Source organism: Dryas octopetala, chromosome 7 (assembly GCF_963921425.1).
Source record: "Dryas octopetala chromosome 7, drDryOcto1.1, whole genome shotgun sequence".
Taxonomy (NCBI): domain Eukaryota; kingdom Viridiplantae; phylum Streptophyta; class Magnoliopsida; order Rosales; family Rosaceae; genus Dryas; species Dryas octopetala.
This window is the reverse complement of record NC_141372.1, coordinates 6,345,894-6,626,270: the sequence shown is the minus strand read 5'-3', so window position 1 is coordinate 6,626,270 and position 280,377 is coordinate 6,345,894. Positions and strand designations below refer to the sequence as shown.

At 36.2% G+C, this 280,377-nt stretch overlaps 29 protein-coding genes, 1 long non-coding RNA gene, 1 other non-coding gene and 8 pseudogenes across 65 annotated transcripts; 17 read left to right on the top strand and 22 right to left on the bottom strand.

Moving 5' to 3' along the window:
* Window positions 1-3,805: 3,805 nt before the first annotated feature.
* On the top strand, window positions 3,806-4,501 carry LOC147279070 (uncharacterized). The gene is made up of 2 exons (XR_015123536.1): window positions 3,806-3,949; window positions 4,042-4,501. It is a non-coding gene; the product is annotated as an uncharacterized LOC147279070 (long non-coding RNA).
* Window positions 4,502-17,352: 12,851 nt separating this feature from the next.
* LOC147279069 (uncharacterized) lies at window positions 17,353-17,964 on the top strand. The gene has a single exon (XM_086250312.1). The coding sequence runs from the start codon at window positions 17,353-17,355 to the stop codon at window positions 17,962-17,964; it is 612 nt and encodes a 203-aa protein (XP_086106438.1).
* An 8,397-nt stretch (window positions 17,965-26,361) lies between these two features.
* LOC147279068 (cysteine-rich receptor-like protein kinase 26) lies at window positions 26,362-29,571 on the bottom strand. The gene is made up of 7 exons (XM_086250703.1): window positions 28,579-29,571; window positions 28,318-28,443; window positions 28,096-28,223; window positions 27,794-28,004; window positions 27,418-27,655; window positions 27,046-27,196; window positions 26,362-26,911 (listed from the first exon to the last, which is right to left on the bottom strand). The coding sequence occupies exons 1-7, from the start codon at window positions 29,459-29,461 to the stop codon at window positions 26,558-26,560; spliced, it is 2,091 nt and encodes a 696-aa protein (XP_086106829.1). The 5' UTR covers window positions 29,462-29,571; the 3' UTR covers window positions 26,362-26,557.
* A 612-nt stretch (window positions 29,572-30,183) lies between these two features.
* LOC147279067 (cysteine-rich receptor-like protein kinase 26) lies at window positions 30,184-33,501 on the bottom strand. Of its 3 annotated transcripts, XM_086250709.1 has the most exons (8): window positions 32,606-33,501; window positions 32,294-32,419; window positions 31,902-32,023; window positions 31,748-31,805; window positions 31,595-31,660; window positions 31,226-31,463; window positions 30,850-31,000; window positions 30,184-30,729 (listed from the first exon to the last, which is right to left on the bottom strand). In XM_086250709.1, the coding sequence occupies exons 1-8, from the start codon at window positions 33,429-33,431 to the stop codon at window positions 30,442-30,444; spliced, it is 1,875 nt and encodes a 624-aa protein (XP_086106835.1). In that variant the 5' UTR covers window positions 33,432-33,501; the 3' UTR covers window positions 30,184-30,441. The 3 variants fall into 3 exon arrangements, with proteins under 3 accessions (XP_086106835.1, XP_086106834.1, XP_086106836.1); XM_086250708.1 differs by having other exon boundaries at window positions 31,595-31,805; XM_086250710.1 differs by lacking the exon at window positions 30,850-31,000 and having other exon boundaries at window positions 30,596-30,729; window positions 31,595-31,805.
* Window positions 33,502-35,686: 2,185 nt separating this feature from the next.
* Window positions 35,687-38,486, bottom strand: LOC147279066 (cysteine-rich receptor-like protein kinase 26). 3 transcript variants are annotated; one of them, XM_086250705.1, is made up of 7 exons: window positions 37,622-38,486; window positions 37,292-37,414; window positions 37,051-37,169; window positions 36,758-36,968; window positions 36,391-36,628; window positions 36,132-36,282; window positions 35,687-36,040 (listed from the first exon to the last, which is right to left on the bottom strand). In XM_086250705.1, the coding sequence occupies exons 1-7, from the start codon at window positions 38,484-38,486 to the stop codon at window positions 35,687-35,689; spliced, it is 2,061 nt and encodes a 686-aa protein (XP_086106831.1). The 3 variants fall into 3 exon arrangements, with proteins under 3 accessions (XP_086106831.1, XP_086106830.1, XP_086106833.1); XM_086250704.1 differs by having other exon boundaries at window positions 37,051-37,190; window positions 37,298-37,414; XM_086250707.1 differs by having other exon boundaries at window positions 37,634-38,486.
* Window positions 38,487-41,753: 3,267 nt separating this feature from the next.
* On the bottom strand, window positions 41,754-60,297 carry LOC147279063 (cysteine-rich receptor-like protein kinase 15; annotated as a pseudogene). Its single transcript, XR_015123343.1, has 11 exons — window positions 59,402-60,297; window positions 58,911-59,036; window positions 58,622-58,737; window positions 58,327-58,537; window positions 57,976-58,213; window positions 45,959-46,110; window positions 43,172-43,266; window positions 42,870-43,080; window positions 42,500-42,736; window positions 42,192-42,363; window positions 41,754-42,081 (listed from the first exon to the last, which is right to left on the bottom strand). The product of XR_015123343.1 is annotated as a cysteine-rich receptor-like protein kinase 15 (transcript).
* LOC147279065 (antimicrobial ginkbilobin-2-like protein pseudogene) lies at window positions 46,122-47,227 on the bottom strand (annotated as a pseudogene). The gene is made up of 2 exons (XR_015123283.1): window positions 46,332-47,227; window positions 46,122-46,207 (listed from the first exon to the last, which is right to left on the bottom strand). The product of XR_015123283.1 is annotated as an antimicrobial ginkbilobin-2-like protein pseudogene (transcript).
* Window positions 56,497-57,823, bottom strand: LOC147279064 (cysteine-rich receptor-like protein kinase 26 pseudogene; annotated as a pseudogene). Its single transcript, XR_015123282.1, has 2 exons — window positions 57,617-57,823; window positions 56,497-57,488 (listed from the first exon to the last, which is right to left on the bottom strand). The product of XR_015123282.1 is annotated as a cysteine-rich receptor-like protein kinase 26 pseudogene (transcript).
* A 627-nt stretch (window positions 60,298-60,924) lies between the features above and the next one.
* On the bottom strand, window positions 60,925-64,103 carry LOC147279062 (cysteine-rich receptor-like protein kinase 29; annotated as a pseudogene). The gene is made up of 7 exons (XR_015123344.1): window positions 63,294-64,103; window positions 62,843-62,968; window positions 62,574-62,689; window positions 62,288-62,498; window positions 61,914-62,151; window positions 61,537-61,684; window positions 60,925-61,426 (listed from the first exon to the last, which is right to left on the bottom strand). The product of XR_015123344.1 is annotated as a cysteine-rich receptor-like protein kinase 29 (transcript).
* Window positions 64,104-69,538: 5,435 nt separating this feature from the next.
* Window positions 69,539-71,304, bottom strand: LOC147279061 (wall-associated receptor kinase-like protein). The gene is made up of 2 exons (XM_086250310.1): window positions 71,260-71,304; window positions 69,539-70,210 (listed from the first exon to the last, which is right to left on the bottom strand). Exons 1-2 carry the CDS (start codon window positions 71,302-71,304, stop codon window positions 69,539-69,541), a joined length of 717 nt encoding a protein of 238 aa, XP_086106436.1.
* Window positions 71,305-85,239: 13,935 nt separating this feature from the next.
* On the top strand, window positions 85,240-87,039 carry LOC147279060 (putative indole-3-pyruvate monooxygenase YUCCA4). The gene is made up of 4 exons (XM_086249898.1): window positions 85,240-85,899; window positions 86,016-86,264; window positions 86,380-86,502; window positions 86,822-87,039. The coding sequence occupies exons 1-4, from the start codon at window positions 85,240-85,242 to the stop codon at window positions 87,035-87,037; spliced, it is 1,248 nt and encodes a 415-aa protein (XP_086106024.1). The 3' UTR covers window positions 87,038-87,039.
* A 9,109-nt stretch (window positions 87,040-96,148) lies between these two features.
* On the top strand, window positions 96,149-103,942 carry LOC147279059 (transcriptional corepressor LEUNIG-like). Of its 4 annotated transcripts, none has more exons than XM_086249726.1 (19): window positions 96,149-96,298; window positions 96,533-96,658; window positions 97,161-97,258; window positions 97,354-97,463; window positions 97,703-98,070; window positions 98,191-98,289; window positions 98,639-98,717; window positions 98,799-98,874; window positions 99,123-99,172; window positions 99,494-99,808; window positions 99,940-100,131; window positions 100,300-100,545; window positions 100,628-100,772; window positions 100,897-101,006; window positions 101,198-101,347; window positions 101,643-101,798; window positions 101,904-102,020; window positions 102,436-102,642; window positions 103,507-103,942. In XM_086249726.1, exons 2-19 carry the CDS (start codon window positions 96,627-96,629, stop codon window positions 103,648-103,650), a joined length of 2,694 nt encoding a protein of 897 aa, XP_086105852.1. In that variant the 5' UTR covers window positions 96,149-96,298; window positions 96,533-96,626; the 3' UTR covers window positions 103,651-103,942. The 4 variants fall into 4 exon arrangements, with proteins under 4 accessions (XP_086105852.1, XP_086105850.1, XP_086105851.1 ...); XM_086249724.1 differs by having other exon boundaries at window positions 97,703-98,131; window positions 98,204-98,289; window positions 100,315-100,545; XM_086249725.1 differs by having other exon boundaries at window positions 97,703-98,131; window positions 98,204-98,289; window positions 100,655-100,772.
* Window positions 103,943-104,993: 1,051 nt separating this feature from the next.
* LOC147279058 (putative 2-oxoglutarate-dependent dioxygenase AOP1) lies at window positions 104,994-106,554 on the top strand (annotated as a pseudogene). Its single transcript, XR_015123555.1, has 3 exons — window positions 104,994-105,375; window positions 105,695-106,017; window positions 106,144-106,554. The product of XR_015123555.1 is annotated as a putative 2-oxoglutarate-dependent dioxygenase AOP1 (transcript).
* A 2,018-nt stretch (window positions 106,555-108,572) lies between these two features.
* LOC147279057 (transcriptional corepressor LEUNIG-like) lies at window positions 108,573-111,752 on the top strand. Of its 2 annotated transcripts, none has more exons than XM_086252444.1 (8): window positions 108,573-108,919; window positions 109,000-109,063; window positions 109,240-109,349; window positions 109,543-109,704; window positions 110,007-110,162; window positions 110,271-110,396; window positions 110,624-110,815; window positions 111,382-111,752. In XM_086252444.1, the coding sequence occupies exons 2-8, from the start codon at window positions 109,006-109,008 to the stop codon at window positions 111,523-111,525; spliced, it is 948 nt and encodes a 315-aa protein (XP_086108570.1). In that variant the 5' UTR covers window positions 108,573-108,919; window positions 109,000-109,005; the 3' UTR covers window positions 111,526-111,752. The 2 variants fall into 2 exon arrangements, with proteins under 2 accessions (XP_086108570.1, XP_086108571.1); XM_086252445.1 differs by having other exon boundaries at window positions 109,214-109,349.
* A 908-nt stretch (window positions 111,753-112,660) lies between these two features.
* On the top strand, window positions 112,661-114,141 carry LOC147279056 (putative 2-oxoglutarate-dependent dioxygenase AOP1; annotated as a pseudogene).
* Window positions 114,142-117,946: 3,805 nt separating this feature from the next.
* LOC147279055 (putative 2-oxoglutarate-dependent dioxygenase AOP1) lies at window positions 117,947-120,337 on the top strand. Its single transcript, XM_086252353.1, has 2 exons — window positions 117,947-118,363; window positions 119,723-120,337. The coding sequence occupies exons 1-2, from the start codon at window positions 117,972-117,974 to the stop codon at window positions 120,309-120,311; spliced, it is 981 nt and encodes a 326-aa protein (XP_086108479.1). The 5' UTR covers window positions 117,947-117,971; the 3' UTR covers window positions 120,312-120,337.
* Window positions 120,338-123,659: 3,322 nt separating this feature from the next.
* On the bottom strand, window positions 123,660-124,950 carry LOC147279054 (gibberellin 3-beta-dioxygenase 1-like; annotated as a pseudogene).
* Window positions 124,951-128,021: 3,071 nt separating this feature from the next.
* LOC147279053 (gibberellin 3-beta-dioxygenase 1-like) lies at window positions 128,022-129,354 on the bottom strand. The gene is made up of 2 exons (XM_086252364.1): window positions 128,885-129,354; window positions 128,022-128,619 (listed from the first exon to the last, which is right to left on the bottom strand). The coding sequence occupies exons 1-2, from the start codon at window positions 129,352-129,354 to the stop codon at window positions 128,022-128,024; spliced, it is 1,068 nt and encodes a 355-aa protein (XP_086108490.1).
* A 1,191-nt stretch (window positions 129,355-130,545) lies between these two features.
* LOC147279052 (paramyosin-like protein) lies at window positions 130,546-134,371 on the top strand. The gene is made up of 8 exons (XM_086251298.1): window positions 130,546-130,873; window positions 130,976-131,089; window positions 131,173-131,343; window positions 131,446-131,525; window positions 131,760-131,907; window positions 132,031-132,111; window positions 133,475-133,597; window positions 134,001-134,371. Exons 1-8 carry the CDS (start codon window positions 130,847-130,849, stop codon window positions 134,043-134,045), a joined length of 789 nt encoding a protein of 262 aa, XP_086107424.1. The 5' UTR covers window positions 130,546-130,846; the 3' UTR covers window positions 134,046-134,371.
* A 2,478-nt stretch (window positions 134,372-136,849) lies between these two features.
* Window positions 136,850-138,076, bottom strand: LOC147279051 (gibberellin 3-beta-dioxygenase 1-like). Its single transcript, XM_086252497.1, has 2 exons — window positions 137,595-138,076; window positions 136,850-137,447 (listed from the first exon to the last, which is right to left on the bottom strand). Exons 1-2 carry the CDS (start codon window positions 138,074-138,076, stop codon window positions 136,850-136,852), a joined length of 1,080 nt encoding a protein of 359 aa, XP_086108623.1.
* A 3,713-nt stretch (window positions 138,077-141,789) lies between these two features.
* TIFY8 (TIFY domain protein 8) lies at window positions 141,790-147,624 on the bottom strand. 3 transcript variants are annotated; one of them, XM_086250621.1, is made up of 7 exons: window positions 146,742-147,624; window positions 145,734-145,927; window positions 145,177-145,628; window positions 144,986-145,073; window positions 142,896-143,124; window positions 142,429-142,528; window positions 141,790-142,294 (listed from the first exon to the last, which is right to left on the bottom strand). In XM_086250621.1, the coding sequence occupies exons 1-6, from the start codon at window positions 147,034-147,036 to the stop codon at window positions 142,437-142,439; spliced, it is 1,350 nt and encodes a 449-aa protein (XP_086106747.1). In that variant the 5' UTR covers window positions 147,037-147,624; the 3' UTR covers window positions 141,790-142,294; window positions 142,429-142,436. The 3 variants fall into 3 exon arrangements, with proteins under 3 accessions (XP_086106747.1, XP_086106746.1, XP_086106748.1); XM_086250620.1 differs by having other exon boundaries at window positions 142,401-142,528; window positions 146,742-147,620; XM_086250622.1 differs by having other exon boundaries at window positions 142,401-142,528; window positions 145,734-145,924; window positions 146,742-147,611.
* A 5,350-nt stretch (window positions 147,625-152,974) lies between these two features.
* LOC147279049 (Pentatricopeptide repeat (PPR) superfamily protein) lies at window positions 152,975-155,558 on the bottom strand. Its single transcript, XM_086251623.1, has 2 exons — window positions 154,840-155,558; window positions 152,975-154,574 (listed from the first exon to the last, which is right to left on the bottom strand). Exons 1-2 carry the CDS (start codon window positions 155,429-155,431, stop codon window positions 153,346-153,348), a joined length of 1,821 nt encoding a protein of 606 aa, XP_086107749.1. The 5' UTR covers window positions 155,432-155,558; the 3' UTR covers window positions 152,975-153,345.
* On the top strand, window positions 155,544-157,983 carry LOC147279048 (2Fe-2S ferredoxin-like superfamily protein). Of its 3 annotated transcripts, none has more exons than XR_015123445.1 (6): window positions 155,544-155,779; window positions 155,919-156,032; window positions 156,629-156,682; window positions 157,105-157,268; window positions 157,363-157,441; window positions 157,767-157,983. XR_015123445.1 is itself a non-coding variant. In XM_086251624.1 (6 exons), exons 1-6 carry the CDS (start codon window positions 155,612-155,614, stop codon window positions 157,800-157,802), a joined length of 498 nt encoding a protein of 165 aa, XP_086107750.1. In that variant the 5' UTR covers window positions 155,560-155,611; the 3' UTR covers window positions 157,803-157,983. The 3 variants fall into 3 exon arrangements, 1 of the variants encoding a protein (XP_086107750.1); XR_015123444.1 differs by having other exon boundaries at window positions 155,545-155,779; window positions 157,379-157,441; XM_086251624.1 differs by having other exon boundaries at window positions 155,560-155,779; window positions 157,105-157,167; window positions 157,379-157,441.
* A 4,211-nt stretch (window positions 157,984-162,194) lies between these two features.
* Window positions 162,195-167,754, top strand: LOC147279047 (cyclin-A2-2-like). The gene is made up of 12 exons (XM_086250714.1): window positions 162,195-162,303; window positions 163,564-163,923; window positions 164,202-164,490; window positions 164,904-165,037; window positions 165,304-165,396; window positions 165,635-165,768; window positions 166,137-166,212; window positions 166,475-166,551; window positions 166,637-166,670; window positions 166,763-166,912; window positions 167,007-167,141; window positions 167,360-167,754. Exons 2-12 carry the CDS (start codon window positions 163,624-163,626, stop codon window positions 167,411-167,413), a joined length of 1,476 nt encoding a protein of 491 aa, XP_086106840.1. The 5' UTR covers window positions 162,195-162,303; window positions 163,564-163,623; the 3' UTR covers window positions 167,414-167,754.
* A 1,019-nt stretch (window positions 167,755-168,773) lies between these two features.
* LOC147279046 (Protein phosphatase 2A regulatory B subunit family protein) lies at window positions 168,774-172,029 on the bottom strand. Of its 2 annotated transcripts, XM_086250998.1 has the most exons (3): window positions 170,243-172,029; window positions 169,609-169,932; window positions 168,774-169,027 (listed from the first exon to the last, which is right to left on the bottom strand). In XM_086250998.1, exons 1-3 carry the CDS (start codon window positions 171,428-171,430, stop codon window positions 168,953-168,955), a joined length of 1,587 nt encoding a protein of 528 aa, XP_086107124.1. In that variant the 5' UTR covers window positions 171,431-172,029; the 3' UTR covers window positions 168,774-168,952. The 2 variants fall into 2 exon arrangements, with proteins under 2 accessions (XP_086107124.1, XP_086107125.1); XM_086250999.1 differs by having other exon boundaries at window positions 168,774-169,932.
* Window positions 172,030-177,170: 5,141 nt separating this feature from the next.
* Window positions 177,171-181,712, top strand: LOC147279045 (C3H4 type zinc finger protein). The gene is made up of 5 exons (XM_086252569.1): window positions 177,171-177,346; window positions 178,214-179,062; window positions 180,040-180,165; window positions 180,259-180,538; window positions 181,089-181,712. The coding sequence occupies exons 2-5, from the start codon at window positions 178,404-178,406 to the stop codon at window positions 181,323-181,325; spliced, it is 1,302 nt and encodes a 433-aa protein (XP_086108695.1). The 5' UTR covers window positions 177,171-177,346; window positions 178,214-178,403; the 3' UTR covers window positions 181,326-181,712.
* Window positions 181,713-183,096: 1,384 nt separating this feature from the next.
* On the top strand, window positions 183,097-190,860 carry LOC147279044 (uncharacterized). 3 transcript variants are annotated; one of them, XM_086252556.1, is made up of 6 exons: window positions 183,097-183,363; window positions 184,116-184,191; window positions 185,367-187,651; window positions 188,331-188,451; window positions 189,416-189,475; window positions 189,558-190,860. In XM_086252556.1, the coding sequence occupies exons 3-6, from the start codon at window positions 185,445-185,447 to the stop codon at window positions 190,569-190,571; spliced, it is 3,402 nt and encodes a 1,133-aa protein (XP_086108682.1). In that variant the 5' UTR covers window positions 183,097-183,363; window positions 184,116-184,191; window positions 185,367-185,444; the 3' UTR covers window positions 190,572-190,860. The 3 variants fall into 3 exon arrangements, with proteins under 3 accessions (XP_086108682.1, XP_086108681.1, XP_086108683.1); XM_086252555.1 differs by having other exon boundaries at window positions 184,113-184,191; XM_086252557.1 differs by lacking the exon at window positions 184,116-184,191.
* A 557-nt stretch (window positions 190,861-191,417) lies between these two features.
* Window positions 191,418-194,086, bottom strand: LOC147279043 (DNAJ heat shock family protein). Of its 2 annotated transcripts, none has more exons than XM_086249859.1 (3): window positions 193,459-194,086; window positions 192,530-192,945; window positions 191,418-192,160 (listed from the first exon to the last, which is right to left on the bottom strand). In XM_086249859.1, the coding sequence occupies exons 1-3, from the start codon at window positions 193,513-193,515 to the stop codon at window positions 191,722-191,724; spliced, it is 912 nt and encodes a 303-aa protein (XP_086105985.1). In that variant the 5' UTR covers window positions 193,516-194,086; the 3' UTR covers window positions 191,418-191,721. The 2 variants fall into 2 exon arrangements, with proteins under 2 accessions (XP_086105985.1, XP_086105984.1); XM_086249858.1 differs by having other exon boundaries at window positions 193,463-194,086.
* Window positions 194,087-194,782: 696 nt separating this feature from the next.
* Window positions 194,783-200,007, bottom strand: LOC147279042 (uncharacterized). Of its 10 annotated transcripts, none has more exons than XM_086252559.1 (5): window positions 196,918-200,007; window positions 196,378-196,484; window positions 196,010-196,130; window positions 195,796-195,917; window positions 194,783-195,465 (listed from the first exon to the last, which is right to left on the bottom strand). In XM_086252559.1, the coding sequence occupies exon 1, from the start codon at window positions 199,171-199,173 to the stop codon at window positions 196,999-197,001; it is 2,175 nt and encodes a 724-aa protein (XP_086108685.1). In that variant the 5' UTR covers window positions 199,174-200,007; the 3' UTR covers window positions 194,783-195,465; window positions 195,796-195,917; window positions 196,010-196,130; window positions 196,378-196,484; window positions 196,918-196,998. The 10 variants fall into 10 exon arrangements, with proteins under 10 accessions (XP_086108685.1, XP_086108694.1, XP_086108692.1 ...); XM_086252568.1 differs by lacking the exon at window positions 196,378-196,484 and having other exon boundaries at window positions 196,010-196,091; window positions 196,918-197,083; window positions 197,187-200,007; XM_086252566.1 differs by lacking the exon at window positions 196,378-196,484 and having other exon boundaries at window positions 196,918-197,054; window positions 197,187-200,007.
* A 3,209-nt stretch (window positions 200,008-203,216) lies between these two features.
* On the bottom strand, window positions 203,217-206,234 carry CID5 (CTC-interacting domain 5). Of its 3 annotated transcripts, none has more exons than XM_086250982.1 (3): window positions 206,041-206,234; window positions 204,623-205,087; window positions 203,217-203,643 (listed from the first exon to the last, which is right to left on the bottom strand). In XM_086250982.1, exons 2-3 carry the CDS (start codon window positions 205,055-205,057, stop codon window positions 203,509-203,511), a joined length of 570 nt encoding a protein of 189 aa, XP_086107108.1. In that variant the 5' UTR covers window positions 205,058-205,087; window positions 206,041-206,234; the 3' UTR covers window positions 203,217-203,508. The 3 variants fall into 3 exon arrangements, with proteins under 3 accessions (XP_086107108.1, XP_086107109.1, XP_086107107.1); XM_086250983.1 differs by having other exon boundaries at window positions 204,623-205,081; XM_086250981.1 differs by having other exon boundaries at window positions 204,623-205,084; window positions 206,041-206,232.
* Window positions 206,235-217,077: 10,843 nt separating this feature from the next.
* On the top strand, window positions 217,078-220,463 carry PPD5 (PsbP domain protein (Mog1/PsbP/DUF1795-like photosystem II reaction center PsbP family protein)). Of its 2 annotated transcripts, none has more exons than XM_086250976.1 (11): window positions 217,078-217,228; window positions 217,346-217,515; window positions 217,779-217,887; window positions 218,175-218,224; window positions 218,400-218,467; window positions 218,556-218,654; window positions 219,122-219,181; window positions 219,280-219,336; window positions 219,432-219,486; window positions 219,685-219,734; window positions 220,185-220,463. In XM_086250976.1, the coding sequence occupies exons 1-11, from the start codon at window positions 217,158-217,160 to the stop codon at window positions 220,281-220,283; spliced, it is 888 nt and encodes a 295-aa protein (XP_086107102.1). In that variant the 5' UTR covers window positions 217,078-217,157; the 3' UTR covers window positions 220,284-220,463. The 2 variants fall into 2 exon arrangements, with proteins under 2 accessions (XP_086107102.1, XP_086107103.1); XM_086250977.1 differs by having other exon boundaries at window positions 219,671-219,734.
* A 78-nt stretch (window positions 220,464-220,541) lies between these two features.
* Window positions 220,542-220,703, top strand: LOC147279039 (U1 spliceosomal RNA). The gene has a single exon (XR_015123721.1). It is a non-coding gene; the product is annotated as a U1 spliceosomal RNA (small nuclear RNA).
* A 492-nt stretch (window positions 220,704-221,195) lies between these two features.
* Window positions 221,196-238,307, bottom strand: EMB2410 (embryo defective 2410). The gene is made up of 24 exons (XM_086250334.1): window positions 238,117-238,307; window positions 235,469-237,526; window positions 234,915-235,113; window positions 234,734-234,793; window positions 234,358-234,462; window positions 233,371-233,511; window positions 232,962-233,024; window positions 231,956-232,186; window positions 231,756-231,839; window positions 231,175-231,332; window positions 230,469-230,997; window positions 229,636-229,803; window positions 229,457-229,516; window positions 228,783-228,905; window positions 227,772-228,047; window positions 227,120-227,185; window positions 226,332-226,463; window positions 225,103-225,927; window positions 224,679-224,959; window positions 224,103-224,356; window positions 223,702-223,934; window positions 223,353-223,544; window positions 221,948-222,220; window positions 221,196-221,549 (listed from the first exon to the last, which is right to left on the bottom strand). Exons 2-24 carry the CDS (start codon window positions 237,412-237,414, stop codon window positions 221,403-221,405), a joined length of 6,546 nt encoding a protein of 2,181 aa, XP_086106460.1. The 5' UTR covers window positions 237,415-237,526; window positions 238,117-238,307; the 3' UTR covers window positions 221,196-221,402.
* A 1,322-nt stretch (window positions 238,308-239,629) lies between these two features.
* Window positions 239,630-242,695, bottom strand: LOC147279037 (copper ion binding protein). The gene is made up of 3 exons (XM_086250771.1): window positions 241,980-242,695; window positions 240,913-241,168; window positions 239,630-240,420 (listed from the first exon to the last, which is right to left on the bottom strand). Exons 1-3 carry the CDS (start codon window positions 242,289-242,291, stop codon window positions 240,035-240,037), a joined length of 954 nt encoding a protein of 317 aa, XP_086106897.1. The 5' UTR covers window positions 242,292-242,695; the 3' UTR covers window positions 239,630-240,034.
* Window positions 242,696-243,843: 1,148 nt separating this feature from the next.
* LOC147279036 (syntaxin-32-like) lies at window positions 243,844-247,685 on the bottom strand. The gene is made up of 6 exons (XM_086250582.1): window positions 247,439-247,685; window positions 246,909-247,201; window positions 246,179-246,429; window positions 245,866-246,044; window positions 245,087-245,293; window positions 243,844-244,207 (listed from the first exon to the last, which is right to left on the bottom strand). The coding sequence occupies exons 2-6, from the start codon at window positions 247,150-247,152 to the stop codon at window positions 244,048-244,050; spliced, it is 1,041 nt and encodes a 346-aa protein (XP_086106708.1). The 5' UTR covers window positions 247,153-247,201; window positions 247,439-247,685; the 3' UTR covers window positions 243,844-244,047.
* A 3,874-nt stretch (window positions 247,686-251,559) lies between these two features.
* LOC147279035 (Enhancer of polycomb-like transcription factor protein) lies at window positions 251,560-258,414 on the top strand. Its single transcript, XM_086250772.1, has 5 exons — window positions 251,560-251,780; window positions 251,938-254,487; window positions 254,674-256,446; window positions 257,120-257,375; window positions 257,490-258,414. Exons 2-5 carry the CDS (start codon window positions 252,022-252,024, stop codon window positions 258,056-258,058), a joined length of 5,064 nt encoding a protein of 1,687 aa, XP_086106898.1. The 5' UTR covers window positions 251,560-251,780; window positions 251,938-252,021; the 3' UTR covers window positions 258,059-258,414.
* A 1,488-nt stretch (window positions 258,415-259,902) lies between these two features.
* On the top strand, window positions 259,903-266,522 carry LOC147279034 (uncharacterized). Of its 2 annotated transcripts, none has more exons than XM_086251849.1 (14): window positions 259,903-260,033; window positions 260,227-260,342; window positions 260,736-260,797; window positions 260,963-261,050; window positions 261,146-261,207; window positions 261,285-261,381; window positions 261,617-262,084; window positions 263,321-263,935; window positions 264,113-264,277; window positions 264,358-264,465; window positions 264,568-264,657; window positions 264,872-264,926; window positions 265,124-265,169; window positions 266,014-266,522. In XM_086251849.1, exons 2-14 carry the CDS (start codon window positions 260,247-260,249, stop codon window positions 266,162-266,164), a joined length of 2,103 nt encoding a protein of 700 aa, XP_086107975.1. In that variant the 5' UTR covers window positions 259,903-260,033; window positions 260,227-260,246; the 3' UTR covers window positions 266,165-266,522. The 2 variants fall into 2 exon arrangements, with proteins under 2 accessions (XP_086107975.1, XP_086107974.1); XM_086251848.1 differs by having other exon boundaries at window positions 264,872-265,037.
* Window positions 266,523-267,486: 964 nt separating this feature from the next.
* Window positions 267,487-268,815, bottom strand: LOC147279033 (molybdate transporter 1 pseudogene; annotated as a pseudogene).
* Window positions 268,816-273,637: 4,822 nt separating this feature from the next.
* Window positions 273,638-275,528, bottom strand: LOC147279032 (molybdate transporter 1-like). Its single transcript, XM_086250914.1, has one exon. It carries the CDS (start codon window positions 275,511-275,513, stop codon window positions 274,092-274,094), a length of 1,422 nt encoding a protein of 473 aa, XP_086107040.1. The 5' UTR covers window positions 275,514-275,528; the 3' UTR covers window positions 273,638-274,091.
* Between the last annotated feature and the right edge of the window lie 4,849 nt (window positions 275,529-280,377).

Here is a 280,377-nt window from a genome sequence, read left to right as displayed (position 1 = left end):
GCTTATACACCACTTTGTTATTTATATATGATTAATGTTCGTGTAAATATTTCGTGTCAATTAATTCATGAAGTGAAATTTGTGAAGTTAAAAATTGTTGGTTGAAATTCATTAGTTGTCGGCCATGTTATACACCGTACGCTCGTGCATTTGTTGTTGTCTACCCAGTCGTACTAGGGTGACTTTGTGATGTGATGTGATGTACCACAATGAAATTAAACCTGGGTTTACATGCATAAAGGCTACAAATAACGTGATATATAACAGAATAAATTCTCACCACCACCAACAATCCAAAAAATGCCTAGTGTCTAACAAGCTAACTATAGCTAGTTTTTTATAATAAATGCAATTATTAGAGGGAAACTAATTATCTATAATAAAAAGAAAAAAGAAAAATCAAGAACCCCACACCTGAGCACCGTCGGCCGGTTCGACACGTACCAAGGAACCCAACACTCCCCTCATCTCTCTCTCTCTCTCTCTCTCTCTCTCTCTCTCTCTCTCTCTCATTCTTTTTTGTCTTTCAAGCTAACCACTCCTTAAGGTTAATGACATATATGATGCCCATACTACTTAGGTGGCTACTTATGCAGGCGGGTTTCAGCTGTAAGTAAGCAGTCGGCAAGCGGGGCAGCGCAAGCGATCGAGCACATGCTGACTTAAGACAGTTTTCATTCTATTTAAAATTCAGTTTTAAAAATATCCCAATTTGATTATTTATTTACTATCTTTATCAAATTTAATGAAGTTAAGCATTTGAGGGTTCTACGGTTTTAAATTGGATGAATTCAAGGTTGTAGAAGATAGGATAAAATTGTATGTGGTGTCCCATTGTCTATAAAAAATTCTGAAATTTTGAACGTTTTCGAGTATTCAATGTTGTATAAGAAACAATACAATTGATCGTCGTCCCCATGGAAAATATACTGGAGTCTGGTAATTAATATAATGTCGTAAAAAGGAACAAACAAATGGATTATATTTACTGGTATTTTCTTCCCCGTTTGTTCGTTCTATTCTGCCTATCGGGGAAATAGACTGCACTTTGTCGAAGTCATCGGCGAAGCAGCAGGTGCTCCTTGTTGGAGTTGGAGTCGTCGATCGACACAGCAGCTAGCAAGTAACGGACCATTAGGTTATTATCATCATCATTGTTGGGATCGTCGATTGTCGACAGATCATGAACACATTTACTTGAATTTAACAAGAAAAAATTGAATTTAAGAACAATGGACCTGTCTCCTCCCCATCCTGCCATTGAAGTACGTGATTTTGGATTCATGGCTTTTGGAGTTAATTGATGCTTTTTCTTTGTCGATTTTGGGGAATGATGATCCTGGTTTTAGTGTAGCTGCAATGTTATAACTGCAGATGCAATTAATTATAAATGCAATATCCAAGCGATCATCAACTCTTCATGCCAAAAGATCGACTTTTCTGAATGCTCAGCGTTGTTTTTTGTACGTAATAACACAAACGACTATACTTTTAACAAATTAAATCAGCAACCGGTCACTTATTGTTAAAGGACCTCGCAATATTTGAAACTTCCATACCAAAATGAATTATTCTCTATCTACTATAATTATTAGCGTTAGAAAACTGATAAACTACCTATAAAAAATAAAATCAGAATTAAACTGATAAACTATATAAAAGTTGGACAAAGTCTTTTGCCCTGATTACATGCTATGTTTTAAAAATTATTTCGTTGACCAAAGTTGTCCAACTAGTTAACCAAGCAAGCCAACAAGGCCATCGTGATCGCAGCAAGTTGCCCGGAAGAAGTTGCGATCTGACTTTTGCGTAAAAGAATACGTAAGCTTCCTTTTTCTTTGTTTAAAAAAAGTTAGCGTGTCTTAATATCTTATTTGAAGATGCTCCTGGTAGTTGTATTTCTGTCCTCTTTGAGGATGTTCTGGGTGTTCTCATGCCCGTTTAGTTGCTAGTTAGGTTGTTTGTTTGGGCCTTTGGCCTCGTTCCTTACCAAAAGAAAAAAGAGTTAGCGTGTCTTAATATTTTATTATTCCTCGGTTTTTTCGCTTTGTGTTTGGACTTTGTGCCGCCAATTTGAAATATAAAAAAAAGTGAGTGCGTCTTAAATATCTTATTACTGTTTGATTGGCAATTACAAACTATAGTACAATTACAAAATGCATAAATATCGTTTTCAACTTTTATTTTAAAATATATCCTTCATAAAAAAAAGGATCACATCCTCTACCATGTTGGGATTAATTATACTACTTATAACAGATTTCTATCCTAACTATCTAAAAATCTTCAACGGTGGAGATCACTTTACAATTCTAAAAATCCAACATGAGTAAGCAGAGTCTAGTTAATATGAGAGACTAATTATTGGGGATGAATGACAGTTGTATAAAAACCTTAGATTAGTCAAATAGCATATGGTTTGTTAGATTAATGTTAAATTTGAGTTCAAAATTTCAAAGTTAAAATCTACATGCAACCACAATAAACTTCATTTGTACCCTAGAAGGCTATGGAATTTTGGGGAGCCCTATTTCTCCACAAAATTCCAACATATGGGTCGACATAAACTTATTGCAGCACATGTCGACGCTGTGGCAACATCCGCAAATTTTGAAAAATGCAGACATCCTTTCTAGAGAAAATCTCTATATATATATGTACAGTAATAATCACTCACTTACTATAGAGCGGATAATTCCTCGTTCACTTAACCACCCGCTCATCAGGGAGTGGAGAATTCAATGATCGAGACTGTCCATTTTTTAAGTCCATCATTAATGGTTGTCCTCGTAAAAAATAAGCCAAATCGATAATTGTTTGGACCTTCAAACTTTGTAGATAAATATAGTCCGTTAGATAAAATTAAAATGATGTTGACAGTAATGCACTGACTAAACAGTTTTCGATTTGGCTATTTTTTGTAAGGGTGATCTTTGAATGATGCCCTAAAATATGAAAACTTCCGATCATTGAAATTCGTTGCTGGGTGGTTAAGTGAGCGGAGAATTCCTCGCTTTATGGTACTGAGTGATCATTTCTGTATATGCAGAAATGATCACCCTTTGAATTTAGATTTTTGACTCTTTCAAAATTTAGACGGAACTCTCATGCCCCGTAATCAGTGAGCTCAATCATTCATATTAAGTTATGTATTTTAAAAATTTTAAACAATAAGATATATTTTTTTTATTTACACCCAACTTTTCAAAATTGGGTATTAAAAAAAGAAATTGAGCGAGAAAGGATAAAAGTTAAAACTCAGACCACAAATACTTGATTAAGGGTCCAGTCAAGTTTTCTCGAGTTTAATACGTTTCTACAGCTTATGGGACGATTTCGTGGAATTGCATGTTTACTTTTTTTTTTTTAATGTTCACAAAACTTTATTATTTTTTATGTTCATGTGGTACACACTATTATAGAAAAGAAAGCTATTTAGCATAGTAAATTCAATCTTTCGATCATAATTAGTAAATTACCGTATAATATGTATATATGTTACTTGTACGCATGCATTTTTGAAAAACTTTTATTTCCCGTCTTGTTTTCAAAATACAAAAAAGAAAATAACTTAACTAGGTGCATTTTTCAACTCAAAAATATTCTACATATATTTTCAATTACACGTATCATTAATTGACTAAAAAAATTACACGTATCATTAACGTATTAAACACATATAGTTCCCGTATTATCACGTATTTTCATGTATTATTTACATATTTTTGAAAAGGGAAAAAGATGTCTATATATATATACTCATTCATCCAATACGAGACTGTATGTTGTAAGTACATCTAAAATTAACCATGTCCATATGCACTGACTCCCCATTTTCACACACCAAAACATCAGAAATTAAAGACCTAAATTAATGGATGCTACGCTAAAGGACTTGGAGAGAAGATCTGAGAAACTGGATTCCATCAGCGAAAGACAAGAGAAAACAGTAAGATATTTTGAAAAAACTACGATACAGCTAGTCGTGGCTTATATTTTCTTCCAAGTTCTCATATTCGTTTCTATTTCTCAACAACCTAGCATCTCCTGCAAACACTGGTGGATTCCATTCTGCCTCTCGTTCCTCATCGGTGTTATCTTTGCCATCACGTTTAAGAGATTCGTCAGCAAATGGGAGCGTACACAATATCATCACGACATGAACTTGATGCAGCGAAATTCGATTCACCACACGATTGTGTCGTTCTCCGCAGATGAATCCAACAATCAGCAGCCGCAGCAGACGGAGACATTGAAGTCCGATAGGGTGAAAGTGTATCAGAGATATGCGTTCGTTTCTCTGGTTTCTTTGGCACTTCTTGCCTACACGATTCTTATTCTAAAGGCCTGTCGATCCATTGTCTGTCATAAATAGTGTTGCCACAGCGGCGTCCTAGGCCAGGTAAGTTGTTCCTCGTCCCTTCAGAGGACCAGTGCTAGACTGCTAGGTACAATTCATCTTTCATATTCGGATATTCAGTAATGACTTGTTTACCGATCATATATCAGTATTTTTAGACGGTTAGGATTAGAACTACATAAATATTCGGATTATAACTTCAAAGGCTAATAATTTAACTAGTAGGTGCTTCTCCCAAACATGCCTTTAAAAGTGCTTCTATATACAATTCTCCAAAAAAACTTATATATGTCATCCTAACTAGATGATCGATCGGCCACACGTACTCCGGATGAGTGTGTAACTTAAGAACAACTATAGACTAGTAGAAACAGAGAGGGAAATTTACAAAACTTAACTAAAATTTGTTTTATTTAAAGATTTTTAACTTTTTTTGGAAATTTAGAAATCTAACGCTTGAGTAGTGCTTGAATCCCCTATTGAGACACAATTTGAAGTTGAGGTGTGGCCAGAATAAGTAGCTTATTTTGAACATTTTCAATCAAAGGTATTTGGTAAAAAAAAAAAAAACCAGAAGCTGCTTATTTTCAAAATTGAAGTCAAAAAAAGTTGTTTTGGTGGTTCAAAAAAATTAAGTTGTTTTGGTGGTTCAAAATAAGCAAGTCTGGTTGTTGCTTTACTTTACAGAAATATCAAAGTGGCCTTAAATAGTGCGTGAGAAGGGTCAAGCATTCTTATATGAAAACTCGAGTACAACTCAAGCGTTAAATTTTTAAACTAAAAATAAAAATCTTTTAACTGAAACAAAAAAAAAAAGTTAGTTTTCCAAAAATTTCGAAGAAAAAAAAAAGCATCTAGCGAGAAAGTAGTTAGGTAGAACGAAAATGGGTAGTTTGAGTAAAACGACAAGTTAATTTTACATTATTTATTTAAGCAATCATCCTGACCTCTTGCATTCCAGGTTCTCCCCAATCCTCTATTTCATGCTGCTTTGAGAATCGACGTCACCATCTTCATTTCATCAGTCCTTCCTCCTCCTCCTCCTCTTCTCCCCCTTTCATTTTTCACTGCATATTTTTCTCTACATATGGGATTTCCTTTGTTGCATGCTCTACGGTTCTGCCTCTCCGTTGTGTCATTTCTATCATCCTTTTGCCATGACCTCTACTGTGGCGGCGAAGCGGGTGTAGGATTAGGGTTTGGGTTGTGTTTCTTTTGTTTGGGCATTTGTTGTATAATTTTTTGGCCAATGTTTTTTTTGTTTACGTTTAAATTTATCCCTTCACATTACTTTTGAGCTTTATTGTAAGTTCCGTTGGGCTTTCTATTAATTAAGAATCATTATTAAATAAAGATTTTTTTTTTTTTATAAGCATGAGTTATATGTCTAAGCATATAAGGTTTGAATTATTAGATTGCCAAGCGCCTATCTTATTTAATCTAATGGCTCAAACCTTACATACTTATGCATGCTTATATAACTTATGCTCATAAGAGAAAGCCTCCCAAAAAATAAATACAACTATAATTCATAGGCTTCAACTCTAATTATGAAATCATGTAGTATTCGAGGGTTTGAGTACTATTTAAAGGGGGTTCGAGCAGTTATCGAGAGGAGCTCAAACACTATTCGAGGGTTAAACTTCGAAAAATTTAAAAAATAGGTTAAAAGTCTTTTATTGACTTCAATTTGGGTTAATGTTCTAAATTTCTCATAATTTTTCCACATTAGAGACATACTAAGGAGATTGTATTTCAGACCACAAAAAAAAGAAAAAAGGAGATTGTATCTTTCTTTTTTCCCATTGGGCACAGGGGAACTATGTTGAACATACGGTCTGTGGGCTAATCCTTATTGGGCTGGCCTAAATTGTCCATGGTTCCCATGTAATGGCTTCAGCCCAAGACTGGAAATTCCAACTCAGAACCTACCTAAACAATGAATTAACCACTTCTTCATCTACAAGAAAATGGATCAAATTAAATGGTGCAAAATTACATCATAAACATTCCATAATATTGAAGTTTCATTCCATCATTAAGCACTGGCGAGGATATAGCTCGGTAATTGAAGCCTCTTGTGAGAGTCTTTGGACAGAGTTGCTCTTGGCCGGATTGATCCGACCATGTTACCCCTGTCTTATTCATGAATCCCAAGGACATGTCAGATGAGGATCCAATGTCATTATGCATAAAAAATGGTGGTGACGAGGGTACTGGAAGAGTGAGAGAGTTTCTAGTGAGCATGAGAATAACTGAAGTCATGGCTGGCCTATCAGCTATATTTTGTTGAACACATAACAATCCAATGTGCATGCATCTCATTATTTCAGGTCCGAACCAGTGATGAACATGTGATCTATTAAATTTGTAGCTCTCCCCTCCTTCCAACTATTCCATGCCTGCATTATTTTGTGAATGTGCAGAAAAAAAATTGTCAGAGACAGGGCCGGCCCTGACTTTTGGAAGGCTTAGGGGCAAAATTTAAATTGGGTCCCTAATAAAATCTTTTGCAAAACAATTCACAATTGACAAGAAATCAAATAGGAAATTTTCGATCACATCAAGAAATCAATTAGGAAATTATTGGTTGAACATCAAGAAAATAATTGAAAAAAAAATAATTTATAGGAATATAAGAGAAATTAAAAGGGAAAAACACACTATCAAACATTAATTACTTTCTTGCCTCAATGAGACCTCTCTAATTTCTTTAAGATTGAAAGAGCCTGTGGAGGACAAAAAAAGGAAAAAAAAAAAAAAAAAACCATTTTTCCACAAGACTATATGGAGAGGCAGAGATCCGTCTTTGCCAATTCAAAGCAAACATACTCTTTGAATCCAACTTTCCAAAAAGAAGGCATGTACTTTTGATTGAAAAAAAAAAAAAAAAAAAGGTGTAAACCCAATGGCAAAAAGGACCCACTGCCATGCAGATGAGGATGTCGGCTTGCTTCTTCTGTGATTCATGTAGGTGAGAAGCCAAAGAAAAAATGAAGCAAATTGGCCAAACACAAATTAAGGAAATAAAAAGAAATAAAAAGGTGGCTTTCAACTAATAATCAAGAAAATTAGGAAAAATAAGTTGCAAAACCCAAACTTTATATCTTAGAAGGGAAATGGCCTAGTTTTTTTTTTTTTTGATACAAATGGGGGCTTAAGCCCAAAGAAAGAAACTAGATAACTATAGCTCTAACATAATAAGTAGAAAGACCTAATTGCAGCGAAAATATTATAAATAAACCCAACAACTATTTTTTTTTAATATATATATATATATATATGTATATATTAAATAATAACATATACATAATATAAAAATTTGTGGGCTCCCCTTGAAGATCGCACTCGATGCCCCCCTTTAGGGCCGGCACTGGTCAGAGATCATTTTCCATTCTTTCATATTTCATCAATTGTAGCAGTAGTGTCCCTCACTAAAAAAAAGACATAACCCAACTATTTGTGGTACTTACAAAGCTTAGAAGATCCTTCTTATTCTCTCCAAAACCAACACGCCAAAGCTATAAACATCAAACTTAACAGAAAAGAAAAGTAATGAATTCCACACCAATGAGAAGATAGAGATCATGTTTATATACTCTTCTTTTCTTGCATTTTAAGTTATCTTCCTGACCTTGGGCCAACCCCAGAAAGATAATGTTCATAATTGATTACAGAGCATTGGCCGCGTACTGCCACACATGGAGATAGCTTGTGAGTTTTGGAGATAATAAGTGGACAGAAAAGTAGTTCTTTCCATCATGGAAAGACTGTGGAGGATATATCTTCTTAATTAGTTATGTAAGTACCACAAAGAAGTTGGGTTATCTCTTTGTTACATGTGAGACTATTGCCTCAATTGATGAAACAAAAGAATCAAGTACACTAAAAGTCCGACTTCCATTGAACCATATATAGTTCAAAGCTAATTTACAACTCTAATTTTAAATAATTAATCATTAAAATTATTTTTATTTTTATTTGTTAATTTAAACATAATTAAAAAAGCAAGGCCACTGCTCCCCTATATGGGAGTTTCCCCTTCCCTCCCTCCACTAGCCACCCTCTTACATGCACTCTTATTATCTCTTTCTTATATCATGTTATAACATATGAATTAGTAATATCCCGTTACAGCGTTGCATACTAGCACCAAAAAATTTCTTGAAAATTCTTATCTCATGTGGTTAAGTCTCCATGAGGATTGGGCCTGTGTTGTTTCCAACTTGTCTATCGCTAATTTTGGTGGTTTTGGCCTTTTGGGCTTAACAAATGCTGCAATTTTGTTGTTCATGGGACTGACACCAACACTATGAAGTTATTAACATATTATAATGTTATATCATGGGCTTAACAAATTCTTACATAATAATGTAAGAATTTATATCCAAACATTATTAATCCCTACAAAAATATATCCGTCTTTGGTGTCGGTAATTTACAAATCTGGGACAGGGGAATGTATCTAATGGTATTATAATGTTAAAATGGAAGAAAAGGAAAACAATCATGAGGCAGAACCAGTGTTTTTAAAAACGCGCCTTGAGGTGCGCTTCAGGGCGAGGCGACAGCCAATAGCACATGGCGTCGCAGGAAAGTGGTTTTTTTTAACTTTCTCAGTCAGATTGGTGGCGTAGAGGCAGTCGACGGTAGGGGCAGCGGCGAAAGTAGAGGAGACAGAGATAGAGAAGAGAGATAGAGAGGAGAGATAGATGAGAGGAGACATAAATAGAGAGGGGAGAGAGAGCTCGATCTCTCTGGCGGCGGCGGAAATCTGAAGAAGAAGGAGATAAAATTTTGAAATTGAAGTTTTAATAAGTTAACCTAATATCTTAAATAATATCAGCTAGTATATGTATAAATATATTGTATGGGACAATAACATATTAGAGTTCGGTGGTCTAGTGGGTAAGGCACTACTTCTTTACTTGGTCTTGTGTTCGAATCATATTTAGTAATTTGTTTTTCAATTTATTTTTTAGTTGGTTTTTTTGGGTTTTGGGTCTTATGTTCTATATATATACTTATATATATATTTACCAATTTATATATTTTTATATATATTTATAAATTTTTTTATTATAAAGAATATGTTTCGAAAAGCTAATGCCTTAACGCGTTGAGGCTTACGCCTCACCTTCTATGACTAAAACGACTCGCATCATGTTTTTATATCTGAAAACACTGAGCAAAACAATAAACAATTTATTTGGTCTGATGATGAAGAATAAAATGACGACGCAGAATCGAATAAAGAATTAAGAAGAAACAGTCAATAACGATAACCGATTAAAGTAAATCAATTGCTTTAATCATGAATAATTGGTTCTGGATGCTAATTGGCCATGACGCCAATTGCATTCAAAAGTCAGCTCTAAGGGCCTTTATCCAAATCCCTTGTTACGTAACCTTGGAATAGGTTTGTATTTGTGTATGTTGTGTTACCTTTTTAATAGATTCTCTTTTATTTTTACCAAAAGTGGTGGATTATTTTTCTTCCTATATATATAGTAGCTAGGTAAATTATATATGTATATTAGGAGTTTAAGTGTCTATGATAATTGTGTATTTAGGAGGGGGACTACTCAATAATTTTTCTCAAAATATAGGAGGGGGACTACTAATTCTGCTAGTGAAGCTTTGTTGTACGCAGATACCATGGAGCTTGATGAAGATCCAACTTGATTGATCAATTAACGATCATGATCAAGTACTGATCGAAGCTTAATAATAAATTAGCTAGGTTCGATTTGGGAAAGGGAATTAAAACAATTGATGGGGGATTGGGTACGGCGTACTACACTGTTGGTCAACGGCACGCCCGACGATCTAGAGCTCCAAGAGTCCCTGGCCGGAGCTGCAGCCGGCGAAAGTGTTTTGGCGGTTCGATTGCGAGGTGGCGAAAGCAAGGAGATAAGAGCAACAAAGTTCCATGATCACTGTGTGGATGCGGGTCGGTCCCGAACCATTAGGGTTATGCAGAACGGTGTTTACAGTGGATGGAACTTGGCACCCCATGTTTTCATCCTCAACACCAAAATCATCTTTCGGGTCAACGACCACGGACTGCTAGACGTCGTCGCGGTCGCCAGCGATCAAAGCCTGATGACCGAACTGAAAAGAATCAAGTACGTATATCTCTCAATCTCACTCTTTTGTGTTTATATATGTATGATATTAATTGTATATCTCTCAAATCTCACACTAGTGTTGACCAACTAGGTTAGTGGCGCGTTTTCTGAGGGCTGAGGCCGCGGCGGCGCCAATAGAGCTTCAAAGAGGCCATGTTGATCATGACGAGGAAGTGGGTATTTCTTTCATTCTCTTTCAATTGTTTTTTGGTTTCTTTTTGTCTTCTTGTTTTTCTCTTTTCATTTTCAAAAGGAGCAAGTGATCGTACTCTCTCAACGGGATACTCGGCGTGCTCAGCTTTAATGTGCTTTGACTTTTCTCGTGTTCGACCAAACCAATTAACCTCCTGCTTTAATTTTATTTACCGGAGAATATATATGGTTTTTTTTTATCTGAGAGAATACATAGGGTTTAGAGTTTCGATTTCCTTATATATAGGTTTAATCCAAATTGATGGAGATTTGGATTTTCTGATTTCCTTATTTTGATTTGTTGAAATCATGATCGTGTAGTTTAGACTAATATTCATATCTCTAAATATGATGAATCTCTCAAAAGCTAGCTTACAGAAGCACCAATCTATAACCACCGCCATTATAGTTCTGAAGATACCAAAAACCAACTGGACCCCGGTACCCCGTGCCTCCAACACAGAGCTCCATGGGGGATCGAGGAAAAACACCCAATCATCTAAACTAAATTAATACGAAGTAGTGTTACTACTTGCAGAAGTGGTAACATGTAAAAATATCTCCTACTCCCATATAGTACAGAAAGGTTAGAATGAGGTAATATCGTATTTAATTTTAGTCATAATGAAGTATTACTTGTGAGATCTATTTTATATTGTAGTTCAATGATCAGATCTATCTATTTTTTTAATCTCAATTTAAAAATTATCCGTACAAAAAATTAAAAAAATTGAAAACCGTTTAATCATTTAATTAAATGATCATCAGTTTGGTGTTTACCAAAATCACAATATACGTTTATTTATTCGAACACAATTAGATATCTTTTAATGATTTGTGTAGTTTTTTTTGTAATTAAGAGTGATTCTTGAATAGAGAATTAGAAGATTTTTGGTACTAACTATAATGTCAAATGAATATCATAAGTGATACCTCATTATAGCTAAAATGAAATAGATCGACATCATTTGAAAGGCCTTATGTATATACATTTTGGATATATATATATATATATATGCATAGATCTTTCGAGCTGATAATCGAGCCTGCATGCGGAACAACAATGTCGATGGTTGTCCACTCTAGCAAATTACGAATTCATCCAGGAGATCGATCTTCAAATTCTTGAAGGGGGATTTATCTGATGTTCAGTGGTTTTGCTTCTTTTGTGTTTATTTTTTGAATTTTTTATTCTCAATAGGGTTTTTACCTTATAACACTAGATTGGTCGCGCGTTTAGAACTTTAGAGCTTAGAATTTGCACTTAAAAATTCCATTATATATACACCGGCCTCTAGCTTTTCTAACATATATAGTTCTGTACGTATGTACGAACTGGTCGATCTAGCTCTTGGTTATTTGCACACAGGCATTCCATTTTTCCTCATTCAATGCATATATTGATATATATATAGTAGCTAGTACGTTCTCTTGCTTGATTTTGGATATATCTGCACAAGTCCAGTAGTGACTATATATGAATTTTTTGGATTGAATCCATATACCCATGAATGTATATTGTTCCAAAGCATATATAAAAAATAAATGAAAAGAAAAGAAGAAAGGCCTAGCTAACTACTAGGTACTGAATTGGTTATCCTGTTCTATATATTCTGCAGAATTTGCTTCAAGTTCAATCCACACGTACATGACTAGCAGCTGGTCCCCTCACGTCCCGAGTGAAGGTGTTATGGGATCGACGTCAACTTCTTTCATATATATATGAAGTAGAGAAACTTGTACAACGATCGATGTTGAAGGAGACTTATTTTTAGATCACATAACGTGACAAGTTATTTTTATTTTTTGGGTTTAGTGAGCTAGAGCGAGAGTACTTTTTTTCTGGTTAATTAAGTAAGATCAGTGTTTTTTTTTTTTTTTGGGTTTAGTGAGAGATGAGTGCTTTTATTTTTTTGGTTAAGTGAAAGAGTGCTTCTTTTTTGGTTAAGTGAGAGAGTGCTTTTTTTTTTTGGTTAAGTGCGAGAGTGCTTTTTTTTTTGTTTGGTTAAGTGAGAGAGTGCTTTTTTTTTTTTTTGGTTAACTGAGAGGGTGCTTTGTTTTGGTTGAGTGAGAGAGTGCTTCTGAGTATTATTCACATGTATGCGTGTAAGAATCTTTATAAAATGAAAAAAAAAAAATTGCATATGCGAGAGAGTTCTTTTGAATATTATGCACATATATATGCGTGTAAAAATCTTTGAGAGGCTTATGCATCCTTGAGTGATTTCTCTTTTATGCCTCTAAAAATCAGTAATTTGGAATCATCATATTGTTAGACCTCATTAGTTGATGTACTTGTGTAGTGGATGTGTTTATTTATAGTTGATCAATCAAAATAATTGATATAACAAGTAAATTGTTCTTATTATTTTATTAATAATAAAAGAAAAATAAATTACTAGTTAATTTAAGAACCAAGAACAGAATGACAATTATACACTAACCCATTTCCACGGTATTACTATTTTTACTTTCATTTTCTTTCTTCCAATTAATTTGTTGGAACTGCTTCTAATTGGTTGATTCGGGCCTAGTGGTCATTTTTGGGCTTGATGTTTTGATGCTTTTGCTTGTTGCGTTTTCTTATTGGGCTCTTTGCATGGTTCGCTTTGCCGGTTGCTTCTGCTTATTGGGCTAGTTCTATGTATTATTTTGTTATTTTATGGAGGAAATTGCACAATTAGTCTACTTATTCTTCATTTAGTTCTATATATATTAGTCCATGATTTTTTTTTTGTTCCTTATAGGTCCATTAACTCTGTAACAGGTTCCATTGTGGTCCAAACTATCAAATTAGCACAAACAACCGTCTATTTTAGTCATATGTGACTCACGTGGGGTATTGTTGTAGACCAATATGGAACCAATTAAGTAAAGAATAAGTAGACCACAACAGTGGCTCATCTGTGCTGCATATAACTAAAATATACGGTTGTTTGTGTTAATTTAATGGTTTGGACTGCAATGAAAAACGTCACAAAATTAGTTGACCAATAAAAAAAGATAATAGACTAATATGAAACTTTTTAAAGAATAAATAGACCAATTATACAATTTCCTCTTTTTTATATATACATTTTGTTTGTTTCAATAAAATTGATTTACCAAAACTTCACCGGAAATGAGTGTATCTAGAAATGGAGCAACAGAAGTTTATGAAGTAACATGGTAGCTAGCTAGGAAGTCTTCGCAAATAAAAGAAAACTATAGAAAATGGAAGACTTTTCTTTTTTGTCTTGTTTACTACGAGGATATAGGAACGCTTTGATGAAACGATTACAGTGATTTTGTTTGATGTTAATTAGGTCTAAGTGTCTAACAGTGAAGTTAATGGGCCTTGACAGCGTTGTTTGGTCCACATAGTCATGTTACAATTTACATATATGGTGTTATATAGAAATTTTTTTCCTTCAATTAATCCAAAATCTTTAGCTACAGGACGTCGCACAACGTTAGTGATATTACAAAATCACACAAAAATTATAAATTTTGATACTGTTCACGTGAACTTTAAAAATAATAAATAGTACATGTGTGGCATATATATACCACTTACCCGTAATGGCCGGATCAGTCTGCATATGATCATGTGGCTCCACCTGAGGCGTCACTAGCTATTATGTTAGAGCTGCGCGCAAGGAATAATGGCCGGACTGGTACATAAGATTTATATATGCATGCACCGGTGCTCATGAATGAGCATGGATTGCTGTTTGCATGTAATGTCTTGATCACTTCGATCAAGTCTTCAAGGGGCCTGAATATATACTGAATTGGAGTAATGCAATTTAGAGACAAAGGGAGATATATAGAGCGCTTATATATATATATATAATGCTCATTTTCAACAAGTTGTTATGAAATTTCACTAATTATATATATCAATTGGCCGGGTTCCAACAACAACCTGCTTAATTATATAAGTAATTAGTGCTAACCCAATAACTCTCTTAATTTTTTTAAAAGACGTGTTATAAGGGTTGACAATACTTTATAGAATTGACTCGATCCCATTTCGGTTTCCGTTGGGTTAAGCAGTCCAATTCCAATAGATCAAACCACTCGGTTCGGACCTGGTCTTAACTTTTCTGGTGTTTGGAACAAATTAACACCAATAATTTAATTAACAAAGACATAAATTAATACCAATAATTAATTAGAAAGACACAAACTGCCATAATAAATTAATTATATACATAATACATATGCAGCTAATTGCTTACAAGTCACTAACCGGGGAAAAATCGTACGTATGTAAGCCAATCCCCAATTTTATATGGTTCTTCTTGTTTGAATAAGCCAACCAAATTTTTCTAGATGTTTTACTTGGTATTTTAATTTTTTTTGGTCTGGTTCTTGGTATCTTGATAATTAATTTCCAGGTAATTACACAATGCATGTAATCAAATATTTCTTTGTATTGACTGAGTCACTAACACGATTTACAATCTCTCTCTCTCTCTCTCTCTCTCTCTCTCTCTCTCTCTCTCTCTCTCTCTCTCTCTCTCTCTCTCTCTCTCTCTCTCTCCGGGGCTTCGCTTCCTTGTCGCTTCTTACTGGCGACTAGCTTCAAGTGGGTGACGCAACCTCTCGTTATGATTTCTTGCAAGTAGCAACTAAGTCTCATGTCTGCAATTGGTAGCTAGAAACTAGGGATCAGTGTCAAACCATTTAAAGTCATCTTTTAATCAAATGTAACTACTTGTACATATTAACCATTGGAAAAAACTTTAAAAAACTTACCTATAATAGGAATAAGAACTAACTTGGCATATCATGATATAAGTTTTATCTTGAAATTGGAAAAAGCTTTATGTGATAAAGTATAAGAGTATATATGTCATTATGTTATTGGGTTGAGATACCAAATCAGCCATATCTCTGTTACAAGAAGTTTCTCTCTAACCCATATATCTTCTGTTATATAACAAATTTGAAACCAATAGAGTCTTAATTAATAGGTTGACAGGTATAATTGGTAGAATATTAATTAAGACTTAGCTGTACCACATTTTTTGAACTATATATATATATGTGTACTATTGCACCTTTCTAATAGAATTGAGACTCGATCACTTGTGTATTGGTGAGTTTCATCTCTATTAGAAATGAATGTGATACACATGTGATACAAAAAATGTGATACTTTTAACATTACTCTATTCAATTAAGTAGGTTTTTTGTATGGAAATTATATATCTCACGATAAGACTATATCAAAAATCAAAAAAACTGTAACAAATGTACAATTATATATATAATAAATATGGGACTGAATTAACATATTGTATTAATGATTGTAAATATGTTATATTTTTGACGAATTCGTATTTCGTAACACCACACCACCTTATCACTTGGTATTACTGCCAAAAAAAAAAATTCTCCTCCATCTGCCAGCTGCATGCTATTAAGACCAGGCTTGAAGTTGTCAAACATCATATTTTTGTAAAAGGAAGATCATTGGATGCACATCTCATGGAGCTAGAATTTATTGCTATTGGCAGTTTGGATGCTGGTTGAAACTTCATCGGATGTTCGTTGAAAATTCATGGAATTTACATAGAAAATTCATGGAATTTCCACAGAAAATTCATCGGATGTTAGTTGAAACTTAATTGAAAGCTACACACGAAAAAATCCACACAAAGTACTGTTTTTTTTTTTTTTGAGTGTATTAAAACAATAATATAAGGTTTCATTTGGTGTAGAATTAGATTTGGATACATTAATTTACTAGAATTTTGTATGCCTATATATATATAATATACAAAAATTCGTATTCTGAAAGTGGTTCACCAAAAATTGTAATGAGAGTTCAAACACATAAGAATTTTGTTATACATATGGGGGACAATTTTCAAGTAAAGATGTCCTTATTTTAAGAAAATTAAAAATATCCTCTATGGATTTATAATTCAATGATCGAAAACGTTCATATTTTAGAACATCATTCAAAGACCAACTTGCAAAAAATTAATTAAATTGAAAACTGTTTGGTCAGTTTATTATAGCTAACATCATTTCAATTTTATTGTATTTGTCTGCATTGTTTAGATGACTAAACAATTATCGATTTGGTTGATTTTTTACAGAGATAACCCTTGAGGAGGAAACTAATTAAAGAATGAACGGTTTCGATCATTGAACTACATTTGTCGGGTGTTACACATAAAAGATACTCTTACTTTTCTTAAAGTAAGGACATCTTTACTTTTTTTTTTTTTTCTCAAATAAAGACATCCTTACTTGAATTACCGATATTCATTTTAGTAAAATGACATATGTGGTAGCTATTAATGTGATACAAATAATTATTTCATATTATTAACTATTTCATTTTCCTGAGTATACAAGAAAACTTCATCAAATTGGTGAATGGTGAGAACCTATAAATAAGTTGTCCGGGGGAGACTTTCCCTTAGAGGTGTTTGTCACTAGCTAGCTTAATTTGTAGCTGATCTCTCTCTCTCTCTCTCTCTCTCTCTCTCTCTCTCTCTCTCTCTCTCTCTCTCTCTCTCTCTCTCTCTCTCTCTCTCTCTCTCTCTCTCTCTCTCTCTCTCTCTCTCTCTCGCATGCATGCATTGTGTGAATTGAATACACACAGTACATGATCGATTTGTTCCTGCATGCTAATTAAGCTATAATTATAAATGGTACTCATGAGTCATGGCTAACGACCAAGCAACTAAACTCGAACAACAAAAGGAAAAATTGGAGAAGAAAATAAAGGAGCTGGAAACCAAAATTGGGGAGCAGGATGGTCGCCTGAATCATCTCCAATCAAGCGGCTTCCAACTTGCAAACTTCTACTTCGTATTCCAAGGAGTTATTTTGACGGCAATCGCAAATGGTGCCTCAGCCCTCCGGTGCTCGGACCGTTGGTTCCTCTTCATCATCTCTCTATTAGCTGCCATTCTCAATTTGGTTTCATTGCTCGTAATTGGACTGAAATATAACAGAAGTTTCACGGAGCGAGACGGGTCGTGGTTTCAGTGCCATGCATTGCAGAGTGAGTTGAGCGCTCTTGAGGATAATGATTTGCGTTCAACACAAGCTCAAAGGCAGATCTTAGGTGATCCTTTTGCAAAGGCTGTACGTACGTCCTGCCTTGTACTTTGCATGCTTCTCTTTTTGGTTGTTGCGATTGTCATGATTGTGGCTTGCTGGACCATTAGGAGACCAGAATGTGATCACCACTCATCAAGTACCGTTAAAGATAAATGCTTTTTTAGGCTTTGTGATGGTGCCAAGTGTATAAGCATCTGCAATGAATACTAGCTAACTAGGCCGGGCTTCAACAATTGAATTCGATCTTCGATCTTTTCCTCGGATTATTTGGGATAAAAATGAAGTACTTATGTCATGTAATATATTTAATTAGTTACTTGCTTAGCATTTTGTAATGTTTGTTTTGTATGATTCATGTGTGTCTAAGCATTTGAGAATAAGATCTCTTTCCAATGTTGGAAATGTTTCAAGTTCGAATTTCCCCTTCCTCAAATAAAAAAATATTAAGATCGTGATTATTCATATCCATATTATTAGTTAATTTTGTTAATAACGACAATGCACCGTGTCTTTCACACCTTCCTTGCATTGTTGTCTACCAGGCTCCCTCGCTTGCTAGCTAGTAGTACTAGGGAGTACTTAGTGTTGTGCGGCAATGCATGACCTAGATTTACAGAGAAGCCAATAACATACATTGACAATTAACTTAATAAAGAAATGATTATTATGGTAAAAAAAAAAAAATAATAAATAAATAAAGAAATGATTGTTGATGCTACATTTGGTTGGTCAACAAGGGAGTTCGAGCAGATCCTAAAAGCAGGGGTCGACGTCGACTTGAATTAAGTGTATATTTCCGAACAATTATTCTTTGCGCAAAATTCTGCACATAGTAACCTTCTGACCATTTTTCGGTGTGGTGTCAACAAAAAACTCTTTTGACATATTTATATCAATAAGACAATATTAATTTTGAATGTTGAAATTGGCATGGTTTTGGCATCGGAAAACATGGATAACTTAGGAGAAAGGAAGTGTCCTTTTATAGTGACTTTTGGTGTCACACTAGATTAGCATTGTAGGATGCTCTAAGGAATTTGGGAGATGCGAACATTCCATTTAGGATAAGTGGTCCGAGGTGCCAGGTTGGGCCCAGAAGGTGCCATGAATTAGGAGATAAAGTATTTTCGGCAATGTTAAGTGAAGGCTGATACTGAAAGGGAAAAGCATGAACACTGAATATTGAGGGGTTGTTATGGTATGTAAAATCGATACCGAAGGCATGATCATAAGTGGGTGCAGCAGATATAGATTGACTGGGATGAAGCCATATAATCAAATGCATAGGAACTGGGAACATATATATTGGACAATAACCATAGATAAGTCAGAACAAGAGTAAATGGCAAATAATAATGCAAACTTTAATCATAACTGGCAATCATGTACTAAAGTGCATAAAAAATGTTAAATAATTCAATTAATTGATAAATACCTATCAGTTTACTATAAGAGACATTAGTAACACATTAGTACATGTATCTCCACTGACAAAGAAAACATGAGTACACGTGAAGAATAACAGTTATCCAATATCTGATGCTACAAGGGGTTTTTTTCTAATAGTGCCGGGGTTGATTTGTCATTCCGTTCCGTTGGGTCCTGTATCTTATGAACAATCATGCATAAGCATTAACTTTTTGTAGTTTTAATGATCTAGATTATGTGCTTCTTTTTATTTGTTTGTTTTAATCTATCTTATAGTCGTGTATTATTATTCAATAATCGGAAGCAAATAATGAAATGAATTTATAACACTTTTTGGGTGTAAATGAAATTACGTACATACATCTTGAATTTATATTACACGACACAATTAAAATAAAGCAAAAACAAGACAAAGTAAAGACTCCAAATTCTGCAAATAATTGATCAAAAACTCACATATATACTACCATTTCTTTTCCTTTTGGCCACCGAATTTAATGTACTTAATTACTTTATTTTTAAGAAACTAGGACTCTACCGCGTTTACTAAATCGCCACTACTTCTAGGAAGCAACCCTGAAAGCCATGTTTTCTTGGGGAACTGGAACTCCATCTTAAATATATGCAATCAGAACAACTTCACATATATATTATGCTAGATAGGAAATTACGACGAGATATATAAGACGAAAAGTTAAAGACATAGTCCAACCTAGCTCTATTGGACCAACTACAGTTCATCAGCTCCAACTTTGGTCTAGCACAGACCCCAAGTGGATATATTGATTGAATTAATCCAATCCCAATTAAGTTGACATTCCTCAACCTAAACAAATGTAACCTACTCCCCCCCCCCCCCCCCCCCCCCAGTTACGTTTTCAGTCATTAAATGAAAGTCAAAGCAGAATCGTGTACCATATATCTTCATTTTGTCTTCAGAAAAAACTAATATATGTACGTAATTTAAAGCTAGCTGGTTGCTCATCAGTGATCAAGAGGAATAATATATTGCAGATCGAGACTACTAAATCCAAATCATATATGACTCTGAAACAGATCTATCGATCACGTACATTCCCAGGTGTACACCATATATAGTCTGCAGTATTGTCATCTGCGAATAGGACCAGATTGATTACAATCAGCTAGCTGCCCAATGATTGATTACAATCCGACCGAAAAGGAACTAAAAAAATGGTATTAATTAATTAATGAAATCAAATAAGAAATTTACAAAGAGATATACATGGATTTGCATTCTTTTTTTCTTGGCTTAGGCACAGCTCTTTTAATTTTCGGGATAGACTCTGAATTTTGGAATAGACTTCATGACCAACTAGATAAATTTAGAACCCAGCGAAGCTGACTATCTAATTAAGTATATTCGCATTTAGACATACAAGTAAAATTTTATTAATTAATGAGTCGATCAGCTGAGCTGAGATGACACATAATTTTATTAAATGATTTCAACAGGCTATATATAATTATTTCCCAGGTTTCTTATCTCATGGAATAATGACTAAACGCGTCTATAGCAGAAAAGGATTGACATGGTAATTATATATGATTAAGTTATAATTAGTGTATGCATGGTTCTTATTCAACAAAAGCAACCGCGTGCGATTAAATTAATTAATGATGACAGAATAGAGTTTCGAGGAAATATATTACTACTTATCTTCTACACATAACGTACTGCATTTAAAAAACAATCATGTTGTGAAATATTAGTTCAAACATCACGTACGTGTGTATATTTCATAGGATTGTCCGGTCCTCTACTTTAAGTTTCCAAAATGCAACGCCATTGATTCGAGAGCCTCAATTTCCAGTCTATATCGCGAAACCGTGTATCATCAAAACATTGATTATTTAATTACTTGCCGATCGATAACTATTACAGCAATGTGAATCTTTATTTGTAACGTCATAAATGACTTAACTGTGTCGTTCACGGTGCAAAAATATTTAGCCAAAGCTATTCTGTATAAGGAGCAAGGTCTTGTAATGTTGCCGGAAATGTGATTTCAGCTACCACAATAGTGTATTTCATTGCTCTCCTTTATTGTAAAGCAGTCACCACCTGAGCAAGGGATCCTCTTTTTAAAAAAAGATAGGGACAATATTTAGTTCGATCACATCACAATTTTGTTTCAATATATATTCTAAACCGTTCATTTTAAAGTTCTCATATAAAATTCATTCTTGAAATGTTGAAAGGAGCCATCTATATATATGATGAGGAAGCTAATGGAGGGAACAAGAGAATACAATTTATTTCACCTTTTGAGCGTCCTTCAAAACGGGACACATGCAAGTTTAAGGCTCGAGTCTTAGATTATGTGACTGCATGTAGGCTAGCATTTTTGTTGGAAAAGATATAAATACCTCAAAGCTAGAACGATTTGTCCCCTCTGTTTTATTTCAGCAAAACCAATGTTTTGTTAATCTATTATTATTGAGCAATGGGCTATGGATTCTAAATATTTATCATAAATTAAATACTGACACGTTTAATAATACATAATTTGGGATTCAAATTTTGGATACAAACGTAGGATCCATAGTATTATTGTATTAATTATTATGTGCATTATATGCTAGAGAGTCCAAATTTGGATCCCAAATGATGTGTTATTACACATATAAGTGTTTTACTTGTTGTAAAATAAATGAGCTTTAAAGTAGGCTATGTATGATTCAAAAAAATATAGACACATTATTTAGGATCTAAATTTAAAATCTCTAGCACTGCTATATTTGATAAAGTTTATCAAATTAATTTTCTTATTTTGGCTTGTTTTATAAGCAATATTATGGTTTTTTTTTTTGTAATAGTAAATATTTTAAATTTCATTGACTTATTAGTTTCTTCTTAAGAAATTAAACAAGGCTTTGACTCAAAAAAAAAAAAAAGTAATGAATAATGATAGGAATTCCAAATTTATATCACAAATTTAAATCTCAAATGATGTGGCAGTGTATGCATGTGTCAACGTTTTACTTCTTGTAAATAAATGATTTTACAATGGATCCAAATATGAATCTAAAACACTAGCACATGTATTTGGGATCCCTAGCAATACTCAAAAATAACTAAGCAAAGCCATCATAATTTGGAAATGAAAATATTTATGTAGGGCCACAAGTTTGATTAGAAAAAAAAAATATTGTTATGAAGGAGTAATATGCTACGTTAGTAATCCACCTATGTAATGATACATGTATATTAATTTGTTAATTTATACCATTGTCTACCCATGTCATAACATTTAAATTAATAACACTATGTGCCAATATTACGGTCATATAAAATAAACGTATGCCGTATTTTGTTTTCTGTTTTGCTTACAAGGGGAATCCAACATATATAACATCTTCACTATAGTTGCCCTCAATTGTATCCAAGTTTGATGAGAAAGAAATTGTTAGGGTTAAATACAAAAATAGTCCATTAACTTTACAGTGAATTTCAATTTGGTTCATTAATTATAAAAAGTATCAATTTGGTCTACAAACTTTTCAAGTTGTTTCAAAGCAGTACAAATGTTAACTTCCATTTAAAAATTAATGGAATTGGTCACATGAAAATGTGATAAACGAACTAAAATGTCTCTGAAAATGTAGTCATTTGCTGTGTACATGACCAGTTTTCGTTAAATTTTTCGATGGAAGTTAATATTTGTACTATTTTGATACTATTTGAAAAGTTCGTTGACCAAATTGATACTTTTTATAATTAGTGGACTAAATTGAGATTCACTGTAAAGTTTATGGACTATTTTTGTATTTAACCCAAATTGTTATATATGATAAAATTGCTATATGAAAAGGTAAAGGAAGGAATCTTGCACATAGTTTTATATCACAAATAAAAGGATGCGTTTCATTTGGCGTGTTGGATTTAAATTTAATTAGACTATTTGGTTCTATCGATCAGTCCAAAGAAAAAAAACAATTAAACGCGTTATAGACTTATAGGTAATCCCTGGCCAACGCGTTACAGGTAATCAGTCGATTTCATCGACAAGGACATGGGTGGACTTCATTTTTTTTGTTGACTTTATTTTATTGATTTGTCTATGCTCAAGTGGAACCGTCAACTTGATAATTGCCAATACATTATCGTATTTTTCTATATAATGTCAAAGCTGTATCATATTTTCAAGAAAAAATAAATGTGATTAATCAATATCACTGAATTTAACGGACTATAAATATGATGCTCTAGACAGACGAATTTGGTCCGGAACTCACCCAGGCCATTCTCCTTTTCCAATGTGAGATTTCAGAGATCTCTAGAGTGTTCCGACTCCTGTTTTTGGATCACAACCAAATCACTCCATACAATCAATGATGGACCTTTGCGGTTCATCATCAGCAGCAAAGGAAATTAAACCCTTAAGTTTCTTCTATCTGGATTCTTGAGAAACAGGGTTTAAATTACCTTACGAAAATTGTTCGTTTTATAAACCAAAACTAGAGAAAACTTGGTCGGAATTAAAGAGTTTTACGCTCACATTTAAGGCCAAAATTCAAACTTCTCTACTACTTTGGCCTCCCGCGTATGAAAAAAAAAGTTGTAAAGACTTAAATGGCTCCTTCAATAGAAGAATTGAAGAACAATCTCAAGGAACTGGATTCCATAAACGAAAAACAAGAGAAAAAAATAAGATATTTTGAAACGACAACGATTAAGTTGGTCGTCGCTTATATTTTCTCCCAGGCTTTGATTTTCTTGTCCATCTCTCAAAACCCTACCATCTCCTGTCAGCACCGGTGGATTCCATTCTGCCTCTCGTCTCTGATCGCCGTCGTCTTTGGCATCGCCTTTAAGAGATTCGTGGGCAAATGGGAGCGCACGCAATATCACCACGACATGTGCTTCATGGAGAAAGAAACTATTTACCACAGAATTGTGCTGCTCCAGGAATCACAAGACTGCTCTTCAAAACAACAGGATATGTATGATCATCAGGAGAAGCAGCGGCCCAAGATATTGAAGTGCGATGTGGTGCAAGTGTACCAGAGACGTGCATGCATTTGCTTGGTTTCTTTATGCCTTGTTGCCTACACCATTCTCATCTTAATGGCCTGCCGGTCCATTCTTTGCCATAACTAGCTAGTCATTATGATCATGCCGCAACCAAGTCGTAAGGTACGTATATTAATTCTTGTCTGCAAATTCATTAAGAATAAGATTATTTGGACCATATTAACTGACCATCTTTTTGACAATTAATTTTTCCAATAGTGGTGTGATATATTTGTGTAAGTCTCAACTCCATTAGAAAGACAGTTACTAGAGTAATCAGTTAAAATGGTCTAAATAACAATACTCATCCATTAAATCAATAAATTATTGCATGCTAAATCTTGATCAGTTCAAATTAATTAATGGGTATCATATCATATACCATTAGACATGTTGAAGGATTAAAAATTTAAAATGCAAGGCGACTAAGAAAATTAAGGAGCTATGACACTTGAAAGGCTTAATATTATGTTATAGAAGATAGAACAGTCTAATTCATAAACTTTAAGTTTCAGTTGTTGGTTCAAATTAATTATGTACTATATTAATCATTTATTGTGTATGTATTATTCAGTGAGAGGGTGCTATATATACATATATATATACTCTCACACGCGCGTACGGGCGTGAGTTTTGATAGTACCTACAAAACTCTGCAAAGATTATATTGTGATGAGGAAGTTGGCTGCCCAAATAAAAAAGCTGCGGAAAACTTGTTCTGGAGAAGTTCTGATCATATGGTGTTTGTAAATACTGTGCTAAACCCGTTCTCAAATAGTGGGAATTATAATCAGTAGTAAAGCTTTAGTTATGGACCTATGGTTGTAGTAAAGGTATTGTAATGTGCCAAAATGGACATTCCAAGGTTTTTTGTTATACTAGCTCTATGTGAGGAATAAGTGCTATCATGTGGAAATGTATATATCTTTTGTAAAGTAACCTTAGGTTACTAGTTTAAAACTTAATGAGATTCTTATTTTCTATTTTTTTAATCTTTTAAAAAGGATAAAGTTGAAAATTTTGGACGAATGAAAATCTAAATTTGAAATATCTCTAATATTGTAAAAAATATATATATATCCCTAAACTAATAAATTATTGACATATAAAGAAAAATCTTAAGTGACCATAGAATCGCACTAAGAAAAGACTGAGAGAGAAAATCAATAATAAATCGTAGATACAAGGGGTGAGGATGGAGGAATGGATAGTGCGAGATGGGCCCGTAGTGCCTTGTGCGAATGCGAGACTTAGAAGCGAGACTTAAGATAAATTCTTGTTATATTCATACAGACTAGAGGTGTCAAACGGGCCGGTCCGGGCCGTTTAAGTTGAGCCCATTGTGCTTTTGTGTCGTGTTCGGGTCGGCCCATATAGTTAAGACCTAAGCCCGGCACGGTCCGCAGGCCATTCGTGCTCGTGCCATGCCTTAAACGGGCCGGCCCACGGATCTATTTTTATTTTTATTTTTTATGGTGATAAAACTAATCTTATGATATTTTTTCTTATTTATAATTAAATATTAACATTATTTTTCATAAAAATTGAATATTTTTGTTGAAAAATTCTCTAAAAATGGAAAAAACAATGTTAAAATAGTCGTGCCTAATTCGGGGCCATTTCGTACCCATGCTCGTGCTGTGCTTGGCCGGTGTTGTGCTAGTTTCGTGCCGTACCCGATGGGCTAAAAACTTCGACCCAGCCCATTTAATCGTGTCATGCTCGGGCCGGCCTGACCCGTTTGACACCTCTAATACAGACCATACCCACCAAGGAGCTGTATGTTTCTTTTACTTTTCTCCCATTGGGCACAAGAGAGCAATATTCAGCAATACGGTCTGTGGGCCAATTCATATTGGGCTGACCAAAACTTGTCCATGGTTCCCTTCATGGTTCCCATGTAATGAGTTCAGCCCAAGACTGGAAATTCTTACTGAATTTGGGCTTAGAGTACGAAATCACAGTTTACCCAATCATTTTTCTTAAAAGATTTTAGTCCTCAGTGTTTAACAATGAACACAACTTGTCAATGGTCTTTAAAAGTTCAATGGGTGACTTAGGAATAGGTTAACAATCCCAACTTTTATATTCCCAGGTGGCAGAGGCAGGGACCAAGTCCTGGCTGAGTTGTCAGGACTAAGTAAACAAATTGGAAAACAGATATTATTTATGCACTTGGCCTAAAATGATGACTGAAAAAGAATTTGGAAAACAGATACTATGACCAGCAAAAGTCCTCTTCAGAACCAAAAAGAAAATGGAGTCAATTGACCAAAGTGGTGAAAAATTACAACACAAACATTTCATAATATTGCAGTTTCATTCCTTCTTCAAGCACTAGCGAGGATATAGCTCGGTAATTGAAGCCTCTTGTGAGAGTCTTTGGACAGAGTTGCTCTTGGATTGATCCGGCCCTGTTACCCCTGTCTTATTCATGAATCCCAAGGACATGTCAGATGAGGATCCAATGCCATTGTGCATAAAAAATGGTGGTTGCGAGGGTACTGGGAGAGTGAGAGAGTTGCTAGTGAGCATGAGAATAACTGAAGTCATGGTTGGCCTATCTGCTATATTTTGTTGAACACATAACAATCCAATGTGCATGCATCTCATTATTTCAGCTCTTGAACCAGTCCTCAACATGGGATCTATTAAATTTAAAGCTGTCCCCTCCTTCCAACAATTCCATGCCTGCATTATTTGTGAATGCACGTGCAGAAAAAAAATATCAGAGATCATTTTCCATTCTTTCATTTCATTAATTGCAGCAATAGTGTCCCTCACTATAAAAGGACATATATAACCCAACTTTTTGTGGTACTTACAAAGCTTAGAAGATCCTCCTCATTCTCTCCAAGACGGAAAGAGCTATTTTTCTGTCCACTTATTATCTCCAAAACCAATACGCCAAAGCTATAAACATCGGACTTAACAGAAAATTGTCCACGCATTATGTACTCTGGAGCCATATATCCGCTACATATCAACAAGAAAAAAGTCAACTTTGACTAACCTAGTTGGAGATTTTTCATGGTTATGCTCAAATCATCTTATTTCTTGTTCTTTACTTGTATTGTTAATCCAATGGTAGCTAGGATCATTCTAACAATTGTATGGTACACATGAACTAAAAAAATTTTGGTACAGCTTAACACCATTATATATCAGCCATATATATAACATGGTCTAATACTTACTAGGTCCCCACAATTCGATTAGTTTCGCCTTGGGTTTGATCAACCACAAACAACCTTGCCATACCAAAATCTGCAATTTTGGGGTTCATTTCTGCATCCAACAAAACATTGCTAGCCTTGAGATCCCGATGAATTATTCTAAGCCGAGAATCTTCATGAAGGTAAAGGAGCCCTCGGCCAATGCCTATTATGATTTTGTAGCGACTATCCCAATCCAAATGTGCACGCTTGATTGGATCTACGTATTCATGCAAAAACAAACAGATAGTTATGATATTCATTGCAGAGTTCTCTTTAATTTGTAAACATCTCATACACACAAATGGACTTTTATGATAAATTTTCAAAAGAAAAACATAATTCTAATTAACCATACCGAATATGAATTGATCGAGACTTGCATTGGGGACAAACTCATAGACGAGAAGCCTTTCATTTCCTTCTAGGCAGAAACCAAGGAGCCTAACCAAGTTCCGATGTTGAAGCTTTGCCACTAACAAGACCTCATTTTTAAATTCTGTGACTCCTTGAGTAGAATCTCTAGAAAGCCTTTTTACTGCTATATCTTCTCCATTGAAATGCCTACCCTGCATTTGGACAATCTGAAGTTAACTTATTGCTCATTTAGGCACATAACTGACATTATTGCTGATCATATAGTTAATGCTGTATCATTACTCTGTAAACAACACCAAATCCGCCTTGTCCAAGCTTATTTGCTTCCGAAAAGTTATTTGTCACAACTCTAATGGAGCCAAAGTCGAATTGCAAGGTATCTGCACTTCTAATTTCATCTGTTTCTTCGCCTGAGGACCAATTTAACAAAAATGAAATAAGTTCATTGCATGCTTTGAAGGATTTGTAGCATATATATTCGACTCTAAGTTCTTAATTACTTACCTTCAAACAGTGTTTCCTTTGTCTTCCTTATTCTCAGATAAATACAGATGGATATGATTAGTAGCAGAGAAACAACAATTGCCACAACAATAATGATGGCAGTCCGGGACGTATTACTCTTCTTCCCTACAAAAATCAGAAATACTCTGTTGCGGTCAAAGCATTCTGGGGCTGAACTTGCAATTAATTACATTAATTAATCCATCCCCATATAAAATATAATTTGTTAAATTGAAATTAAGTGGGACATGAGATATGTACCTCCACCTCCTGGAACTGTGGTATTGACCAATGGTAGCGATGGCAGTGGTGCCACAGTTGAAGGGTCGAAGAAGATGTAAATATCATACCTTAAGTTACAGCTAGGTGTAATAACTCTCCCACCTTGCTTCCCAAAACAACATCCTGGTATATCTGCCAAAGCTGATTTTAAGCAAGTTTTGCAGACAGCCTCAGACAAATCAGGTGTGCACTGAGCAAGTCCAAATATGGTACTTTCATTAGAACTTGGCGCAGTTGCGTTACCTACTGCAAACTTACGAGCAGGACCACCTGCAGCGGCTTCACTCATTAGTCTTTCCATTAGGATGCCGAGATTGAACTCATCCACTCCCAATGATGACAAGTTTTGTTTGTTCCGCGTATAGAGAGCAGGTGTATTTTCCATGGTACCAAATATGTACCGGTTTGAGTAGCGTAACATGCAAAACCCATACCATCCAATTGCCTCCTTCTGGTTGGGACAAGACTGTGTGAGAAGATTTGTAGCATTTCTGAGACAACTACCGCAAGCATCGCGCTTAAGATCTCCTCTGCAAAGTCGGATTGCGTAGACTTTATCAGAGTTTTGGCCTCGGGACGAATTGTAAAACCAATAACCGCCATTGCCGGTGTTAGAGGGGAAGAGGGAGGGGAGAAGAGCATAGAGGTTTGCCTTATAGGTACTGTTAGCTGTGTAGTTACCTCTGTTGTTTGAACAGTTGCTGTACATAAAAGGTGACTGATCAACTGCTTGAGTGGTGGTGACATTAATGGTGATGATGAGTAACACAAGTTTTATACAAAGGCATAATCCAATTCTTGAGAGAACCATTACCATGTGTGGCAGTCCGGGGGCCAATGCTCTGTAATCAATTATGAACATTATCTTTCTGGGGTCGGCCCAAGATCAGGAAGAGTTGGAAAATGAGCTATGATTAAAATAACTTAAAATGCAAGAAGAAAAAAAAAAGTATATAAACATGATCTCTATCTTCTCGCTAGTGTGGAATTCATTTAGTCAATGATAGCGGATATACGTTTTTATGCAGAATGGATTTATGTGCTGTTGTAAGTTGATTAATGACTTATGCGGCTATCCCCAACCTCTAAATGTCTATCAAGCCAATGGCTGGAAATGTATATTTGGACTTATTGTGAATATCTTGCACGAATTTTCGATTGATGGAGACGGGAGAGGATCAGGACAAAGCCAACGATTTTCAACTTCTAGAATACTTTTGACAGAATTACAGGCCGCCGCAGTTGACCACATCTATGCGCTTGTTCAGAACCACGTCTTATTATTACAGATTAAAACTCTTTTTCTCTTTTTACCTTCGTTGGTTTGTGAAAAACAGAGCTCAAAACAGGAAGCAAACCCCGTTTTACTTTGTGAAATGTGTGATTCCAAGCAGGCTAGCTTTTAAGCTGTTGCAGAGGAACTGTTACAGTAGCTCCAGCCATGAAACCAATAAGAGAAAGGAACAATATTGAGCATACTGTGTGGGCTATTTTGTGATTGGGCTGGCCTACACTTGTCCATGGTTCCCATGTCCTACTGCATTTGGGCTCGAGTACAAAATCACAGTTTAGCCAATGATTTTTCTTCAAATGTTTAGTGCACAGTGTTCAACAATTAACACAACTTGTCAATGGGCTTTAAAAGTTCAATCCCTAGTGAATCAGGAATTGGAAAGCAGATATTATGACCAAGAAAAGAAAAAAGACCAAATTAAGTGGTGCAAAATTACAATATAAACATTACACAATATTGCAGTTTCATTCCATCACCAAGCACTAGCGAGGAGTTAGCTCTGTAATTGAAGCCTCTTGTGACTGTTTTTGGACAGAGTTGCTCTTGGATCAAACCAACCCTGTCACCCTTGAATTATTCACTAATCCCAAGGACATGTCAGATGAGAATCCAAGACCATTATACATAAAAAACGGTGGTCGTGAGGGTGCTGGTAGAGTGAGAGAGTTGGTAGTAAGCATGAGAATAACCGAAGTCATACATGGCCTATCAGCTATGTTTTGTTGCACACATAACAACCCAATGTGGATGCATCTCATTATTTCAGTTCTTGAACCACTCCTCAACAAGGGATCTATCAAATTTGAAGCCGTCCCATCTTCCCAACTTTTCCATGCCTGCATAATTTTGTAATTGTGCAGAAAAAAAAAATTCAGAAATTTCATTCTTTCTTTCATCAATTGTAGAAATACTCCCAAAATTTAAAAAGACATAACCCAACTTTTTTTGGTACTTACAAAACCTAGAAGGTCCTCCACATTCCCTCCATGACGAAAAGAACTATTTTTTTGTCCACTTACTATCTCCAATATTAACACACCAAAACTATAAACATCCGACTTAACAGAAAAATGTCCACGCATTACATACTCTGGAGCCATATATCCGCTACAAATTAACCAAGAAGAAAAAGGTCAACTTTGACTAACATATTTTTAGATTTTTCATAGTTATGCTCAAATTTTCTTATTGCATGTTCTTTACTTGCATTGTGAAATCTTTGGTAGCTAGGATCATTCTATCAAGTGTATGGTACACATGAACTTAAATATTATAGTTATAACATAGCACGATTATATATAAGCCCTATATATAACATGGTCTAGTACTTACTAGGTCCCCACAATTCGACTTGTTTCACCTTGTGTTTGATCAAGCACAAACAACCTTGCCATACCAAAATCTGCAATTTTGGGGTTCATTTCTGCATCCAGCAAAACGTTGCTAGTCTTGAGATCACGATGTATAATTCTAAGACGAGAATCTTCATGAAGGTAAAGGAGCCCTCGTCCAATGCCTAATATGATTTTGTAACGACTATCCCAATTGAAATGTGCTCGCTTGATTGGGTCTACATATATATTCAAGCAAAAATAAGAATTGTCAATGATATTTATTGCAGTGTCTTCTTTGGGAAGCATGCCATACACAAATGGAATTCTATAATAAATCTTCAAAATAAAAGCATAATTCTAACCATACCAAATATGAAGTGATCAAGACTTGCATTGGGGACAAACTCATAAACAAGAAGCCTTTCATCTCCTTCAAGGCAAAAACCAAGGAGCTTAATCAAATTCCGATGTTGAAGCTTTGCCACTAACAAGACCTCATTTTTAAATTCTATGTCTCCTTGTACAGAATCTCTAGAAAGTCTTTTGACTGCTATATCTTCTCCGCTGAAAAGTTTACCCTGCAATCAAAGAATTTGAGACTTAACTTATTGCTCATTTAGGCACATATCTAATTGACATTATTGCTCATTACTCATATAAGGATTTTTCATTACCCTGTAAACCGCACCAAATCCGCCTTGCCCAAGCTTATTTGCTTCAGAAAAATTATTTGTAGCAAGTCTAATGGAGCCAAAGTCGAATTGCAAGGCATCTGCACTTCTAATTTCATCTGTTTCTTGGCGTTGGGAACAATGTTAAAAAAAGTAATTAAGTTCATTGCATATTAAAAGGATTTCTAGCATATATATTAAACTAATGTGATGAAGGAAATCAAAGCATCCAACCCAAAACCAATTTGGCAATTGGAGGAGAGACCCAAGATCCTAATAAACACTTATACAAGACTATAATTTTCAAATGTGGACAACACTCCACTTTCTCACAAGTAATAGGTTGTTCACAGGAGTTCATTTTGTTTCAGTTGAAGTAAAGACAAACTAATTACCTTCAACCAATGTTTCCTTTGTCTTCTTTAGTCTATGATAAATGCAGATGGATATGATTAGTAGCAGAGAAACAAAAATTGCCACAACAATAATGATGACAACCCGAGATGTATTACTCTTCTTTCCTGCAAAAATCAGAAATCCTCTGTAGTTATCAAAATTATGTCATAAATCATGCTTTGGCAAAAATCAGAAATCAGAAATCCTCTGCATTTAATTGTCCAGATGTCCAACTCACATCATAATTGAACTAATTAGCCCACATACTTTGTTACTTTGAAATTAAGCGTAATGGGACAAGAGATGTATACCTCCTGGAATTGTGGCATTGACCACTGGCGGCAATGACAATGGTGCCATGGTTGAAGGATCAAAGAAGAGGTAAATATCATACCTTAAGTTACAGCTAGGTGTAACAACTCTCCCACCTTGCTTCCCAAAACAACATTCTGGTATATTTGCCAAAGCCGATTTTAAGCAAGTTTTGCAGTGAGCCTCAGACAAATCTGGAGTGCACTGAGCAAGTCCAAATATTGTACTTCTATTAGAATTTGCAGCAGTTGCGTTTCCAACTGCAAACTTACGAACAGAACCAGCTGCCGCAGCTTCGCTTGTTAGTCTTTCCATGAGGGTGCCAAGGGTGAACTCATCCACGCTCAATGATGACAAGTTTTGTGTGTTCCGTGTATAGAAGTCAGGGCTATTTTCCATTTTGCCAAATATGAAGCGGTTTGAGTAGCGAAACATGCAATTGCCGTACCATCCAATTGCCTCCTTCTGGTTAGGACAGGCATGTGTGAGATGATTTGTAGCGTTTCTGAGGCAAGTAGCGCAAGTATCAAGCTTAACATCTCCTCTGCAAAGTCGGATTGCATAGACTTTGTCAGGGTCTTCACCTCTGGACGCATTGTAAAACCAGTAGCCGCCGCGGTTGTTATTAGATGGGAGGAGGGAGGGGAGAAGAGCATAGAGGTTTGTCTGATAGGTACTGTTAGCTGTGTAGTTACCTTTGTCGTTAAAACAGAAGGTGGTCTGAAAAGGTGACTGATCAACTGCTTGAGTGGTGCTGATATTAAAAGTGATGATGAGTAACACAATTTGCATAGCAAGGCATAACCCAAATCTTAGGGGAACCATTGCCTTGTGTGGCAATCCACGGCCCTTGTTCTGTAATCAAATACAAACATTATCTTTTTCGGGTCGGCTGCGAAAGGTGAGGAAGAATGGGAAAATGAGTCAGAATTCGAATAACTCAATACGTTAAAAAAAAAAAGTATGAAAACATCTCTATCTACTTACTGGTGTGGAACTCATTTCAGTCAACAATTGTGATCAATCATTGTGATATATGTTTTTATGCAGGATGGATTTATGTGCTGAGATGTATGTATACTTGGACTCATTGTCAATATCTTCAACAAATTATCCCATTGATTGAAACGGCTGTGGTTCAGAACATGGCTAAGAATTCCACAGCAACTTCTAAGATTTTGCCCGTTGACCCCACCTATGCGCTTGTTCAGGACCACATCTTATGATCACTGATTAAAACTCCTTCTCTCTCTTTACTGCCTTTGGTTTGTGAAAAACAGAGCTCAAAACAGGAATTAAATAAATTTGAGCAATAAACACCCTTTGTTTAAAACTATTTTCCCTTATGTTGCTATTCATTGACAATTTGGTCAGATTTTGATGATCTTTAATTGATCTTGCTAAGCCACACCATATTTGTGGGGGTGTACATTAAATATAATTTTTCCCTCTTGCTCAAAATGTGGCTTAATTAAAATAACAACGAATGTATATTATAGATACAACTTACAACTAAAGTAAGATAGTTGGCTAAATAGTGGGTTTGACTTAATTGTCCAAAATATGTGTTTGCAACTAAACTGGCCCACTTATGTTTAGGAGTTGCATGCGCTGTGTCCAGCAACTATGAAATGTGGAGAAGCACATAGCCCAATAGAACCGCCAAGCTATTTTACCTACTTTCTCTTTCACCTTCCTTTTACTTCGATCTCTACACACCCCTTCCACTTAATTTCTAAAAGATTTTTTTTTATCACAAATAGTCCCTCAAGTTTTACCAAAACTTCAATTTAGTCGCTAAAGTGCAATTTCACTCAATGTCAAATCTCATCTTTGCCACCGAACATTAATTTGGTCCATCCGTCAACTTCTATTTAAAATACTATTTTTCAAGGACAAATATGTCTTAATACCCCCTAGACAAATTTTAAAAATTCACCAAAAATAACTCGGGGCACGAAAAAATTCTCCGAAAATTTTTACGGACCCTTCTTGACTACTACTATTTTTATATAGGGTCAAATTATTAAATTGACGTTTAGTATTTTCTAAAAAAATTTGGAATTCCCAAACTAATTTCTAGAAAATTAAAATAACTTTTTTATTTTAATTTGACCCCATATAAAAATAGTACTAGTCAAGACGAGTCTTTAGGAAGTTTTGGAGAATTTTTCTGAGTCCTAAATTATTTTTGACGAATTTTCAAAGTGTGTAGGGATATAAAGACGTATTTGCCCTTACAAATGATATTTTAAATGGAAAATTAAACAGAATTGGTTGACGGAGAGATCAAATTGATATTCAGTGGCAAAGATGAATGATGACATTGAGTGAAATTGCACTTTAGAGACCAAATAAATGTTTGAGTGAAAGTTGACGGACTATTTGTGATAAAAAACCTTTTTAAAATGATAATTTTAACCCAACATGAAGGACAACTTTTAGTTTCAAAAAACCCCAACCCACCCATCCACCCAAGGTGAATCTATCAATCTACTTGGATTTGAGATTGTTAATAAAGTATTTATATTAAGGGCATTTTAGACTTTTTCAAATGCCAAACGAGTTAAAAAAAAAAAGTAATACATTTGACCCCAATGCTTTAAATGTAGGAGACGCCTCCACGGAGGCTATAAGCTGTACATTCTCTTCTTTCTTTATGAAATATGTGATTCCAGAATTTCCAGGGAGGCTTTTAAGTTGTTGGGGAGAGACTATTACAGCGGCATACAGTATGTGGGCCATTTTGTGATTGGGCTGCCCTACAATTGTCCATGACTAGAAATTTCCTACTGAATTTGGGCTTGATTACGAAAACATAGTTTAGCCAATAATTTTTCATAAAATGTATAGTGCTCAGTGTTCAACTATGAACACAACTTGTCAATAGGCTTTAGAAGTTCAATCCCTAGTGAATCAGGAAATTGGAAAGCAGATATTATGACCAAGACAAGTCCATTTCAGAACCTACCTAAACAATCAACCACATCATCTATAAAGAAAAAGGACCAAAGTGGTGCAAAATTACAACATAAACATTTCATAATATTGCAGTTTCATTAATATTCCATCATCAAGCGCTAGCGAGGACATAGCTCTGTAATTGAAGCTTCATGTGATAGTTTTTGGACAGAGTTGCTCTTGGATCGATCCGACCCGCTAACCCCTGAATTATTCTCCAATCCCAAGGACAAATCAGATGAGGATCCAATGCCATTATACATAAAAAATGGTGGTTGTGAGGGTACTGGGAGATTGAGAGAGTTGCTAGTGAGCATGAGAATAACTGAAGTCATGGTTGGCCTATCTGCTATATTTTGTTGCACACATAACAGTCCAATGTGTATGCATCTCATTATTTCACCTCTTGAACCAGTCCTCAACATGGAATCTATTAAATTTGAAGCTGACCCCTCAATCCAACTTTTCCATGCCTGCATAATTTTGTGAAATTGCATAAACAAAATCAGAGATCGTTTTGCTCTCTTTGGTTGCAATCAATTGTTCTAATTGTCTTATACTTACAAAGCTTAGAAGATCCTCGACATTTCCTTCATGACGGAAAGAACTATTTTTCTGTCCACTTACTATCTCCAAAACTAACACACCAAAGCTATAAACATCAGACTTATTAGAAAAATGTCCACGCATTACATACTCTGGAGCCATATATCCACTGCATATCAACAAAAAAAATGTCAACTTTAACTTAGAAATGATTGGAATAGCATAACACAATTACGCTATTATAAGCCCCACATATAACTTGGTCTATACTACTTACTAGGTCCCCACAATTCGACTGGTTTCGCCTTGTGTTTGATCAACCACAAACAATCTTGCCATACCAAAATCTGCAATTTTGGGGTTCATTTCTGCATCCAACAAAATGTTGCTAGCCTTGAGATCACGATGAATAATTCTAAGTCGAGAATCTTCATGAAGGTAAAGAAGCCCTCGCCCAATGCCTATTATGATTTTGAAGCGACAATCCCAGTCCAAATGTGCTCGCTTGATCGGATCTACATATGCATGCATAAATAAAGATTGTTAAGGATATATTTTGCAGCGTTGTCTTTTGGAAGCATGTGATACACACAAATGGACATTTATGATAAACTTTCAAAGTAAAAGCATAAATCTAAGCATACCAAATATGAAGTGATCGAGACTTGCATTAAGGACAAACTCATAGACAAGAAGCCTTTCATTTCCTTCTAAGGAGAAACCAAGGAGCCTAACCAAATTCCGATGTTGAAGTTTTGCCACTAACAAGACCTCATTTTTAAATTCTATGTCTCCTTGTGTAGAATTTAGAGAAAGTCTTTTCACTGCTATAACTTCTCCATTGAAAAACCTACCCTGCATTGAAACATCTAAAATCAAGTTAATACTCATTTTGTAACATAATTGATATTATTGGTCATATATGATGTTTCATTACTTTGTATACAGCACCAAATCCACCTCGTCCAAGCATATTTGCTTCAGAAAAGTTGTTTGTGGCAACTCTAATGGAGCCAAAGTTGAATTGCAAGGCTTCTGCGCTTCTAATTTCATCTGCTTCTCCGCATGGGAACAATTTAACATAATCAAATAAGTTTGTTTAGAGGGATTTCCAGAATATATATTCAACTTAAGTGCTTATATATATATAAATATAATATGGCAATAATTTATGTTACCATCAAGTAGAGTTTCTTTTGTCTTCCTTAGTCTGAGATATATGCAGATGGATATGAGTAGCAGAGAAACGACAATTGCCACAACAATAATGATGACAGTGCGAGATGTATTGCTCTTCTTTCCTGCAAAATCAGACGTCCTCTGTGATCAAATCATTCTGATGTGCAGGCAGAATTAATTAGAAACAAAGAAACATTCCCTTGTTATGCAGAAGACATTAATTAAAAGGGAAACAAATTAATAAAACAGAGAATATCCGGTGGGATGAAAAATTAGTGTAGCCGAGATGTTTAATTCACATCATAATTAAACCAAATATATATTTGTACCTCCTGGAATACTCTTGGTATTGTTTTTATTGGTTGCTAGTGGAGGAGGAGGAGGAGGAGGAGAGACTGGCGATGGCAGTTGTGCCACAGCTGAAGGGTCAAAGAAGTTGTAAGTCTCATACCTCCAGTTGCAACTGGGTGTAACGACTCTCCCACCTTTCTTCCCAAAACAACATGCTTGGATGTCCCCCAAATATGATTGTAGGCAACTACTGCATTCCGCCTCAGACAAATCTGGAGTGCACTGCGCAAGTCCATATAATATTGTACTTTGATTACTATCAGAATTTGGAACCGTTGAGTTTCGTAGTGCAAACTTACGAAAATCACCACCTGCTGCGGCTTCACTTGTTAACGTTTCCATTAGGGTCTTAAGGTTCAACTCATCCACGCTCGATGAGAAGTTTTGTGTGTTCACCATATAGAAAGCAGGGCTATTTTCCATTTTTCCAAATATGGAGCGGTTTGAGTAGCGTAGCGTGCAATTTTCGTACCACCCAATCGCCTCCTTCTGGTTAGGACAAGCGTCTGTGAGAACAGTTATAGCATTAGTGAGGCAACTACCGCAAGCATCGGGCTTAACATCTCCTCTGCAGAGACCGATTGCATATACTTCATCAGAGTTTTCGCCGCTGGACAAATTGTAAAACCCATAGCCATTGCCGCTGTTAGAGGGCAGAGAGTGGAGAACACTATTGAGGTTTGTATTATAGCTACTATTGCCTGTGTAGGTACCTGAGTTATTTAAACAGAAGCTGCCCAGAAGAGGTAGCTGAACAAGGGCAGCTTCAGTAGTGATGATATTAGCGGCCATGAGTAACACAAGTTGCATACAAAGGAACAATCCAAATGGTAAGGAAACCATTGTTGCCTAATTGTGTAGCAGTCCGCACATTGTGAATACAGACATTATCTCAAATCTCCTCACCGGTGAGGGAATCATTCAGTCGGTCAACCTTATTATATAATTATTATGACCGAGAATGCATATTGATTTTGATTCAATGTACGTGAATATCCTAAACAAATTAATTAAAGCATTTGATTGAAATGGGAGTTAATTCAGGACAAGCCAAGAATTTCAACTTCTAAGCTACTTCTGGATTGGGTCTGCTAGCTTAATTTATTTCGCTTTTGGTTGTTTCTCCGCAGCACTTGTCTGCTGCAGGCCTGCAGCTGTTGTCTTGCTCTTTTTCTTCTAATGGGATTTACTCTTTTTCTAGAGGTACGTACCTCTAGATTAAATTAAGGTTTCGCCGCCAAGGTTGACCGCCACTATTCTGCATGCCTACTTAGCAACTACAAAGAAAAAACCAAATTGATAATAGGTGCTCAAAAAATTCATTATAATAATTAAAAATAAAAATTATAACATAACAAAACATATAGCAAACTACATATATCCCAAAAAAAAAAAAAGTTTTATAACTACATCAAAGCATCATGTAAACCTTACTTGACCATCTTGCATTTTAAGCTGCAAATGTACTAATTAACTTACATAATCAAGTATTTCTACCATATCGATTTCAATAGATAACATGGCTAGACCATTCAATCTTTCATGTGCCATAGTTGAGCAAAGGTAAGATTTTATCAACTTCAACTTTGAAAAGCCTCTCTCTGCAGAGACAACAGTGACTGTTTAAATTGATCTAAGACGACAACAACACAACTTATCTCACATTGGGTGTAAATTGATCCATGACCAAAATTTCTTGAGTGTGAGATAAAAGGGTTTGGTGTATGTGTTGTTTTACAAATTTGGAGATAAGGGGATTTGGGTTCTAGGTTCTAGGTTCTTTTTCACATTGGTGAATTCTATAACTCTGTTTTTATTTTCTTTCTTTAATTTACTTAGTTAAAATAAATAGGTATATGTTTAGTTGGTGGGTTTAACAAATTGATGGGCTTATTTCAATTGAGCTATTTTTACTTTTGAATTGGAACTTATTTTTTTAATATATTCAAATTTGAGAAAATTTTAGCTCAAGAACTCCAACTATACCTCATATCTTTATTCATGATATGAATTTCATTTTGTATCAACTGAGAACTGAAATTTTTATTTTGTGTCAATTAAGGACCTTGTTTTTTTTTTATCTCAACTTTGACCCGACGTTGGACCCATTAAATCTCTGCTAAATTCAAAAAAATTATACTGTATTTAAATATATGCATCTCCTCTTTACAACCATATAAAAATTACTCAAATCGGACCTCTACAACTCCAGATAATCAGCCCCAAACTAGGGTACCTAAAACTGTTCAATTTTTTCAGAGGTCCAATTAGACAATTTCGAGTACTCTATTTGGGGCCATTGATTTATGTGCTGTGATAATATTAATGGTGATGGATAACGCAAACACAAGTTGTAAAGAAATGAATAATCCAAATCTTGAGGAAGCCATTATTCCCTTGTGTTGCAAAAATTGATTGACGACTTAATAGTTAATACTGAACCTGTAAAAGCCTTAAGGCTTACACCATGACTAAGAATGTATGTTTTGACTTATTGGTGATTAATTAAAGCATTGATTGAAACAGAAGTGGTTCAGGACAAAGCCAAGAAGTTTCCAACTTCTAACCGAGTTTGACCACATCTATGTGCTTGCGTACTACTATTTTGGTCTAAAGCCACAGATAGCGGGTTATAAATGCAGGGTTAATTGGAAAATCTTGCTCTGTTAAGATCATGGAGGTTTTATTTGTACTGATCGTATTGATAACATGTTGGAGCTAAAATTCTCGGAAAGAAATTAATTAGCCAATAATAAATAATTGGTCGAAGAACTTGACCCATAGATGAACAAATATGACTGGTAAACTCTTGATGTCCAAAACGCGAAGGATGTCCTCTTGCAGATACTTTGATGCCAAAGTAAAAAGTAAATATTTGCTCAATTCGGTTATAAGTAAAGCTCAAAATAATTACATACTTTTATGTTCACTTATCCGGGCTATTTACAGATTGATAAACCGATCCTTGGGATCCCCCTTCACTCTCACACTCCGGATTTCCCGTTTTGCATGGGAGAGTGATGCTCGAGTGGAGTGGATGGAGAGTAACTACCCACGTTCTTGGATCACAAGAACGTGGTTTATTTTCCACATGTGGCCAATCTCATATAGTCTTAATCTCATTTCGGGCCGTTTCTTCAAGCTGGTTCCATTCTTGGGCTTTAATCTTCATTGAACTGGGCCTTAAGCCTTAACGAAATTATTAACTATCCTAGCCCTAACTCGGCCTTTGTCCATCATGGTAAAACCGGTTCCCACATAACATATATATAGTTGGTAGTTTGTTTTAGGCTTAGTTTGGAATTGCTGTGAGAAAAAACAGCTGTGATGTAAAGTAGCTGTGAAGTAAAGCAGTTGAGTGTTTGGTAAACTATATTTTCAAAAGTATTGTGAGTACAAAAAACAGTATGAAGGTGTTTGGTAAATTGTAATGTAAAACTGCTGTGGCTATTTATAATTACTAAAATGAGGGTATTATGAGTAAAATAAAATTTTCATTGTTGCTGTGATTCACTGCAGCTTTCAAAAGCACCTACAAACTTGCTTTCTATTTTTGCTGTGGGGAGTTGAGAATTGTGGGACAAAGCACTTTTTCATTTTTTTACCAAACACCAAAACTGCTGTGGGTGATTGAGAATTGTCATCCACAACAGCTTTTGGGTCCTCCACAACAATCCCAAACAGGGCCTTAGTTACATTGGAATTCGTACCCAAAACTAGTCTAATCTCAACACTTACCCCACCCACCCACACCCTTAGACAAACCCAAGAGCTTAACATAGTTCTATGTTAATAGTTGTGAAACTATGTAAAGTCGATTCAATCTCTCTTCAGTGTAATCAGTTTATATGCTACATGCATGTAACATTAATCAACGAACAATTAGACAGAGGCCTTAAATATACAATCTCGGGTAAATTACAATCGACTCAATTTTCCCTTTGTCCAATACAACTACTTTTGGCCCTCGGAGATGTGGGTTGGGTTTCAACTGGGTAAACCAAGAGGTTGATTAAATGATTAGCAAAAGAGAAACTGATCCAATACATATGAAATTTTTATGACGGATTTTTTAAGTTTGGCCCAATAAACAATAAAAGCAAGCACTAATTAACGAGGAGATAGTTGTGTAATCGAAGCTTCATTTGCCGAATAATGGACAGAGTTGCTCCTGGATCCATTTGACCCGATGACCCCAGGAATGTCGGATCCAACCATAAAGAATGCCGGTTGTGAGAGTAGTGGGAGAGCAGTCATGAGACATTTGCCTGTAAGCATGTGAATGACTGAAGCCATGGTTGGCCTATCACCAATATTTTTTTGCACACATAGTAATCCAATCGATTTGGATGCATCTCATTATTTCACTTGTTGAATCAACTCTCAAGGTTGGATCTATCAAATTTGAAGTTGTCCCTTCCCTCCAATTTTTCCATGCCTGCATGATTTGCGAATGTGAATAAACAAAATCAGAGACAATTTTCATTTAATTTTTCCATTGTATTCAAATATTGCAGTAATAACCATACAAATTAACTTTTTACTTACATAGCTTAAAAGATCTTCCGCATTCTCTCCACAACGGAAATAACTACATTTTTGTCCATTTACCATCTCCAAAATTATTACACCAAAGTTGTAAACATCAGACTTAATAGAAAACTGCCCACACTTCATATACTCTGGAGCTATATATGTAAATGAAAAACAAGAAGATCAACTTTAATTAACCTAGAGGGAAAAGCTTTCATGATTATTCTCAACATTTCTTATTGCTTTTTCTTGTATTCTTAACAAGATTATAAGATTAACAAGATTATAAGCCTTATATACAACATGGTCTAGCTAGTACGTACTAGGTTCCCACAATTCGATTGGTTTCTCCTTGTGTTTGATCTAGCAAAAACAATCTTGCCATGCCAAAATCTGTAATATGGGGTTCATTTCTTCATCCAACAAAATGTTGCTAGTCTTGAGATCCCGATGAATAATCCTAGGACGAGAATCTTCATGAAGATAAAGGAGCCCTCGCCCAATGCCTAATATGATTTTGTAGCGACTATCCCAATCCAAATGTGTTCGCTTGATTGGGTCTATATAGTTATGCAAATTAAAATTTTGTTAATGATATTTGTTGCAGTGCCCTCCTTTGGAAACATGTCAAACACAAACAAATGGACAATTTGATGATTAATTTTCGAAATAAAAGTATAAATCTAACCATACCAAATACGAAGTGATTGAGACTTGCATTGGGGACAAATTCATAGACAAGAAGCCTTTCATTTCCTTCAAGGCAGAAACCAAGGAGCCTAACCAAATTCCGATGTTGAAGCTTTGCCACTAACACCACCTCATTTTTAAATTCTATGTCTCCTTGTGCAGAATCCTTAGAAAGCCTTTTTACTGCTATATCTTCTCCAATTAAAAGCCTACCCTGCATTCAAACAAACTGAAGTTAACTTAGTGCATGCTCATTTAGACACATAAGTACTGACATTATTGTTCATAAAATGATGCCTCATTACTCTGTATACAGCACCAAATCCGCCTCGTCCAAGCTTATTTGCTTCTGAAAAGTTATTTGTGGCAACTTGAATGGAGCCAAAGTCGAATTGCAAGGCTGCTCACTTCTAATTTCATCTGCTTCTCCGCATGAGAACAATTTAACATAAAACATATAAGTTCTGTGCATGTTTACAGGGATTTTCAGCATATATATTCAAACATATATATATATCTGTTTGAGAGGAAGGAAATACAAACTAATTATCTCAACATATTACCATCAACTAGAGTTTCCTTTGTTTTCCTTAGTCTGAGATAAATGCAGATGGATATGATTAGTAGCAGAGAAACAACAATTGCCACAACAACGTACAATGATGACAGTCCGAGATGCATTACTCTTCTTTCCTGCAAAAATCAGAAACCTTCTGTAGTGATCAAAGCATTCTGGGGTTGAACTTTAATGTCTTTAAATTTTGTAAACCAAACAAATTCAATTAACATGCGCAGGTACATTAAATTAGAAACAAACAAACAATCTCTTGTTGTGCATAAGACATCATAGGTGCTATTCGCTTCGAAGTTACCTATGTCGTTTATATCACATATGTCCAACAGAAAAGGTGGCTGGTCAAGGGCATTAGTCGGGATATCAATGGTGATGAGTAACACAAGTTGCATACAAAGACATAATCCAAATCTTGAGGAAACCATTAGGTACTATCAGACTAATCCTGTAATTAAAATGACTAAGCAACCAAGACTAATCTTGTAATTGAGAACATAAACGTACATAATCTTTATCTCCCCACCGATGTCGGACTCAGTCAGTTAGTCAACAATAATTATAAAATTATTATGACTGATCGAGAACGATTAATTAAACCAAAAATATTGATTAAGCCAAGAATTCTAAGGTACTTTGTGATAGTAAAGCACATCACGTGAAGCTTGCTTTGACCAACTACGTACATTGACTAGTATATTGATAGAATTAGAGCATCCAACTCAAAACCAATTGGCAATGGGTGGAGAGGTCCAAGACTTATAAGCACATATGCTAAGCCTTAGTTTTCTGATGTAGGACATTGCTCCACATTACTCTCAACATATATATGCTATCTCTTACACGTTGGTATTAAATTACTCAGAAGCTTCTAATTAAGCTTTTGCCGCCGAGTTTGATCACATCAATGTGCTTCATAATTTAGACCGTAACTTTGGTCTAAAGCCAAAATGCCCTTCGTACTTAATTTCTTTCCCCCAACCTCATTTACCACACTCCACTCGATCACTATGTATCACTGTAGCAGCAATGGGGCCATTTGGGGTGGTACAAGTTAGGATTAAGCCAATCAGCCAGCCTAGTAGAACCACTACCTCCATCCACATCAAATTAAGCCCAATCATGCATGAAGGGATCCAAATTCCCAATTAAGCTAAAATTTCTTGAAATCGGAGAGGCTTCTTCTTCCCCCTACTTCATTGGCCACAACCCTCTAGCAGCTAGGCAACTAGGCATTCTCTCTGAATACTGGATACTAGGTTAAGTTGGCAAATTCTAATTATACAATTAAAACTATCTGTACCTCGTTATATTGATCGTATTTATAACAGAGTTCTGAACTTATACAAGTGAATTCTACCCCCATGAGAAATCTCATCACTGTGTACGTAGTTAATAAATATACTACATGCATATATGTAGGATTACTCTACGAACAACAGACAAGGGTTTGAAAAAAGGCTAAATTTACAACGGACTCATAATACTGGCAAAAATTTTAGATAAATCGATGGTAGAACATGGGTTGTAACTTGCACCGTCCTAGAAAACATAATTTGGGACCTCGACATGTGTTGTGTTCCAGAGGAATGGACAAGCCATGAGGTTCACTAGGGAATTTTTATGATGACTTTTAGGTTATCCCGAAATAGTAAAATCAAGCACTAACGTGGAGATAGTTCTGTAATTGAAGCCTCATTTGCCGAATTTTAGACTAAGTTGCTCCTGGATCCATTTGACCCAATGACCGTTGGCATTTTGGATCCAATCATGAAAAATGCTGGTTGTGAGGGTACTGGGAGAGTGAGAGAGTTGGTAGTAAGCATTTGAATAACTGAAGCCATGGCTGGCCTATCAGCTATACTTTGTTGCACACATAGTAATCCGATGTGGATGCATCTCATTATTTCAGCTCTGGAACCAGTCCTCAACATGGGATCTACTATATTTGAAGTTGTTGTCCCTTCCCTCCAACTTTTCCATGCCTGCATGCATTATTTAATTTTAAATATAGGATGAAACGAAATCTCAGACATATTTTTTGGTTCTTTTGTTGCATTCCATTGCTCTAACAACTATACTTTTTACTTACATAGCTTCGCACGTGTGGCGAGATTTTGAGCCTTACACGTGAACAAATTGTATTGGGTGACGTGGGAGCACGTGTGACTGTTGGGCCTTGCACGCTAATAACCAAGCTCTGATACCATGATAGAATTAGAGCATCCAACCCAAAACCAATTGGCAATGGGTGGAGAGGCTCATGACTTATAAGCACATATACTAAACTCTAGTTTTCCGATGTGGGACATTGCTCCACATTACTCTCAACACGCCCCCGCACGTGTGGCGAGATTTTTGAGCCTTACACGTGAACAAATTGTATATAACCAAGCTCTGATACCATGATAGAATTAAAGCATCTAACCCAAAACCAATTGGCAATGGGTGGAGAGGCCCATGACTTATAAGCATATATACTAAACTCTAGTTTTCCGATATGGGACATTACTCCACATACTCTCAACAAGAAGATCCTCTGAATTATCTTCATTACAGGAAGAACTTCTTTTCTGTCCACTTGCTATCTCCAAAACTATCACACCAAAGCTGTACACATCTGACTTAACAGAAAACTGTCTGCGCATCACATATTCTGGAGCCATATATCCGCTGCATGTAAAATCCGAGATGGATATGATTAGTAGCAGAGAAACAAAAATTGCCACAACAATAATGATGACAACCCGAGATGTATTACTCTTCTTTCCTGCAAAAATCAGAAATCCTCTGCATTTAATTGTCCAGATGTCCAACTCACATCATAATTGAACTAATTAGCCCACATACTCTGTTACTTTGAAATTAAGCGTAATGGGACAAGAGATGTATACCTCCGGGAATTGTGGTATTGACCACTGGCGGCAATGACAATGGTGCCATGATTGAAGGATCAAAGAAGAGGTAAATATCATACCTTAAGTTACAGCTAGGTGTAACAACTCTCCCACCTTGCTTCCCAAAACAACATTCTGGTATGTTTGCCAAAGCCGATTTTAAGCACCTTTTGCAGTCAGCCTCAGACAAATCTGGAGTGCACTGAGCAAGTCCAAATATTGTACTTGGATTAGAATTTGCAGCAGTTGCGTTTCCAACTGCAAACTTACGAACAGAACCAGCTGCCGCGGCTTCGCTTGTTAGTCTTTCCATGAGGGTGCCGAGGGTGAACTCATCCACGCTCAATGATGACAAGTTTTGTGTGTTCCGTGTATAGAAGTCAGGGCTATTTTCCATTTTGCCAAATATGAAGCGGTTTGAGTAGCGAAACATGCAAATTCCGTACCATCCAATTGCCTCCTTCTGGTTAGGACAGGCATGTGTGAGATGATTTGTAGCGTTTCTGAGGCAAGTAGCGCAAGTATCAAGCTTAACATCTCCTCTGCAAAGTCGGATTGCATAGACTTTGTCAGGGTCTTCACCTCTGGACGCATTGTAAAACCAGTAGCCGCCGCGGTTGTTATTAGATGGGAGGAGGGAGGGGAGAAGAGCATAGAGGTTTGTCTGATAGGTACGGTTAGCTGTGTAGTTTCCTTTGTCGTTAAAACAGAAGGTGGTCTGAAAAGGTGACTGATCAACTGCTTGAGTGGTGCTGATATTAAAAGTGATGATGAGTAACACAATTTGCATAGCATGGCATAACCCAAATCTTGGGGGAACCATTGCCTTGTGTGGCAATCCACGGCCCTTGCTCTGTAATCAAATACAAACATTATCTTTTTCGGGTCGGCTGCGAAAGGTGAGGAAGAATGGGAAAATGAGTCAGAATTCGAATAACTCAAAACGTTAAAAAAAAAAAAAAAAAAGTATGAAAACATCTCTATCTACTTACTGGTGTGGAACTCATTTCAGTCAACAATTGTGATCAATCATTGTGATATATGTTTTTATGCAGGATGGATTTATGTGCTGAGATGTATACTTGGACTCATTGTCAATATCTTCAACAAATTATCCCATTGATTGAAACGGCTGTGGTTCAGAACATGGCTAAGAATTCCACAGCAACTTCTAAGATTTTGCCCGTTGACCCCACCTATGCGCTTGTTCAGGACCACATCTTATGATCACTGATTAAAACTCCTTTTCTCTCTTTACTGCCTTTGGTTTGTGAAAAACAGAGCTCAAAACAGGAATTAAAATAAATTTGAGCAATAAGCACCCTTTTGTTTAAAACTATTTTCCCTTATGTTGCTATTCTTTGAAAATTTGGTCAGATTTTGATGATCTTTAATTGATCTTGCTAACTGCTAAGCCACACCATATTAGTGGGTGTACATTAAATATAATTTTTCCCTCTTGCTCAAAATGTGGCTTAATTAAAATAACAACTAATGTATATTATAGTTACAACTTACAACTAAATTAAGATAGTTGGCTTTCTCTCAAAAAAAAAAAAAAATTAAGATAGTTGGCTAAATAGTGGGTTTGACTCAATTGTCCAAAATATGGGTTTGCAACTAAACTGGCCCACTTATATTTAGGAGTTGCTGTGTCCAGCAACTATGGAATGTGGAGAAGCACATAGCCCAATAAAACCGGCACAGCTATTTCAGACCTACTTTCTCTTTCACCCTCCCCATCCTTTTCTTTGTGCGCCGTTCTCTTCTCCATTTCTCTCTTCTTTTGTTCTTTTCCACTTCTAATCTCCTCACTCTCTGTCTCTCTGGCTATCTCTGTCTCATTTCTCTTCCTCAGTTCTTCACCTTCTCTACTGCTCTTTATATTAAGGGCATTTTAGAATTCCACAGCAACTTCTAAGGTTTTTCCTGTTGACCACACCTATGCGCTTGTTCAGTACCACATCGTATGACTACTGATTAAAACTCTTTTTCTCTCTTTACCGCATTTGGTTCCTGAAAAACAGAGCTCAAAACAGGAATTAAAGCACTTTTTGAACACCCCTTTCCTCTCACTGCACACCCCTTCAGAGCTCAAAACTCAAAAGGTGAATATGCTTGGGTTTGATATTGTTAGTGAAATATTTATATTAAGAACATTTTAGACAATTTTTTTGTTTTGCCAGGGAGGAGCATTTTAGATATTTCATGTGCCAAACGAATGAAAAAAGAAGTAATTGATTTGGTGTCAGTGCTAAAAAAGTAGGAGGCCCCTCCACGGAGGCTGTGGGCTATAATTTCTCTTCTTCCTTTAAGAAATGTGTGGTTCCAGGGAGGCTTTTAAGTTGTTGAGGAATGAATTACAGCAGCTACAGCCATGCAACCAATATTGAGCACACAGTTTGTGGGCTATTTTGTAATTGGGCTGCCCAACACTTGTCCAAGACTGCAAATTTCCTACTGAATTTTGGGCTTGAGTACCAAATCACAGTTCCAATAACTTCTCATATATTGTTTAGTACTCAGTCTTCGACAATGAACACAACTTGTCAATGGGCTTTAGAAGTTCAATCAGGAATTTGGAAAGCAGATATTATGTCCATTTCAGAACCTCCCTAATTCCTAAACAATGAAGTTAATGAACCACATCATCTAAAAGAAAAAGGACCAAATAATTACAACATAAACATCACATAATATTGCAGTTTCATTCAATTAAATTACCCATTCAGAACCTACCCTCAAGGAATGAAATTTCGCCGAAATTTTCACTTTTTTTGGGTCCCGAAATTTTATCTCGTATCCGACTATTTTTCGTAATTATTTCGGCAAAATTTCCAAAATTTTGCGAAATTTATCGAACATGCTCCAAGCACGTTTTTGTTAAATTTCTCCAAATTTCAAAAATTTCACTGTCATTTACACACTCACACTCCAACCCCATTTTCATCTCAAATCTCCAGTCGCCAGCGGTCGCCGGAGGCGGCAGATCAGAGGGTGATTAGGGAGGGAGGAGAGAGAAGAGATTTAGGAGGGAGAGGAAATCAAGGAGGAAGAGGAGGAAGAGAGGAAGATTGGGGAAGGAGGAAGGAAGAGATCGAGGAGGGAGAGGGAGGAGAGAGAAGAATGTGCGCGCAGGGCTGGGAGAGAGAAATGAGAGGGAAGAGGAAGAGAAAGTCATGGGCAAGGAGGAAAATAAAGGAAATAAATTAAAAAAATTTATAAAAAAAAAGGAAGGAAAGAACAAAAATAAAAGATAAAAATAAAAGGCTTTAGGGTTAATTGGGGCCTTTGGGCAATTGGAAAGAAAAAAAAAAAGTTTGGGTTTTCGTTTGGGGTTTGGTTTGGCTCTTTTGGAGTTTCGTTTAGTTGTTTTTAAACCCTAATCCCTAATACATTTTTATATAAAAAATAATTAAAAAATACCTTAAAGGGCCTAAACCCTAATATCTTATACCATATCCTAAAGAATATAGAGTATATAGGATTTAATGCATAGATTGTAGAGTATGAAGAATATATAGAGTTTAGGGCCAGTTTGGTATTGCTGTGTGAAAAAACAGCTGTGAGATAAAACAGCTGTGAAGTAAAGTCAGCTGTAAAGTAAAGCAGCTGAGTGTTTGGTAAAATATGTTTTCAAAAGTGCTGTGAGTGCAAAAAACAGTATCAAAGTGTTTGGTAAATGTTAATGTAAAAGTGCTATGACTATGAATAATTACTAAAATAGACATGATGCTAAAAGTGTCTTTCACTTATTTGTTTGGTAAAAATAACATGTGTTTTACTTGTTTTTTAAATTTTTGGCTACAAATTTTTATTAGCATTAATTTTTCTAAGAACAACATTATTAAATAAGTATGTCTATTATTTTTTTAGGTATATTATAATTTTAATCGTGCAAATAAAATATCATAATTAATTATCACAATATAAAATATAACTAACAATGAACATATTTTTTAATTTAAAATAAACAAATTAAAAATATAGAAATCAATGAGGATATTATGGGTAAAATAAAATATTCATTGTTGCTGTGATTCACTGCAGCTTTCAAAAACACCTAGAAACCTGTTTTCTGTTTTTGTTGTGGAGAGTTGAGAATTGTGGGAAAAAGCAGTTTTTAATTTTTTACTAAACACCAAAACTGTTGTAGGTTGATGCAGAACAACCAGCCAAAGGTCTACAAACGTAAACCTAGAAGAACAAGAAGCCTGGAATCCACCAGGAAATTGAGAGAAAACCTCAACAATTAGTTTGATAAAGATAATAATAGGATCATCCGCTAGCAATTGTAAAATTGCTTAAGTACGCTTAACGAAATCCTAGGGCGCAAACAACCATATAATTAAGGCCCACGGATAATTACAAACCCAAATAAAATATAAACGAAAATAAATAAAATGTCTAAAAGTTTAAAATGCCGTTTTGAGGCCCTAAACGATCTCGGATGGCCGAAAAAGCCCATACGTCATGGCGTAGCTATGAGTTTGATTCGTCTCGCGATTCCCTTCGCGACGATATGCATTAGTACCACGTTCTGAGCCAAACCCTCCGACTAGTAGAAATCATTTCCCCAATTTCTTGGGTTTGCGACGATCAAGCTGTTGCATAAACTTCTCCGCCATCCGTTCTGCATCAGTCTCCTCTACTTCCGAAGAACTCGACCCCGAGTTATCTTCAAGATAACACGCCTCATCATCATGGAACTCATGAAGGTCTGCAACATTGAAAGTGTTGGACATTCCCATTGACTCGGGCAGATCAATGATATAAGCATTATCATTGATTCGTTTCAGCACTTTGAATGGTCCATACTTCTTTTGTTTAAGCTTACTATATGAACCAGCAGGGACCCTCTCCTTCCTTAGAAACACCATCACGGAATCTCCTTCCTGGAACACTTTCACCCGCCTGTGTTTGTCGGCTGCAGCTTTATACTTGGCATTGGTCTGCTCCAGCTTCTGCTTAACCTTATCTCTTACTGCCAGCACTTCCTCAGCCATATTTTCAGCAGCAGCACTTGTACCATGACCTGCAGGTAACTTCACTAAATCCACCACATGGTTAGGCACAGCGGTGTATACAATGGAAAATGGAGACCTCCCTGTCGCGTTATGAACTGCGCTGTTATACGCAAACTCAGCTTGTGGCAGCGCATAGTCCCACTGCTTGGGCTTTTCTCCGCAAATGCTTCGTATCATATTTCCCAGCGTCCTATTTGTGACTTCAGTCTGACCGTCAGTCTGGGGATGAGCAGTGCTGCTTCGGTTCAAGGAAGTTCCAAACATTCTCCACAGAGTGATCCAAAAATGACTCAAAAACTTGGTGTCACGATCAGAAGTTATAGTTTTCGGCACCCCGTGCAGTCGGACCACCTCTCTGAAAAACAGCTTGGCTATGTTGGATGCATCAGCTGTTTTCTTGCACGCAATAAAGTGCACCATTTTGGAAAACCTGTCAACCACCACAAAAACTGAATCCACGCCCCTTTGTGTTCGGGGCAGTCCTAGCACAAAGTCCATAGCAATATCCTGCCAAATATCATTAGGAACAGGCAAAGGCATATATAAACCGGTGTTTTGAACCTGACCCTTCGAGACCTGACAAGTGTAGCACTTCTTAACAATAGCCCCTACATCACGCTTCAACTGAGGCCAATAGTAACGCTCCTCTAAGCTTGCGATAGTTTTGTCACGGCCCAAGTGTCCGCTCAAACCCCCTCCATGTAAATCTCGAATAAGCTTTTCTCGCAAGGATGTCATAGGGATGCACAGCAGATTACCCTTGAAAAGATATCCCTCATTAATAAAGAATTCTGTCACTGGTTCGTGGTTAACACACTTCGCCCATATCTCTTTGAAATCGTGGTCAGCCTCATATAATTCCTTCAAACATTCGAACCCCACAACTTCCTGAGAAAGAGTAACCAGCAGGGAAGCTCTTCTACTTAGGGCATCAGCAACCCGGTTTAGAGTTCCAGACTTATGCTTAATAACAAATGGGAACTTCTGCAGAAAAGTCACCCACCTGGCATGCATTTTATTAACATATTTCTGGCTGTTAATGAACTTCAGGGCCTGATGGTCTGTGAACAGTACGAATTCCCTCTGGATCAGGTAGTGCTCCCATTGCTTCAATGCCCTTACAACTGCATAAAATTCTTGGTCATAAGTACTCCATTTCTGACGGGCTTCGCTTAGTTTTTCAGAGAAGAAAGCTACTGGTCTTTTTTCTTGGGAGAGTACGGCACCCACTCCCACTCCGCTAGCATCACATTCGACCTCGAATACTCTCTCAAAGTTTGGAAGAGCTAGAACCGGAGCAGTGCAAAGTCTCTCTTTGATGAGAGCGAAACTCTTCTCCTGCTCGTCTCCCCAATTAAATCGGCCTCGCTTCAAACACTCCGTGATAGGCGCAGTAATGGTACTGAAATTCCGCACAAACCGCCTGTAAAAGGTGGCCAGACCATGGAAACTCCTCACCTCAGTCACTGATTTTGGAGTCGGCCAATCCCGGATTGCTCTAACCTTCTCATCATCAACCTGTATACCGTCCTCACCAACTACAAATCCCAAGAACAGCAGCTTGTTGGTGCAGAAAGTACACTTTTTCAGATTCACATACAACGAATTTTCTTTCAGTACGCCCAAGACTCGTCTCAGATGAACCAAGTGTTCTTCTTTGGACCTGCTGTAGATTAATATATCATCGAAATAAACTACAACAAAAGAGCCAATAAATGGACGAAGAACCTGGTTCATAAGTCTCATGAAGGTGCTAGGCGCGTTGGACAATCCGAAAGGCATCACCAGCCACTCAAATAGGCCATCCTTGCTTTTGAACGCCGTTTTCCATTCATCACCTGGTTTAATTCGAATCTGGTGGTAGCCACTTCGCAAGTCTATTTTTGTGAACACTTTAGAACCTTCAAGCACATCTAGCATGTCTTCTAGGCGCGGAATAGGAAATCTGTACTTGACTGTAATCTTGTTGATGGCCCGGCTGTCAACACACATACGCCACGCATTCCCCTTTTTTGGAACTAAAAGGACCGGAACCGCACAAGGACTCATACTTTCCCTAATGAACCCTTTTTTCAACAAGTCTTCAATCTGTTCCCTTAAAATCTCATTTTCCTTCGGACTCATGCGGTAATGGGGAAGATTTGGTAAACTAGCGCCGGGTACCAAATCAATTTGATGCTGTATATCTCTCATAGGTGGCAGTTCATTAGGCAATTCGTCAGCGATGAGCTCCTGAAAATTCCTCAACATCTGCTGCACTTCAGGAGGAATGGTGGTGTCTTTGTGTACTGTCAACAAACCTTTCAGTACCACAGGAAAGAAAGAGTCAGCCTCAGTTATTGCTTCATTAATCTCCCGCTCACTGCTAGTCAAGGTCAGGAAACTGGAATTTCCTCTTTCCGGCACACTTAGCTGTCCTGACTGTGTAATAGGAGCCATAGCAATTTTATGCTTGTTCCAAGTAAATAGCACCACATTATCTCGTCCCTTAAATGTCGTATCCAAATCAAACTGCCAAGGGCGTCCCAACAGTACATGGCACGCATCCATGTCAATCACATCACACAACACTTCTTCCCTATAATGTCTACCAATGGAGAGTGGCACTCGGCAAGTTTCAGTAACACGAACTGAAGGTCCTTTCTTCACCCAGCCCAGCGAATAAGGCGTCTCATGCGGCTCTGTTGGTAACTGGAAATGCTCGACCACCTTTTTCGACACGAAGTTTTCACAGCTGCCATTGTCGACAATCACACTGCACACTTTGTTTTTAATTGAACAGAGAGAACGAAAGATACTTCGCCGTTGCCCTTCCTCTTTTGGAGCCAAAAGAACTCGTTGTAGCACCAAATTAATTCTTTCCAGCCCCTCTTCAAGGGCAAACTCAGCCCCTGCATAATCATCGTCAGCTGCTTCTTCTTCTTCCTCTTCAGGTTCCTCCGCTTCTACTAAGTTGGCCTGTCTTCGCTCAGGGCAAACATTCGAACGATGCCCGGGTTTGCCGCATCTATAGCAAATATCTGTAGTGGGTCTGGCGTACGGGTTTTGTTTTTGGGGTTGGCTGCGAAACTGCCCTCCTCTATCAAAATTCCTGCCACTACTTTCAATCGTTCCTCTCGCTGGGAAATTCGAAGATTTCGATGCACCCCCGCTACTCTGCCCAGTTTTCCCTTTATCAGTAGGAACAACGGCACTCGCTTCAAAGGAATCTGTTACACTCCTCCGATAAGTTAATTGGCGCTTCTCTTTGTCCATTAACTCGGCCTTCAATGCTGTGTTAATTGCCTCCTGCAAGGTCCACATATTCTGCAATCCAATTCTTTCTTGAATAGAGGATTTCAACCCGTTCACATACCTTGCAACCTTCTGGTTTTCTGTCTCCTGCAGATGGTTACGTTCTGCCAATCGCATAAATTCATCCGTGTAATCAGCCACTGCTCTATTGCCCTGCACGCAGCTTATAAACATGCGATACAAAATTTGTTCGTAATCTGCAGGAAGGAATCTGCCCATCATGAGTTGTTTCATCCTTCGCCACGTCCGAATACGACTCTTTCCTTGCCTCTGGCGGGTATTCTGCAATTGATCCCACCACACAGCCGCAGTACTTTTCAGACGGAAAGCGACCATCTTCACCATCTTGGACTCCTGAATCTCCATAATCTCGAAAAACCTCTCCACCTCCACCAACCAATCCAAGAAATCCTCAATCTTTAGGTTACCCGCAAAGTTTGGAATGTCTGCTTTAATCCTATAGTCATCAAAACGGTGATTATTATTAGGACGATTCTGGTTATTTTGCTGGGGTAGTTCTTCGATTTCCTCCTCAGATTCGGAGTCACTCTCTTGCACACGACGTCCCCCGGGGTTTCCCACGTTTTCGCCCCCCTGATTGATACCACCATTATTAGCGACTACTCTCCCATTATTAACACCAATATTGCCAACCGCTTGCCTTAATAAATCTCGAATCTCACCAAATTGCACAGACAGATTGTCAATTCGACGGTTCTGGGCATCCAGATCCGCTCGAGTGATTGGTTCTGCATTTTCACGGTCGCCCATTGCTTGAATCAACGATATCGAAGAGGAGAGACCTGCTCTGATACCACTTGATGCAGAACAACCAGCCAAAGGTCTACAAACGTAAACCTAGAAGAACAAGAAGCCTGGAATCCACCAGGAAATTGAGAGAAAACCTCAACAATTAGTTTGATAAAGATAATAATAGGATCATCCGCTAGCAATTGTAAAATTGCTTAAGTACGCTTAACGAAATCCTAGGGCGCAAACAACCATATAATTAAGGCCCACGGATAATTACAAACCCAAATAAAATATAAACGAAAATAAATAAAATGTCTAAAAGTTTAAAATGCCGTTTTGAGGCCCTAAACGATCTCGGATGGCCGAAAAAGCCCATACGTCATGGCATAGCTATGAGTTTGATTCGTCTCGCGATTCCCTTCGCGACGATATGCATTAGTACCACGTTCTGAGCCAAACCCTCCGACTAGTAGAAATCATTTCCCCAATTTCTTGGGTTTGCGACGATCAAGCTGTTGCATAAACTTCTCCGCCATCCGTTCTGCATCATAGGTGATTGAGAATTGTCATCCACAATAGCTTTTGGGTCTTCCACCGCAATCCCAAACGAGGCCTTAGTATTAGGATTAGTGTATAGATTATAGAATATAAAGAATATACTAATTTTATTTATTCATTATACTAATTTTATTTAACAGTATTTGCTTCCAGAGCGCATTATATTCATCTTATATCACATGAAACCTATTATATAATTTGATTTCTTCAATATTTTTTATCAATGTAATAGATAATATGTTAAATAAATATATGATTAAGTTTCATTCAAAATTTTCGTATTTTGATAGCAATTTCCGTCGTTTTTGTCTAATTTTGTCGAAATCGAAATTTCCTCGAAACCAAAATTTACTCCTTGCCTATCCTAAGGTCCTAAAAATTCAACCACATTATCTAAAAGAAAATGAACCAAAGTGGTACAAAATTAAAAATTTATAAACATAAACATTTCATAATATTGTAGTTTCATTCCATCATCAAGCACTAGCTAGCGAGGAGATAGCTCTGCAATTGGAGTCTCATGTGACAGTTTTTGAACAGAGTTGCTCTTAGATCGATCCGACTGTGTCACACCTGAATTATTCACAAATCCGGAAGACATTTCAGATGACGATCCGGTGCCATTATACATAAAAAATGGTGGTTGTGAGGGTACGTACGTACTGGTAGACTGAGAGAGTTGCTAGTAAGCATGAGAATAACTAAAGTCATGGTTGGCCTATCTGCTATATTTTGTTGCACACATAACAATCCAATGTGGATGCATCTCATTATTTCACTTCTTGAGCCAGTCCTCGACATTGGATCTATTAAATTTGAAGCTGTCCCCTCATTCCAACTTCTCCATGGCTGCAAAACTTTGTGAATGTGCAGAAAAAGAAAAAAAAATCATATTAGAGATCATTTTTCACTTTCGTTTCATCAATTGCAGCAAGAGTCCCACACAGAAACACATAACCCAATTTTTGTGGTACTTACAAATTGGAAAACAGAATTATATATGCACTTGGCCTAAAATGATGACTGAAAAAGAATTGGGAAAACAGATACTATGACTAGCAAAAGTCCTTTTCAGAACCAAAAAGAAAATGGAGTCAATGGACCAAAGTGGTGCAAAATTACAACACAAACATTTCATAATATTGCAGTTTCATTCCATCTTCAAGCACTAGCGAGGATATAGCTCGGTAATTGAAGCCTCTTGTGACAGTCTTCGGACAGAGTTGCTCTTAGATTGATCCGACCCTGTTATCCCTGTCCTACTCATGAATCCCAAGGACATGTCAGATGAGGATCCAATGCCATTAGGCATAAAAAATGGTGGTTGTGAGGGTACTGGCAGATTGACAGAGTTGCTAGTGAGCATGAGAATAACTGAAGTCATGGTTGGCCTATCTGCTATATTTTGTTGAACACATAACAATCCAATGTGCATGCATCTCATTATTTCACCTCTTGAACCAGTCCTCAACATGGGATCTATTAAATTTGAAGCTGTCCCCTCCTTCCAACTATTCCATGCCTGCATTATTTTGTGAATGTACAGAAAAAAAAATATCAGAGATCATTTTCCATTCTTTCATTTCATCAATTGCAGCAAGAGTGTCCCTCACTACAAAAGGACATAACCCAACTTTTTGTGGTACTTACAAAGCTTAGAAGATCCTCCTCATTCTCTCCAAGACGGAAAGAGCTATTTTTCTGTCCACTTATTATCTCCAAAACCAATACACCAAAGCTATAAACATCGGACTTAACAGAAAATTGCCCACGCATTATGTACTCTGGAGCATTATGTACAAGAAAAAAGTCAATTTTGACTAACCTGGATGCAGATTTTTCGTGGTTATGCTCAAATCATCTTATTTCTTGTTCTTTACTTGTATTGTTAAGCCAATGGTAGCTAGGATCATTCTAACAATTGTATGGTACACATGAACTAAAATATTTTTGGTACAGCTTAACACCATTATATATCAGCCATATATATAACATGGTCTAGTACTTACTAGGTCCCCACAATTCGATTAGTTTCGCCTTGAGTTTGATCAACCACAAACAACCTTGCCATACCAAAATCTGCAATTTTGGGGTTCATTTCTGCATCCAACAAAACATTGCTAGCCTTGAGGTCACGATGGATAATTCTAAGCCGAGAATCTTCATGAAGGTAAAGGAGCCCTCGCCCAATGCCTATTATGATTTTGTAGCGACTATCCCAATCCAAATGCGCTCGCTTGATTGGGTCTACATGTACATGCAAAAATAAGAATTATAGTGTTATCTTTGGGAAGTATGTCATACACACAAATGGAGTTTTATGATAAATCTTCAAAATAAAAGCATAATTCTAACCATACCAAATATGAAGTGATCAAGACTTGAATTGGGGACAAACTCATAAACAAGAAGCCTTTCGTTTCTTTCTAGGCAAAAACCTAGGAGTCTAACCAAATTTCGATGTTGAAGCTTTGCCACTAACAAGACCTCATTTTTAAATTCTCTGTCTCCTTGTGCAGAATCCCTAGAAAGTCTTTTCACTGCTATATCTTCTCCATTGAAAAGCCTTCCCTGCATTCAAACAGTCTAAAGTTAACTTATCGCTTTTTTAGGCACATGACTGAAATTATTGCTCATATAATGATGTTTCGTTACTCTGTATACAGCACCAAATCCGCCTTGTCCAAGCTTATTTGTTTCAGAAAAGTTATGTGTTGCAACTCTAATGGAGCCAAAGTCGAATTGCAAGGCTTCTGCACTTATAATTTCATCTGTTATTCACATGACGAACAATTTAATGAAAATTAAATAAGTTCATTGCAGGTTTAGAAGGATTTCTAATTTTCCATCATATATATAAACTCTAAATGCTTAATTACAATAGTAATAAATTCTTGAGAGGAGTTCATTTTGTTTCAGTAGAAGTAAAGACAAGCTAATTTACCTTCAACCAGTATTTTCTTTCTCTTCTTTACTCTGAGATAAATGCAGATGGATATGATTAGTAGCAGAGAAGCAACAATTGCCACAACAATAATGATGACAGTTCGAGATTTATTACTCTTCTTTCCTGCAAAAATCCGAAATCCCCTATATTATTCAGAGCATTCTGGGGTACAACTTTCCATTCTACCAAGGAATAATTTAAAATAATTTGCAAATCAAGATATCAAAGTTTGGGAACAAAGAAAATTCAATCTGCTGGTAGAATTAATTAGAAGAACAGAGCATTCCCTGTTTTTTTGCAGAAGACATCAAAAAGAGAAAAATAAAACAGAGAATCTGGTGGGATAGAAAATTAGTGTAGCCCAGATGTACAATTCACACCTATCTTAAACAAATTAAACCACATACATATATTAATTTTTTAACTTTGAAATCGTACGTAATGGGACATGACATATAAATATATTATATACACACACATATATATACCTCCTGGAATTGTAGTATTGGATGGTGGTGGAGGAAGAGGAGGTGAGACTGGTGTATCTAATGGCGGCGATGGTGGTGGTGCCTGAGCTGAAGGGTCAAAGAAGAGGTAAGTCTCATACCTTAAGTTACAGCTGGGTGTAACAACTCTCCCACCTACTTTCTCATGTGGGATGATTAACAGAGCTGTTTCTAAGCAATCATTGCACTCTACCCCAGCCAAATCTGGAGTGCACTGCACAAGTCCATGTAATATTGTTGAGTTGGGAGCCGTTGCATTTCCCACTGCAAACTTGAGACCTGAACCACCTGCTGCAGCTTCACTTTTTAGTGTTCGCAATAGGGTCGCCAGCTCTTGGTTGAACCCGTCCACGTCCGAAGATGACACGTTCTGTGTGTTCCACATAATGAAAGCAGGCTCACTCTTCTTGATGCCAGCTATGGAGCGGTTTGAGTAGCGTAACATGCAATTGTCGTACCATCCGATCGCTTCCTTATGGTTAGGACAAGCCTGTGTGAGAAGATATGTAGCGTCACGGAGGCAGCTGCCACAAGCATCGAGCTTAACATCTCCCCTGCATAGTCCAATTGCATAGACTTTGTCAGAGTTTTCGCCTTCCGACGATTTGTAAAACCCATAGCCGTTACCGTTGCTGCTGTTAGAGGACAGCGAGGGGAGAAGACTATAGAGGTTTCTCTCATAGGTACTATTAGCTGTGTAGTTACCTGTTTCGTTCAAACAGAAGTTGTATAGAAAAGGTGGCTGATCAAGTGCTTGAGTAGTGATTATATTAATGGTGATGGGTAACGCAAACACAAGTTGTAAAGAAAGGAATAATCCAAATCTTGAGGAAGCCATTGTTCCCTTGTGTTGCAAATTGATTGATGACTTAATACTGAACCTGTAAAAGCATTAAGGCTTACGCCATGACGAAGAATGTATGTTTTGACTTATTGGTGATTAATTAAACCATTGATTGAAACAGGAGTGGTTCAGGACAAAGCCAACAATTTCCAACTTCTAAGGTAGTACGTATTCGTATTAAATTACACAGCAACTTCTAAGGTTTCGGCGCCGAGTTTGACCACATCTATCATCTATGTGCTTGCGTACTACTATTTTGGTCTAAAGCCACAGATAGCAGGTTATAAATGCAGGGTTAATTGGAAAATCTTGCTCTGTTAAGATCACAGAGGTTTTATTTGTACTGATTGTATTGATAACATAGTTGACAGTTTTTTTTAGTTACATTAGAGGAATTCGTACCTGAACCTAGTCTAATCTCAACACTTACCCCACCCACCCTCACCTTTAGGCAAACCCAAGAGCTTAACATAGTTTTATGTTAATAGTTGTGAACCTATGCAAAGTCGATTCAATCTCACTTCAGTGGAATCTGTTTATATGCTACATGCATGTAACATTAATCAACGAACAAGTAGACAGAGGCCTTAAATATACAATCTCGAGTAAAAATCGAAGGTAGAACATTGCTTCGTAATTTCCACGGCCCAACAAAATACTTTTCTCGACCTATTGATTATCCAACATTAAAACATAATTTGGGCCTCCGAAATGTGGGTTAGGCTTCAGTTGGGCAAACGAAGAGGTTGGCTATTTGATTAGCGAAGTAGAAACTGATCCAATAAATATGAATTTTTTATGATGGCTTTTAAGTTTGGCCCAAAAAACAAAAAAATCAAGCACTAACGAGGAGAGAGTTGTGTAATTGAAGCCTCATTTGCCGAATATTGGACAGAGTTGCTCCTGGATCTATTTGACCCGATGACCCCAAGCATGTCGGATCCAATCATGAAGAATGCCGGTTGTGAGGGTAGTGGGAGAGTCATGAGAGAGTTGCCAGTAAGCATTTGAATGACTGAAGCCATGGTTGGCCTGTCACCAATATTTTGTTGCACACATAGTAATCCAATCTGGATGCATCTCATTGTATCACTTGTTGAATCAACTCTCAAGGTTGGATCTATCAAATTTGAAGCTGTCCCTTCCCTCCAATTTTTCCATGCCTGCATGATTTGTGAATGTGAATAAACAAAATCAGAGACAAATTTTATTTCATTTTTCCATTGCATTCAAATATTGTAGTAATAACCATACAAATTAACTTTTTACTTACATAGCTTAAAAGATCTTCCGCATTATCTCCATGACGCGAAGTGCTTTTTTGTCCACTTACTATCTCTAAAACTATTACACCAAAGCTGTAGACATCAGACTTAACAGAAAATTGTCCACGCATCATATACTCTGGAGCCATATACCCACTGTATGCAAATCAACAACAAGAAGATCAACTTCAATTAATCATATGGAAATCTTAATTTCATGATTATGCACAAATTTTCTCATTGCTTTTTCTTGTATTGTTAAATCTTTGGTAGTTAGGATCTTTCTATATTATGTGGTATACATGAACTTAATTAGGAGTTATTGGTATAGCATAACAAGATTATAAGCCTTAATTATATATAACATGGTCTAGCTAGAACTTACTAGGTTCCCACAATTCGACTAGTTTCGCCTTGTGTTTGATCAAGCAGAAACAACCTTGCCATGCCAAAATCTGCAATTTTAGGGTTCATTTCTTCATCCAACAAAATGTTGCTAGCCTTGAGATCACGATGAATAATTCTAAGACGAGAATCTTCATGAAGATAAAGGAGCCCTCGCCCAATACCTATTATGATTTTGTAGCAACTATCCCAATCCAAATGTGCTCGCTTGATTGGGTCTACATATTCATACAAAAGTAGAGTTTTGTTAATGATATTTGCTGCAGTGTATCCTCCTTTGGAAGCATGTCATAAACACAAATAGACTTAATTTTATGATAAATTTTTGAAATAAAAGCATATATCTAACCATACCAAATACGAAGTGATCGAGACTTGCATTGTGGACAAACTCATAGACAAGAAGCCTTTCATTTCCTTCTAGGCAGGAACCAAGAAGCCTAACCAAATTCCGATGTTGAAGCTTTGCCACTAACAAGACTTCATTTTTAAACTCTATGTCTCCTTGTGCAGAATCCTTAGAAAGTCTTTTTACTGCTATATGTTCTCCACTAAAAAGCTGACCCTGCATTCAAACAAATTGAAGTTAACTTATTGCCCATTTAGGCACATGACTGCTCATATAATGAACATTCATTACTCTGTATACAGCACCAAATCCGCCTCGGCCAAGCTTATTTGCTTCTGAAAAGTTATTTGTGGCAACTTGAATGGAGCCAAAGTCGAATTGCAAGGCTGCTGCACTTCTAATTTCATCTGCTTCTCCGCATGAGAACAATTTAACATAAAACATATAAGTTCTGTGCATGTTTACAGGGATTTTCAGCATATATATTCAAACGTATATATATATATATATATATCTGTTTGAGAGGAAGGAAATACAAACTAATTATCTCAACATATTACCATCAACTAGAGTTTCCTTTGTTTTCCTTAGTCTGAGATAAATGCAGATGGATATGATTAGTAGCAGAGAAACAACAATTGCCACAACAACAATGATGACAGTCCGAGATGCATTACTCTTCTTTCCTGCAAAAATCAGAAACCTTCTGTGATCAAAGCATTCTGGTGTTGAACTTTCAAGTCATTACATCAATTAATCAATCCCTTGTTGATCATGTCTTTAAATTTTGTAAACCAAACAAATTCAACATGCAGGTACAATAAATTAGAAACAAACAAATAATCCCTTGTTGTGCAGAAGACATCAAAAAAATTTAAAACAGAGTATCTGGTGAGATGGAAAATTAGTGTAGCCCAGATGCCTAATAATTCACATCATAAATTAAACTAATTAAACCACATATTTGTTACTTTGAAAGTAAGAGTAATGGGACATGCCATATATGCATACCTGCTGGGATATCGGTATTGGGCAATGGTGCCACAGCTGAAGGGTCAAAGAAGAGATCCATCTCATACCATAAGTTGCAGCTGGCTGTAACAACTCTCGCACCTATTTTCCCATAACAACATTTTGGGATGTCCGACAACGCTGTTTTTAAGCGGTTAGAGCAGTCTGCCTCTGACAAATTTGGAGTGCACTGCACAAGTCCATATATTGTTTCAAAACTAGAATTTGTAACCGTTGTGTTTCCTATTGCAAACTTACAAAGAGAACCACCTGCTGCGCGCGGCTTCACTTGTTAATCTTCCCAGTAGGACCGCGAGGTCTTGGTTGAAACCATCCACGTTCGATGACACGTTTTTTATGTTCATCAAATATCTCGCACCATATTCCATGATGCCATATATGGAGCTGTTTGAGTAGCGTAACATGCATGCACTTTTCGTACCACCCAATTGCCTCCTTCTCAATTGGACAAGCCTCTCTGAGACTATACGTAGCTTCACTAAGGCAACTACCGCAAGTATCGGCCTTAACATCTCCTCTGCAAAGTCCCATTGCATAAACCTTGTCGGAATTTTCTCCTCCGGTCGAATTGTAAAATCCATAGCCGTTTCCGTTGTTAGAGGGCAGCGAGCGGAAAAGACTATTGAGTGTCCTCTCATAGGTGCTATTCGCTTCGAAGTTTCCTATGTCGTTTATATCACATATGTCGAACAGAAAAGGTGGCTGGTCAAGGGCATTAGTCGGGATATCAATGGTGATGAGTAACACAAGTTGCATACAAAGACATAATCCAAATCTTGAGGAAACCATTAGGTACTATCGGACTAATCCTGTAATTAAAACGACTAAGCAACCAAGACTAATCTTGTAATTGAGAACATAAACGTACATAATCTTTATCTCCCCACCGATATCGGACTCAGTCAGTCAGTCAACAATAATCATAAAATTATTATGACTGATCGAGAACGATTAATTAAACCAAAAATATTGATTAAGCCAAGAATTCTAAGGTACTTTGTGATAGTAAAGCACATCACGTGAAGCTTGCTTTGACCAACTACATTGACTAGTATATATGTTATCTCTTACACGTTGGTATTAAATTACTCAGAAGCTTCTAATTAAGCTTTTGCCGCCGAGTTTGATCACATCAATGTGCTTCATAATTTAGACCGTAACTTTGGTCTAAAGCCAAAAATACTGTTGACCACATCCATGCCCTTCGTACTTAATTTCTTTCCCCCAACCTCATTTACCACACTCCACTCACTCTGTATCACTGTAGCAGCAATGGAGCCATTTGGGGTGGTACAAGTTAGGATTAAGCCAATCAGCCAGCCTAGTAGAACCACTAGCTCCATCCACATCAAATTAAGCCCAATCATGCATGAAGGGATCCAAATTCCCAATTAAGCTAAAAATTCTTGAAATCGGAGAGGCTTCTTCTTCCCCCTACTTCATTGGCCACAACCCTCTAGCAGCTAGGCAACTAGGCATTCTCTCTGAATAATGGATACTAGGTTAAGTTGGCAAATTCTAATTATACAATTAAAACTATCTGTACCTCGTTATATTGATCGTATTTATAACAGAGTTCTGAACTTATACAAGTGGATTCTACCCCCATGAGAAATCTCATCACTGTGTACGTAGTTAGTAAATATACTACATGCATATATGTAGGAGAGTGAGAGAGTTGGTAGTAAGCATTTGAATAACTGAAGCCATGGTTGGCCTATCAGCTATACTTTGTTGCACACATAGTAATCCGATGTGGATGCATCTCATTATTTCAGCTCTGGAACCAGTCGTCAACATGGGATCTACTATATTTGAAGTTGTTGTCCCTTCCCTCCAACTTTTCCATGCTTGCATGCATTATTTAATTTTAAATATAGGATGAAACGAAATCTCAGACATATTTATTGGTTCTTTTGTTACATTCCATTGCTCTAACAACTATACTTTTTACTTACATAGCTTAGAAGATCCTCTGAATTCTCTTCATTACAGGAAGAACTTCTTTTTTGTCCACTTACTATCTCCAAAACTATCACACCAAAACTGTACACATCTGACTTTATGGAAAACTGCGCATCACATATTCTGGAGCCATATATCTGCTACATGTAAAATCAACAACCGAAAAGGTCAACTTTAATTAATCTAGCTGGAAATTTTCATAATTATGCTCAAATTATCTTATTGCTTTTCTTGTATAGTTAAATCTTTAGTAGTTTAGGATCTTTCTATATTCTACGTACTCATAAACATATATGGAAATTATTGGTTAGGCATAAGACCATTGTAAGCCCTATTATATATCTTGGCCTAGTACTTACAAGGTCCCAACAATTCGATTGGTCTCACCTTGTGTTTGATCAAGCACGAATAATCTTGCCATACCAAAATCTGCAATTTTTGGATTCATTTCTGCATCTAACAAAATGTTGCTAGATTTGAGGTCACGATGTATTATTCTGAGATAAGAATCTTCGTGAAGGTAAAGAAGCCCTCGTCCTATTCCTACTATGATTTTGTAGCGATAATCCCAATTGTGCACACTTGATTGGATCTACATACACATTCAAAGATAAAGTATATGATATTTGTTGCAATGTACTCTTTAGGATGCATGTCATGCACAAAAATTAATAGACTTCCAAAATAAAAATAATAATTAATAGATGTTTCAAAAATATATGTTAGAGCTCCTACTACACATGCGATGAGACAAAATAATTAATCTCAACTTATTACCTTAAACTAGTGTTTCCTTTGTCTTCACTCTCAAATAAATGCAGAGTGATATAATTAGCACCATAGGAACTGCGATTGATACAATGATGATGGTCCGCAATGTGTTACTCTTCTTTCCTACAGAAATCAGAAAGCTTTCTGAATTTGGGAGCCAACAAATTAAATTTGCTGGTAAAATTTGAAGGATATATAGGGAGGAGGAAAAAGCCAAGTCTGGCAGTCTGGATAGCAAACATATAGGCAGTTAACAAGTTTAAGAGCCCTGTACTGTGAACCCTGATTCTAGGCTCAAAAATTGGTTTGATGGACTCATGGACGGTGGACCAACTTTAAGAGCCCTTCTAACTGTCTTGGTATTCCGAAAGACAATCTGATTCATAAATTGAAATTGGACTAACTAAAAATATCACACCTAAACTATGTTTTGTTTGACACTACTCCTCCCCCCTCCACTAAATTGGCTTAAAGCTTGAGGGTATCGATAGAATTAATTAATGAAACTTGAGGGGTCCAAGTAGAACTAACCCAATAAGTAATGGCAAAAGATCCTTGACCATTGGCCGGAGATAACGAAGATATTTTTGAAACAAGCAAAAACAATGACAGCTATAGCAAATAATCCAAATCCAAACTTAAGACTACAAAAATAACCCTGTTTTTTTTTTTTAATGAAACCTTCATAAACATAGGCGGTAATTGAACGCAACTAACCGTTCCGACAGCCTAAAGCAGCGGGAAATCCATCTCCGGCTAAGCCTTCGTCGCACTTGCACCTATGCCCCTTAGTCCCATTAGGTGTTGAAACGAAGATACAATTGGCATTGCTATCACACTTGCAGGGTCCTTCTAGCCACCACCCTAGCTCCACCACTTCAAACTCCAACGTTGCCGATTCATCCATTGACTGTGATGACAACGATGACAAGAAGTACTTACAATTATTCATCTTGATCCTCTCAAAATTCAGAAACTCAACCCCATTGCTCTCCGCATAGCAACTGAGGCTACTGTTGGCTATGCAATTGGGTGGGGGCGTCAAAACGCGCCTGGACTAGAAGGTTAGGTAACTCGTAGCTGGATGAGGCAAGTTCGTTGGTGCAGTTTTGTAACAGAATGGTGTTCCCTGATGTTGGGGCGTATTTGTGGCTGTAGAGCTGGCGGAGGCTTTGCAGGGACGGTTGCATCTGCTTGGGACATTGATTCTAATGCTGTCTGGGTTTATGGACTGGACTGGGAATTCGCCGATGAAGGCGCCGCCGCTTGCGGTGCAGTTGAGGCGGATTTCGCAGCCGGGAGAGAATCCAAATGGGTATGGGAAGAGTACATGTCCGGAGCTTGGGCATGATCGGTTGCATGGCATGGATGCAGGGGTTGTGAGCAGGGGAAGTACACCAAGGATTGTTAATATGAGGGCAAGGATTAGATGGTTTAATCTAATTATCATGGAAGAGGCTTAATTTTTAGATCAAGAAAAACTTTTCTTAATTTTTAGATCAAGAAAAACTTTTCTTAATATGAAAGTTGCCAATTAAGTTGGTCTTTTATTGTCTTAATTTGGTTGCAGACTCGAGGACAAAGATGCATTATAAGCTCAATTATTGAGAGATGATTACTTTTCTTTTAATGGGGCCAGGGATCCAAAAAGAATCACAACAAAGTAGCACGACAATTCCAACTAAACATCGAACATGAGTTTCTCGGAGAAGCATTCAAAATAGACAAACTCAAACCCAAAGAAAGTGCAAAGCTAGCAATTGTTGTTGGATTTAACTTCAACTCCCCTACACTCAAACATTCAAGAACATCAAGAAAGTTTTTGAAGAAGAGCTGCAGAGGAAGAGACAAACAGAGAGAGAGAGTTTTGGGGAACGCTGTAAGCAATAAGCATATTAAATAGGGTCCGGTTAACAATTGTATCAAACTAAACTTAGGCATTAAGTTTAACAATTATATCAGCCATGCTTATCTGCAGCTTTCATTTCTGCATCTAACAAAATGTTGCTAGCTTTGAGGTTGCAATGAATAATACTAAGACGAGAATCTTCATGAAAGTAAAGGAGCCCACGCCCAATGCCTACTATGAATTTGTAGTGGCAATCCCAATCCATATGTACTCTCTTGACATACTCACTCAAAATTAAAGTTCTGCAATGATATTTGTTTCAGTGTATGCTCTTTTGGATGCATGTCATACACACAAATTTATACATTCTCTATGATACATTAATTTTAGAAATAAAAGCAGTACTCCAAGTTCCCAACAATACCAAATATGAATTGATCAAGGCTTGCGTTAGCAACAAACTCATAGACAAGAAACCTAGGAGCCTAGCCAAATTCTGATGTTGAAGCTTGACCACTAACAATACCTCAGTTTTAAATTTTGTATCTCCTTGTGCAGAATCCCTTGAAAGCCTACATCTTCTTCCTTGAAAAGCCTACCCTGCACTCAATGCATATGAAAGTTAACTTATTGCTCATTTGGGCACATAATCAATATTCTTGGTCTATTATGATGTTTCATTGTCCTGTAAACAGCACCAAAACCAGCCCGTCCAAATTTATTTGCCTCGGAAAAGTTACTTGTGGCAACATTAATTTAGCCAAAGTCAAATTGCAAGGCTAGCTTCTGCACTTCTGATTTCATCTGCTTCTTATAACAGTGTATATGAGAGTTCATTTTGTTCCCGTGTAGGTAAAGAGACAAACTAATTAATCTCAACTTACCTTCAATCGGTGTTTCCTCTGTCTTCGTTACTCTGAAATAAAAGCCGAGTATACTTGCTACCAGAAAAAGTACGCTTGACACAACAATAGTGATGACTTTCCAAGATGTGTTGCTCTTCTGTCCTGCAAAAATCAGATATCTTGTCTTTTTAAAGCAATCTGGGGGATAAATTTTCAATTATATCCACTGGGTACACAGAAACAATTTATACACATGATCATCAAAGAAATTTGACATTTTTTCAATTTTTTTTTCTAATAAGGGTAAATTTGGGTTAAACATTTTACAAAAAGGAAGGTGGGTATAGAGATGAAATCTTTAGGCTTAAATAGACCCAATTTTCATTTCTTAGGGTCCTACATAATATTATTCTTTGACTCATTGTTTATTTTTCTAGGTTTCGAGAGTAGTACGTGAGTGGATGTTGTGAAAGTGTGGAGTAATTTGAGTGGCCGGGGTCTGTTTAGAATTTTTATTCATTAATATTTTCTTAGAGCATTCGCAAATCGCAATAGTTGTGTTAAATGCAATTTTATTGTATGAAATTGAACTAATGGATTAAAATTCACTTACAGTGGTGTAGTTTAGTTCATTGCAATTGATGCAATTCCAATTGCAATAGAGAATGCATGAAATAAGCATTGCGAATGCTCTTAGCATGAAATAACTAAAAATTATTTGACCCTAGCCTCATGATGGATGGATCACATAAATAAGATCAAGATAATAAGAATTAATATTTAATTAAGAAGAACTAACCATTCCAGCAGCCTAAAGAAGCCTGATATCCATCTCCGGCAAAACCTTCCTTGCAGTTGCACCTATATCCCTGAGTCCCATTCGGTGTTGAAACGACGGTACAATTGGCGTTGCTATGACAGTTGCAGGGTCCTTCCAGCCACCAGCCTAGCTCCACTACTTCAACCTCCAACATATTCAACGGCAGCGGTGCAGAGATCGATGACCATAAGTACTTACAATCCTTCTGCTCGATGCTCTCAAAATCCAGAAACTCAACCCCTTTGCTCTGCGCATAGCAACTGAGGCTACTGTTGGCACTGCAATTGCGTGTGGCGCCAAAACGCGCCTGGACTAGAAGGTTTGGTATCTCGCAACTGGTTGAGGATGGTCCGCCGCTGCAGTTTTGTAACAGAATAGCGTTCCGGACTGTTGGGGCGTATCCGTGGCTGTAGAGCTGGCGGAGGCTTTGCAAGGGACGGTTGCATCTGCTTTGGAGGTTAATTCTCAAGCTGTCTGGGTTTATGGACTGGACTGGGAATTCGCCGATGAAGGCGCCACCGCTTGTGGTGCAGTTGAGGCGGATTTCGCAGCCGGGGGAGAATCCAAATGGGTATTGGAAGAGTTCGGGTTCGGAGCTTGGGCATGATCGGTTGCATGGGATGGATGCATGGGTTGTGACTGTGAGCTGGGGATCAAGTACAACAAGGAATATAAGGATTAGATTGCTTCTAATTATGACTATATTATATGCACAAATCAGTTTATGACAAAATTAGTTTTTATTTTTTTTATTTTTTGGCCTGAAAAGTTAGTCTTCTGTTTCATACTGAATGAAATATATTATATGCATTACCAATTTCTTATACTTAAATAAAATGACAAAATTTTCTTTGAATTTGAACCTTAATTAATTTGGTTGTTCGAAAAGGGACAAAGAAAAAGAACATAAAACAAAAGATTGAAATTAATTATATATATATATATAGATGAACATATTATTTTCTTTTCTTTTGGTCAGATATAGATGAACATATAATAACCGTTGATTGACTTGACCAACTCAAGATACTATAAAACTGTACAATTCGTTGATTTGCTTAAGCAATTTAACAAACAATCATATGCAATCATGACAGCTACGTATCCAAATTTTGTTCTGAAAATCTAAACTGGGAAAATCATGAGACCAAGTCAAGACGTGACAAATCATCTATTACAATTCTCAAACGGGGAACTAAACTTGGACTTACAAACCTAGCTACTTGAAGAGTCCATGAAATATGAAGGTAGTATGTATGCATGCATGAAATTAATACATTCGAGAGGGATTTGACAAGAACTAGGGAGGATCTAATTCTTAGACTTTAGAAGATTTAATTCATCATTCATGAATCAGAAGCCCAAAAAACAAGAGATGTAAAGTCATAAATAACAAGCCAAGTCTTGTAGCACAAAGAACTCATGAATTTTGTTCATGCTAAGCTGCCCCTTTCATGCATCTTTAAGGTTTTATATTTTTTTAATTGGTCGAAACATCTTTAAGGTTTTCAGAAAAATAAGTTCATAGAATATAGAGCCCAACACAGCTTAGGCCTTGAAATGTGTTGGGTTCACGTACTTCAGTTGGGCTTAACCTTGAGGTTAGTTATTGCACCAACGAAAAGGCAAATAATTGAATAACTAGAATTTGAAAGTCGGCCCAAAAATCGATAGTCACATACACTACGTACCCACTCGATTAAAGAAGGTGTATCTCTTTGATTCTTTCTCTTCCCTCATTTAGCTCAAAGGAGATTATATTGAACAAACATTTTTCGGGTTATCCTGATTAATTGGGCTTCAATTCACTAAACTTGTCTGCGGTTCCCATGTAATGGGCTCAGTTATCATTATCAACATTACTAGATATATATCATTATCAACACTACTAGATATCACTATCTACATTACAAATTAATGTCGAAATTGTACAGAAAACAAATGATTTTGATTGTTTAAATAGCCTACATGCATATTGCCAAATCAGTAGAAAGATATTTTTCTGAAGATGCTTTCCATATTTTTTGTTTTAATGAAAAAGACATATATATCAAGGATGACTGAGTAATCAACCAAATGTCTTTTCAATTAATATGCATATATATATCTATATATACATGTTGTTGCAGATCGCTTTGCAGTCTCTGCTCCCTTATAAAGCTATATATACCAACTGATCAGCATATATGGAACATAAATAATTGCTAGATCATCAAGGAAAGGGCCATAATGAATAGATTGAAATTAAGTGAAGGATCTGAGATTCTTCTGTCCTTCTGTAACCATTATGCACTCTATATAAATATTGGAATCAGGGACCTACTTACTGGTCACCTACAGTTTTGTGTTCAATTCAAGATTTCCATTATGTACATGTACATGAATATCCCACTTACTAATTATTCGAGGGCTGCAACTGGGTGTCATATAGCTAGCTAGCCCTAATTATATATATACAAATTGATCGAAGAAAGTTCTTTCAGTTTCAATGATCAATATGACACGGTCCCATTAGCAATCGAGGGCTAGAGTATATTCGTCTCATGTCAATATTACACTCACTCACTCTCTCTCTCTCTCTCTCTCTCTCTCTCTCTCTCTCTCTCTCTCTCTCTCTCTGTTTCTCATAGTATTCCTGCTTACCAAACAGTGGGAATGGGGCCATAATGTTTGAGGAACGCATGTAGTAATCACGCGGCCATGATCCTCCTGATCAACCTCACTAGCTATAGCCTACTAGCTAGCTAGTACTGCAGGGCTTATGTACATACAGCAGCTTGTGCATGCATTCTCATGATCGATCAGGACAAAATGAAATGGTCAGTGCCATTCATTCAATTGCAAATTGCTTGCTTTTTCTTCTATTCGTTTATACAGATGATTGACAGTAAGAACATGAATCCAAGAATACTGGGATCGTAACATCACTATCATATATATATCCCACTTGGGTTTTTTTGTCCAATCACTACAAGATCCTATCTTTACGAGGCAAAAACTATAGCTGGTGCACTACAACAAGGATACTGACATACCATCTAGAAAAAGATTTTGTTAATTAATTAGCTAAAAAGGAATTATATGATAGATATGTTGGGAGCTCTGGGATTAATTAGAATAAACACTTGAAACTAAAATAATGAAGTTAAACCAAAGAACTGAGGTATAATATTGATCATATATACTTTCTTCAATCTAGCTATATACCAAAGTTGTCGTGTTATATATGTCTTTCTATTTAATCATGGTTGACAAAGAAAGATTAAAGGGAGTTAGACCAAGCCATCCCATCTTTTGAAAATGGACAAATCGAGCAAGACACAAAAAAAAAATATATTTCTTGTGTCTCTACTTTTGGAGTTGGCTTGACCCTAGATTAAATTGGACATCGAATTTCAGTTTTCTTTTTTTAAATGTTTGTGATTTTCATGAGTTACTTTTGTCCTATTTTATCGATATAATGTGAGAATGTTGAGTGTTTATCCCACATTAAAAAATTATACTTACAAATTATTTATAAGGTATTAGATTTCTCCACCCCTTGCAAACTCATTTTAAGTTGAATAATGATACTAAAGTTATGTTCAACATGTGTAAGGTCGAGTGGCAATACCTCCACGTCACTTAATATGAGTTGTTTATGTGTTTGATCTAAGTGACACCACATGAGCTGAAGCTTATGAGAATGTGGAGTGTTTTTCTATATTAAAAAATTATAGCTTTACAATGTAAGTGTTTTATATGCCGTTGAGTCTCTCCACCTATTGTTAATTAATTTTTTGTTGAATACTCTAAATTTCTTTCATTTAATTGTTGATATGTATTTTTTTTTTGTAATTAAATCTCCATACATACATGCATATATTTGCAATGTCACTCCAAATTCTTAATGACCCCTTCGAAAAAATTTTCTCTCCAAATATTAGTAGTACGACAAATAGAGTTCATCGTACTACATGCTTCATTAAACTCTAAATAAAATATTAAAAAACCTATTATTTATTAACAACTTAACATATATTAGCATAGAATTCTTTTCCGGCAGGGGAAGGGAGAGTTTTCCAACACCAAAATATTGGTAATCAATTTTCAAAGAGTGTTGGTATATGCACACCCCACTTCCTCTCACTACACGTACACCTCTCTTTAATTTAAAATTTAACCAAATATGAAAAGACCATAAAGGATAAAAAAGACAAAAAAACAACGTACAGAACCCTAAGGTTTTCCCGATCCTAGCCGATTCTATCATCACCAGTAGTGGACCTCTGGTGCTCTCCTCCCCTATCTTTTTCTCTATGTCTATTTCCCTCTCTCTCATCTCTCTCTTTCTCTCTTTCTTCTATCCCTTTATGTCCAATTTGTTGCAGAGGCCAGTAAGGTCTTCGACCTTTGCAACAGACCAAACAGAGAAGTGAAGAGAGAGAGAAAGGAAGAGAGGAGAGAGAGATATATATATATATATCACTACATGCACACCTCTCTTTAATTTAAAATTTAATCCAATATGAAAAGACTATAAAGGATAAAAGGACAAAAAAACAACGTACAAAACCCTAAGGTTTTCCCGATCCCAGCTGCTGCCATCATCACCTGCAGTGGACCTTTGGCGCTCTCCTCCCCTCTCTCTTTCCCTCTCTCTCATATTTCCCTCTCTCTCATCTCTCCCTTTCTCTCTTTCTTCTATCTCTCTATGTTTGATTTGTTGTAGAGGCTAGTAAGGTCTTCGGCCTCTGCAACAGACAAGACAGAGGAGTGAAGAGAGAGATAAATGAAAAGAGGAGAAAGGAGAGATAGATAAGGGAATGAGCGGGTTGAACCGCCAACGGTGGGGTGGGGTTGTGGTGAGTTTTGTTGTATAATTAGGGTATTTTCAGAATTTTAGGGGTGTGAACTAAGAAATTGATAAATTTAAAAAGAAAAATGGGTGTGAGGTAATGGAAAAGAGTGTATAATGAAAGGAAAAAATGTGTGCATATTGTAACCCTCTGTTCAAAACAATATATAAGTCAAATCAGACCATTTAAAACGATTGATATTCTAATACTATTAACATTATTAAGAAAACTAAATTATCAAGTGAATATACTTATTGCACTGAAAATAAATAAAAATTATTTGTACTATCTACTACTATCTAATGCCTATCTCCTAAATAAAAGTGAATCGTTTTTAATAGAGGGATGATACATAAGATGGTCTGGTGTCACTATTTTTGTGACAAAATCTTATGGATCAATCTTTGAAAAAGATTCTTGTGAAAAATCTTATTAAGTAATAATATTCAAAGTATTTATCATCCACTTGTTTTTTCCTATTTGTTTTTACTTGGCTATGCATCAATTATTCAAAGGTAGACAACAAAAATGAAATTGATTTATAATACTTTTTAAGGGTAAATAGAGATATATAGAATAATAGAAACAATACAAATTGACTGTTAAAAGATTGTTGTCTTTAAGTCTTTAACCAATGCTATGAAAAGGGTCAAATTTCATCTGACGTCATCAACTGCAGTAGATACAAATCTAACTACAAAATCCATCTCATTAATACCGAAAGACTGTTTGATAAACGAAGGAATCAAGCATGCGTCGGTATAAAAAAACAAGTAGATTGTATGTCCTGTTCAACTCCCAACCGTTTGATTCACTTTGGAGCCCGTGTTATGCACCTTTCGAGAACAATCCAACGGTCTGGATTTAAGCATGGCTTTCGTCACAAAGATCCACGGCCAAACGTAAAACCTGAGTCAAATCTTTCCAAAACAAGGAACAAAACAAAGGAGGTTGGTGCATGACACGTGGTGAGCAGAGTCAATGACGATAATGCCCTCCACCATCAAATCAAAGTACACTAATCCTTATACGATATCAGGGGGTCACTTCAGTCCTTGACGTTAGTTATTTCTGAGCATTGCTATCATAACAGTGTAGGTGAAAGGTGTCAGGGTCGTTTTGGTCTTTTCAAGTTTTCAGTCAGAAGGACTGACGTTGCATATCGAGATTCTATTGGCTGAGGGATTTTACAGCCAGTGCCACGTGACTGCCAGATTGACGGTGAGTGTAGGTCACGTGACATCAGCCTTGCCGTCTGGCTCCCGACTACCCAGTACCCACCAGTCACCACCCATAACGCAAACTCGACTGTGGCCTCTGCGATGTGTCGTACACATTCTTCTCCCACCCCCAAAACTAATTAAGGCAAAAACATGACTTCATATCTACATTTTCTTCATCATCCATGCAAATTGGATTTTCAAATTTCTTTAAAAATAATAAATAAATTGGTGAGGGATGCAATTAAGCTATAAATTGTTTTGTTTTTCAGATTATTAAGCTATCCATTGGTTAGTGATAAATATTGATATTACGCTTATAGAAAATATAATTTATTGTGTTGATATTCTATACATAAAGAACAACATTTTTTAACTTTGTTCAATTATATTACTAATATAAACTTTAAAACTAATTAAAAATAATACACTTTTAGTTGTTCTAATTTCTTGAGGTGTTTAATATCATCTTTATAATTTAAGAGGATTCAGTACTCCGATTAACCGGCTACTCATAATTTATCTTTTTATGAAACGAAAGGGTACGTCATTTTAGATTTGATTTGATTTAGCTAGGTTTTTAATAACAAAAAGATTAATTAGCCTTTTCTTTTTTTCTTTTTGTGCACGTCATCCAATTTGTAGGAATCACATTGTAAGGCGGAGCATACATTAACTATCATAATGTAAATTTATTGATTCATTAATTGTACAATAGATGATACATTAAATAAAAATGTGCCACTATAGTTTGTATAGGCAAAATGTAATGACTCTTTTTCAAATGAAAAGATGAATTGGAAGGGCATTTTGGTTGTTTTATATTTTGACCTATTAATTAACGAAAATAAGATTAGTTTTTCAATTAAGATTGTGACTTGTGAAGGGCAAATATCTGGACGCACATGCCTGGCCCCTGCTGAAATATTGATATATCATGCATGCCAGCTGCTAGGGCTGCCACCGAAACAGAGACTTCCTTGAAAACATGCAATTCTCCGAAGTTATAAACTCCGTTTGGTCCTCTGATTAATTCCCATGAACGAGCAGAGCCATGTAGCTGTCCTAAATAAAACAGTTTCAACAGAGAGGACTGCATGCAGAGATGGGCTAGCTAGCTAGCTGGTCCCTAAAAATCCAGTTTAACGTTGAAGTTTCGAACGTATGTATAGTTGAGGAATGCAATTTATAGCTGCCAACCCAACTGTGTTTGATGAAGACAGAATGAGCTAGATAGAGAGATCGAGGAGGACTATATATATAGTGGGGACCTAATAAGTCGTTCTGGATTTTATGCTTCAAGGACAGACCTGTATACGATATTAATTAATATGGGGACCTAATGAATTAAATTGGTCGATCATGGACTTAACAAATAACAAGCGAGTCTCGGAACTTTGAACCAGGGCATCCATGCATCTATTTCAAATTAGATAGTTATAAAGAGTTTTGTTGGAAATAGGATTGATATATAAACGTCGTAAGACTGTTTATCACAATGGGGTGGTGTCTTTAGTTGGGAGAGAAACTTTGATAGATGAAGAATAAATAAAATGTTTGTTGTTCTGTAAGAAGTTATGTATGATTGGATTCCTATTTATAAGGTCCAACCAACACAACTTTTCATAACTAACAAGGAGACACAACTCTTTGTACAGACATATCCTTTTGTTAAAGGATATATCACTTCATCACTCAAATGACACATCTCTTGATTATGTGTGTTGGTGTACCAATGTTATGGTACTTTTCCACACATCATATGCACCCCTTTGTGAAAGCCATATCATAATGATCATTATCCAACAGTTGTGTGGTACGGTTGTGGTCATGAAGAGCTAGCTTAATGCAACGGCACATGGTGGCAACACCTAGCTAGCTAGCTCTTCAACTTATGCATCATAGTAGAACATGGGTTTGCACTTTTCAGGTTGCTTTTTCGAATCTTTCGATCTAACTAGCTAGCTAGTCCCATTATATATCAACAAAGTCCATATTAATTATGAGAAAAAGAAAAAGAAAATTTCTCAACATTCTTCATCATTAATTTAAGGCACACCCCAACTTTTGGTTACCAACTTATGTACGTGATAGATGATACATATTATATACATATATATAGCAGTTGTTTATTAGTATAAATATTTCAGCTGGTTGCTTTCGATCTAACTACCTATATATAGCTAGCCGCATAATCAACAAGGTCTATATATACAATGAAAAAATTAAAGAAAAATCCTCAACATTACTCATCATTTAAGGGACACCTCAACTTTTAGTTACCAACTTATGTAACATATATATGATTAATAGATAACAGTTTTTTATTAGTATAAATATTTCAGGTTGCTTTCGATCTAACTAGCTAGCTAGCCGCATTATTAACAATGTCCAAGGGTTTAAATTTCGATTTTGAGGGGGTCCGAAATTTTAACACTGATTCGACAAAAATTCGAAATGTTTCGGCGAAATATTCGAAATTTCGGGCGAAATTTTGAACCCCCTAACAGCCAAAATCTTTTGAATTTCGTCGAAATTTCGTCAAAATTTAGCGAAATTTCGACACCTACACAGCAACCCAATAACCCAGACCAACTTACCTCACCTGCACAGTCGAGGGAGAAAGAAGAGGTGGCGGGGGGCGGCAGGGCAGCAGCGGCAGGGTTGCAGCGGCAGCGGCAGCGGCATGGGGGAGATCGAAGGAGAAAGAGGCGATGGCAGAGGGGCAACAAGGGGGCGACGGCAGGGGGGCGACGGCGAGGGGCTACGGCAGGGGGGCGACGGCGGGGGGGCTACGGCAGGGGGGCGACGGTGGGGGGGCGACGGTATGAGGGATGGCAGGGGGGAGAGAGAGAGAGAGAGAGAGAGAGAAAGAGAGAGAGAGAGAGAGAGAGAGAGAGAGAGAGAGAGAGAGAAAATGGAGCTGAAGCTGCTGAACTCGGGGGGAGAAGAAAGGAAAGGAAGGAAAAAGAAGAAAAAAAAAAGAGAAAAGGAAGGAAAGAAAAAGAAGAAAAAAAAATTAAAAAAAAATTAAAAGGTTTAGGATTGATTAGGGATTGAGGCCTTTGGGCAATTATAAAGAAAAAAAATGGTTTGGAGTTTCGTTTGACCATTTTGGAGTTTCATTTAATTGTTTTTAAACCCTAAACTAGTAAACTATAATATATTTTTATATAAAAAATAATTTAAAATACCCTAAATGGCCTAAACTCTAATATCATATACCATATCTTAAACAATATAAAATATAGATTATAAAATACATAGGGTTTAGTGTATAGATTATATAGTATAAATAATATACTAATTTTATTTAACAGTATTTGTCTCCAGCGTGCATTATATTCATCTTATATCACATAAAACCTACTATATAATTTGGTTTCTTCAATTTTTTTTATCAATTTAGTAGATAATATGTTAAATAAACATATGGTAAAGTTTCATTCAAAATTTCCGTATTTTGATAGAAATTTCCGTCATTTCCGTCTAATTTTTGTCGAAATTTAAAAATCTTCGAAATTTCCGTCGAAATTCCATCGAAATTTCCTCGAAACCCGAAATTTTATTCCTTGACAATGTCTATATTATGAAACCAAAAAAAATAAAAAAATCCTTATCATTTAACGGACACCCCAACTTTTGATTACCAACTGTGTAACAGATGATATATATAGCAATTCTTTATTAGTATAAATAAATGAGATTCAAAGTGGATCCAACTATGAATAAATAAAATATTGTTACATCAGTTGAGATATATTTAACAAATTTGAACAATAGTAATTTGTAATTCTAGTATTACTTATATATATCCTCTTGTAAGATATATAGTTCATTATGTTGTGCTACTTTTACCCTATTGATTTGGTTAAATGTGTTTCAATTACACATAACACATCATTAAGGATTGTGAGAATGTGGACTGTGTTGTCCTATATTGGAAAATAATATAGCCTTGTGTAAGTGCTTAGAAATATCTTGTGTTTGTTCTCTTATATATTGCTAATCAGTTTTAGGATAAATGTTTTAATTTCTTCGTGGTATCAGAGCATGTTCACCATGTGTGTTAAACCGAGTGACCACACTTGTTCCATGTCATCCAATATAAGTTGTCTACGTGTTTGGCTTAAGTAATGTTATACTTGCAGGAGTATATGAGAATGTGGAGTGTGTTGCTCCACATTAGAAAATTATATATCTAGTCTTGCGTAAGTGTTTATAAATGTTTTGGGTCTCTCCTCTTATTACCAATCAATTTTGGTATGGATGTTTCAATTTTCTTTGAAGGACAATATATATGGTGTACGTGCCATGTCATGAAATGAAATGGTTTTATATATAATCAAGAAGAATTTATAAGTATAACATTATTCTTATTTTACATTGGCGCACGTTGTTAAAAAAAAAAAATACGAATGTGATGAAAGTTCTAATTTTGTAGACAAAAATCTACTTTACAGGGACGCAAGATGCATTTCATTCTTCTAGAAAGCCAAAAGTGTCTTCTTTTTCCCATATATTAGATTAATTAGGGTTTATAAAAAGTCAAACCAGACTTTCATTAGCCAGCTTATATAGGGTAATTTGGGTGATACAATCGTTAATTTATTTAGGCAGAACCTTTGACTTTTTGGCCAAAGATTTAATTGAACATTAAAGAATTAATATTCTATATAGTTTCACCTTAGGTGAAGTGGCAGCAAGACAAAACTCAAGCCAGCTTGGCCTGCATATACATGCCTAGTTCTCTAGAAACAACAGGTGTTAAGATTGAAGAAAGAGATATTAATTAATATGATATATAGCGGTAGGTCATACCTAGGTAGCTAGCTAGCTAGCAGCTGAATTAATGTGGTCCAAGTGTCCAACTAAGTATATATTCCGCAAAGAATAAAGATATTTACCCTAGATTTGGTTTCTCTAACCTAGATTGTGTCTTATGTCAATTTATATTGAATCCAAACACCATGCATCATGCAATTGTGTCTTATGTCAATTTATATTGAATCCAAACACCATGCATCATGCAATTGAGATTGTTGGGATCTTATTTCTTCATTGACTCCTAAGCTTTGTTCTCCTTGTCTCTTTGAGTCTAGCTTTGGTGTCTCACCAGCTTTCGACAAGTACAGATCAACATTAATACATTATATTGTCTTAGCTTTGCTACTTGCTAGATAGTAGATAGATAGGGCATTAGCTAGGATAATATATGCAATTGCCATGTGTTTATATATTGTGTCTAAAGAGCATCTTAAATGGAGGTAGCAAATATATATATAAGCTAAAAGTATCTTTTACTAACTTATGTGCAGAGGTGTACAATGGACCGGGTCAGTCTGACTCGTTTAAAATCGACTAATTTGTGATGTGTTTGGGTCGGCCCATTTGATAATTGGGCCGGGTCGGCTCAGTCTAATTATTTTAAATCTTAAGCTATGTCCGAACCATGGCCTATCCCATAATGGGTCATGTCGGGCCGGGCCAACTCGATTAATTATTTTAATTTATTTTATTATTTAATAAATCAAAGTCTTAATTTTTAAAATTAATTAACAATGACAATATAAATTTTAAAAAAATATCAATTAATAAGAAATAAGTTTGTAATTGAATATATAATTGTATTTAGTTTTTTGGAAATATTTTTATTTATGGAACTAAAAATTAGTCTTTAAATTTTTAAAAAATAATTGAGAAACTAATATAAACTAGACGGCCTGTAACGGGGCTTGGGCAACGGGCTCAAGCCGGCCTAACCCATGACGGGCTCATGTCGGGTAGCCTAACAAGATAAAAAACTTTGGCTTGACCCGCCCCATAAGTACGGGTTAGGCTCGGCCCGGCCCACTTAATTACAGGTTGAGCCTGGACAGGCCGACTTTAAACGGGTAGTGTCCATGCCGAACGCAGGCCGGCCCGACCTGATGTACACCTCTACTTGTGGCACTTTGACATGAAAATTTACTACCTCATAAATTTGTCACTCCAGTAGACAAGATAAATAGTTATAGTAAATATTATTTTATTATTTAATAAAAACTACTTTATTGATATTGATGAAATAATGAAAATGTTAGATTTTTTTGTTTATTGATTAGTACGATTGGCTCTAATTTGAATTAGATCAAATATACTATGATTTTATCTTGAATTAAATTTAACTATGAGTTTGCTTCATCCATTAAAGGCCCAAAATCTGACATGATACTATAAATAAAGTTTGGCCTATCACTTGCCTCATCCCTTGGTGATACCATTATTTTTAAAAGGACTAAAAGCATTTGATATAAACAAGTAAAAGGATAAAGTTTCAAATAAGGATGTCCTCATATAATAAAAATGAGAAGTTGAGAATATCTTATATCCGGCCTAATTCAATGATAGTAACAATCCATATTTTAGGACATCAATGAATGTTTTCAAGTGAATTTACAGCAAATACTTATACTTTTGATAGAAAATTTTAACAAAAACGTTATTGAGTAAAGACGCTTTCAAAGATTAAACTAAACCTTAAACTTATAATTTAAAAAATCTGTCGTTCATCCATAAAATCACATATAAATTCATAACCTCAGTGGTGGAGCCACGTGAGGACCAGGGGGGACACGAGGCCCCACTCAACTTTTGGGGGAAAAAGATCAACTTGAGAACTACATCATGGACATGCGCGCTCTAATACTGAATTTTCAGGTTTGAAAGGGCTTACTGATCTTGCACAAAAAATGGTTAAAATAAAGAAAGATCAAGCTTACCTTTTAGTTTACTTGCTTTTGACACTTGCATTAATTCTACCTGTTGCCACTACAAGTGTAGAGAGAGTGTTTTCAGCTATGAATATTGTGAAGAATCGATTACTCAATCGAATGAGAGATGAATGGATGAACGATTGCTTGATTGCATACATTGAGAAAATACATTTTTCTTAGTATTGATATTGAAGTTATTATGCAACGGTTCCAAAAGATGAAAACTCGTAAGGGTCAACTATAATTGTAAAGAACAAAAATATGATATTTTGTGGTACTGAAATTTTGTGGTCCGCTGACATATAGTAGTGATGCTAGATAATTTTGTGCTCCTAACTCCTGACATATTGTAATGGAAAGAAAAGTGTATTGATTTACAAGGACATATAACTCTATGTTTTTGTCTCTATTATGTTTCTCTGTTGTAATATTATATAAGTTTCTTTCTTGTTGATTAAAAGGCAACAACTTTTATTTCAATTAAAGCTATTTTCTATTTTGATTAAAAGGTTTTGAAGCAAGTTGAAATCAGGTGAGCAATACTGAAGTGAAAATGCCTTAATAAAGAAAGGATGGTGCCCCCATAGGCAGTGTCGGCTCAAGCATAAGGCGAGCAAGGCCAGTGCCTAAGGCTTCATGTTGAAGGAGGCCTCATATTGAAAGTATTTGACACACTATTAAAAAAAAACTTTAAATATTTATAATTAGCCAATTAAGCCTTAGAATTCATAAAGAGGCTTTTTCATTTTCTTGTTTAATGTTTAGGCATGAGATTCTTCATTATTTGTTAGTGAGACTTTTGATTTTTTTATTCCCTTAGACTTTTCACTAAAAAAAATTGCTTCATGAATTGTTTTCGGTGATATCTCACATCTATTTTATTTGTGCATTGTGATCTACTCGTTTTTTTCCTTTTCTCTCATTATTTGTAATATCTCTCGTCGAAAACTAAAAGAAGCAAGTTTACTGGCTGATTTTTTGAATAACATATTTGGAAGGCCTTTTTGTAAAAAGTCTTAGGTCTCACTTTTCATTGAGCCGCCACTGCCCATGGCTATGTTTTCGTGGCTCCACCACTGTATAACCTTATGTAGCGGAATTACAGTCACAGCCAAAATTTTTTTTTCAAAGATTATGCTAAAACTAAATAAGATCTAATTGCATTTTTATGTTGTCATCTTGCCCGGCAGAAGACGGCAAGAATTAAGCCAAGTGGTGCAAGAAAGGCAATAGTTTGAGGTCGATCGGACGGCTAGTGACGCACGAAATATTTATCTCCGCTGCTTCCTACCATGCAACAACTAGTCCCGTGCTTACTTGGCATCCACGTAGCATCATCTCACGTCACCATGTAGCCAACCATTCCTTGTGCACTTCACACCACGCGCCTTCTAAATGTCCTTCATACACACATTTTTGTTATTACTTCTTTGTTATTATTTTCCGAATTTTTTTATATTGCTTGCTTGTTATTATTGCTCTATGAATTTAATTCATTAGTGCTCACTTAAGAGACTTAATTTGAGATATAAGTGAGAGACAATGCGTTTAAGAATTAGATTTACTCCAATATTTATTAATTTTAATTATTGTGTTGTCAATTACTATTTAGTTTAGTAAATGACACACAGTCTCCATTTGTCGGAAAATATTCTAAATCAAAATCTAAATGACACATGATTATTAAAATAAAAAAAAAACAACTGTTGTATTAAATTCAAGGGCTAAATGCATTAGATGAGTATTAAACCCCTTATTTGTCTCTTATATTAAACCCCTTAGATGAGTATTATTGCTATTTATACACAACTATTGTGTTAAATTCAATGGTTAGATACATTGTCTTTCACTTGTCCCTTATATTAAACCTTACACATGGCAATATCATATAGTCCAAAATAATAAGAAATAGTTCAACACATGATTAATTGAGATCACACAATATTTTTATTCAAAAAAATAATTCAGTTTTTTTTTTTTTTTACTTTCAATTCCATCCACAACTAAAAGGTTTTAGTACATGTAAAAGCTTATATGAAAACTCAAAATTTGTTTATATGTCCAAGAAAGAGAAAAGTGATTTGCTCATATGTCTTCCAATGCGTATGCTACAAGATCAATATGCACTTTTAGTATCAAGCACATACAAAATGTTGTGTTTCCCTCTTTTTTCTTCGTACCCATCTTAGCAATTGTCGATGGGTATGTTTCAACTTCAACCTGTTAGGTTGTTTGAAGAGACCAAACAAAATAAAGCCAAGACTCAAGAGTGCACAAACCAATGTTGCAAGGCGCGAGTGGGACATGACATTGTTCCTAAAAATTCAACTGAAAATTCAAAGCTCACATCCATTAATGTATTTATATCTTGCCTTTACCCCATTGCCTCCTACACTTAACACTACACCCCCAAAAACTCTGCAGCAGAGAGAGAAGAAGAGGCTGAGAAGAAAATAGCCTTGAGAAGAAGAGCAACCACCAAATCCTTTCCTTAACCTTCACGCCTCCATTACTCACTCTCTCTGTGTTTTCTCTCTCATAAAACTCTGTTTTCAATGCATTTAAAGGCCTTCAGTCCTCAGACCTCCTCAATCCCTGATTCGCTTTGTATTGAATCTTCCCATTAAACCCTCTTCCCTTTTTCTTTTTTCTTTTTTAAAAAATCCATTAAACCCTCTCTTTAAATTCCCACACACGCAATATTTTCCCTCATCGAAACAGAGTGAAAGAAACAGAGCCATAACAGAGTCTAAACCCACAGGGCAAGTAAAAAGAAACAGAGAGGTTTCTCTCTCTCACTTTCTCACACTTTCTTTTTCACTTTCTTTCACTTAACTTCACATTTTCTTGGGATTTTCCTACATGGGTTCTTGCAAATACCAAGAACAAAAACAAGACCAAGACCAAGAACAAAATCCAAATTCTGGGTTTTTTGTTCAAGGCCCTATAATCGTAGGCGCAGGACCATCTGGTCTCGCAGTCGCAGCTTGCCTCTCCAACCATGGCGTCCCTTCTCTGATTCTTGAGAAAAGCGACTGCATAGCCTCTCTATGGCAGCAGAAGACCTACGACCGTCTCAAGCTTCACCTCCCCAAACAGTTCTGCGAGCTTCCTCTAATGGGGTTCCCTGAAGATTTTCCAAGGTACCCAACAAAACACCAGTTCATTTCATACCTTGAGTCCTACGCTTCACACTTCTCAATCAAACCCCGGTTCAACCAAGCGGTTCAGACCGCTGAGTTTGATTCGAACTCTGGGTTTTGGACCGTGAAGACTCAGGATTTTGAGTACATTTCTAGGTGGCTTATTGTGGCCACAGGTGAGAATGCTGAGCCTGTGATACCAGAAATTGGTGGGGTTGAAAATTTTCAAGGGCCTATTCTTCACACCAGTCTCTACAAGTCTGGCTCTGATTTCAGAAGCCAAAGGGTTTTGGTTATTGGGTGTGGCAATTCTGGCATGGAAGTCAGCTTGGACCTTTGCAGACACAATGCAATCCCTCATATGGTTGTTAGAAACACTGTAAGTCTCTCTCTATTCTTGACTATTAATGATAATGTTATCCCTCATTGGGATAAGGTTACCCAATTCCCACATTGTTATGGCATAGTTCTTATTGAGTAATTTTGGTGACATAGGTCCATGTTTTACCAAGAGAAATGTTTGGCTTCTCAACCTTTGGAATTGCAATGGCACTTCTCAAATGGCTACCTTTGAAGCTTGTGGACGGGATCCTCTTGCTTGTGGCCAACTTCATTCTAGGCAACACAGACCAATTGGGTCTCCGGCGGCCCAAAACCGGCCCAATTGAGCTCAAAAACGCCACCGGAAAAACCCCAGTGCTTGATGTTGGAGCATTGTCACAAATACAATCTGGCAAAATAAAGGTACTTTTCGCACCAACATTCGATGCTGCATATTTGAATCTCTTTTTACTTTTTTTTTTTTTTTTTTTTTTCTTTAGCAACAGTTTTGCTAATGTTGTTGGGAATTTGCTTGCAGGTGGTGGAAGGTGTGAAAGAGATAACAAGGAACGGAGCCAAATTTATGAATGGACAAGAAAGGGAGTTTGATTCTATAATCTTAGCAACTGGGTACAAGAGCAACGTGCCTACTTGGCTTAAGGTAAGCATGACCAGCTTGCACTTTTAGTTTTTACTTCTATCTTATTATGCTATCACCCGTCACTTTTCTCTTTGGACACATGCCACGGAGCCTAGGTCACACAGTCACATACCTACAAATCCCTTCTTTTCTCCATGCAAAAAAGAATAAAACCAGTTGGGCTCTTCTGCACTTTTTGAACATACCCTTTGTATATTTTACGACACCATGTCAAATTAACTGTTTCACAACTTAATATGTGTAGTCGGAGAATCTAATATGTCAGATATTTTATAAGAGGATCGGCTAATATATATTTGCTTTGATTTTTGTAATGCAGGATTGTGATTTTTTCACCAAGGATGGGATGCCCAAAACAGCCTTTCCCAACTGCTGGAAAGGAGGTAATGGACTGTACACAGTTGGCTTCACAAGAAAAGGCCTGTTGGGAACTGCCTATGATGCTGTTGCGATAGCTAAGGACATCGCTGACCATTGGAAGACAAACAAAGACTGCATGAGTTCTTGTGATTCCCACATCATCCTTCTGAAATAATCGTCCCCACAAAATAGATTTGTATAAAAAGAGAGAAAAAAAAAAAAGGGAAATTAAGAGAGAAATTAGATTATCCTCTGAGTTAGTGGGTATTACAGGGGATAATTATTTTTCACCTAGCTCTCGCTAGCAGGGCTTGTACTTCAATTTTCTTTCTTTCTACTTTTTTGAGCTCATGTATATGTAACAATTTTGCTTAAGGGTTTACATCTCCTTTCGGTCACATGTATGGTCCTTAGCTTTGTACAAACAGTTTCAGAAAATAGAATGCATTTTTAGCTCCGGAATTCATGAGAAATTTTGAAGACTCTAACTTACAAGTCGAATTAAACATATCATCTTTATCATCTATGACCTCCTATGTCTCAATTATATGGGGATAGTCTTATGAATTCTCATCTCCCAACCGAGCTTATATTTCCTAGTCTTTTACCTTAATATTTGATGTATAATCCTTTGATAATTATATATAGTTTTTTTTTTTGGTCAATGATAATTATATATAGTTAAATGCCATATATTTTGAATTTGAGTGAAGCATTGATTTTGTGGGATCACAAACTTTCCACAGAACTGAACGGCTATTTAGTCAATGCAAAAATCACATAAAAACAACTATCAAGTTTAAGGGACATCAAGGACTCTTCGACGGCGAAATCAGTAGGGATGCAATGAAAAAGTAATCTAAGAAAAAAATACTGAAGTTGCAAATATTGGGGTTTAAAAATTATGATTGTCTAAGAAAAAAGTGATTAGATACTGTAGAATCTGTAGATGATGTAGTGGAGGATCATGATCCTTCGAGAAAGAAAGTCTTAATGGCAGTAGTATTGTAAGCTAGGTTAAGATCCTAACTTATAATTCATGGAAGTTCTTAATTCTTAGGGATTGTGATTCATCTAGAGGTAGTACTTGAATTAAGAATCCAACTTAATATTAATATGCAATAAATAAAGAGGTCTAAGATACTAGATTCTTATGCTATCAACAAGATCTCCATTGATGATGGAGTGGAACGCATGTCACCCTCACTTTGCTTACACTCCCACAAATTCACTCACGTTTTCTTTCATATTGTCTTTCTCCTTTTGTTCATTCTTGGCAGTCTACAAGCGTGCAAGTTTGGTGAAAAGAATGAGGTCAATTTTGTTGTTTATTATCCATTTTATTCAATTTTTGACCTTGTACTTTTGCCTCTTCTTTTTTTTTTTTGGCCTCTTCTTCAAGTTAATTTGGTCTTTGGACTACAAATATAGACTTGGGTAAAATTGGAGTGTGGACATAATAATTACCCAATAAATGCAAAATCTTCAGTGTTGAATCTCCTGGCGTAATTTTGGTAAAAAGAAGGGTCCACTTGCATGCTCATTTAAAGAAGATAGGATTATGGAAGATTTTTTTTGTTTTTGGAAATTGAAAATGAAGGATTTTCAAGCTTAATATTACTGCAGCTATTTTCTTGCTAACTGTGCTGCCAGTGCCAGCTTTCCATCACAGTCCCATCATCAAATAAGGTCCTCCAAACGAGAAATTCCATTAATTCTCCGATTTTTACAACCTATGATAGATTCAATCGAGTCAAAATTTATTGTTTTTTACTTTTTTTCGCTTAGTAATAAAGGGTTACGTGCGAGCAGTCGAGCACTTCATTTTCCATGTTATGGCATATTGGTAAGCCATTTGCGAAGATTGATATAGATAGCATTTCTCTATTTCTAAAGATTAAATGTGATTGGCCAAAAAAAATAGAGATTAAATGTGATTAGTGGCCAAAAAAAAAAAAGAAGATTAAATGTGATTTGATTTGGATTCCCAACGAGTGGATTGGATATGATTTAATTACGAGGACTGAGTTAAGATAAATTCTTAGGTCTAATCTGTAACAAGCAACATCTCTAATATTCTTCATGCGCTACTACTCATATTATAACTATGACAAACATTGTACATATCCTCCTCTACACCTACGAATTTTGTAAGTTTAAATAAGCTTAATTTTACCACATGAAATCGTTATTTACCTAAAACTATTTATGTTGGATCCCATTCACTAACTGAAGTTAACGTACGTGGATCCTAAGAGGTGAAGAAGGAGGTAATTGCTCCAGACTCCTAAATGTGGAACGTTTTCAAATTTTATATATTTTGGATATATGCATATATTATATCAGTCTCAAATAATATACGTAAGAGATTGAAAATTATATTTTCATGATTTGCTCGAGTCTCTAGAATCTCATGGTCGACCTTAACTGAAATGCTGAATTGATACAAGTAAATTGATATACACTATGATCAGCGTTTCATGTTGATCAATGCTATTATCTTGATACATATAATTTTATAGAGAAAAATTCACATAAAATAGTTCATAATTGTATTATTTTATGTGTCTCTATTCTCGTTGAGTGAAGAGAGATAAAAGCTCAAATAATAATGTGATGAGAAAGAGAACACATTAGACATAAATTCATCTCTAATTTATTTTTTCTCTGATTGTATCATTTGTTTATTATTGACAAATGCTTGTGTCCACTAGCGGATCCACTAATGGACCAGTGCAGGAATTGCCTCTTTCACATTATTTCTGCCCATTAAATTGTCCAAACAATTTAAATATTCGTTAATCTTTTTATTTAAAGTTAAGATAAAGATGGTTAATAAAATACCTCACAAACAGGTTAAGCCAAAGAGAACCAGAAGTATTTAAGAGCTTATCTCTCATATATATGACATATATGTATATAAGATTTCCTCATCTCCCTCACTTAGAAAAATTTATGACTGAAAATGTCAGAAAAAGGAAGATTCTGTAGAACGCGAGAACCAAGAAATGGGATGAGAGTTTAGGCAAGTTCGAAGAGAATCTTAGGCCCGAATTTGCATCAATCGTATGATATACGAGGCAGGGGTAAAAAGCCCGTTAGAGTAATTAGATAGAGATAGATAGGCAAATGCAATACTTGTAATCTCACTCACTCACTCGCTCACTCACTCACTCGGACCCTCCTCCTGATAATTGAGACAATGATGGGCCTCTGACCTCTTCCATGTAGAGGATCGTACGAAGCTCTCAGAAGAGTGACAGCTCTGCTTCCTATTCTCTCTCTCTCTCTCTCTCTCTCTCTCTCTCTCTCTCTCTCTCTGTGCTGATGCTGATGCAACTTGCAAGCTTCAAGCTTCTCTCTCACTCACTCAGTCTCTGCAGTACATGCCCATCTTCCAAATATAAATATTAACTAAATGAGGACATATTAATATTGATATTATAAATAAATAATGAAATAATATCGTGAATATATAATATTCTCTCTGTGCCGCCATATATAAGACAATGGGAGTGGCCGGTGAGAGTGGTGATAAAAAAACGAGAGGCCTGAGGGTTGAAAAGTCCAAGCTGTGTTTTGGGCATTGAATTCGAAATCCACTTCACACGCTTCCAAGCACGCCTTACGGTGCCACTTACGTCATCCTTCTCTCTCTGTTCAGTACTCCCTACTACTGACTCATTCTGCAGAGCCAGAGAGCCATGCCACAGAGAGAGAGAGAGAGAGAGAGAGAGAGAGATGACTGAGATGAGAGATAGGGAGCAGATTGCATGGTTAATTGATTGAAGACCCTCTCATCTATCTTCCTTCATAGATTCATTTCTTACCTCTTTGCATGCACATATGATGTCACCCCAAGCCAAGCCACCACCCACCTGGCCCTTTTGCCTTTCTACCCTTTTCACTACCCTCTCTCAAAACCTACAATCTAGCTTACGTGATCAAGAGTTTCTTCTGTTTTGTCCAACATGAAGGGTAATTGAGTTCTTTCCCAAATTCAAAGCGCCATTTTTTGTAACGTGCAGAAAACCACTTATATAAGGATGTCATTTTTTATTGTTTTCTAATTTTGTTTGAGATATCATTTACAATTTCATATGAGTAGAAAATAATATCTATATATACAGACCTATTTAGATTTGAATGTTCCCTTACAGTGTTAAATATTTGGTGACTATTGTCTAGCGTTCGATAATATATAATTTTTATGTATCGAAAGCTCTGACATGATTTATTGGCGTTTATATTAGAGTTAAATTAATTATGAAATTTTGGGTTGAGAGATTTAAACCATAAACTAATGTCTTCACAAATATTATCTTACACTCTAAAAGGTTATGAGATAGACCCTCAACTTATACCCTTAAAAATTAAATGAAGAAAGTAGTGCCGAGCGTTGCAAAAAAAACAAAATGCCTATTTTAGACATCTATTCTGCATTATATACCGTACACTATACAGGTAGGGTGTAGTGATAGATAGCATGCGCAGCGGGGATGAGGAGTTAAGTTGCGGTTGTGGCATAATAATATGAGAGAGGAGTGAGTAAGTGAGTACTGAAAGTTAGATGGAGGGCGTATCTATGAAAGTATAGGTTGGCATGACATGGCATGCAAATGCACTCGTCTGTCTGATCACTTCAGACTTTAGAGACTGGTGGTTGTCATGCATGCCATCCCCGGCCCCGTAGCCCCATGCAATAGTTTTCATCCCTGCCCTACTGTATATATGCAGTACTAGCTATACTACTCTCTATATATATGCACATGAGTACATGACACATTGACACAGAATCGATCGAATAAGACAACCTAGGCTAAGCTGAGCTACCTACAGTTACAATTTTCGTATTTAATTATGAGATGACCATTATATATATCATTCTATATGAGAAAACAAAAGGCTAAGGTCCCCAAGAGAATTCTCTGTTCGTTTTGCCTGGGCCCACTTGATCTCAGTGGCATGTTGCTTTTGCAGCAGAAGCAGCAGCTTAGCTCAAGCTGACACATATATATACAACACGTACATGCACAAGGAGCTAGATAACATTGGAAGAGAAAGACCTCACAATGACCACCCTTCTTGGTCCCTTTCTCTCTAACCTCATTAATTTAATTATAGGCATAAATTCAATTTAAACACATAATTATATATGTTATTTTAACAAAATTTACGAACTTTCAAATATTTCAAATATACACATGATTTATTATGTAAATTAAAAAATGAAATTTCGTCCATCAATTTATTGAGAAATCAGTTAGATGTCAGCTTGCATTTTGCTAACAGAGATTAATTGGCGACGTGGCACCAACTCAGCATACATTTCCCGCCAAATGAGCAACACATGTCCACTTGACACGGGCCCACACACCCATCACCTCTTTTCCGCTCGTCAAACGCTCTCCTGACCATTTAGTCTCCTAAAAACATCACGTTTTCCCCCAAATTCGAATATAAATCTCTCATTTGTGTTCAACGAGCGAGAAAGAAATGATGAGTTTGTGGACCCGTGTCAGGGGTTAGGTGGACCTGTGTCACTCATTTGGCGGGAAATGAGCGACACGGGTCCACCTAACCCCTGACACAGGCCTACAAACTTTCTCTCTCTATTATTATTAAATTGTGGGCCCGTATCGCTCATTTGGCGGGAAATGTTTGCTGAGATAGCGCCACGTCGCCAATTAATCCCGGTCAGAAAAAGCCAAGCTGTCATTTAACTGATCTCTCAACGAATCAATGGACATAAATTCATTTTTCAATTTAGATAATAGATCGGGTGTATATTTGAAATATTTTAAAGTTCATGGACCTCTTTGAAATAGTTTATATAGTTACGTGTCTAAATTGAATTTATGCCTTAATTATATATATATATTTCTTTTAACAAATTACATTAATTATATTTGTCCAACATCGAAAGCAATGAACCAAGAGGAGGAATGTTATGGGGAAGAGACTGACGATCGACAATTCAATGGACCCCTTATTCCTTTTGTTTAAGTTCAATTATTTGGGACCAAATGCTACTTCTCTCTTTATGAAATGATGTAGTACTCATGCACTGATTAAAACAACTGGGTCCATGTGTCAAGCTAATTATTTGGGTTCATTGTTTCAAGCCTAGGTTCATTATTAATTTGCGTTAAGGCAGTACGTACTATACCAATCATTCATGCCGGTCTTGAAAGTAGGCAAATGAGATTGATTATCTCCCGTTTCTAAATGTTTAGGGCTTTTTACTATTGTAGATCGTTATATATTATATGATTTTTGTGAATATTTATGAAAAATTAAATAAAATCACATAAATGTACATTCATACTATTTTTATGACTCACCTCAATTCCGAGGCAAGCCTATAATCTCCAGGCCGGCCCTACAACCATACCCATGCATGCATCATTTGGGGGTTCAACTGTTTGAGTAAATAATTAAATTGTAAATTATAAAGGTATAAATCTGATAGTAGTAAATGATTATCATTTCAATATAACTTCTAAATATAAAAATGTTTAACTCTTAAACCCTAAAACGCAATCATTTTGAATATAAACACAAAATTAGCACAAAAAGATCAACAGATCGAGGTGGGTTGCTCAGCAAACTTTTGTATTCAAATAAAATCACGGTAATCACCGTAACAAGAAAGAATTGTGGTGGCTTAACACATCATTTATAAACGGCTGGTCGTTTCTTGAAGTTGCGTAAACGACAAAAACTGGCCTGGTAATAGCAAGACACACTACTGACGTTTGGTCTACGTAATTCAACCCAAAGTCGGTCAAACCCCATCAGCAAAAAGGGCTCAATTGTTAGGGCCCACCAACTTAGCTTAGTTGAAGGCCCAGTTACAATTTCCAATCCAAACAACAACCCAACCCAATGATGGCCCGACCAGCACAATTATTTTCTTCCTGTTGACCCAAACTTGTTAGCACTTTGCTGCCTGTGGCTTTTTTTTTTTTTTAAAATAGTTTTTGCCATAGTATCTTGAAAAAAAACAAAAAAAATCTCTATCACAGTATGTATAAATTTTATGCGATCGTAAGTCAAAGTCACGTGTGATGAGAGAGACTGTCACAATACATATATACACAACCTAGTTCGTCCTCTCTTAAACAAATTTGGGGCAGCGTTGGCATGATATAAGGTTTATTTTTATATTGTAATTCCAAAATGATAGAAATTAAGATGGTTATTCCCTCAGTTGTCTAAATTTGAATTCTTTTAGTGAAGAGAAGAAAATGAAGAAGTTTCTGGACTTGACCCAACATGTTTGTTTTGGTCTACTCCCTTTTTCTTTGCTCAGTAACATGTTTTCTTAGGTCAAAGCCTCAAAACACAGACCTAGCAATTAATTATTATTTCCTGACACTGAGTTCATCCCTTTATTTTCTCTGCATTTGTATGTACAATTTTCTTTTTTCACTTAATTTAATTCTTTGGTCCCTTTCACAAGAAGAATATAAAAATTACAATGAAGGTATGGCCTTAATTATGTTTTAAAGAATTTTTTTCAATTACATTTTGTTTCATATATGAGATCTTATGTGCATAATAAAACATAGACAGATTTAAATTTGAGATATCTTCAATAAAAATACAATTAAATCAATAACTAATTAGTTAATAACAAAACTTAACTAGTTCATGCTACAAGACCCATGTCAAAAGTCAAACAATGTCAAATAGATGAGTGAGATCCCCAACTAATTTCACAGAATGAGAGGAAGTTCTTTACAACAACACAAGTTTGTACTTGACAAAATCTATATTGTTTCCCTCTTGCACTTGTGTCTTCGAATGGAAAATATTCCTTTATTTGTATTAGAAACTCAAGAGTCTTGAACATATGCCTTTATATGACTTTCAAAAATTAGCAAAAAATAAAAAGAATTATCCCAAAACAAAAAAAAGGGCAAAAACAAATGGTAGGGATACAGGGATGAGTTGGTCTTGTTGTACTTGTAGCAATGCCTATGATTCCATGAGCTCATCTTTCTAGCCCTCAAGAAGACACAATGGAGCATGCAAAACTTTTCTTTTCTTTACATTGATTCTCAAACGGTCAATTTTAACTTATTTTCACTAAAAAGTTATCTTTAATGCGTTTGTAGCAAGGATGTGTCCTGTGTGAAGTCTTTAAAGAGGCTGTACATAATGGCTAATATCAACAATGAATGTTTTGAAGCTTCAAAAGCTACCTTGCAATTTCCTCCAAAAGCCCATTTCATTTTGTTTGTCCCACTAACTCTCTTTTTGTATATTTAGAGGTACACTTTGTTTACTAGTTTAAGTGTTTAACTAAATATGATACTAGATTACTTGAAGAGATGTATATCTATAAATTATAGAAATTATAAACAAGATTGAAGATTGTATGTGCAGGCAAGGTTGTTGGGATATTTGGGAATGTGGGATTACCCATTTGGATGAGTCTTGGACTACTTTTATTTTGAACTATATTAAGTATTGTATCCCCATTAACTTTATGAATTTTTGAGGTCATTAGTATCTCATAGTTTCATGAACAAACGTTGCCTTAGGCCAGCCACCATTAGAGATTCGTGTAGTGTTAAGCCACAAATAAAAGAATCTAAAAAGTGCAAGGGAAGAATCAAAATGATCCAAATTTAGGGATTCATTAATAAATAAGGAGAAGTATAAGCACTGCATTTGAAATAATGGGCCCATTAGCAAAAAGAAACGGCATATCTGATTAGCTACTTAAATATCATAATGAATTTAATGTGATAATCAATTGGCTTCTTTGCCACTAGTCTATCTTTGAGATACGAATTTTATTGCGTAAATGATGAATTTTTCAACTTTTGCGCTGTTAGTTTATCTTTTACACAAAATATGTTAGTTTTCATAAATAATGAAACCAAAATTTAAAAGATAATGTTTTATAAATTAATAACATTTTTCTCAACTTAAATAACATTTTTACATTAAGTTGTAGATTAATACATGTGATTTATACTTGATTGTAAATATCTGATCCTAAGATGAGGGTAATGGATGATGAAGACTTTTGTTGTCAACTAAAAAACCGAAAATTGCAAATTACTCCACCGCTATGCAAAATTACAAATGCATAACAATGGCCATAACAATGATAAGCAAATATGGCAACACGAAAGGGCATTTCAGTCATTCAAACAGAAACTCTTGCGCCAACTCAGTGGCCTTTAGCTGAAAATTTGACAGGATTCGAGGGCTGAATAAGTAAATCCAATGGGCAAAGCCATTATGATATCTGCAACAGCAACTCAATCCACCAACAGTCCAACACCATCAGAAAAATTCTGAGTCCCCAGAAAAGAGAAAAAATATATATATATATATATATATATATAAAAGAAGAGAAAAGAATACAACTACTATAATAAAGCTCAAAAACAAAAAAAACATTTTGGGTTTGAAGGTATCTCCATCCATCTTTCCCTTTCCTTATACAGTTATACATCATAAAAAAATTATATATATGTATTTATTTTTCTCTGTATTTGTTGTGTTTGCTAAAAATCAGAGGTTTCTGCTTCTGTTCCTCCACATCTTTTCTCTTCCTCTTCTTTCTCTTACTGCACATTCCTTTTGTATCATGTACTTCCATATTTTGTAACCAAAGTTTATTGCTTTTCTCTTCTGGGTTTGGTAGATATGCTTTTAGAGCTGAAGAGAAGCAGAACAAGTTGTTACCTCAGAATCTGACATTATTATTCACTATTGGGTGAGGTATTGTATTTGGCAGCATGTCTCAGACCAACTGGGAAGCTGATAAAATGTAAGTTTCTTTTGCAGATTGTTAGTTTTCTCTCTTTCTGTCTCAGTTCCATATCTGCGTTTCTGTTTTTTCTCATTTTGTGGCCTCCTGTTGCTGTTTCCTGTTCGATTTGGGCTCTGGGTTTTGTTATTTTTTTGAAGCTTTTTGGATTCAAGTTTTGTTCTTTATCTTGTTTTCTCATGTTTTATAAGCTTATACCCGTTTCTATATTCTAGGGTTTTTCTGCCGATGGTTTTGAATTTGGGAAATTGTTAATTTTGGTGACTGTTTTTCTTCACTTTTTACTCTACAATTTGGGTTTTTGGTATATCTGAACTGAGCCTTGTCTAATTACGTCACTTCTGTTCACAAGGCTCTCTTTGATTTCTATTCTTCATCGTAACATTTGGGTTTTTTTGTGCCCAAAATGTTGTCTTTAACTGTTATTCTCTGTGAAGTTCGATTTTTTCCCCTTCTAATCAACGTGACAGATAACATCTGTTTCTGCAATGTTAACTAACAGGTTAGATGTGTATATCCATGATTATTTAGTGAAGAGAGACTTAAAAGCTTCCGCTCAAGCTTTCCAAGCTGAAGGAAAAGTATCCTCTGATCCTGTTGGTAAGCATATTCAAAGATTATGAAATGAGGGGTAGAATGACCTTTGATTGATGGAATTTATCTTTTATGAATATTTTCGGGAAATGTGTTTACAGCTATTGATGCACCGGGAGGTTTTCTATTTGAATGGTGGTCGGTTTTCTGGGATATATTTATTGCTAGGACTAATGAGAAGCATTCAGAGGTTGCTGCATCCTACATTGAGGTTAGTTTGAGATTGTTTTATTGCCTATGACGTTGATATATTACTGCAGGCCATCTGTAAATAACAATGAGAGTTCTTAAGAGAGAAAGAAATTAAGAAAGGGTGATTTTTGTGTATTTGATAGTTCCTATATGGACAGTGGAATGAAAATCAGAAACTTTACGAGGGTATCCCTTATAGTTCTTAATTATGAACAAGTGTGGTGCCTATTGGAAGCTCATGACATGTTGTGAGTGCAGACCCAGTTGATTAAAGCAAGGGAGCAGCAGCAGCAGCAACAACAACAACAACAGCAACAACAACAGCAACAATCCCAGCAACCCCAACACTCACAACAACAGCAGCAACAACAACAGCACATGCAAATGCAGCAGCTCATGTTGCAAAGGCATGCTCAGCAGCAGCAACAGCAACAACAGCAGCAGCAGCAGCAGCAGCAACAACAGCAGCAACAACAGCAGCAGCCACAGCAGCAACAGCAACCGCCACAGCCACAGCAGAGAAGAGATGGGGGCCATCTCCTAAATGGAACTACAAATGGGCTTGTTGGGAATGATCCTCCCATGCGACAAAATCCCGGAACAGCAAATGCTTTGGCTACAAAGATGTATGAGGAAAGATTAAAACTTCCTCTTCAGAGAGATTCTTTGGATGATGCATCTATGAAGGTAGGTGAATTATCCCTTTTTTTTAATAGAATGACTTAACAGTTTTCTGACCATATTAGGAACAATCTACAGCAAAGATTTGGTGAGAATGTGGGCCCGCTTTTGGATCAAAATCATGCTTCAATATTAAAGTCAGCTGCAACTGGCCAGCCTTCAGGGTGATTTTCTCTGATATTTGAACTCTTTCCCCTGTTTATGTACTTATTGAGCCTCAGGGTACAGTGTGAAATGATATTGTTTGTGCTTAGCATTTATCTTCTATTTCACTAAATGCACAGAAAACAGTTTAATATTTTTTATCTTAAATTTTGGATAGCTACCTGATTTTACTTATAGACTTTACAGCAAAGTGCGACCTTCATTTTTCTTGGAAAACTATAAGATGCTGTTTCAAACTCAAGTTGTGCCTGCATAACTGCTCATTGATTCAGGGTTTTAGATCTGCAAGCTGTTATTTAATTCTGTTATCAACATTAAATATACAAACAGTGAACTCCTTATTTTCAGGCAAGTTTTGCATGGTACAGCTGGTGGGATGACTCAACAAGTCCAAGCTCGAAATCAGCAATTGCCAGGGTCTACACCGGTATGCTCCTTTTTATTTGGTGTCATCTTATTATTTGTTTTCGTAATCCTTTCTTCGGTTCTGACTTGTGTATGGAATCAGGACATAAAGACTGAAATTAATTCAGTATTGAATCCCAGAGCTGGATGTCCTGAGGGATCATTGATAGGAATTCCTGGTATATTGTTCAGTCCTTTTCATGTTTGATTGATTATGGTCACTCTTTTGAAATATCATTAGCAGATAATGATCCACTGTGTTTTTTAGTTTTATGGTATCTTTATATTGGAAACCGGAAATACTAAAAGATAATTTAGGAATTAGTATCTGCAAAGAGTTTAATTGAAAAAATAAATTAATTGTGAAGATTTTTTTAGGTATTGCATAAAGATGCTTGTAGCTTACATTTAAGTTTCTTTGTTTCAGGATCTAATCAGGGTGGTAACAATTTGACTTTAAAAGGATGGCCCCTCACAGTAAGTTTTTAATGGCTGGATAAGTATTTAGTTTCGTAGCCTTTGTTAGAAAAAATTGTAATGTCTGTTTGGATCATTTTTTGTTTCTGATCCTGTATTAACACAATGATATCAAATGTGTTGAATGCATCAAAGTGATGCTCTCTTCTAAATTTGAAAACTTTATTGATCATTTGATATCCATCTCTGAAGTTCAGAATCTCAAAGTGACTGATGTTCTTGTCTAAAGTTGAAATCCTTATTCTTCGTTTTATATGCATCTTCGAAGCTGAGATTCTCATTTATTAATTCTGCACGTTTAAATCTTTTGCTCCTTGTTAGGGCCTGGATCAGCTTCGCTCTGGGCTTCTTCAGCAACAAAAACCTTTTATACAAGCTCCCCAGCCATTTCATCAGCTTCAGATGTTGACACCACAACACCAGCAACTTATGCTTGCCCAGCAAAATTTGACATCGCCATCTGCCAGTGATGATAGTAGAAGACTTAGAATGCTATTGAATAATAATAATCGAAATATGGGTCTTGTGAAGGATGGCCTTTCAAATTCGGTTGGTGATGTGGTTCCGAATGTAGGATCACCACTTCAAGCTGCTGGCCCTATGTTGCCTCGTGGAGATACAGAGATGCTGATTAAGGTGCTCTTATCTCTGTCTATTTCCTTCTGCTTGTAGTTGTTATATTGGAGGTGTTTCCCCCCTCTGTGCTTCTACATGTTATCAAACAATTCATGCTCCTTTGGCTTCTGAGAGTGTCTGTTTATTTGTAGTTAAAAATGGCTCAACTACAGCAGCAACAAAACAGTAATCCACAACAGCAGCAGCAGCTTCAGCAGCATGCTCTTTCTGCTCAGCAGTCACAAAGTGCAAATCATAATCCTCATCAGCAAGATAAAATGGGGGGTGCTGGCAGCATCACTATGGATGGTAGCATGTCGAACTCTTTCCGAGGAAATGATCAGGTCTGTCCTTTTGTGGTTATTTCTTATGCACTTTTTCTTGGCTAACTCGTGATCCTAACACCCCATACTTATTGAGGGTTTCTTTTTTGGGGCGGGGGGGAAGTGCTAAGTTTAATTTATATTGTTGTAGAGAAGGTTCCTAACATAGTTTTTTCAATGCATTTTAAGGTTTCAAAAAACCAGACTGGGAGAAAGAGGAAGCAGCCAGTTTCATCTTCAGGTCCTGCGAATAGCACAGGAACAGCAAACACAGCTGGACCTTCCCCAAGTTCAGCCCCTTCAACCCCCTCGACTCACACACCTGGAGATGTAATCTCAATGCCTGCCTTGCCCCATAGTGGTAGCTCCTCCAAGCCTATGATGATGTTTGGCGCAGATGGTACTGGTACTCTTACATCACCATCAAATCAGTTGGTGAGTGACTGCTTCATCTTCTTGTTTAAGAAGGAATTAGCAATTCCTTGCATGTATTCTCATTGGAATTCCATTTTGGCAGTGGGATGATAAAGATCTTGAATTGCAGGCTGATATGGATCGATTTGTAGAGGATGGATCTCTTGACGATAATGTCGAGTCTTTTTTATCTCATGATGATGCAGACCCTAGAGATGCTGTTGGTCGATGTATGGATGTCAGCAAAGGTTCTGTAGATGCCATTTTTATGAATGAATACTCTGTTAGATATTCCTGAATGTAGTATGTGCCAGACAGTTTTCTTGATTGTGATGCAATTATTTTTCTTTTCGAAATTGAATTTGGCTTTAGGGTTCACCTTTACCGAAGTAAACTCTGTTAGAGCAAGTGGAAGCAAGGTTACTAGTTGTCACTTCTCATCGGATGGAAAATTTATTGCTAGTGGTGGCCATGATAAAAAGGTGAGTGAATGAATGTCTAATTGCTAAAACTGATGTGGGGAGAATTCTGTTGCTACATATTGACTAATTGATTCTTCTGGAACATAAATGCTAAATTTCTTGTTTAATTTACTTCCCAAAAGTAATAAGTTATATTTTTCTTGGTGCTCCTTTAACTTATGTAGAATCTGCTTGATATATGTATGATGCAGGCTGTATTGTGGTACACAGATAATTTAACGACAAAAACTACGCTTGAAGAACATTCATCTTTGATAACTGATGTTCGTTTCAGTCCAAGCATGCCACGTCTTGCTACATCTTCATTCGACAAAACTGTCAGGGTCTGGGATGCTGACAATGTTAGTGGAAAATTCTTCTGTCCTACCCATCATATTGTGCTTAGCTTATACTTTGCTGATAACATTTTGTTTCTGAATTTGAAGACTTGGTTTGAGTAATCAAACTAAGCATACTTCTAGATAGTTCTCTGTCATATATCCGGTATTCTTGCCATTATAGTTGATCTGCATGCTGGCATAATCCTTTTAAAGTTTTTTGGCTGGGGTGCTGAAGTAAATATCTTTTTGTATCTTTTCACTGTGACATGTAATGAATGTGCTGTAAGAAAACTTCATTTTTGTCGTAAATCTGCAGCCTAGTTATTCACTTCGTACCTTTATGGGACATTCTGCCTCTGTTATGTCGTTAGATTTCCACCCAAATAAAGATGACCTTATCTGTTCTTGTGATTCGGATGGTGAGATACGCTACTGGAGTGTTAACAATGGCAGCTGCACGAGAGTGTCCAAGGTAAGAATTATGTGTATTGGGGTGCCGAAGTTGAGTGGGATGGGGTAGTGCTGGTTCTCAGATTGTTCAAAGTTTGGTAAATTCTAATATGTTGGAACGTATTAGGGTGGTACGGCACAGATGAGATTTCAACCCCGTCTTGGAAGATATCTTGCTGCAGTAGCCGAAAATGTTGTATCTATACTTGATGTGGAGACACAGGCTTGCCGGCATTCATTACAGGTCTGTTTAACACTTTGTTTCATCATAACATTCTGTTTCATCATTGTGAGTTAAATTGATTTAATTGATCATGTAATGCTATGTTGTTACATATGATTCTTTCTTGAGTTCTATATGCAACAATGATTCCATTTCCACAGAAAACACATGGGATCCTGCATGAGTCCTGCAATCATTATTTTAGCGTCATTACAAGTGCCTGTCTGTATGAGATGCTTGTTTCATGGGGAAACAGTGATGCTTGTAGGATTAAATACTTCAGTAACTTAGTACTAGCATATGTATCTGTTGTATTTAAAACTGATAGTTGTGGTTTGATGTTCCTCTGCAAATTCTTGAACTATTTCTTTCTGGTATCCTAATATTTTTATGTATATTCTCAACTGTATTACTTGGAATGTGGGTTTGAATGTAGGGGCATACTAAGCCTATCCATTCTGTGTGCTGGGATCCTTCTGGTGAGTTCCTTGCATCTGTCAGTGAGGACTCTGTCAGAGTTTGGACGCTCGGATCAGGAAGTGAAGGGGAATGTGTTCATGAGTTGAGCTGTAATGGCAATAAATTCCAATCATGTGTTTTCCATCCTACATATACTTCACTGCTGGTCATTGGCTGTTATCAGGCAAGTCAATTGTGCATTATTGTGCAGAATCCCTTTTGTTTTATGTATTGTTGGTTCCGTTTTTAGTTGGAGACTGATAATATTTGTTGGTTTACCACTATTCACTTAAGTTAGGAAGTGTGCCTACAATTATTTTTTATTCTATCACTCCCCTCACATGTAGGCCTCTTTCTCACCATAGAGCCCAACTTGTGGAATCCAATTTACTTTGGGTGGTTGTAATTTCATGGATTTGAACTTGAATCTATTGTTCTTGGACCATGATAAAATTTGTTTGGTTCACCACATTCCCAAAAATATAAGCTGTGAGGATTTGTGCCAACAATTAGTTTCTATTCTTAGAGAGACGCAATGGCTTATGAAACCTGGTTTTTGCAATAGTTTTTAATGGTCAATTCCCACATAGCTTGCTTGGATTTGACATTGTCTATAAGTTGTATGAGGTGGCGTACAGTTTAGAAAGGAGATTCTCTCCCAAGCCAGAATGGGAAGATATGAGATATGGGTTGCATTTGAGTTTTAGAAACTAGCCAATTTTGAACCCCTCATCGGAAAATTGTGTGAATATTAGGGTTGCATTACCATATTTCTTGGATGTTGGGTGCCTGGGTGGTATCAGTTGTGAGAGTGGTTGGAAAAGTTTTCAAATCGCTTTTTCCTGTATGTTTTTAGTCTTGCTTCTATTTTTGTTTTTGTTTTCCTGTTTGGATTTGTAAATTTTATTATATGGCTGGGGAGGGGGAATGACCCTTGTGGGTTGGTTCCAATTTAACCTGTTTCACTGCCAGAAAATGATCCTTTACTGATGGTTATTTTGCTTCCCGGGTTTCATATTTGATTTTAATCTGGGGACAATAACTGCAGTCTTTGGAGCTATGGAACATGACAGAAAACAAGACAATGACTCTGTCAGCACATGAAGGTCTTATTGCTGCTTTGGCTGTGTCAACTGTTACGGGTTTGGTTGCTTCGGCTAGTCACGATAAGTTTGTCAAGCTCTGGAAGTGAAATGATTATTACTCTGATTAACTGGCACTTCTCCAATTAGGATTAGGTTTGTACTGGTCTTGGTCCAATGCTCGAAGTTTGTATTTTGGTTGCTCGATTGATCATTGTCTTTTTTGCTTTTTCGGATCTTGAACTTCGGCTCCATATGACCCCTCGAAACTGACCTTGTAATATTATTGTTGTTGTTGTTGTATGCATGTTACTGTAATAGTAAACTTGGAGATGTATGCTCATCCTTCATGGACCTCTTGTAACGCTTCAAACAGTTATAGAAATTTTATGCTTCCATTCTCATTGGGTTTCATATTGGTTCAAGTCATATGATTTACATCTTTCTAATTAAGATTTGGGCAACAATCTCCATAATTTCATGCTGCTGACTATTTGAGATCATAATTGTTGTCATCTAATTCCATTTCAGCAGTTGTGTTGATAATAAATTGATGCTGTTATTGCTTTTCATTGCTGCATAAAAACCAATCAAATCAAAGACAACAACTGAAGAAATCTAAAAACATGGAAAAAAAAAAAAAGGAATTTAATGTTTAACATGGAAGTTGAAGCAGAGAGTGGGAGAAGATGATGTTTGCTGGGTTTGGAAAGACTTCAGTGGACGACATTCATGATTCATTTCTTGCCATTGATCAATTTCTTCTGATACATGCTGCTTGTTGCTTCTAATAGTGAACAGTGAAGAATGATAGGTGTATTTTTTTTTGTTTTCTGAAAATTAATAAAGTCTACCATCTTTGGTTTTTTATCAAACCGTTTCGGAGGAAGGTGGATTTGCGGTCAGGGTTTCGGGTTTAGGGTAAATACTATTTACCACTGGAGTTACAAGCCCCATAAGTCTACTGTCTTTGTGGTTTAATTTGAATGATTCCAATTGATGAATAGATTGGATGCCACTAATCTGTGAAAACTAGAACATGTTTGGATGTTAGCTTGTGTTCAAACTCTGCTTGGCTGAACAGAATTCTAATATGTTTGGCAGCGAATCATCTATTCTGAATTTTCTAGCTTACATTCTTGTGTAAGGTGATAGATATATGTGGTTTTCTACTTTTCTAGTTAACATCGGATTATGTAATCATTGTGTTCTTGTTATTTTCCGACATTATATAATAATTGATATTCTAATTAAAGCTTCCATCTCTCCCTATCGTGTTCAAACGTAAACGCTTAGAAATTGGGTGTATTTAGTTTTATATCATTGTCACTTCAACAAGTGTGCAATATAAATAAAACCCTCTTACAAAGAAGCAATTCATCAGAAACACAAAGGAAGTGTCAAAGACTTAAAAGTCGAGATACAGTATTGATCTTAATACATTCATCGGAAAATGGGTTCTGATTTTCAATACCAGATTCCGACCATCGAGTTTTCCATCAATTCATGGGAAGTGGAGAGAGGAACTGAGGGGTGGCATGGTTTGTGCAAGAGGGTGTCCGAGAGGCCTGTGAAAATTATGGTTGCTTTGAAATAGTGTATGATAAAATACCCATGCAGTTAAGAGCAGAGACTTTCTCAGTGATAAGGCAACTTTTCAGCCTGCCACTGGAGACAAAGCAGAAGAACTTGAATCCACACCCTTTCCACGGTTACTTTGGAGGATATGCCAAAATTCCCTTGTATGAGAGCTTTGGCCTTGAAGATGCCTCCAACTATGACTCCCTCAGAAGCTTCACAGAACTAATGTGGCCTAATGGTCATGACCAGTTTTGGTACTTAATTTCATTGATTTATTCTTCTTTTTTGTTGCAATGGGTCCTAAGAAGTTTTTATATATGCCAAAGTAAGAAACTATCTAGCTTTGTTTTTAGTAAAGTATTCACCCGTTTACTCAAAGCTAGAGTTTGAATCCTTCTCTTCCTGTTTGGTCTCTTCTGTATAAAATTGATGAGTGTTTGTTAAATGAAAAAAAACAATAAAAGCTAGCTAGCTTTGGCATTGCAAGCAAGCACTATTACTTTGAGCCTATGTTCAATATATATAAAACGGTCTTATATTGTTTGTCATGTTGATGTTGTTTTGTTCCTACAGCCACACTGTAATTACTATTATGAAGCAACTGGATGAGCTGAAGGATATGATTGAGATGATGATCCTTGATAGTTATGGTTTGGGAGAGAAACCGGATTCGTTCATGGCATGTAAGGCACTGCTACGGATAATGAAATACAGTGCACCCCCATCTGGGGAATACATGCAGGGGCTCCAACCTCATACTGACAAGGTATTGAGCACAATCCTTTGTGATGATCAAGTTAATTTCAGGGCTTGAAGTTGAAACCAAGGATGGAGAATGGGTCAAGATGTCTCTATCTCCTAGCTCCTTCATCTTTTTTGTTGGAGATCCTCTTATGGTAAAAATTCAAATTAGTTTCTTTATAACTGTAATAACTTAGAAGTAAAAATATCTGCATACAATCAGAACAAGTGAACAATCATTAATATATGATGACTTATGATGCGCGAACATTAACTTGCAGGCATGGAGTAATGGCAGAATGCATGCTGTGAAGCATCGAGTGATGATTCTTGGAGAAAAAGAACGGTATTCATTAGGAGGATTTGCAGTTCCAATAGAGGATACAATCATCAAGGCACCAAAGGAGCTAGTAGATGAAGAACATCCCCAAATTCTCAAAGACTTTGACTACATGGATTTTACTAGGTTTTCCTTTTCAGAGGAAGGAAGGGCCATAGACTCTGCAATGCAAGTTTTCGTATTTTCTGGAAATAGCACTTGAGAACAAGACAATGACTCTACCAGCACATGAATAAGGACTTATTGCTGCTTGGTCCAATGCTTGTATATTAGGCCTTTTGGTTATACTAGATTAATCATTGTCTTCTACATTGTTGTTCTGGTTGTTCTATGCTTGTTACTATATATAACAGAAAACTTGGAGATCTATATATAACAGAAAACTTGGAGATCTATGCAGACTATGCTCAGGCTTGGTGGACCTCGGATTGGTGCATAGGTCCTGTGCACCACAATCTTTGACTATTTTTTGAAAAAATGTTGTAAAAATTGCTTATCTTTGAAAAGATAGGATGATTTTTTTGCTAGTTTTTGATAAAACCTCAAAAAGAATATCCAATGGCCATCATAATCATGCCAATTTTGTTAAGTGGAGAGTGAAGATTGGAGAGGGTGTAAGTTTCTCTGAAAAATTATAAAGGTCTACCATATTTGTGGTTACTATTTGAATGATTGCAATTGATAAATAGGCGCATGCCTAGCATATGTCACTAGTGATGTTAGATGATATTTTAACACTACTTGTCCGGAAAAGTTCTAATATTTTTGGTAGCATATTATCTATTCTAGTTAACGTTATATTATGTAAGCTTATAAGTGTTAACATCCTTAAAGCTGTCTGATGGCCTTATGTTCAAAACCAAATAACATAACCCAAAAGTTGATATTCTAAGCTTCCATCTCTCCCTATCAAGTTCAAATCAAACAAAAAGACGGCCTATGATTTGGTCATTGATTCCCAGTTGGGATACTTTAATGCATTCGGAAATTGTGTATTTGGTTGTATATCATTGTCGCTTCAAGAAGTGTGCAATATAAATTAAACTCTCTAACAATGAACCAATTCACCAGAAACACCAAGGAACTGCTAGAACTAAGAGAAAACGGGTTCGGATTCTCAATCTCGGATTCCAGCCATAGAGTTCTCAATGAATTCGCTGGAGAGTGGAACTGAGGAGTGGTACCGTTTGTGCAAGAGGGTTCAAGAGGCTTGTGAAGATTATGGTTGTTTTGAAATAGTGTATGATAAGATACCTCTGCAGTTAAGAGCAGAGACCTTCTCATTGATAAGGCAACTTTTAAACTTAAAAGTGGGCTAAGGCTTTGCTTTTGCTCTTAATATGTGACAAGTGACAATAAAAACTTAAAATTTGATGATCTAAGCAATCACTACTGATGACTAATTATCAGTAGCATTTGCGGTTCCAATAGAGGGTACTACCATCAAGCCACCTAAAGAGCTATCCCCAAATTCTTAAAGACTTTGACTACATGGATCTTCCTACGTTCTGCTTTACAGAGGAAGGAATGGCCATAGATCCAGCAATGCAACTTTTAGCATTTGCTGGAAATAGCACTTGAGGGCATGCTGTAGGTGACTGGCTAGCCAAGCTAGTTGTTAGCTTAAGCACGCTCAGCTCTTTCCAACTTTGTATCTGCAATTTGTTTTTAGAAATTAATCATTCAGAATTGCTTGCTGTATGATAAGTATGAAAAACAGAGATTGTTGGTTTTGAATGGACCCTTTGTAACTCTCACCCACTCACTTTGAACTCATCCCATCGCTGAAAACATCCCCCTCGGTCTCAGCTCCAAATTATTTGGATTCGGATTTCAGCCTATCAATACAATTGTGGAGGAGAAAAAGTTATTACGAGTCACGGGTCTACGGTTGTCTCTCTCATCATGTGCTAGCTTACATCATCACATCAGATAGATGTAGAAAATAAATATATACATCTATTACATGAAAGTTTTACTTATGGGGTAGAGATATAGTTTGTTTATCTGAAGTAGTTCTTCACTAACCTTGGGTTGGGTGTTCCCATTTCCCAACATATGAATTTGTTCGAGTAGTGGAGTCCAGTTAGCTGGCTTCCCTGTTTGGCAAATGTATGTTATAACCAATAGGTCTCTAGTTCAACTGGTCACCTAGTAGCTTGTTGGCTTCGTACAAAGTCAGTAAGTCCAGTAGGTCTCCACTTGGACTGGAAGAGAGAGAAAGAGTAACAGTGAAATTATCAACAAAATGATGAGATACTAAATTAAAATTTGAAGCAAATTTAAAGTATTGAACTGAAATTAATTCTATAACTTATAACCCAAAAAGCATGCATTCGCTTTTGCATTTTTTGCAGTACATGCATTTTGGAAAATTGGAACAGTTTTCTCACTTTTCTGCATATGAAGTTGGTCTATTTGTTTGTTTCTTCTTTTTGACCACTCATCATGACCCATGTGACTGTGTACGTACCTCCATTATGTGAAGCTATATCTGAACCATCACATCAGAAATTGACAAGTACCATCTTTTTTTAGTTCCCAAACAAAACACTTTAATATGAGATACCCCAAACCCCATCTCCAGGTTGCCCAGCCAAACACACCCAAGGAAAAGAATCTTTTGCTCTAAATATAACATACATAATTATGTATTGCTTTGCCCCATAGTGGTACAGTGGTATAGCTCCTCCAAAGCACAAGTATCAAATCAATTAGTGAGTGGTTTTTTCATCTTCTTGTATTACAAGGAATTGATGTTTTTGGAAGTGGGATGATTAAATATGTTGATTTGCAGGCTGATATGGAACCATTTGCAGAAGACGATGAAGAAGGAACCCTTGAGGATGCAAACCCTAGAGGTGCAGTATATATATGTGCCAGAAAATTAATTTTCTTGTCTATGATGCATTTGGTTTTTCTTCTCTAGTGTTCAGTGCATAAAAAAGACATTAATAAAACATGGATGGTTATGTTATGTTGTAGCTACTATTGTTTAATTTGAGCTTCAGGGCACACAATTTGAATTTGACTTCAGGGTTCACATTTATGGAAGTAAACTCTGTTAGAGCAAGCACAAGTATCGTTTATAGTTGTCACTTCTCATCGGATGGAAAACTTCTTGCTAGTGGTGGCCGGGACAAAAAGGTGAGTGAATAAATGTCTAAATCTCCAAGAACTGCGTTGAAGAGAATTCAATGCTGCTACATATTGACGAATTGATTCTTCCTGAACAAAAAATGTGAAATTACTTGTTTAATTTACTTCTCCAAAGCAATAAGTTGATTTTTGTTTTGCTGCCTTTAGTTTTTTTAGTCTGCTTGACATGTGTATGTTGCAGGTTGCATTGTGGTACACCAATACTTTAAAGCCAAAAATTACGCTTGAAGAACATTCATCTTTGGTAACTGATGTTCGTTTCAGTCCGAGCATGCCACGTCTTGCTACATCTTCATTCGACAAAACTGTCAGGGTCTGGGATGCTAACTGGGATGCTAACAATGTTAGTGGATAATTCTTCTGTCCTACACATCATATTGTGCTTATTTGCTGGTAACATTTTGTTGCTGAATGTGGACTTTAGTTTCAGTAATCAAACTAAGTATGCTTTAGATTGTTCTCCAACATATATTCCCTAATATTGCCTTTATAATGTTCTGGAATAATCCTTTCAAAGTTTCATTGTTCGGGTGCTGAAGTGGTGGAATTTATTCTCTAAAGTGATGATTTATTTTTGTCATCTTTTCAATGTGACATGTAATGGATGTGTTGTAAGAAAAATTCGTTTATGTCTTAAATCTGCAGCCTGGTGGTTATTCAATTCGTACCTTTATTCATTCTGACAGCGTTACGTCATTAGATTTCCACCCAAATAAAGATGACCTAATCTGTTCTTCTGATTCGGATGGTGAGATACGCTACTGTAGTATTAACAGTGGCAACTGCGCAAGAGTGTTCAAGGTAGAATCTTGTGTATTGGGGGGTGCAGAAGTTGAGTGGGTGGGGGTACTGGTGTGGTTCTCATATTATTTGCAGTTTGGTAAATTCTAATATGTTTGAATGTTTTAGATTGGTACGGACTATATATCACAAATAAGATTTCAACCCCGTCTTGGAAGATTCCTTGCTGCAGCTGCACAGAATGTTGTATCTATACTCGACGTGGAGACACAGGCTCGTCGGCTTTCATTACAGGTCAGTTTAACATTTTGTTTAATTGTAACATTCTGTTTGATCATTGTGAGTGAAATTGGATTAATTGATCATATAATGCCACGTTTTGGCATATGTATCTGTTGTATTTGGAACTGATAGTTATGGTTTGATGTTCGTCTGCACATTCTTGAACTATTTCCTCATGGTATCCTAATATTTTCATGTATATTCTTAACTATTACTTGGAATGTGGATCTGAAATGCAGGGACATACTAGGCCTATCCATTCTTTGTGCTGGGATCCTTCTGGTGAGTTCCTTGCATCTGTCAGAGTTTGGACGCTCGGATCAGGAAGTGAAGGGAAATGTGTTCATGAGTTGAGCTGTAATGGCAATAATTTCTATTCTTGTAGTTTCCATCCTACATATACTTCACTGCTGATCATTGGATGTTACCAGGCAAGTCAATTGTGCATTGTTGTGCAGAATCCTTTTTGTTTATGTATTGTTCATTACATTGACGAAAAAAAAAATGGTATTGTTCATTACATTTTTAGTTGGAGAGGTAATTTTTGTTTGCAATAGCATTCAATGCTAGTGCTCACATTGCCTTTAAGCTGCATGAGTTGGCTTACAGTTGTGAAAGTATATGTTCTCCCAAGCCAGAATGGGAAGATGTGGAATTTGAGTTTTAGAAACTACCCAATTTTGAACCCCTATTTGGAGAATTATGTGGCATGAATATTAGGATTGTATTACCATATTTCTTTGATTTTAGGAGCCTAGGTGGTATATAAACTTCATTGTGAGAGTGGTTAGGAATGTTTTCAGATCAGTTTCCCTGTATGTTTTTAGAAGTGCTTCTAATTTTTCTTTCGTTTCCTTTTCTTTTCTGTTCGGATTTTCAAAAGACTCCCTTGTGGGTTGGTTCCCATTTTACCTGTTTCACTACCAGAAAATGATCCTTTACTGATGGTTATGTTGCTGCACGGGTTTCATAATATATTTTTAACCGTTAATTGCAGACTTTGGAGCTATGGAACATGACTGAGAACCAGACAATGACTATAGCAGCACATGAAGGACTTATTGCTTCTTTGGCTGTGTCAACTGTCACAGGTTTGGTTGCTTCGGCTAGTCACGATAAGTTTGTCAAGCTCTGGAAGTGAAATGATTGCTACTCTGATTAACTGCACTTCGCAATATTGGATTAGGCTTCTACCAGTCTTGGTTCAATGCTTGTAGTTTGTATCTTTTGGTTGCTCAACTGGTCATTGTCTTTACTTTTGTTGTTGTAGTAGTTGTTGTTGTATGCCTGTTACTATAATAGTAAACTTGGAGATCTATGCTCATCTTTCACAGACCTCTTTCAAACGCTTCAAACAGTTCTACCGAAATTTTAGGCTTCCATTCTCAATTGGTTTCAAAGTTGTTTAAGGCATATGATTTACTTCTCTCTAAATTTTGGTTTGCACAACAAACTATATAATTCCAAGCTGCAGATTCTTTCTGAGATGATAATTGTTCTGTCAACAAGGCCCAGTTTGGCAGTTTAAATGGGTCTCTGCGCCTTCTCTCTGCAAACTTTGCTTCAAAATTTATTTTATAGAATGTCACATTTGCCTGATGATGGATATCTGATTCCATATCAACACTTGTGTTCATTACTAAATTGATGCTGTGATTGCTTTTCATTTCTGCCCAAGTCTATACAAATTAAGGACAGCCACCGAAGAAATCTGAAAAAAAAAATAAAAAAATGTAACACTAAACAAGGAAGTCATAACATTTGGTTCTGATGTTTTGATCCTCTGGACTGGAGAGGTGTAGTTTTCTCTGAAAATTAATAAAAAATCTACTATCTTTGTGGTTTACTATTTGAATGATTAATCCAATTGATAAATACTCGCATGCCTAGCATTTGTCACTAGTGATGTTACCTTATATTAAAACTCTACCTGTCAGGACAAAATTCTAATATTTTTTGTAGCGTATTATCTGTTCTGCTGTTTTTCTTACATGCTTATGTAAGGTGATAGTTATATATATGGTTGTCTAGTTAACATTGTATTATCATTAAGTAAGATAAACCAGATCATAATATATTAATGGCTGATTTGGTCCTTGATGAGTTCATTCCAGTTTGGGATACTTTAAACCACTTGGAAATTGGGTATTTGGTTGTATATCCTTGTCACTTCAACAAGTGTGCAATATAAGTAAAATCCTCTAACAAAGAAGCAATTCATCAGGAACTCAAAGGAACTACTCCTAGAATTAAGATACTGTACCAAATAGGAGAAAATGGGTTCGGATTTTCAAAACCGGTTTCCATCCATAGAGTTCTCAACCAATTCACTGGAAATGAAGCGAGGAACTGAGGAGTGGTACCATTTGTGCAAGAGGGTTCGAGAGGCCTGCGAAAATTATGGTTGTTTTGAAATTGTGTATGATAAGATACCTCTGCAGTTAAGAGCAGAGACCTTCTCATTAATAAGGCAACTTTCAGCCTTCCACTGGGGACAAAGCTGAAGAATTGTAATCCAAAGCCAGACCATGCTTACTACGGAGGCTATGCAGCTGCTCCCTTGTATGAGAGCTCTGGCATTGAAGATGCCTCCAACTATGAATCCCTTAGAAGCTTCACAGAACTAATGTGGCCTAATGGTCATGAACAGTTTTGGTAATAAATTTCATTAATTGACTTATTCTCTTCTTTTAATGAGTAGAAGTTTTTATATCTGCCAGACTGCCACAGCAAGTAGCTAGCTAGGTAGCTTTGGTATTGCATGCAAGCACTATTAGTTTGAGCCTATGTTCAGCATATATAAAATGGTCTTATATATGCATACTCCATTACATTTGGTCCTTAATTTGTGGTTTTAGTGATTCTTGTTGATGTTGTTATGTTCCAACAGCTACACTGTAGCTACTTTTATGAAGTAGATGGGTTAGCTGAAGGGGATGATTGAAATGCTGATTCTTGATAGCTATGGTTTGGGAGAGAAATCAAATTCAATCATGGCGTGTAAGACGCTGCTACTGATAATGAAATACGGGGCACCTCCAGCAGGGGAGTACATGAATGGACTCAATGCTCACACTGACAAACTACTAAGCACAATCCTTTGTGATGATCAAGTTTCAGGGCTTGAATTTGAAACCAAGGACTCAAGGAGGCAAGGATGGACAGTGGGTCAAGTTGTCACTATCTCCTACCTCCTTTGTCTTTATTGTTGGAGATCCTCTTATGGTACACATTAAAATTAATTTCTTTATAAACGTATCTGAAAACAATAAAAACATGTTAATTTTCATACACAGTAAACCAATTAAAATGTGCTTGTGCAGCAAATTATGCAACTTGGTAACACCAACTTCTAAGTGGGATAAAGCTTGCTTTTGCCTTGATATGTGACAACCACCCAAAACATAAAAATTTGATCATGATCTAAAAATTAAACAAAGGTTAACAATCACTAATGATGACTTATGGTCCGCGCCTCCCCGGACATTGACTTGCAGGCATGGAGTAATGGCAGAATGCACCCGGTGAGGCATCGAGTGTGATGTGTGGAGAAAAAGCACAATATTCCTTAGGAGCATTTGAAGTTCCAGTAGAGGGCACCATCATCAAGCCACCAAAGGAGCTAGTAGATGAAGAACATCCCCGAATTCTTCAAGACTTTGACTTCATGGATTTTAATAAGTTCTCTTATTCAGAACAAGGAAGGGCCATAGACTCTGCAATGCAAGTTTTTGCATTTGCTGGAATTAGCACTTGAGAGGGCATGTAGTAGTGGACTATCTAGCCAATTGTTGGCTTAAGCACCCTCAGCTCGTTACAACTTTGTATCTGCAATTTGTTTTTTAGTAATCATTCAGAATTTGCAATATGATAAATATGGAAACAAAGAGGCTCTTGTCGGTTTGAAATAGACCCATAATGTGAACTGTCAAGCATACCCAGCAATTCGCACCCACTCACTTTGAACTCAAGGGTATGACCCCAACCAACTCAATCTGGTTTATAACTTAATGTGCAAGGAAACTAACAAAGTGACTCAAATAGAATGGATAGAGCAAAAGAATATTAATGGCTATTATTTTGTGCCACAAGTAAAGCCTTCAAATTGGAATGGGTAGTTCCCTAAGGGTTTAAAAGAGTTGAGATTGGAAGAGACTCAAATTGGGGTGTTCCAAACGCATAGACTATGCCTCTATCAGGCATGATATATTGTAGCTTAGCTTGGTCCAAAAACCCACTAAATTGCTTAAAAAGAGGGATGATTGAGGAAAAGAAAGAAGAAAAAGAATCTTTTGCACCAGAGAAAGCATGCATGGCATTTTTGTCTGGATGTTCTTTTAGCCCCCTTTTTCTTTTCACACTCATGTCAACGATTCCTTCATGATATGGTAAAGTTTGTGACTTATTGGGAGTGTAGCTGGTGAGGGGAAAAGGGTTCCAAAAATTGATCAACCCTATACCATGTCTATGAGTATAACCATATCATATCCAAATTATCCACCATTTTTCTTGTGAATCCGAAAAGCCTAATAATAGAAGTAAAGGGATTGCGTAGTACGTTGTGTCTCTTGGACCACTTGATTAAATAAACCAAACCGACAAAGAAATACAAAGTGATGTTGAAGGTTGCAAACCCAAAACCCAAAACCTCATGCAAATAAGATTCTAAATCAAAATTTTAAAATACATTAAAGTACGGTCATTTATTTTAATATGTACATTTATGAGGAGCTGAGAATCACCTTCCACTTGAAAAACTACAAGGTGTTTCCTTTTTATCACCAGCTCAAAGGATTTTCTTTTTTTGGCCAAGCTCAAAGGATTTTCACAAGTACAAGAAACCTTGATCGATCTACAAGCTAATTCATTTTGAGCCCACAGTTTGAAATGAAACCTTATAATAGGAGATTATCTATAAATGTAGCAAATCGAGAGAGCACATGGTGGTTGGACCGACTTGCAAACATATTAATTATAATTATGTCAATTAGCCTCAAGAGGGCGATTTGTGTAGCATACACGTACGAACCATGTGGCTTGCCGACTTGCCCGAGTCGATGAGCAAGCAAAATTTAGTAGTTCTTGGTGCATGTAGGTTCTGATGCTCCTATACACAACGTGAATATATATTCACATTCATATTTCATTTCCAAGTGGTGTATAATTATACAGAAGCAAGGATTTCTCTCAAAAATATTTTATTTAGATATCATCTAACAATACAGTTCAACGATCGAAATCGTTCAATTTTTAAGTCTCCCCTCACAAGTTGTCTCTCTACAAACATCAATCAAATTTGTAATTATTTATTATTTAACATGTGCGAACAATCTATCAAATAAAATTACAATAATGTTATGGTAATAAATTGACTAAACAATTTATGATTTAAATGATTTTTTGGAAGAATTATCTTGGAATGATGTCTTAATATATGGACAGTTTTGATTATTAAATTATAGGCCCGAAATTAAATGTTCTTATTTTACAAGTAAGACATCCTTACATGAAAAATCCATCTATATTCATATAGGTCCATTGACTTTAGGTACCAAATTATAATGTTTTTTCATTTCAACTACTAAAACATTTATGTCATTTCAGTTTAGGTACTAAATTTCAGTTTAGGTACCAACTTTAAAAAACATAGTTATATCGAACTGTGACTGTCTAACAGTCATAACTTTTTTATTGATTTCTTATTTTTTCAATATTTGCAAGGCTTAAACTTTAATATTTAGTCTTTGCGTTATATGATTTCATCCCCCAAACCTAAATCAAAAATATGAAACCCTAAAAATTTTGATTTTTTATAAATTTTAAATAGTCACAACTGTGACTGTTTGACAATTACAACTGTAACTGTTCGACAGTCACAACTGTATGACAAACTGATTTGTGACCTAATCCAAAATGTTTTACTCTAGGTTAGTACCTAAACTAAAAAAAATTAGTGTCTTGCTGCTTTATTAAAAAACTATTGATATTTGGTATTTAATCCTAATTTTCTATATTCATATATGTATATATATATATATATATACATATATAGGGTATATATATAAAACTTATTACTTACTAATCACTTTCCCAAATACAGTATCTACTATCTACTATGCCATATTTCCAATATGATACAAATGAATGAAAACTTAAAGAATAAAAGTTACTATTCATATCGTTTTAACCGATTATATTTTATATCATATGCATAGAGAATAACTTGTCTACCTGATAGGCCCACTTGTGTAACTGTGGTAAGAGAAAGAGAGCATATGGAAATGAGAGAGAGAGAAAGAGAAAGGGAAAAAGAGAGAAAAAAAGAGAAGAGAGAGAGAGAGAGAGGGGAATACCAGCTATGGTATTCCCATTTCAAGTAAGTCCTTCTCCATATGTATATAATCATAAGATTACAAAATTAACCATCTAATCCCGTGTTTGTCAAAATTTTGTTACAAGTATTTTTAGTACTTTTGTTACGTCATGAGAAGACATTAACTATAGGATAGAAACAAAGTAACGCATTTGAACCACATTAATAATCATCTCGTTGATGGCACATCTAATAGATGCAGACCTATATATTTACACAAATAATTTTCATTTTTATTCAAGAAGAAGTCAAAAAGTCAACAAAGTGAGTAATATATATATATATATATATGTTGCAATTAGGCCTTTCTACTTATTGTGTCAGAACTGTAGTTATCTAGTTTTTTTCTTTAGGTTTAGGCCCTCCTTTGTACTAAAAAAAAAAAACTAGCTAGGTTATTCTAAGATATAAAATTTGGATTCTGCAACCTATTTTTCCTTGATTATTAGTTGAAAGTCATCTTTTTATTTCCTTAATTTGTGTTTGACCAACTTGTTTCATTTTTCTTTGGCTTCTCATGTGAATCACAAGAGAAGCAAGCCAACATCCTCATCTGCATGGCAGTGGATCCTTTTTGTCCTTGGGTTTACACCTCTTTTTTTTTTCATCAAAAGTATATGACTTCTTTTTGGAAAGTTGGATTCAAAGAGCATGTTTGCTTTAAATTGGCAAAGACGGATCTCTGCCTCTCCATATAGTCTTGTGGAAAACTGTTTTTTTTTTTTTTTGTTCTTCACAGGCTCTTTCAATCTGAAATAAATTAGAGAGGTCTCATTAAGACAAGAAGGTAATTAATGTTTGAGTGTGTGTTTTTCGTTTTTAATTTTTCTCTTATATTCTTATAAATTATTTTTTTTTCAATTTTTTTTTTGACGTTCAACCAAAAATTTCCTAATTGATTTCTTGATGTGATCGAAAATTTCTTAATTGATTTATTGTCAATTGTGAATTATTTTACAAAAAATTTTATTAAAGGGCCTAAAGGCCCAATTTAAATTTCACCATGACTTTCCAAAATCAGGGCCGGCCCTATATATATATATATATATATATATGTGTGGTCCAAATAACAACTGGAAGGGCAGACACAATTTTTGGACGCACTATAGTTTTGGTGTTCGATCTGTGGAACTAGCTTCCTATAAATTGAGTAACTTCTCTAAAATTACTAGGGCAAGAGTCAGAGAGAGAGAGAGAGAGAGAGAGAGAGAGAGATGGGTTATGAGGAGGTTCAAGCACTCTCAATCCCAGTTCTTGACTTTCGTAGGGATGAGGGTTTAGTGTTAAAACAAGGGAGTGAGGAATGGAAAGCTATGTGCAACAAAGTGAGAGAGGCATGTGAGAACCATGGCTGCTTTGTGGTGGTGGAGGATGAGATCCTCCCCATGAATTTACGTGAAGAAATGATGATGGGCATGAAAGCTCTCTTCGATCTCCCCGAAGAGACCAAACAGAAGCACACAAGTCCAAGGCCTTATCAAAGCTACGAAGGCAACAGCCCCGTCGTCCCCTTGCACGAAAGCTTTGGCTTCGACAATGTATGCCAACTCGATGCAGCTCAAGCCTTCACCAACCTCATGTGGCCACAAGGGAACCCTGCATTTTGGTCAGTTTCTCTTGCTAATTGGACTTGAAAAGTTGTTTGTTTAACTTGGGATAATGTTCTCGATCTTTGTTAGTATCTTTGGCATGTTATGATATATGACACTATCAATCTGAATCATATATTTGACAGTATAACAACATAATATGATAGATTAATTGTCTAATATATGAAAAAAAAATTTTCAATATATATTACCTATATATGGCTAATATACTTGTCATATATGATTTGGGTTTTTTTCTATCATGATCCCTAACCATTTTTTCTCACCTATCATGGCTTCAAAGATTTAAATAGGGGGGCTGATAGGTTGTTGTTGCAACTAAGTGCAGCAATTCCACTATTTCCTTAGATTAGATTAGAAAAAAATTGGTCTAATTAAGTGCAGCAATATAAATGAGAATCTTTCCTTAACTTGTCCACATTTCAAACCAAGAAATGGCATTTAATTAGGAGTACTTGATGACATCAGAATTAAACTCAAATTTTGACATGACAATTGCGCGCTGCTACCCAACTGCAGCTAGCTAGCATCACTAACAGCCAATGCCTCATTTAATAAGGCTTGTCCCTTGAAACAGATTGAATTTAAAGGAGTGCCAGCATTATATGATTGTTATATCCCATATCATGCCTTGCACATGTCCTTGTAGAACTCCAGCACAGAGAATGAGAGAAACATAATCACTTTCCAGCCAAAAATCTGACTGTCTCATTTAAACCCAGCCGTTGCTCTTTCTTGGACTTTGTCGAATGGTCAACAATAATTTAAACCCAATAACTCATCACAATTGTCCATATATATATAATAGTGGGTAGGTACGTACATGCGCTCATGTCCCCATAATCGAATGCTACATTCATTAAATCTGATCTATTTTAAAAACTAGATAATTTAAATGTAGACTATTAATTTAAAGATACTTAAATCATTTTTTAGAGTTTTAAATATATAACTTTTCGGTAGTCAATGCTTGCACTCATTTCGAGTAATGCTTGGATCTGTCTCAAGTAAGAAGAAGAACTTACTCTATCACAATAGTATAATTCTGTTTGTCTGTTTTGTTAAGATACTAATTATCACGCAATGAAAGAAAAAAAAAAAAAAAAGAATAGTATATACGTCTATGTATTTAGGTCTCTCGTCAATATAGCTATTACGTGATGAAAAAGATAGACGAAGATGATGTGTATATTATTAAGTGGTAGTTTTTCTCCTAGATCAAATACTTCTTGAACCCTATAAAATAGTGCTTTATATAATTATATTTTTAAACAATTAATTTTTAATATGCTAATGGATATATACTACTGCACATTTCTTTTTATATGTTTATTTGTGTAATTTGTTTATGATAGTGAGACAATGAAATCCATGAGCTCGAAGATGCTGCAACTAAATTTGACCATCCTTGAAATGATTCTGGAGAGCTTGAACATGGGAAAGCACTACAAGTCCCACATGGAGAACACCAACGCCGTCTTCCGTTTGATGAAGTACAAACTCCCACCCGCAAACGACACATCAGCAGACGTCGTCGGGCTGGTGCCTCACACGGACAAAAGTGCCCTGACGATTCTGTGCCAAAACGACGTGCAAGGGCTGGAGGTGGAGACGAAGCAAGGCGAGTGGGTTAAGGTAATGGTCCCGGAGGGCGGTGTGGTGGTGTTTGTTGGTGACGTGCTCAAGGCGTGGAGCAATGGGAGGCTTCATGCGGTGACGCACAGGGTGATGATGACGACTCCTAGTGGGGTCCACAACAAGGAAGCGAGGTACTCCTGCGCTGTGTTTGGCTCGCCCAAACAAGGAGTCACCATCCAAGTGCCGGTCGAACTTGTAGACAAAGACCACCCTCTGCTTTATCGACCGTTCAACTTTGGGGAATACTTGGCCTACTTTACCAAAAATATGCGTGCTGATGCCCTCGAACTTTATGCTGGAGTTTGATATATACATATATATGTGTGTCATACTGTCATGTGTGTGTGTTTTTCAATAATTTCTAATAAGCTAGGTTGCTATAATTGTGGTTTTAGTTCATTAAAAGATAAAGGAGATGATCGATTAAGCATGGTGTGTTTGTTGGCTACATACTTTAGAAATTATATAGAATCTTGCACCTTAATTACATCTATATAATCGGTGTGCACCTACTAGGCTACTACTAATTTATGATTCAACAATGACATTATCTCTAATTCAATCACTTAGGTCCATCATCCCAATAAAATATACCAATAATTTATCAAAATGTGAAAATTTATCTTGAAAAACCTCGCCTTAGGGTTATAATTTGGCTGTAGACTTCCCAATCATTGAGGTTTACATAGTACATATATGTGTGAGTATTATTAACTATATGCATGTGTGTGAAATGTGAATGTTATGCATCATCTTAACCATGTGTTAGATATATTATTCTATATAATTAATATATTGTTATGTGGTATAATTAACTTATATGTTATAATATGAGTGTATATTATTAATACTATACCCTATAAATATAAACATATCGTCCAACAATATTCTTACATATTAAATAAATTATATTACGTGATAATATATTGATTAAACTTAATAATTTTTCGACCAATTGGGATTAACTGTGAGCTCAAAGCTGATTTAGACATCAACCACCACCACCACCACCACCACCACCACCACCACGTACCCCACATCTTGTACCAAATGGGCACTTGCCCCAATGATTTAATGTGTGAATAAACTAAACAATTTCAACTTTATACCTTTAAATAGAAGTCACTTTGCCCTAATAATTGATCAATTTCATGTAATGTATCACTCACTTTTGTTTCCTTTCATGCATATGCATGCGTGATGGCCGGGCGTGAGTGGTAATGACAAGACGGGTTTGATTGACTCTTGATTTTTTTTTGGCCATGAGATTGACTCTTGATTAATTGGCTTATAACTCCATCAATTCAATGCGGTCGTGGTTAGAGCCGTTCTGTTTCTTGTTGTCTCTTATTTGACCCTAAGATAATGGTTTGTCTCCCAATCCACAAACACCGTTGGTTTTTTTATTATATTTGGTTACATAATTTAAAAATTAAGAATAATGCTTTAGTTTCTAAATTTGTATCTTAAATTTCGACTTCAAAGCAGTTTAGTATTAATGTTCTAGTGTTCTACCAATCTTAAATGTGAATCAATACAAAATTACCATGTCATTTGGGTGTTGAGTGCGCGCTGTTACAGTGATCGAACAAACTTTTGGGTCGGAATAGCAATTCCCCCTCAGTCCAAAAGGAAAGTATAGCAAAATTTCCCCAACATTAGCCAACCCCTAGTTTGCCCAAAAAACAAAAAAAAATCCATCCGCCAACCCCAAAGACCAAAGCAAATCTTATCAGCAAGCATCACTCAAATCCCAAAAGCCCAATTCCTTGAAAACAAAAAGAAGTTTGTTAAGTGGCCCAGCATCGCAAAGTTCATAGCCCAGTAGACCATATACCAGATAAAATAAACACATGCATATGAATGATACATACTAGGGCTGCCCTTGGTTTGGTTTTTACCGAATCGACCGACTAGCGACCGAATTTTTTTGATTTGGTATACGATTTTCACAATTCGAAAATCAAAAATTCGAAACCGAAAATATCTGAAAAAAGTTGATAAACCGACCGATTACCGAAAATTATTACCGAAAGAAACTGAATCGATTATTACCGAAAAAATCAAAATATATATCGAAAAAACTGAAACAATTACCAAAATTTAGTTATATATGCTTATATAATACTATTATGTTAGTGGTACAATAAATATTAAACTACTAATATCTTAAACAACTATTAAAAATATAATTGTATAATGTTATCATATTAATATTATCAAAAGTGAGTTAAGATATAGAGTCATTCTGTAATAAAGTAAATGTTATTATTTTTAGGAAAATAAAAATCTCATCTTTAGGTATGTAATGCATATATATATATATACATATGTATATATATATATACACTCATATTTATCGGTATATATACATACTAAATTAATAGGATATGTACTAATACATATTATTAAACTAATTATACTAGTATATATTATTACTAGGGTAAAATACTAGTACTATACTAAACTACCAATACTACTCGTGCAAATATATATTCATCAAACATTATATTTTATGCATCATATTTGATTAAATTTTAATTTACATTGGTATATAATAATTAGTATTATTATAATTAAACTGAAAATGAACCGAAGATATACCGAAGTAAATCGAAAATATCCGATACCAAAATTACCAAAATCGAACCGAAAACTGAAATTTACCAAAACTTACCGAACCAAAAAATACCAAAACCAAAAAAATACCGAAATCGAAAAATACCGAATTTTTAGGTTTTAGTTTGGTAAGCCCCAATACCGATCCGAATCGACCGATGGGCAGCCCTAATACATACGCAATTGTAGGATAACAACAAAAGAATTTGATTATCATATGATTGGGTTATCATGCGCGCGTGATATATATACTACATGTCAATTAATTAATATCGTTTAATTTCTTTCGATCTCAGGAACAAAATTTTTGGCCAGAAAAGTAGCCTTACAACATGATATATTATATAGATTCTTATTATAATACTAGTAGTACTACTAGTAAACATACACTAAATGTGACAAAACCAAATGGTGGAGATCGATGTGCACAATTGACTCTACAAGTATCATTACACTCATTGCTCCATACTCTTATTGCATATATGCGGTCCAATTACAAATATAAAATCTTTGACAAGTTCAAAGAAAAAATAGCAAGTTATTTCACTTCATCATGCAACTTGACTTGTAATCAAACATAAAACATTTATATAAAGGCCAGATGTAAGAATAGCATTTTGTTGATTTAAAAAAAAAAAATACATCGCTCAGCTAGGATTAATTATAACAAAGGAAAATACATAAACCATCAATGCATACGAGAGGGAGGCACTACGTAACTGATAAATTAACTTCTCCAACCCCTAAATCAAAGTTTTTATCACATGAAAATAATGGATGCATAGTAATAATAATATTAAGAAAGAATGTGTATATATATGACCGGTAGTATTAATTTTCTTGTCATATATCTAACATGTTATGCCGTTAAATAATTAATCAATTTAACACTATATACACAGTTAAATGGTTAAACATTCATAATCTGATAACATAACTTGCATACTATTTTTTGAGAAAAAAATTTCCATGTGCATATAATGCATGCATACACAATGCTTTGACCTTATTTACTTTATCCTTTAAAAACCCCATTTAAGTTTCATTGAGAGAAATCGCCTCTAGGTTATGCTTGCCCTTGATATTGACAAACTCCTTCACTGTAACAGACCGGTACCTAGGAACTTGAGTCGAACCCAAACTCTTAGAGAGCAGTGGCGTGACAACAAAGTCCGTAGGTAGGCTATAGAAAATGGCCACCGAGGTTCGTTGGATCGGCCTAACCACCACCCGATGAAGAACGCTAGCAAACCGCCCGTTGGGCAAAATATGGAGAAGATCACCGACGTTGACAGTGAGTGCACCGGGTACGGGTTGAACCAGAACCCACCCGACTCCCTCTTTGAAGACTTGGAGGCCGCTGATTTGGGATTGCTGGAGTATGGTTAATAGGCAAGTGTCAGTATGTGGTGCTAGACCCATGGTTCGGGTCGGGTCGGGGCAGGCAGGGTAATTATGCAGCTGCAAAGCAGTATTGTAGGCATTGCTGCTACTTCCTCCTGCAGCAGACTCGTCCTTGTTGTTGCTTCTAACCAATTCACAGCTTCTTCAAAGGACTTTAAGATAATGCGCATTAGTTGCTCGGCTAATAGCTTTATTTGCTTTTGATAATCATCCATTGTCTCACTGCACAAACAAATTAAGAAAATTATAAAGTCATCTTGGTTAATGTTAATATAATTAATTACCAAAGAATTAATTATTGCTCAAAGTTGTTTCCAAATTAAATATGTAACAAAGAATAGTGACGTGACATCACAAATATGAAATGAGAGAGGGTCGTACGTCTCAATGTCTCAACCCTTCCTCCTCTATATATCTTTATGAGAGATTATTCTCTGCATATGGACGCACTTACCAAAATCCTTGATAGTGATGAGGCCAAAGTAGCTTACCATGCATGATCAAGTGGAGAGCCAAGTATAGTAAAGCCTTCTTGCCACATACGCTTGGGATGATGTGGGGATATCCATGGGCTACCATACCCGGAGGCCCAACCCGAAGATCGCAAGGCCTTCAACTTTTGGTCAGCGGGAAGACCAAACAACCTCTGAGTCTCGGACTCCACGTCCTCCATCAGCTTTCTGGGAATGCCATGCATCGTCAGCTGGAAAATACCCCATTCCTCACAGGCCTGAGATATCAGTTCCGGGGCATTCGGATCCGAGAGGTCGATCACGGGTAAGGGTACGGATACCGGGTGCTGGTCATCATGATCGGATATTTGATCGGCCCATACGTGGGTGTCGGGTACGGATTGGACTGAGCCAAAGTCGAGGGGGACGTTGAGATGATTTTCTTTGTGGGCTTCTGAGAGACCACCCATTATATATAAAAGCTAATTAACTAAGATTGAAAAAATATAGCGGAGGTTTTCACTAGGATCGATCGCATATATGTGTACCTTAATTAGTATATTAGACCCTTATTTATACACACAGGGAGTATCTAGAGTCATATCACTATAAGAAATGTGAGCAAAGTCCACCCTCATTGATGACTTAAAATTAATGGAGTGACAATTAAACAATAAGGACTGAAGTGTCATGATTTTAACAAAAATTGGTGACAATTGGGCAATAGGAAAAAAAGTTCTCAATTGCCACCCCATTTTGTGTCACCAATGAGGAGTGTGCTTTACTCACATTTTTTGTAGTGTATACATATGGAATGATATCCTGTGTGGATTACATTCCATCTTTGACTGTATATACATTGTATACATATTAATTGGTGTCCAATTAATAAATTAGGATTAGAATAAGTTTATGAGTCAAAAATAAGATAAGTCTATAATTTGACTTCCTCCAATGTAAAAAACAAAAATAATATATATTAATTTATATAATCAAATAATTAAGCAACTTTCATTAATTGGTTGATTTGTTGCAAAGATGATCGATGTGAAGTGCATCCTAAAAAATAAACAGTTTGGATGATGATATTACATCGTTTGTCCGATTTTTTCTCTGCAGATATGCAACTTCGAGCACTACTCGACAGTGTTTTTCTTTTATAACATCTAAGCGCTTCAAGTTTTTCAAAGTATAGGGTACGTGTTCACCCTATACTATTCTAAAGTGTAGAATGAGGCTTTGTGAAGATTGCATGTTAGGTTTTAACTCTAGAATTTAGTTAAAATCTAACATAAAACTGACAAATCAATACCGAACACTAGAGCAAGAAACAAAAATGCACTGTACGTCAAGCACTCAAAAATGACTACCGATAGCCGTTGGCGCCTGGTATGCATTAAAAAAAAATAATTTGCAGACTTACGCCTAAAAGAAGGACTCTATTATATGTGCTATTGTACTAAAAAAAAGAGAGTAATAAATTAAGTATAATATTACTATCCAATTTTCTTTTATAATGTATATATTTTTTATTTAAACATTATAGCATACACATATCCATATTCATATACTAAATAATTTCGGTCAAAGGTTCTAGATCTTATTTATGTAAAAAATTTCTACTTTGTATTTGCCTTTTAAATTTGAACATTTATTTTCACGTTGTTTGAATCTAAACATTGAAACTCATCATAATTAGGGGTGGGAATTTCCATCGAAATACCGACCGAAGGGGAATCGATCAATTGGTTGGCATATATCAGTTTCGGCGATTTAATCGGTATCCGGTCAATTTTTAATCAGTAATGCTACACTTACCACATTTTTATACCACAATTTCATACCATCTTATATGGCATTTATATATTGGACACTACAAATTAAAAAATAAAACCTAAAAAAGAAAAAGGAAATACCCTTCCAATAAAGTAATGACACATCATATGGGATACAAATGTGGGAAAAAAAATATGGGACAACTAGAATTATTGATTTTTAATACCAACCGAATCTCCCTCATCACTTTCTCTCAGTCTCTCGAATCTCCTTTTGCACTCTCAGTCTCTCTCTCTCTCAAATCCCTCACCACCATCCTCTCAATCTCTCAATCCCTTACTAGTTACCACTCACCAGTCACCATCATCCTCTCAGTCTCCATCTCAGTCTGCATCTTCTCTCCCTCCCACTGATCTCGCCGGATCTCACAAACCTTATCGCTCCAACCAGCAGCTTGTGCACAACACCACCAAGCTCACTGGCCACCGTGCCCAAACGCTGTCGCAGTGCAGAGCCAATTCTCCGCGCTTCTGTTCTCTACCGCCGACCACCGAGCTTCCTCCCTCTGTTCTAAGTCGGTAAGCCCACTTAGAACCAATACCAAATGAGTAGTTGGTACAACTAACCATCGAAAAATCGACACTCATTGGATCGGTATTGGTATGAAAAATGGCATTCTGATGGCTACTGGTCGGAGGTCGGAGGTCGGAGGTCGGTTGTGGGGTTTCGATTCGGTAACCGAACCGATTCCACCCCAATAAAACACTATTTTTTATATTTGATATTAAAAATGGCATTCCAATGGCTACTTTGTATTTTTGAAAACTTTCTTATAGAATTAAAACACTATTTTTTATCCAATTAATTCGTTTCGTGCTGAAACACGCCATTAGTGTGAATAGCACTTTACCCAACCTCTATCACCACCCAATGCCCAAAGCTAATGTTTTTACTAGTCAGCAAACATCAGTCATATCCCAAAAGCCCAATTCAAAACCCAGGAGCCCAATTCCTTAAGAAAAAACAAAAAAAAGGTTTGCTAAGAGTTCCAGCATAGCAAAGTTCATGGCCCACTACATTTTAAGTTTTGGCCTTATGGGCATTTGCATTTGCATTAATAAAATATATCATAATTATGTCTAAATTCTACTATATATTAAATACACTACTTCTCCTCGTGTGTTGCTAAAAGGCAAAGTATATACCCTTTAACAACATCATATATTATACCAAATAAAAAAAATAAAAAACTATCATATATTTTATAGATTTTATTGTTACAACATACACTACGTGACAAAACCAAGTATCATTACACTCATTGCTCCTTAATTACTTTTATTGCATGCGGTCCAATCACAAATATAAAATCTTCGAGAAGTTTAAAGAAAAAAGAGCCAGTACGTTAACTTTGCTTGTAATCCAAACATAACACATTTATATAAAGGATGTAAGCATAGCATCTTGTTTCATAAAAGATTCAAAAGGTACATCTCTCAGCGAGAGGGAAGGCCGGCATGCACTCCGATAAATTTACTTCCCCCCAACCCATAAATTAAAGTTGTTAATTATGACATGCAAATATTGCATGCATAGTAATAGAAATAAGAAAGAAGGCATATCTAACATGTTATATATATTATTTTACCAATCTGACAATATAACTTTCAGAATATCTACTTTTCTCGATCTTCTAGCTAGGCATATGATGCATGCAAAATGCTTTGACGACCTAATTTAATTTATCCTAAACAAATCCCCATTTTTAAGTTTGAATCAAAGAAATCGCCTTTAGATTATGCTTGCCCTTGATATTGAGGTACTCCTTGACTGTGACAGACCGATACCGAGGAAATTGATCAGTCGAACCCAAATCCTTGCAGAGCTGCGGCGAGACAACAAAGTCCGTGGGTGGCCTATAGAAAAAGGCCACCGAGGTTCGTTGGATTGGGTTGGCCACCACCCGATGAAGCACACTAGCAAACCTCCCGTTGGACAAAATATGGAGAAGATCACCGACGTTGACCGTGAGTGCACCGGGTACGGGTTGAACCATAACCCACCCGACTCCTTCTTTAAAGACTTGGAGGCCGCTGATTTGGGCTTGCTGGAGTATGGTTAATAGGCAACTGTCGGTATGTGGTGCTAGACCCATGGTTCGGGTCGGGTCGGGGCAGGCAGGGTAATTATTCAGCTGCAAAGCAGTATTGCCGGCAGAGTAGCTACTTCCTTTTACAGCAGACTCATCCTTAGTTGTTGTTTCAAACCAATTCACAGCTTCTTCAAAGGAATATTTTAAGATTATGCGCATTAGTTGTTCGGCTAACAGCTTCATTTGCCTATGATGATCATCAATTGTGTCACTGCAAAAACATATATAGAAATTAAATTAATAATATATTACCACAAAATTATTACTCAAAGTTGCTTCCAAAGAAATCGATCCCGGCCATTACAGAAATTAACGGAGCATAAATATATATATATATATATATATATATATATATATATATATATACAAGCTCCATTAGGTGCGGACCTTTGCACCGCATACTATGAATAAAATTCTATATATATATATATGATGCATTTGTGTACGTGCATGGATGTGCATGTACATGGACTCACCAAAATCGTTCATAGTGATGAGGCCAAAGTAGCTTAGCATGATCAAGTGGAGAGCCAAGTATAGTAAAGCCTTCATGCCACATACGCTTGGGGTAATGTGGGGATATATGGGGGATACCATACCCAGTGGCCTGACGCGAAGTTCGCAAGGCCTTCAACTTTTGGTCAGCAGGAAGACCAAACAACCTCTGAGTCTCGGACTCCATGTCCTCCATCAGCTTTCTCGGAATGCCATGACCCGTCAGTTGGAAAATACCCCATTTCTCAAGGGCATGGGATATCAGTGCTGGGGCATCCGGATTCGACAGGTCGATCACGGGTACGGATACCGGGTCAGCAGCATTAGAGTTGTGGTGGTTATGATCAGATATTTGATCGGCCCAGACGTGCGAGTCGGGTAGGGTTTGGGTTGACCCGAAATCAAGAGGGATCAGAGGATTTTCTCTGTAGGCTTCTGATAGAGCACTCATTATAAAAGTGAAAGCAAAGATCCAAAAATGGAGGTTTAAGTTTTCACCAAGAGTGTATTTGCATGTGTACGTTGATTAGGATAATAGACGCTTATATATACACACAGAGTATCTCAGAGTAATACACGTGGTTGATCAGTTATGCATGCATTTTGTTTGATCTTTATGGCATGGAATGATATCCAGTAGGATTACATTCCACATATATTTATGTAGATGAGGATATGTATATCCTTTATAGGAAATGTTTTGAATGCATATACGTTGTATACATATCCAAATATATGCTAAAAGGGAATGAATTAGAATTAAAATTAGGATTAGGATTAGGATAAGTTTATGGATTAAAAATAGGATTCTATTTCCGATCCAATCTGATTTGCCCGTTTGAGGTTGCGGTTTTGTATCAAAAACCAGCTTTCAATTTAAGTTTTGAGCATAAAGGTGTTTGGTAAAACAAATTAAAGCTGCTTTTTTATAAAATATGGGATCAGTGACAACAATTTTGAAAAGCAGCCCCAAGTTGCTTTTAAAAGTTGCCGACAGAAAAAGCATGCGAAAGTTACAGGGAGCATTAATGAATATTATTGAAATATCCATATTACCCTCAAATATTTTAGCATATGACCGGCCCTTTTTTTTTCCATCAGTTTGTTTTTTATTTTTTTTTCTTCTTTTAGTTTGTTTTTATTTTTTCCCCTTTTAGTTTTTTTTATTAATTTTCTTCCTATAGTGTTATTTTTTATTTGTATAAAGATTTTAATTAAGAAAAAAAATTACATAGCCACAATATTATGTCCATTTTAGTCATTGTACATAATCACAACACTTCTACATCAAAATTTATCAAACACTCTAATACTGTTTGTAACACTCATAATACTTTTAAAAACACAATTTATTAAATACTCAATTATTTTACCTCACAACAGTTTTTTCTCACCACACAACAGAAGAATGTTTTTCTCACCACACAATAATCCCGAACCGACCCTAGTGTGTATAGCAATTTCCCCAACCTTAGTAACCACTTAAAGCCCAAAGCTAATGTTGTCACTTGTCAGCAAAAATTAGTCAAACCCAAAAGCCCAATTCAAATCCCAGAAAAAAAAAAAAAAAAAAAAAAAAAATTTTTGCTAAGTTGCCCAGCATAGCAAAGTGCTTAGCCCAGTAGCCCAAACTCCAGAAGAGACAAACCGACGGCGAAGGAGACCACCAACATCACACAAACTCGACCGGGTCATCTTCACTCGATTTTCGAGTCTCCGAGTCTTCGACATTCTCGTATCGGCCGATTATCTCGACGCTCTAAAAGACAAACCCGTTATATCGTCGTCTGGAGAGGTGCTCCGGTGCATTGTTGTTCTCAACTCCCTCACCCCCAATCCAACATTTTTCGCAACGAAACCCCAACGCGCAAGAACAAAACGTCGTCGTTTCCAAGAACTCCTGTGCTTGGGCAGTGAAATCAAGCAAGTTGTGAAGATCAACAATGTTAGACGACAACATGAATGAATTGGTTAGTAAAATATGCACCATTTGTAGCAAAAAATAGTTTCTTTCTGTTTTTCTTGGCAAAGTAAAAGCTGTTGTTGCTATTAACAATTGGGTTTTGTTTCAGATTGAGAGGAAGGTTATTGTTATGAATGAATTGCAAAGTTTAAGAGAGAAAATCGATAAGGAAGGTACGAAAGATGTGGTGCAGAAGTTGGTGTTGCTTAGGCAGTCATTGAAGGTTCACTATTTTGCTCATATCTCTGTTTATACTCAAAGCTTTGTTCTTTTTCAGTAATGGGGATGGATTGTTGGTTATTGTAGGAGCTGGAAAAGCAAGAATCTGAAATCCAGTCTTGTAGCAATTCCGAAATGGATGCTGAGGTTCGTGAATTGGAGGAGCAAATAGCAAATGGGTGTGATAGAAAGACTCTCTTTGATAAATTGAACCGGTTGTTAAGTGAATCGGTGGAGAATGTAGATTCAGCTAAAAGGGTAATTTGCTGTTTTTCACAAAACAATGATTGTTTTCTGCTACATGGTTATGGTGTTGCCCTTTGTAACCGTGTTTAGTGATGTAAACAATAATATGTGTAGGAACTTGCAGCTAGATTAAGGGCAGTGGTGGCAGTACAGCGCCGGATTGATGATGTTCCATCCCAATCAGAACTCGTCCAGTATGTCTTCCTTGTTTCACTTTATAAGATTTTAGGCTTCTATAGCATTTTGATTGTAGATGGTTTCTGAGTAATAACAAGTTTGAAGAATTTAGATGAATTGGGTTTTCTTCAAATGCAACTAAAAGTATGAGACTTGAAGTTTTAGGACCTTTGTTATTGATGGCCTTTCATTATTTTTGATGCATATATGATAGAGAAAAGATAAGCACTGACTCAACCTTGGCTCTGCAGGTATGAACGCCGGTTTTCAGAATTGAATGCTCAAATTCAGGGAAAACTTCGACTAACTCGTAAATACTATGCCACATTTAATGCACTTTTGGAGATAAAAGAATTGATGCTCAAGGAAACATCTTTGTTGAATTCAATAAGTTCACAGGTACAGATAAAATAAGTGACTCTGCTGCAAATTTTCTTTTGGATAATCTGATTTTATGCAGGATGACTTTAAGTCCTGATTGTTATTATTCTATTGTAATTATATTACTTAAACTTTGTATAGTTTCAAGATGCAATTGCCAGCACTGATGGTCGCGTGAAACTTATTAATTCCATGGAGGGAATCATAAAGGGCAGTCAACAGGTAATGTCCAAATGTCATCAAATTTTTTGCATATTTTTGTCTGTGTTTCAAAGAATAAAACCCCAACTTTGTCTTGGAAGAATTCTGCAATTCTTGTCAAGAAGAAATTCAGTTCCCCAACCTTAGAATATTTATCCGATCCAAAAAAACCTTGGAATGTTTGCTTTAGTTGATTCTACAGAGCATTGTTTATTTCTTTTCCATAAGACTTTATTTATGCTTCCAGAGAGATATATAGTTGTATGCCTCCAGTTTTCTAGTCTAGGGGGATGGCTCCGCTTAAAAGAAACCAAACAATGTGTGTCGATGGAAGCCCATCTTCAATCTCTTATAAGAAAATGGAAAGTTTTGTTCCTCTGACTGGCTTGTAAATCATTTATTAACATCCAGTCAGCTAGCCTTTTTGATCAGTATGACCTTTACACGGGACCGAGTTAATGGCCTTTCAACTCCTTGCATGAGAGAAGGCAGTTAGAGTTCAAACTTCTAACTAGTGTTGAAAATATACATAGCTTTATAGGGGATTAACTTGCTTCCTTGGAGTCACCTGGTAAACCCATTTACCCTGTTGCCAATCATCACTGACAGATCTATGTAGTCCGTTGTAGGCGCGCTAAGTTCCTGGGCATGATCTTCTCTCATTTAGTGGGTATCATATACTGGAACAAATCTTCAGTGATGAAGTTCCTCAATAGTATCATAGATACCGTAATATCATAGTAAATTTTATACAATATCTTGAGCACTACAAAATTTGTCAAAAACCCTGGGAAAACTTGACATAGATATAGTTATGTCATCTCTAGTGTAGGATAACGCTAGAAACCAAACAGATGCACCCACCAAGGGAAGAGAGCAATAAGATAAAATTCAGGTACTGAAAATTCCCACCTATAACATGTCAAGCCCATTAAGCTATCAGAGAGACAAATAAGGTAAACTAATATAATTCGACCAAGTCCATTGTGCAGTGTATTGAGGATTAAATGTGCTTACAAGTTCACACCCATTGTTTATATATTCAAGTCTACTTACACCATGAGTGCAGACGCACACACATATAAAAGCGTAGCAATTTTAATGATATAAATGTATTCACTTTTTCTTTTTACTCTTTTTTCAATCAAACTCAACTTAACCAAGCATCATTCAACTACTATAGGTCTTTCTACATTTTCTGCTTTCACAATTGCTCTTTTAAGGGAAAACAATGGTTATGTATATTCTTAGGATTTAAACTTTGCACATGACCAATTATTTTATTTGCCTCTTTAGCCTCAACTCGTGCTCAACTTCCGTAAATACTTTTCTTCACAAATGCTTCTAGTTATTTTTTAGGGTTTTTACTGAATCCATTTTACAGAAGCTAGAAAAGGTAAAACTTGGGCTTCAAGAAGAGCAAAAAGTTTGTGAGGCGCTCAAAGCGAGGTATGCTGCCGCAATTGCTGAGCAAAGACTCCGTTATTCTCTCTTAAAAGCTTTTCAGGTAAGCACTGTATTCATGAAACCACAATTAATAGTTAGTGTTTGTGACACTGGACAGTTCTCAGTGGAAACTTCTTTCCTGTCTATTATATTATATTCTGGTATTGATTATTAATTTTGTAGGAAGTGCTACTAGTTCAATACAATGCCTTGTATGTTACTCATTGTAATGTTAGAAAACGAAACAACTGTTTGTCCATCTCTTACTGGGTGGTCCATATTCTGCAGTGTCTAGATATTTATATTTGTCTAGCTCGGTCACTGTCATTAGTCACTTCTACACAAAGATGTAAGAGTGTTGGTTATCAGTTTGGTGGGAATTGGTTGTCACTGTCCCCGTTCTTGCCAAATTATCTGTGACCAACTCTGAGTGAAATCACTGAATTGGATCTTTCAATATCCAGGAGGAATGTGCAAAGAATGAGGTGCTCCGAAGAAGTTCCGTTTAGAACATCTCTGCAGCATGTGAAGTTGAGGTGTTCAATAATCCTCATGCCATCACTCTTCAGTGAAGTGCTTACTCGTTGAATTGATTTGAGGCAATGGTTCATGCGAAATTGTTGTAAATTGAAAATCAAATCTTTGTTGTGTTTGTAAACATTTTCCCCATTGAAGCTTGTCATTATTTGTTAATAGCAAATCGATTGCTACGTACCAGGAAATAAATAATGAATGGAAAATAAGCTTATTATAGCAAATATAACTTATTTTTCCTGTACTGATGTAAGTGATGTCTTATTCTTTGGAAGATCTTGGTTGAAATTCAGGGTTCAGTTGTTCTCATCTCTTTTCCGCACAAGTACAATGGAGCAACAATGACACTTTTGTTTTCATCGATCACATATGCATGTATGTGTTGTACACTGCCTACTCCTCTCTGATTAGGACACAGTCGCAACATAACAACACAATACTACTGGATGTGCCAACTCGATGTGTAAAACTGTTTGTCCAGCGTTATGAACACGTCTGTGTTGTGCTTCTGTTTTGTATTATGTGTTTTTTTTGCTTTTTTGGTTTTGTCGATTGGATTTGAGTGTTCACTTTCTCTTTCGTTATGATTTGACACGTGTATATGCATGATACGGTCCACGCCAATTTTTCTTACATGATAAATTATGTCTGACACGTGTACACTCTCCACTCCCCACGCCATGTTTATTAAACATGTCGGATCATAGTCATAACACAACATAGGCTCTAACAAGCTCGTAGAAGGACGAGAGTCGGCCCCAAGATGTTAACTGTCGGCATGGAATAAGGTTGGTTTAGGAAAACATATAAATATGGTTGGCATGTGCCATCATGTGTTTGTACATATGATTAATATAAGTGGAGAGAGAGAGAGCTCGATTGGATTTGTAAGATTCTTTTTCCACTTAATCTATGAGGCTTTTCTTGGACGTATTATATATGTGAATGTGAATGTGAATGTGATTTGATGCGACCATAGTTGCAAATAATTAATTACGCAACTCTCTCATATGATATAATCTTCTACCTAAACAACAACAAATAAAATAAATAACACATGAATGATACGTAGACAAATGTAGGATAACAACAAAAGAAACAAAGTAGTAATGTGTCATTATATGATTAGCTTGTCATGCTGACTGTCATCTTTAACGTTGTCCTTTGGACCTTTTCTTGAATTTTAATGTCTTCTTCATACTTTAAAGTTTTTCTTGGATAATACAATTACCTTGAGAGATAAAATATGAAAGACAACACATTTAATGGTTAGATTTACTTATTTGTATTGATTTTATAATTGTGTTAAATCCAATGCTTAGATGTATTGCTTATTATTTGTCCCTTATATTTTGTCATTCATATTAGCCAAACTTGTTTTTTCAATTTTTAAGAAAAGAATTTTAGAATTTTGAAATTTTAGCCTTATTTCATTAATAAAATGTGTAATAATTATGTTTAAATTCTAATATATATTAAGTGCATGCACTTCTCGTCAAGTGTTTCTAAAAGGCAAAGTACCCTTGTCCCTTGACAACATCATATATTATAGAGATTTTAATTGTAGTACTAGACTACTAGTAAACATAAGTACACTAAATATGACAAAACCAACCTTTTATAAAAAAAAAAATAGGCTCAATTACAAATGCAACCACTAATTATAGGAGGTATTTCAAATTGGTCCACAAATAAAAAATGTTTCAAATTAGTACACTAATTAATAAAAAGTTACAAAATAGCATATTTGTTATGAATTCCATCAAGAAAGATAGTTAAATGCCACTTTGAACAACGATGACGTGAATTTTTTTAATAATGTGGACACCAAATTTGCTATACATGGATTTATAATGTCATATTGATAAATAAAAAATTACAAAAACTTTTAAACCCTTAAACTTGTTATCATTAATCCATGTAATGTAAATTTAGTGTCCACATTATTCAAAAAATTTATATTAGCACTGTCTACACTAGTATTTAACGCTCTTATTGACGGAATTTGTAACGTATGTGCTATTTTGTAACTTTCTATTAGTTAGTATACTAATTTGAAATATTTTTTTGTTTATAAATTAATCTGAAATATCCCTTAAAGTTGATGGGTGTATTTTGTAATTAAACCAAAAAAATATGACAAAACCAAAAGGTGCGCTATGCAATTGGCTCTACAAGTATCATCACATTCATTGCTCCGTACTTTTATTGCATGCGGTCCAATCATAAATATAAAATCTTCGAGAAGTCCAAAAAATAGAGAGCAAGTCATTTCATTTCAACATGTAACTTGTAACTTGACTTGTAATCAAACATAACACATCTATATGAAGAATGTAAACATAGAATATTCTTCTTTAATATATCAGAAAAAGGTACATCTCTCAGCTAAGATTAATCCCCCCAAAAAGAAATTCATAAATTAACCATCTCTGTATTCTAGAGGGAAGGCACTACTCTGATAAATTAACTTCCCCATATCCCTAAATCAAAGTTATTATGACATGAAAATATTGCATGCATAGTAATAGTCATAAGAAAGAATGTGTAATGGGTATATGGTTATATATGATCTTGTCAAATATGTGATATGTTATGCTGTTACAGCGTCAATGAATCTTATACCACATAATTGAATGATTTAAAACTTTAAAAATTAACAGAACTTGCAGAATATCTAATGACAAAAGAAAATTTAATTCCTTCTATATATGATGCATGCATGTAAAATACTTTGACCGAATTTTAAATTTTGCCTAAAAGAAAAGATTCCCAATATTTAAGTCTCGATAAAAGAAAGCGAATTTTGGAGATGCTTGGCCTTAATATTGACGTACTCCTTCACTGTGACAGATCGATACCGAGAAACTTGACCCGGACCCGAATCCTTATAGAGCAGCGGCGAGACAACAAAGTCCGTTGGTGGGCTATAGAAAAAGGCCACTGAGGTTCGTTGGATCGGGCTGACCAACACCCGGTGACGAATACTAGCAAACCGGCCGTTGGACAAAATATGGAGGAAATCACCGAGGTTGACAGTGAGTGCACCGGGTACGGGTTGAACCAGAACCCACCCGACTCCTTCTTTGAAGATTTGGAGGCCGCTAATCTTGGTTTGCTGGACTATGGTCATCAGAGAAGTGTCGGTATGTGGTGCTAGACCCATGGTCCGGGTCGGGTCAGGGCAGGCAGGGTAAGAATTCATTTGTAAAGCAATATTGCAGGCACTGCTACTACTATTACTTCCTCCTTCTGCAGACTCGTCTTTCGTTGTTGTTTCAAACCAATTCGCAGCTTCTTCGAAGGACTTTAAGATAATGGGTATTAGTTGCTCGGCTAACAGCTTCATTTGAATCTGATAGTCCTCTATTGTCTCACTGCAAAAACGTGAAAATTAAAACATAAGTGATTAAAACAAGACTTTTAATCAAAGTTTCTTCCAAACAAATCCCAAAACCAAAAGCATGATGCATTAGGTACGTGCATGGAAGTGCATGCATACACATGTGGATATATAGAGTTACCAAAATGGTTGATAGTGATGAGGCCAAAGTAGCTTAGCATGATGAACAGGAGACCCAATTATGGTAAAGCCTTCATGCCACATCCGCTTGGAAAAGAAATGGGATATCTGAGGGAGACCGTATCCGCTGGCCCCACCGGGAGATCGCAAGGCCTTGAGTTTCTGGTCAGCGGAAAGACCAAACAGCCGCCGAGTCTCGGCCTCCACGTCCTCCATCAGCTTTTCGGGGACGCCGTGCCCCGTCAGCTGGAACATGCCCCATTTCTCACACGCCTCGCGTATGAGTTCTGGGGCACCCGGATCCGTGAGCTCAATCACGGGTGGTACGGATACAGGGACGGCGCTGGAGTAGTGGTGGTCGTCGGATTTTTGATCGGCCCAATCGTGGGAGTCGGGTACGGTGTGGACTGAGCCGAAGTCGAGGGGGACGATCTGGTGGAGATTGAGAGGGTTGTCTCTGTAGGCTTCTGAGAGAGCACCCATTATGAACAAAGATGGATCAATAAACTATGCTTCAATCAGAGACTGTGCTCGCATGTGTTGATTAGGATAATATACGCATATATATACACGCACACAGTGATCAGAGATAGTAATATATGGGAGTTATTATTTGATATATATATGGAATGATATCCGGCCCGTATGGATTACTTAATTAATTTCCATATATATATATTGTGTATGTGGATATGCATAAATCCTTTATATGGGAAATATATGTTTTGACTGCATATATATACATTATATGTTGTCGATCCAGATATTATTTATCATAATTAAGCCTGGATTAATTTGGGGTTAATTTAAGTGGTCAGGAAAGATAAAAGTAATGTACAAATGTACAATGGATAAGGTTTAAGATAGATTTAAGATTAAATTTCCTCTAATATAATTAAAAAAAACATACTACTTATCCATATCTGATATGATTTATAGAATGTGATTCACATTCTATGACTCCTATTTTATTTACCATAACGGTTGTTTTTTGCAAGTAAACATGAAAATTCAATGGTTAATGAGATGCATGCATTTACTCATATATATATATATATATATATATATATATACTAACCAGTAGTATGTTAACGTATTAATATTGTACGTGGACTATGTATATATACAGTCTCTGATGCAAATTATATACCAAGTAATACAAGTATTCGAACGTGCGTGAGTGTTTCAACGGTCAATTGCTCAGTATGTGTGTGGTTATATATGATTAATCGAGCATATGTATGTACGTATTAAAGAATAAAGAATAGTATATCTATGTATGTATGAATTAGAATTAGAATTAGAATTAGAATTAGAATTAGAAATTTGATCCAAAGTGATTAGGTTCCAAATGATGTACAGTTGGGCAAGGGCGGCTGTTTGGACATATTAGCGTCGGTTAGTGGTTTTGGCAGGATTATGAGTACATGGGATAATATATATATATATATATATATATATATATTGTTGAATGGGACAAAATAAAGAACAAACAATTAAACAAGTTGTGGCATCAACAACTTGAAAAAACAGTTTCATTGTTCCATGATAAAGAGAACGTCCTTTTCCCTTTGCTTTTGTGTACAATGAAAGCATGCCTTGTCTGTTGTCCACATTGTAGCTATAAAATACAAACCAATTACGGAGATTAGCTTCAGAAACCAGTTGCGGCATACAACATGCATGCATTTCATGTCAAAAAGCCAAACATGGCTGCTTAGTTAGGTAGAGAGTAGAGACAACTTTGTGGCTGTGCCTATAATATGGCCCAAAAAGCAAATTGTTTTCACACTTAAAATAAATTAGCTAAATTGTCTCCAAATTAAAAGGAAAATTGGTATTTTTGACATATTCGATAATAATTAATGCCCTTTGTTTTTATCTTTCCCAAATCCAACCATACTACATTTATTTGTATTACAAAACGTCAAAACCCAAGTAGGTTAGATAATCTTCATAGTGTTAATCCAAAGGATTGAATAATACTATTAATTTCATATGCTGCCAAGCACCGAACTTATAAAAGTTCATGTTATTTGAAAAAAAAAAATTAAAAAAATAACAGTATTAATAATCAAGGAAAAAATCAAGTTGTCATTATGGCATGACGAATGTTGGTGGAGGTTAGTGAAGGTAATCAAGGCATGACGAAGGCCTGATGGCGTTGACCAAGGACATGATCCAGAGCATTTCTAATAAACTCTTCAAATTTAGCTGTTTAAATCTTACTTTGCTGACCTACGTGACAGTTTGAAAAAATTAAATTTCTTATTTTAAAATTGTGAACTCTAATTGACTTTTCATTTTAATTAATTTATTATTTTTTAATATATTTTTTTGTTTAGACAAAATTAAGATTTTATTAAGATTTGAATAGCCAAATTAATATTTTTAAAATTTGAAAAGTCAAATTCACTTGTTAAAACTGACGAACTTACTTTAGGTCTCTATTTTGACGAGCCCATTTGCAAAGGCTCTTGAAGATGATTTATCTAACGTGGCACAACTAATTAAGCAGCCAAAGACTTTTATCGAGTCTTTTGGAGATACTCTAATAAGATAGAACAATTAACACATAGAAAAATCAAATAATAAAAGGAATATTATAAGATCAAATAAAACCATGAAAGTGGTGGGGTTAATAGTCCTCAGGCCAATGTACATAATAATATTGTAGGAGGCAATTAACTCTAGCAGGAGAGCAAATGAGAAATGGAGTGCATAGAAATTGTGTGCTACATGAATGTTCTCTGATTGCCGACTAGAATTCTGCCTGCAGGCTTGAGAAGATCATTGACAATATTTATGTTATGTTAATTCCATGTGGGAAACCTTATTAGTGGCCCATTTAATTGCTTTTGATGAAGGTAGAGGTCATGTACTCCCTAGTTGACCATCCATTAGAGCTATACAATGGTCAATGGATCGGTCCAAAAATTACAAAACCAAATCATGTGTACCATGTACCAATGATCTCATCGAATAAATGTGAAGCTGAAGCTTCAAGTCATCATTTACCAAAAAAAAGCTTCAAGTCATCAAGTGACAAATAATGAGTGACGGAGAATATATGTGTACCATGCATGTACCAAATTGAACTTGCCACGTGGAATCCTGGTACCTGCAAGTTTCTCTATAATTAAGTTTATTTAATTTATTCTTGGCCAAAAAGAGTTTATTTAATTTCTTGAAATTAAATAATTAACACCATCAAAATTATATAATTATTCACAATTTTCAACGACCGGCCCTGAATTTCCTCTCTTTATAAAAATAGAAGTCCAATTTTACTTTATTGGAACGATTCTTTTGAATTTTTGATTTTCTAAACATATGGAGAGCCGATTCCTTTGAATTTTTAATTTTCGAAGAACATATTGTCTCCTCTCTCATGAGAAATGTGAATCATAAGGTATAATTGAATTGCTAATAACTTTAATTAAATATAACAATGTATGAACCACATAATAAAGACAAAAGTTCTTCAAATTAATATTACTGCCTTCCACTTTAATAATTTTTAAATACTGAGAATTTTATTAAGTGAATTTTGTCTTGTTAATCTATAGGTTAATTATTTGAATTTATCATCAAATATAACCTCTCTTTTTTTTTTTTTTTTTTTAAAGATTTTTCAAACATATGGAGATTTTGAATAATTTTTCTGTGTTATTCAAGGCCTATGTTGATTCCAAATGCATGGACCTCTCCAAGGAGGTTCTAACCGAATTAGCTATGAAGTAGAGGCAGCAGCAGCAGTATATTTGGCCTGTTTGATAATGCTTTTAAAATGGCTAAAAATGTTTTCAAATAGTTAAAAGTGTATTTGTTTGCATTTGACAAAAAAGTTGAAAGTGATTTTGCATTATAGAAGCACTTGAAAGCGTTTCAAACACCTACCCATGTATACATTTAAAAGAAACAGTTCAATTTTTTTGAAAAAAATTATGAGCTTAAAGCGCTTCCAATAAAAGTGCTAGCTTCCGAACAGACTCTTACTGGGTAATTTGGGTTCCAGTTTCATTATAGGTCCAGCTCATATCAGATATGTCAACCAGCCCATTAGCCCAACTACTCAGGACCCAACAACAGAAAAACTATTGGTAATTCTAAAAGGACCCCCTTCTCTCTCTCTCTCTCTCTCTCTCTCTCTCTCTCTCTCTCTCTCTCTCTCTCTCTCTCTCTCTCTCTCTCTCTCTCTCTCTCTCTCTCTCTCTCTCTCTCTTAGAAATGAGAAGGTCCAATCATATTGAAACTGCATTTGCAATGGTACCAATTATCTCATGGAATAAATGTGAAGCTCGAGGCCGAGGTGTTTCGATATGCATTGCATGGACCTCTTCTAAGTTCTAAGCTTCTAACCCAATTAGCTATGAAAGAGAATGAGCACCAGCAGCATGATTGTTTACTGGGTCAGTTAAAAGGGATTGGGCCTGTTCATGTTTGGTTATACAAGTCCAGCTAGCTCATATCAGATAAGGCGACCAGCCTATTAGCCATTAGCTGATGTAGCCACGAAAATACTTGCTAGTTCCATGCCAATGAAAATCACTTAAAATCTTAACATTTTGATGGGACAACAAGCTTCACTTGAAATCAATTTGACCATATCTGCATGTCATGAGGACAAGAATTCAAGCTCTTTGAGGGGCCAAGCTCTGTTAACACCGGCAATGGCGGCAGGAGTTGTCCAACCAAAGGCTTCAACACAAATTCAAGATTATAGGATTAATAAATATTGTTGAAATTAGTAGCTTTTAGAGACCAAATTGGAAAATTAAGCAAACTGCAAGGGTGAAGATTTTACTGTATCCTAATGTTCAAAATATGAAAACCTTTAACATCACTGATCATTTTTCTCTTTAGAACTCGGTTGTTCTGCTGCTTGGACTGGGTTTCTTGTATCTTTGCCTAAATTGCTGCCTTGATGGCCACCTGCAACCAGTAGTCTCCAGCAGTCAATAACAATACCAACAACAAAAAAACAAAACGAAACAAAATGAGGCCACTGAATAATCACAGTAAAAGTTGTTCACACACCAAGTCATCACAAAACTCATTGGAATTTTTGAATACCACATGATGCATCAAGTCTTTGATTAATTTAGTTAAACCATATTTGACTGTTAACTAATCCTTAAACCTGTGATGTAGGAGTCACTGCTCCCATGACCCAGAAGGCTGCAAGGTTGTGTGGGAAAATATTAACATTGAATTCTATGTGTCAAACATCCCACTAGATTTATGCACGCAACCCTAATGGAAACCATCAAACTACCAGAGGATTAAGTTAGAAGATCACCTGCCGGTGTCAATATTCGATCAGAGAAACCCACTCCTTGACTAGAATTGCCAGGAATACATAACCTCCCTTGGTAGTCTCGCATGAATGCTATGTTATTTGCTGTTCCAGTTTCAACCTCTCCACTGGGCATGTGGTTTTCACTACCCAGCCTCCCAGTAGATTTTAGTGAATAGGTTGTTGACCAAGATCCTCCATTTGATCCAGCTAAGGCCATTATAACATCTGCCTGGAAAAGTACAGTGGTCACAAAAATGTCACGTAGTTGTAATTAACAGCCAGGAAATGGAAAAATTATTTGAATTCATACTAGGTTGCTGATACACAAGATCGGCGAAGAAAAAATTGGAAAAATAATAGAGGAAAATGAAGAGGTAGGGTGCTGCATAATAAGTCCTTTTTTCTGGACATCAGTGAAAAGGAAACACTCATAATTCTTAATTTATCTCTACAATAACAAACTTGATTTCACAATTTTTCCACTTTTCAGGATTAGTAGACTGATAGTTCATGTAGAATGAGAAAGTCTAGAGAGAAATCAACTCCAGGGTACATTGTTCTAGACTCAAAAAGCTTTAAGTCTTTGACCATCACTTGAAATAAAAAAGAGCTTGAGCATATGTGTCTCAATCAAACCAATGTAGAACAGACCCAAAGCTTAAGCCTAAGAGTCCAGTCAAACCAATGTATAACACTCCCTCCATTTTCCCACTCTTTCTTATTTTGGGACTTAAATCTCACATATGGATCCTGACAGAAGACAATTATAGGGGAAGCACTAACACATCATGATGTGAAAGTTGAAGCCAATAGGACTTAATAACTATTGATAACTGATCTGTACAAGAAAACCACTGCTGAATAATTCAAGTAAATTCTGACTCTCCAGTGGAGTGAGTATACAGCAACTGAAGAACTACCCCACGCAAAATGAAAATGATGTCATGAACTTCTCACACCAAACATGAATAACAAACACTATTCACAGACTTATGATATACTTTTTCTTTGCTACACCCACCTACAGCGTAATTTCCTCCAATAAACACTTCAAATCTAGTAGTGAAGTGTATATAGCTTAATTTTGGTAATGGAAGTGTACATAGCCGTCGAGTGCTACATGTCTAGCATAATAACAGGGAATTAAACCTACATCACATTTTTATTGCCAATAACTATATATTTATGATTGTTTGACTTTCCACATCACTCCATAACCAAGATCATTAATCCAACCAACAACCCAAGAAATATATAAGACCTGACTACAATAACAGGCAAAACAAGTACTCATGGCACCGGCTCAGGGCCGATAGCAGATACATAATTAAATAGATCAGGCATGCACAAATATGAAATACCGGGTGACCATACCAACAAGAAATTGCATAACTATAAACTACCCCATACCAAGAGAAAACACATTTAGAGTCTTTTATGAGCTTGAAAAATCATCTTCATAACCAACTTTTAGGGACTTCTAGTTATTAACACGTCAATCTCACGCAATTAAGAACTGTGTGAACAAGAAACTTTCCCCATCTTTATCTTAACCTGGAAAGTTTCTCAACAGAAAGGTGAACAATCTGACTCCTCAAAATCTTCAAATAGTACCTTGCTTCTCCTAGCCAGGCATCCCACATAAACTAAAATCCACTCTTTTATTTACTAATGACTAAATATGGACATCTAAAACACAAAGCTTAAGAAAAACATCAAGAAAGTTTGACAGCATTTGCATAGCTATGTATCCTTAAGGTGCACATTATAGACTGTATAATGAGTATGACTCGAAAAAAAATTCACAGGCACAGACCAAATTCTCTAGAAAATTTTTGCTAAACCTTTAATTTAAGATCAGATCCCACTGCTTCTGCAATTCTACAGACAACAGCAATTTAGTTTATCCGTATGGAACCATGACATGAGTCGGCCAATGTTTATATCAATACTATATTTTCATTAACAAGATTACTCACTTATATTCTGCTGTGAATGCAAATGAAAGTATAAATACAGTAAACATACATATGCATTTTAATTAATAAAAGGAGCTGTCACTACTATAATCAAACAATAAGAAGGTAAACCTTGTTTGGATGGACATCATCAAAAACATGAGCTTGACCGCCATAAAATATGGTCATCTGCCGACTAGCAGATGTAAATCCTTGTCGACTGCCAAAACAACGGAAAAAATATATAGCATCAAGTGTCCTCTCACTTCAAAGAAAAACAAATGATTATAACAGAGAAGAATGTACTGTAAAATAAGATTTACCTTGGAGTAGAAGATTCTGGCTCTAAAATATTAGTCCCAGATTTCTGCCTGCTGCCACTTTGCAGCACCCCAGATGAGTTTCTTTCAGAAGCACCACCACTGGCATTAATGGAACTCAAAATTCCTGGGCCTTTAATTCCAGTTCTAGATCCCTCATCAGCAGCTGATTGAGAGATATTATTTGGACTGGCATTAGCATCCCTAAATCTGTTCGTAGGTAATTGATGCACAAAGGGTACAAAATGACTCCCTCGTGGAGGGTACTGTACTGCAGCACCCAAATTCATGGGAGTGGACCGTTCCCATTTGGAAACATTGGTATCAACTCTACCACCAAGTGGAGGCTGGAAAATGATAGAACCAGAAGTTGGCCTCAGTGGCTGTGTAGCAAAGACTGCTTCATCGTCGTTGGACCTTCTAGGTCGCTCTCCCCCTGCTCCATTTCGAAGCATCTGAAGTTCAAGATAACTAACAAGCATCAGATCAGGAATCCGTAGACAGGGCTTTTTTACTTATGCAAGAATGGAACAAAACCAATTTATCATGTCAACTCATACCTTCATCAAATGCGAGCTCTCGTGGGAGTCAGGACCTGTATGAGGGATCCCATCTCTGGATGAACCCATAAAAGTAGAGTCTGAATTACTCCTCTTAGTTCCAATTAACCTGTTACTTATCTCGGGCCCAGACATATCACTCCTCGGACCATAGAATGGAACCCCCTCAAGATGATTTCCAGCCTGTCTATCTACTAAATTTAATGGGACAATGAATCAAACTCTGATGTAAATACAGAATCCCAAATCAGAAAGGATAAGCACTTCAGATATGTTCAAATTTCAGCAATACAATCATAACAGATAAGCTTCAAGATTGGTAGTTGATGTTCATTCAATAGTGTCACAGACAAAAAATCCAGCAATATAACATAAGCATCGTCATAAACAAATGCTCATCAGAATGAGGTGCTTACTTATATCTCGCTTTGTAATGATAAATTTCTGTCAAACACTCCCAACTTTTTCCATTCCCCAATTGGTACCAACATCAAAAACAAAAAACTACCACATTGAAAAAGGGCAATGAACAGACAAAAACATTTAAGTATCATGTTTTCGAACCTAAACCCAAATGCTACAACAATATGCTTTCAGAGACAAAGAAAGCCTAAAAAGGGAAGGGGAAAAGTAAGTGAAAAGCTTACCATTGATTCAACATATCCATAACAAGAAACTTAATAAATCAAAAGCATAGAGGGAAACGAGAAAAGCCTACAACAGCTAGCAAACTCCTTACTGACCTCACTAGAACATCCATAACATAGAAGTATAGAACCCACCCTCCACCCTCCATCTTCCTTACTTGCATTTACACACTCATTACTCACTCCAAAAAAAAAAAACTTTTTTTAGTTGATCAAAAAAATATATTAAAGTACCTATATTTAAGAAGAATAGAGAGAGAGAGTGACAGAGACGGAGACAGGCTTTTTACAAATATGAAGGAAAATAAAAGCACAAAGGGGAAAAAGAAACAGTTTTTATACAAAATGGGGAGTGGCTCACCAGAACCCAGATCAGAGGTGGTTGAGATGGGCCCACGGCCACCACCAGAAGAAGCCCCAAGTGAAGCAGAGGCTGAGGAGGGGGAGGCCTCAGAGAGCCTGCAATCGGAGGCTTTGGGGGCCAAAACCACAGGGGAAGAATCAGTAGGCTTCATGCCCAGAAAGTCATGGAAGATGGGTTTCACTAGCTGCTCTTCTTTGGGTTTGTGTTGCTGCTTCTGCTGCTGCTGTTGAGTGCTGTTAGTAGTGGCATTGTTGTTGGGCATGCCTTGCTGAGCCATTTTCAGTACGGCCATTTCTTCATCCCCATATCACTATGCATAGCTTCTCTGCTAGAAACAACAGTGTTTGTGTGTGTGTGAGGGGGTGTAAAGAGAAGAAAAAGAGAGCACGATTTTCAGAAAAGAAAAAGAGAATCAGGGTCTTTATGAACAGAGACCGAGGGAGGGGGAGAGAAAGAGAGGCAATAAAAAGCAAAAGGTTCTTTGGGCAAGTGTTTTTTTTTTTTCTCTCTCTCTCTCTCGTTCAATGCTGTGTGTCTGTGTGTGGTGGGTTGGGTTGTGTTGTTTGGCTCTATTAGAGAATATATGTTGGGGTTGGGAGGTGTGAGTTTGTGTGTTTTTTTCTGGCAATTATTTTTGTTGTTTGCACAGGGAGAGGAGAGGAAAAGAAAACAAGTGAAGAAAGGGAGAGAAAAAAAGATAGAATAGGAGGAGGGGTAGTTTCTGTCTCTGTATGTATGCACTGGCGTAGTGGCGTGGCACTCTGCCACTGCCTTCTTTTTCCATGGCTATTTCATGAAGACTCCCTTTGTTTTTCATAAATTATATTGTCTCCCTTAAAACTCATCTTCTAGTCTAGACTGTCTAGTATATTATAATTTTGATTTTGAAGGTCTCCTCCAACTACCATCACTTTCTCTGGTCTTGAGATAAGAGATTTGAACTTCGAATTTTGAGCGTAGGGGTCATTGCTTTTCATCACTAGAACAACAAATTCTCATCAACTCTTCTTGTTACTTTTAAGGTGCAATTTTTTATTTGTAAAATTTGATATGCTTAAGATCAATAATACTAAACTCATCAAATTATCTGACAATACTTTATAAGAAATGATAAATGTATTCTAAAACTATGCTCTTACATTCTTTGATGCTTTCACAAAAAAAAGTGCAAGTAGTCATTTTTAGAGTGCAAATATCAACTCCCTATCTTATAAGTATATTTACTATTGGCCCATGCTCAAATAAATTTAGTATCGGTAGCTTGTGATGGTGTATATTCCTTCTATTGTTGTTGAGTTTGTTTTTGAAAGAAAAAGTGACATACTAAGTTTTAGTTCTTAGACATCTCCGATACAAAACCTTTTTTGTCTTTTGGTCAATCTCAAACACAAACCTTTACACCCATAAAATTGGTTTTTATGGCATATCATTCACACCACCCTGTGCATATATCACGCAGAGGAGAGAGAGAGAGAGAGAGAGAGAGAGAGAGAGAGAGGTGATGAATTTGCTTGGTGGAATTGGAAGCTAAATACTCTAATAGCCACGCGAGTGCCGAGTGGGGGAAGAATATAAATATTGAAGCAGAGATTGATTCTCTCTCGAGAGCTTTTGTTGACTGCACCCACCATTTACACCATCACCCGATGCCGTCGTTTTCCGACTTGGCTTGGGGCATCGTGCAAAGCTCTCCACCCCAAACCCAACTCACTCACTCCCTCACTTAAAGATTCATCATTGAAATCAACCGCAACACATTTATTAATAAAATATCCACCTCAAACCCAACTCACTCACTCAAAGATTCATCATTGAAATCAACCGCAACACATTCATTTAATAAAATTCGTCCAGACACTATATGATATATATAAAAGAGAGCAGTTTTGCTCACCTTCTTTAACTCAGGTGTATGCTCACCTCCCATCTAAAATACTGTCATGTGTTTAAAAAACTAACCATGAGTTAATCTATTGTATTTAATTATTTATGATGTTATAATGATGAGAGAGAAAAATAATTTGACAACTCTTTTATTATTTTATCCTTATCTTTTATTACTCAACTTTTTTTTATCACCTGTTAATTTCTCTTTTTCCTTTTATTTAATTATTTCTAATAATTTTTACTTTTTTTGTTTTTTTGCTCTTCTCCAGTACGTCTCTAGTACTCAAAAAATCACATCCATTTTTTTGGGTCTTCTCTTGTATACACATTTATCTATTATTTTAATTAATTATGAAATAAAATATTCTAACAACACATTTGCAATTCGAACAAAAAACTCATTTGCAAAGTTTAATCTAAAATGTTGGCCAAACAAAAATATAAAACAACTCATTTACATACATAGAAAATCCAATAAAAAAGTTACATGAGTTAAAACTAAAAAAATTATGTCGTTGCAACTATTCTTCTTTCTTCAAATGCTGCAACACCTTGGATTGACCTAAGAATTTGTTTGATCTGAAAAGGTCATGTATGAGACAAGAAAGAAGAATTCTTAGGCGATAAAAAAAAAGGTGTTGTTGGATTATTTTTTTTAATTAATTAAAAAAATAGATAAAAGGTGTATACATGAGAAATTGACCCAAAAAAATTGGATGTGGTTTTTTGGGTACTGGAGGCTTATTAGAAAAGAGCAAAAAAAAAAAGCAAAAATTATTAAATGCATGTGGTTTTTTAGATACTAGAGGCGTACTGTAGAAGAGCAAAAAAACAAAAGAAGCAAAAATTATTAGAAATAATTAAATAAAAGAGAAAATAAAAATTAATAGGTAATAAAAAAGTGAAAAAAGTTGAGTAATAAAAGATAAGGATAAAAGTAAAAAAGATTTGTCAAATTATTTTTCTCTCTCATCATTATAATATCACAAATAATTAAATACAATATATTAACTCATGGTTAATTTTTTTAATACATGACAGCATTTTAGATGGGAGGTGAGCATACACTTGAGTTAAAAGAGGTGAGCAAAACTGCTCTCTATATAAATATTTATATAGATCTAACAACAGACAGTGTTGAACAAAACTCTCATACTACATGAATTAATGATGTGGCTTTACCAAGAAAGAGAATAAAAGACGGGTTTAAAACGTTGAGTTTTGAACTCACCTTCTTGTTTTGATATGTCACATCACTAATCCATGTTAAAAAGAAAGTTTTTCTCCTAACAGTAAATAAATTATACTACAGTAGAAAGTAGAAAAGTAAATGCGTCAACATCTATAACTAACATTTTTCTTGGAGGGGCTGGCAAGGTGACTCAAAGATTCCCACTGATTTCGTTCCATGCACACCTTGGATTTTTCTACAATGCTAGTCTGCTAGACGCTACTAGGCAGACAGATTTCACAAGCTATGTATAGAAATGAAACTGCGCCTCTCCATTCAAATGTTGTAATTTTATTTACGAAAATGAAGTCTGAAAGAGAAAAGATTGTGTGGGATTCGACTCTCATTCTTTCCTCCTTGATGGCCTTGGGATTCCCCGAATGCAAATCTATTGACAAGCCAGTGATATCTCTTCACTTTGGTCCTCATCATGGATGATTGACTAGCACATTCAAAACAAGTGCGAAACACTAAGAACCCATTGCAACTTGATGGAAACCTCAAGAGGACGAGACTTATCTAAGGCTTAATTATCGATTTACAACCCAAAACTGTAACTCATTCCCACTTTACCACTTGAAAATTTTTTTATCCCAGATTACCACCTGTAACTTACATCTATGTCCCATTTTACCTTGTTCCGTCAACAATTCCGTTAATGCTGACGTGGCGCGCTAGATGTGCGCCACGTGTCACATCTTTTTTTATTTTTTCACATTTTTTTATTTTTTTATTTTTATAAACTTTGAAAATTAATTAAAAATAGCTCCGAACTCAGAAAAATACAAAAAAAATTCATACGGACTCGTCTTGACTAGCACTAATTTACTATAAGGTTAAATTACCAATTTGCCCTCTAAAAATTTTCAAAAAAATTAGAAAATCCAAATTTATTTCTAAAAAATTAAAATAAATTTTCCTCTATTAAATAAATTTTAGAAAAAATTCTAGAATTTTCGTAAACTCTTGGACAAATTCTCAAAAATATTTTGAAAAATTACCAAAAGCTTGTTTTAGAGAATTATTTCGAGACTTTACAGAAATTTTAGAATTTTTCTAGAATTTATTTTATAGAGAATTTTATTTTTCTCTAAGACCGAGAGGTCTTTTTGGTAGCAAGTGTTCACGAGAAAGGTATTGTTAGTTTTTAGAAGACTAACGATGCAGACCTCATATTTTTTGGAGTTCGGGAGATTATTCTATGAATTTTCAAAGAGTCTAGAGTATTTTAATTTTCTAGAAATAAATTTGGACTTTCCAAATTTTTTGGAAATTTTTAGAGGGAAAATTGACATTTTGACCCCATAGTAAATTAGTACTAGTTAAGACAAGTCGGTAGGAATTTTCCGTGTATTTTTCTAAGTTCGGAGCTATTTTTAATTAATTTTCAAAGTTTATAAAAATAGAAAAATCAAAAAAATCAAAAAATACAAAAAAGATGTGACACGTGGTACACATCCAGCGCGCCACGTCAGCATTAACGGAATTGTTGACGGAACAAGGTAAAATGGGACACGGATATAAGTTATAGGTGGTAATCTGGGACAAAAAATCTTTCAGGTGATAAAGTGGGAATGAGTTACAATTTTGGATGGTAAATCAATAATTAAGCCCTTATCTAATACATACACAGTAAGAATATTTTGGCCAAGAATTCCGTTAAAAAAATGCACATTTTGGCCAGCCAAAATCATCACACCAAAATTTTATAAAAAAGAACGAAAATACATGCACAGTAAGTAGACATATGACAATGAATTATTCCCATCACACTCCAATAATGCACTACCCGCCACTGCTCAGACCAAAAATCTCATCAACAAATCTACAAAGATCTTCATGCATTCTCCATTCTCCTTGATTACAATTATTGATGTGTACTGCAATATTATAAACATATCAACATCCCATTTAGTAGTTTGACTATATGGCCCAAAACATGGCAATTAAATTCCACAAAATAACCAATTTTATATTAAATAATGAATTTACAATTTCAGATTTAACTACTACCATTTCTAATCTTCTAATAAACTTCAATACACCATTTGCTGATAACTTAATCTACCACAGTTGACAACAAGCATACAACAACTATAAGTATCATTCAGTAAGCAGTTGGTGTTTCTTGCACCACTCAAATATTTTTCTACGGGCCATATGTTTTATTGAAAGTCTAACATTAGAATATTAGATCCGATTCCATCTCTATGCATATCATGTACTCTGGAAAATAGAGTGTATCACAAATACACATAGCTGATGATCAGATGACTACTTTCTCAAATAGTTCATAAAAATTGTCATTCAAATTGATCAATCCAAAACGTGCACACCCCTAATGTCTCATGAGGGAGTGATCAAAACAAACCTTAGTTGCTTTGATACCTTTCTTTTAAGTTAAATATTTTTTTCGCCTTTAGGAATTAACAAAACAAAATTCAAATGCCTACCGTACTATCTATCAGCAGAAAGGATACAGGCACCTAAGCAAGAACCACATCCATCAAGTTAGCATTGACCTAATAATGATTCAGTTCAAAGAGACAAAAAATCCTCTAGCTCAAAGCTAAAAATTAATATCTCAGATATTTTGAAAATGTGGTGATAATGGTCTCTTAGTACATGTAGGATGTTGGACCAATAAGTGATAGCACAATGCTAACCATAAAAAAACATAAAAAAAGAATATGAGAATAAAGAATATGCATGATCCAGAAAAATAAGTGGAGAAAAAAAAAAACAATAACCTTAACTTCAGGCCCAAAAAAAAAAAGTAAAAAAACTTAACTAGTAGGATATATCATAAATTCATAATATAACTGAACTGATTCATACTTGAAAGAAACATAAGCAACTACAGCAATTTGACTTGAATGTCGTCAAAAATAATATATTCTTGATTACAGATCATCAGTTTTTTAATTTACCCACATACCATGTGTGTTCCTGTTTCAATGGTTGACCGTCATATATTGACCAAAAACATCGACCACACCATCCTTTTGAGTTATGCAGGAACCCAAGGCTCCAAAATCCAGCTTCCACAAGAGCTTTACGGATACGTAGTAAAAGAAACATTGCCCCCTCTCTTTTAAGTCCAATTTACATCTTAGAAATATACAGAACCCTTTATCCCACAAAAATCTTCATTTAGCCCACAGATCCAGCTTATGCTCCATAATCTCTTTACCTTGTACCCCCACACCTCAGTTCGTGCATGTGATGAACCCGTAATCGAACCTCTAGACTGCATAATAAATGTCCATCAGAATGCTGCACGCCACAATACTGCAAAAAGTCTCTAATATTATAAATAATCTAAATCATAAAAAGAGTTCCGCCAAAATTAGCTCTCCCATTGGTTGTCCCATATCAACATGAAAGTTGTCTAATTGCACATGAATTTCAAAAGTGCTTTGTATCTTGTGCTGGAAATAACTCTCAACAGCCTTTCTATTACACATAGAAGAAAAAAGGATATCAGGTGATGTTAGTTTTCTTCTTAATATCCTGTATCAACCAGTTTGCTCTTGATACAACATTCTCAGGCGAACTTCTACACTTGACAAGTTCTCTTGGATCTGAACATGTTTTCAACAAATCAGACATTGCTTCAGCCTTCTGAATAATAGATTTTCTCCTTGCATGAGATGCATCTCCATCTCTGACATATGTATTTGGCAAATTTGTTGAATGAGGAACTGAAAAGATCATGTCGCACAGCTTTCGCACCATTTCAGTCATTCCTTGTTTCCTTAATTCATCTTTCATTCTCTGGAAAGTGAGATACTGAGGAACTAAACCCCTCCGTATCATGTCCTCAAACTCTGCAAAAGCCTCTTTGAATCTATGCATATTGCATAGCAAATGAATCAGCATGGTGCTTGTAGCTAAATCCATATCAAATCCCCTAGATCTCATTTCCCTGCTAACTTGAACTGCCAAATCCAATCTCCCCTCTTCACACAACATCTTCAACAAAAGATGGAAAGTAAGCCGATCTGGGATATACCCAGATTCAATCATTTTGGTATAAAGGTTCATTCCCTCCTCAATTTTCCCAAACTTCGAAAAGTACCTAAAAAAATAGTTATAGGTTGTTGAAGTTGGGACAGAACCCCTACTTATCATCATCTTAAGGATCTTACTAGCCCCTACAAGATCTCCAGCCTTGCAATAGCCCTTTACCAGAGAATTGTATGTGGAAATAGTGGGGCCTGATTCCAGAACCAAAAAGCGCTCCATCATCCCCAACGCCTCCTTGAACCTCCCAGCTTCCGCAAACGCATCAATTATTGGATTATACACAATTGTATTGGGCTCAATTCCTTCCCTCCTCATCTCATTCACCAATTCAATTGCCGTTTCAGCACGACGCATCCGACAGTACCCTTCAACAAGTGTACCATATGTTACAACACTAGGTTTCACATTCTCCTTCTTCATCTCTTCCCAAAGCCGCTCTGCCCGTGTCAGTTTCCTCGATCGTAACCATCCATTCAACAGTATATTATAAACCCGAATTGATGGAATCCAATCTGGATCCAACTTTCTTTTCCTATCAACGTACTCTGAAGCCACCTTAACAAGGCCTTCCTTACAAAGGGAATCCAACAAAATTTCAAACAAACTCATTTCTGAATCAGAACTGAGAAATGAGTCTAAATTACTTGCAAACTCAAAAGTCCGAATTGCTGATTGGGGTATACCTGCATAAGATGTACCACCACCAAAAAAAGATGATGGATTTAAAAGCAAAAGAAGTTGTCCCATATCAATACCAAAAACTGGTCTAAGACAAATGCATATTCAAGCATTTTTAGGTTGACCCCATCTAAGTAATACATGCAAGTTCAGATTTTTTTTCGAAATGAGATAGCAACATTCACTAAATCTTTATTAAATTTAATCCATTTTAGAACCACAAATTGCATATTCAATTAAGTACGTATTTACAATCACATACCAGCATACCTGCACGAGCATACCGTCTGATCATGATAACAAACGTATCTACAGAAACGAAAGCAGCTTCCTCATCTCCACCAATCCGATCAAGAATCAGAGACCACGCGGAGTCGAACTCCCTCGACCTGGCAAGTACACTGATCATGGAGCTGAAGAGCGACACAGAGGATCGAAACCCAGGCTGCTTCTCAGCCCAATGAAACAGCGTGTGCAGCAATTTGGGAGAAGAATCAAAGTATTCGAATAGGGCTTGTAGCAAGCTTGGATTCGGCCCGATTCCGGTCCGGTCCAACGCGCTCTGGAGGGATGAACCGGGGGAGATGCTAGAGTCGGTGAGCAGTTTTGCGATGGTAGCGAAGTCATTTTGTGAAACTTTGGGGTCGGAGTTAGGGTTAGGGTTTGAGGTGGCGGGGTTTGGGAGCGGAGGAGGAGAGCTGGGAGGGTGGAGTGGCGATGGCCACTTGATTAGGGGGTTGCCAGGTACGGACAGCCATGATTGGTCGGAGAAGGATCGCAGAGAGAGATTACGAAGGTTAGGGTTTGGTCTGAAGAGGAGGAGAGTCAGCGAGGGAAAATGGCGGGGCTTCTGGGAGCGCATAGCCACTGAGATACTGAACTCTTTGACTGAGCTCCAAATTTGTTCGTTCAGACATGTGAAATTACTAATATACCCCTATCCCATTCCCCTTTTTTTTTTGGGTTTTTTTTTGGCCTTTTGGCTATTTAAAAGGAAACAAAAGCGAAGTGTGACTGACAGTGAGCAAACACTGAATCAGACATGGCTTGCATGCTGCACTTCGCCAACGCCATGTCGTTCCGGCCAGCGGAGCTCTCCGGCGTCCGAAACCACAGAAACTCCGCAAAGAAGTCCGTCTCGGTCTGCTTCGCCGGAAGTTCGCCGGAATCGTCTCCCGCTCAGCCCGAAATCGAGCTCCAATTCATAGGGGTACACTGTAACGCATTAATTCAATTAAACCGTAGTATTTTCGTCGTTTTATTTTTATTTCTTGTAATTTTATGTAATTACGACGACGTATTTATTGGAGTTTTTTTTTTTTTTTTTGTATTCGTTGGTGGTGGATTAGCCGAAAGCCGGGAACGACGGGTCGTATCCGGTGGAGAGCGCGAAGGCGATTAGTGGAGAGAAGCTGCTGAGGAACATCATGTTGGATAACAAGATCGAGCTGTACGCCACGTATGTGAGTGTTAACTAAATAGTCTAACTGCATCACTTTGCATTCCGCGCATTTTAGTAATTTACCGCTACGGTTTCTTCCGTGCGCGGGGTAGTTGGGCAAATGACCGTTTATGAGTATGGGCGATTGGGCCGCCTGGGATATAGTAAGCTTGTTGCCTACAGGCCCAGCACTCATGTTGTAACTTTTTTTAACCCAAAAATAAATAAATAACTTATTTTAAGCTTTAAATGGTTTTTTTTTAGTAAAGAAAATGGTACCTTTTTTTATAAATTGTTTGGTACAAACTACAAAAGAGAGTGTGAGAGTGTGAGAGTGTGAGAGTGTGAGAATGTGAATGTTCTCTATCATTGGAGCTACAATTGTATCACATTTTTTGTACTCCATTAATAGATTTAATACCGTGTCTCTAATAGAGCTGGGATCCAATCCCACTGGTATAGGTGGATCTCCTATAGTCTTATTAGCGACACGGTACCAATGTGGTACAACAAATGTGGTATATCTGGTGTCAAAGGTCTACTTTACATATAGTGATATCCAAATTATTGGAACACAAGTGATTGAATGTCTTAAAAATGTATTGCAATTTTAAACAGGGGAAAGTGATGAACTGTGGAGGTGGTGGAAGCTGTGGGACTTGTATCGTTGAGGTATGCTTCTAACATTCATATTCTTACATCTTCTCTAATTTCTTCAGTTAACACTTTATGGGGAGGTGAAAGCCTGTGATTTTTATTGTAAAGCAGCTGCCCTGCTCATGATACATTCAGCAATACTAGCATGCAGCATGTGCAAATTAATTTTTATTGAAAATGGTAACCTTTCAATGGTTTTTTATTTAAGTTGGTAACTGCTCATTGAAAGAGGATGTCTCAATTTGAGTTCTTAAAACAGGTACAAACTTTATTCAGTTGCTCTGATTTGTTAAGAACCTTAATGGTTTATTTGTCACTATAGCATTGTGATCAAAAGTATTGCCTGCTGACTCTGTATTTTGTCTAAATCATAAGCAAAGCTCTAAGTGCTTGCCTCCTACTATATGTGGTATCCTTGTTTTTTTTTTCTTGTGCAGATTATTGATGGGGAGGATCTTTTGAATGAAAGAACAAATACTGAACTCAAATATTTGAAGAAGGCAAGCTCTTTCTCTCTATCTCTCAAAAACACTACACTTTTTGATATACCACTCCCTCTTGTCCTATAAGAATGGTGACACTTCTTTAACATCAAGTCAATGTGAGTTACTTTGTTGGCGTTTGTCTTTCTTCATTTGAATTCTTTTCAATTTTTGCTCACTTCTCATTTGAAGTCCATACTCAGAAAATATCAGCTATTTTAACATACAGAAACCTGAATCTTGGAGGCTTTCTTGTCAAACTATAGTGGGAAATAAAGAAAACTCTGGGAAGGTACTTTTCACTATTCTCCTTTATTTGCCATTCATGCTTGTAAATAAGTATATTGAAATTTCAAATATTAATCACTTCATGTACTTTTTCTGCATTGATTTGAATTCAAAACAAGAAGCAACATTCAATGCTTTTAACTTATGTGGTTTATAATGGATTAACACTTTTTGTGATTTTTATGCTATATCTGATCAGTCTGGGTTTATATGGTTGCTTAGGCACAACAGTTAAGTACTTAAGTTGTATCAACTAAGAATAGCATGGCATGTTGTATTCAACATGTTTTTATTTTTCTAACAGATATCTTTCTGATTGTTGGTTGCAGGTTGTGGTTCAGAGGATTCCCCAGTGGAAAAAGTAATTAAGAGCCATGCCATATATTTTACATTGTTCAATACAATTACTTTGCTTTAATTTTCACCCCAACTCATGGTAACCACTTTAAATGTTAAGGTTTTAGAGTGTTTTGTAACATTATTACAATACAATTTGTAGACTATTTGATGATAAAGACAGAATAATGGTTTATCTTCTGATCTTCAGTTTAAAAGTACTTACAGAAACTAGAGATATGATCATCCTCATTTGTCAGATATCCTGAGTCATAACCTTGAAAGGCACCTTGAAAGGCACATTTAAAGGAAAAGTTTGTCCAAAAATCCAGCTTTTATGTTCAGCTGGTTGTAGACTTCTTGTTACTTCATGCCATTTTCTAGAAGTTCTTCCAATCCTCTCAGCAGAAACTTAACATTTTCCAGGAGTTCTTCTAAAGGGGCTTTGATTTATTGATTCATTTTCATTTGAATATTTCGCATCCAGTAAGTTTACTCAAAAAACGATTAAAATATGATACATCAAACAAATAATGACATGACATGTAATCATTGTTAATGAGACTCATGTCATTTATTTTAGACGAGTCTTACAAAATTTGAACTTGCATGAAATTTGCCACACCAACAATAATTACATGTCATCTCTTGATTTGCGGTGCAACTTGAATCACCTTCGAGGGGTTCTATTATATTTCACCTTCTTTTTATCTACAGTGCCTAGGGTTAGAATCAACAATCGCTTAAGATGGGAGGGAGCAGTAGCAAGATGGGAGAGACTAACTTTTGTAAAAAATAATAATAATTTAGAGGAAATTGAATTTAAAATCTTATAAACCAATTGAAATATTTGGAATATAAATTTGAGCTCAGATGTAAATATGTAATCTCCCTATTTCAAAACATAAGGAGGTGGAGAAGATGATAAGGGAGGAGCGGAGCACAATGTCTTTGGCTCTTGCAAAGTTATAAATATACCCGACATGCCCCATCCAACATTTTGTCCCATAATTACTACCTTTTAAGGTCAATGTCTGAATTATTCATTCATCATTCAAATAAATTAATACTTTCCAGATAAATTAATTAATTAATTACTTAATAGTTAATACTAGGCTTACTAGCCAACAAAAAAATAAATCAATACTTTTATTTGAAGTACCTTTGTTTCCCATATAGATTTGTTGGGACCCCATCTCTCTCTCTCTCTCTCCATGTGGATTTGGACTTTCAGTGCGTGAAAGCTGTTGGGCCTACCTCGTAGGAAGAGGACCACAATGGACCACACTTGCTTTTAGTTCTGCAAAGTTTTAAATGGGCTGGGTCAGGCTTGGTGACACATCCTTTTTCTTTTTCTTTTTTAACAACAAAAAAATAAAAACAAACAAACTTTCCCAATTATTGACTAATGAAAATAACACATTTATTAGCGAATATTAACATAGATTATAAAATAAAAAATTATTGTTATTTTTCATAAGATAATAACCAGATGTCCCTTGAAAGACATAATTTGTCACCATGTTATCTACGGTGATAATAAGTTTTTTTGAATCGATCTTAACTTATCAAAATAAAAAAAAATTTAAATTTTTTTTTTTATCTATCAAATTTTCTTCAAAAAAGATGATTTTGCTTCTCTTGCAATTATGGTATGAGCCGTAGTAAATTTCTTACCATCAATTTGTTTTTTCTTCTCTTACAATTTTGTCACAAAAATGTTGGATTATGCATTGGATCCAAGTGGCATTACACATTATTAGGTGTCTTCGGAATTTTTCATTAGATTTAAAAGTCCATCATATGTCAAAATCTTGTAAGAGTGCATAACTGAATCCAAAATTATAACTTTCACTAAAGAGACATGAATGTGAATAAAGGAAGAAATGCGAGTAACTTTCATTTATCTTTTCTATTTTATTTTTTATTTTTTAAAGACAGATGAATGTGAGTAAACAAAGAAATGTATTATAAACTTATAAACAAGGGAAAAAGAAAAAAAAATTAATATATAGAAATATTTTTTATAACAATTAAAACATACACAGACAATTTTTAATGGTTTTTAATTCCATATATTTACCATATTTTTGTATTTACCTCTAACCTTTGTTATATATTTTGTCTCTATCGTTTATTTCTCTAATCATTAGAATAAAAAAATTGATTTCTGTAATCATTTTTTCATATTTAACTTGTTTAAAATGGAAATAAAAATAAAAAACACGATCTAAGGTATGATTATTTAAGCAAGTTTGTCATAAAAGAGTATCGTTAATTCGTTATGAATTGATGGAGAATCATCTAACCTTGTGGATGATCCATCAACCTATACTGTCTGATATAAATAATTCCCACTTTTCTGACACAAAATAAATTCTATAAAATCCTATTTAAGCAAATGGATATATTACATTGAATTGGCCATTTCCACAGCCAATTAATTAGGCATTGCGACCTGAACTTGTGGAAATAATTAGAAAAACAAAAAAAAAAAAAACTTAAAAACCTTTCCTTTTCTGCTTAAACCAAAGCAATTGAACCTTACCTATGATCACCACACGTCAAGCTGGACCAGTCTTAACATTACTTGTGTCCAATTAATCAAAATGATTGATTTGTCAACGTAGAAGAAAACCCAGCTGGAAATTGAGTTTTTTTTTTGGCCATCAACTGAGTTTAGTTAGGCCAAATTAAACTGAAATACCCAATCCAAATTTGGTCACAATGAGAACTTTAATGTGTCTCAATGTTCAAATTCATATGAAATCTAATACCAAATACATGGGAAATCTAATACCAAATTTAAGGGAAATCTAATACAAAATCTATGTGAAATTTATTTGACTTTTTATCAGTTCCCTCTCAAATGGGGAGGCAGGAAACTTTTAAAATGACCAAAACAACATAATTTCCTTCTTCAAACCAACAATAAACTGTCTGTATAGTGCTGGAACACTCTAATTATGTGTTATCATTTGTGTTGATTAGTATCATTTTGTCTCGATCAACCGGTCCATAAGTCAACCCTCTTAACCCAAAAAAAAAAAAAAAAACCAATATTGTTATATTTTTTTAAGTCAAACATTTTCCATTTCTTTTTTTTTTTTTTTTGTCAAATCATTTTCCATTTCTATCACTGAGTAAATTGTGTGTATTTGTAATTTTGTATGCATGATGTATAGTTGTATACATGTTTTAACATATAACGAATCTCGATCACATAATCATCCATGATAATGAAAATACACATCATCAACCGTTAAAACTAGTTTTAAAATGTAAAATTTGATCATTCAAAAGTCAAAACAAATTTAAAACGATAATGAATTTTGATCCAACGGCTGATGATAATGTGATCAAAACTACACATATCACTATGCATGAGATGCCATAGTAGGTAGACTAATTCATTAGGTCTGACTTGGGAGTTGGGAGTTGGGACAAGCTAGCTAGCCTCATATTTTGGCATCTAGCATTTGTGAATAGTACCATTCAAATTTTCATAGAGTCGACAGTAGACCACAATATTAGAGGTCAGCGTGCCATTGCTTGCGGTAGAGTCGATGATATATAAAAGAAAATGGATAAATGTTAATCAAACGGGTGGTTGGAGGCTTGGAGCATAACTCATTTCACATAGTATTTAATATTACATATTTAAATATCTAATTTTTTATACCACAATTGATCAAGAAGAAGAAGACAAAACAAATAAAAAAAGTCCATCAACTATACTATTATCCAACTTCTTTTTGTTGGGTAATGAAAAAATAATCTCTAATCATATTGAATAAAGAATATAATATCTTAAACTAGAATATATATAATCACAAACAATGACACAATAAAATTGAGAAAATTTGCTTAAACACTTAATAAAACTTTTGTTAAGCAATACATGGTATGTGATGCACCCACCATGTATTTGATAATTTGATCTTTTCTCTTGTTTTGGTAATACGAGAGCCAAATTGCCCAAAAAAGAAAACTAAGGAACTGCATTACGAGGTTTACAACTTTCCAATATATCATTTTATACTTTCCAACAATAGCAATTGAAATTCGAAAAAAGGTACTTACAAATTAAATAATTATAAGAAATCTTAATAATTAGATTAAGGCAACACTCATATATAAAATTGACGAGAATCTAATTAACAATCTAAGAATGTAACATGCATAGTCTTTGAGAAAATTTCCCCTTCAAATGAATAACATGTGTTGAAAAAGAATGAAATAGTAATAAATAATACAAAAGGGCGCTCTGCAGGAGAAAAAACAAAAAGAAATAGTTTTTTGCTTCCATTTGGATTTTAGAAGTTCAAACTGTAAACCCGTCCCGCTCAGTCGCTCACGCTCTCCTCCTCTCCCTTTATATCAAACACTCACACTCTCTCTATACAATTTCTTTGTCTGAAGCTGAGCCTCTCTTTCTCTCTCTATCTCTCTCCTCGCTCTCTCTCTCTCTAACTGTGCAGAGCTCTTCGAACCGTCACCGAAGGTGTCGTCGGAGCTCCCACCAACAGAGTAAGCTCAGCTCCACACTCTTCTTCTTCACAGCCACACGCACATAGAGTTTTATGTATGTATGCGTTCTATGTGTTTGAGCCTTCGTCTCTATGTAATGGAAACGACGGCGTTTTACGCTGCTCGCTACATAGATCTGGGCGCTGGCTCTTCTCAGTTTTGTTCTTTCATTTTCTTTTTTCCATTTTTACGTTTTTATTTTTTTTTGGCTTGCTCTTGGTTTGAAATTTACTGCGTTTTTTGGCAAATGTGTTTGTTTGTTTGTTTTGATTTTGGCTATGGTTTGATGTTGTGCTGATGGCTGAAAATTTTGAAGAGATTAGGGTTTTGGGGTTTGATTTTTATGGTGCTTCTTCTTCTTTTTTTTGGTAAAGTGGTCTTCTGTTTGGTGACTGGGAAAATGTGTCAGAGAAAAAGAGGATTTCGAAGCATTTGTCTTTCATGCATTAGGAAGCCCGAAAAACTATAAATGCCAGTCAACTGGGCCTTCAAATGGGCTTGGTCGAGGTCAGCTCCTCACCTTCAAGTAAAAACAGCAACAAACTGTGGATTTTTTTTTTTTTGGATTATAGCAGTTGTTTTCTTCCATTTCTCAAAGTTTTATCACTATCAAAAAACTAAGTATAATCGCGAGCTGGAAAACTATTTTATGGTTTTGGTATGGGACCCTTTTGTGTTAAGCTTCATGTCAAGGCCTTGTGTTGCCTTTAACTTTGCAAACTGTTATGGGATTTCTGGTTACATTGTAAAGGATCAAACTTTTGATCTATCTTAATCCTAATTCATTTTGCCAAAGGAAAACAGAGTAAAAAACCATGATTTTTTTTAATATATAGAAAATGGGTAGATTTATTTTTGGGACAAATAAGCCTTCCTAGTCTCTGTTATCGCAATTTGTTATGGGTTTGGATCAAACTGTTGATCTATCTTAATCCTAACTCATTTTTCCGAAGTAAAACAGTAAAAAACCATGATTTGTTTTAATATATAGAAAATTGTTAGATTTATTGTTGGGATAAATGAGCCTTCCCAGTCTCTGTTATGATGTGGGAAATGGATAATAGTCTATGGCTTAACATGAGATATCAACTTGTGCAAAGTATAATGGACGAATTGTATTTCTGTTAATGACCATAAAGGGCATATTTTTCTGATTGCGCGGAATGCTTTCTTGAGTTGATTTGTTATGCTTGTTTGTGTTGAATTTTACACTGTATCTACTGTTCCCATAATTTGACATCGACTTACTTGAAAATGCAGGTTCAATGAACAAGAATTCGTTCTGAATTCATTTGTTGCTCTTCTACAAGGCATGCAAATATGAATAAAGAAAATATAAATGCTGCCAAAGTTGAAGAGCCTACTGTCCGAATCACACGAGCACGGGCTAAAGCCTTTGGCTTATCAGGAGAGGTACTCTCCTCCTCAAAACCTTTCTTTAAACAAGATCAGAAGCCTGGTCTTCGAGCAAATTCTAAAAGAGCAGCATCAGATGAGAGCAAAGCTTCTTCGATTACCACAGTTGGCTTGCAGCATAAAAGAAGGGCAGTGCTTAAAGATGTAACAAACATCATCTATGAAGATTCATACGTGAATTGCACTGATGCATCTCAAATTCAGGTACAGGTTTCCATCTTTCAGTTTCTAACCCTATGTGCAAATTCTGAATTGTCAATGAATATTATGTTTTTCCAGGAACCTTACATGGTTTTAAATATAATTTAACTGTTACCCCATACATGAAAATGAGGATATGGCTGATTGTTTGTGGCAAACAGCCTTATTTTAAGCATAAATAGGATCTAGCATGCTTCTGTATGTTTTCTACCAAATTTAACATATCTCTATCCTTGTTAAGTAATTCTAACTTAGATTTTGTTGGTTTTTGCTACTGATAGACTGGAAAGCAGGCCAGAAGAGGTCTTTCAAAGAATGTCAAGGTAGCCTCAAATGTCTCTGAAGAAATTCCAATGGTTCAAGAGGATGCAAAAACAAAGTTAGCTGAAGAATTATCCAAAATAAGGGTGGCAGAACCACAAGAGCCCACTTTGCCAGTAAAGTTGAAAAAAAAAGGGCCAGCACCCCAGAGTATGTGTCATACCTTGAGACAACATAGAAGAGCAGATCTGATGCTTCCAATACAGCCTTCCATAGGACCCGCTGTACTTAAGAGCTTCATAAAGAAAGGTCTATTTTTTGTTTCAGTTTTGTTCACAAGCGTGCAACAGTATACTATTTATCTTCTTAAACTGACCAACTTACACTACCCACTCCCACCTATACTTCATAAGAGAGATGCTTTTAAAGTCTAAGATGACAAGTTGAAATTTGTTCACTATTTTTGTTCTGAGCCTTCCGACTGAAAATTTGAGCCTTCTTAGTGTTGAAATTTCAATAAATTAGTTAACAAGGAAATTCCATTGGCTTTAAAGGGGATGTGAAAAAGGCAACCTGTTGGTGAATATTTTGGCAATAATGGAATTTCCTTAGTTGGAGAAAGAAGATCACTGCTCGGTCACAATAATAATCTCTACATTACTGACTTCTGTTTGTATGTTCATAATAGCAAAGCATGATTATGTTTTGATTGGACTATGCAGAAGAAAATATGGTCTGCGAGACATTGGGATCCTCAAATGACCCAGACATTGTGGACATTGACTCAAACTTAAAAGATCCTCAAGCATGCAGCTTATATGCCCCTGATGTATACAGTAATATATGCATTACAGAGGTTTGTGTTGCAGCCATTTACTACTGTATTGACTTTATTATGTTATAATAAAGTTCTTGCACTTTAATCTTCACTTGTATTCATAGGAGAGAGAAACACAAGGTTTCCAATATAATTTTAAACATAGCATAAGTTTCCGCTTCTTTGATGAATTAATTCATATTTATGTTGTGCTTGGGAAAGAAAAGGACTACTAAGCTACTAATTTGCTGTCCATAAAAAATATAATTGATTCTGACTTTTAGTGAAAATTTATTCTTCATCAGCTAGAGCGAAGACCATCAACTAATTATATGGAAAGGTTGCAGCATGATATTACTTCAAGCATGCGAGGAATTTTGATTGATTGGCTTGTGGAGGTCAGTATCATCGAATGTACTTATACAAATGGCTATAGTATTGCTATGATATGGCATTCCCTTGCTTGCTTGAAGGCATCCATACTAATCTCTTCTTAAATGAGATATTGAAAAACCTGTACATCAGTCTGAAAGAATACCAGTCCAACTTTTCTTCTTTCTCTAACTGAATATGAGCCCATTTTTGGTGCTATATAAATTGATGGTATCACTTACCCTTAACTTGCGTCTCTTTCAGGTTTCTGAAGAATATAAGCTGGTTCCAGATACACTGTACCTCACAGTGAATCTCATTGATCGGTTTCTCTCTCACAATTATGTTGAAAAACAAAGGCTCCAGCTGCTTGGAGTCACTTGCATGTTAATTGCCTCGTAAGTATTAGGTGAATGGGAGATGGTTGTAGTAAAATGTGATGAATGTTGTATATATATTTAATTTATTATTAAAAAAAACCCTTATATGGAATTTTAAATTTGGCTATTTGATGAAGTCATATTTGGTAGAAATGATACACACTTCTTTATATGTGTTTGTGTGGTGTGTGCACTTGCACATGCATCTGAACAAGGAAGCAATAACAGTATATTTCTCTTCATTATTTTATCTTTACATTGCTTGAGGTGAATATATTCTGAACAATTTGAATGCATTTGGTATTATTTATGCTAGGCATTATGTCTATGTTTCTAAATATTGTTCTGACACCTAAGGTGTATGTGTTATTTGTTATGACTCAAAGGAAGTATGAAGAAATCTGTGCACCACGAGTGGAAGAATTTTGCTTCATCACAGACAACACTTACTCAAGAGAACAGGTATGCTCTGGGCTACCTGAAATGTCTAATTATGACTAGTCTTGGCTTTTCCATGCATGCTTATCAGCCTTCTGGACTTCCCTTATTTCCATCAACTTAAGTGTATGACCCTTCTGGGTGTTGCAGTTGGTTTTTATTGCATATGAGTCTATGACCAAACCTTAAGCCAACTCTCCTATATGGGTGCTGGGTCCAAATTTATCTCTGGATAGCATCACTAGTTATATATACTGATATATAAGTTCCTAATTAAATCTTGCAGGTAATAGAAATGGAGAGTCAAGTTCTGAATTTCTTGCACTTCCAATTATCCGTTCCGACCACAAAAACATTTCTTAGGTAATGCACTCACCACACTTTACCTATGTTGTTGAAAAAAAATGCCATTTGAAGTGAACTCAATAAACCGATTTTTGGGTTTCAGGAGATTCATTCAAGCAGCACAAGCTTCTTATAAGGTATTCTGTGCATTTGTTGTCCCCAGTTTAACTTCTGAAAAATCAATCTCATACAAGAAAATGGTTACATTTCGATTAATTTTGATATGCAGGTTCCTTGTGTTGAACTGGAGTTCTTGGCAAATTATTTAGCAGAATTGACTCTTGCTGAATACGGCTTCCTGAAGTTCCTACCTTCCCTCATAGCTGCCTCTGCTGTGTTCCTTGCCAGATGGACACTCAATCAGTCAGACCATCCATGGGTCGGCATTTTTGTGCCTCCCTTGTAATTGAGGTTTTCACTTATATTTTTCCTGAAAATTGTCTGAAAAAAATGTTCATGTTTACTTCTTGCAGAACCCTACTTTAGAGCACTATACCTCCTACAAAACATCACAGCTCAAAACTACCGTTGTTGCACTGGAAGATTTGCAATTGAACACCAGCGGCTGTTCCCTAAATGCTATACGCGATAAGTATAGACACCAGAAGGTATATGGCTATATAACATCGTTTGTTTTCCAATTGACCAATTCTGGGTAGAATACGTTTACATTTCATTCAGTTATTACCAAGCCTTCGGTATCTTCGGAAACTCTGAGGTCCTCATATAGGCTTGTAGATTCCTGAAATGGCATGCAAATCTTAAACTAATATTTAGTTTAGCACCACTGAGATTCAGTATTCTGATTTAATTCTTGTCTTGACAGTTCAAGTCTGTGGCTACTCTAACCTCCACACAACGAGTTGGTTCACTCTTCTGAAGATCAACAATAGCTGAGTCTTTTTAAAGGTTTGAATCAGGATCCTTATCAGTTGGGAAAGCTCTCTGCATTCCAGTACTTTGGGGGTCATCATCCAGATCTCCAAAATGAAAATTCAACTTTTCATCTAACCTTGTCTCTGTCTCTGTCTGTATGTTGTTAAATGTGATCTCATTCTGGTGCTTCCAGATCTGTCTTTGTAAAACCATTGTTTTAGAGAGCAAGACACATTTAGGACAGACCAATTGTGTTTGCCTGTTGGAAAAATAATTTACTAAACTCCTCAGCACATGGGAGGTTTTAAAAGCGACCATGCGCTGGGTTGCAAGTTCGCAACAGGAAATGTAGCTCCATTATTTTGTATCCAAAACCTTCATATATGAAAACAAAAAAAAATTAAGAATAGTTTATCTATCATTTCTATTACTGTCGTTCTGTTTAGCCCATATTAATATACAACCCGCATACTGATATATCTTCATCAAGATGTGTGCTACAGTGGTATACATTGGCAGGAGAGAGAGAGAGAGAGAGAGAGAGAGAGAGAGAGAGATGTGTGTGTGTGTGTTTGTTTTGCCCGGTTAATGAATCAAAAGCATGAGCCCTTCCTTCAGGGCCCTCTATCCTTAGCCTTGTTTGTGTCAATGGTGAAATACTTTTCATAAACATAAAAGCATTTTCCTAGTTATCAAATTTTTTTTTCTTATTTAAGAATGAAAGGACTGTTTTTCAATCCTCAAGCTTGGTTGAAGCTATATAAACAAAATATAATCAAGAAAAATATGCTTTACAAAGTTTTTAAACTTGTTTCAACTTGAAAAATTCCCGTCGAAACAAACCGATAATTGAAATATATGCATTTTACTTCATAAAAAAAAAAGAGCATTCTACAACAAAGCTGCCGTAGGTTGTTTCAAAGTTGTACCGAGCCATAAAATTAAGGTCGGGTTGGGTTGGTTGTATAGTTGGCTAAGGTCGCCGGCCATCATGGTAATTATCACTTTTTTATTACTTTTCTCTTCTCTTCCTCCGTCCCTCACTACCGAACGAAAAGGCCAACACAGGAAGAATAGAGGGACGAGAGAAGCGGGAGGGAAGGAGGGAGGTAGGGGAGGGAGGTAGGAGAGGGAGGTGGTGGAAGAGACATCGGAGAGAACCTTGTCGACCCCCACCATCACCGCTGATGAGGGACTGCACCACCCTTTTCATATCTCTTTTTATTCAACTTTTACTTTTTTAAAATGTTCTTAGAATTATTTTATTGTTTAGTGATTACGATTTTAAGTCCTTTACCAAAGGGAAAAACTGGTATTAAATTCCGAATTTCCAGAGTCTACAGAGCACCCTTGCTTAAATAGTTAAATTGCAATATACAAACTCAACCACTCCAGTACTACTCTATTTCCCGCCATCTTTCATTTGAATTCATTGACAAAGCCCTTGAAACCTGGAGTCTAGAAGTTGGAGCAGCTTGAGAAAGATGTATCAGCTCTTGTTTCCCATCTATCAACCTGATGGGTCATGGTAATCCTTGCCTTTTCATCTATGCTCCAGTTTGCAAGGAAACCAAATACTTGAAATGGTGGCCCAAGAGAGCTCAAGATGTTGAACACTCTGCAATGGACATCAGAGGATCAGACATGGTATGCTTTTTCTACTTCTACCATGGGCTTGTGGATACCCCGAAAGATGATTAGACTACGTCGGAATTTGCATTGCAGGTACAGCCATCAATAATATTACAATGGTTCTTAAAACAAAAGGCAATCAATTTAATTTGGTCTGTGATTGATTTATAACTTGGGTCTGAGGAAGAAACAGTGCATCATCAGAGAGAGAGACAGAGGAGGTTAGAGATGGGGGCAAAATGGAATCAGCCAATTAAGCTAGTAGTACAGAAAATTGTGGAAATTCCACTGCATGGCCCTTCCCAGAACCCGTCTGAGCAGGCAATTAACGTCCCACACAGCAGTAGGGGAACACAAGATGGAAAAAGGTTACAACAACTGGCTGTTAAAGGACCATCACAAAAATAAAATCCCACCCAAAACTACAGCCATATCCAAACATTTGGTTTATCTCCCAACCACCATAAAGAGAGGAAACAAGGGAAAAGAAGAAGGCTTGGGATAACATCAGCGTTCAAAAGAGTTAATATTTTAACAGGCAATTGAGGTTGCTAGGGGAGAAGTTACCAGAACAGCAGTATTTCCAGTTATTGGCTGGAGACTGGCTGCGTTCTCTAATCGTTCCCACGCTTCCTTCCGCTTCTTAGCTTCCGAGCTTAGCTTTGCTTCTTCCTCCATATATTGGGCATGGATGGAGAGGAATAGCTGATCATCCATCTCTACAAACATCTTTCTGACATTTAGACTTAAGTTGAGCACTGCTTGGTTCCAGTGGCTATGGCCATTCTTCTCCAAGGCTGGTAAAATGATGGGCAGAATCACTTGACAGTTATGTGCAATTAAGTTGACAATGTGGTCATTGTTCCAAAAGAAAAGGGCTCTTTCAGACACCTGAAACATGTAAAAGAAAAATAAATAAGTTGCAGATTCTTTTCCAAGGAATGAGCTTAACCAAGTATGAAGCATCCCAAAATGCTCTAGCCTCTAGTGATAACCAACCTTAACAGGCCTATATCATGTAAAATGAACACGATCCTAATAATTGTTTAAAGTTCCACAAACACATGAAGCAATCATCAAACTCCTTAACAAAAATGTATGCATTCACAAAGTTCATCATAAAACTTCAGTGCAAAATCTACTTCAGAATAGATGCTTCCCATTGAAGGAGATGAAAATTAAAAGAACTTGAAGGGAATACCTGGAAGTGGAAACTGTTGATGCAACATCCAATCCGGCAGAACAAGGGGACCATGACCTTCTGAAATTCCACCATGTTAACTGCCTCCAAAATCTCTTCTAACTCACCCAAGAACATCACCTCTTTCTGACTATTCGTTATTGGCCAGTATTTCAACAAACCCTTTATAACAACACTTGCCAACTTTGGCTCCTTCTCTATAAACTGTGTGACACAGTAGGACAACTGTTGAAAGTAAGACCCCAAATTCTTAGGCTTATGCATAGGAATCAAAACCCTCCACAAGAATATCCTGTGCTCCTCTTTCAACGGCAATGCAAACCCACTAATAATACTCCCGAATATCTCCAGTAACTCAGCAATCCCATTATGTTTATCAGCCTCAAACAAAAACCGATAGAATATGTTGTTTATGGACTTGCGAACGAACGGCCTGTGAACCATGAACTTCCCATAAATCCTATGCAGAATGGTCTTCAAACAGTCTCTTTCCCTAGGGTCCTCGGAATCAAACAAGTCAAGCAATCTCAAAATAAACGAATGGTCTACATACTTCTTCGCTATTTTGGCATCGAGACATGAAGAAGTGACGAATTTAAGCAGCAATTCATACACAATTTGCAAATGTGGCCAAGCGGGGTCGAACATTGGCTCATCATCATCATTTTCTCCCCCACCACCATTCGAATGCGACCGATAATTAGGCGGGAAAACTCTGAACAGATTAATAGCACACATTCTACAGGTTGCGAGAATCGCAGGCTCACTAAATTTCATTGACCCAGATGCTACAAAGTCCACAAGTTCAAGCAATGTCTGCCTTTTAACATCTTTCTCTATTGAATTCTTACATGGGTTTGTGAAATCAAATGTGACACAGCAAAGGCTCACCTTGCTCACAAAGAGGTTCATCTTCTCCAAATTGGGCACGTCCTTGAAGGGAACCAAGGGCTCGATTCCGGCCACCACGCTCGCCGGGAACACCGCCGAGGACATGCGTTTCGGGCCATTGGGTCGGGCCGAGACCGAATTATTCCCACCACCGGATCGAGGCGTCCCGCTGCCCAAGCCCGACGGGCCGGTCCGGGAGCTGGACCGGGGCGTGCTGGTTCGCGGTGACTCGGGCCGGTCCGCCGAGTCCGATTTCAGCGCCTTCCGCGGGAGCTTACTGAGGAATTGCTTGAGCATTGTGGTGGGGTTTATGTAATATCAATCAAACACAGAGAAACTCAGATCAAACCCATTTGGGGTTAGATTGATAAATTTACCAAATTAGGAAACAAACCCTAACCTAGATCTTTGTCATAGATCTGGGTTAAAATTTGGGACAAAGAGACACAATGTATGAGATTTAATGGTTAGGGAACTGAAGAAAAGGTAAAGTTTTGAAATTGAAGTGGGCATTGATGAAATATCAGATCTTGAGAATGTGGGTATCTAGAATTCTAGATTCTGAACCCAGAAACAGAGACACCAACAACAATGAAACTTGAGGTTTTCATACAAGTTGTCTTACATTTCAAGCTCACCCATCAAACATGAAACCTCTCAATAAATTTGGGGAGGGAGAGGAACACACATAAATGTACATATATATGTGCGTAAAGATTGAAGGAGTGGTGGGGTTATTTCAGGTTGTTGATTGCAAAGTTGAATCTCAAAGGCATCATTGAAAGATTCACAAAAATGATTTTTTTTTTTTTTTTTGCAGATAGGGAAGGAAAATAAAAAAGAGACAGATTTTCTTAGATGGAGATCTAAGAAGTTCTTATTTTGTTACTATGGGTGTTGCAGATTATTGTTTTGTGATCTCCATGAAAGAGAAGTTATTATGGACCCATCTTTGGTGTTTTACTGTTTTCTCTTTCTTTGTGTTTTTTTTTTTTTTGGTGGGATTGCCACGGTGGGCGAGAAAATTATGGCATTTTCTCGGAAAATGCAGGGTGTCTTATTAGGACAGTGAGTAATAATGAAATGGAATTAGGTGTGATTTTTTAAAATAAAAAAGTGGAACTGTTTTTTGTTTGTTTTAATTTTTGGTGGGTGAAAAAGGGTTTTGCCATTTTGTGTGTGCTGGATGATGAGATTGTTCTGTTTTTCGACAGGTATGTACTTCTCGTACTTCGTAAATCACAATGTCTCGCGAATTATAATAGAGACTGCGACACGCTTAACGTTTTATGATGCAGGTAAAAAATTGTGTATTTAATTAGGTTATGTTTTTATTTTAAGGCTAAATCAGTGAATACAATGATAAAGTATGAGAGTGTTAAAAAATAATACAAATCGGTTCGTTTTTAAATTTGATAGTGTTTAAAATCAGTAAATACAATGATAAAATATGAGACATGTTAAAAACTAATACAAATCAATTCATTTTAAAATTTTCTTGTCAAGTCTTCGAACACAAAGACTTCATATTTTCGTTTGTAATCGTATGTTATAATATTGAACAAGAATGTTCTAAAACTAACTAATTAGTGAGTTAATACAAAGCTAATCATCATGTTGGGCCCACTACACAATGTAATCTCAAAATCCGAACCGTCTATTTTTTAGGCTCTACTTGAAAGATCATCCTGTAAAAATCTTTAAATTCGAAAATCATTTAGTCATTTGATTATAACAACAACTATTTATATGTTTTTATCGAAAACATTGATCGTCTATTTATTTGATCTAAATTAGATGATTAAATGATTTCCGATTTAGTTGATTTTTTGTAATGATGATCTTTGAAGTATGACCTAAATAATTGACGGTTCGGATTATAAAATTAGTTATGTGGTAGTCCCAAAAGCATGGTTAGTTTTATATTAACTTACTAACTAATTAGTTTTAGAGCACTCCTCTAATATTGAATACTAAAGATACAAAGGTTGAATACCAAATATGCCGAATGGTGAATATCAAATATATGTTGAATACTAAAGGCATAAATATTGAATACCATTTTGCCTTTGGAATTTACCATTTGTACTTTTTGGTATTTACTATTCATATATTTGGTATTCAATATTTGTATTTTTGGTAATCAATATTTCTACATTTAGAATTTAATATTTATACATTTGGTAAGTTAGTTGGAGGGTTTAATTTTCTCTTTTTTTGGGGCATTACTTTTCCTTGAAGCATATTTTATTGAGATGATTAGGCTCGAATTTTTTAGAAAAATAATTTAAAAATGGAGAACGAGAGTGTTTTAAAATTTATAAATTTTTTAAAATTCATAATGAAGTCTTTTAATTTATAAGAATTTTTTTTTAATTCATAATAAAATCTTCTTTATTTTTAGGAAATTTTTAAAATTTATAATAAAGTTCTCTCCCAATTTGAAGAGTATCTCCTCTCTTATGGTGTAAAGTGGGTTTTGTAAAGACTGCATATTAGGTTTTATAGTGCCTAATTTTAAACACCCTACTCACCAAAACAATTTGTCTAAACTCCCACCCATCTAGAAACTCTTTCAAAACCCCCTAAAACTTATAATCCTAAATTACCCTTCTGACGCGCGCTGACGCATGCTGACACATGCTGACGTCACTGTAACTGTATTTTGGTGAAACTGTTTTTTTTTTTTTTTTTGAATTGAAGTTTTTGCTATAACTCAATATTTCACTAAAACTAAAATCAAACACTGAAATTGAATTTCATTACACTAAAACTGAATTTCAAAAATTCAGTTACACTGAAACTGAAGTTCAAAAATTCAGTTACATTGAAACTGAATTACTGAATTTCAAAAATTCAATTACACTGAAACTGAATTTCAGAAATTCAGTTACACTAAATTGAAGAATTCAGTTATGAATTCACTTACTGAAACTGAATTAAGTGATGAAACAATTACACCTCGACTAAAATGCAATTACACCTTAATTAAAAAACAATTACACCTTTACTAAAACAATTACACTTCACTAAAACAGTTAAACCTTTACTGAATTATGTTTCACTAAAAAGAACACAGCAACCTTATCAAAAAAAAAAACCAACAATACAACAAGTCATTGAGATGAGAGGAGTAGCCAACAATAAAACGTCGTCCGATCACCTCACGCGCGACGAGTACACGACAGCTGCCATTGCCTCGATCTGTTTCTACCTGCAAATTTGATTCATCATATTTCAGAACCATAATTTCATTCAAAATTCATTTAAAACTCATGTTTCACGAACTGAAACTGTTTCACGAACTGAAACTGTTTCATCAATAAATGAAATAAATTTGTATATACTTATAAATCAATTAAAAAACTCACATTTCTATCCGATTAACAACAAATTCAATTAAAACAGATTCACAAATTATACATTTCACAAACAGATTCACAAATCAATTTCAAATTAGGGCTTTTGAACCAAACCGTCTGCAAATAGCTCACTAATTCAAAGGAAACAAAAAACTTCAAACGTACCAGAACTTGACTTATGAACCCAGACTTGTTTCTGCAAATACAGTTTCACTGCTGATGCATGTTTACCTTCAAAACTGTAGCTTGAAATAATTTTGATTCATCATATATATGTATTTTGGAAAACAACAGAGAAGCCGCGGGCTTCCAAAGGTGATGGTGCTGTCGGAATTTCGAAATCCCCAAATAGCAAAAATGAAATCCTCAAATCTATTTCAAAATGGGTATTACCTGCGCTGAGAGGCAGAGATGAAATCGTCGACCTTTGGGGCAGCAATGGTGGCGCAGAGAAGCAGTGTGCCAACTCCAAAACCCGCTAGCTGCCAGAACACAGAGATCGCCGGCAAGGATGTCGCCGACTTCTCTCCTTCGACACGACAGTAAGTCTCGGACCTTCTCGGCGTCGAGTCGCCGTCCACGGTGGTCAGTTGGAGAATCGGAGACCACTATTGTGCTCAGGACGTCGAGAGGAAGAAGACTTGGGTGGTCCAGTATTGCAACTTCGCCGGAAAAGGCAGATCGCCGGCGAACACCTCCGATCGGAGTCGCGGCGATCTGGGCTGTTTTGGCATGATTTGGGGCGAGTGATGACAGAGGGAGGAAGAGGAGAGAAAGACAAAGTTGATGGTGGTGGTCTCGCTGGCAACCGTCGCCGAACAACGCCACACGCGCCGGCGACAGCCGCACGCGGAGGAGAGAGAACAGAGAGAAGAAAGATGATGCGGAAATGAGAGAGAGAGAGCGCGTGAGAATGAGAGAAAATATATTGAAAATTGATTTTGTATAACCTAGGGTTATAATAGGAACATTAAAAAAAAAAAGTCAAATTTAGCTGAGTGTTAGTTGACTAAGGGGTTTTGGAAGAGTTTAAGTAGGTAATTGGGGGTTTTGAATTAATTATATTAAGGGTGGAGGTTTTGAAATAATTAAGTTCTAAATAGGGGGTTATGGATAGTTTACATTAGGTTTTAAGTCTGAAATTTTTCTAAAATATTGGAGTTAAAACCTAACATAAAGCCATTAAAGAAAAAAAATAAAAGAACTTAGATTAAAAATTCTAAATTACTACTAGTCTTAATCTAATAAATACTCATAAAATGAATTAAACTCTAAATTTTTCTATTTTATATTACAGTTACCAAATTTGAAAATAAAATTATTTTCTCATTCCCAAGCATAATCCGCAAACCAATTTACTTATTTCACCTGCTTATCTATGCTTTTATTTCGCTTGGATGGATTGAATTGCATTCGAACATATCAAGACTTAATGTGAAACTTGAACCCATACGGACATGCTAGAGAGAAATTTGTTGGGTTTGAGTTGATAAATTACCAATCGGATCAAATTTGATCGGCTCAAGTTGAGATATAGTTTTACTAAAGAATGAAAGTTAATAGTTCAACCTGCATGAATTTAACATAAATATGTCTGAATTTCATATCCAGCCTAAGTTTATAATCCAACCTATCAATATATATATTTTTAAAACATGTAGATATTAAGTTTTTTTTTTTGGGGCCAATAACAATTTAATTTTGTGGCATTTTATCTTGTCTTTGTTGGAGAATGCTCTTAATTCAAATTTCATGAACAAAAGATGTTGATTAATAAAAAAATTGTTTTTTTTTTTAACTCATCATCTTGTCTTACATTGAAATTTAACATGGTTTGTTGTTGTAGGTACAGTACACTTTTGTTTGTTATATAATTTACGAAACAACAATTTAGACATTAATTTATAAAGTTACTTACACAGTCCCACATATGTAAATAATGAGTATTAATAATGATTCAATGAATCTCACAATAATCAACTGTAAATTTGTAATAATTATCCAATGACACATGTGAGTCAATCTTGCACGTGACTTGAATTTATCTAAAAAATTTCCACTTTATTATTTTTTTTTGAATAACAATTTTTTACTTTTTTTTTTTTTTTGGTGGTCAAAGATATTTTATTTCATTGAGAATGAGAAACATACATAATTTATAGGAGATAGCCATGATGAATCATCCTCAATCTATACGTAAAGCCAAGAGACACCAAACAAAAAAAGCGAGCCATGATATTTTCCTCTCCACTCAGAAACAAAACCATATAATATACAATATATTATCAAAAAAACATTTCATATAGCCATATATGTGTTATTTCCGTATACAATAATATTAGTTTGACACTTTGACATTTGTTTAAAACAACAAAAAAAAAAAAAAAGTAGAGAAAAAAATAACATGAATCGGTCCGTTGGACTTTTTACCGGAGAGGGGAGGCAGGTGTGACTTGTGAGCTTGAAGAAGCTGAGGAGGTTAAGCACGCAATGCATATTAATTAATTAATAAATTTCCAGAAAGTTGAAGGATATTTTTTTTCCGGTACCCGAAGAAATTGATATTTGCAAAAAGGCTCACACGGAAACCGAAGCTTCTGATATTTGCACCCAATGGTCCCCAACAAAATGCCAAAGGGATAAAAAAGCTACACTAAAAAATAAAGAAAGTACGAAAATTCTATTTTTTCTTCAGCGAAGCAAACGCAGGTCTCCAAAGCTGGCAGCCAAGCCAAGACTCCATTTCTCATTTTCTTCCCCCTCCGATACAAACAAAAACCCTCCCAAATTTCTGAGAAAATCACTCAAATCCCAAATAGCTCACTCCGTCTTTTCACTCTGCTTCAATCTGGTACTCTCTCTCTCTCTCTATATGTATATATATATATGTACACACACACACGGACACATATGTATATGTAGATTGGAATCGAACAATTTATTGTTGGTGATGTGTAAAGTGATTGTTTTTGGGTTTAGGTGTTGAAATTTGAAAGTGGGTTGGTGGGTTTTTTTTGGATTCTTTGAGTGTAGGATCTTTCTTGAAGATTAATCCACATGTTTGAATTTTTGGATTTTAATCGGTTTATTATTGAGATGGGATAATTAATCAGTGATTGAACTGAAGCCATAGTTTACATATTGGGAATTCTTTTATTTTATACTGTAAAGAAAGAAGTGGAGAACTGATATCTGCTGTTTGGTTGCCGAGAAAATCTAGGAAAAAGAGTACGGAATTGAACTGACAGTAGAATTCTGCTGTTATTCATATTTTTATTCATCTTGTTCGAGTGATCAAATAGATAGTCAGTGTTTCTTTGCTTGCCCCGTGTGATGGGATTTTGATCTATGTGACTGTCAAAATTACTTTTGTTTTCTTGGTGTGTATGCGATGCCCAATCATGTTAATAGCTGCTGTTTGGTTGCCAAATGTGCAAAAGGATTAAGAAGTTAGTGTTTTGAAATTTATGGTTCTCATATGATAGAGTATACGCTTCAGCTTCATTGTTTAGCTGCGCGCCTGCGCCTGATATTACTATTTGTTCTTTTAAAAGCCCTTGATTGGAGGTTTATTGTTTTCACTGGTTGAAGTAACAAAGTCCTTAGATTCTTCTTTTCCCCTTACCTTACACCTCTGCTTTGTACTTTTTCTATGAAAAGCAAAAAGTTGTTTTGAGGATATGATGAATACAAATCTGATATGATATATTGCTTTTAGACAGGATGGAAATTGCTAAGTTATCCACATCTCGTGGTGCCACATAATTTATGTTGGTTGATTCAGATCAATAGCTCTTTAAGACAAGAGTAAAATTTGGTTAGCACATTTGAGGAGAGGAACATAAAGGTGGGATTGTTGCTCTGAAGTTCTATGCTTTTTTTATTCCCTATTGCGTTGGTGGAGGTAGATGGATGTTGCCTCATTGAAGCTTCACCTTGAAAGTCAAAGTTACACTTCCCCATTGTTAATGGAGCAATTAAGACCAGAAGATGTTAACAGCAGTGAGCACGTTATTGTAATAACTGGGAGTGGTGATGCCTCCTCATCTAGCTTGCCTCATGGTAGATCTTTAAATAGCTTAAATGCATCACAGCAAGAGGACAGACCTTCAAATATTCCAAGAGCACCCACATCTCAGCCTTCATTTTTCAGCTCTAATGGATCAAACTCCAGGAACCCTTCAAATGTGAGGAGAGGGGATACCCGTCGCCGCAGAAGTCCTTTGAATTCCGGATTATGGATATCCATCGAACTGGTTCTTACTGTGAGCCAAATTGTTGCATCTATTGTTGTTTTGTCTTTGTCAAGGCATGAGCATCCGCGCACTCCATTGTTTGCATGGATAATTGGTTATGCATCTGGATGCGTTGCTATTCTTCCTCTTCTTTATTGGCGCTATCACCATCGTAACCAGATTTCAGAACAAGACTCTGCTCAAGCCCGTCAGAGTTCTCAGATAGCAAGGCCATTTTCTCTTTCTCTGTCCAGGGCTTCAGAAGGAGAAGATCATCAAACTACCACTGCATCCCCTAGAAGCAGTCATAGTTCTGCAGTACTAAACAGAAGGTATGGGTTTGTTGTTGTTTTTGGGGCATTATGCTTAATGAAATATTACATATTATCTTGGTTGACACATATTTTTCCAATTTGGGATGCTTTTCCTAAGTTTCATGGTGACCAATGCTATTTAAAACTGTTTGTTCTTTTCGATTAAGATTGAAGCTCCATGTAGATTCAATATTATAGACACAGCATGTATCATGGCACTTAATACCTATTTAATACCTGCTAGATTATTTTTAGTGCTGTGGCTATATATTTTGGCAGTGAAGGAAAAACTGTTATTTGAAAGATTGATTAGTTTTGAAGTCTTGATGTGGAACAATGTGTCTACATTGGATGATTCTATCAGATTTATACGCACTGACAAACTCTCTGTCAGTTTAGATCATGCCCCTTATACACTCAATCCCTCTCCCAATCCAAAAGAAAGTCATTAAGCCCCAGAGAGATGAAGTAGGTGCCATCTTGGTAGTTCATTATAAAGGTCTGCTTGTGTCTTTTGTTGTCCATTGTGTGCATTTGCAGCCTTGTAACAGGTGGAGCTAATAGAAAATAACAGGTTAAAGGGAGAGATGGTTTTATTCAGTACATCAGTCTCTGGCAGTGGCAGGTGCCTAGATTGTTTTGTTCACACAATGTGGGTCCTGTTCTTATGTGACAGGGTCTTGGTATCTGGAATTTTCTTTTTCATTCTCTTTATTACAATCATATTAATGAAGCTCCAACATGGCTGTCTCTTTCATGCCTTTTTTATTTTTTTATTTTCCCCTAAAATAATATTGCTATTTATGTAAGCTAAATCCATTACATTATGAAATTTCCTATCTTTTTAAATTGTTTATTCTTGAGAAGCCTATGTGTCTATTAGTTAGAATGTGCTAGGTTTGCCTTATCTTTAGAAGGTCACTGGTGTTGCAAGTTTAATAGGGAGGCTAGTACTAGAAAAGGTTATCTGACACGAGGTCATTTTTACTTGGCAGAGTCAAGGTACTTGTGGAATACTTTAAGATGGCATTGGATTGTTTCTTTGCAGTTTGGTTTGTGGTTGGCAATGTTTGGATTTTTGGGGGGCACTCATCTGCCAATGTGGCTCCTAACCTATACAGGTATTTTGGTCAATCTGAATTTTTTGATGGAAACCATTCTCTTTCTGGATTTTTTTGAGTGGAGAGAGTTCATGTCAATTTTTCTCTTTGCAGGTTATGTATTGTATTTCTTACATTTAGTTGTATCGGATACGCCATGCCTTTCATTTTATGTGCAACAATCTGCTGCTGTCTTCCTTGTATAATATCAGTCCTTGGGTTTCGAGAAGATCTGACACAGGCACGGGGAGCCACACCTGAATCAATTAATGCTCTGCCTACATACAAGTTCAAGTTGAAGAAAAACAGAAATGGTGATAACTCAGGTGCCTGTGAAGGTGGTGTTGTGGCTGCAGGAACTGAGAAGGAGCGTGTGATCTCTGGAGAGGATGCGGTATGTATGATATAGCGAGTTAGCATACTACAACTTTTCATAATAGAGAGGATCTATGCTTGAATAGTGACCAATGAGTAATCAAATCAATGCATGATATGTTTGCTTGGTGAAATACTGTTTTTTTTTTTTTTTTTTTCACACTATTATTTATAATGTAACATGCATTTGAATCCTGCTTCCTCCCGTATTCACTTGAGTGTATTCACTTGAGTGTAGCGCTCCTGTATGCAGTCAGTCAAGTTTCTGATCAAATTGGAGAGTAGATGTTAAATGCTTGAAACTATTTACACTGAAACTTTCAAATGCATTACTCGATAATATTTGCTTCGATTTGCCATCTCATCTACTTTGTTGACAACTTAGGTTGAGGGTGCTTTGATTCTAGATTTCACCAGATCTGTTCCTCTCGTGTGGTTGATAAAAAACTTTAGTATTTCCTTTTAAACAATTGTATAACTGAGTGGTTTTTTCTTTCTCTTCTTTTTTTTTGGGCCTTCATCCTTTTATTGTACTTGGTATTTACTGATAGCGTCGTAAAACTGAACAGGTTTGTTGCATCTGCTTGGCAAAATATGCAAACAATGATGAGCTGAGAGAGTTGCCATGTTCTCATTTTCTCCACAAGGAGTGCGTGGATAAGTGGTTGAAGATCAATGCCTCTTGTCCTCTTTGCAAGAGTGACGTTGGTGAGAGCATTTTGGGCTCTCTCCCCATCTCCAATATTGGCAGTCAGCAACGAGGTGATAGCAGGGTGGGCAGTGCATTGGCCAACACCATGTTTTAGTTGGAAGACATCGACGTGTATGCACACGTGTGACCTGGAGTGTATCTATGCAAGAATGTGTTTTAAGATGGATAAATGATTGTCCAAGATCAACCACTCTTTTTACTTTTGTCTTGGGTGATGGAGAGCTCGGTAGAGAAACACAGGCAAATTTGCCTGGCAGTGCTATATGACAATGTGAAGCTCTAGTTTGTTGGCAATGCAAGTAAAAATGACTTTTGCATTACAATGACACATGAATGTAAAGATCAGAGGTTTTCCAGGAGTCGTAGTTAGATAATAATAGATGGATTCTTGTTTATATATACCTTCTCCCTCTTCTCCATTTATACAGTTGAGCTGGTATTAATAAAATTGACTTTACAAGTCGTACCAACTTTGATTTTATGTATCATAGAGGATGAAAGAACCTTCAATTTCAGTCATGCTACTAAGCTTGCTTTATCCACAACGGTATACCAGAATTATATATTACTGGAAATGTCATTCCAAATGTGAGGAATGTGATCAAATGGATGTTTACAGCTTAAGCTTGCACTCAGCTTGGCAGGTGGTGATCTCCATTTGTTTATTTTATCATTTGCGTGAGCATATTCTAGAGTGAGAATGATATGTTATTTCTTGGCAGATTTGTGGGTGTGTGCGTTTTTTTTTTTTTCTTTTTTTCGGCTTAGAAGAAATTTTCTTTGGGAATATTCATGAAATGGCCCTTATAAGGAAGACACAGCATTTTATCCCTATAACAAAAATCATTACTTGTATAACTCATTTTACATGTGAAATACGTCGAGATTATAGTTTATTTATTGGATCTTGGGGAGAGGGATTCAAAACTGTGACCTCTCCACTACTACACTAAGAACTAATTGGTGGTTGAAATTGGAAATGAATAATTAAAGTTAAATAAGTCAATAAGTCCTAAGAATTGGAAATATAATCTATCATAATCTCAACACATTTTTCTATCCACCATCGTTACTTGAAAACATTTAGATTTTTTAATGTAAGATGAATCTAATAAGCCAAAGTCATCAGAACTAACCAAATTGGTTTGGATCCACCAATCTAAATGAATTAGATTGAATCATGTTAAATTCAGCATTATAACCAACATTTTCTTGGTAAAGAACAAATATTTGAGGAATGCTATCGACCTTCTCCAATCTACTTTTACTATCGATCTTCTTCTTTATTATTTTTATTCTGCGATGTAAATTCATGATCGGAATCGTTCATTTTTAAAAATCTAACTATGAAGATCATTTATGCAAAAAATCAACTCAATTAGAAATTTTTTACTTGTGTAACTATGATCAAATAAACAGCAATTTTGATAATAATTCAATTAACCAATTGTTTATTTGATAATGATTACATGATCAAACGATTTCTGATTTAGTATATTTTTTATATAGATGATCTTCAAATAATTATCTAAAATATGAACGTTTCTGATCATAAAAATACATTGTGAAATAAAAATAATAAAAAAGAAAGTCGATAAAAAAGGTGGATAGCATTCCCCAAAATATTTTGTGAACTTAGTTATTTTATAATTTACGTGTTTACTTGTTTTTCCTTTATTAATTATAGAATTTATGTGTTTAGCTTAAAAATCCAAAATATAAAAAGTAGAAATTTCAGATCCAATGGTCATAAATCATTAAATCGTTACCATTCCTCGAGGACGTTATCCAAAGTGGGGCCAGCCAATGTCCAGAAGCCAGGTCACAGCTGCACACGTGTCAAATCATCGTCTTTCTACAGAACCGCTCTTCAGCTCCAACACGATACGATTCTACGAAGTCGAGCTCGTATAAAACACTACCATCAGATTAGGATTTTACTTTTTAGGGTTTTCCATTTTCCGCAGTACGAAGCTTCGAGACCCAAACCCTAATCCTCCACCACACTAGCCGACTCCATCTCTTCAGCTTAGCTCACAGAGGTTCTTCCGGCGAGTCTCCGATCAGCTACTCTTCACCGCCACTACGGCCTCCGTTACTGTAGCGGAACCATAGAATTGTGCTATTTTTGAGTAAGTATCGTTTGGATTGGTTTTGTTTTTATTGTTTGTCTAATTTGTGGAGATGGCGATTGGTGATTAGGGTTTTGTTATTGAATTTGGCAGCTGTCGTTTTGATTTGATTATAATGGTTTCGTGCTGATTTCGTTGTTATGCTTCTGAAATTGGGGTTTCTGGGATTTAGATTGATTGACGTTAGCTGAAAGAGTTTGTTTTTATATATGTGAAAGCGAATAAATGCTATTTATTTGGCATTTGGTATCGATTTGATTCGTCTTTTTTCCCATCCATGCTCCTTGAATTGATTTTGTTCGTTTTGGTGTTTATATAATGCTCTAGTATTTATGAAATCAGGGTTCTGATACTCAATCGATAAAATTTGACGATTTTGGTTTGTCTAAGACTCGTTTTTGTTTCTGTAATTATGGTTTTTGAAGGAAAATCAATGCTCCTTGTGTAAGTTTTTCTTAGGTTTTTTTGACAAAAAATGGATGATGTATGTGTATATAAAAAAATATTTCACTGAGTAAAAAGTTGATGTTTTGTGTCTTCAAGAGATTCTTTCTTTTCAAATTTTCCCGATGAATTTATGTTGTGAATGACTATGTTCATCAACTTGTTCATTCTGAAGATGATCTTTTTCTGGCAATGTTCTATTTTTAACTCTAGAAATATGATAAAAGAGATTACCTTAAGCTGGTGGACTTACTGGTTGGGCAATATCTGACAAGCTCTGGCCCTCAATCATGTCCTTTATTTAGCAGAAATGAAGGATTACGAGCAGAGGCTAGAGTACTTCAATCAGCACCACTTGAATGCACAGTTGTTTCAGACTGCAAGGTGATAAATCAAAGTCAACTGGAGTACTAAATCACCCTTATTCTAAGGAAATAAACCAGTACAGGGTTGCGCTAGCACTTCCGGCATTGTTCCTTGCAACTGGCTTGCAAATACTTGTCTCTCCTTCCGCAGATTTGTCATGGTTTTTGTTTTTCTGGTTGTAAAGGGGCTTCCACCCTGTTCGTTGTTGCCTGGGTTTATGCCCCTTTTAACTTAATGGAGAAAGAGAGAACTTTGCAACTAGTATTCCCAGCTTAAGAAATTGAATGTTTTACCTGAATTCTGTATTTTAATGCAAACAAGCATAACTTTCTACTGAGCTACCCAGAGTCCCCAGCAAGTGCGAGATTACTCCGTGTTCAAAGACAAATGCAATAGCTTTATCCTTCATTACAATTGAGAAATTAAGTAAATTCATAGATAAGAAATGTTTTGATATATTTTACATGATTCGAGGAAATCTGAAATTCAGTTTAAAATGCAGGAAAGTTTTCTCATAAAAATATATATTTTTCACAGTAGGGTTTATTATGCACATATGATGAAGTTTCTTTTAAGAGATAAATTCATCTACCAACATCATTTGGTTTAGGTACTGGTCAATTTAAGCATGTCTAGTTAATTGTGAACTGAGGAGTTAAAAATAAAGTATCTAAAAGATTAAAACAGATTGGCATATATGATATAGAAGACTTAATTATTTAATTTAATTCTTCTGCTAGATCTGCTACCTTATCTTTGTCTTTGTGCATTTGAGGGGTGTCTTATGACAGGGTAATTCGAGTTCAGTGAGCCTTTTTCTCTTGTGTAGACCTGAGACTAAACCATCTAGCCTTTATATATTGATGCCTTGAACATCATCTGTTGTAGTTTACTCTGTTAGATTATGCCTAACCAGGATTTAGAAAAATAAACAGATAAAATAATGCCTTGGTACTCTAAATGGTTGCTATGCATTATGCATTTATTTTAGTATTTTTCTTGAAAAGTTTTATATTTTGCATCCACCAAGGCAAAAAAGGTCCTAATGTTAGGAGACATGGTCATTTTCTCTGTACCATCTGTGTTCTCTTTGGTTAATCTACCTTTGGCATTTTTAGGTTTACAGTGCTGTGAATTTTAGTTGTTAAGAGGAAGAGCATGCTCTAATAAGTTTTCTTTCTTTTCTATTGCAGTTCATATTCTTCTGTTTTGAGTGACGCTGAGTGAACTGTGCAAGTCAGGAAACAATGTGCAAATGTTTCTAATCTAGCATGTCAAGCAATCTTTTGTCACAACATCTGCCAATATCAAGCATGGAAATGGGTCAGCTGGAACCCATTTTGAAGCATGGGGACTCATCAATACCAGAAATCCAAATGGGAGGGATGGGTTCTGTATCTACTGGTCCTGAAGCACGGCAGCTTTCGATATCGAACAAGCAAATGGAACTGATGCTAGAACCTATGCCTGATAATCCTGGGTCACAGGGTTTATCAATGACATACATGCACATGGGACAGATTGCCAATGCTAATGGTAATCTTGGTTCACAGAAACTTTTAACACCCAGCAATCAACTGGGGGAGATGGGATCCTTGCCTAGGAATGTGGGATCACATCAACTTTTGGCACCAATTAAGCGAAAGGCACCAATGGAACCTTTATCTCATAACCCTGTGATACATCCGTTGTCAATCCCAAACAAGCGGGTGGCACAAATGGAACACAGACCATGGTTGCAGCAAACGCCTGCAGCAAACAGAAGAACTGTACAAGTGGATTCGGTGCCCAATGCTCCAGGATCACAGCACTTGCTGGCCCCAAATAAGAAAATGGTAAAAATGGAATCCTTTTCTGGTAGATCTGGGTCTCAGCAGCGGTCTTCAAGTCAAAAGAACCAAACTCCGCAGACACAACCATCTCCCAAGGTTCAAAGTGAATCATTTGAATCTGTGAGGTCAAAGATGAGGGAATCTTTAGCTTCTGCATTGGCATTGGTTAATCAGCAGCAAGATAAATCTTCAGAGTCAGGAAAGAAGTCTCAGGGTGAGGCTGAAAAAATTCAGGGTAGAACACAAGAGCATCCTCAATCTTCTCTTGATCTTGTTAACCCTGAATCTAAAGAGCCTAAGGAGAATTTGCCTTCCAGTGAAACATGTTCCACTGAAAGAAGCAATGATGGAGAAAGTGTGGGCCAAAGGATTTTAGCTGATGCAAATACTGGTGATTCTACAATGACCTCAATATGCGATGGGAAGGATTTCCAATCAAGTAATGTTTTACCTTATGGAGATGTTCCATTTGGTGACAACTTGTTTATCAAAGATGAACTTTTGCAGGGAAATGGGCTCTCCTGGGTTTTGGATCCTGATATAGAAATGACAGAGAGAAAGGAAATTCAGCCTGCCGAAAATCAAAAGTTGGATCATAAGGATTCTGAGGAACACACAGTTCAATCTCCAGAACAGTTGGCCTTTCAAATCGAAGCTGAACTCTTCAAATTGTTTGGAGGTGTGAATAAGAAGTATAAAGAAAAGGGAAGGTCCCTTTTGTTCAATCTAAAAGATCGTAATAATCCAGAACTAAGGGAGAGAGTTATGTCTGGAGGAATACCTCCAGAACGGTTATGTTCTATGACTGCCGAGGAACTTGCTTCAAAAGAGCTTTCTGAGTGGCGGATGGCGAAGGCAGAAGAACTTGCCCAAATGGTAGTTTTACCTGATTCAGATGGTGATTTCAGGCGTTTGGTGAAAAAAACACATAAGGGTGAGTTTCAAGTTGAAGTTGAGCAATATGATAATACTTCAGCGGATGTCCCAGTTGATGCAATTTCACATAGTCAGGGTGAACCAAGAAGCAAGGAGACAGAAGCCTTCGCCCCTTTGAAACCTGATAAGCCCAAGGATGAAGTGAATCCTCCAGGTGAGAGGAGTGATATAGAAGAGAAGACGACTTTCACTTTTCCTTCAACTGATGGGAGTGATTTATTGCATGGGCTTATGGTGGATGATGGATTAAAGGATCTTCCTCCAATTGTCTCTCTTGATGAGTTCATGGAGTCCTTGGATACGGAGCCGCCATTTGAGATTCTACCTGAGAAGGTGACACCCATCTTAGACAAGGATGACTCAGAGACTGACTCAGAATTGAAGTCATCAGTTCGAAGTCCCAAAAATTCTGTTTATGCTTCTCCTCAAAAACGTGATGAAGTCGATGCAACAGATTCAAAGTCAGATGCTGATTTGAAAACCAGTGATAGTCATGCTAAGAATAACACCAGCCTTAGTCATGCTGTGATCAAAACCAGTGAAAATGCTGATTTGAAATCATGTGACGTTCGTGCTGATACAAAGTCCAGTAACAGTCCTGAAAAATCAGAATCTACACTTGTTGGAACACCCAAGGGTGAACATGTATGGGGAGGTTCCCTACAGCTTAATATCTCGACCATGACCTCTGTTATTGGCATCTATAAAAGGTTTGTCTTTAATATTGAACATTAGGTTTTTTGCAAATGGTTGTTCTGCTTTTCCAGCTTTACATGTATGTTCAAAGCAGTTTCTTTTTTCGGATAGTTTACTGCATTGGTCATTGCTTTTGCATTCATATTTATTATATGTTGTGGTATTGGTCATCTCTGTATGTGTGTAACTTTCTCATTCAGATCATGAATGATGATCAGCCTTCACTGGGAAAGCTCTTTGAAGTTGAATTTTGCTATGGACTCCAGTAGAACTCTACCAAAATATAATACAGTTGGACCAGATACTATGCACTTTGCAGTCTGTAGTGCCAGCCCTAGCTGGTTTATTGTAGATACTCTTTTTTTTTTTTTTAATCTGCTCTACCTTCTAGCTTATCTTTGAGTGATTATTGTGTGCTATTTGCTAGTAATATGTTTTAATTGACGCAACAGATATCTCAAAACCAGCATATAAATTGATATTAATATTGAATATGGCTAAATTTAAAAGATTGACTTACAATTATTTTTGCTTGATATTTGATTGGGAATTTGAGAGACTGAATGCTTTTGGACTGTACCACATGCATCTACGCACATATTTTTACATGTGAAGTATTCAAGTATACTGCAATGTGTATTAAACTTTATGTTGTCATTCTTGATTCATGCTAATCCAACTTTTTTGTTGCAGTGGTGAAAAAACCTCTGCAAAAGAGTGGCCTGGCTTTCTTGAGATCAAGGGCAGGGTCAGACTTGATGCGTTTGAGAAGTTCCTGCAAGAGCTTCCACAATCCCGAAGTCGTGCTGTTATGGTATCTCAAAGTTTCTTTTTATTGTTTAACAGTACCTGTATGGCTGTATCCTGTTATAATCATAAAGTCATGAAAAAGGAGAAAAAAAAAAAATAGAGCGTTCTATGTCTTTTTTGGTGTTCTATTATTTCTTCTATCGATGCAGTGTGGATTTCGAACATGAATCAGCTCTTAGACCGTGCAAAATATAAAAGTAAAGAACAAACAAAACTACCATTTTTTGACTTGAATAATTTGAGTTCCAACATATTAGTGTCTGCATATGTCTGAACTGTTAATTGAACAAATTCTTAGATTGAATAAAGACATGTTAAAGTGGGCTATGCTTGAGTTGTTCTGAATAGATTCGGCAGGATTGTATTAGATTATTTGAATTAGGATTTACAGCCTTTATTTTGGATGAGCAAATGAATCTTATATACTAGACGTTTAATGATTAGAATTTTGATGTGTTGGTGGAAACTTGAATGGAAATATCAATTTCATAGTTCAATTTAAACACCAACATTTGTGGGAAGTGGCTTCTAATAGGTAGCAGATGTAAAGATTGTATTAAAGCATATATTAAAAGGAGAGGAAAGGTGTACGTTCTATGAATTGAACTTTCTTATGGTGATATGTATTTCCAATGCCTCACTGTAATGGGAAGAGCCATAATTTGAACTTCATAGGGAATTACTGGCTCACAATGATGCAAGGGATCCATTTGAATGAAATGATTTAAAAGAAAAGATTTGGATTTGAGAATAACGCCAAAATATTTAAAGAAACTAGATAACATTAGATAGAATATAATGTAAATAACTGGGTACAATGTATTTACAATCGATTTGTAATACTTATGTACAAGGAATCATTGATGTCTATGTGTAATCTTCTTTTTCTTCTGGATTTGATAGCGATTGAACTATATAATGTCAACTATAACCAACTAAATCTTTTTCTTCATTTTGTTTTTCTACAGGTTGTGCATTTTGTTCCTAAGGTGGGGTCATCAGAGACTGAATGTGCAAGCCTTCGCGAGGTAAACCTTACACCCATGCTGATACCATATCCCATACCCCATTTGTGGCTACCTTGTCATATTAAAGTTTGTTCCCCTGCAGGTTGGAGATTCATACATTTCAGATGAGAGAGTGGGTTTTGCTGAGCCTTGTTCTGGAGTGGAACTTTATATTTGCCCTCCCCATAATAAAACCGTTGAGATGCTCAGCAAGATCATTCACAAGCAACACATTGAGGCACTTAACACTATTGATAATGGCCTTGTTGGTGTTATTGTTTGGAGAAAATTAACTTCACCAAACTCTTCATCGCACCACAAACACATCTCAAAAAAGCAGCAATATACATCTTCTAGGAAACAGCATGATACAAATTTGAATACCAATTTCACATCCAAACCATCCCAGCCTCGGGGCGGCTTACCTCCCCCCAAAACTGCACTTGCACATGATGATGATGACGATGTCCCTCCCGGGTTTGGCCCTCCGGCTTCCCGGGATGAGGATGACCTCCCTGAATTCAATTTTAGTGGTGGATCAAATCCATCTGTGCCACAGTTTTCTGCCCAAAGGCCCTCAAGGGGGCCTGGGGCTGCCCCATCATACCCCAAATCTCAGACTCCCTCTCGTCCTGTAGAGCAAATGAGAGAGTTGATATTCAAATATGGACAAAACAACAATAGCAGTGCCTTTCAAGGTGGGGTTGCATGGAATGATGACGACGATGACATCCCAGAGTGGCAGCCCAATGTACCCCAACAACCCCAACCCCAGTACCAGCGTCCACAGCTACATGCAGTGAATAACTTTCAGCAATCAATGCTGAGACCCCATTTGGTAAATCAACCACATGTGGGTTCTGCTCTTCAACAGCAGCAGCGAGTGCAATCTCTGCAACCCCAAGTGAATGTGGCACCAGCCCTACAAAACCCTAATCTCTCTTGGCAGCAGCAAGGTTCTTATTGGGGTCCACCCCCACAGGGCGGTGGCATGTGGGCAACTAATATAGGTTGTCAGCCCGAAGCAGGGCAGTTTTATGGGGAATCAGATAGAGGAACAGCTGCTCAGTCAGGCATTAACTGGCGACAAAATGCTCCTAAAAGTAGAGGCTTTTGATTTTTTTTTTTCTTTTTTTTTTCCCCATGTAAAGTTAAATGTTTCTTTTGTATTTTTGAAGATTTGTAGTTCTGTAAGCATAAGTGTTCTACAGGGTTGTAGTTTTTCAACATAAACGTGAGCTCTTATGCTAGTCTTGCAAAACCAAGCAAGGAGAAAGTAGGCCGTAGCTGCAGACCCTCTTTTTAGCTTAGGTCGATTTTACCTCTCTTTTCAAATGGAATACTCTTTTATGTTTAGGATGAAACATATTTATCTTGGAACTAAAATAAGAATGTGGATTTTTTATGAGACCAAAAAGCTTATATTTATGGAACTTAATTTTGTCGTGCTGCCGTTTGCATATTGGCCTCTTCTTGTCGAAGTTACTTCATATTGACTTTAGTTGGTTAGAGCCTTAAAGTTCATAATATTATTGAGTCATGGCCAAGTATTCTTTTAGTTCTTGGAGTACATATATGCAAAGCTTGTTTCTCATTTTTCCTCTTTTGCCAGTTTCGGAAAGGATCTGATTCTTGTGATTTGCCACCTGGTACATATATTTTCCTTCCTAGCAACGTCTTGTATGGTTGATTGATTAATGAGTGCTCCTAGGACTACCCACCATTATTAGTAAGGCCATGGATAAGAGGTAAAGATATTAAAGGATTATGTTCCTGAATCCTGATGGTGCAAGCATGACATATTCTGATCCGAGATTTTGATTCTGAATACAAATCAATGGTTGGGACTGACCCTTACATCTGCCTGCTTTTACGTGGGAACTATGCAGTATATGCACAAAAGGAAGCTCTTCTTGTACAAAAATATGTAGAACTGTCAAGACACAGTGTCAAAAATATGAGGACTCTGGACGATACAGGAGAATTCATCATCCAGAAAAGATACATTTAAGGACAAGCAATGACACAATACATGAAACTTACCCTGAAAAGAATGAAACAAACACTGATTGATTACAGAAGGAAAAAAAAAATATACAGAAAAGAATGGAGTAATCAGTCAGTACAATATATCAAACACTAGTGATTTAGTGCAGAGACACCACAGCCTGCAAATTAAAAAATGCATCTTGGACTTCAATGTGAGTTCATAACTACTCATATTGTTGGCCAATCTACGATGGGAGAGAGGTCATCATAACTCTTCTTCAACCTGCCAAAGCGCGTTTAAGGCCAGCTCGTTGCTCCGGGGTCAATCTTGTAGGGAACCTTACCTCAAATTTGATCTTCAAATCACCCCTATTGCCAGGCTCTTTTGCTATTGGCATGCCCTCCCTGGCAACAACAAACTCGTAGCCAGGGCTCACAATGTCAGTCACGGGGATTGATAGTTCCCGATGGTCGAGTGTGGTAAGGTGCAACGTGGTTCCACCCAATGCCTCCGCTAATGTCACCCTTTTGTTCATAATGAGGTCATTGGCATCTCTCTGGTAAATGTCATGGGGCTTCTCATCAATCACAAAAACAAGGTCTGCTGGCAGCTGGCCAGGCTGCTCATTACCCTTATCTGGGAATGTAATCTTGGTTCCCTTCTTCCATCCTGGCTTCACATCAATGGTCAATATCTCGGTTTCTGGCACTTGACGTCTGGAATGAACAAAACAAGTCAGCTAGATTAAAACCATGAAAGAAACTATGACTCATTCTAACACCACACGTTCAAATAAGAGTAGCTAATTAATCAATGATCCAGATTGGTAATTTGACAACATAACATGTTAGACTGTCTAGCAAAATTTTTTTTCCAAAAAACTATATGATTGTAGATTCTAACATGGCTCTTAGGCTCTTAGCTAAATAGATGATCACTTAGGCCATTCAATGCACTGTCAAGCATTATGATCATAGTTACCATGTAAGGCGATGAAATGGAAGTATTAAATGCTAGACCCTATTTAAACAACCAATCAATCCATGAAGGAAGGAAAATAGGGACAGTGTTAAAAGTGAAAATACCCATTTTTATCAACCACAGTCCTTGAGATTTTCATTTTCCTTGTTGATCCAGAATACAGCTCCTCAAGGCTGCAAGGCAATTTGCTCTCCACTGGTGGTGGTTTCTTTGGCGTCACACCCTCACTATATGATTTTCGAAACATATTTTCGCCACCTCCAAATCCCCCAAAAGTCCCTCCTGACCCATCAGACGAGTATCTCATGGACCTCCCAGGTCCTGATGACCCAAATCCAAAAGGACTACTACCAAAGAATTCTGCAAAGATATCCTCTGCATTCCTAGGATTAAATCCACTTGATCCACTGCCACTGCCATTTCCAAATGGGAACCCACCACTCCCTGGTGGTGGCATGTCTTTCAATCCTTCTTCACCATACTGATCATAAATTTGCCTTTTCTGAGGATCACTCAAGACCTGAATCCACCAAAAAGGGTTTCATTCTTTGAATTTTACTCAGTACACCCAAATGAAATCTTAACTGTTTGCAGATATAATAGAGCATATACAGACACTGTACCAAAAGAGCCATTTAATGCAATCTATAACTAAACACAAGCAAATGCTTTGTACCCCCCTTTTGGTTGTGAATGCAGATGTTGGGAAAGGGAAGAAGTTCAAGTTCTAAAACAATTCATTGGTTGAGCTTAATACAACTATTTGATCTTCTTGAGAGTTTATGCAAATTTCTGTAAATCATTGATCAATTGAGGTCGTATTGCCATCATTTGTTTGCTTACTACCCAATACTCCATACCAGAAAAAATTTACTTTCAAAGCCTACAATTCCGATCACCCAACAGAACAACTCTAAAAATATGGCAATTGACAAAATCAACAAGCTTAACCCATTTCACTTTTGAATGCACATAAGTAATATACATAGGAGAATGAATGTGTAACAATAATTTTAGAAAGAAAGAGAATTACATGCCTCATAGGCCTCAGAGATCTGCTTGAATTTGGCTTCTGCTTCTTTCTTGTCATTGGGGTTCTTGTCAGGGTGCCATTTAATGGCCTGCCTCCTATACGCCTTCTTTAGATCATCATCCGTAGCATTCCTGTCCACCTTCAATATGTTATAGTAATCCACCCCCATCCTCTATCCTCTAACTCCTTTCTTTTTCTCTTGTTCTTGATCAAACAAAACCCACTATTCCAATTCAATCACTATCAATCAGATCAGATGCAATTCTTCTAAACTAGAACCTTTCACAAAACCCAGATCAGCATCCACCTCTTTCTTTCTCTCTCTCTCTAAACCAAAAGTTAATACATAAAGATGGTCAAAGATGGTCAGAGACCCGGAAAGAAGAAGATGGTGAAATGGGAATTTCAATTGTGATTGGTCTTCTTCAGAATTTATTGCAAGAAGCCAAGAAAGAACAGAGAGCTATGATGTCATGGTTCCTGAGAAATGGTCTTTTCTTTGTTCAACGTTTTAGAAGACATTATTGTATGTGTGTTTGTTTTGTTAAGAACTTAAGACCGCGTTAAATGTTTGATGGATAATTTATCTAATTACCGAAGCTCACGGACATGTTTCTTCTGAGACCTCTACAAGTTTAACCGTACAACAATGTCGGTCTAACTTAAGCTGAACCCCGAGTGCCTCACATACAAATACAATGACGGCTGAATCCTATTTAAAAGCTTTTGAGGCTGCTCCAACCTCCAAGTCCAAGCCTCCAAGAAAGAACATATTCTCTCTCAGTTTAGCTTTGTATTCATGCAATGGGATCACATCATGAACTGTCCAATTATATGCAATGTTAAAAGTTTGATTGTGGGAGATGTGCTTTATGCACTAAAAGTTTGCATATGCTTGAAGATAGTGTGGATGTTTCTATTATCTTTGCATGACAATTAGTACACGATAAGTTATAAATACAAATATCATTGTGTTTTATCATTCAAAAATACTATAAAAACTTGGGTCAAATATGATCCATTATGGTAAAAGGCACAAAAAATGATTACATATATGGTCACCTATTTTGACTTTTTACATTGTTTATGATATCTTTAAGTGGCATAATATAGTGTTTACATATCATCCTAATTTCATGTCTATACCCTACCAATTTTAAATATATTCAAAATAAATTTCAGATCAAATATAACTATATTACAATGTAAGTTTTTTTTGGTAAGAATATTACAATGTAAGTTACTTATATATTAGACAACCTAATCTTTTGTTATCAATAGATTTGTAGTCCATTAGTAGGCCTATAAAATGGGTTGGGTTGAGTTGACCCGACATGACCTGCATATGATAAAACATGGGAAATGAATCAATAGTATGTACATGGAAGTACAGGACACATCTAACTTGCATCACTTGTTCCCATATATGTCATGTACTTGTTTATTACAAGTACAACAAATTGATAAAACTTGAAACATTTTCCCATGGACTGAGTGGGGATGATAAAACTATCAACATAGTGCTTTTATTCATGTAAAAGAGAAAAGGCTAGTTCTAGCACAAAGCACAGGGGAATATATGCTGTTTCAAAAGGTCACACTGCAGATACCAGTTATATCTGACAGTCTTCTTCGCGTGCAATTTCTCTCTTAATTGCTCTTTCACCATCCTGCTCCCACCAGAAGGTTCACAAAAGAAATCCCAGTGGCAATGAAGGCTCTTTCACGTAGTGCTTGAGCCAATTCCTGGTGGACATCTTTGCTATTTCAAAAGCAGAACTTGGTTCAATTTCTGGTGGTTCTCCTGACCAGGGGTTGAGATTGACCCATTTGAAGGTTCTTTCACGTAGTGCTTGAGCCATTCCTCCACTTTGTGCACTCAGTTCTAGTAGGAGTGGATGACAGGTCCCTGTTGAATACATGACACAGCATGGCAAAGACAATTCCTGTGCAGTCTTCTAAGCTCTGTTAAAGCAGTTAAGACCCCTGCCCAACTAAATATTTTTCCTGCAGAGCAGATTATATGGAACTAATTATAAAAAGACCAGATCAATTTTCAGCAAGTTCCACTTGAGATTAGCTTTTAGAGTTGAATACTAGTAATGAGTGTACAAGCACGTGCATGCATACATGCTAGTAATGAGTGTACAAGCACATGCATGCATACATATGACCATATAATTTTCTTAACATGCTAGAGTTGAACTATATATACATACTATCAGTTCTTTCCCTAACAAGTTCATTATATAAACGGAAACATGGAGCAGTACATGCAAGTACAATGCAAATCTAACTTGCATCACCTACGATGATCACCAATAAATTAAAACTTACCATATCTAATCAGAAGAGTAGGTATACTTCATAATCAAAGCTGAAATGGTGACGCAGATACCCCAACTAGCATCATATGCTCAAGAAAGCTGTGGAAAAACCATTTCTTCTAGACTTGATATCTGAGATTAGCAAATCTAGTTGGGTCAAATAGATAAAATTCCCATAAATCTGCCAAAGCCAGTTTAGGAATATGAGCCATAAGGAAGCTGACCTTAACTCGCATTTAAAAGTATGGGTGGAAAGAGATATGAGGTACAATTCTTCATGAAATGTCAGGATAGAGAACTATTCCCCTGGATCAGAAACAAGATCATTGTTGCAGTTATGCATCCCTGTTGAACAGAAAATTAAGAAGCACTACATGATTTAGCACACAAAATTAACCAATCTCCAACATACAGATTTAATAGTGCCTTAGAAAATTATTGGCATCAAAGAAAACAAAAACCAATGACTTCATTTTAGGAATTATTCCATTTAATCTAGCAACTCTTTCTGAATATGGCCAGGTAAACATAGAAAGTCTAACACGGCAGCCAAATAGAAAACAATGCATATTAAACCTTACAAGAATTTCACCTGAGTAAAGTGCTTAGGGTGTTTATCTCTAGATAAACTTGACTTTTGCTAAACTAGCTGAGGAGAAAGGGGGTGCCATACTTTGTTGCTGGAAGTTCATAATTAGCCTATTGCATTACAAAAAACCAAACTTATCACAAGTTCCCAATTCTTTAGCTCAACCAAGCTAATCACAAGTTCCCAACTAGTTGACCTTATCTCATTGTTGCAGCCCTGCATTACAAAAAACCAAACCAAGTATAGATATCTAATTCCTCCCGATTCTTTAGCTCAACCAAGCTTATCATGAGTTCCCAACTAGTTGACCTTATTTCATTGTTGCTTTACTTGCAATACAAACAGTTTTTGATCTATATTATGCTCAAAGTAAGCATCAAAAAATAAAAAATAAAACGGGGAAATAATGGCAAGTTTGAACTACATGCATTAATTATTTTTATACAATTGTTCTATCTTCAAATCCATAAAATTAAAAAAAATTAAAATTAAGATAAAAGTTCTTAAGCCGCTAAATAGATATGAGATAAGGATCCTCTGTACCTGATTGAAGATTTTAATCTTCTGGGAATAGTTCATTGTTCAAGATGCAGGCTTCATATGAAGTCAACGACCCTAAATCAATCATCCATGTTGAGTCTTTTGCTTGATATTTTTATATACCACAAGCTCAAGAAGTTCTGCAACCCCAGGAAATCTCTTCATCCAACTTTTGAATATTGGTCGGTTAAGGATCTCAAAAGTTACCTCATCAGGTTGACACCCTTCCAGAACCACAATTTTCAATAATGAGACAATGTCTGAAAAATTACCTTTCTGGAACATTGCCTCCAATATGGTATTGTAAATTGCAATACTTGGAGTAAGCCCGTTCTCTAGCATGTCATCCCTCAGCTGGAAAGCAATGGATACCTTCCCTTCCTTGCAAACGCCACTAATTAAAGACCCATAGGTAAAGAGATCTGGTTTTAGTTTCTGGCTGTACATGTCATTAACCAATTGATTCACCATCATATTATTTCCCTCTCTTATGAAGGCATGTATAAGAATATTATAAGAAGTTGTATCAGGGAGAAATCCAGTGTTTCTGAGACATTTAAAAACCTGTTGTGCAAATCCAACTAACCCATTCTTGCAAAGTTTGTCTAGAAGCACATTAAAAGTGACAATAGTGGGGTTAGAGCCATTGCACATCATGTAATCCACTAGCTTCAAACATTCTGAAAAATTTTCAACCCTACTGAAGTACTGAATTAAACAATTCAAGCCAACATCATTAAGCTGAACACCTCCATATTTCATACGACTCAAGACCCTCCGGATCATGGAAGTCTTTTTCTGTTTACATGCCAAAGACAAAATTGTATTGAAGGAAACCATATCAGGCCCATTTGCACCCCACTTAAAGTGGTCCAAGAGATTCAAAGCGTTGGAAATGTTATTTTCTCTACAAAAGCCTTTTAAAATTGTGTTATATGACACATTACTTGGCATTAAACCTTCTTTCATCAATATCTTCAACAAAGATAATGCTTCTCTTGATCTATTCTCACAACATAAACAATGGAAGTATATATTGTACACAGCAACATCCACATAACATCCCCTTGTAATCACATCAAGCAATAGTTTACAAGCAATCCCAATCTTACCTGTTTTAAACAGGCCTCCTGACAAAGCAGCATATGTGTATGGATTGGGAGAAAATCCTTTTTGCTCAATCACTTCAAGTAAGTTAGAAATGTCGTCCACTCTATCTTGAAGACAAAGTTCATGAAGAATAACATTGTATGTGATCATGTCCGGTTCACATCCTTCCTTTTCCATCTTTGCCAAATATTCTAATGCCTCCCCAATCCTCCCATCACCACAAAGAAACTTAATAATTATAGTGTATGTTATTACATTAGGCTTACACCCATCACTCTTCATTTCATCCAAACAACCAAGAAGATCTCTCCACAAACCTTCTCTACCAAACCCGTAAACTAAAGCAGTATAAGAGCACACATTATGTAGAATTCCTTTCCTCTTCATCCAATAAAACAATTCCAAAGCATTATAACTCTGACCAGACTTACACAAAGCCCAAAGTATAGGGTTGTAAACATATGCACCAAAAGGGTGACCCTTACCCATAAGAGCATAGCACACAAACCACACTTCTTGGATCATCCTGGCATTGCTAAGCTTAGAAATCAACAAAATCAAAGTGGGTTCAGTCGGGAAATACTCCAACCTCAACATAAGCTTAAAAACACCAATTGAATCAACTAAACTCCCAATTTTAAGCGTCTTTTTCAAGATTTTCGACATAGAAGTAAAAGAGGGCACAAACCCACCACCGAACATCTCTTCAGCAATCATATAAGCATCTTTTACATGACCAATTGATAGCATGCCATTCACAAGAGTATTGAAAGTCAAAGCATTCGGGGCGGGCCCTAATCTTTTCATTCCAAAGTAAACATGAACAACATTTTCCAACAGTACACTTGGTGACTTTAAGTAACAATGAAGCAAAGCATTGAAATCATACACACTGGGTTTGTCCGGCACATTTCTTCTCATTGAATTCAAAGTGTCCAGGGCTTTTATAAAGTTACCAGAGGAGGCATAGGCTTGCATGCTGAGCTGCAATTCGTGGTAATAATTATCATGGGTATTGGTTGTTTCTTCAACAAAGTCTATAGTTTTAAGCGCAGAGAGTGATGATGAAGAAAGTTTTACCAAAAAAGGAAAAAGCTTACAAATTCTGGGTTGTGAACAACTAACCGCTCGAACTGTACAAAGAGACATCACGGGACGAAAACCGAGTCAGCAGCCAAGCAGAGCATGATTCTGAGATAATAAGCTAAAGAAGAAGAGGAAGAAGTAGTAGAAGAGAAACCCAGCATGAGAATAAATTGGAGGTTTGAGCGCAAAGAGGGTTTAAGCAACGCTTTGCTCACTGACTCACAGTCTCACTTAGGGGTGGGTTCGGTACGGTTACCGTACCGAAACACCCAAACCGAATTCCGACCGATATGGGTCGGTAACCGATTACTTCGGCATCGGTCGGAGAGCGGCGGTATCGGTCGGAGAGCGGCTGTCCGACTACAACGCCAAATTAAAAAAAATCACAGAGAAGGGGGAGAGATAAGACAGAGAGAGGGAGAGAGGGAGGGGGTGCGACAGAGGCCATGCCGTGTATACAGGGGGTGGTGGTGGTGATGCTGAATACTAATTGATCAAACACACCCCAAAATGATCAATCCAAGCTGTGTATACAGAGGCCATGCCGATTGGTTTTTCGTATTGAAGCGCCGACGATCGGCGCAAGGAGCTTGGGCTGCTGAAATTGGTCACAGCAATGGGGTGGGTGCCAAGGCTGATGAGCACACGTGGGAGCGTGCCAAGTGATCTGGGTTCGTAAAGACTGCGCGACCTCGACTTGTCAATGGTGGTGCGAGGCTGACTTCGAGCTTTAAGCTAGCTGTTTGCAGAAATCAAATTTAAAAGGTGGCTGGGCAGCAACTTGTTTTGATATTTGATTGAGAAAACCCAACTAGCATTTGGTTGCACGGACTGATGGTTGGAGATGATGAATTGATTGTGGTGGACTTGGTGGTTGGGGCTGTGGTTGCACACAGAAAGAAAAAGAAGGGAAAAGAAGAGAAGAGAAGAGAAAAGAAGAAAAGAAAAGAAGAGACACGGTGGGAGAAGAGAGAAGAAGAAAAAGAAAAGAAAGAAAAAAGAAAGGGGGGCACGTGGGTTAGGGGGAAAGAAAAAGAAAAAATAATAAAAATAAAGTTTGATTTTGTATATGAATAAATAAGGTATTTTGGGGTTTCGTTTAGGGTTTGGATTTTGGGGTTTCAAATTTCAATTGGGGTTTGGAGTTTTATATTTTTATTACATATGTTTTTTATAATTTATAGTATATAGTCAATAACTTAATAGTTTACATGTTTTTTAATTTATATCATCTTCTAAACCTTAAAGTATATGGTATAGGTCATATACCTAATAGGGCCGTTAGGCTAAATGGCTAATATCATATACTAATAATAATATATTATACCATATTATACATTTATGATTGAGGTAATTACATAAATTATAAATAGTCCATAACTCCATAGTCCATAACTTAATAGTTTACATGTTTTTTAATTTATATCATCTTTTAAACCTTAGGGTATATGGTATAGGTCATATACCTAATAGGGCCGTTAGGCTAAATGGCTAATACCATATACTAATAATAATATAATATACATTTATGATTGAGATAATTACATAAATCATAAATAGTCCATAACTCTATAATTCATATTGATATTAATATATTATATCATATTATACCATATTTTACAATATGATATCATATTATACAATATACTAAATTACTAATATTATATCATATTGATATAAATTATAGAAAATTAGAAATGTATTATATAAAATTATAAATTATATAGCAAGGTAATACTAAGTATTTTATATTTAGGGTATACCAGTATAATATAGAAATGTATAAAAATGAATTATTTTAATTATACTTTTTCAATATACGGTCAGTATCGGTATACCGTCGGTACCGGGTTTTGTAAACCAATACCGTTACCGAATTTATCGGTATTTTCGGTATCGGTATTTTTCGGTATCGGTATCGGTATTTTTCGATATTTCGGTATTTTTACCCAGCCCTAACTGTTCAGGCTCTACAGTCAAACCATTTTGGGCCGTCCTGGGCCTCGTCCTTGTATGATTTTATCTTTTTGGACCGTAGCCCGTAAGAAAAAGAAGAGGTTTCTGGTATTTTTTTAAGAGTCCATTAATATATAGGTACTGACATCTAATTTTATTAACCAAAACCACTTAAAGCATCATTCTTCCTTTGCAGACCAACTACCACAAACTCATTCTTCATTTGCGGACACCACACCACCACTAAATCCCAAAATACCATGCAGACACCACACCACCACCACCACTAGATCCCAAAATACCATCCGAAAATAGACATAACAAAAACATAACATACAGACATCTTCCAAAATACCAGCATCAACGCATTACCAAAAAACAGAAATAGAAACTGAAATTGCAAGTCCGCAACTCCAATAAACTGCAGTTTCAATTCTAATAAACTGCAGTTTCTGCAGTTTCAGTTCACTTGCAGTTTCAGAAACTGCAAAAAACAAAAAAAATCAAGAACATACTACTGATAATGAAGGCACGAGGGTAGAGTTGGCTTCCCCAATAACTTTATAGGCGTTGTTATAGTGAGGAACTTGGCTTGTTCTTCGACAACGTCGCGACAAGGCTGGGATCTGAGTCAACATCGGGGCTCCGATCGGGTATGGGGGTTGCTGGGTGTTTTGAGCTCACAGGGATGAAGAGGGAAGAGAGAGGAACTCAGGGGTGGTCCTTTCGTCGCCATCCATGGCCGGATGCACACACACGCCGTCGAAGAAAGTTGCAGCGAAAGAGCAAGAGAAAACACACAGAGAGTGATTGGGGAGAGAGAAATAGAGTGATGAAAGAGAAGATAAATTTCAGAAATGAGGGAGAGAGAGACACGTGAGAGATTTTTGAAAAAATTAAAAAACTAGCAACCATTGGATTGCTTTGATGACTAATACCAATTGGTACCAACTCAAAGTAACCTAATTGTTAATAAAACTAACATGATTGTTATATATTAACAATAATGGTATTAGAAGTTAAAAACCATAGCAAAGATGTAATAATGAGTAATTATTTCTTTTTTTAATGCCCTAAAAAATGAGTATGATGAAATGATTAATGGGGGAGGGGATTTGAACTTGGGCGTGTAAGTATCAATCTTATAAAAAAAAAAGTTAGATATATATCATTAAATCAAGGGAGGCTTAGAGTTTAGTCCATTTTTTGAGTCTTTCTTAGACTAAGAACGGTAGTGATTTAGAGTTTTTAATTAAGTCATTTTATTTTTCCTCTTTGACGGCTTTATGTTAGGTTTTAACTTCGAGATTTTGGGCATGCAGCCTCTACAAAGCCCACTCTACACCCTAGGAGGGAAAATACCCTTCAAATAGGGGAAAATACCCTTCAAATTGGGGAAGGACTTTATTATAAATTAAAAAGATTTTCTTATAAATTAAAAGGATTTTATTATAAATTAAAAGGATTTTTTTCTAAATTATTATGAATTAAAAGGATTTTCTTATAAATTTTAAAACATCCCGATCTCTATCTAAAAACTGTTTTTATAAAGGATCTAAGCCTAATTATCTCTTAAATCAATAGCTAATTGTCATGTCAGTTGAATTTGGTGAATAATGAAGTTGTCACATACGATATTGTTTACTAAAATTGTGTATTATGTGTGATCAGTTTTCAGAAGTATAATTTGCCCTTGAGAAAAAAAGTGATAATGTTTTGTCAACAATATGATCCTTTTGCTTTAATTTTTAAGTACAATTTATTTATTTAAGACTTCCATTGGGGAAGGGCCTTTGGGCGTAGCCTCCAATTTTCGCTAATGAGTTCAAGGTTCGGTCTCTGGCTGATATCATATGTTCTGTGACAGATATACTAAATTACTAACAAATGATCCATGCACAATTTAGTATACACTAATCTCACCACAAAACTGCATCTGCGGTGATTCTCTCTTTTTTTTGGATAAGAGCATCTGCATGTTTTTCTTTATCACATTTGCACACAATTTGTGCATGTTAAATTGTGCAAGGATCATTATTCAAAGTAGATAGTGCCCTATACAGCAGTAGAGTACAATAAAGTGGCTGTCAACCATCATATATCGAAAGCTTATACTAGAAGTTGATTGACATCATCAGAACAAAATGACATCAAGAAGCACATATTACTTTCATTTCAGAAAACCTCAAAGCTTCATCACAACCTACACAGGGAGCTTTCGGCCCATCAAATAACACAAAGGTGTCTAGAAAAATGAGAAGATTAAGAACAAGCATCTAACAGCTATACAACCATTATCAAACTCTGTGTGCATGATGTCGTCCCCAAGGGAAGATCCTCTATTTATATACTTCGTATCCATAAACCAAACATGTCAAAGTAAAACAATTGACATTTTTTTTTTTTTGTTTTCCACAAAATCAAACAGGAAATGATGGGGAACTACGATTTGGGTGAACCACTGGCTTCACCTGCTACATTCTTCAGTTTCCATGCATTGGCTGACAACCCCGATTCAGAAACATCTCCAATGTCCAAAGAGTCTGGAAGACTTTCAGAAGACTCAACTGTGTAGCACTGTAATAAGAAATAGACCCATTCTTAGGATGACTAACAAAGTTAATGTGAAGTGTTCTTAAAGAATCATAGTGAAGGTAAGCACTCAACATGTAACCCAAATGATAGAGTTTATGTCTGAGTTGATGTTGATGAACATAAAATCCAATTTCCAATACCATTTCCAATATGTTGGATGTTAATATTAGAGGTAACAAACAGCCAGAGATGGATATACAGAATATCATAACTTCTATACAGTGTAAAATAAAACTTGGCCCCCACTTGCGACCAAACAAAACGTCAATGCATTCTAGCAATTCAAAAACCATTCTTTCTTGTACTTGCTTAAGATAGTATTTACTTAAGAGTTAAGACACATATGGAGCTTCACTACCTGTCCAATATACCATCATATCACGGGAACAAGGTGATTCTTCACTGTACAAAAGCTTCTCATATAAATAAGAAAAGTCATAAACAATCAAACACTAATGGCAGAAATAGAACTTCTATCACATCAAAGAGATGGAGCAGATATCCAAACTACATTACTATCAAAAATCGATCACTTGGTCACCATTGACCATGAAAAATCACGATCACCAATCATTGGATCAAAATCCAATGTATGGCAATCAAACTTGGTTCAAATCCCAATAAAGTATTTACTTTTGAAATAATGTTAGCCATTGGATTTTGATCCAATGTCCATGGATTTTCATGGTTAATGGTGACCAAGAGATTAGAACTGTATTACTATCTTTATCAGCCAATTCAATCAGACACTAATTACACCATCTACCAATGACATGGCAAAGCATGCTAGGTCAACTGAACTTGCAATAGAGAAAAATGTCGAAGGAAAGGAGGTAACTCGGTTTGTTTTCTTAATAAAAGGTGACACAGATGTGGCTCAGCATGTAGAGGATAATGTATACTATTTACCAAAAGAAGAAATATTCAACAACTCCAAGATTAAAGAAAACATGAAACTCACCTCAAGTTGGTTCAGCATGTCAATGGTGGATTCCAGGTCACCCTTATTCGCCAAATAAACATCAGTAAGGGACTGATCAGATATACCAGGAAATGTCATCTGAAGGTATACCAAATCCATATCAAATTCTTCATTTTCTGTCACTTCATTCACATTCTGTGATGATGAACCATAAGAACCATGGGCAGGGTAGCTCTGTACGGTAAAGGCCTTTGGACTGGGGAGTGTTGCAGTACCAGGGGCATCAGATTCAAAATAAGATTTGCTATGGTGTTGATTCTGGGTTATATTCTGAGGGGTTCCACCAAACCAGACTGCCTCATTGCTGCGGCTGGAGTCTTTCGGTGTCACATAAGTTCTATTATCCGTCTCCCTTTTGGAGAGCGGAATGTATGCTGCTGCATATGGATTCAAAGAAGACAATCCTGGCTTCATGGCCTTAGTTTCATAAAATTTTCACTGCTACTTTGAAAGAAACACAAAACCAGATATTAGCATACAACATTCAATAATATAATCATGGAAGAAACAAAAATATAAAGCTTCATGCCATAATAAGCCATATTAAAAAGACTTGAGTTTCCAAAAATGAAGAGATAAAATCCACTGATGGGTCTTACTTTACTGTGAAGTTATTCAAAGGATAAGCCAGTCATTGTACCAAGAATTGTCATTGAATGGTGTAAGTGTAACTGAAAAATCCAAAACCATCTTTTGAGGGTTATCCTTTTAGCATTAGGAGGCTGGAATGAACACCCATTAAACATATCTTAGATCTTTGAGTAAATAAAAGGAGGTCTTCCCTTGAGGACTGATCTTGCAAAGACCATCATGCATGTAATATAATCACACAAAATTACTAATCCTTTGGAAGCTACTAAACAAAACAAATGATTCAATCCACTAATCCTTCACAATCCGATCCCATCAAAACTAGTGCTTCTACTTGAAACGCTCAACCATACCCAGTTGCCAAGAATCCAATTCATATCTCATACCCATATAAGAAGATCGATCCTAGACAACATAAGATCACTATCAAACACCCAATTCATACCAAGTTTCCACAAGAAAAGAATCTACAGTATTAAGTAAATAACCTCCAGATCAAGATTCACTTCAAATGAAAAAATCTACATCTTGGTTATTGGTTTTCTCATTGGACTTCAGGTAATTAAGTATAAAATCTCTCTCAAAGTAAACCTAAACCTTCCTTCAAGTCTAACAAGAACAACCCCGTGTCCATACACAAACACACATATTGATCAAGAAAGAGCAAAGCTCAGATAATCAACTCGAATTTCATTACAGAAAAGCAAATTCCAAACACGGATCACCGTAATTCGAAACCTAAATATGATTACGATTAAGAAAACATTAACGACATGATCGAATCAACGAGGTCAATGGAAACTCACCGAGTGCGAGGCGATCTTCAATCCAAGTAATCCAACCAGAAGCAGTGGATCACCGAAAGCTGCGAAACCCTAATTTCCGAGATCGCTAAGGACGCAACAGAGAGCGAGCGGATTGGAGCAAAATTTTTGGGAATTCTATATTTCGCTATGTATAGTGGGAAGGTGGTGTTGGAAAGCTAATAATAATAAAGTCTCTTCACTTTGATAACAAGGACGTTTTACTGGGTTTACATATATAACTGTTTGGGACCCTGTTTGGACACAGCGTTAGTGAGCAAAATTATTGTCTATAACCATATCACTGTTATTTAGGATAAGATATTTAAGATGCTCTAAATAACGATTTGATAAATTTTAGGCATAAATTCAATTTAGACACATAATTATATAAGTTATTTCAACGGGGTCTATGAACTTTAAAATATTTCAAATATACACCCGATCTATTATCTAAATTGAAAAATGAATTTATGTCCATTGATTCGTTGAGAGATCAGTTAAATGACAGCTTGGCTTTTGCTGACCGGGATTACTTGGCGATGTGACGCTATCTTAGCAAACATTTCCCGCCAAATGAGCGACACATGCCCACAATTTAATAATAATAGAGAGAGAGTTTGTGGGCCCGTATCAGGTGTTAGGTGGACCCGTGTCGCTCATTTCCCGCCAAATGAGCGACACGAGTCCACCTAACCCCTGACACGAGTCCACAAACTCATCATCTATTTCTCGCTCGTTGAACACAAGTGAGGGATTTATATTCGAATTTGGAGGAAAACGTGATGTTTTTTAGAGACTAAATGATCAGGAGAGCGTTCAACGAGCGGGAAAGAGGTGATGGGTGTGTGGGCTGGTGTCAAGTGGACATATGTTGCTCATTTGGCGGGAAATGTATGCTGAGTTGGTGCCACGTTGCCAATTAATCCCCGTTAGCAAAAGTCAAGCTGATATTTAACTGATCTCTCAATAAATTGATGGACGGAATTTTATTTTTCAATTTACATAATAAATCAGGTGTATATTTGAAATATTTGAAAGTTCGTGGACCCTGTTGAAATAGCATATATAGTTATGTGTCTAAATTGAATTTATGCCTAAATTTTATAATATTACTTAAAAGCGTCAAATTATGAATTGAAATATCACTAGGTACAATTTGAAATACACTAATAATATAAACATTTAAAATCCCTTGAGTTACGAATTAAAATTTTTAAAGAACAACTTGGGATATCTTGAGGACCGATTAAAGATACCCAAAGGAACAACTTGAGAAATTATAAGGTATGACTTGTGCAGCGTCAAAACATGACTTGAGATGTTACTATATACAATTTGAAATGCACCAAGAGTATAAACATTTAAAATACTTCGATGTACGAAATTTTTTTTTTTTTTTTCAAAAAAAGACTTAAGATGCTCTAAGGAACGACTTCAAAAACTCTAGGGTCTGGCTTAAGAATCGTCAAAACATGACTTGGAATATCACTAAGTACAATTTGAAATGCACCAAGAGTATAAGCATTCAAAATCTCTCGAGGTACGAACTGAATATCTCAAGGAACGACTTGAGATGCCCTAAGGAACGACTTAAGATGCCTTAAGAAACAACTTGAGAAACTATAGGGTATGACTTGGGAAGCGTAAAAACATGACTTGAAATGTCACTAGATACAATTTGAAATGCACAAAGGGTTTAAGCATTTAAAATCCCTCGAGGTATGAACTGAAATTCTCAAGAAAAGACTTAGGATGTCCTAAAGAACAACTTGAGATGCCTTAAGAAACGACTTGAAAAACTCTAGAGTATGAATTGGAAGTGTCAAAACATGACTTGGAATGTTACTAGGTACAATTTGAAATGCACCAAGGGTATAAATATTTAAAATACCTCGAGTTACCAACTGAAATTCTCACGGAACGACTTGGGATGCCCAAAGAATGACTTTAGATGCCTTAAGAAACAACTTAAGAAACTCTATGGTATGATTTGAGAAACTCTATAGCATTAATTGGGAAGCGTCAAATCAAGATTTGAATTATCACTAGGTACAATTTGAAATGCACTAATAGTATAAACATTTAAAATCTCTCGAGTTACGAATTGAAATTTTCAACGAATAACTTAGAATGTTTTAAGGAACGATTGGAGATGTCCTAAGGAAGGATTGAAAATGCCCTAAGGAATAACTTGAGAAACTCTAAGGTATGACTTGGGCAGCATCAAAATATGACTCGAGATGTTACTAGGTACAATTTGAAATGCATCAAGCGCATAAACATTTAAAATACCTCAATGTACGAACTAAAATTTTCAAGAAATGGTGCACTAATGAACGACTTGAGAAACTCTAGACTATGACTTAGGAATCGTCAAAACATGATTTTGAATGTCACTAAGTACAATTTCAAATGCACCAAGGGAATAAACATTCAAAATCCCTCAAGATACGAATTGAATTTATTAAGGAACGACATGAAATACTCTAAGAAAAGACTTGAAAAACTATAGCGTATGACATGAGACGCGTAAAAATATGACTTGGAATATCACTAGATACAATTTGAAATGCACCAAGAGTTTAAGCATTTAAAATCACTTGAGGTATGAACTGAAATTCTCAAGAAACGACTTAGGCCCTAAGGAACGACTTGAGATGTCTTAAGGAATAACTTGAGAAACTCTTGGGGTATGAATTAGGAAGTGTCAAAACATGACTTGGAATGCCACTAGGTACAATTTGAAATGCACCAAGGATATAAATATTTAAAATACCTCGTGTTACCAGCTGAATTTCTCACGGAACGACTTGAGATGTCCTAAGGAACGACTTGAGAAACTCTAGGGTATGACTTATGAATTGTCAAAACATGACTTAGTATGTTACTAAGTACAATTTGAAAAATACCAGCAGTATAAACATTCAAAATCCCTCGAGGTACGAACTGAAATTCTCAAGGAACGACTTAGAATGCCCTTAGGAAGAATTTGAGATGCTTTAAGGAACGACTTCAGAAACTATAGGGTATGATTTGGGAAGCGACAAAACATGACTTGAAATGTCACTAGATACAATTTAAAATGCACTAAGAGTTTAAGAATTTAAAATCTCTCGAGGTATGAACTGAAATTCTCAAGGAGCGACTTAAGATGCCCTAAGGAACGACATGAGATGTCTTAAGAAACGACTAGAGAAACTCTAGGGTATGAATTGAGAAGTGTCAAAACATGACTTGGAATGCTACCATATACAATTTGTAATGCACCAAGGGCATAAACATTTAAAATACCTTGAGTTACCAACTCAAAATCTCACGGAACAACTTTGGATACCCTAAGGAACGACTTGAGATGCCCTAGAGTATGACTTGAGAAACTCTATAGTATTATTTGGGAAGCGTCAAATCAAGATTTAGAATGTCACTAGGTACAATTTGAAATGCACCAATGATATAAACATTTAAAATTCCTCGAGTTACAAATTAAAATTTTCAACGAACGACTTAAGATGTTCTGAGACACGACTGAAGATGCCCTAAAGAACAACTTCAAAAACTCTAAGGTATGACTTGAGTAGCGTCAAAACATGATTTGAGATATTACTAGGTACAATTTGAAATGCACAAACGATACAAACATTTAAAATTGGAACGACTTGAGATATCTTAAGGAATGACTTGAGAAACTCTAAGGTATGAATTAGGAAGTGTCAAAACATGAATTGGAATGCCACAATGTACAATTTGAAATGCATCAATGGTATAAACATTTAAATATCTCGAGTTACCAACTGAAATTCTTACGGAACGACTTGGGATGCCTTAAAGAACGACTTGAGAAACTCTAGGGTGTTACCTCGGAAACGTCAAAACATGACTTGAAATTCCACTAGGTATAATTTGAAATGTACAAAGTGTATAAACATTTAAATTACCTCGAGTCACCAACTAAAATTCTCACGGAACGACTTGGGATGCACTAAGGAACGATTTTAGATACCCTAAAGAACGACTTGAGAAACTGTAGGGTATAACTTAAGAAAATCTATAGTATTACTTGGGAAGCGTCAAAGCAAGATTTAGAATGTCATTAGGTACAGTTTGAAATGCATCAATGGTATAAACATTAAAAATCTCTCGACTTACGAATTGAAATTTTCAACAAACGACTTGGGATGTTTTAAGGAACGACTGAAGATGCCTTAAAGAACAACTTGAGAAACTCTAAGGTATAACTTGGGTAGCGTCAAAACATGAATTAGTATGTTACTAGGCATAATTTGAAATGCATCAAGGGTATTAACATTTAAAATACCTCCATGTATGAACTGAAATTTTCAAGAAACGACTTGAGATGCCCTAAGGAACGACATGAAAAACTATAGGCTATGACTTAGGAATCGTCAAAACATGACTTAGGAATCGTCAAAACATGACTTGGAATGTCAATTAGTATAATTTGAAATGCACCAATGATATAAATATTCAAAATACCTCAAGTTACCAATTGAAATTATGACGGAACGACTTTGGATGCCCTAAGGAACGACTTGAGAAACTTTAGGGTATGACTTGAAAAACTCTATAGTATTACTTGGGTAGCGTTAAATCAAGATTCGAAATGTCACTAGATACAATTTGAAATGCACAAAGGTTTAAATATTTAAAATCCCCCGAGGTACGAAGTGAAATTCTCAAGGAACGAATTTAGGATGCCCTAAAGAATGACTTGACATGCCTTAAGGAACGACTTGAGAAAATCTAGGGTATGACTTATGAATCGTCAAAATATGACTTGAAATGTCACTAAATACAATTTGAAATTCAGCATGGGTATAAACATTCAAAATCTTTCGAGGTACGAACTAAAATTCTCAAGGAACGACTTTGGATGCCCTAAGGAACAACTTGAGATGCCTTAAGGAACGACTTGAGAAACTATAGGGTATGACTTGGGAAACGTAAAAACATGACTTGGAATGTCACTAGCTACAATTTGAAATGCACCAAGGGGTTAAGCATTTAAAATCTCTCGAGGTACAAACTGAAATTCTCAAGGAACGAATTTGGGATGCTCTAAAGAATGACTTGAGATGCCTTAAAGAACGACCTGAGAAACTCTAGGCTATGACTTAGGAATCGTCAAAACATGACTTGAAATGTCACTAAATACAATTTGAAATTCACCATGGGTATAAACATTCAAAATCTCACGAGGTACGAACTAAAATTCTCAAGAAACGACTTGGGATGTCCTAAGGAACGACTTGAGATGCCTTAATGAATGACTTGAGAAATTATAGGGTATCACTTGGGAAGCGTAAAAACATGACTTGGGAAGCGTAAAAACATGACTTGAAATGTCACTAGCTACAATTTGAAATCCACCAAGGGTTTAAGCATTTAAAATCCCTCGAGATACGAACTGAAATTCTCAAGGAACGAATTTAGGATGCCCTAAGGAACGACTTAAGATGCCTTAAGGAACGACTTGAGAAACTCTAGAGTATGAATTGGGTAGTGTCAAAACATGACTTGAAATACTACTAAGTACAATTTGAAATGCACCAAAGGTATAAAAATTCAAAATCCCTCGAGGTACGAACTGAATTTCTTAAGGAACGACTGGGGATGCTATAAGAAACGACTTCACAAACTATAGGGTATGACTTGGCAAGCGTAAAAACATGACTTTGAATGTTACCCGAAACAATTTGAAATGCACCAAGAGTTTAAGCATTTAAAATTCATCAAGGTACGAACTGAAATTTTCAAGCAACACCTTAGGATGTCCTAAGGAACGACTTGCGTTGTTCTAAGGAACGACTTGAGAAACTCTATGATATAAATTGGGAAGTGTCAAAACATGACTTAAAATGTTACTAGATACAATTTGAAATACACCAAGGGTTTAAGCTTTCAAAATCACTTAAGGTAGGAACTGAAATTCTTCAGGAACGACTTAGGATGACCTAAAGAGCGACTTGAGATGTCTTAAGGAATAACTTGAGAAACTATAGGGTATGAATTGGGAAGTGTCAAAACATGACTTGGAATACCACAAAGTACAATTTAAAATGCACGAAAGGTATAAACATTCAAAATCCCTTAAGGTACGAACTGAAATTCTCAAGGGACGACTGGGGATGCCATAAGAAACGATTTAAGATGTCTTAACGAACGACTTGATAAACTATAAGGTATGACTTGGGAAGCGTAAAAACGTGACTTAGAATGTTACAAGATACAATTTGAAATTCACCAAGGGTTAAGTATTTAAAATCCATTGAGGTATGAACTGAAATTCTCAAGCAACGACTTAGGATGTCCTAAGGAACGACTTGAGATGTTCTAAGGAACGACTTGAGATGTTCTAAGGAACGACTTGAGAAATTCTAAGGTATGAATTAGGAAGTGTCAAAACATGACTTAGAATGCTACTAGATACAATTTGAAATGCACCACGGGTATAAACATTTAAAATACCTCGAGTTATCAATTGAAATTCTCACGGAACGACTTGGGATGTCCTAAGGAATGACTTGAGAAACTCTAGAATATAACTTAAGAAAATATATAGTATTACTTGGGAAGCGTCAAATCAAGATTTAGAATGTCATTAGGTACAATTTGAAATGCACCAATGGTATAAACATTTAAAATCACTCGAGTTACGAATTGAAATTTGCAACGAATGACTTAGGATGTCCTAAAGAACGATTGAAGATGTCCTAAAGAACGATTAAAAATATCCTAAGGAACGACTTGAGAAACTCTAAGGTATGACTTAGGTAGCATCAAAACATGACTTGAGATGTTACTAGGTACAATTTGAAATGCATCAAGTGTATAAACATTTAAAATATCTCAATGTACGAACTGAAATTTTCAAGAAATGACTTTAGATGCCCTAATGAACGACTTGCGAAACTTTAGGATATAACTTAGGAATCGTCAAAACATGATTTGAAATGTCACTAAGTACAATTTCAAATGCACTATGGATATAATCATTCAAAATCCCTCAAGGTACGAACTTAATTTCACAATGATCGACTTAGGATGCCTTAAGCAACGACATGAGATACCTTAAGAAATGACTTGAAAACCTATAGCGTATAACTTGGGACGAGTAAAAACATGATTTGGAATGTTACTAGATACAATTTTAAATGCACCAAGGGTTTAAACTTTTAAAATCACTTGAAGTACGAACTGAAATTCTCAAGAAACGACTTAAGATGACCTAAAGAACGACTTAAGATGACCTAAAGAACGACTTAAGATGACCTAAAGAACGACTTGTGATGTCTTAAGGAATAACTTGAGGAACTCTAGGGTATAAATTGAGAAGTGTCAAAACATGACGTGTAATGCCACTAGGTACAATTTGAATTGCATCAAGGATATAAACATTTAAAATATCTCGAGTTACCAGCTGAATTTATCACGAAACGACTTGGGATGTCCTAAGAAACGACTTGAGAAACTTTAAGGTATGACTTGGGCAGCATCAAAACATGACTTGATATGTTACTAAGTACAATTTGAAATGCACCAAAGGGTATAAGCATTTAAAATACCTCAATGTACGAACTAAAATTTTCAAGAAACGACTTTAGATACCCTAATGAACGACTTGAGAAACTCTAGGATATGAGTTAGGAATCATCAAAACATGACTTGGAATGTCACTAAGTACAATTTCAAATGCATCAAGGGTATAAACATTCAAAATCTATCGAGATATGAACTGAAATTCTCAAGGAACGACTGAGGATGCCCTAAGGAACGACATGAGATACCTTAAGAAACGACTTGAAAAACTATAGCGTATGAATTGAGAAGTGTCAAAACATGACTTGGAATTCCATTAGGTATAATTTGAAATGCACCAAGTGTATAAACATTTAAAATACCTTGAGTTATCATATGAAATTTTCACGGAACGACTTGGGATGTCCTAAGGAATGACTTTAGATGCCCTAAGGAACTACTTTAGAAACTCTAGGGTATGATTTGAGAAACTCTATAGTATTAATTGAGAATCGTCAAATCAAGACTTGGAATGTCACTAGGTACAATTTGAAATACACCAATGATATAAATATTTAGAATCACTAGAGTTATGAATTGAAATTTTGAACGAACGACTTGAGATGTCCTAAGGAACGACTGAAGATGCCCGAAGAAACAATTTGAGAAACTCTAAGGTAGGACTTGAGTAGCGTCAAAACATTACTTGAGATGTTATTAGGTATAATTTAAAATGCACCAAGAATATAAACATTTAAAATACCTCGATGTACGAACTGAAATTTTCAAGAAACGACTTGAGATGCCCTAAAGAAGAACTTGAGAAACTCTAGAATATGACTTAGGAATCGTCAAAATATGACTTGGAATGTCACTAAGTACAATTTAAAATGCAGCAAGGGTATAAACATTCAAAATCTCTTGAGCTACGAACTAAAATTCTCAAGGAACGACTTGGGATGCCCTAAAGAATGACTTGAGATGCCTTAATGAACAACTTGAGAAGCTATAATGTATGACTTGGGAAGCGTTAAAACATGACTTGGAATGTCACTAGATACAATTTGAAATGCACTAAATGTTTAAGCATTTAAAATCTCTCGAGGTACAAACTAAAATTCTCAAGAAACGAATTATGATGCCTTAAGGAACGACTTGAGAAACTCTAGAGTATGAATTGGAAAGTGTCAAAACATGACTTGGAATACTACTAAGTACAATTTGAAATGCATCAAGGATATAAACATTTAAAATACCTCGATGTACAAACTGAAATTTTCAAGAAACGACTTGAGATGTCATAAGGAACGACTTGAGAAACTCTAGGGTATGACTTATGAATTGTTAAAACATGACTTGGAATCGTCAAAACATGACTTGGAATGTCATTAAGTACAATTTAAATTGCACCAACGGTATAAACATTCAAAATACCTCAAGTTACCAATTGAAATTCTCACGGAACGACTTGAGATGCCCTAATGAACGACTTGAGAAACTTTAGGGTATAACTCTATAGTATTACTTGGGTAGTGTCAAATCAAGATTTGGAATGTTACTAGATACAATTTGAAATGCACCAATGGTATAAACGTTTAAAATCACTCGAGTTACGAATTGAAATTTTGAACGAATGACTTGGGATATCCTAAGGAACGACTGGAGATGCCCTAAGAAACAACTTGAGATGCCTTTAGGAACGATTTAGAATGCCCTAAGGAACGACTTGAGATGCCTTAAGGAACGCCTTGAGAAAATCTAAGGTATGAGCAATTTGAAATGCACCAATGGTATAAACGTTTAAAATCACTCGAGTTACGAATTGAAATTTTGAACGAACGACTTAGGATATCCTAAGGAACGACTGGAGATGCCTTTAGGAACAACTTGAGATGCCTTAAGAAACGCCTTAAGAAAATCTAAGGTATGAATTGGGAAGCATCAAAACATGACTTAGAATGCCACTAGGTACAATTTGAAATGTACCATGTGAATAAACATTTAAAATACATCGAGTTACTAACTGAAATTCTCAAGAAACGACTTGAGATGCCTTAAGGAAAGACTTGATAAACTCTAGGGTATTACCTAAGAAGCGTCAAAACATGACTTAGAATGCCACTAGGTATAATTTGAAATGCACCATGGGTATAAACATTTAAAATACCTCGAGTTACCAACTGAAATTCTCAAGAAACGACTTGAGATGCCCTAATGAACGACTTGAGAAACTCTAGGGCATTACTTGGGAAGCGTCAAAACATGACTTGGAATGCCACTAGGTACAATTTGAAATGCACCAAGTGAATAAACATTTAAAATATCTTGAGTTACCAACTAAAATTCTCACGGAACGATTTGGGATGCCCTAAGGAACGACTTTAGATGCCCTAATGAACGACTTAAGAAATTTTAGGGTATGACTTGAGAAGCTCTATAGTATTACTTAGGAAGTGTTAAATCAAGACTTGGAATGTCACTAGGTACAATGTGAAATGCACCAATGATATAAACATTTAAAATCTCTCGAGTTATAAATTGAAATTTTCAACGAACGACTTGGGATATTCTAAGGAACGACTTAGGATGTTCTAAAGAACGACTTGGGATATTCTAAGGAACGATTTGGGATGTTCTAAGGAACGACTGAAGATGCTCTATGGAACAATTTGAGAAACTCTAATGTATGATTTGGGTAGCGTCAAAACATGACTTGAGATGTTACTGGGTACAATTTAAAATGCACCAAGAGTATAACATTTAAAATGCCTCGATGTACGAACTGAAATTTTCAAGAAACGACTGGCGATGCCCTAAGGAACGACTTGAGAAACTTTAGTGTATGACTTAGAATGTCATTAAGTACAATTTGAAATGTACCAACGGTATAAACATTCAAAATCCCTCGAGATTCGAACTGAAATTCTCAATAAATAATTTGAAATGCCTTAAAGAATGACTTGAGATGCTTAAGAAATTTTTTTTAATTCATAATAAAGTCCTTTGAATTTATAAAAAAAATAATTTGAATTCATAATAAAGTCCTCCTCGATTTGTAGGTATTTCTCCCGATATGAAGGGTATCTCTCCTCCTAGGATGTAGAGTGGGCTTTGTAGAGGCTGCATGTTAGGTTTTAACTTCGAGATTTTGAGCGGAGCCCAAAATTCTGGAGTTAAAATCTAACGTAAAGTCGTAAAAAAGAAAATGACCTAATTAAAAACCCTAAATCACTACCGATTTTAGTATAAGAATGACTCATAAAATGGACTGAACTCTAAATCTCTGTTTATATTATAACAACACGTAAATTGATTACACCCCGTGACAGTATTATGATTATAGACAATAATTTATTGGTTTGATGGTGTTCCTTTTTAAGTTTATGGTTAAGCATGACTACGTGGGAATGTGTTATTGGTCACTGATTAATGAAACCATAGCTCTAACTGTTATAAAACTTGTTTTTAACATCTGGTTGGGAGGTGGGAGTCTGGGGACCACTGAGCGGATGAGCTAACCAGGAAGGCAAGAGAGAGAGTAAACCAAAGCAAAGAAAAGAAGAGAGAGCACTAGAGCAATAATGTTTATTCTCTCTCCCTCTCTTTCGCTCTCCACATCCAAACAACTTCTTCCTCCAAATCCATTTTTCAGGTACTCTCTATCTCTTTACTTCTGCACATGAATGTATGTATATGTATGAATGTTTAATTTTCTGTCTATTTTCTACCTTTTATCTCCTTACAATTTTGGTACTGTGTTGGTCCTTAGAGAGCAGACCAGAACTGTGGTGTCCCAGAACAATTGCAGAGTGCAGCAGATACTTCAACCATCATGCCCAAGTGCCATCTCAAAACCCAATTTGCAAAATGGGTTTTGCAGAAGAGATTTGATTCTCTTTGGCCTTTCTTCTCCAGTGTTTGTAGTCTTCCCATCTTTAGGTGAACTTTCTTAATTCACACTTTGGTGTTTGGTCAGTTGATTTTGCAGTGTCTGAAAATGCATGAAATGGTTTTTGCTTTGTTACTTGTAAACAACTTAGAATAATTTAGAAGGGGACAGTTTTTGTTTCACTGGGAAGATGGGCTCTATCTTCATTTGCGAAAGAACATGGAATTTTTCATTTTTCATTTTTCATTCTTGGAAATATGTTATGATTATTAATTTAGTATACATGTTTATAAATATGAATATACTTTTGCAGGGTCCCTTGCAGAGGAAGACTTGAAAATGGCTTCGTTTGTTGATGAAATAAATTCTTGTTCTTATCTCTACCCAGTGGAGTTGCCATCTAAGAAGGTCCTCTTCAAATGGTACACATTTTGCCTCTTTTTCGAGATCGATGTGGTATGCATGGTTGTTTTTGTTACTTTTGGTACAGAGGAATAAATGTGAATATGAATGGAAACTTAATGCTATCACACTTAATGTTTCAGAACCTTTTGAATGTGTTATTTTCTTTAAATGAAATGCTGTAAATAGTTTTTTGTGTGCCCTTTTTTTTCGTTCTTTTTTGGCACAAAAGCAAACTAGTTGAATTCTTTGTCATTTTGGTGCGCATATAAATTGTAGGAACCTGACTCTTTTCATCTATTTCAAGGGTGGAATCAAGAAAGCCAGAACGCTATTCATCAGCCGCACCATTATCTCGTAAGTTGCTTCACAAATAGAATGATGAAAGTCTTCCAACAAAATTTTGAAAACTTGACTATCCATTGATATAGATTTCCCATTTAAGAGCCCATCTATATCAATATTTGACAATGGCCATGAACGCTGATCATCTGCATAATTCTAACTGGAAACTGTTTTATGTATTATACAGCTGATGCTCGTCTGCGCATTGTTTCTGAGCGTGTTGACATTATTGATAATCTCATCATTTCTATTTCGGTAACTCCTGATAAGATCACTACTTCCTAAGTGCAAATCCCTTTAGTTATGTTTCAAAGGTTTATAACTTAAATTTCCTTTGATTCAGATAGGTCCCCCGAATTCAAAGTTTCTAAAATCACAGGATAAGAGTACATGGACTGCAAAAGATGTTGTTGATTCTGTTTTGTCTGACAAGTCTGCATTGGTAATGTTCCACCTGACACTTCTCTAAAAGAATTTGGTTTTAAGGCAGATTGGCAAACATTTGCTAAATAGTACATAAAGCATTTAAATCTATTTTACAAGTTATCCATATGTTGTCTTGTGAAACTTTCCTCGAAATTTAACTAGGACTGAAAGTAACGTGAAAACTGATCTTCAGAACCTTAGGCATGATAGACTATCCCTGACAGGCAGATCTCGAAAAACCAGTGTTCTAATTTCTGTGTAACTGTGACATGAGAATACATACTTAAGATGCATTCCAAGAACAGAAATAAAAGGAAGAATTGACCTTCCCATTGATGTCCAATTAAAATCATCAAAACAATTTAATTTAAATTCAATTTGCTTTAGTAGAGTAACATGAAAAGAGGATTGTTGGTTGGGTGGGATGGAGCACTCCATCGAATTTGATTCTCTTGTAAACTGACATGCTACAGTTTTTTGCAGCGGGTCACCCCAAGTCAGCGCATGGCTGAGAGTTCAGTTCTCGATGCACATTCTAGTGAAGTAAGTTCTCCAAACCCTTCTTTGGTTTACATAGCTGAAACCATCATTGTAAAATCTACTTGGTACATATGAAGCACAGCTCATTGTATATTCCTCAGGTTGATGGTGAGTCATACTGGTATTATGAGTACCTTGTTCGCAAACCCACAAAAACTGTAAGTGTAAATTTTAGCAGCACTTTTCAGTAGAAGGATATTGGCATACCTTCATGGTTTCTTCATGATTCTTACAAGAATTACCACCTGTGCAGGCTCAAGAACCTAACAGTTATCGGCACTATGTGGCTTCAACAGCCGAACGAGATGGTAGGACAATAGTTTCTTTGTTCAACTATTCTAGTGCAAATATATAATGATTTTCATGTAATTCTTTTTTCTCATCCTCCACTGCATACTTATGTGGGAGGAGATGCAGTTTGGCTCAAAGGTATTGGCTATGTTTATTTATGGGTTAATATTGCACTTTGAAACCTCTAATTGAACCTTACAGAAACGCAATTGCAGGTTACTTGTACACTATAAATGCTTCAACCCTCAACAAGCAGTGGAACATAGTAACTCTCTCTCTCTCTCTCTCTCTCTCTCTCACACACACACACACACACACACACACTGGAATTCTGTGTTGTATTAGCCCCCATCAAATATAAATTTGCAATGTGGATGTGTTCAAGTACATTAGATTTGATCTACCAAAGCCACTAAAAAGAAATGACTAACCAAGTATTTATCAAGAAATTAACAGTCATGTAAGTTTTCTAGAAGGCATATAAATAGACAACAATCTTCCTAGGTATCCCTTCAATATGCAAATGGATCACGGCAGCATACTAATAATTGTTGCACTCATGGAGCGTGTTTTGATCAACAAAATATGTTAACAACTTAACATACACTTACCAATTGAATGCCCAATATACTTATGATTTCTCCATTTTGAATTTTGTTGTTATTTATATCTTCTGCTTACAGATTATCATTGATATCCATTTTATGTGATGCAGATGGGGCCTATCTTGAAAAAAACTGTAGATTCCTTTCACCTTCTCCCTCCCACAGAAAACTATGTTCCTCCATTCAAGGATCCATGGAGATTTTGGTGACGGTACATCTGATTTTGTCGTCCCACTAGAGCAAAATTCAAGAATTTTGAACACATGTATTCTTTTCCTGTTGAAATTTTGGCTTTAAGATGCTCATTAAGTTAACTCATCCTCTGGTTGATAAGTAGAGGGTAGAGGACAAATTTTGTATGTATCAATCAATGTTTGTATTTATTCTTAGTTTTCTGTTTTGAGGAAACTGGTCTAAGATCTGGTCTAAGATAATGTATAAAAAATGTGGAGGGGGTAAAATGAAACATACTTACCTGGACAGGGTCTATGGGTGAATAAGAAGATCCATGGCCTAGGTTGGTGACCTCCATGGCACTTAGGAGGGCTGACCGCCTATGGTCTCCCCAAGCAGGAGAGCCAATGTCATAATTTGTGGTAGTGGGGTGCCTGCGTTCGCGCGGCCCCTCTCTAATTTTAGTCTAATCTTTATTTTTGGGCCAACTATTTTGGGTTATGAAGGATTAAGCCCATTACCTTTGATTAACTTTTTTTTTTTTTTTTTAAATTCTGCGTTTACATATTTTCGTACTTTTTAATAATTTTATTTTATGTCCATGTGGCGTATTCATATACCAACTTTGAATGAACCCATAGTTAACAAATTTGGTAATTTATATTCCACATTTGGCTTATCATTTCCTTACAAGATGGTTTTGTTGTCCTATCTAAAGATTCTTTCAGCATCGCCTAAAATTGCCTAACAGGGTAAAAGATAGAGAAAAAGGCAATGAATATGGTAGAAATCTAGCCAATTTTCTTCTTGTTTTTTTTTTTTGGGTGACATGGCAGGACGAAGCCCAGAAACACAGCCAATTTTCTTTTAGGATTGAGGTAATATAAGTTATAACTTTTGTACTCAAATTCAATTTAGATAAAATTTTCGTGTTAGGAATTTAGAACTGGTAATTTTTCTTTCATTGATAATATTGACCTATTTACAAAGGAGCTCATTCAATCTTGAGCAAAGAATAGAGATACATATCAGAACCTTCCCTCCTCCCATGGAGGGCACAAAGAAAAAATGGGATGTAAAACTGACACAGGGATATGTAAGCTGCAAGTGAAAGCTTGATCTGGTACACAACTAAAAGAAAAATGGCTAGCAGATTAATCCTGAGATGTAGCAGAATATTCGAAAATGAGGCGTTTTGCCGGAGCAGACTGTAGGAGAACACGCAAGCGGCTGGTAAGCTGGTAGATCAAGGTCCATTGCATTGCCATTTCTGAGTCCTTCATTTGCCTAACAATTGAGGCCTGGGGGAGAGAGTACTTTCTTAAATGATCATATATACAAAATTTGAAGCAAAAGAAGTAACGACATCTCAATGAAAAACCTAACAAAGGTGTCTGTGTCTTGGGTACTCATCCATTCACCTCTACCCACTATAGGTTAACAAGGTACACACTACAACTAAAATCAGTTGATAGTAGTGACTGTAGAGGGCCATTTCATTAGCTACTACTTTACAGAGATATTAATTCTCGCCATTTCCTTCTTGAAAGCATTATAATACTTTAATTCACCCCTTAACTGTTAATCAATCAATTCTCTTAATTCCCTTTCACAAAAGACAATCCTATTATAAATAGAAATATCAAACTTGAGATGCAAAAATATAGAAAGAGGGTTTAAAGAGTTTCATTAAGATAACCTGAAGACGTTTCCCAAGTTGGACTTCTACTTCTGTACCGAATGAAATATTACTGGCAAGGGATTTGAGAGGATCCACAGTAGGATCAACAGAAAGCAAACTAGGGATCTGCGGTGCATACACTAGCCTCCACCTTGCCTGGTAAAACTCTCCCTTCCCTTCTATTCTTGGCATTAGTTTTTCAAGTGTTGTAGTTGCAAGCTTTTGGAATGCAAGCTGCCCATCGCCTTCCAAGATGGACTCTGCCAATTGACTTTCAAAGACTCTAGCAGCCTGTGCATACAGAGGAAATGGATCAGATCAAATTGCAAAAAAGTCCAGGGCATGAAAGCTTGAACCAAGCTTTGCAATTCCATGCGTCAGCTAAATCAGAAATCCATGACAAATGAAAATAAATTTGGAAGTGGATTCCACAGTGACCTAACGCAGATAATGTAGAGTTGACTATGTGAAGATAATGTAGAGTTGACTATGTGAACAAGACACAGCAAACCCACATAAGCTCACAAACACGTGTATACACAACAGACTCACAGAGACAGAACCTGCAGGTGAATAATTTGTCCATTAAGACAGTGATCATTGGTGCACATACACAACACTTAGTTTAAGTTCCTTGCTGTGTCATAGAGCTGGTAAAACTGAAACTTCTGGCTTTAAACATTTCACAAACGTGCATATGCAGCTGCGAGTCCTTAATGGTGTCTCCAAAACTTCCCTTAAACATGTAAAGTTGATTATTTTGGCTTAAAAATATTTTGGCAGTAGCTTAGAACCAATCAATTTATTACCATTGGTCATTTGCTCACAGCTCTTCTGATGTGCAAAGAAAAATTCAAAAAATAGTTACATCTTCTATTTTGAACAATAATGCCATCATATCCTTATTTCTTTTTTCACTCACTGTGTCGAGCACCACAAAGTCATATTTGGTACTATCTGCATATCGTACATTTATTTATAGCAACTCCATTCTTCGGCTGTTGTACTATTGTGGAATTCAAAGATGAAGTAGGAAAGTCAAAAGAATTTAAAATAGAGAATTCATGGGAGGGTGGACTATCAGCATTAAACATTGTGATGCTTTCCACATTGAAAATTCATGGGCAATTTTTTACTATAAAAGGTATTTGAAATTCACAGAAACAAATGAAAATACATGGCTTGTGTTCCACCAAACAATCCCTGTAACATATTTTCCTATAACTGCATCCCCAAATAAGCAATTACATGCAGCTTCCTCACGTTTCCAGTATATTTTGTTTACCCAAAAAAATAAGCAATTATATATAGCTATGTCTGTCCTAGATCAACTTGCATAGCTTAGTCCCAATATTGGATTGATCATTTTATGCATGACAGAAGGAACTGAAAAGTGACACCCGCCAACATAAAAAGAAGTTACCTCAGTTGGTGAGAGGGCATCCTGTTCCACGGACCGCGTGGAGGTCACAACCAGTTTGTCCTGCCAGTTGCTGGCTCGACTTTGAATCCTAAATTGCCACTCAGAACCCACCAAAACTAAATCTAACATTGGATCTAGTCCATTTTCAGGCTCAAATTTTGCAATATTCAGATGCTCTTGTTTGAGCCTCACCTGAAATTGGAAAGGTCAATCTTAACATACTCAAGAGAAAGAACAGGGCCAAAAACAGAGAAACAAAGAAAACAAGCAGTATACATATAAGCTTGAACTCCCAACCAGGAGAAAAGGTACCTTGAACTACAAGAATATAAGAAATAAAAGGACTTACCTGAGTTGCAACAAGATTTACGTCACCATTCTCAAAAGTTAAGATGCCTCTAGGTTGTATCCATTTGGGATGAGCCAGGCCATTTAACTCAAGCTCTCCACTAACAGCGAAATTGAGAATTAAAGGATAAACTATCCTCAACTCTGGTCCTAGAACAAGCTTCAAATCACTAAGCTGAATATCTACATTTGGTTTAATGTTCACTTCCTCCATCTCCTGTTCAGCTGGTTTAACTGCCAATGTCCAGAAAGTAGAAGGTTGTTAGATCAAGCAGAGTTTGCACTTTGTAGACATCAACTTCACCAACTGTATATATACAGAAAACATCTAATCTGATTTTAAAGTATCAGTGCCAGGTCATAAGGTCACACAATGAAACTAATGAGGCAGTGATGCCTTACCTGAAGGTTGAGGGAATTTTGTCCTTGAAGCATCAGGTTGTGAACTGAAAAACCGTGAAACATACCTCGAGGCAACTGCTCGATCGACACCAGTACCAGGAAGCCTGGACTCATTTGATGCCAATCTATTAGGAGCGGCCCCACTACCCTTATCATGTGGTAGATATGCTTCACCTTGGCTCAATTTAATACTTCCAGAGATGTTTGGTTGCAAAATGGAACCAGTTATCTGCATCTGAGTGTCAACCTGGGCACTGTAATTTTAATTAACACATTAGTTTTCTTTGGGCAGCATATAAAAGTAATATGCAGCTAAGACTCCTAATAAAACATGAATTAACTCTCAATGGAAGGGAAAATACACCACTTCGAGAGTAAGGATATTTTAGTTCTTCTTTCTTCCTATCTTTTTTGGATATGTGACAACATAAGAACCATTAGAAAATTCAAGTAACATCATTAAATTAGAGAAATTTAAGGATCAAACAAGCATATGAATCCAAAAATTAACCTAAATTATGATGCCAATGAACTTAGACTTAAAAGATCCATTTTGTACAAAATTAAGATAATAACCTTAGAATATTCTTTGCCCGTACTTCCAGAACTTCACATTTCAAGTCAATTTTATCTCCAAGGGACGCTTCACTTGTTCTAAGGGGCAGGTTTCCCTTTACAAACAGTTTTCCCCTTCTGCTTACCCTACTCTCCAATGAAGTGATGCATAACCTATTTGATTTCACATGAACTGTGCCACCGAAGTTTGTGAGTGGTTTCCAGAGAACTGGTGATGATATAGATGCCCTGTGGAAAGATGCATATCCATCCAGCACTGGTTGTTCAACTGTGCCTCTGACCTATTTACATTACAATCCTCAGCAAATTTTAATCGTTGCTGTAAATTGAAACACAACAGAGCAATTTCAACAGGAAAAAAAAAAAAAAAAAAAGATAGTTTAAGAAATTATACACGCAAAAAGCCCACATTGACTTGACCCACCTGAAGCATAATGTCAGCATTGCCATGAAGCCATTTAGCATAAGGAGATAAAGCAGTTAACAACATCATGCCCCCATCTTTAATATCAGCATCTATTCTGACTTCCCCTACATCTAGTATGTTCCAGTTTAAACCTTTAAGGCTTTCTGCTAATCGGCTATCCCAACCTTCTTCATTTCGCTCTCTCGAAAGTTTCTTTTCACTGGCATCATCTGCAGACCCCCTGCTTCTTTCCTTCACCCAACCATGGTCCCAAGTTGCTCGACTTTTATCTTTCTCCGCATCTTCTTCCTCTAACATGTTATTCTGAACAAAATTAACAGGAACACTTCCTTGAACGTGCACATGCCCAATTTGGATGATTGGTTCAAATTTTGCATTGAACAGAAAACGACTGGTTGAGGTTAGGGAAGCAACAATTTCAGCTCGTCCAAGATCAATCCCCCCAATGGCACCATCCAGGAGCCTTACTTGCACATCACATTCTGGTTTTGCAAGATTCCCTCTCAGATCACCTTCCATGTGCAATATACCCCTAATTGGTGCTAAAAACTGCCGTAAGGATTGAACCACATCAGTAGCAGAAGATTCAATCACCTGAATCACAGTAGGAACTAGACTAATTGGAAAATTTAGAACAGCAAAGTGAAGATTCGTTTTAGGTCCCAGCAAAGTCCCATCTGCATGAATTGTAGCATTATCTTTCTGAATAAACATCTTTTCCAGACGCAAACCATCATCGTTGCTGTATGCACCAACTGCCAGAACACGCTGAGTTTTGTAGGTTCCCCACTCCCAGTCCTCCCCATGAAAATCAAATTCTGCCTGACAAAGAGAGATAATGATAAAACCAATTATTAGAAGACAAATACTACACGCCAATAACCAAAAGTAACTATGGTAGCTATGTTTTCCAGGTCTAACTACTACATTTCCTGAGTTGGACCAGCAAAAAGAAGGAAAAGAATCATGCTTACCTCAGAGGAAGTTGGTTTTCCTTCAACTGAGAATAATAGAATTAAGACTATCAAGGAGAAAAGTTCAAAGTGGTGATATGAGTGCAAGAGATAACCTCATTCAATTTACTATTATTTGTGTCTCAAGTTCCAATTTTCCTAAAACAATTATCCTTATCTTTGCAATTTTAATATTCATCACTGAATTTCTCAAGACATAAAGATGTTTGATATTTGAACTTGGGCCTGTGCAAGGATTGAAAAGGTATATACCATTGTATCCCCATTGCCACCACCACTTGCATCAAGAGAGCCATGCCAGCTACCTCTAAGCTCAGTTAAACCTGGAAGATTTAAGTCTTCCAGAATAACTTCATTTAATGGAGTATAATGTCCCCGTATAACCTGAAATAATGGATCAAACAAAAACCATAAATGCATATAAAATTCTGGTCCTGGAGTCACAGTTGCTCTAAGGTTTAGGGGTTCAAAACAAACTCTGAAAATGGGACACCTTAATACTGAATACACAAAAAGAAAAATAAAATAAATTTAAGTGCCCACACAATTTTTAGAAATGTGGGATGGTACAAATATTTTTTATAAATTAACAAAACCAAAGTTATAACGTTGAGGAAATGACAAAAAGTTGATTAAAGAATGACTAAACCCTAAGAAAAATTAGTCTTAGTGCTTCGAAAATAGCATGATCGAGTTCATATAAAAACTTGTTAACTATCACCACTTGAAACTCCACATTGTAATGTATAAATTTGGACTTATAAGAATATGTTTGCGCCTAAATAACTTGTATTTGCATAAGAAATTCAAATTCAAATTGGGGGTCCAGGCTGGTTGGGGCCCTAGATGGTCCCCTTGGTTGCCTTACCCTAGGGCCGCCCATGCCTAGAGTTTAACTATGCAGCTTATTTCTTTACAAATACAGAAAAGAAAATTATATGAACACATCATCTTCCAATTCCATGTGCACCAAGTGATAGACATCAAGTACTACAGCTTCAAATAAGAAATGAACATTAGGTGTTTCATCCACAAAGTACCTCGAGCAGTTCTTTAATACTTTCAGTATATAATCCCACTGACAGCAAATTTTGAATGAATAGGTCCTGCATTCAAGTGTCACAGAAACACGTACAATCAGAGTTTTCCTTTTTCTTTGGAACTTTTTTCCATAAGTAAAGAATGTACAACCTGAAAACTAAATTTATAACAAACAAACTACCCCATTTATGATAGAGGACTTCAAAACTGTAAATACCACAAGGAATTTTTTCCTATTTTCTTTTAGTTATTTGAAAACATGTGAACCATGACTACTGTATTTGGTGTAATGTACCACGGATAAATACATTAAAAATTTGCATAAACAACCTTATCAGTTTGTCTCAGTCAAGCACCACCATGAGGAAGAAATATGTCAACACAGTATAAAATCATAGCATAATTTGAAATAGAAGATGAAGAAAGAACTGCAAATGAGTTAGATAAGCAACTGAATATTCAAAACCAAAAGCATAGCATGCATCAATGAAAGGCGAATGGTATACACTGGGATGCTTTTTTTTTTTTGGTGAGAATGGGGGCCAAACGGCCCAAATAGATGCTATTTAGATGACAAAGTTAATGCTTTGGGATAGATAGAGAAGATGATAACTGTTATATATTTCCAACTTATTTTAAGTGGCATGCAACCTTTGATCTTGAATGAACAGCAGGGTCTGTACTTCGAGAAACAAGTCTGGCTAGGGGAAGCATCTCAGCAACCTCAGCTCTAGGAACTTCCAGTCTCATTCTCCACCTCCCCATAGAAGATATGACACTACCCAGATGCCCAGCCATAGCCCTTTTAAGCAAGCCACCCTTTTCCCTCCCAGCAGGGTTGCGATCTCGCGTGCCAGGCAACACATATTCACCCTGAAGCTCATAACGGCTATTGCTTTGCTCCAAGACTGTTTTCTCGACAGTGATCTATATAATGGTACATTAACAAGTACCAATGTTAGACATGTCATACAAAAAATTTGTGCTTGTGAATAAGAAAGTATTTACACACAGCACAGAGCCCCAAATCAATGAAGACAAATTATTGTTGTTTTAAGGTATTGCTACAAACTCATTCCAAAGGAATTTGACAAAGCTCTATAAAGTAGTGAATCATTATTTGAGTATCAGAGACAGAATTCAATTTCAATGAAATTATTGTAAATCTAAACAAAATAGTTGAAACAACAAGGCTTGGAGTTCATGGTGAGTGGATGTAAATTGATTAAGTTAATATTTCATGGTAAAAGATACTTGAAGGAACTGTCAATTTCCAGGAAGATTCTGGGATATTTACCAAAGCAAGAGAATCAAGAACATCTCAACTGACTTACCAAAAAAGAACATTTCAACTGAGCTTAAGTAAGACAACAAAAATCAAGTAGGAAAAGCTTGTAAAGTTTGCGTCATCATTGTGGCATGAAAACTGGCAACCAACGTGCCCAGCAATAAAATTGTCAACAAATGTGATGAAGAGAAGACAAATCATAGAGAACTTAGACAGGAAGGAACGGTAGCTTAAAACCATTACCATCTTAAGAGCAGAAACAAGTTAAGTTTACAAGAAAATGTGAGTGGAAGGAAGACAATCTTCTCAACAATATTCTCATAGAAATGGATCCACAAGGACAGATAAAAGTACAAAAACCTAGGGGTACTCACAACATCCCCACTCCATCTAGCGGCCACATCAAGGGCTTCACCTAGCACACCGCTGAATTTCGGCCGAAGTACAGATAGCAGTCCATGACCTCTTCGTTTTTGAAGATTAAGTTGAATTTCTGCCTGAAAACAAACAACCAGCTAAACACTTTTAAGAATTAAAAAGCAAGAGGTAGAAACAACTATCACAGAATAATCTATTTATGAATTCAACTAGACTATGATTCCACTCAACAGCACAACCTAGTTAGAACGAAAAATTCAATAATGATAGAATGGATTTAAAAAACAGAGAAGAACCCATGACATTATGACCAGAATGCCTAAGGAAAAGGACTATATTGAATGCCGGAAAAACTATGGATAAGTTGAAGCCATTTCAGGTTTTTTAACCCCTTTCTGCTTTTACTCTGAGAAGTAACTTGAAGCAATGATTTAAGGAAAAATAATAAACAAGATGCTTAAATTGGCCTTACAACAATACAAATAAGGTCCTCTTTATCATTTGAAGGCTTTGTTAGGATCAACATCCATGAAATCAAAAGTTCCAGTGCATCTCCGAACCATTCTTGACACCCACCTTATAATCATGGAAATGTGCACTGGAGAGGAACAAGGAAGGAGGAGAAATGAGGAACAGAAAACAAATAAACCCAGAAGGATTTCTGGCTTACCTTCTGTATTGTTCCACGGAGTGAGGCCAACTCCAACTCATCAAGTGGTAACTGGCGGATCTATAACCAATGCAAAGACAAAGAAAAGAGTGAAGTACTCGATTATTTATTACAAATAAGCTCACCAAATAAGAACTAAGATAGGAAAACAAAGAATAACTTAGCCTAAATACAGGTACCTCCAAGGTAGCAGAATGAAATGGTTGGAAGCAAATGTTTGCTTTCAGTTGCCCCTTTTGAAGGGAAAAAGACAACAACTGTCCACTTTGCGTATTATCCTCATTAGGCTTCAATGGCCCAACAAACTCCACTACAAGACTTTCATCTGGCCTACCTGTGGCATCCAACTGCACTAACAGAAAGATCTCATATTTCAGAAGGAACTGTAAGAACAAGAATAAAAAATAGTATGGTATCAATATAGTCAGTTGACACCATTGTCTGACCTCTTTAGTCATACCTCATATGATCAAAATGACACATGTCTCACTAACCACAGCATTCATCAAGAAGTCCCTAGTTGAATCATTTATCATGATATCCATTCCCAGAGCATAGGTATGAAAAATGTGGCAGATATACTGATTATGAAGCCACATTTATGAAATGTGTCCAAATACTCAAAAGGCATGGCATGCCAAGACAGTCTATAATTTCAAATTTGTGAAGTTCACTCACCAAACCCTTGACATGCTATTTATGAACTAAGTTACTCATAAACAAGTAGCTTTAGCCCACTAAAAACTAATAATTTGCAAAGAGCTTCCATAATAAGATACACTATAATTATAAAGCTTAGTCGAGGCCAAAAAAAAGACCAATTATCCTCTACAGTGCAAAATGTCAGGAATTAAAAAACAGTATATAAATAAAACGAGGATAGAATGAATCAACATATTCATTTTAATTCAAAGGTTGGACTCGCAACAATTGAGGACAAGATCAGGTTAATGTATTAAGCTCAATTCCAAGAAAAAGGAGAAGAGAAAGGCGTAAGGATTCTTTGCTGTACCTTGATACACTCACGTGATATGCTCAATGATCCAGCCAACTGAGGCGCCAACATCAACTGATTCAATTTAAGACCCGAAATCGAAATATCCCCAACAAGACTGTCTGTCTTTCCATTATCAGTGATTTCCACATTTTGCTTGTTCTTCTCAAAACCAAAATCTTGTCCATTAGTAATACTACCAGGCTTTAAAACCTTGCCCTGAAACTTGATCTTTCCAGTTGCTTTCAAATGCATCGGTTTCGGAGAATCAAAGGGAAAAGAAGATACCAAGCTGAAAAACTCAAACCCACGCATACGCAAATCCAAGTCAATTCCCTCAACAACAAATGGCATGGCACTCTTTGCATCACCATCTCTTCTTTGTAGCCAGTCTTCATCAGTGTAAGATGTTTGAACTTTTGAGGACAAGTCAAAAGCAGAAGATGAGGAATTAACACTAATCGAATCATGTGAAATTATGATATCTCCTCGTGCATCACTGAAGGACCCTTCAGCTTTTGGAGCAGTCCATTTAATGTCAAACCTCCTACATTAAAAAAATGGCACATAAGCAAACCTGAAGAATGAATGACATTACATGCAGACTATCATCAGCAGCAGCATCATTGATATTTTGATAAAAAACCATAACAAAATTCAGATGAAAGTAACAACATGAATTATTCTTGATCAACAGTTGCAAGGGTAGACCCAGGACTCTTACGGTCTCAATAGGGATCCTGAGAGTTTTGTTTCTCCATTTAAATCCCCCAACTTGAGTGGCATCAGTTGAAGATACCCAGGTATATATCGATGAAGAATTTTATCAAAGCACAAACTTCCAGAGAAATTCACATCCATTGATGCATCATCAACCTCGCCCTGTGTAGAATGTGACAGAGTTAACTTTCAAGATCGAAATTTTCAAATGCATTGTCACATTTAAAATCCAACATGGAAGCACACTTACAATTTTAAAAAACCACTAAACTGACAGAAACTAAAGGATAACAATTTTTAGCCCATGCAGATAGGGCATTATGAAGGACTGCAAACCAAAAGGCAATGGCTGCCGGTAAAACATAGTATGATAGGTTGAAGAAGCTAAAAGAATCAGTCTGCTATGAACAGAACATAATAACCATGTTGAAGTTTCCAAGAGAGAGAGAGAGAGAGAGAGAGAGGGACACACACACACACACACACACATAGCCTACTAGAATAATGACTCACTAAAATAAATCTACAAAGCTTGGCCAAATTTCTCAACAAACATAAAAGGACATCACATCATCAATTATATACCTCTGGGCAAATCCATGCATTCCCTGCCCCTCGAATTTCACCACCATCTACAAGGCTAGCTCTAATTCCATACAAGTCAGCAACCTATAGAAAATACAGAATAAGATTACAACTTTACAAGAATATAGATACACTGGCATGATGAAGAATCACCACTCAATTTTGGACATATGCATTTTAGTTGCTCCTCACAAACTTACACAGCTATCAGTGTTAAAAGTGAAATTGGCCGATAAGCATGAAAATGGTACACGATCAAATGCTGCCACTGCACCAGCTTCCTTACTTTTCAAAACTGCTTCAGATGCAGAGGACAGAGGAAAATCAGAAACAAAATGAGATATCCTTCTAGAAACCATTCCACTTCCCACAAATACAGGAGCATCCAACGGGCCTTGGCAGTTAAACACAGCAGTCACTGAACCAGCCAGCTACATGGGGTAAATTCAGAGAGAGATAGTCAATATGATGTATATCACCTATAATCACTGTATTCTTTCTTGAGGGGAGGGGAAAGGACTCAATAAGCGAAATTAATGCACCCAACATTATTATGACGAATTAGGAGAGAATAATAGTAGGGGATGTACAAATGGTTAATAGAATTATTTACCCAAAAAAATGAAAAAGAAAAAATAACAGAAAGGACAGAAGATTTGAAACCTCTAGTATAAAGCATTAGCACTTGAAGATTTTAAGACACATGATAATAATTTCTACCAGAAAATCAGTGTTTCAGACATTTGAGGATGCCATACATGTATCAGCTGGTGTTTGAGACTCGTATAGTGACTTCCAAAAGAATTTATTTCAATTACCTATAATTAAGCAGAACTAGTAAGGCTGTGAGGCTAATTCAATAATTGTTTTACTACCCATGATTATCACAAGCAAGCAGAAAATCGAACATACATAATGCATTATGATAAGTTCACAAGGACACATATAAACAACCATGTACTCCTGTCAGAAAACTGCTAGTTTCATATCCATGTCGGCTGGTGTGACGCTTGCATCTGTGTTTAGACCTTCCCAATGAAAAGGGAGAAGTCATAGGTTCTACCATCTATGAATGGGGGGACCATGGAGAAGAAGAGCTAACATCTACTTTGCAGCCCAATATTTCTATTTTATCAAATATGGAAAAAGAAAAGGCAGGCACATGCAAACAAACAATCAGATGAAACATATAGAACATATACATACCGGAAACAAGAGAGGTTTCATCTTGAAAGTTTTCATCAAGGCATTTACTTCCACGCAAGAAACCTGGAAATAGAGTAGTTCTACAAAGATTACTAATTGGATGCAGTATAATTAATATAACAAAAAGGAAATCAAATAAGCCATTTCAAGTTGCCAGTTCAAGCTCAAAGGAATTGCCTTGTTATCAAAGCCACGACTCTAGTAAAAGAGAAGGCATTTGGAACTTTGTGTAACTTACATAAGTAAATCTCAAACCGATCAGGCTCAACTGACAAAAGCATATCCTGATGGCCCTCAATGGCCTGTTTGACTACTACATAACTGAACTAATTTAGGAACTCTATTAAACTGGAAAAAGTTTAGGAACTCTATTTACCACCCAATCCTAGAAGCATCGCCAAGAACATACCTGACACATAAGATGAAACTCTCCTTCCTCGGGATGAATGCCTAAATCTCCAGAAGCTTCCAAGGGAACATCACCAAACCAGCCACTTGCATTGTGTAAGAATATTCGCTGGCCACGAAAACATAAGCTTGCTGAAATTTCCTGCATAAAAGAGACACATGTTAACAAACAAGAACAACTTTTCAGAATTCAAGCCCAACACAACCGACAATAAGGATGATGATTTCAACCGTATAACCTATTACATGAACAGAATCATACAGTTATTATGTTTTGCATATTATGTACTGTTACAAACAGTAACATGAAAATGCAGAATGTATGAATTTAAAAGACCAGATTCCTGCCAACGCAAGTGCAAAATGAAATATAACGCACTGTTAGGGCAGACAGTTATTTTGTCTTCATATATTAATATCGAAAGCAGTTGCCTACTGATTAACCTGCTTCCAGGGCAGCATCAAAGGATCACATGAGAAATTATTTATATATATACATGTAGAGAACTCATCAGGTGCGCACCAACAAACATGCACACCTGTCACCGAGCGCTTGGCAAAGTTTTCTTAACACATGCGAGCAAGCATTGCAGCACTGGTGCTGCTTCCTCCGCCAAGTTTTGAGGGTAAACCCACCATCTTTTCACCCCATCCCCTCCTAGGGTATAGAATGGGCTTGGTGGAGGCATTATGTTAGGGTTTAGCTCTGCCCAAAATCCCAGAGCTAAACCATAACATAAACGCCGTTAAACCAGCGCCGAGCGCTCGGTAGCTGCAAAATTTTGCACTACCGAGCGCTCGGCATCAGGTGCAAACGTCCGCACATTCGCACCTGAATGGGCCTGAATACATGTATACATCTAAATATAACCCATAACCAAATAATCTCCTGGTGATACATACCATCAAGTATATTTGGAGGAAAAAAATCCACTGGAACAAGCATTAAATATCAATGAAGGTTCAAAAAAATATAACTGTGACATACAGAAAACGATGATGGTGCATCAATTGTTTGAAAAGCCAACCCGGTCACATCAAGCTGTCCATGAAGATTTGGAAATGTTTCTCCCCTTGACATGCACAAGTGAACCTGGAAATGTGGAAGTACATATATATCTTAAATAAACCAAATATGACCACAACCTGATCAAGAAGAAAATGTGAAATCTAGAGCAATTTTATATAACATTAGAACAAAAGGACTAATCAACAAGCAGCTCCTGCTGCAAAGAATGAAATTGATGTAATTGCTTCAGCTACAGAGTCAATAAGAGTCATTCAGAGGCATAAATTGGAGATGTGCCCCCATAAAATTTTGGAATATAAAAAGTAAAAAGGTTGAATTGAAGTTCGAGAAGCACCTCACCAGTGGCTCTTCCTTGTGACCACATTATTGGAATTTCTAAAATCCTTTCAAAAATCTGCATAAAAAAGACAACCAGCACACAAGGCATATGAACCAACTTTACGACCTAGATTGAAAACAGAAGGTGTTGGCAGTCTCAATTCTGTATCATATTAACTTTGTAGTGTCTACCTTACCGGAACAAAAAAGTTGGCAACCTTTAAGTTGGCATGCCATTTCTGTTCAACAATATCAACAAAAACATCTGCAGACAACCAGCCACCATCTTCAGACATGATATCAGACCTCCACATCTTACAGTTGCCACTAAGTTGTACATGAACACGACCATAGTGATTTTGAAACTTCACATGTCCATCGACCTTCTCCATCTCTCTATAAACATTGCATTAAACTCATAAATTATCAAATTAATGCAAATGCACATTTCTTTTGTTATAAACTTTATCTTGCATAAGTGGATGCATTGTCATTGTACCAAAAAAAGGTTACTACATTTTCCACCAGAAAGCGTCTTAAAAAATGAGTCATCCTAATTAGTATAGGTAAATCTCTACCCAATATGCCAAAGTCCAACAGCAATGAATACCGTTATTAAAACTGAGCACAAAGATTAAAGTAAAGCCAGCATCTGAGACATGAGTAAAATCATTTTTATGATCATGAGCCAGCAAAACAATAATCTAATTATCAAGAGTAAATTAGAAAAATATAATTGAAGTGGCTCTACCGAGGTTCACTGTCACCATATGCAAGTAGCATCAGCGTTCCTCCTTTGAAATATACAGAATCTAGTGTAACTGGAAGCATCTTCTCAATGCCTTCTGACTGCACAACATTGACCCCATCGACAAGTTCTGCAACAATATCTTCAACTCTTGGGCCCATGCTAGACGTCAGCTTTTGAATGGAACCAGAGAGAAGATAGGATAATGACTCTACGGCATTTCTAGAAAAAGAGGGAAAGCCTAATTTCAGGCTTTGGGGCCAGATGGGAACTCGACGGTATGTTGCAAAAGATGGTTGTATGGAAGTTGAATTTTGCAACGTTTGACCTCCTTCCCTCTCTGATATCTCATCATCAGTATGCTTATTTACAACATCAGCTCCTAAATCCTCATCTTTTACAGTACAGTTATTGGTATTAGTTCCTGCAACATTTTCAGTGGATGGCAAATTATTACTGGATTTCCCATCTCCATTAGACCTATCTAAACTCATAAGAACCGAATCATGTAGACCATTAGAACTACTTAAATGACTGTCAACATTCTCATTTTCTTTAAGAGGATGATCTGCTGAATCTCCCAAACGATTTCCATTCTGATTGTCATCTTTTACAGTTTGCACACCAGTACTTGTGATTGAAGTGTCAGCATCAGTATCAACCTTATTGTTCATCAAAAAGGTGTCAAAGTTTATCCCATCATAACCTCCGGATGACTGTGAAGGCTCGTCAGACTTCCCATGCGACAGACCCTGAAAATATGCAAGTGCCCTTACTGCACTATACCCAAGAATTCTTCTTTTGGAAGTAATACCAGATTCAGAGATATCACTCCCATAACCCTTCCTTTTGAACTTGTGCTTTTTAGGCCCCTTTATCACTCTGGACCAAAATTTCAGCCCTGACCCTGGAAATTTTACACCCAATGATTTCTCCAAAGCTGCATGCTTCATATCATAATCCACACCTGTGTCCATGCAATGATCCCTCCAGTGCATCTTTTCATCCATGCATAAAAAGGACTCAGAGCTTGTTAAATCTGCTGAACGGCTATCACCTTCCTTTGAATCATCACCTTTAGATGGACTGAAACCCTTGTCAGAAACAATGTAACCCATCTCCGCAGCTTTCCTAGCTGCTTCATCCCTCTCTCTTTCCCATCTAGCAGCTGCTTCCTCTCTAGCAGTCCTCCGGGTTTTTGTTCGATGATCAATTCCTTCTTCAGTCGAGAAGTGCCTCTGCAGACCACCTTCAGATGCAGGTATCCCTAACCAAGTATAATCCTTCTTCTGAGCAACCAATACAGTCGGATGGGACAAAACTGCATCTATCACAATCCTTCCCCTCCTCAGACTCGCAAAAGGACGAAGACGGAGTTTCATAGATGGGACCTCGCCACAAGAAAATTCCTCATTATGAGGCCCAATTGAACACGACTCCAACATGATGCTCAAAGGCGAAATCCTTCGAACCTTACCAAAAACAACTTCGCGCTGAATATATTCACTGAGTACTGAACAAACAGACGGCAAAAGTTTGGCTTCAATAAAACCCTTGGCTTTTGTCTGCCCATACCATAACAATAAGCATACCCCAGATATCACGGCCGCAAATACAGAGCACCTAACTAAAAGTAACCCCTCTTCCCACAGAGGAGACAAAGACCTCACCAGGGCTTTGCTTCGAGAAAAAGGCTCTTTAACACATTGTACCTTCATCCCATTTTTCAGATCAAAGGTTCTCCTTAATAACTCCACATTTTGCCCCCAAAAACGTGAAACTCTAATGGCTTGAGTTATCCAGTAATTCTGCTTTTCGCATACACACCTGCGGGAAGCGCTCTTTATCATATGCCCTCTATCCCCATAAATGAACTTTCCAATGTTTCTACCATTTAAAGAGCTGGGAAGCAAAACCCCAAGAAAAGGGCAATGGAGTTTTCCGCTCATTATCTTCCCTTATGCATGAGCATCCAATTGTAAGTCATCGGCCAGGGACCAAGAAGCTGCTCTTAGTCCCCCAACAAATCCGAAAATCATGAAGCTCAAAAACATTTGGACCCTATCGAAATAGATGTTGATTTTCAGTTAATAATTCGCACCAAATCCAAAACAATGACATTGATAGAAAGTAAAAGATACAATACCGGTCTATTCAATTGCAAAGATAACTTGTATGGAAAGAAAAGCAAGGAAAGTAAATCAATTTTTTTTTACTGCGATAGTTACGCTGTCTTCTGGTAAAGAAGGCTACAAATCACCGATAGAGCAATCAGGTTTCTTGGCAGAGTAATAACACATAGCACTAAAAAATTTCGTAGTTAATTTCATATATATAGCACTTTCTTCTTATAAACTTAGCAGTGTTGTTGAACAGTCAACAGCAAGCCTTGAACACCAAAAAACAGCACAGAAACCGCGAGTTTTCATTCGATCAAACTCAATATTTGAGAAAGCTGCCCTAGAACTGGCCATCACTCTCAGTCGGAAGCATAGACCCAAATGCCTACAGTTAACTGAGCCAGATCGTTTTGAACCCAAATAAGCATAAATTTCCAATTCATTCTTTTCTATTTGGTTTTCTCGGAAACCAAACACACGCGTTGGAAGAAAACAAGGAAGAAATGAATGATGTTTAGCAGAAAACAGAACCTGAGGTGAGGAAATGGAGCATGTTGTGTGAGATAGCTTATGTAGGCTTTACGGTTATTGCTTCTGTTTGATTCAGTGTTGCTTGAACGAGGAGGAGAGAGCGAGACGGAGAAGGCTTTGGGCCTTTTTGTTGTGGCCTTGCTTCGATTGCCCGTTAACTGTATAATTCTATACTTGTATTCTCTATTTCAGGTTCAGACTTCAGAGAGATGACAACGGAGAAGTAATGCCGTGAGGGGGAATATAACGTATACGTGAAATGTCGGATATGACCTTATCTGACATTAACGTACATGCTAGAAGCCTAGAACAATTGGGGATCAATCATCGAATTTTTTCTTTTTGGTCGCGCTTAATTATAATTTTGACTGTTCCTCAATTTTCACTCAAACATCAATTTTATCTTTAAATTGTATTTTCACTCAATGTCATTCCTCATCTTTTTCACCACCGAATATCAATTTGGTCACTCCATCTAATTTTGTTTAATTTTTCGTTTAAAATACCATTTTTAAGGGCAAATTTGTCTTTATATCCCTAAACACTTTGAAATTTTATCAAAAATAGTTTGGGACTTGAAAAAATTCCCCAAAACTTCATACAGACTCATCTTTACTAGTACTATTTTTATATAGGATCAAATTAAAACAAAAAGTTATTTTAATTTTGTAGAAATTAGTTTGGAAATTCTAAATTTTCTAAAAAATACTAAACGTCAATTTGATAATTTGACCCCATATAAAAATAGTAGTAGTTAAAATAAGTCCGTAAGAATTTATGAGAAATTTTTTTGTGTCTCAAGCTATTTTTGACAAATTTTCAAAATATGTTCAGTGGGTGTTAAGACATATTTGCCTTTGAAATTAATGTTCGGTGGTAAATATAAGGAATGACATTGAGTGAAATTACACTTTAGGGACCAAATTGATATTTTGGTGAAACTCGAGGGACTATTTGTGATAAAAAGCCTTATAATTTTTTCTCGAAATCCTATTTTGATTGGTTTGAGGATTCCGATTTTTTTTATGAAATAGATACACATAAATATATAAAAGAATATATAAAAGACTGTTTATTGCCTCTTCCATTTACCAATTACCCCTTAAATAACCCTCCAAATAAAAAAAAAAATTACCCCTTAAATAAAAATGACATGACAATGATGAGAAACCATTACTATATATGTTTTTGTTCCTATGTTGTTACTAACTTGCTAAATTTAGTTGATATATATGAAATCCTTAATACCGTTTTCCTTGGCTGATGATGGTTTACAGGCAGCTTCTCCTTCCTTGGCTGATGATGGGGTACTGTTTGATGAAATAAAGATGTTAGCTAGTCATTTTGTTTCATTGAGTTTTAATTTGCGTTTTCGCATTTGTAATCGTGCAGCACATGCTCTCGCCAGGTTTGCAATGTCTAGTTTAGATCAACTGGTATTCTAGTTGATTGAGTAATGAAGATTTCACACCAATTATCAAAAAACACACACACACACATATATATATGGATGAAACAAAATGACTAGCTAAGACTCAGATTATTGTGTTTCATGGATTAACTTACACTCCCAAGTAAATTGCAATAATTTCTCATGGTGCACATTCATCACCAATAACTTTTGAAAAGCAACATGGAGGAACTGTAATACAACAATATATAAAGTTAAACGACTTTCTAAGGAATAATATCCAATGAGCAAAACTGGCAAATTTATACGTCACATGACAACTGAGCAAAAAAAAGATCCAGAAAAGCCAAACTGAAGCTTCCTATAGTTCACCGCAATACAATCAAAGGTCATCTTTCACAAAACCAGAACCAGAACTAAACCCACTCTTCATTTCGCACAACTTTGGTCATATGAACAACGAGAAATTACATGTTCATATAGAAGATGTTGAACGAAAAAGGGCTTTTACCGCACTGGCTGCTGGTTGTAATGGTTCTTCTCTTTCTTCTTAGCTGCAGCAAGCCGTGCTCTCCTAGCAGCAGCCTCTTGAGCAGCAGCTTTTGCAGCAGCATCCATCTCTTTACTGGATTTCTTCTTCTTTGCGGATGCCATCTTCTTTAATCGCTCCTTTACGTCAATATTTGATGTATCCTCCTCCAGCTGTTCGGTCCCAGTAACTTCAAATGGTCCATTAGTCGTCCCTGAGTTGTGTGGCTGATCCTGTGATTCTTTAGCCTCCTTAGAGGCTTTATCTTTCTTTTTCTTCTTCTTGGCGCCTTTGGACTCTGAAGGTTGATTTTCCTTCTTTTCTCCATCTCCATTAGGTGTGCTATTCTTCTCTTGTGCAACACCTGAAAATGCAAGGTAAGGGTTGTTGGATATATACTATTGAACATTAGATAATCACAAACCGTATCTAAAAAGCTTGCCTACAGAGATTCTGATGCCACCAATAAATAATAAAAACCAAGACCTCAACTTTGCCATAAGTTTCCCACTTGATCCTAAGCTTACTTGACAATTGATATGTGCAGAGAATGATAACAACAAGAATGACCAATGACCCCAATCTTTAGTAGAATGTGCATATGATGTGCAAATATGCATGTGCAATGCGTACAAGGAGATTTAACCATCTTCTTTACATCTTTTATATATTTAAACTCATATTTTAATTCATAAAATGAAAGCACTTCAGAATTCAGCTTTTATTTTTTCTTTACACACAAAGTAAATATAAATAGTGCAAACAAAAAAGAAAGCACCATATGCATCAAAACTGACAGCACACAATTGCAAATCACTGTAACAAAATTTTAGAGCAAATAAATATTCACAATTACCACGTGATTCATCTTGACTTTCACTCTCCTTCTGGGTAACTCCAAAATCAGCTAGAAGAGCCTCAAGTTCTGCAAGTTCCTTTTTCTTTCTTTCCTTTTTCGAAAGTTGCCTTTCTGCCTCTTTAGGTGGCACAGGAACCTCAGCAGGCTTCTTCACCTCTGGCTCTTGGTGGACTGGAACCTCCGGTTCATGATCATGGTCTTCCTCTACTTCATCATCACCTTCATCAAGAATATCTTCTTCACTCTCACTATCCTGTAATCACAGATAGGCAAGCAGTTATAATAAGGACTTTGTTCAGGTTGCCTTCACAACTTCCCACAGTTACTTGCAATGTTATAACTAAAGCATAACAATTAAAAGTTTCATACATAGTCTCATAAATAAAAAAAGGTCATCTCAAGGACACAAATAAAAGTATTATAAACAACAGTTGAGCATGCAAACTTCAAAGGAACAGATTTTTAATGCATCATAATCAAACAACAATTCAGCCTTCCATTCCAACCCTCTTCACCCTTCTCCTCACTTTGAAGGTTGAATAGCATCCAACTATAGCTATATTGTACAGCTACTCTACACTTAAAAACTCTATGTTACAATCATTTGCACACATCCCACATAGCCTTATTTATGTCAAAAAGCATCTCTTCATTCCAATGAGGCCTAATCACTTTTCACCCAACACCCAATTACACCTAGCTTTCCACAAACAACATCAATTACAATCGTATTGATTCTGCATTCACTACAGAAATTAACCCACAGGAAATCAGCACTTTGAGATCAATCTCTAAAGCAACTTCATTAGTTCTTCTTTTGTTTTTCTTTTTCTAGGAACACCAATGTTGGTTGCTATCAAGCCAAAGTTTCTCAAAGTTAGCATTCCTATAGCTCCTAGAGTAATTAACATCAATACCCACCTACACTTTATCAGTTCTCATCAAATTTTTTATAACAAATAGCTTCAGTAACAAAATTAAACACACAACTTTCACTAAACACCCAAACAACCAACCACAAACAAAAAGCAAAATTCAGATACCAAAGAGATTGAAGTTCCGACCTCTACAGTTCCAGGCCTCTCCTTACTCTGCTGCGGCTCGGACGTTCCCCAGACGGACTGAGGCGGAGCCGTGGTGGCGTAATAGTCGTCGTCGTCCTCGTCGTCGACATCGGCCCAAGATTTCGCGTTCAACGGGGCCGGGGCCCAAAACACCTGGGGCTCGGGGGCCTTGGGCTGGGCCTTGGAGGTCCCTTTGCTCTTGCGGTCCTTATCGGACTTCTTCTTCTTCCTCAGAGTCTCCAGCGCCGCGAACACGTTCGTGTTGTTGATGACGAGCGAGCCATCGTCTCTCCTGCTTCCGCCCCCTACCATCGATGCGCAATCGAAGAAAATGTGTGGAAAAAAATCTTTGTGGGTTCAATTGAAAATTGCAGGATTCTCTGGAAAACAAAATCAGCTATATTTGTTTACAATTAGGGTTTCGAATTTCTGATGAACCGAAACCAAACAATATTTTTATATGAAAAAATAATCAAAAATTACAAAATTTCGGAAGGTAAATTGTATGAAAATATATATTGATCGCGGGAAATGGAGGAGTCTCGGAGATCGGAGATTTGTCCGCGATTGGGAGGGCTGGTGAAGAAGGTGACTGGGAAATTAGGGTTTCGAGCAAAGGTCGATTGCGATTATAAGAGAGAAAGAGGGAGAGGGAGCTATGGAGGATCAGAAGAGAGTTGGTTACGTTTGCAAGGAAGTAGGGCTAATTTAGAGGGGACTGGATAACGTAATGTAATACGCAAAGAGGAGTTTATATAGGTGGCCGAGTTTTTAACTTTTTACGAAACGGGGCTCCAAATTTTTGTATTTGCAAGTTTGGAATGTGGATGATGCAGCCAAAAACTAGAACCAAGACGTAGACAAGCGTCTAAACCCGTAATATGAACACTACAATCCACCAGATTGAGAAAAATCAAAGTTTTTATTAATAGACTGAAAGATTGATTGAAGTATTCAAATATGTATGCTTCATGCCTTAAACCTACTAGGAAACAATAAAAGGGAAAGACTAATTAATCAAGAAAACTAATCCTAATTGAAAAAGAAAACAAAAAATTAGAAATATCCCAAAAAGTACTAAAATTTGGTTAAAATATGAACACGCTCTTAGTTTACCATGAGTGACCGAGTCTTGTAGATATCATTGTTGTCCTTGAAATCGCCATAATTTTTGCCCAACTCTGAAATTTCTACACCAAGTTACGCTTTTCTTGAATATTCAACAAAACGAGCTTCAGTCTTTTTCCAACACAAAACCTGCTTGAGCTCAAATTTTCCAACATAGAATTCTTTTTCGTGACTTTGAATCGTCTTAATTTCTTTAAATTTTTACGTATGAATTGACCTCCTCTTGTGACATACAAATATAAATTAACTTGTATTGTTGGTTCAGTAAGAAAAAATTAAAGTATAAAAACTGTAAATTCGTCATTTTAGTTTGCAGGTGATTACACATATATTCAACTTGTACCTTTAAATAAGTGGGTCATTGAGGGGCAGTTCTTATGATGATGTTATCAATTTTTTGACGAAATTTTAATAGAAGGTATTATATGAAAACGATTTAAAACATCAAGAAGTCTCATTGTAATTTTTAAAACATCAGGAGGTGTTTGTAAAATTAACTCTAAATTAGAAATATTGGGTATTTCAATACTAAATAATTCTCTGGTGCCCATGTGGGTATCGCGAAAAATATACAGAGCATTCAAAGGTTTGGTTTATTTTTCAGCGATATCCTCATGCAACCACAACAGAGCCTCACCGTTACAATACTTCTGCTAGACCCAGAGCCACTAGAAGGCATTCTTTCTGGGTAACATATTCCAGAACAGCATAATATAAAGAACAATACAAGAGCAGATAAATGAATAGTTTTTGCCAGTCATATTGTTCTCAACAAATTTTACAATTACATCTATCCGATCCATGCATATATATACTACATTAGGCAAACATTTGTCAAGCAAAAGGGAACATGAAAAGAATAGAAAGGGCTTATCAACAGTAAAAATACTAAAAACACATTTGTCATTTTCTTCCTTCTTTTCAATTGTCTCTGCAATGACTATGCCACAAAAAATAGGAAAACCATGAGGAAAAAAATTAATACAAAGAATATCTTGATCATCAGCCACCTATTAGATGATATGCTATTCAGATACTTGAGCAATTGGCCTTGTGCACCTTCTACATTTGCCAATGTGTCGTCCATATTTTCATCAATCCTGCAACAAAAGATACCATTATCAAATTAAATCCAACTCTAAGTGTAAAAGGACAACCATATCTGTTTTCTAGGTTCTACTTTCCAAACTACCATGCACCAAAAAACTAAATGCTCATAACTTCAATTTCAAAATGCCAATGTACTACACACAAAAGTAATTCCCCGCAACTATAGCAGTCATCAGAGAAATTTCCCACATATGCTCACAGACATACAGAGTTTTGCCATTAAACAATCAAGATAAACAATTTCCACAAACTTCAAAAAATTTATTCAGTCTGACTAGAAAACCTGGGACCACAAGCAAGAGTATAGATTAAAATTAAAACAATTAGGGGAACAAGTAAAAAAGAGAAGAAACGTAATACATGGCAACTGTACTAAATGTATGGATACTTGGATGATAAGCTACCCATCTTACTGGCAAAAACATGTTAAACAAGTGTACTATAAGCTACCTTCATTTTTGCATCTAAATCTGCTTGAATGAATTGTCAGACCCTCCATCCCCCTCAGAGACTAACCACTTTATTTAACCATGCTCTATAATAACTAAATTTCACCCAACTTCGTTCAACTAATTAATAATGTTTTGGGCTCAAATTGCGCTCAAATATATACCAGATAATTAGCTTCTTGCTCAGCTCATATTGCCCTCGTACAAAAGAATAATTTAACACAACATGTAGTGGTTGAGAAACGATAATGACTATAATGAATGAGATAAAGTAAAACTAACAATCAACTACCAGTAACAATGAAATTCCAAGTGTGTGAAATACTGAAAATATAAAGTGATCTATTATTAGTACTACGTCTTCTTAGACACTGGCACCGTATGCTGCATATATGTAATATACTGGAAATAGAGTGAAACCTGATGGCAATCTCCCCTTGCTGAGAAACCAAAGTTGCCAGCTGGTTGAAAATATTGCTCAGCTCATGAATAGTGGACTCGACATTTTGCAAAGCTTCAGCTCTGCTCTGCATGTAAGTGTCTTGCAACGGAACCATCTCCTGTTGTTGCTGTTGCTGTTGCTGTTGCTGCTGAAGCAATGGCTGACTCTCCCCATCCATCTGCTTTCTGTACAATTAGAAACCAAAGAAAAGTTTCACTATGATACAAACTCAAAATTTGATATCTGATTCAACTCATCTCATTAATTTTGCCTTCATATGAACTTGCAAGCCACATGACAGAAACAGAGATCACAATCAGAAAATTGAAAATTAAAGTCCCAACAAGAAGGATCAGAATGCATCTCCAAGTGTAAAATCGATTATGAAAAATAAATAAATAAGTTTAGAAGCCACTATTCTCATAAACAGAACTAATGCTCCAGAATCTTCAAACATCATAACAAAAAGGGAGAGACAGAGAGGGGTTGGTAATATTCAGGATGTTCAAGAGGAAGAAAGGGTGCAAGCAGCTGTGACACTAATTGAACAGTCTAGAGAAGAAAAATATCGGAATTTAATAATGCAAAGGTCACAAAATTCTAAGATGGTTTATATAATGATACGTAGAAACTCCTATGCTACTTGATAAATGATAAACCATAGCTATTAGGCATTTAGAGAGTTGCAATATGTTACTATATAATATTCCAGTATCAGTTATCAATAACTGGCCAACAAAAAATGAAAAGCTCTTACTTGGGGAACAACTGTGATGAAGATGTTGATCCATTAGCCCACGGAGGAGGGGCAGTTGAAGTTGAAGCACTAGCAGCTGACCTGGCAGCCAGTGGACGCTGACGAACAAAAGGATTTGCAGAATCCTTAGATGCAGTGGAAGAAAACAATTGTCTTCTATTCTCATGAACCTTCAAATTCTTCATGAAACCAACCAAAAAAAATTCATTAGTCTTAGAAAAATAATCTAAGGAGCAGCAGTAGTAGGACAGTCCCTACTAAGATCACAAGCCTTACTGGACAGGCAATACTATTCAGCAACATTAGGCTTTACCTCGGTTCGCATGGTGAGGACTTCTTTAAACTCTTTTGTGGCACTCATTAGCCGGTTTTTCAGGTCATCAACAACTGTGGTTGAATGACTAGTCGTGTCACTCGAAATATTCCCATTTTCATTTCTGGAGCTAGATAGGAGCTGAAGGTCTACCACTGCAGAGTTCAGTGCAGTAATATCCTGCTTGATAACTGCTGTCAGCTCCTGAATTTCCATGGTAGGATCATCAAAAACAGAAGTCCTCTTTGCCACTACATGTCAAGACAAATACATTCCAAATAAATAAATATTTCACAATCACAATACAACAGCAACATAAAAGCCACCAATATTAAGAAATCCCTACACCCTATCAGGAATTTACACTTCACAGTGAAAAGAAATCCAGTAGTATAAATTTTGAAAAGTTCCAGCAATGTTGGCCCTGCTTTCCACTTTAAAAGTTCGTATAAAAAACCACAGGTTGTTAAACCATAACGACAAGAATATCTTATAATGTTCTTGGTACTCAAACAATAAGTTCATGATAACCAACACAAGCCTCAGTCTATGAGAGACTGCAGATCATGACATTAGACTGCTCCATCAATCTAACAGCAATACACAGTTCCTATGTTTACATAATAGCAATTTAGCACTACAAAAATCAATTTGCATTGTTTTAGTTGAAACAACAAAAACATCAACATTACAATTATACTATCAATTGTCATTCGTCAATATAACTCACATTTTGCCAGCTTTCCAAGCTTCTGCGACGTATGGTGTATCCCATACCCGATTTTGGAAGCCCTCTTATTGAACTCCGACTGAAGAGCGACCATAGACCGCTGTTCCTCGGATTTTGATCCACTACTCGGCCCATTCAACCTCTGCCCTGGGCCAGATGAGAATGACTTCTTTAGCCTCTCTGCTACACTCTGGAACTCCTGCGTCCGATCCCGAAACGACGATTGTGCCGCTTTCGCATGCATTTTCCAAACCCTAACTTTTCAACTCCAAATTCTACAATAACATAACCACCTGCAACCGCAGAAATTCACTCCAACACTTAAATGCCTACTCCATTACATATACAATATATCCTTAATAACTATTAATCCACTCTTAATCCAATAAATTCAATTATTGCTATTTGGCCTAGTTGATGCGAAATTTGCTTACAATATCCTATCAAAACCTCCATTTTCTTTGCCTTTCCCATCTTTAAGAGCATCCAAACAGTAAAAATAAAATCAAGACAAGTACTAGTGAAATTACCTCTACGATTGCGAGATCTGAAACCCTAGGCCCGCGGAATCGAACTTTTCTTAGCAAGGTGAACAAGAACCACCAACTCGGAATTGAAGCTCGTAAAGAAGGTGAAACGCTGCGTCTGGATCGAGATCGCGCAAATGCGAGTGTGACTGTGTAAAATGATTAAGGGAAAATATTGAAGAGGTTTTGATGCGAGGTTGGATCTAATGGAAATAAATTCTCGAGGGAACCAGAAGGATTTTGATATGGAGTTGTGTGACACGGATAGTTGTAGCTGGAATATGTTATATATACTGCATAATCGTCGTATTGGGTTTTTGCACGATGGTCCCTTGATTTCTATTTAATTCTCTTTGTACCATCGAATGATAAGATTGTTAATTGTATAATCCACATCATTTTTAACCCACAATCTCGTTCAAGTAAGAATGTCCTTATTTTAAAAGAATTAAAAACATCTTTTATGGGTGCCACTTGTCAATGCAGTTCTATAATTGAAACAGTTCATATTTTATATCTCTCCTTAAAGATCATTTTTTTTAAAAATTAGTCAAATTCGTTAATATTTGGTCATCTAAACTGTGCAGACAAATGCAGTCTGTCGAATAAAATTAAAATGATGTTGGCTGTAATAAACTGACTAAACAGTTTTTTATTTGACTTATTTTTTGTAAAGGTGATATTTGAATAATATTCTAAACTATGAACGATTCCGATAATTGAATTGTAGGTCTGAAAATAATGTTCTTACTTTTCTTATGGTGTGTTTGGATGGAGGAACAAAACTCAGAATTTAAACAAAACTCAACATTTAAAAAATTACATGCTCTAATTTCTTTGTTTGGGTCAATAAATACAGAATTTTGTAAATTCTAGGTGGAAAAAAACTTGGGATTTGAAGGCTGTAAATTCCAACTTTAAATTCCACCTAAATTGGTGTCATTTTCAAAATTCCAATTTTTACAAAAGAAAAATAAGTCTTGTCGACCATGTCGACACTACCACCACTGCCACCAACGTCACCACCACTAACACCACCGCCGCCGCCACCACCACCACCACCATCACCACCATCACCATCACCATCACCGCTGCCACCACCATCACCGCCATTGTCGACACCACCACCACCACCACCATTGCCACCGCCACCGCCAACACCCCAATTTTAGCCGCCACCATTTCTCCCACCGCTTGTGGGCCATGACCCCTACCAATATGGTCAACTCACCATAAACATCATTTTTATTGTTGCCACCATTACCATCACTCTTTTGAATTGATGCATCAAAAATTAAAATTACCATAAATTCTGTATTTAAACTTCATTATGTTTACATGTTATACAAACAAGAGAATTTACATATTCTAGAATTTTAAATCACATCGTTTTAAATTCCATCATTTGTGAATTCCTTAGTAATTTCAAACTACTTCATCCAAACGCACCATTAAGGTAAGGACATTATTACTTTAAAATCTCATTTTAACCGATTAGTGTATTTGGCAAAAAAAAAAAAAAACTTATTAGTGTAATTTGGTTATTAATATGTTGTACATTTGTTCACTAAAAATGATCTCCTATTGCAGCAGATTGAGACATTGCTATTATATTTTAAATAGTAACTTTTATAATCATTCTATTATTTCCTAAGTTGTAATAAAAATGTATTCAATATTCAAATAATACTCTTATTTATTATATTAAAAAGGTTCATACTTGAATGATAAAAATGGTATTTTCAATTTATATTGGAGTAATTCAATCCTGATAAGTCACAATGAAATAATGAATGCATTCCTTGTATGAAAATGGTAAAACCGTTCACTCGCACATTTGCAAACCTCATTTTTATGGAAATGAGATCTCATACTCATTTATAAGTCTCAAATTTGCAAAGCAAACGAGAACAAAAAAAGTGAAGTAATTTTAATTTACCCTTGTCATATTATATTTACTAAAAGCTATTATTATTATCTTTTAAATAGTAAGGATATATATGATATCTCATATATGCTTATTGACGAATAGAGATACTTTCTATAATATTGGACGTAATAATTCATTGTTTATAGTCACAACTCACAAACGACTTTTAGTCGAGTGGTTAGGATCATATGGTATGGATTTTGATTCCTCAAAGCTACATATCTAGTTATTTGCTAAAGTTTCTTGCCTCCCATTGTAAGGTTCGGCAGAGATCCCTCAAATCTCAATGCCATATTGTATGGTATACAAAAATAATTAATTATTTATAGTTAATGAACCTAACTTGAGTGGCTTGTGATGAGTGAGGTGATGATAAAAATACTAGGTTTGAACCTCCTTAACTCACCAAACCTTATGGCGATAAATCATTTTGTTTAATACATTAATTAAATGATCAATCATTTAGGAAGATGATATTCCCCTTAACTATTTTTCTCAACTATTATTTTTCAATTTATATAACATTCATATGTTAGACCATAAACAAAATAATAAAAACTAAAAACAAAATATAAACCCTATTAAATAAATTGATATCACCCAAGTTGATAAACAAAAATTGAGAAGAAGTAGTTAGGGCAATAAGCAATTTCCATCATTTTATTTGGTACATTGATTAAGATGATGAATCATTTTCTTTGGTACATTGATTACCCTCATACCCAATTGCATATTTTAGTTATAACCTTTTTTGGTTTCCGTAACTCTCATAATCATTTTTGGTTGAGATATTACTGTAATAATCTTTTTTCTTTTTTTTTTTCATTAAAGGCTTTTAATCATTTTTCTAGATGTTTAACGTTCAAGAAGTGCTCAAATACTTTCAAGTAGCTAGTGCTTGAACCTCAAGTAGCTTTCGGGGCATATTGGGTAGTGTCCAAGGGAGATTCAAGTGCACTACTCAAAAAGATATTGAGTACAACTTTAGAGTTAGAGTTCTAAAACTTGAAAATATTGACTAAAGGAGAATGTTATCTATTTTCTTCAATATACTTTCTTCACCGATTTTTTATTTTATTATTATTATTTTATAGTGTATTTTTTATGATCGAAACCGTTTATTTTTTAGATAATTTTTTAAAGATTATTTATGTAAAAAATCAATTAAATCAAAATTCGTTTGGTCATATAATTGTTATCAAATAAATATACAGTGAATCAAATTGTTACCAAAATTGTCTGTTTATTTGATTATAATTACATAAGTAAATGATGTTTGATGTAATTAATTTTTTATAGAGATGATATTCATAAAATGTTATAAAAATTGAATGATTTTGATCATATTTATTTTACAAAATGAGAATAATAAAAAAGAAAATCAATGAAAAATGGTAGATTAGATAAAGTTAATAGCATTTCTCTTGACTAAGAAAGTCTTTCATTAATTCAAATTTGACTAGTTTTAAAAATTTCGTATTACACACCTTTTATAGAATATAAAATTCACCAACCTCTTTTGAGAATTTGAGACGAGGATGCATACAAAAATCTCCTGCTGCCCACCCGGCAGTAGCTTACTTTACTTTTGTCGTTTCCTTTGACCACGTCACTAGGTTCGGTTACTACCTTACCCGCGCTGCTACAACTGCCCGCTGGTGTGTTATGTACACGCGCTTCTCTTAGTTCTCCTTTCAGTTCTCTGAGTAAGCTCATTACGAGCCACGTGGCGTTCTTCATGAGCGAGTTTGAAAACAACAAGAGAGCTTAGCGAGTGGCTCTGTGTATTTCCTTTATGGCGCCTCATACTCAAAGGCAAAAATCGCCAAATGGCATTTTGGATATTTCAACTATAATGAGGTCGAGAGTTTTAAGCCTTAAAACGTCTCTTTTCGTTAATTACGAATTCTCAAAATCATTTTACTTAACTCTCACTCTCGCACACATCCGAAAACAAATATCAAATCTGAGCCGTACATTTTTTTTGGGTACGAAATATGACCGTCCATCCTCACCTTCTTCGACACGAAATTGTTAATGACTAGCCGACTATGGTACAAATTGAACCACGGGAATTGAATTCCCACCTCGACTTCCCAATCGAACATCCCAGATATTGCCACGTGGCATTATCCAAAGGATTCGTCCATTTTCCAATTTGTTTTCGTTTTTTTTGTTATTTTCGATCAAAACCCTTACTCTCGCAGAACCGAAAGAAACCCTAGCTCTCTGCCCGTCTCTTACGGTAAAAAAAAGGGGAAATTCCACAATTATCGAAAATTAAATTCGAAAATTGGGGAATTAAATTAGGGTTTCAAATCAGGAGGCCTGGATTCGAACCCTAATTCATGCTTCGTGTTTGTGATCGCCAGGATTCGTTCGAGGAACCGATGATTCGTCCTATTTCAGTTAAAGGTACGCATGTGTTAGTGTTATTCATTTTAATTTTTGATTAATTTCTTTCCAATTTTGGGGAAATGATCTGAATGCGTGGGGAATAGGTGTGATCGCTTGGTTTTTGGGTTTTATTTGAGGGATTTTTTGTGATTTTTGGCTTGTTTCGGTGTAACAGATCTGAAAAATGCGTAGGGGCATGTATGATGGAATGTGAAAATTGGGGTTTCTCGGTTTGGGTGTTTGGATTGAGGGATTGTTGATGGAAAATAGAGTAGAAAACTCACATGGCGCTGAAATTCATAAGAAATCGAGATCTTTGGATCTTAAGAGTTTGTATAAATCTAAGATTACAAAAGAGGCCCAAAACAAGAGTTTGAAGAGAAAAGGTAGTGCAGAGGATGGTGACGAGAACAGAGAAAAGAAGAAGAAGAGTAGGAAAGAGGTGTCTCTCAGTAGTTTGAAGAATGTTAATACTAGTAGCAAAAAGAGTTTAGAGAAAGTGTACCATAGTGGGTTGAATTCTGGTTCACATGATCCAGAGGCGTTAAAATCTGGGTCAAGTCAGAAATTGGATAGCAGTAGTGGGTTTAATGGGGTTTCATCACTTAGTTTGGAGAATAATGTTTTTAAAATCCCGAGGCGTAAACGGGGTTTTGTGAGGCGAAAGAAATTTGAAGGTGGTCAGGTCTTGAAGCTGCCAGACCAGTCTGCCGGTAAAGTGGGTCTTGTTGATCAGAATCATCAGGTAGCTAAGTTAAATGGTGAAGATTTGGGTACTCAAGCTGAGTCCTGGAAGGTTAAACGAAAGAAAGGTCTTGATGATTTAAAAGAAAATATAAATAGTGAGTTGAATTCAGCTCCACATGCTAAGGAAGAAGATGTTCATGCAAGTCATCCAATTGTAAGCAATGGCGATTCATCTTTGAAAAAGTCACGGAGGAATCGTAGAAAAAGGAAGGATTTGGCAACTGATAGTGAAAGTGCTGCAAAGGAAGCTGAGCCTTTGGTCGATAGTTCTGCTAAAAAGTGCCATGATTCACAAGAAGATGAAGAGGAGAATCTTGAAGAGAATGCAGCAAGGATGCTTTCATCAAGGTTTGATCCAAGCTGTACTGGGTTTTCTTCAAACAATAAGGCTTCTGCATTGCAATCTGAGAATGGATTGTCTTTTCTGTTATCTTCTGGCCAGGATTTTGATAGTCATAGGTCAAAGTCGGTTTCTGGATCTGAATCTCCATCAGTTGATAATTTTGGCAGAGTATTGAGGCCGAGGAAAGAGCACAAAGAAAAGGGACATTCGAGGAAAAGGCGCCACTTCTATGAAGTTTTCTTTGGCGACTTGGATGTTTACTGGGTATTGAACAGGAGAATCAAGGTGTTCTGGCCTTTGGACCAAAGTTGGTACTATGGCCTTGTGAATGACTATGACGAGGAAAAAAAACTTCATCATGTTAAATATGATGACCGTGATGAAGAATGGATTGACCTTCAACATGAGAGGTTCAAGCTCTTGCTACTTCCTAGTGAAGTTCCTGGTAAGGCAGAACGGAAAAAAGCAGTGATGCGAAATAGAAGTTCTGATGAGAGAAAAGGAAACCTGAAACCCAGAAAAGAAAAAAAAAAGAGAGACTTGACTTCAGAGGACGATAGTTGCATAGGCAGCTATATGGACTCTGAACCCATTATTTCATGGTTGGCACGATCTACCAGTCGGATCAAGTCTCCTTCCTGTTCTGTGAAGAAGCAGAAAACATCTGGTCTATCTTCAAATTTTGTGCCACTATTGTCACCATTGTCTGACAAAGCAGTCTCTGTACGTGGGTGTTTTGGTGATGGTTCCTTTAAAAGGGATAAAAATAAAATATCTCGTCATTCTGGTAGATCATCTGATGTTGCGAGGCAAGAGAAGAAGCCTGCCTCAGAAGGCACCATGTGCTCCAAAGATGGCAAAAGGCCTATTGTTTATTTTCGGAGGCGGTTTCGCAAGATTGGCTCTGAATTGTCTCACACATCCAAGCAGAATCATGCCTCCATGAGTGGACTTGGTTCTATTACTTCTTTTTCCCCTGATAAGGAGATTGAAGATTTGGAAGAGCCAGATGATTTTGTGGGAAGGTTGGATCTGAATGGGCCGTTGTGGTCTGTTAATGATGATGGGTTGCTAAAATTAACTCTTCCACTGATAGATTCAGGGAAAGTTACATTTAAATTAGGCCTTCCAGTGCATTCAGTTATTATTGATTCTTTTGGAGTAGAGAGGTATCTGTTGTTTCATGCTGCAATGCTGCTTCAGTATGGTACGGTGGTGAACGCATGGCCAAAGGTTCATTTGGAGATGCTTTTTATTGATAATGTAGTTGGACTGAGGTTTCTCTTGTTTGAAGGTTGCTTGAAGCAGGCTGTGGCCTTTGTTTTTCTTGTTCTTGCATTATTTCATCACCCTAATGAACAGGGTAAGTGTATTGATTTCCAGTTACCCGTAACTTCAATCAGGTTCAAATTCTCCTGTTTTCAGCATCTTCGAAAGCAACTTGTGTTTGCATTCTATAACTTCACTCAAGTGAAGAATTCAAAGTGGATGTACCTAGACTCTAAACTTAGGAGGCATTGTTTGCTCACCAAGAAACTGCCTCTGTCTGAATGCACCTATGATAGTATTCAGGCACTTCAAAATGGAACAAATCAGTCACCTTTTATGTCTCTTTGTGGGCTGCCCTCTGTCAAGGTATTTGTTTTATGTTCTCTACATATGCTGAAGATGGTTTTGTGTTTAAACTGGATTTTTTTTTTTTGCCTTCCCCCATTTGTAGATAACTTAGCTTCTAGATATAGACATCAAAATATTATTTATTGTGCTTCGATGTATTTGTATTATGAAGGTATTCACTTCTATGATTTTGCCACCAACCAGGGTACACGGAGGAGGTCCAGGCAGGGTATCAACTTCATGGGTAGTTCCAGGGAATCTACATTTGTAAATATCAGTCATTCTGCTTCTCATTCTGATGAACTTCTCAGGAAACTTCCTCCACTCGCCTTATCTTTTACTGCTGCACCTACTTTCTTCCTTAGTTTGCACCTTAAGCTGCTTATGGAACATTGTGTTACTAATTTCTGCTTTCGGGACCATGATTCAATGGAGCATATAAGAAACTCTGGCAGTGTGTTGGCAGTTGACTGCTCTAGTTTTGAGGACCTTCCCAACAGAGGTTCAGAAAATACTCTTGAGAACAATTTGAAGGCAACATCAAATGACGCTACTTCAGACGGGTCCTGTGCTAAACCAGAACCAGAAACCGCTCTTTCTGTACACAGTGATGGAGGTTTGATAAAGTCATCTCACCATTACCAAAATGGTGCTCTTGAGGTTCCTGGAACCTCCATTGGTACTGAGGTCCCTGGAAAGACTGGAACTGATGCCATTGTCCAGTTGAAGGCGTGGCAAAGCCATCATCCTGAGTCGGATCAATGTGCTTTATTATCAAGGCCTTTGGTTGGCAGGGACAAATCTGATACTGGTTCCCATACTTTTTCGAATGGTCTTACTGTTGAAATTCCATCTTTTGACCGATTTGAGAAGCCTGTGGATGGGGACTTACAAAGTGCTCCCCAGCCTGCAGATTTTTCCTGGAATACGAGTGGTAGCATTTTCTCCAGCCCCAACCCCACTGCTCCCAGAAGTACAGGGCACCGAAATAGAAATAGTTCATCATCATTTGGATGCCTCTCACATGGTTGGTCAGATGGAAAGGGTGACCTTTTCCATAATGGTTTTGGCAATGGACCGAAGAAGCCCCGAACTCAGGTCTCATATATGTTGCCTTATGAAGGTTTTGATTTCAGCTCGAAGCAAAGAAACCGTCAAAAAGGGCTTCCTCATAAACGAATTAGGAGGGCTAATGAGAAGAGGTCGTCTGACATTTCCAGAGGTTCCCAAAGAAAACTGGAGATGTTATCGTGTGATGCAAATGTGTTAATCACTGTCAGTGACAGAGGGTGGAGGGAATACGGGGCACATGTTGTATTAGAGCTTTTTGATCACAAAGAGTGGAAGCTTGCTGTAAAACTTTCAGGGACTACAAAGTATTCTTACAAGGCACATCAATTTTTGCAGCCCGGGTCAACAAACCGCTACACTCATGCTATGATGTGGAAAGGAGGAAAGGATTGGATCTTGGAGTTTCCAGATAGGAGCCAGTGGGCACTTTTCAAGGAGATGCATGAAGAGTGTTACAATCGGAACGTCCGTTCTGCTTCAGTTAAAAACATTCCTATCCCTGGTGTCCACTTAATAGAAGAAAGTGATGAGAATGGAACAGAAATATCATTTCTTCGCAGTTCTATCAAGTATTTCCGGCAGATAAAAACAGATGTTGAGATGGCTTTGGATCCATCTCGTGTCTTGTATGACATGGATAGTGATGATGAGCAGTGGATTTCTAAGTTCCAAAATTCTTCAGAAGTTGACAACAGTAGCTCATTAGAGATCTATGAGGAGATGTTTGAGAAGACAATGGACATGTTTGAGAAGGCTGCATATGCTCAACAGTGTGATCAGTTCACATCTGAAGAAATAGAAGAGCTCATGGCTGTAGTTGGGCCCATGGATGTGATTAAACCCATTTACGAGCACTGGCGGCAGAAAAGGCTGAGGAATGGAATGCCTTTGATCCGGCATCTCCAGGTACTTTCTGAATCTTGTTTATTATGTGCAATATCTTCACCTTTTTGGTGTAGGATCACAACTTTTGTGATACTATAATGCAAGGTAGTTAGGGTAGCACGCCATTCCCCAGGTAGAATTGTGCTCAGTTTATCAAAGTACTTGGTTCTGCTGATCATTTCTGTTTGTACTTTCTTTGGTATACATTATGTAGTTTCTTTCCTCATCTCCTGTCTGTATTATGTACAAAGTTTTCTTCTATGCTTGAGAATGGACCCTCTCTCTCTCTCTCTCTCTCTCTCTCTCTCTCTCTCTCTCTCTCTCTCTCTCTCTCTCTCCCTCTCCCTATCCCTCCCCCTTCCTCACTCCCTCCCTTCCTCTTCCCATGGATTTGCTTCTTTGCACACCCAGCTTCACTCCCGCCTGGTTTCCTCACTAATTTATTTATCTGTAAAATTTATTCATCATGCATATAAGCCTGTTTAAGGAAGATTTGACGCTCATCAGATCAAATTCTTGCTTAACATCTTTAAGTCAGTTTTTTTATTGCAAATATCAGACCACCGATTTTCCGTTACCATAATTCTTGTAAGTTTGAAACTTTGGATCTTGTAAAGGTGGTATTTTATATCTTCTGTCTTTTTGTTTGTTGTTCATCTGAGTGCATAACATAAATTTCAAATTTGTTTTTCAGCCACCAGCATGGGAAAGGTTTCAACAACAAGTGAGAGAGTGGGAGCAAGCTATGATCAAAATCAGTGGAACCCTCCCCAATGGATGTCATGAGAAAGATGCACCAGTTGAGAAGCCACCAATGTTTGCTTTTTGTCTGAAACCACGGGGCCTGGAAGTTCCCAATAAGGGATCAAAGCAACGGTCACAGAAGAAATGTTCAATTTCTGGACATAGCAACGCCATGTTAGGGGATCAGGATGGTTTCCATGCTATTGGTAACTTTCTTTACCCTTATTTAATACTTGAATTGTTATCTTTTCCCAAATGCAATTGTTGACTAATTTCATTTGCAAGTATCTTTCTTTATTGGGTTTTATTTCTTCCCTCAGGAAGGAGATCAAATGGGTTTGCTTTCGGTGATGAAAAAGTTGTATATTCAGGCCATAACTATGAATCTTTAGATGACTCCCCATTGTCTCAAACATCACCTAGGGTATTTTCACCAAGGGATGCAGCTAGCATCTTGATGAGCAATGATGGGGTTGAGAGGAATCATCTCCACAGATTTCACAGAAGCAAATCAAAGAAATATGGGACAATTGTATCTCCTGTTGAGTCCCAGATGGTCTCTCCATACAGTCATAGAGTGGTACAAAACAGAAATGGAGTTCATCGATGGAATGCGGATTTCCCTGAGTGGCAAAGCCAGCGGTATTATCAACAAGATGGGTCTCGAAGACACGGAATGGGACAGATAGATGGTTCTGATTTTGACGAGTTCAGGCTGCATGATGCATCTGGTGCCGCTCAGCATGCACACACTATTGCTAAACTTAAGAGAGAAAAAGCTCAGAGATTGTTTTACAGAGCAGATCTGGCAATTCACAAGGCCGTGGTTGCTCTAACGACTGCAGAAGTGATGAAAGCTTCTTCGGAGGACTCCAGCAGTGATGGGTAGAGCAACACATTTAAATGTGAGATGACAGAATGAAAATTCGCCAATCCCTTTCAGCTCGCTGTTCTGCAGACAAATGTTTTTGATAGAATCGATCTGGTTCTACTTTGTCAATAGTGGTGGCTTTTTTTTTACACATAGGGAAATTCTAACATGAGAGCCGTGAACAGTAAGAGTGGGGAAGAAATTATTGCTCCGACGCTGCCTGACTTCCCGATTCTTCTACTTGCGAGATTTTTTACCAGCTTGAGGTCTGTCTTCTCAGTTCAGTGCAATTGTTTGTTGTACTGATCCTGCAGGTTAGGGGTGTATGAAATTTTGGCTTCCAATCAATCTCATTGTACAGATCTGTTCATTTTTTCTTTCTTCTTTTCCCCCCTTAACCTCACACTTTGAAGTGTTCAGTATTGAAGGAGCAGTTTGCCCAAATAATACACCACTTGGAAAAAGGAATGACTCTTTCCTGTTAAACGCTAGCTTTACTCGATACAATCATACTTAGTGAAAATACGTGACACTCAATTCAACAGCTCATGAAATACACCATTTGACATTAACGATGCATGCATGCATGCAAACAAGTATTGCTTCATCAACCATTCAATTTGCAAACGATTAGATGCCAATTGTAAAAACTTATACGTATGTATGGATATATATATTATTCCATTCCATTTTGTTGTTCCATGCATGATCATGATCTTCAAATGCATTATGGCGGTCTACAATGGTCCAGAAGTCGTGTCTTGTCTACCCTGATACATCCGAGGCACACCCATTACCAGTGGCAGACACGTGCTGGTTGCGTTGTAAGAAACTATATGTCTCTTTATAGCATTTCATCGAACACATTGTCTCTAACTCTTTAAGGATGAGAGATTTCAAAGGATGGAAGGTGTAAGAAACTATATGCCTTTTTAAAACATTTCATCAAACACATGGTCCGTAACTCGCAAGGATGGGAGATTTCAAAAGGATGGAAGGCCGAGGTCTCGATACCCATACTCTACGGTTAATGAATCTTAGATTCAAAAACTTGGGTTTCTATACTCGGTAGTCTCGTACGAACTACAAGGTAAGCATGAGAAGGGCTGCAAGGTCTAGATTGTGAAGGGAAATCAACATGCAAAATTATGAAAGGCCAAAAGTCCCAATAACCACATATTTCTAAACTTGAGTTTCTTGAGTAGGTAATATAAGTTCAGTTAGGGAAAAAAAAAGAGTAACTGGACATGGGGTCAGATTCATGACAACATATTTTTGACACAAATTTTAACACAAGTTTTTAATAGGGCCTATTTCATATAGGATTTCAACGATCTGAACTATTTATTTTTTAGGTCTCTATTAAATGATTATCCATGTAAAAAATTGGATAAATTAAAAACCATTTACCTACAAAAATTAAATTGTCAACAAAATAAACACCTGAAATGTTGACTATTTAATCTTTATAGGTAAATGGTTTTCGATTTATCAAATTTTTTGTAAGGATGATCCTTTAATGGAAACCTAAAAAATAGATATTTCGAATCGTTGAAATTTCTGTATAAAATGGGCCCCATTAAAAACTTGTGTCAAAAATATAGTACCATGAATCCTTCTCCATTGTACATATTCGGAGTGAACCCCTTAGAAAAAAAAAAAAAAAAAAAAAAAAAAAAAAAAAAGAGAAAAATTGAAGATAATTGATCATCCAATTAAGGAGTGGAGGTTTTTGTTGTTACTAAAACGGCTATTAAACGGTCACATTACCGTTATAATCGGCAACTTTCCCTCCCTCCCTTTCACCTCTTTCCCGCCTCCCTCTCTCTCTAACCGACTTTCTCGCACAAATGTTCGACTCCAAATCTACGATCGATTCTCTGCACCGTTTTTATCTTCATTTTCTCTCTCTCGGCTGCCAATTTCTATGGTTTCTCCTTTGCACTCTTCTCAATGCGGACATCGATATAATCTACACTGGTTCTGTAATAAGGTTGGTTTTCTCCCGTAATTTTCTGTTTGCTTAGTGAGAAACTTGTGGAAAGAGTAAAGGTTGCCTTGTTTACTTTTGTTTGATTCATTTGGATCGGATATGGATGGTGATTGGAATTAAACATGGTTTTTGTTAAGCTTAGCGGTTGGGTTGGTTGCTGCAAAAATCACTTCTCCATTCCTTTTTTGTTCAGGTTTCATAATTTTGGAAGAAATGAATCGGTTGAAGGAAGATGAGAAAATTGAAAGAATAATTCGTGGTCTTTTGAAACTTCCCGAGAACAAAAGATGCATCAATTGCAATAGTTTGGTACCGCATTTCTTCTTTAGCCATTTTCCTATCTCTTTGGTGTGTTCATTGTTGTATGGCTTCACATACAAGTTAAAACACAGACATCAACAATGGTTCCTCGTATTCAGCTCTATATAAGGGATAGCAGCAAAACCCAATATTTGTTATTTTCTGCAAATTAATATTTCAATCCGTAAATGCATGCTTATGTGTTAGATTGCTTTATTCCATTTTCAGTGGCACTGTGCTTAGGAAGATATATGAGAACCTACTTGTGGAAAGATAAGAAATACATATGGTTTTGTGAAAAAATTAAGTTTCTTTTGGTGGAAAGTATAGTTTTGTACCTTTTCTATTACAAACAAATGATACTAGGGTCAGCATTATTCTAAACTTGGATTCTTTATGCAGGGACCACAGTATGTTTGCACAACATTCTTTACATTTGTTTGTACAAATTGTAGTGGAGTACAGTAAGTATTGATATCTGATTTACACCCACTACCTCTCCATGATGCTCTTTCTTTCTGTAGTTGTCCTATTTTTTGTGATGGATGTGATGCGCATAAGTTCTGCATGGCATCATTTTTATTTTGTATTTTATCGTTGCTGACCAATTAAGATTTTCGATCTTCCAGTCGGGAGTTCACTCACCGAGTAAAATCAGTGTCAATGGCTAAATTTACTGCAGAAGAAGTTAGTGCTCTTCAGGCAGGGGGAAATGAGGTGAGCTTGCATACTCATTGGTCTCACTATTGTTCTTTCTCATCCACTATGTATGTATATTTTGTTCATTTCCTGACTAAAATTTTCATTTACAGCGAGCAAGACAAATTTATTTTAAAGAATGGGATCCTCAATACCATTCTTACCCTGATGGCAGGTGATTAAGCATCTCTCTGCTATTAATATGGGGTCATTCATATAGGATTGTCTTCTGATTCACATACTTTCCTCCAGTAATATTCAAAGACTCAGGGATTTTATCAAGCATGTCTACTGTGATAGAAAATACACTGGTGAGAGGAATGTCAACAGGCTCCCAAAGCTGCGATTGGTGAGCTATACATTTATTTCATGTTTTCCCATTTAATATATTTCTATTTCATATTATATTAGTTTTGTCATGCTGAGAGATTGGCCATTCCCGATTTGCATGCAATATCAACAACAGCAAGAACAAATATGGACCTCCTTTTAATTTTGTGATGATGGGATGTTTGTGAGTTCTGTTGGGTGCTTCCAGTTAAAGCTGCTTTCTTGTGTTAAAGAATCTTGTTCATTTTATACAGAGTGAGGAGTCCACTGAAAACAGGAAGCTTGGTGCATATCTTGGTGGATCTAGGAGCTCCCATGATGAGGACAGGTATTCTATTCAAGGATCTAGTCCTGGTGGAAGAGGCGCTGACAGAAATTTAAGATATTATTACGATGAAAGAAGAAGTCCTCGATATTCTCAAGAAAATGAAAGAAATGGTGGTTTCAAGAGAGTTCCTCTCCGTTTTGAGGTTGTTGATAACAGGATTCGGGAGGAGAGACTCGGACGCAGTAGATCCTTAACTGCAGAATCCAAGTCCCAAAGCAGTGGATCCTACAAGTCCCAAAGCAGGTCACCTGACAAGAAGAAGAAGATGGATAGGTCCCATTCCCCTGTTGTACCTCCCTTTAAAGAAATACTAGGGGAGAATGTGCTTCCTTTACAGGTTGGTGAAATTTCTATGGCAAATCAGAAGGATGCTGGTGGTTCTGCTCATAACCAGGTGGGTAACTGCTACATTATGATGGATCTTCATTTTGAGTATAGGTGTTTCTTTTGATGTGTTTGTGATGTACTTTTCCTTATTGAGACCCATTATTATTTTTATGTGTGTTCTTATTCCCCTTTAGCATTTTTAAGACAAGTTTTGTTTTCTTTTTTATTTTGTCCCTTGAGGAGTCAGATAAGGTGTCCTCACCTATAGAATTTTTTCTTATGTGGATGTAATTTTCAGTGGTGAAATGATGTAAAGACCCTAATGCTCTTTTACCCTAATGAGCGCTCCCTACTCTATATGTCTCCTGAGAAACATAATACCAGTATGACCGTAAACTTCTGTTAGAATTAGCTACTTTCGTACAAACACATGTCAAAATGTCATGTCTCTGCAAGGATTTTTGGTGACGTTCAGTTCCTCTTTTTTTCTTTTGTTTTTAGCTTGAATTATGTTTGTTAGAATATAATAATTTCTGGTTCACATATTCCTAACAACTTAAGCTTTCTGGTTGAGTACTTCAATATATATTATGATAAATTTTTGTTGTTTTACTATTGTTGCAAAAGGCTTAAGCTGTTAGGGTGTGGTCTGGCAATTAGGTATATTCTAATACCCCTCACATGTGGGCCTATTGAGAGGTTGCAACTACAAGGATTCAAACTTAGTATCTCTTACTCTAATACCATGATAAAGTTTTCTGGTTTACCACTACTTTAAATTTTAAAAAGCTTAAGTTTTTAAGTGGAGAGACTCAATAGGTATATACCTTTATTAGACAATAGACACTTATTCCAACCAATATGGACTAGTGCTCATCATTCCCCATCACATGGACCCCTCTTTTGGGTGGTCATACACATGGAAAAGTGTGCCCTCTTTTCGTTGATTTGGGGTTCTATGTGTAGACCTTGTTAAGGTGACCTACACTACACTTGGTGACTATGATACCATATTGCAGTATCCAATCCAAAAGTTTAAGCTCCTAGTGTGTGAGTCAAGAATTATTTTATATTAAAATAAAAACAAATATGTTATATTCTAACAGGATCAAAACATGATGTCCTAAATTCAAATCTCTGCAACTACAATCTCCCAATTTATGTTTGTTAATTCCACGTATTGTGCTCTTTAATGGTGTGGAGTAGTGGAGGAATATTAGAATGTAAAATAGGAAGCCTACTGTTTTTATAAATGAAGTTCTCAAGAAAAATATGTATTTATAGTTTGTGGTTTTCTCTGCAGAAAATCAAATCTACCAGTGGCAGTGTTGGGAATGCAGCAGAACATAAAATAGGAAATGTAGAAAGCTTGATTGATTTTAATACTGATCCTGAGCCTGCACATACTGCAGAAAATCCACAATCGCAGCAAACACCTCCACCCAATAATGATAGCAACTGGGCCTCGTTTGAATCATCTACAATGGAGAACGCATCTCAGGTTCCAAAACCAGACACTTTGGAGTCTTTGCTATTTGAATGGTCAGTTCCTTCATCTGTACCTGCAATTAATGCATCTGAGGCACCACGCAATGACGAGGCTCCCTCAACTGTGTGTACAAACAACACGCCTGCAGATGGTGTTGCCCCACCTTCACCTGTAGAGCAGATGCCAACATTACTTGATGGCGTTAGTGCTTCTACACCTACAGCAACTAGTACCACTGTGCCAGCACATCCTTGTAATGCAGGTCCTTTGCTGGCTCTACCTTCTAGTGGTGTTGACATCACTGTAAAAGTTACTGATGGGCAGCACTTACCAAGTATGCAGCAAGATCAGTATTCTCTATCCTTTGCTGCAGATAGCAGTTCTACTTCACAACATGCCATTACACCAGTTGGAGCTTCAAATGGTGAGGTAAGATAAAATGTCGCTTTCTCCTTGTTAAATCTTGAAAAGTCAGTTTTGCAATTGCTGATTATGAAGTTTTCTGAAATTCGTAAATGTCAATAGTGCTGTTTTAATATTTTCAAAGTTATTAGTTTCCCTTTCTCTTATCTAGTTTATTCCCTGTTGCTTCATGTACATCTACAGCCAAAGACTTCGTCACTGGCACCAAACACACAAGGATCTTTCGGTATTTCGGCTGAAAAACCATCTCAATCTGTGTTCAAGCCAGCTGAAGATGCCAGCAGTGGAGCTGGACCCCAATCTCTTCCTGTGGAAACAAAATATAGTATGAGAGAGGAACTTCCAGCGGTATGTAATTGTCTTATGTTGTTCCTTATATTATTTCATAAAATTTTTCTGGTGGTTATCACAAATTAAATTCTCTGCAGGACCTTTTCACTACGAGCTACTCATCAATCCCTGCACAAGGTTCAGGTTGGCACACTGCTCCACCTCATGGAATGGGATTCAACATGCAGTATTATCCTCACGCAACGGTATATAATGGATAAAAAATAATCAAGCTGATATGCTCTGCCTTAAAATATTGTTTAAGAATTAATATATGCAGGTTATTGATATGTTGTTTTCATAAACAGCCTGTTCCTGCATTTCCGGGTTCAGAAAAACCAACAAACCCGTTTGATCTTCAAACTGATGCAGAAAAAAGCGTAGTACATTCCACACATGTATGCACAACATTCAAACTGATATCTTGTATTGGGATTATTTTTACTCTGTTCTTCCTTTTTTTTCTTACAAAGTTTTTAAATTTTATGCTCTTTTTTGTTGATTTTCCACACTTTTCCTTTGTATTTCCTTTTCTTCTAAAGAAGCAGAAGTTTCAATCAAAGCTAAGAAATTTAGTTTTAACCTTCAAATTCTGTATTATTTTTGTTGTAGTTTCCTTCCATGTCATCATTCCAAGGAGCTCTGCATAGTGGGGCAGTACCTCCAGGTTTGATACATACTTCCAGCCTTCCCGCACAATTCAAGGCACCTCAAACTCCAACTAATGAGTCCATGATGCCTTCACAGTCAACTTCCTTCGCCACTGCTTTCGATCCTAGTAAATTCATTTTGTTATCATCTATTTCTTGTCAACTTTCCTTTCTTGGCTTCTAGTTTTGTTTATGTCTTATATAATCATCTCAGGAGCATACATGGGGCAGCAATTACATAATAATGAGCAATCTTTAAGGTACTTTATTGTTCTTGGCTACCTTTTTTTTGTACCATATTATCTGGGCATAAGTCCTGCTCAAATATTTATGAAACATCACAGACCAGGTTCTTATGCTTGACATATACAGAACACTACTTGTTAACTAAAGACTTTGGTTGGTTTCCAATTGACCACAGAGGTTTGGAGTTTATGCCTGTTGAAATAGAGCAGCATGCAATGTTTTGAAATTCTAATTTTCTGAATCTTTTATGTGTACCAAAAGGGAGGAAAAGACAATTGAGAAAGTTGAAATGTGTGGAATAAAACAAGGTCCATATATATCGATGGTAATACCTTTCGAAAGGAAGGGTGCCCTCCTAATGCAGCGAAAGAGTAGAAAGCAAATTCTTGAGGGGCCACAGGAAATTTATCGAAGTCGAAAATACATCAATTATCTTGGGGGTACCACAAAGGAAAATGACATGGAACTTAATAACTGAAGGTGGCCATTGCCACCCCTGGACCTCCCACACCTACTGGCATATTTGTGGTTACTGTAGTAAAAGCCTTTTCCAACATATTTAGCAGAGCATGCTATTTCATTCACACCACTTGTTTACATGAAAACTACATGTTTTCTAAAACCTGACATTTAAGTGTCATGTAAATATCACGTTGGGGCCTAACCTACAAAAATGAATACATTTCTTAAGCCTTTGAATACTCTCTCTCTCTCTCTGTCTCTCTCTCTCTCTCTCTCTCTCTCTCTCTCTCTCTCTCTGTTGTATATGTAGATGCTTGGATGGATTAATGTGCATGTTATGAGCCATTCTAGCTGACAATTAATTTCTTAATTTTTTGGCCACTATCATCACTGCAGACCACAAGGAGTAGGAGACTTTAGCAGGGACGAAGCTATTTTTGGCTCCTTAACCACAACTCAGCAACCATTTCAGAAACCAAGTATGAGATACTCAGCACGCAGCAACTCAGATACTTTTTCTTCAATGAGAGGAAACCCATTTGGATAGATGAAAGCTTCTTTCTTCCTTTCCTAACATTTTCAGGAAGAAGAAGTCTGCATGCTTTCTGGTCAACGATCAAGTGTAATTACTAATTAGTAATACAGATACTACTTTGTATAATATCACATCCTACAGTTTCATTGGGGTCCAAGCTAACTTTCCAAGATCAAGGTACTCTACTACTCTCTTGTAAACATCTTGTCACCATAGAGCAGTACACTCTTTTTTAAACTATAGGACCATTACTATAGTTCCTCTATGACCAAGGTTCTCTAATATTGCATAGGATTAGAATCCCATTACCCATTTTGAAGTCTCATTCCCGCGAAACAAATGGGGCCTTTGTGTATTCGAAATTGGAAATGCTGTCTTGTAATTAAAAAAACAATGATAGAAACAAAATGCATGACATCATTATATTGTTTATGACTTTTAACATAAGCTATATTTTTTGGGTGAGGTTAGGAGTCTCGTCATCATGTTTTGAGTTTGTACTATTAAGAGATTTGGTTGGGAATCAACATATAGTGTCGGTTATAACCAGACATCTATTGAACTAAGAACTTTATGCACCTTCATTTTTCTCATCATATAGTTAGAATAGAATTTAGGTGGTCGCCATGTAGTATATTGTTAGATAACGATTTTATCCCAAGAGTTTAAACTGTTAGGGGATGAGTCATATATCAAGTTAACACCCTCTCACATGCATCTTCCAAATCAACAAAGAAAAAGGGAATGATGAATTAGGGTTTCCCCCACAGGACCTTATGCAATAAAAAAATCATAAATTTGATGCCATGTTATGGAATAAGTAACAAGATGTCTCAAGCTAACATATATTTTACTCAATTTCCACACGAAGTGGCCATTGAAATTCAAACATTGGTGAAGTGTTTATTTGACTTCTTGAGTGACGAATGGGTTATTATTACCATAAGATGTCACGAATGGACATTATTTGTAAACAATTAGCACTGACTACAGTTTCTCTTGTTTTTCTTTTATTTTCAAAAGGTATAAAGTGGAAATTAAAAAAATTATGTAAGTTTAAAACAACATCGATTTGAATAGTATAAGATCAACACAAAAGATATCAATAGAGGATTCGAATCCAAACAAAAAAAAACCATTATAATAGATAAATACTCTTCAAGCCATTATAAAGGCAACACAATTGAAGAGAGGCTTGAACAAGCTAAAATTACAAGCAAGATGGAAAGTAAACACATTCTATCACAGACAAACTGTGTTTCTCTGCATGCTGCATGTGCTATAGGGGGAGGCTGGGGGATAGACAATACCACCACAAAATGCCGTTCTGAATTTTACTCAACAGGCCCTTCAGATGATTCGATTGAAACACTCTGCTTCGATGTCGTTTTGTCCCACACCAGTGCAACACCATCCTTACTCATATAGCTTCTTAGCCTAAGAAGCAAGTGCACAACAATCCCACACACAAACCCAAGTACTGTGTCTGATCCCACAAGAGAAACCACAGTGCAAATGAGCACAACAAACGAGTCCTCCACAGATTTCATGTTCTTGGAAACCATGGCAAGTTCAATCCCAGCAAAGAAGAGCATGACCCCCAAAAACCCAACTGGGAATTGGTTCAAAATTGTGACCAAAGAGGTCCCCAAAGCCAAGCCCAACACCAACTTGGCTGCACCCAAAAGGGCCACGCATCCACCACTCCTCCCACCAAACCTGTAGTGCCCAGCAAGCCCACCAGCCCCATGGCAACATGGCATAGCCCCAAACCAACACCCCACCACATTCATCAGCCCAACAGTCACAGCAAGCAGTGTGGCTGAGAAGCCCTTTTCTGGGAAAAGGTCAGATGACAATTTGCACACAGCAATCACTGAGTTCAGTATTGTCAATGGAAGCTGAGGGATTGTGCCCTTTATAAACCCTTCCTTCCAAGCATGCCTGGACAGCTTCACAACCCGAATAGACGACGGCCCGAAAGCAATGTCTTTCACCACCTCAGGCCTCCTTACAAATGCCAAGATCACACCCAACAAGAATATCAAAAATGCTGTGGGAAGCAAGGCCATCATGTTGCTCATTTTTCTCTTGTAACTAAGCCTAATAATTTGGTCTCCACTGCTAGTCTCAGTTTTTTGATCACTTTTGTGTTGTTGTTGATGAGCACCACCTGCACCATCAACAACAACCACAAAACAAGCACATAAAATGGCCAACACCAACCCATCAAAACCAAGCCACTGCCTGGCCTCCCTAGACTTTGCCTTGGGAAAATCCTGCACTTTTTGTATGTAATTCACTGCACTCAATGCAAATGACAAGCCCTGTGCAAGCTGAATCCCATTAACAACAGAAAGTGGGACTAATTTGTACACCACCTGCATTAAACCTGTGACACCCAAAATTAACATAATAGTCCCGGTACAAATTCCGGCGGCCATGATCTCTGGGACCCCAAAATCTGGCCCGTTGGCCAATGCCGCCGCCACAATGGACTTCATGGGCTGGACTGGCATTGGGACACCATATATGGCACCACCAACAATGTTGTAGACCCCTGTGAAAATCAATGTTGTACCAAGATTAAGGTCCTTAGCTAAAGCCAAGGCCAAAACTATAGGTATATATGTGCCTAAGTCCCCCATTGCTCCATTTAATTCTGTCCATTTGGAGCTTATGGTCAAATTGGTTCTCACTTTGTGTATGAAATTGGATTGAAAAGTGGAGATGGGTGTGTCATGGGTGGCCTGATCGGATGATGTTTCAATGGGTTTGGGTTGATGTGGGATCTGGAGCATGTGGTGGGTTTTGGGCTCCATTAGTGTTTTGGTGTGTTCACTTAAAAATTAGAATATAGTGTGTTGTGGTTTATATAGGAATGAGGTAAAAATAAAATGTCCTTTTTCTAATTGACGAGTCGTTTGACTCTCCTTTGGCAATGGACTTGGTGACATGGACTAATTCTCTCCAACTCAATTCATTCACATATCTAAATGCCCTACTATCTTCATTGGGAAATATGAGTCACATCGCATATTTTACCACTAAGGCTATAAGCCACACATCAATTGAGAAATTTAAAAATTAGAATTTGGGCTGTTTGCCTTTATTATTTTCATGATATAATATTGGTGAAGTAGTGTTTCTTTGTTATTTAGAATGGCATTCATGGCCAAAAAAAAAAAGAAAAAAGAATGGCATTATTATATCAAGTGGACAACCCTATATCAACCATTAATAAATTAAGATCCTCATGGGTTTCAAATAAAATTCAGATGCACGTACGCCTAGACCCTATAATCATTATGGTGACCGAAGTTTCAAAGATGTTCATGTGGGTTTACTTTCTAATTAGTGTTTAAATTGAATTGACAGACTATAAAAATCATATTAATTCAAGAAAAAACCATATTTTTTTTTTGGCCAAGAAGAAAAAAACCATATTAAAGAATGCTTTTCCTCCATAATAAAATAGAATGGAATTTGACCCATCGTTATTGGTGACCAAAAATTTTGGCTGGCCAACTTGTATGTCTTTTTAACTCTTTTTAGAAAAGATAACCAAGAAAATGACATCAAATTCTATCTACGCCTCAAGTGAACCATTCAATGACTCTGTATTGGTTAATCGTGCAAGCAACCAAGCAGGAGTCATTATCATAAAGAAACATTAAAAATTTTAAAAATCTATTATTCATTTGATACGTTAATTAGGAGCAACCTCAATTAATTTTAAACAAAACACCCCATTTTTTTTCCCAAGAAAATGAAACAAAAGAGATAAGTTTTAAAACAAAAAAAAAATTAGAGAAAAGTGAAAGGTGGATAAATTATGTCCTTATTTCTTACTTAAATAAGGAATTGACTGTGTAGCAATTGAGCAGTTACAGCACATTCTCCACCATCTTCATTTACAGTCAGCTAAAGAAATAAAAAAGATCAACACTCTCTCTAAGAATACCAAAGGTTACTTCCATTCAATTAGGAAGACATATTAATACTTTTTTTTTTTTTGTGTGTATTGAAGACATATCAATACAAAAAATAAAATTATGGCAAAAAAAAAAAAAAAAAGGAAGACATAAGTACATACCTATAAATAATTAGCATGAATTGGTGAATTAAAAGTGATGAAACCCATCACTATCACTTTACAACATTTAATAATTATCATTGATGATCCTGGCCAAAAAAAAAATTATCATTGATGATAATCTAAATAATATTGTTAATTAGTCATACTCATACATCAATGTTTTTACTGTACTAGAAAAAAAAATATATATATACTGTTCGTTCATGGACTAATTAGTTTTCATCAATAAACGTCCCATCAAAAAACTTTTGCTACATAAAAAGAAAAGGCTTTTTTACTCAAATACCACCTGAACTATAAAGGGTGTGCTTAAATACCACCCAAACTTTTTTTCTTGCCAATTTACCACCTGAACTTTCACATATTGGCCAATTTACCACCTACCGTCATTTTAGTTAATTTTTCTGTTTATTTCAAGGGTATTTTCGTCATTTATATAAAAAAAGCATTTTAAATATTAAAAAAAAAATCTAATTAAACCCCCTAAAAAAAAGGGTATTTCCATTTTCTATTTTTTTAGTTTTTAATTTTTTTTCTAATTATATTTTAAAAAAAGTTTTTAAAATAATAATATTTTTTTATTGTATTCAAGGGTAAAATGTGAAGTTTGGGAAATTTTTTGATGATTTAACAGAAAAATGGATGTTAGGTGGCAAATTAGCACATATTAATAATTTCAGGTGGTAAATTGGCAAGAAAAAAAGTTTGGTGGTATTTGAGCACACCCCCTATAGTTCAGGTGCTATTTGGGTAAAAAAGTCAAAAGAAAAAGAAAGAATCCCGTTAGGAATTTAAGAAAGTCAAAAAATACTGTGCATGCACGATGAGACATGGTCCATAACTCCATATGAACAATAATAGTAGCTAGAATTTATTCACAGCCTAGTGTATAAGCAGGGCATCCTCTTTATTTAAAAGAGAGGGGATATATGATATATGTATTGTAAAAGCCTCTACCAACGCACTTATTCTATAATTATGAGCTTTTTGCAAGCTTACATCTACTGATGTTGTGATGATTCCAAGTCATTAATTCTTATGCCTGTTTACAAAATGATTTCGTTTAAAAATTTAAATTTGGAGATAAGTATTTATTTTTAGTTTTTTTTTTTATTTGAAGGAGGAGGGATCAAACTTGAGTGTATTGTGAGTAATTATATGGTCCTTCTAATTAGGTTACCTAATAGCTGCATATATTTTCAATTTAGGATTTAACATTTAGGACCAATGTTGAAAAAATAATTAAATGAAAGCTCTCCATTTTTTTCACAAAAGCATAATATCAGTACAAAAAAATCAACAAAAGATCTGAACTCACCCCAATTTCTATTGTTTCCATACATTTTTTCAAAGAATCATGGCTTCATTCTAGTTAAAAGACAATAGAAATGAGTCATTTGAATGAGATGGGTAGCCATCTCTTCCATATCTATGACTGTGGACAAGAAAGAGAATCAGTATAGATTTCCCATTGGTGTTAATTTGTCTACTTAATTGTTCCTTTGTAGACAAGGTTTTGTAATTTTCCATTAGGCTCTTGCCTCTATATGAGTTACTTAATTGCAAATTTGCAACCATATAGCTGGCACCTCATGAGGAGGAGTAGAATCTGAAACTTTCATTGATTAAATAATATAAAGACAGAGAAAGTTTGGGCATGCTTCTCTGACATATAATTATTATATTGTTTGCTACCAGATTTTTGCATGTAGGGCTCTCTAACTCCTTTTTGCATTAGGGTTTGGAACCAGCTGTTTCTACATGCTATGCAATTATAAGGCAATTTGGTTGAAGAATTAATGAACATGCTAAAAGACTTAGAATTTTAACTTGTAAACAAGCAAGCTACTACTACTAGGGGCATCTTTGAGGCAATATTTTATTAATTAAAACATATTTTTGGTGCACAACTGTGCTGGGAAAACACACACATACATTGTGTATGATGGTTAGTTATTGTGGTGGTAATAATATTATTAGAGAATCACAGCTATAAATAATGGTCCACAGAAGTAGCAACATTTGCAAGTGCTTAGAATGTAGACCCTTTTTCTTCCTCTGGTCCAAAGAACAACAGAAGCCTTAATATAAAATTTGTGATGCTGCATAAAATTGACATCTGAGGTGATAAATGGCTCATAATTACATTTATAGGTTAGTCAGCAACATTATTATATGATTCTGCTTAACTGTTTATTCACAGGCTTGCTCTCTGTTTTCTTTTTGTCTTTTTAACTTTTTAGTGGAAGATTAACCATTCAAAATCTTGAACTTAATTAAGGGAATAAAATCAAGTAAAATGGGTTAATTTGTCTTAAATCTTAATTGATGCAGATTATTAAGCATAGATTGAAGAATATGCCTCGGCGCATTGAGTTCTTCTTTCTCTATATTTATTCATATCTTGCTGCTATTGTGGAGGCGCATTTGGTGAAACCAACAAGACTAATTCATACAGTGAAGGAAATCATAAGTTATACACAGTGGCGGATCTAGGAATTATTCTTTATGGGGTCAAGATTCAAGTCGAGTGCGGGAGTCAACGGCGGGGGTGAGAAGTCGAATTAGGTTTGCCTGTTTGGGTGAGAGTCGAATGGGGTTTGGGTGGTTGAGACCAGAGGCGAAGTGGGTTTGGGTTAGCCTTTTGAGTTAGGGGCCTAGGACTCTGTTCTTTCTCCAAATGCAACAAGGGATTGTATTGTCTGAATAGTGAAGATATAAGTCCTTAATTTTTTTTAACGGCCAAAACGACATCATTTTGGAAATTCTCTAAATTAAAAAAAAAAAAAAAATCTCAGCTGCTAGTCACGTGTTGTTATTTTTCTCTTTGCCTCTTTCATACATTTTCATAAACATCTTTCAGTCTTCCACCATTTTTGCCCCTGCAACTTCAAGTCTTCAAGCAGCAGCCATGGGGTCAAGATTTTCTTTATAGGGGAGATTTATGGGTTTATGGGGTCAATTGACCCCATTGACCCCACCCTGGATCCGCCCATGGAACTTATACATATACAGTGCTAGAGGTTGGTAAATGCAGCTGCTGATTCATTCCATCATTGTGCATCAAAAAGTGCAAGTGTCACATTTACTAATCACCTTCCGGATTACCTCTCTAATAAAGTGGGACCCACCTATATAAATAACACTGATCAACAAAGTATATGATCCATATAGCATAAATCTGTGTATGAAAGTCCAGCTTAAGGTCAAAACTTGAGCTTGTGTGTTTGACCCAAACTCTTTCATTCTAAGAGGAGGGCCATACTGGCAAGCAAGGCCAGCTTACAATGTACCTTTCATTAGCAACATTCATGGGCACAGCTGAAGAGGTAAATAAACAAAAGAAAATGTAAGACCAGTAGAAAGATAGGCAACAACTCTTTGAATACAAATTGCTTCTTTTATTCATAGCAAGTCAATGCATACATATTACAATGTAGTCGAACTACAGTGTAAGTGAGGAAGAAAAGCTGAAGGCAACAATAATAGGACTCACCTCGATAGTGAGTAATTCTTTACTTGTTGACCACCTCCCAGAATACCAATTTAAACGATTACAGAAAGGAAAAGTTACAAGAAAAAGTAAAATACAAACACCTTCCTTTTTATTCTGCAGAAAATTCTTGAATACCACAAACCTCAATCCCACAAAATCAATCTTCAAAATACGTACTACATCAAATAAACACAAGTCGAGATAAGTACCACTTTATGGATCATCTATCTAATAAAGATGGAACTCGGTTATATGAGTGGATCCCATCTGTTAGAGATGTCAGGTACAATATGGTTCAAAAAGTTTTACTAGTCTAGACACCATGCATGGGTTGTGAGAATTTGCTATGGACCATGCATCCATATCATAGAAGAAGGTTTGTCCCTGCAGCCCAATTTTCTTAGCCAAAGAAGCACATACACAACGATCCCAACCACAAAGCCAAGCGCTGCGCTTGAACCCACTAGTGAGACCGCAGTGCAAATAAGCATCACAAAGGCCTCCTCCTTGGTGTTCATGTCCCTAGCACACATGGCCAGTTCAATCCCAGCAAACAAAAGCAGAACCCCCAAGACCCCAACAGGAAATTGGTTCAAAATGGTCACCAAAGAGGTCCCTAACACCAACCCCAACACCAACTTGGCTGTGCCCAAAAGTGCTACACACGCACCACTCCTACCCCCAAACTTGTACTGCCCTGCTAGCCCACCTGCCCCATGGCAACTAGGCATGGCCCCAAACCAACACCCCACCACATTCATCAACCCCACTGTCACTGAAATTGATGTGGCTGAGAAGTCCCTCTCTGGGAAAAGATCAGAGGACAACTTGCACACAGCAATCACTGAGTTCAATATTGACAAAGGCAGCTGAGGAATTGCCCCTTTGATGAACCCATCTTTCCATGCTTGCCTAGATATCTTCACCACTCCTATAGCAGATGGCCCAAACTCAATCTCATCCACAACCTTTGGCTTTCTTATAAAGGCCAAAATCAAACCCAACACAAACACCAAAAAAGCTGAAGGAAGTGAGGTTATAATTTTCCTCCACCTTGTTCTTCTGCTAGGCTTTTCTTCAATACCCACATCAGCTTCAGCCTCACCTTCACTTCTCTGATGGTATTCCTCACCTGCACCGTTAACAAGCACTATAAAACAAGTACAAACAATAGCCAAAACCAACCCATCAAGACCAAACCAGTGCCTATCCCCCACAGCCTTAGAGTTAGGCAAGTTTTGAACTTTCTTAATGTATTTAACCGCAGTCAATGCAAATGACAAGCCTTGTGCTAACTGAACCCCCCTAACAACACATAAAGGGATTATCTTGTACACCAGCTGCATCAATCCAGTGACACCCAGTACAAATAAAGTCCCACCGGTTAAAATCCCAGACGCCATGATTTCGGGTACACCGAAATCCGGGTTAGCCAGAGCTGTGGCTGCAATGGCCTTCATGGGTTGGACTGGCATGGGGACACCATAAATGGCACCAGTGATAATGTTGTAGACTCCAGTGAAAATCAATGTTGTGCCCAAGTTCAAGTCCCTGGATAGTGTCAAGGCCACCACTATTGGTATGTATGTGCCTAAGTCCCCCATTGCACCATTCAATTCGGCCCATTTCGACCGGAAGATGAGATTGGATTTCAATTGGTGAACAAATTTGGCCAGGAAAGTACTGGGTGGTGATGACTGGGGAGTGGGTTGAGGAGGGTTTTGGATTGTTTGGGTTTGAGGGATTTGGTGGGTTTGGGACTCCATCTCCGTGTGAATGTAGTTATACCTGATGTGAATGTTAATACGAGTTATTTATAGTAGTCTTACATGGGAAAATGTACTCTGTTGACATATTGATTGTCTACAGAAGGACAGCGATATACCATGTGCCACAATCAATCTCTCTAGCACAAGGTCGTATATGTGTACGTGTCTGTCTCTCCATTTACATGACTTGCCTATGATAAGAAAAATAGATACATTGGACAAATAATATCTTCTCACATGAGAGATAGACATATTTAGCATATACAACTATTTTATATGAGAGATAAACACATTAAACGTATAGGACAGTTTCATGTGAGAAATAAACACATTGGACATATAAGGACCATACCCCACAAAAAATTTTCTTGTACATATTAGATGCCCTACTAATTTTTTTATTTCGATTTTTTTTTATTTATAAAATTGTTTTAGGGTTACTTTTTTTAAGTCTAGTTAAAAAATAAGTCTAATAACCTAGCTCACACACTACAGTGGTCAACTTTAATGAAATACACGCGACACGGAACCTACCAAGCACTCGACACTGTTCACCGAGTGCTCGACAATTGTCACTGTGCAACAATAGCTATTTGAACTGCATAAAAATAATATTTATAGATATACATTATGTCTTTTCTTATATAAACATGTCAAAAACTAATGAAACCAACATAAAACACAAAATTCAAGTTTATGGAGTCACATTCACCAGTGTCATAACATAAAAATAACTGTTACTAATTGACATTGTTTGACAGTAGCAATTTGCCCAGTTAAAAAAAAAAAAAAAGGCTGAGCGCTCGGCATAAAGTTATAACGTGGGCTTATTTAGAAAAAAGTAGACCTATTTGTCATTACAACATTTTAGGTGAGTTTTATTTATCATTAAGATGTGTAAAATAGGCTTTAAAATAATGGGCTAATTACAAATAAATCAATAAAACTTTTCACAATTACATTTTAATTAATGCACTTTTTCATAATTTCATTTTAGTCACTATTGACCAAAATGAAAAAAAATATAAATTATAATAGATTAATAAACATATATAAATATTCATATTTATATTTATATTAGGTTTGTGTTTAACTACTATACAACAAAACGGCTTGAGGTTTAGCTCTTGAGATTTGGGCACCTAAGCCATAAGCTCCATAACCCTAATTCTAAATCATAAACCTCATTTATATATCATGCACCATATTTCTATACTTCTAAACTAAATTAAGGACAATATTATAATTTTACACTCATAAGTAATGAAAAAAAAAATGGGCAAATTGATATTTTTTAATGCACCAAAATACATGATATCATTAAGTAGATTGGGTTTAGTGACTAAAATGTGATATAACTTCAAAACTTATTAACGTTTATGGGAACAAAAATTTACATTGATCATTATGTAATATTGAAATATTTTATTAATTTAAATTTAATTTGCTATAAAATAATTTACTGATTATTTTATCTTAAATTTTTATTTAACTATTTTTTAATATGCATTATAAATACTAAATCTTCAATTTGAAGCTTCGGCGATAAAAAAGAAAATCTCAACTTTGAACACTTAATTATGACATTCTATAACAAAAGAATTATCTAACGAGCATGAAAACGGTAAGCCATGAGATTGCATAATACATGTTTTATTTAAGTTAAAACCTTGCAATTAAATAGCTTACAATTCTTGTACTTATATATAAGGGTAGCAAATTTTGATACGACACGATAACACGACTCGAACTCGACATTAAGTTAGCGGGTTTGAATTGACCATTTCTTGACACAAAAATGAATATGACACGACACAATAAACACGAATAATAAACGGATTTAACTAATATCAAATAGTATAACACAATTGTGACACGCTAAATATATTTAATTAGTATTATATGACACAACCCACTAAACACTTATATATGCTTATAAGTAGGGGTGGGCATAATAACCGACGCACCGAAAAACCGAACCAAACCCACCGTAAAAAAACTGAAAAAAAACCGAGTTGACCGAAAAGTCAACACCGTAAGAGAAAACCGAACCAAACCGTATATGGACGGTTTCAGTTTTGGTTTTATGCTCATTTAACCCGAACCAAACCGAACCAAACCGAGTAATTTTTAAAAAAATATAATTATATATTTTTATGCACATTTTATACATTTTTGTTCACATTTTATACATTTTTATACACATTTTATACATTTTTATTTTAGACCCTAAAATATATTTTATATAACCCTATGAGTTTAATATTATATATATAATAATGTTTTAGTATATAATTTTAGTTATATCTTATATAATAAAATTAGTGTATTATATTTCTATATACTCTATAGTCTATAGTCTATATAATAATGTTTTATGCATATAGAGTTATATATAAACTTAGTATATAACTATATAGTTAGTAACTTAGTATATAGTTGTATACATACTACAATAGTTATATATAACTATATAAGTAATCTATAATTATAATAGTATACTAGTATATACTATAGTAGTATATAGTTATATATATACTATAGTAGTTATATACTTATATATAATCTTATATATAGTTATAACTTATAACCCAAATTTTTCCAAACCCCAAACGAAATCTCAATCTTCCTAAACCCCAAACGAAACCCCAAATAAACTAAATTAAAAAAACCAAACAAATAGACCAACAAATAGATTATATAATATATATAGTTACAAATTATAATCTTATATTAGATATAACTTATAACTTATAACCCCAATTTGCCAAAACTCCAAATGAAACCCCTACTACCCAAACCCCAAACGAAACCCCAATCTCCCCAAACCCCAAACGAAATGCCAAATAAAATAAATTAAAAAAACCAAACAAATAGATTATATAATATATATAGTTACAAATTATAATCTTATATTAGATATAACCCCAATTTGCCAAAACTCCAAATGAAACCCCAATCTACCCAAACCCCAAACGAAACCCCAAATAACTAAAACAGAAAAAATAAAAAAAAACCAAACAAATAGAGTAATACATAAATACTATAATAGACCAAAAACAAAAGAACAAATTAAAAATCACAAAATCACATAGAAATCACTCATCACTCATCAGACAGTGGCATACCTAAATTAAACTAATTAAATAATTAATAGTGTAAAGTCTGTAATATTAGAATAGACTCAATAGACTCAATACTCAATAAGTCAATAGACCAAAAACAAAAATAAAAAATGACAAAATCAGTAAATCACATATTCATTCAGACATTCAATCTCCAACCAAAAAAAAAGAAGACATTCACTCATCAAGTGATTCAAGTCATCAGACAAACCTAAAGAAATTAAGAAAGCAGGTTCTTAACTTTGTTTGGTTGTAGACTTGTAGTTATTTTTGTTGTTGTAGTAAACTAGTAACTTTTAAGTGTTAAGCAGGTTGTATTTGTTTTAACTTTTAAGTAGGTTCTTAACTTTGTTTTAAGTAGGTTGTATTTATTTTAAAACCGTGCATGCACCGAACCAAACCGTCTTTGCAATGGTTTGGTTTGGTTTGGTTTGGTTTTTCTCTAATTTGTTCGGTTTACAACACCGAACCACACCGAGAAAACATTTATGGCGCGGTGCATGATTCTCGGAGTGAAGTGAGCCGAACCACACCGTGCCCACCCCTACTTATAAGAGAATTCATCTCTAAAACAGATTTCGCTTCAGCAGAAAAGAAAAAAGCTAGGAGTCAACTAAATTTTGTTGTGACTTTGACTCGGTATTAATATAATTTGATCCCAAGTGGGAATCTACTTAAAACTTCTAATTAACACTTTCCTTGGGTATGTCATGTAGCATCCCTTTCACAAAGTCAAATGCCTACGAGTGGTTGGTTTCTTTTGCTTCTAGCCTTCTACGCTATCAACATAGAGATATCCAAGTTAGCATTCACATTTCATAATTCTACCATAATCAAATTTATTCACTAAATTCGATTTTTAAATGAATGTGTGGTACTTGTGGGTGTCACCGGGCTTAGTGATATTTCTAATTAACATATTTCTTAATGTTCTTTCCAAATTCCAACCAACAAGTTAATCCAAAAACAGCTTTGCAGATTCATAATTAATACGCCATCTCTAGCATTGGCCTAACTTATATTATAACAATTCTAGTCACAATCATTCATATGTATAAAAACAATTTGAGCCCTTTAATGAATTATATTTCACAACATGAAATTTATAGATTGTAGGTCAAATTCGATGTTTTATGCAGAAATGATTGTAAGCGATTAATTAAATTAAAATTTATAATATAAAATTTATCAATTAATAATTCACAAATCACAATCGTCACACACATAAACAAAGATTAACAAACTTTTTATACAATCATTGTATTGATCAAGACCATCAACAACGCCTCAAACCACTGAAAATTGTCTGCCAAGTGCCTCCACATGCACATAATCTTTTGCCACCATTACCCACAACAACATGTCCAAGTCTCACCACACATGACCAACCCAGCCATTAAACCTAGGGGTGGGTTCGGATCGGTAACCGAACCGAAACCCCTAAACCGAAGACCGAACCGAATCCCTCCGGTAAGCCTCCACGGCAACCGAGATCGAGACCGAAAAGCTGGTCAACCGATGTTCGGTCAACCGAAGAATCCGGTCGGCTCGGCTCGGTTATGGGCCTAGACCGAACACATATTGGGCCATGTTTTGGGCCATTTTTGGGTCTTGACTCCATTCACTAATTTAGTATAATATATTAATATTATGGTTTAGGGTATTTTTAATTAGTTTATATATATTAAAAAACATATAAATTAAAATTATAGGGGTTTATAAATTTATATATGTTT

What these genes read in the sequence shown, in the direction of transcription:
- LOC147279069 (XM_086250312.1), top strand. Translation starts at nt 17,353, where the DNA reads ATGGCTAACGACCAAGCAACTAAACTCGAACAACAAAAGGAAAAATTG.
- LOC147279068 (XM_086250703.1), bottom strand. Translation starts at nt 29,461, where the DNA reads ATGTTCATAATTGATTACAGAGCATTGGCCCCCGGACTGCCACACATG. An exon ending in AAAGGAAACACTGTTTGAAG is followed by an intron (nt 28,224 to 28,317) that starts GTAAGTAATTAA and finishes ATTGGTCCTCAG; the next exon opens with GCGAAGAAACAGATGAAATT. An exon ending in GATTTGGTGTTGTTTACAGA is followed by an intron (nt 28,005 to 28,095) that starts GTAATGATACAG and finishes GTCCAAATGCAG; the next exon opens with GGTAGGCATTTCAATGGAGA.
- LOC147279067 (XM_086250708.1), bottom strand. Translation starts at nt 33,431, where the DNA reads ATGGTTCCCCTAAGATTTGGGTTATGCCTTGCTATGCAAATTGTGTTA. An exon ending in GATTTGGTGCGGTTTACAGG is followed by an intron (nt 31,806 to 31,901) that starts GTAATGAAAAAT and finishes CTTTGATTGCAG; the next exon opens with GGTAAACTTTTCAGCGGAGA. An exon ending in TGGAGGACCTTCTAGGTTTT is followed by an intron (nt 30,730 to 30,849) that starts GTAAGTACCAAA and finishes AAAATTATGCAG; the next exon opens with GCATGGAAAAGTTGGGAAGA.
- LOC147279066 (XM_086250704.1), bottom strand. Translation starts at nt 38,486, where the DNA reads ATGGTTTCCTTACCATTTGGATTGTTCCTTTGTATGCAACTTGTGTTA. An exon ending in TCTCGATCACTTCATATTTG is followed by an intron (nt 36,629 to 36,757) that starts GTATGCTTAGAT and finishes ATGCATATGTAG; the next exon opens with ATCCGATCAAGCGAGCACAT. An exon ending in TCGAGGATCTTCTAAGCTTT is followed by an intron (nt 36,041 to 36,131) that starts GTAAGTATAAGA and finishes AAAATTATGCAG; the next exon opens with GCATGGAAAAGTTGGATTGA.
- LOC147279061 (XM_086250310.1), bottom strand. Translation starts at nt 71,304, where the DNA reads ATGAGGGAAGAGAAAGAATCAAAGAGATACACCTTCTTTAATCGA. An exon ending in GATACACCTTCTTTAATCGA is followed by an intron (nt 70,211 to 71,259) that starts GTGGGTACGTAG and finishes CTTGATCCCCAG; the next exon opens with CTCACAGTCACAACCCATGC.
- LOC147279060 (XM_086249898.1), top strand. Translation starts at nt 85,240, where the DNA reads ATGGGTTCTTGCAAATACCAAGAACAAAAACAAGACCAAGACCAAGAA. An exon ending in ATATGGTTGTTAGAAACACT is followed by an intron (nt 85,900 to 86,015) that starts GTAAGTCTCTCT and finishes TTGGTGACATAG; the next exon opens with GTCCATGTTTTACCAAGAGA. An exon ending in ACGTGCCTACTTGGCTTAAG is followed by an intron (nt 86,503 to 86,821) that starts GTAAGCATGACC and finishes TTTGTAATGCAG; the next exon opens with GATTGTGATTTTTTCACCAA.
- LOC147279059 (XM_086249723.1), top strand. Translation starts at nt 96,627, where the DNA reads ATGTCTCAGACCAACTGGGAAGCTGATAAAAT. An exon ending in AATTGCCAGGGTCTACACCG is followed by an intron (nt 98,718 to 98,798) that starts GTATGCTCCTTT and finishes GTATGGAATCAG; the next exon opens with GACATAAAGACTGAAATTAA. An exon ending in CTTGCCGGCATTCATTACAG is followed by an intron (nt 102,021 to 102,435) that starts GTCTGTTTAACA and finishes GTTTGAATGTAG; the next exon opens with GGGCATACTAAGCCTATCCA.
- LOC147279057 (XM_086252444.1), top strand. Translation starts at nt 109,006, where the DNA reads ATGGAACCATTTGCAGAAGACGATGAAGAAGGAACCCTTGAGGATGCA. An exon ending in ACTGCGCAAGAGTGTTCAAG is followed by an intron (nt 110,163 to 110,270) that starts GTAGAATCTTGT and finishes TGAATGTTTTAG; the next exon opens with ATTGGTACGGACTATATATC. An exon ending in CTCGTCGGCTTTCATTACAG is followed by an intron (nt 110,397 to 110,623) that starts GTCAGTTTAACA and finishes TCTGAAATGCAG; the next exon opens with GGACATACTAGGCCTATCCA.
- LOC147279055 (XM_086252353.1), top strand. Translation starts at nt 117,972, where the DNA reads ATGGGTTATGAGGAGGTTCAAGCACTCTCAATCCCAGTTCTTGACTTT. An exon ending in CAAGGGAACCCTGCATTTTG is followed by an intron (nt 118,364 to 119,722) that starts GTCAGTTTCTCT and finishes TGTTTATGATAG; the next exon opens with TGAGACAATGAAATCCATGA.
- LOC147279053 (XM_086252364.1), bottom strand. Translation starts at nt 129,354, where the DNA reads ATGAGTGCTCTATCAGAAGCCTACAGAGAAAATCCTCTGATCCCTCTT. An exon ending in CATCACTATGAACGATTTTG is followed by an intron (nt 128,620 to 128,884) that starts GTGAGTCCATGT and finishes ATGTTTTTGCAG; the next exon opens with TGACACAATTGATGATCATC.
- LOC147279052 (XM_086251298.1), top strand. Translation starts at nt 130,847, where the DNA reads ATGTTAGACGACAACATGAATGAATTG. An exon ending in ATGTAGATTCAGCTAAAAGG is followed by an intron (nt 131,344 to 131,445) that starts GTAATTTGCTGT and finishes TAATATGTGTAG; the next exon opens with GAACTTGCAGCTAGATTAAG. An exon ending in TGAATTCAATAAGTTCACAG is followed by an intron (nt 131,908 to 132,030) that starts GTACAGATAAAA and finishes AACTTTGTATAG; the next exon opens with TTTCAAGATGCAATTGCCAG.
- LOC147279051 (XM_086252497.1), bottom strand. Translation starts at nt 138,076, where the DNA reads ATGGGTGCTCTCTCAGAAGCCTACAGAGACAACCCTCTCAATCTCCAC. An exon ending in CATCACTATCAACCATTTTG is followed by an intron (nt 137,448 to 137,594) that starts GTAACTCTATAT and finishes ACGTTTTTGCAG; the next exon opens with TGAGACAATAGAGGACTATC.
- TIFY8 (XM_086250621.1), bottom strand. Translation starts at nt 147,036, where the DNA reads ATGGCCGTACTGAAAATGGCTCAGCAAGGCATGCCCAACAACAATGCC. An exon ending in AGAGCTCGCATTTGATGAAG is followed by an intron (nt 145,629 to 145,733) that starts GTATGAGTTGAC and finishes CTTGAACTTCAG; the next exon opens with ATGCTTCGAAATGGAGCAGG. An exon ending in TCGAATATTGACACCGGCAG is followed by an intron (nt 142,529 to 142,895) that starts GTGATCTTCTAA and finishes TACTGGTTGCAG; the next exon opens with GTGGCCATCAAGGCAGCAAT.
- LOC147279049 (XM_086251623.1), bottom strand. Translation starts at nt 155,431, where the DNA reads ATGCGCTCCCAGAAGCCCCGCCATTTTCCCTCGCTGACTCTCCTCCTC. An exon ending in CAGACGGTATGCTCGTGCAG is followed by an intron (nt 154,575 to 154,839) that starts GTATGCTGGTAT and finishes CATCTTATGCAG; the next exon opens with GTATACCCCAATCAGCAATT.
- LOC147279048 (XM_086251624.1), top strand. Translation starts at nt 155,612, where the DNA reads ATGGCTTGCATGCTGCACTTCGCCAACGCCATGTCGTTCCGGCCAGCG. An exon ending in GTGGGACTTGTATCGTTGAG is followed by an intron (nt 156,683 to 157,104) that starts GTATGCTTCTAA and finishes TTTCTTGTGCAG; the next exon opens with ATTATTGATGGGGAGGATCT. An exon ending in AACTCAAATATTTGAAGAAG is followed by an intron (nt 157,168 to 157,378) that starts GCAAGCTCTTTC and finishes TTTAACATACAG; the next exon opens with AAACCTGAATCTTGGAGGCT.
- LOC147279047 (XM_086250714.1), top strand. Translation starts at nt 163,624, where the DNA reads ATGAATAAAGAAAATATAAATGCTGCCAAAGTTGAAGAGCCTACTGTC. An exon ending in ACTTGCATGTTAATTGCCTC is followed by an intron (nt 165,769 to 166,136) that starts GTAAGTATTAGG and finishes TATGACTCAAAG; the next exon opens with GAAGTATGAAGAAATCTGTG. An exon ending in CAGCACAAGCTTCTTATAAG is followed by an intron (nt 166,671 to 166,762) that starts GTATTCTGTGCA and finishes TTTGATATGCAG; the next exon opens with GTTCCTTGTGTTGAACTGGA.
- LOC147279046 (XM_086250998.1), bottom strand. Translation starts at nt 171,430, where the DNA reads ATGCTCAAGCAATTCCTCAGTAAGCTCCCGCGGAAGGCGCTGAAATCG. An exon ending in TCAACAGTTTCCACTTCCAG is followed by an intron (nt 169,933 to 170,242) that starts GTATTCCCTTCA and finishes TACATGTTTCAG; the next exon opens with GTGTCTGAAAGAGCCCTTTT. An exon ending in CTGGAAATACTGCTGTTCTG is followed by an intron (nt 169,028 to 169,608) that starts GTAACTTCTCCC and finishes TGTCCATTGCAG; the next exon opens with AGTGTTCAACATCTTGAGCT.
- LOC147279045 (XM_086252569.1), top strand. Translation starts at nt 178,404, where the DNA reads ATGGATGTTGCCTCATTGAAGCTTCACCTTGAAAGTCAAAGTTACACT. An exon ending in GTGGCTCCTAACCTATACAG is followed by an intron (nt 180,166 to 180,258) that starts GTATTTTGGTCA and finishes TTCTCTTTGCAG; the next exon opens with GTTATGTATTGTATTTCTTA. An exon ending in TGATCTCTGGAGAGGATGCG is followed by an intron (nt 180,539 to 181,088) that starts GTATGTATGATA and finishes AAAACTGAACAG; the next exon opens with GTTTGTTGCATCTGCTTGGC.
- LOC147279044 (XM_086252557.1), top strand. Translation starts at nt 185,445, where the DNA reads ATGTCAAGCAATCTTTTGTCACAACATCTGCCAATATCAAGCATGGAA. An exon ending in GTTATTGGCATCTATAAAAG is followed by an intron (nt 187,652 to 188,330) that starts GTTTGTCTTTAA and finishes TTTTTGTTGCAG; the next exon opens with TGGTGAAAAAACCTCTGCAA. An exon ending in CCCGAAGTCGTGCTGTTATG is followed by an intron (nt 188,452 to 189,415) that starts GTATCTCAAAGT and finishes GTTTTTCTACAG; the next exon opens with GTTGTGCATTTTGTTCCTAA.
- LOC147279043 (XM_086249858.1), bottom strand. Translation starts at nt 193,627, where the DNA reads ATGGGGGTGGATTACTATAACATATTGAAGGTGGACAGGAATGCTACG. An exon ending in AGATCTCTGAGGCCTATGAG is followed by an intron (nt 192,946 to 193,462) that starts GCATGTAATTCT and finishes TGGTGGATTCAG; the next exon opens with GTCTTGAGTGATCCTCAGAA. An exon ending in ACTGTGGTTGATAAAAATGG is followed by an intron (nt 192,161 to 192,529) that starts GTATTTTCACTT and finishes TGTTCATTCCAG; the next exon opens with ACGTCAAGTGCCAGAAACCG.
- LOC147279042 (XM_086252559.1), bottom strand. Translation starts at nt 199,173, where the DNA reads ATGTCTCTTTGTACAGTTCGAGCGGTTAGTTGTTCACAACCCAGAATT.
- CID5 (XM_086250982.1), bottom strand. Translation starts at nt 205,057, where the DNA reads ATGAAGCCAGGATTGTCTTCTTTGAATCCATATGCAGCAGCATACATT. An exon ending in ACATGCTGAACCAACTTGAG is followed by an intron (nt 203,644 to 204,622) that starts GTGAGTTTCATG and finishes TTCTTATTACAG; the next exon opens with TGCTACACAGTTGAGTCTTC.
- PPD5 (XM_086250976.1), top strand. Translation starts at nt 217,158, where the DNA reads ATGTTTATTCTCTCTCCCTCTCTTTCGCTCTCCACATCCAAACAACTT. An exon ending in CCTCCAAATCCATTTTTCAG is followed by an intron (nt 217,229 to 217,345) that starts GTACTCTCTATC and finishes GTTGGTCCTTAG; the next exon opens with AGAGCAGACCAGAACTGTGG. An exon ending in ATCAGCCGCACCATTATCTC is followed by an intron (nt 218,225 to 218,399) that starts GTAAGTTGCTTC and finishes TGTATTATACAG; the next exon opens with CTGATGCTCGTCTGCGCATT.
- EMB2410 (XM_086250334.1), bottom strand. Translation starts at nt 237,414, where the DNA reads ATGAGCGGAAAACTCCATTGCCCTTTTCTTGGGGTTTTGCTTCCCAGC. An exon ending in AGTTTCATCTTATGTGTCAG is followed by an intron (nt 233,025 to 233,370) that starts GTATGTTCTTGG and finishes CTCTATTTCCAG; the next exon opens with GTTTCTTGCGTGGAAGTAAA. An exon ending in TCCGTGGAACAATACAGAAG is followed by an intron (nt 228,906 to 229,456) that starts GTAAGCCAGAAA and finishes GTTTGTTTTCAG; the next exon opens with GCAGAAATTCAACTTAATCT.
- LOC147279037 (XM_086250771.1), bottom strand. Translation starts at nt 242,291, where the DNA reads ATGGTAGGGGGCGGAAGCAGGAGAGACGATGGCTCGCTCGTCATCAAC. An exon ending in AGAGGCCTGGAACTGTAGAG is followed by an intron (nt 241,169 to 241,979) that starts GTCGGAACTTCA and finishes CTGTGATTACAG; the next exon opens with GATAGTGAGAGTGAAGAAGA. An exon ending in AAGTCAAGATGAATCACGTG is followed by an intron (nt 240,421 to 240,912) that starts GTAATTGTGAAT and finishes TTGCATTTTCAG; the next exon opens with GTGTTGCACAAGAGAAGAAT.
- LOC147279036 (XM_086250582.1), bottom strand. Translation starts at nt 247,152, where the DNA reads ATGCATGCGAAAGCGGCACAATCGTCGTTTCGGGATCGGACGCAGGAG. An exon ending in TCCTCACCATGCGAACCGAG is followed by an intron (nt 246,045 to 246,178) that starts GTAAAGCCTAAT and finishes GGTTTCATGAAG; the next exon opens with AATTTGAAGGTTCATGAGAA. An exon ending in TCATCACAGTTGTTCCCCAA is followed by an intron (nt 245,294 to 245,865) that starts GTAAGAGCTTTT and finishes CTAATTGTACAG; the next exon opens with AAAGCAGATGGATGGGGAGA.
- LOC147279035 (XM_086250772.1), top strand. Translation starts at nt 252,022, where the DNA reads ATGGAAAATAGAGTAGAAAACTCACATGGCGCTGAAATTCATAAGAAA. An exon ending in GTGGGCTGCCCTCTGTCAAG is followed by an intron (nt 254,488 to 254,673) that starts GTATTTGTTTTA and finishes GCCACCAACCAG; the next exon opens with GGTACACGGAGGAGGTCCAG. An exon ending in GGATGGTTTCCATGCTATTG is followed by an intron (nt 257,376 to 257,489) that starts GTAACTTTCTTT and finishes TTCTTCCCTCAG; the next exon opens with GAAGGAGATCAAATGGGTTT.
- LOC147279034 (XM_086251848.1), top strand. Translation starts at nt 260,247, where the DNA reads ATGAATCGGTTGAAGGAAGATGAGAAAATTGAAAGAATAATTCGTGGT. An exon ending in AGTATTATCCTCACGCAACG is followed by an intron (nt 264,466 to 264,567) that starts GTATATAATGGA and finishes TTTCATAAACAG; the next exon opens with CCTGTTCCTGCATTTCCGGG. An exon ending in AATAATGAGCAATCTTTAAG is followed by an intron (nt 265,170 to 266,013) that starts GTACTTTATTGT and finishes TCATCACTGCAG; the next exon opens with ACCACAAGGAGTAGGAGACT.
- LOC147279032 (XM_086250914.1), bottom strand. Translation starts at nt 275,513, where the DNA reads ATGGAGTCCCAAACCCACCAAATCCCTCAAACCCAAACAATCCAAAAC.